This window comes from Bos mutus, chromosome X (genome assembly GCF_027580195.1).
Source record: "Bos mutus isolate GX-2022 chromosome X, NWIPB_WYAK_1.1, whole genome shotgun sequence".
NCBI lineage: Eukaryota > Metazoa > Chordata > Mammalia > Artiodactyla > Bovidae > Bos > Bos mutus.
Window position 1 is genome coordinate 1,074,046 of NC_091646.1, and position 287,434 is coordinate 1,361,479.

At 45.8% G+C, this 287,434-nt stretch overlaps 5 protein-coding genes across 15 annotated transcripts; 3 read left to right on the top strand and 2 right to left on the bottom strand.

Moving 5' to 3' along the window:
- The first annotated feature begins 16,247 nt into the window (after nt 1–16,247).
- On the top strand, nt 16,248–82,287 carry ZNF280C (zinc finger protein 280C). 6 transcript variants are annotated; one of them, XM_070365934.1, is made up of 20 exons: nt 16,261–16,383; nt 17,150–17,287; nt 24,745–24,790; nt 24,907–24,960; nt 35,286–35,429; nt 38,309–38,463; nt 44,040–44,154; nt 47,937–48,098; nt 48,239–48,348; nt 49,826–50,043; nt 55,638–55,795; nt 56,464–56,564; nt 57,337–57,483; nt 64,471–64,602; nt 68,851–69,164; nt 69,633–69,770; nt 76,381–76,443; nt 79,921–80,039; nt 80,485–80,520; nt 80,645–82,287. In XM_070365934.1, exons 4-20 carry the CDS (start codon nt 24,930–24,932, stop codon nt 80,653–80,655), a joined length of 2,154 nt encoding a protein of 717 aa, XP_070222035.1. In that variant the 5' UTR covers nt 16,261–16,383; nt 17,150–17,287; nt 24,745–24,790; nt 24,907–24,929; the 3' UTR covers nt 80,656–82,287. The 6 variants fall into 6 exon arrangements, with proteins under 6 accessions (XP_070222033.1, XP_070222036.1, XP_070222038.1 ...); XM_070365933.1 differs by having other exon boundaries at nt 16,263–16,383; nt 17,203–17,287; XM_070365936.1 differs by having other exon boundaries at nt 16,263–16,383; nt 17,203–17,287; nt 24,914–24,960.
- Nucleotides 82,288–103,310: 21,023 nt separating this feature from the next.
- RAB33A (RAB33A, member RAS oncogene family) lies at nt 103,311–114,164 on the bottom strand. Its single transcript, XM_005908292.2, has 2 exons — nt 112,762–114,164; nt 103,311–103,847 (listed from the first exon to the last, which is right to left on the bottom strand). Exons 1-2 carry the CDS (start codon nt 113,017–113,019, stop codon nt 103,392–103,394), a joined length of 714 nt encoding a protein of 237 aa, XP_005908354.1. The 5' UTR covers nt 113,020–114,164; the 3' UTR covers nt 103,311–103,391.
- Nucleotides 114,165–118,591: 4,427 nt separating this feature from the next.
- AIFM1 (apoptosis inducing factor mitochondria associated 1) lies at nt 118,592–149,383 on the top strand. The gene is made up of 16 exons (XM_005908293.2): nt 118,592–118,862; nt 125,495–125,637; nt 131,580–131,679; nt 132,915–133,039; nt 133,167–133,297; nt 134,790–134,880; nt 139,604–139,688; nt 140,272–140,348; nt 141,239–141,347; nt 142,093–142,200; nt 142,533–142,621; nt 143,074–143,214; nt 144,837–144,979; nt 146,440–146,564; nt 148,585–148,781; nt 149,108–149,383. The coding sequence occupies exons 1-16, from the start codon at nt 118,757–118,759 to the stop codon at nt 149,177–149,179; spliced, it is 1,842 nt and encodes a 613-aa protein (XP_005908355.1). The 5' UTR covers nt 118,592–118,756; the 3' UTR covers nt 149,180–149,383.
- Nucleotides 149,384–162,927: 13,544 nt separating this feature from the next.
- ELF4 (E74 like ETS transcription factor 4) lies at nt 162,928–202,727 on the top strand. 2 transcript variants are annotated; one of them, XM_070366155.1, is made up of 10 exons: nt 162,928–163,222; nt 163,370–163,512; nt 188,081–188,360; nt 192,478–192,649; nt 193,047–193,139; nt 194,759–194,950; nt 195,729–195,812; nt 195,901–196,093; nt 196,758–197,135; nt 197,963–202,727. In XM_070366155.1, exons 3-10 carry the CDS (start codon nt 188,289–188,291, stop codon nt 198,765–198,767), a joined length of 1,989 nt encoding a protein of 662 aa, XP_070222256.1. In that variant the 5' UTR covers nt 162,928–163,222; nt 163,370–163,512; nt 188,081–188,288; the 3' UTR covers nt 198,768–202,727. The 2 variants fall into 2 exon arrangements, with proteins under 2 accessions (XP_070222256.1, XP_005908353.1); XM_005908291.2 differs by lacking the exon at nt 163,370–163,512.
- A 3,751-nt stretch (nt 202,728–206,478) lies between these two features.
- Nucleotides 206,479–267,083, bottom strand: BCORL1 (BCL6 corepressor like 1). Of its 5 annotated transcripts, none has more exons than XM_070365377.1 (15): nt 266,872–267,081; nt 265,505–265,584; nt 247,850–247,979; nt 243,059–243,146; nt 239,515–242,790; nt 235,577–235,742; nt 234,233–234,313; nt 231,762–232,151; nt 227,548–227,771; nt 222,874–223,095; nt 220,626–220,792; nt 219,731–219,876; nt 213,199–213,276; nt 212,046–212,199; nt 206,479–208,712 (listed from the first exon to the last, which is right to left on the bottom strand). In XM_070365377.1, exons 3-15 carry the CDS (start codon nt 247,933–247,935, stop codon nt 208,430–208,432), a joined length of 5,361 nt encoding a protein of 1,786 aa, XP_070221478.1. In that variant the 5' UTR covers nt 247,936–247,979; nt 265,505–265,584; nt 266,872–267,081; the 3' UTR covers nt 206,479–208,429. The 5 variants fall into 5 exon arrangements, with proteins under 5 accessions (XP_070221478.1, XP_070221479.1, XP_070221482.1 ...); XM_070365378.1 differs by lacking the exon at nt 266,872–267,081 and adding an exon at nt 266,150–266,292; XM_070365381.1 differs by lacking the exon at nt 234,233–234,313 and having other exon boundaries at nt 266,872–267,083.
- Between the last annotated feature and the right edge of the window lie 20,351 nt (nt 267,084–287,434).

A 287,434-nucleotide genomic window follows, 5' to 3' on the forward strand; every position in this document is an offset into this window, starting at 1 on the left:
GAAGAACCATTTTTAAAGCATAAAAAGGGAGCAAGCAAGAAGAGGTGGGAAGAGCTTAGAAACCATGTTACAAGTCTGACACTTGTAAAAGAAAAGAGGAAAGATCAAGTAGGAAGAGCCTTATAATGCGATGCAGTTCTAAGAAAGTCTTGGACAAGGTGGATGCGGAGTACTCAAGCAAAAATTTCGCATTAAAAGAATCTCATAATAGGCAGGAATGGACTGGTACTAGTAACCATGCTGTGCCCAGTCATATTCTGAGAATTCCCCAGGGGGAAGCATGGCCTGGTGGAAAAGCTGCAATGGACTCAAAGGTACTATAGCTAGAGTCTGTCGGTCATCAATGATCTCCAAAGCAGGTTCTCTCACAGCGAGATCTGAGCGGACTATTGATGTGACTGCTACATGATCTTATTCCTATAGGATTTGTCCATTCTTCTCTCTACTACTATAATTTAAGCTGAGCCATCAGGTCCTTCAGGAAGCCTTCCCTGACACACCCAGGCTGTGTCAGGAGCTCTCTTGGAGCATAGTTCTATTATAGCACTATTATACTTATGCATCTGTTTCTACTACTCGAACACAAGCAACTTGAAGGCAAGGAATGTGTCCCATTTTTCACAATATTCCCAACACATGACCTTGTGCTCACTTAGCATTTGTTCCATGAATGAATGAGTAAATGAATAAATAAATACCCAAACTCAGTTCTCTTACCCCGATGCATATCTGCTCTAAGCAAACTGGTCCATTGATTGAGTCATGGAAGCATTATTTTTGTTTATGTCTCCTTGTTTTCCTTCATGTCTATCATCTTACCTAATTCTCTTCTCTGTCTTATTGAGTTCTGTTCATCCTGTAAGACTGTGCTTTGTCTAAACTCAGCTTAAGACCGGGTCTTTCACATCTATTTCCATCTGCTCTAGTTTCCTATTCTCTGAATTCTCACTGTACTTGACAGCCTGAACCATATACGTGATCAAAGAGCTCTTGCATTGCTCACTAATTATTTCTGGGGTTTTGAACCTAGTTTGCCAATTGGATGGTAATACCATAAGAGAAGGGTCTATGTTGTATCCCCCCTTCCCTATCCTCCCTTTAATATAGAGCATAATGCAAAGTACTGAGTACAAAATTTTAAACCTTTCAACAAAGTCAGTGTCTACATACAGTTACCAGAGGAGTGTGAAACTCTCTTTTCCTAGAAATTACTGTATATAAGTGGGTTGACCATCCTTGAAACTTGTTCAAGAGCCCTCTACTGCCAAGAGGTTCGATCAGAAACGTGAAGGACACAGAAACACTTAACTGAGATCTTAGCTGCTGCTGCTGCTAAGTCGCTTCAGTCGTGTCCGACTCTGTGCGACCCCATAGACCGCAGCCCACCAGTCTCCCCATCCTTGGGATTCTCCAGGCAAGAACACTGGAATGGGTTGCCATTTCCTTCTCCAATGTATGAAAGTGAAAAGTGAAAGGAAGTCGCTCAGTCGTGTCCAACTCTTAGCCGGACCCCATGGACTGCAGCCTACCAGGCTCCTCCGTCCATGGGATTTTCCAGGCAAGAGTACTGGAGTGGGTGCCATTGTCTTCTCCGCTGAGATCTTAGAGGCCTACGTAATTATATTTTTCCCACCAAAATTTATCTGACAAGAATGATTTTTTTCTTTTTTAATTTTTTTAAATTTTATTTTATTTAACTTTACAATATTGTGTTGGTTTTGCCATATATCAAAATGAATCCGCCACAGGTATACATGTGTTCCCCATCCTGAACCCTCCTCCTTCCTCCCTCCCCATCCCATCCTTCTGGGTCGTCCCAGTGCACCAGCCCCAAGCATCCAGTATTGTGCATCGAACCTGGACTGGCGACTCATTTCATATATGATATTATACATATTTCAATGCCATTCTCCCAAATCATCCCAACCTCTCCCTCTCCCACAGAGTCCAAAAGACTGTTCTATACATCAGTGTCTCTTTTGCTGTCTCGTATACACGGTTATTGTTACCATCTTTCTAAATTCCATATATATGCGTTAGTATACTGTATTGGTGTTTTTCTTTCTGGCTTACTTCACTCTGTATAATAGGCTCCAGTTTCATCCACCTCATTAGAACTGATTCAAATGTATTCTTTTTAATGGCTGAGTAATACTCCATTGTGTATATGTACCACAGCTTTCTTTATCCATTCGCCTGCCAATGGACATCTAGGTTGCTTCCATGTCCTGGCTATTGTAAACAGTGCTGTGATGAACATTGGGGTACACATGTCTCTTTCAATTCTAGTTTCCTCAGCGTGTATGCCCAGCAGTGGGATTGCTGGATCATAAGGCAGTTCTATTTCCAGTTTTTTAAGGAATCTCCACACTGTTCTCCATAGTGGCTGTACTAGTTTGCATTCCCACCAACAGTGTAAGAGGGTTCCCTTTTCTCCACACCCTGTCCAGCATTTATTGCTTGTAGACTTTTGGATCGCAGCCAGTCTGACTGGCATGAAATGGTACCTCATAGTGGTTTTGATTTGCATTTCTCTGATAATGAGTGATGTTGAGCATCTTTTCATGTGTTTGTTAGCCATCTTTATGTCTTCTTTGGAGAAATGTCTATTTAGTTCTTTGGCCCACTTTTTGATTGGGTCATTTATTTTTCTGGAATTGAGCTGTAGGAGTTGCTTGTATATTTTTGAGATTAGTTGTTTGTCAGTTGCTTCATTTGCTATTATTTTCTCCCCATTCGAAGGCTGTCTTCTCACCTTGCTTATAGTTTCCTTTGTTGTGCAGAAGCTTTTAAGTTTAATTAGGTCCCATTTGTTTCTTTTTGCTTTTATTTCCAGTATTCTGGGAGGTGGGTCATAGAGGATCCTGCTCTGATATATGTTGGAGAGTGTTTTGCCTATGTTTTCCTCTAGGAGTTTTATACTTTATGTTCTTACGTTTAGATCTTTAATCCATTTTGAGTTTATTTTTGTGTATGGTGTTAGAAAGTGCTCTAGTTTCATTCTTTTACAAGTGGTTGACCAGTTTTCCCAGCACCACTTGTTAAAGAGATTGTCTTTAATCCATTGTATATTCTTCCCTCCTTTGTCAAAGATAAGGTGTCCATATCTGCGTGGATTTATCTCTGGGCTTTCTATTTTGTTCCATTGATCTATATTTCTGTCTTTGTGCCAGTACCATACTGTCTTGATGACTGTGGCTTTGTAGTAGAGCCTGAAGTCAGGAGGTTGATTCCTCCAGTTCCATTCTTCTTTTGATTTTTTTCTTAGTGAGAGATTCATTCTAATTACTCTGTTACACTTCTTCTACATGTAGGTAGCATTGTTTGATATTCCTCTGTTATTTAATATGCCCCCAAGAATCTCCGATCCCAGCATATACGATCTATTCAGTCATTAATTCATTCAACATATATTTGCTGAACATCTGAAGAGATAGGTCAGTATAATGGCTAAGGTTCCAGATACTAGAACCAGAATGTCTGGGTTCAAATCCTGGCTTTATCACTTCCTAGTTGTGTGAATGCAAACAAAGTACTTAGCATCTTTGTGCCATCTGTAAATGGGATAATAAAAAAGAATACATACATTGTATTGAATAATCAATATTATAAATTGCTGAGAACAGTGTTGGCACAAAACAAGTGCTATATATAATTTTTAGTTATATAAACTATCACAATTGTAATCATTACTATATACCCACTTTCTTTACTGCTGCTTCTCCCTTCTTCTTGCATACAACTTCTTCCATTCACTAAAATGTTCTGAGAGGATATTTTCTCTAGAAGGCCCCTCTCTCATAGTCAGCATACATTATTGGGAACTTTGGTTACTCAATCAGATGTACTACTTGATATCTTTGTTTTTCTTCATACAATGAGAAACAGAACAGGAAAATTTTAATGTGTGACCATTGAGTACAAATAGGAAGAGTATTAATTAGATTGGAAATAAGAAATGTGAAAGTTTTAGTCTCTCAGTTGTTTCTGACTCTTTGTGACCCCGTGGACTGTACCCTGCCAGGCTCCTCTGTCCATGAAATTCACCAGGCAAGAATACTGGAGTGAGTTGCCATTCCTTTCTCCAGGGGATCTTCCTAACCCAGGGATCGAACCAGGGTGTCCTGCATTGCAGGCAGATTTTTACCATTTGAGCCACAATGAGTGTATGGAAATAAGGAGACCTCGGTTCTAGTACTTGTCCTGTCATTTTTCTCTGCCCTTTGTGCAATATTGGACAACTCTTTTTAATCTTTTCAATTTTCCGTTAAAAGAAGCAACAGTTAGAACCGAACATGGAACAAACTGCTTCAAAATTGGGAAAGGAGTACATCAAGGCTATGTATTGTCACCTTGCTTATTTAACTTATATGCAGAGTACATCATACAAAATGACGGGCTGGATGAAGCTCAAGCTGGAATCAAGATTTCTGGGAGAAACATCAATAACCTCAGATATGCAGATGACACTACCCTTATGGCAGAAAGCGAAGAGGAAATAAGAACCTCTTGATGAAAGTGAAAGAGGAGACTGAAAAAGCTGGTTTAAAACTCAACATTAAAAAAACTAAGATCATGGCATCTGGTCCCATCAATCATGACAAATAGATGGGGGAAAAGTGGAAATAGTAACAGACTTTATTTTCTTGGGCTCCAAAATCACTGCAGATGGTGACTGCAGCCATGAAATTAAAAGACACTTGCTCATTGGAAGAAAAGCTATGACAAACCTAGATAGTGTATTCAAAAGCAGAGACATCACTTTGCTGACAAAAGTCCATCTAGTCAAAGCTATGGTTTTTCCAGTAGTCATGTATGGATGTGAGAGTTGGACCATAAAAAGGTTGAGTGCTGAAGAATTGATGCTTTTGAACTGTGGTGCTGGAGAAGACTCTTGAGAGTCCCTTGATCAGCAAGGCAATCAAACCAGTCAATCGTAAAGGAAATTGGTCCTGAAGGAAGGGCTGATGCTGAAGCTCCAATACTTTGGCCACCTGATGTGAAGAGCCGACTCATTGGTAAAGATCCTAATGCTGGGGAAGATTGAAGGCAGGAAGAGAAGGGGACAACAGAAGATGAGATGGTTGGATGGCATTACTGACTCAATGGACATGACTTTGGGCAAACTCTGGGAGATTATGAAGGACAGGGAAGCCTGACGTGCTGCAGTCCATGGTGTTGCAAAGAGCTGGACATGACTGAGTGACTGGATAGCAGCAATTTTCCATTGACTCATTTTTAAAATTAGTTAGTTGGTCTAGAACAATAGTTTCCAAACGTTTATTATTTATTTGTATCAGTGGAAACTTTTTTCACATAAATATTAGATAGGAGGTCAAAATATAAACATGGAGTTGCTGCTTTAGTTAAAGAGAAGATGAAGAGCTTCCAGAGACACCTGTTAGTTAAGCATTGGGCCATAGGCACTGGAAGCACAGAATTGAATCAGTGTTGTGCTAGCAAATCAGTTCTCCTAGAGAAAGTAAACCTTGATCAGTAATTTTCCTACCATAACCAACCTTCAAGGCATAAGAATTGCCATGCTCTACTGTGTGCAAACAAACACTCTTTAGGAATAAAACCAGTTCATGAGCCCAGGTCAGCTAATTACAATACCTACCTAGCAAAGAGCAAGTCTCTGAAGGTTATGCTAGAGGTAGGTGAGATTTCAGAGAAAAATAAGGGCAAGCTGCTAAGCTGTTTCAGTCGTGTCCAACTCTATGCAACCCCATAGACGGCAGCCCACCAGGCTCCCCCGTCCCTGGGATTCTCCAGGCAAGAACACTGGAGTGGGTTGCCATTTCCTTCTCCAATGCATGAAAGGGAAAAGTGAAAGTGAAGTCGCTCAGTCGTGTCCAACTCTCAGCGACCCCATGGACTGCAGCCTACCAGGCTCCTCCGTCCATGGGATTTTCCAGGCAAGAGTACTGGAGTGGGGTGCCATTGAGGTAAGAATAAAAAGACATAGAAAGAGACGGTCTCTGGAGAATGCAAACTCGGGGACGTGTCATAAACACACAAAAGCATCATGAATTTCCAGGATACTGGAGTGTGTTGGCAGTAGGGGAAGAGACATGGAAAGGGAAGAAGAAAAAGGCATTGCAGACAAACTTCTTTCACAATGTCACCATTTTGCTTGGAAATGGCCTTTTTTAACTAGTGGAGGGAAAATGGAATCAAGGGTATCCCACAAAAGATGCAACATTCAAATGTTTTTCTACTTGAATTTGGATTTTTTTTAATTTACATTTGAATATATGTTGTAGGAGTTCTCTTGAAAGTAAATATGACATGACTCAGGAGAAGTTGAGTAACTAGTTTTCTTCTCCTGCTTTGCTATTCAATTACTTGCTGAAGCCCTGATTCATGTTATCAACCATTATTTTTCAATTTTATATTTAATTTTTCCATAATCTCCATCAGCCTGCCTATTAGTAGCTACTCCTCCATTTGTATTGACAACTGACCTTTTCTCTTTTTTGTGTAGAGTGCAAAATCTAAAATCTACTTCCAACTAATAGTGTTGAGTAAGCCTCTCCTATATATAAATGGAAACTCAACTGCTCACTTGGCACTTCTTAGTATAGGAAGGAGAGTAATGTGAGATTGAAAGGATGTCTCAGACTTCCCTGGTGGTCCACTGGATAGGTGTCCACCTGCCAATGAAGGAGACATGGGTTCCATCCCCCGTCTGGAAATATTCTACATGCCATGGCAACTAAGCAGGTGCATCACAGCTGCTGAAGCTCAAGTGCTCTACAGCCCATACTCCATAAGAGAAGCCACCGCAATGAGAAGCTGATGCATCAAAACTAGAGAAAGCCCATGTGCAACAATGAAGATCCAGAGCAGCCAAAAATAAATAAATAAATATTTTTTTTAAAGCAAGCAAACCATGAATAGTTACTTTAAATGACTCAATAAATTTATTTTTTTTAGAAAGAAAGTTTGTTTTTGTAGACAAACTCAATGAAAGGTATAAAGATATCCATGAAGCTGTGGATTAGGTGATTTACCCATCCCATCCTTCTGGGTCGTCCCAGTGCACCAGCCCCAAGCATCCAGTATTGTGCATCAACCTGGACTGGCGACTCATTTCATATATGATATTATACATATTTCAATGCCATTCTCCCAAATCATCCCAACCTCTCCCTCTCCCACAGAGTCCAAAAGACTGTTCTATACATCAGTGTCTCTTTTTGCTGTCTCAGATATACAGTTATTGTTACCATCTTTCTAAATTCCATATATATGTTAGTATACTGTATTGGTGTTTTCTTTCTGGCTTACTTCACTCTGTATAATAGGCTCCAGTTTCATCCACCTCATTAGAACTGATTCAAATGTATTCTTTTTAATGGCTGAGTAATACTCCATTGTGTATATGTACCACAGCTTTCTTATCCATTCGTCTGCCAATGGACATCTAGGTTGCTTCCATGTCCTGGCTATTGTAAACAGTGCTGTGATGAACATTGGGGTACACATGTCTCTTTCAATTCTAGTTTCCTCAGCGTGTATGCCCAGCAGTGGGATTGCTGGATCATAAGGCAGTTCTATTTCCAGTTTTTTAAGGAATCTCCACACTGTTCTCCATAGTGGCTGTACTAGTTTGCATTCCCACCAACAGTGTAAGAGGGTTCCCTTTTCTCCACACCCTGTCCAGCATTTATTGCTTGTAGACTTTTGGATCGCAGCCAGTCTGACTGGCATGAAATGGTACCTCATAGTGGTTTTGATTTGCATTTCTCTGATAATGAGTGATGTTGAGCATCTTTTCATGTGTTTGTTAGCCATCTTTATGTCTTCTTTGGAGAAATGTCTATTTAGTTCTTTGGCCCACTTTTTGATTGGGTCATTTATTTTTCTGGAATTGAGCTGTAGGAGTTGCTTGTATATTTTTGAGATTAGTTGTTTGTCAGTTGCTTCATTTGCTATTATTTTCTCCCATTCGGAAGGCTGTCTTCTCACCTTGCTTATAGTTTCCTTTGTTGTGCAGAAGCTTTTAAGTTTAATTAGGTCCCATTTGTTTCTTTTTGCTTTTATTTCCAGTATTCTGGGAGGTGGGTCATAGAGGATCCTGCTCTGATATATGTTGGAGAGTGTTTTGCCTATGTTTTCCTCTAGGAGTTTTATACTTTATGTTCTTACGTTTAGATCTTTAATCCATTTTGAGTTTATTTTTGTGTATGGTGTTAGAAAGTGCTCTAGTTTCATTCTTTTACAAGTGGTTGACCAGTTTTCCCAGCACCACTTGTTAAAGAGATTGTCTTTAATCCATTGTATATTCTTCCCTCCTTTGTCAAAGATAAGGTGTCCATATCTCGTGGATTTATCTCTGGGCTTTCTATTTTGTTCCATTGATCTATATTTCTGTCTTTGTGCCAGTACCATACTGTCTTGATGACTGTGGCTTTGTAGTAGAGCCTGAAGTCAGGAGGTTGATTCCTCCAGTTCCATTCTTCTTTTGATTTTTTTCTTAGTGAGAGATTCATTCTAATTACTCTGTTACACTTCTTCTACATGTAGGTAGCATTGTTTGATATTCCTCTGTTATTTAATATGCCCCAAAGAATCTCGATCCCAGCATATACGATCTATTCAGTCATTAATTCATTCAACATATATTTGCTGAACATCTGAAGAGATAGGTCAGTATAATGGCTAAGGTTCCAGATACTAGAACCAGAATGTCTGGGTTCAAATCCTGGCTTTATCACTTCCTAGTTGTGTGAATGCAAACAAAGTACTTAGCATCTTTGTGCCATCTGTAAATGGGATAATAAAAAAGAATACATACATTGTATTGAATAATCAATATTATAAATTGCTGAGAACAGTGTTGGCACAAAACAAGTGCTATATATAATTTTTAGTTATATAAACTATCACAATTGTAATCATTACTATATACCCACTTTCTTTACTGCTGCTTCTCCCTTCTTCTTGCATACAACTTCTTCCATTCACTAAAATGTTCTGAGAGGATATTTTCTCTAGAAGGCCCCTCTCTCATAGTCAGCATACATTATTGGGAACTTTGGTTACTCAATCAGATGTACTACTTGATATCTTTGTTTTTCTTCATACAATGAGAAACAGAACAGGAAAATTTTAATGTGTGACCATTGAGTACAAATAGGAAGAGTATTAATTAGATTGGAAATAAGAAATGTGAAAGTTTTAGTCTCTCAGTTGTTTCTGACTCTTTGTGACCCCGTGGACTGTACCCTGCCAGGCTCCTCTGTCCATGAAATTCACCAGGCAAGAATACTGGAGTGAGTTGCCATTCCTTTCTCCAGGGGATCTTCCTAACCCAGGGATCGAACCAGGGTGTCCTGCATTGCAGGCAGATTTTTACCATTTGAGCCACAATGAGTGTATGGAAATAAGGAGACCTCGGTTCTAGTACTTGTCCTGTCATTTTTCTCTGCCCTTTGTGCAATATTGGACAACTCTTTTTAATCTTTTCAATTTTCCGTTAAAAGAAGCAAATAGTTAGAACCAACATGGAACAAACTGCTTCAAAATTGGGAAAGGAGTACATCAAGGCTATGTATTGTCACCTTGCTTATTTAACTTATATGCAGAGTACATCATACAAAATGACGGGCTGGATGAAGCTCAAGCTGGAATCAAGATTTCTGGGAGAAACATCAATAACCTCAGATATGCAGATGACACTACCCTTATGGCAGAAAGCGAAGAGGAAATAAGAACCTCTTGATGAAAGTGAAAGAGGAGACTGAAAAAGCTGGTTTAAAACTCAACATTAAAAAACTAAGATCATGGCATCTGGTCCCATCAATCATGACAAATAGATGGGGAAAAGTGGAAATAGTAACAGACTTTATTTTCTTGGGCTCCAAAATCACTGCAGATGGTGACTGCAGCCATGAAATTAAAAGACACTTGCTCATTGGAAGAAAAGCTATGACAAACCTAGATAGTGTATTCAAAAGCAGAGACATCACTTTGCTGACAAAAGTCCATCTAGTCAAAGCTATGGTTTTCCAGTAGTCATGTATGGATGTGAGAGTTGGACCATAAAAGGTTGAGTGCTGAAGAATTGATGCTTTTGAACTGTGGTGCTGGAGAAGACTCTTGAGAGTCCCTGATCAGCAAGGCAATCAAACCAGTCAATCGTAAAGGAAATTGGTCCTGAAGGAAGGGCTGATGCTGAAGCTCAATACTTTGGCCACCTGATGTGAAGAGCCGACTCATTGGTAAAGATCCTAATGCTGGGGAAGATTGAAGGCAGGAAGAGAAGGGGACAACAGAAGATGAGATGGTTGGATGGCATTACTGACTCAATGGACATGACTTTGGGCAAACTCTGGGAGATTATGAAGGACAGGGAAGCCTGACGTGCTGCAGTCCATGGTGTTGCAAAGAGCTGGACATGACTGAGTGACTGGATAGCAGCAATTTTCCATTGACTCATTTTTAAAATTAGTTAGTTGGTCTAGAACAATAGTTTCCAAACGTTTATTATTTATTTGTATCAGTGGAAACTTTTTTCACATAAATATTAGATAGGAGGTCAAAATATAAACATGGAGTTGCTGCTTTAGTTAAAGAGAAGATGAAGAGCTTCCAGAGACACCTGTTAGTTAAGCATTGGGCCATAGGCACTGGAAGCACAGAATTGAATCAGTGTTGTGCTAGCAAATCAGTTCTCCTAGAGAAAGTAAACCTTGATCAGTAATTTTCCTACCATAACCAACCTTCAAGGCATAAGAATTGCCATGCTCTACTGTGTGCAAACAAACACTCTTTAGGAATAAAACCAGTTCATGAGCCCAGGTCAGCTAATTACAATACCTACCTAGCAAAGAGCAAGTCTCTGAAGGTTATGCTAGAGGTAGGTGAGATTTCAGAAAAAATAAGGGCAAGCTGCTAAGCTGTTTCAGTCGTGTCCAACTCTATGCAACCCCATAGACGGCAGCCCACCAGGCTCCCCGTCCTGGGATTCTCCAGGCAAGAACACTGGAGTGGGTTGCCATTTCCTTCTCCAATGCATGAAAGGGAAAAGTGAAAGTGAAGTCGCTCAGTCGTGTCCAACTCTCAGCGACCCCATGGACTGCAGCCTACCAGGCTCCTCCGTCCATGGGATTTTCCAGGCAAGAGTACTGGAGTGGGGTGCCATTGAGGTAAGAATAAAAAGACATAGAAAGAGACGGTCTCTGGAGAATGCAAACTCGGGGACGTGTCATAAACACACAAAAGCATCATGAATTTCCAGGATACTGGAGTGTGTTGGCAGTAGGGGAAGAGACATGGAAAGGGAAGAAGAAAAAGGCATTGCAGACAAACTTCTTTCACAATGTCACCATTTTGCTTGGAAATGGCCTTTTTTAACTAGTGGAGGGAAAATGGAATCAAGGGTATCCCACAAAAGATGCAACATTCAAATGTTTTTCTACTTGAATTTGGATTTTTTTTAATTTACATTTGAATATATGTTGTAGGAGTTCTCTTGAAAGTAAATATGACATGACTCAGGAGAAGTTGAGTAACTAGTTTTCTTCTCCTGCTTTGCTATTCAATTACTTGCTGAAGCCCTGATTCATGTTATCAACCATTATTTTCAATTTTATATTTAATTTTTTCATAATCTCCATCAGCCTGCCTATTAGTAGCTACTCCTCCATTTGTATTGACAACTGACCTTTTCTCTTTTTTTGTGTAGAGTGCAAAATCTAAAATCTACTTCCAACTAATAGTGTTGAGTAAGCCTCTCCTATATATAAATGGAAACTCAACTGCTCACTTGGCACTTCTTAGTATAGGAAGGAGAGTAATGTGAGATTGAAAGGATGTCTCAGACTTCCCTGGTGGTCCACTGGATAGGTGTCCACCTGCCAATGAAGGAGACATGGGTTCCATCCCCGTCTGGAAATATTCTACATGCCATGGCAACTAAGCAGGTGCATCACAGCTGCTGAAGCTCAAGTGCTCTACAGCCCATACTCCATAAGAGAAGCCACCATAATGAGAAGCTGATGCATCAAAACTAGAGAAAGCCCATGTGCAACAATGAAGATCCAGAGCAGCCAAAAATAAATAAATAAATATTTTTTTTAAAGCAAGCAAACCATGAATAGTTACTTTAAATGACTCAATAAATTTATTTTTTAGAAAGAAAGTTTGTTTTTGTAGACAAACTCAATGAAAGGTATAAAGATATCCATGAAGCTGTGGATTAGGTGATTTAGGTATAAACCATCAGTACTCTTATACTGAGGCTGTAGTTGCTCAATAAAGTTATTGATATCAGGACATTGAGAGTATGTGCTAAGTCATGTCAGTTGTGTCTGACTCATTGCAACCCTTTGAACTGTAGCCCACCAAGTTCCTCTGTCCATGGGATTCTCCAGGCCTGAATACTGGAGTGCCCTTCTCCAGAGGATCTTTCTGACCCAGGGATTGAACCCGTGTCTCTTACATCTCCTCCATTGGCAGGAGGATTCTTTATTACTAGCACCACCTGGGAAGGGAACAGAGAAATGAGGCAAGTGGGACAATGCTTAAGTGTTAAAGCTTTATTTATTTATTGCAATCAGTGACTTTATTCAAACTCAAATTACCCTCTTTATGCTACTGCTGCTAAGTCTCTTCAGTCGTGTCCGACTCTGTGCGACCCCACAGACGGCAGCCTACCAGGCTCCCCCGTCCTTGGGATTCTCCAGGCAAGAACACTGGAGTGGGCTGCCATTTCCTTCTCCAGTGCATGAAAGTGAAAAGTGAAAGTGAAGTCGCTCAGTCTTGTCCGACTCCTAGCGATCCCATGGACTGCAGCCCAGCAGGCCCCTCCGTCCATGGGATTTTCCAGGCAAAAGTACTGGAGTGGGTTGCCATTGCCTTCTCCGACCCTCTTTATTGCTATTGCTATTGCTAAGTCACTTCAGTCGTGTCCGACTCTGTGTGGCCCCATAGACGGCAGCCCACCAGGCTCCCCTGTCCCTGGGATTCTCCAGGCAAGAACACTGGAGTGGGCTGCCATTTCCTTCTCCAATGACCCTCTTTATAGGAGAGGGTAATTACATATTACATATACATATTAACTACCATGTCCCTACCCACCCACTACCCCTCACCACAGTCCTAGGCTACCACTAGTCTACTTTTTAACTATGCATGGTAGTTTATATGTAGAGGATTTCTGGAAATTGACCATGGTGATGGTCATTGATATCTGTGATTATGATTCAAAAACTGAATTGTACACTTTAAATAAATGAATTGTATATGTGAACTGTATCTCAATAAAGTTGTTTTTTTAAAAAGTCTTATACACCAATGTTCATAGCTGCATTAATAATAATAGACCAAAAGTGGAAACAACCCAAATATCCATCAGCTGAAGAGTGGATAAACAAAAAATGGTACGTCTATACAGTAAAATATTATGCAGTCATTAAAAAGGAATGGACTACTGATACAGGGTACTACATGATGAACCTACCTCAAAAACTTATGGTAAGTAAAAGAAGCTAGACACAAAGAGCTACATACTGTGATCCCATCTATGTGCAATGTCCAGAATAGGTAGATCTGCAGAGACACACAATTGTTCCTGGGGATGTGGGTAGAAGGGACTTGGGAGTGGCTATTAACAAGTATGGGATTTCTTTTGGGGGATGATGGAAATTTTCTTATTAGACAATGGAGATAACTATACAATATTGTGAGTATATTAGAGATCACTGTACTATACACTTTAAAATGGTGAATTTTTACGTTAGTTTATCTCAGTTTAAAAACTGCCCCCAAAAAGGCTATACAGGAGTGAATCCTGATTAATGGTTCAGTTCAGTTTAGTTCAGTCACTCAGTCGTGTCTGACTCTTTGCAACCCCATGAATCGTAGCACGCCAGGCCTCCCTGTCCATCACCAGCTCCCGGAATTCACTCAGACTCACGTCCATCGAGTCAGTGATGTCATCCAGCCATCTCATCCTCTGTCGTCCCCTTCTCCTCCTGCCCCCAATCCCTCCCAGCATCAGAGTCTTTTCCAATGAGTCAACTCTTCGCATGAGGTGGCCAAAGTACTGGAGTTTCAGCTTTTAGCATCATTCCTTCCAAAGAAATCTCAGGGCTGATCTCCTTCAGAATGGACTGGTTGGATCTCCTTGCAGTCCAAGGGACTCTCAAGAGTCTTCTCCAACACCAAAGTTCAAAAGATTAATGGTAGTCCTGGGTGAAATAAAGGAACATGGGGACAGTTAGTCAAAAGAACCAGAAGCCTGGAGAGGAGTTTTAAGGACAGACTAGTCAAAATCATCCAAATAATTTCCCATGTGCTTATTCCATTCTCACCAGGCATCTTTTTTTATTATAATTTGGTTTCTTATGTACATTTCCTTTTGAAAGAAAATTTGCTGACCAGAGTTTCCCAATCTTCTTTGCTATTATATTTTTCAATAAAATAAAGGATAAATTGGATTAGAATTTTGGTTTGGTTCATCCCTCTGAGGCAGATTGACTCTCCTTCCTCCTAATTTTAGTTTAGATGTGCAGGCTCAGACACTTATACAGAATTTGAGAAAACTTCATTATTCAAGGGACCCTCACGGAAAACACAGGGGCCAAAATGGTCAGGACTTTCTTGAGAGGCAGAGTGAGTGCATTAGGCCTTTACTGTCTCTAAGGGGTGGGACTCATTAGCTGTAGATTTGCAAGTTTTAAATTTCCCTCTTGCACCAAAGGAAGAAGCAGAGGGCTGGAGAGTTGTGAGTTTGAAATTTCCCACCCGCACTGAAAGAGAACGTACCATGACTGTAAACTTCCTAGTTTTAAATTTCCTGCTGACAACAAAGGAGAGGGCACTGAGCTTTCTTATCAGCCCATCAAGAAGGAGGGGCCACCTGTATGAAAGTGAAAGTGTTACTCAGTCAGGTTTGACTCTGTGACCCCAAGGACTGTAGCCTGCCAGTCTACAGGAGCCCACCAGGCTCCTCTGTTCATGGGAATTCTCCAGGCAAGAATACTGCTGTGAGTTGCCATTCCCTTCTCCAGGGGATCTTCCAGGTCTCCTGTACTGCAGGCAGATTGTTTACTGTTTGAGTCACCAGGGAGTGAAGTGAAAGTTGCTCAGTCCTGTCCGACTGTTTGAGACCCCATGGACTATACAGTCCATGGAATTCTCCAGGCAGAGTGGCTGGCCTTTCCCCTCTCCAGGCAATCTTCCCAACCCAGGGATCGAATCCAGGTCTCCCACATTGAAGGCGTATTCTTTACCAGCTGAGTCACCAGGGAAGCCCATGGCTAATTCATGTTGATATTTGGCAGAAACCAAAAAATTCTGTAAAGCAATTATCCCTCAATTAAAAAATAAATTTAAAGTTTAAAAAAAAAAATAGAGGTGGGAACAACCTACGAATACTTTAAGATTCTGGAACTTTAAACTTTCCATGTTGGTTATTTTGATTATTTTCTGTCTTTCCTTGTAAAGCTTATTATCAGAACCAGTAGCAAACAGCAGTATAGGTGAGAAAGAAGACATTTGCTCAAATAGAATTGGTACAGTTCAGTGGCTGATTGAACTTAACATGCATAGTAGTTCCTTAACTATTGAGGCAAGGTTTTAAGTCTTGGTAACTCTTGTGAGGATGACCACTAGTGCCATAGACCTTATGAGGAAAATCGGGAGAGGAAACTTTATATACTGTTATACATTGTTTAGAATATGTTTCTGCAAGCAGAATCTTGGCAAGTGTTTTTCTTAACATTTTAATTATCATAGACATCTATATGACAGAGTTAGGAATAACTGAGAGATGCAACCAAAATCATATTTTAAAAACATATTTAATCAATTATTTAAATAAATATTCCTCTTACCCAACTGGTTGATGTCTTCACCCCTTGGGTACAGTATTTTTCAAACTGGAGCGTCCAGCTCCTACACACTGGGAAGACCTAGAATTCACGTTTCCACGTGCTCAGATTTGATGCGCAGCCCTGATTTCCGGTTTGCAATGCGGGTTGGACAGTGGGCTGACCGAGGTGATCTGCTTCAGCCCCAGACCCTCGCCCTGACCCACGGCTTGTGACCCACAGCCCACCACCCACAAGCAGCGGACCGTTGACTTCGAGAATGTGTAAAGCCTTGCACATGTCTACGCCCGCCCTCCCTGGTCAATTAGAAAAGAAACCCGGATGTTTGGGGGGCGGGGGGAGAAGGTGGCGTCTACCCATGAGGCAGCGCGCTTAGTTATATACTTCTGCCCTCTTCTGAGGCACTCATTCCGCTCTGAGAGTCGCCGCGGGCCGTCGCTGTGGCTGCAGTCGCCGCCTAATGTTTTCGCGCTCCTCCCTTCCCTCCTCCTCTTTCTCCTCCTCCGAGTCCCAGTCAGGCTGACCTGCCCCGCTCGCGGTAAGTGTCCCCCGCCTGCGCCGCGCGGAAGCAGGCAGGGGCTCTCCCGCGAGGCTGTGGCCACTTTGCTCTGAGGGCAGTTTAGGTGGCCCGGCTATGAGGACTGGGTCGAGGGTCTGGATGCTGGCATAGGTCGCCAGGCTGCCCCAGGGTGCGGGGGAGGGGACGGACTTGGCGCGGTGGCGGGTGGGCCACCATCTTGCGCCAGCCCGGCGGGGGAGGCATCTCGGAAAGGTAGTTGCTTGGCGGCAGCGTTTGGCCACCCTCAGGCCGACAGCGTTTGGTCACCCTCAGGTCGGAGCCGCGCGGGTTGCTGCTGCTCCCTCCTCACCTTCGGGGGCCTAAGTGTCGGTCTGTCCCAGCCTGGTTTTGGCTTTTCTTTCTGGAGGCAACTCCCTTTGGTCTTTTGTACATATGATGCCGATGTTTGGCGAGACCCGCCCACCCTCAAGGCTCTTCAGTGTTGGGAATAGAGGGGAGAGAGGGTCCCGAACTTTCTGGCTCCTGGCCCCCTTGGGCCCCTCCTTTCTGTGCTGATTCCCCCCACCCAGGTTACTGGTCATTCAGTGCTTACACCCTTGTTCTTGGCAAAGGAACCTCTCTCCTCCGTCGTAGAAATCGTGCTCCATTCCGTTATTGTCTAGAGGAGAAGAGCCCTGAGGAGAAACGTGGAGTTAGAGACACAGTTTTTTAACTGTTATCGTTGCAGGTTTTACTTAATGAGATGGAAAAAATTATCTCATTCTGAGGTTTTATCTTTCTCTAGACACGGAGGGAGTTCCTCTTAACTTATCTCAAGTTTTAATGCTATTTTAAAAGGAGAGATCGGAGAAGAAAGTGTCAAGTGAACGAACTAGCTTCTTCTACATCCAAGGAGTTCTCTTTGTTTGCAAGGATTTTTTAGGTTTGTTTTTTCTTTTTTAAATCTGTGAACTTAAGTTTTGCTTTTATTATTTTTAGGTTTGAACAGTGATTTTTAATGTCTTTTAGTGCCATTAAACATAAAATTAAAACTGAGAGGTAGAGTTTTAACCACAAAATTCTCGTCTTAGCATTTGTGATGTGTCCTGCTTTGGGGGGTTACAGTGAAAATTCAAACTGTCTCCTTAAGCAGAAACTTTACTAAGCCTATGAAGACACCCATTTGCTTATAAAATCAAGGCCCTTGATGTGTTAACATTGGGACAAATCCCACTACAGTTGTGTCTTGCATTTATACATTTCATTGCCATCACCTCCTTTGAGGTGGGCTGCGGGGTGTTGATAGAACTGTTTTGAAGTTGAGGAAACAACCTCAAGGAGATTTTACCCTTAGTCCTGTGGTTAAGAGTGATAGAACCAATTCTTGAACCTAGGTCTTCTGACTTCTTAGCCAATGCTCAGTCCACTGTATTATGATCCACTTTTTGTGAGAGTGGTTAAGGAGGAAAAGCAAGTAGACTCACCTAAAACATATAGGTAGCATTTTTCCATTTTCTTCTCCTTTATATTTAAAATATTTAAGACTTCATACCAAAACAACATTGTAAATCAGTTATACTTCAGTAAAAATTTGAAAAAAAGAATATGTATCTTTTCAACTTCTTAGTATTAAAATAGTATTATTTCCAAGTATGTTGAAAATTTGAAAAAAGTTCTGTGTTGAAGGGGTCCAAATTTCAGCTTCTCCTCTTCAACCCATTTTCATCAGTTCAGTTTTCTAGTCCAATCTAATTTTTTCAGCCTAGGGTTTTACTCCTTGGCAACAGCTTTTTTAGTGGAAAAAGAGTAGGGGAATGGATGTCTATTTCTGTACCTCCTCTTCTCTTCAATTTGTTTTCTTTATTCAAGAGAGCATTTAGAACCATACCCAAGTATTTCTGTTGTTCTTATTATACAGGGAAAATACCTAAATGATTAACAATTTTTGTAAATAGAAAATAACCCATAGTTTTAGTGACAGATAAGATATTTATTGGATATTTATATTGAAAATATGTTTTATTTCAAAAGTGCTTTTTTGAAGGTCAGAAGTATTTCACATATTCACTAAATATGTAACCCTGAATATTTTTCTTTTTGCTTTAGAGAAGGACTTAAAATATACATGATTTTCAGTCAGGTTGTTTTAAATAGTGACTCAAGAAGGACTTGGTTTTCTCCATGATTTGTATCAAAAGTGTATCTAGGCCTTTTTAATTCATTCCTTGCAAAGTAGTTTTCTTTTAAGAAGTTTTTAATAACCGTATATCAAGAAAAGTAGCCATCCCTACATACCATCTGGGTCCAATGGACTATTTTTCTTTCATCTTTTGTATTTTAAGTCATTTTAGAAATAATAGCATAAGAATAAAAAATAGTGAAACCAGTTTTATTAGATAAGTATTAATAAGACATGGTGTACTCCTTTGTATGTTCTTAGAAAAACAAAAAAACATTTCAGAAATTGCTAAAAGTATCCAATTGTGTTTTTACTAGGACAGATCCTAAAGACATTTGCAAAAATGTAAATCGGTGTTATTAGATTTTTGTTTTTGAAAATAGTTATTTTAATTAAAAGTATTTATATGGGCATGTGATGGGCTTTTTGTTACTTTAAATAAGTTAATATATATTTAATTTTTTCCTCAGTTTCAGTTTCTAATATGGTAAGTATAAATAGATATAATCCACATAAACAAAAAGCTCATTGGAGTTGTCAGTAAGTTTTAAGAATGAAGAGTGGGCCTGAGATAAAAACTTAGAGAACTACTAATCTGGCGTTCTTTATTTGTGACAATATTTTATCAGTTCTATACATGAACTAGAATTTTTGTTTCTTTTTAGTGTTTATATTCATCAACTTGTATGACTTTTAGTAAAGAAGGAAATGTTGAGCAAAATAAGGCAAATTACTGTATAATAATTTTTCATGTGCTTTATTTAATCTTCTAGTAGTGCTGCAAGAAAGGTATTACTGTTTTCATTTTACAGATAGAAGAACTAAGTTCAAAGAAATCAATTAAATATCCTATAGGTTTGACAACCAGAAAGTGGTAGACTTCAAATTCCCTCTCAGTTGTTCAGCTCCTATGTCTAGTGTTCCCATAATTGTGCTCCGTATCTTTACTTGATATTTTCCCTAGTGGTTTAGTTTTACTCCTATAAAATATGAATCAACAATATATACTTCTTGAGGTTACTTTAGAAATTAGTGATTATAGAATATCTTATGAAACTTCAATGAAGTATTTGTTACATAATTTGGCTTTGAAAGGTCCACTGTGCACTAGTCTTTTCTCCAGGTTGTATCTTTTACATATGAATTGCGATAAAAACATCTCCTTAGAGATAAAATCTTTACTCTGAATATGATATAAAAATTACTTTGCAGAAAGTATATTTTATTAGAATGGTGGTCCATCTCAAAAGCTAATGTTAAAATGTTTTAAAATATAGACAAGCTTTGCAAAATATTATGCTAATAATTTTAAATCTTAATGTCAAGTAGCTGTTTTCTACATATAGATGAATTATGAAAGTAAACTGAGACAAAAGTTGAAAAAATTAGGGAAGAAATATTAAAATTATTAAAGATCAAAAAAAAAATTATTAAAGATCTGCTCAAAAATGTACATAGACTCAAAATATACCTGTGTTCAGGCTTTCAAAAAATAACTTCCACAATATAAAAACTTGGACAAAGACAAGACGATGAGTCTATGTTTTTCTTCTAAATTATATATGATTTGTTCCTAAGACCTGGTTTGAGAGTTTGAATTGTTTCTAGGTGCCAGTGAAGTTGTCTAATAAACCAAGGTATAATACAGTGTTTCTTGGATTTGAGTACAGTACCAATTAATTCCTATTATAAGGAAAACATTTTCACAGATACCCTCTTACTTAAAATATTTAAAAAATCTTAGAATTCTTGTACAGCCATAAAATAATCAGGACTGCAAAATCAGTGCTATTCAAATCAACCTTACAACATTGAATAATACACTTTGATGAAACAATGTCACTGACTACTTCAATTGAGTTTTTCACACCCATAATTCCTATCTATCTAGGCAGTAGCAAGATTTTTGTATTTAAACTTTTTCAGTACCTTCATTTCTCTGTACAAACTGTTATTTTTCCTTTTATTTGGTACAAATACATCATTTAGATATTCTTTCTCTCTGTTCTTTTATTAGGTACCAGCAGTAAAAGTAATAGTACTTGATGACAATGCAGTAGTAAATATAGACAAAAACATGAGTACTGATACAATAAACCAATTCAACTCTGAGTGTTTACCCAGAGGACACAAAAACACTAACTCAAAAAGATATCTGCACCCCCATGTTCACTGCAGCATTATTATAATGTTATTATTGTAATAACCAAGACATGGAAAAATCTAAGTGTCCGTCTTTGGATGAATGAATAGAGAAAATATGGAATATTATTCAGCTATTAAAATGAAGGAAATCCTGCCATTTGCAACAACATGAATGGACCTTTAGGGAATTATGCTAAGTCAGACAAAGAAAAATAACTTGTGATCTCCCTTGTATGTGGAATCTTTAAAACATACACACACTTCATAGATACAGAACACAGATTGGGGGAGGGGAGGACAAAATTGGGTGGAGGTGGTCAAAAGGTACAAACTTCTAATTACAGAATAAGTCCTGGGGATGTAATATAGTGTGGTGTGACTATAATTAATAAGACTGTGCTGGGTATTTGAAAGTTGCTAAGAGAGCAGGGGGCTTCCCAGTGGTAAAAGAATCCTCCTGCCAATGCAGGAGATGCAGGTTCAGTCAGTGAGTGGAGAAGATCCCCTGGAGTAGGAAGTGGCAACCAATTCCTGTATTCTTGCCTGAAAAATTCCATGACAGAGGAGGCTGGCAGGCTACAGTCCATGGGGTTGAAAAGAATCAGAAACAACTGAGCACACGTGCTACTGCAAGAGAGGAGCTCTTAAAAGATCTCATCACACACACACACACTCACAACAACTGTAGTGATAGATGTTAGTTAGACTTAACTCTGGTGATCATTTTGCAATATATACACGTGTCACATCAGAACTTGAATGTCTCCCTGTTCTACCTTCTTTTTCTCTACTCTGTAATCTTATGGCTTTGCTATTCTTTGTTGGTGTCTTTCTTAGGTAGTCTTTCTCCATGTAGTGATTTCCATCACCACCAGGCTTATATCCTATCAGCTTATTATATGCCTAACAGCTTTATTCAGCTATAATTCACATAGTGTACAATTCACCCATTTGAAGTGTGCAATTCAATGATTTTAGTACATCCACAGTGCTGTGCAATTATCACCACAGTCAATTTTAAAACATTTTCATCACCCTGTGAAGAAACCTCATATCCATTAGGAGTCACTCATTTACCCCCCAATCCTCCCAGCTGTAAGCAACCACTACTTCACTTTCTGTTTTTATGAATTTTCCATTTCTGGAGATTTCATATAAATGAAATCATACAATATGTAGTCTTTCTCACTAGCTTCTTTCAGTTAGTATAATCTCAAGATCCATCCATCCATCCATTTTGTAGTATGTACCAGTACTTCATTCTTTCTATGACCATATTATTCCCTTGTATAGGTATATCACATTTTGTTTCTCCTTTAATCAGGCATTTGTGTCATTCACTTTTTTGCTGTTACCAATAGTACTGCTATGAATGTTCATCTACATGTTTTTGCATGGACAAACGTGTTCAATTCTCTCTTGCTAGGAGTGGAATTGCTGGGTTATGTGTTAACTTTTTGCCTCTTCATACTGTTTAGGGGGAAAAGGGAGAAGAGGGCAGCAGAGGATGAGATGGTTAGATAGCATCACTGATTCAGTGGACATGGATTTGAGCAAACTCCGGGAGATAGTGAAGGACAGGGAAGCCTGTTGTGCTACAGTCCATGTTGTCGCAAAAAGTTGGACACGACTTAGCTAAGGAAACAAGAACAAATGTTAATTTTAAGTCTTAAGTTTGTGACTGCCAAAGTTTTTTCCACAGTGTCTGCATCATTTTATATTCTTACCAGCAATATATGAAGGTTCCAGTTTCTCCATATGCTGGCCAACACGTTAATTAATCTGTTCTTTTTAGTTACAACCATCCTAGTGAGTATGAAATGGCATCTTAATATTTTCAAGTATTTCATCTTGTAAAATGCACATAACATATAATTTACTATTGTAATTCTTTAAATCCACAGATTTTTTTTAATTTTTGTAGAATTAACTCTTAAAAGATAGCTGAATTTCAGATGTATAAGAGCTGAAACAAGAAATATATATATATATATATATTATAATTATTTATACATGCAGTCTCCAGAAACTGAATGGATTATGCTCCAAGAGGTCTTTCATTAGTCAGTTACTTGAAATTAATTTTCCCCCACATAAGACCAGTCTATTGAATTTGGGCATAGTATCCCTACCTGACGGAAAAGGCAATGGCAACCCACTCCAGTACTCTTGCCTGGAAAATCCCATGGATGGAGGAGCCTGGTAGGCTGCAGTCCATGGGGTCGCTAGGAATCAGACACGACTGAGCGACTTCACTTTCACTTTTCACTTTCATGCCTTGGAGAAGGAAATGGCAACCCACTCCAGTGTTCTTGCCTGAAGAATCCCAGGGATGGGGAATCTGGTGGGCTGCCATCTATGGGGTCGCACAGAGTCGGATACGACTGAAGCAACTTAGCAGCAGCAGCAGCAGCATCCCTACCTGAGTCAGTAGCTGAGGTGGAGAGTTCTCTTCTGCTTATTTTGGTGTCAACTCTGGGTTGCAAAAAAAAAACTCTGGGTTGCAGAACAGGGAGACCATTTGGAGTTGCTATTATATGAATGCTAAGATACTCCTTACATATTTTGCTAGATATTCCATTTCTCTAACAAATGACTTAATTTCTCATAGCATTCTTTGCCTTGCCACCAAAGCTCTGAAGTGATGATCTGAGAGTTTTTTGTGGTAATCGTTTTGGGGAGGCTTAACTGCTTTATTGGGTAACGTAGCTTTAGACTAAAGTTATGATTCTAATGGCATCTGAGAGTGTTTATGAACATACTGATTGAGGCTCCTTGGTGGCTGCTATTGGCCTCAAAAACTATCTCTGTAGTCATAGGCAGTAGATATGACTTGTTTATATAGACTACTTGTACATTTAGTACTAATGTAGACCTTTTGTACCAAACAATGTTGTTTATGATCGTTTAATAAAAGGGTTCTGTTTGAATTTCAAAGGCTGTACAGTGGTGACTCTTAAAAAATACTTTCTATTCTTCATAGCAGTAGGTCCTTAATGCTGAGCAAGAATTGTCATGAATCTATCTACTTGACATATGCATTAACCTTAATTCTAGTTTAGGGACAAGCAATAACTATTCAAATAATTGAGTTCAGGGGTTTCAGTAGCCACACCTCAGAACTAGGGATTCACTAGAGGATTTTATAATGGTAATTCAGACATTTCTACCAGTTACTTCTTCTGGAGTTAGTTTTTTTTTTCCTTTGATCTAATGATTAAAGGAAATGATTTGGAATTGGAAGAAGCAAGAAAGCTTGCTTTTGCTAGTCTGAGGATAAAGAAATATGTGGAGACTCGGTTAACTGTTTATCTTAATACTTTAGATTATTGATGTTTAAGTTTTAACTTTTTTAAATAGCTGAAAAATTTTTAAGCATCTTACCTTGTATGTAAAAAATATGGTATGTGCATGAGATTTCAGAACAGAAGTTACTGTTTTAAAAAACCAATTTAAATGTTTTTTGAAAATGTTTAAATATTTTAAAAAGCCAAAAGAAACATAGACATTAGGTCATAAACTTGTGAAAGTAAGTACTATAATTTATCTATCAATATTTCCCCTTGAATTGAGCACATTATATTGAGTGCAGAAGGCAATGAGTAATTTTTTAATGAATTAATCTATGATAATAAAATGTGTCCAACTAGTTTTCTGTTCCTTTCAGTTAGCATTGGTAAGAGACCAAAAAAAGGCCTAAAAGTTTCTTTTGAATGCATTTTAAAAATAATATTATTTCTGAAGTGTGAAGAATAATAGTTAAAAATTAATGTTACTTACCATTTCAAACTCAGATTTACTAAAACATGTATTATAGGGTGATTACTCATTTTTATAGGATGCCTTTCAAAAATTATTTGTAATTAAATACTTTGTCAGAGTTCTTCAAGTAATAAATGCTATTTACATTCAGGATTTTATTTAAAAATTTTTCATTCATTCAGGAATGAACCAGTTATGAAAACTGAGTAGTATGTATATATCAAACTCAAAAGGTAGACTGTTTATAGAGAAAAATATTTAATGTGTGAACATGTAACAAATCCACCCTAATAGTAAGTATCTTTACTTTATAGGGCAGAAAACTAAGACCTAACTTGCTACCTTGTCTGGAGTCACATGGTGAGTTTCTGGAAATTGAAATTATACCCAAAGATTTTTGAAACCTGAATATCATGTTTCAGTATATTTGGTGTTACTTAAAGTAATTCATAAAATTGATTGATGTCATGTGTTAGTGCTTAGGTGACTCTGCAACTTGATGGACGACGACACCTCTTTTCAACCAAAAGGTAAGTATTGCTGCTGCAAGTGATACTAGTATTCTTGGCTCTTGTATTGATAACCTTGCTTCATGAGAAAATGTGAGAGACGGAGGTGGGCATATTGAAAAAAAAAAAAAAAAAAAAACCTCTTAAATTTATTGTAGTAATCTGTGTAGTTGCTAAGTCGTGTTTGACTCTTTGCAACCCCGTGGACTGTAGCCTGCCAGGCTCCCTGGTCCATGGGATTCTCCAGACAAGAATACTGGAGTGGGTTGCCATGTCCTCTTCCAGGATTGTAGTAATACTATAGTAAAAAAAAGAACTACATACAATAAAAATGTCAATAAAATAGGAATGAGGTGTTTCTTCCTCATCTCCAGAGTTAACTATTATATATGTTTGGTATACATAATCACAAACTTTTTTCTATGTGTAGACACAAATATAAATTATTTCTAAATAAGATCATACTATATATACTATTACATGCCCTTAAAATTTTTTACTCATCAATCTATCTTGAATATAGTGATAGTGTCAGTACCCAGTTAATAAAAATGTGGAAGACTTATGTATCTATATATTAAGACCATGGTATTAACACAGATATAATTTTTTTATTATCAGTATACATGGGTCTCTCATTTTTTTTAAATTTGGCATTCCCTGACTTTGCCTAGTTTCTTACCCCTTATATTACCATATGTTAAGTGCTTACTGCATATCCAATAGACTGCTGTTTGTAGGAGGAAACGTAAAGGAAGAAGAAACTATGTTCTTTACTACCAAGGAGCTTACTTTGGAGTTAGACATGTACAATGATATATGGCAGAAAAGAAACCAATATTATAAAGCAATTATCCTTCAATTAAAAATAAATAAATTTAAAAAAAGAAACAGCGAGGGACTTCCCTGGTGGTCCAGTAGTTAAGAATCAACTTGCCAATGCAGGGGACACAGGTTCGATCCCTGGTCCAGGAAAATGGGGACAGCTAAGACGGCTCACCCAAACTGTTGAAGCCTGGGCCCTCTAGAGCCCATGATCTGCCACAAGTGAAGCCACCAAAATGAGAAGCCTGCTCACCACAACTAGAGAAAGCCCATGTGCAACAATGAAGACCCAGCACAGCCAAATAAATAAAATCGATTAGATTAAAAAATAAATGAAAGATAAATTTTAAATAGCATTATCTAATGTAAAAAAAGGATCTCATCATCTAAGTCAGAACCCTGGAGTTATTAGTTTGTTTTGTTTTTATCTTTTCAGAGTTGTCACCCCATCCACATCTCACTTCATATATCTAGCTAAGAGTGAGAGAGCAAGCAATAGAGGAGGTGTGCATACTGGGCCTCTGTACTCCCTGTTTTTTTTTTTTTCTCACAACATCCACTTTTCAATAGTTGTTAGAAATAATTAATTCCATGTTTCTAAAATTTTGAAATACCACTGTCTCTTGAATCATCAGTTTTTGCCATTATCTAATGATTTTTCCATCTCAAGGAATAGCAGGATTTTAATTTTCTTACACTTAACCACCACCTAAGCATCTCCTAATGGCACCCCACTCCAGTACTCTTGCCTGGAGGGTCCCATGGACGGAGGAGCCTGGTAGACTCCAGTCCATGGGGTCGCTAAGAGTCGGACATGACTGAGCGACTTCACTTTCACTTTTCACTTTCATGTATTGGAGAAGGAAATGGCAACCCACTCCAGTGTTCTTGCCTGGAGAATTTCAGGGACAGCGGAGCCTGGTGGGCTGCCATCTATGGGATCGCACAGAGTCGGACACGACTGAAGCGACTTAGCAGCAGCAGCAAGCATCTCCCAATGTAGTTATTTCTCAATTTCTAGTTAAATCATATTTGATGTCTTTATTGTGATGCCCACATAACAAACATTGTTTGCTGATATATCCACCAAATTAAATTTTTTTGGTTTTTAAAATTCACTAAGTTTTACTAGAATCTATAGCCAAGTCCTCTCACACCCTTCTGGCACCTCTTGATTTTCTACATGGTAAAACTTGTCAGATAATCTAACAATTTGATTGTGTGTGCGTGTGCGTGCATGTGTTTGGTCTCCTAGAGACATTCCTCCTGGGAGTAATGTTCAATTCTACTCTGGCTGGTTGCTCTCTAGACTTGAAAAAGCTATTGCCCTGGGACTTTCTTTGTCTTTGATTGTGTTGAATGTCATGTTTTCTGCATTCCGTTGTCTTCCTCCTTAAGTCTCATATTTTGATATGGTCTTCCTAAGAAAATAAGGGTGAATGGGAGGTAAATTTTGTGTTATGTTACTGGCCTTTATTCTTTTTTTTTTTTTTGCTATCTAATGCACATCCATTTATTTTACAATTACAAAAGAAATCACCCACCCTCTGCCCCATCCCCCCAAAACAGTCTCTTTTTACAAACACTTAAAAACTAAAACCAAATGAAGATAGACAAGTTAATTTCAGTACAATTATTTTTAATGAAGCTGTCATAATTAGAGTTTAAATTTCTTACAAGTGACCAATGTCCAAGTGCTGTGCTTAGTTGCTCAGTCCAGTCCGACTCTTTGTGACACCATGGACTGTAGTCCACCAGGCTTCTCTGTCCCTGAGGATTCTCCAGGCAAGAATACTGGAGTGGGTTGCCATGCCCTCCTCCAGGGGATCTTCCCAACCCAGGGATTGAACCTGGGCCTCCCACATTGTATGTGGATTCTTAGCATCTGAGCCACCAGGGAAGCCCAATGTCCAAGTGACTTATAGGGAAATCCTGATTACAAGTTAGCAAATTCTAGTACAAAAATAGCCTGTGTGCTGGAATAGGCTTTCCTTTTACATAGGGACTTCCCTGATAGCTCAGTTGGTAAACAATCTGCCTGCAGTGCAGGAGACACCGGTTAGATTCCTGGGTCAGGAAGATCCCCTGGAGAAGGAATAGGCTACCCACTCCAGTATTCTGGCCTGGAGAATCCCATGGACTGTACAGTCTGTGGGGTTGCAAAGAGTCAGACACAACTGAGCGACTTTGACTTTCACTTACATAGGCCTCAGGTTAGTCTACATAATCCCCTAATGTCTCGGGTTTTTTTTCTTCACAAATGGCTCATTCATCATAGCTGAAGCAGTCTGGCACCCCTGATGGTGTCTGGGCTGGGTCTGCCTGGGCCCATGCTGAAGACAGCAGGCCTGGGCATGCATCACTGGTCTGGGGGAAGCAGGGTAGAGACCCAACTCCACTCCAAGCCCTGGAAGGAGGGAAGAGTTGTGAGCAGAGCTGCCTAGGACAGGGGCTCTGTGCAGGACAGCCCACCTCCTGTGGCCTTGGTGGCCAGTACAGCCCTGCCCTCTGTGTGCACGGAGGAAGTGGGCAGGCTAATTGTCCGTAAGGAGATTGAGCTTCTCCTGGCACTCAGTGAACAGGTGCTAGAAGCAGAAGTTCTGTGGACTCCCACTGACTTCAGTGGAACTGTGATCCAGCCCCAGTAAGTCCTTGCACTATTTCCGGGAGTTGGTATTCAAACCCTTTGTTCACGAGGTAATGTGCACAAGAGGAGGTACTGTGAGAGAGGGGGTACCACGAGAAGGGGGGAGGGGTATCACAAGAGAGGAGATACCACGAGAGAGAACGTACAGTGCGAGAGCAGGAACCACGTGTAGAGGCGGTACTATATGAGAGGACATAACTGCATAGCGGAGCGAGTGGCGGTACCATAAGAGGGGTGTACTGCGAGAGAGGTGGGTACCGTGAGAGAGGTGGGTACTGTGAGAGGATGTACTGTGCAAGAGTGGGTACCACGTGTAGAGACAGTACCGTGTGAGAGGACATAGTGCGCATAGGCCGGTGGTGCTACTGCAAGAGAGAGGGTAAGCATGAGGTGGGGGGAGGGGTAGTGTGAGGTGGGGGAGGGGGAGGGTGAGAGGAGATATCACGAGAGAGAACGCACCGTGCGAGAGTGGAAACCAATTGTAGAGGCGGTACCGCGTGAGAGGACATACTGCGCATAGCAGACCCAGTGGCGGTACCGCAAAAGAGGGGTGTACTGCGAGAGAGGTGGGTATAGCGAGAGAGGATGTACTGTGCAACAGTGGTACTGCGTGTAGAGGCAGTACCGTGTGAGAGGACATCCTGCGCATAGGCCAGTGGTGCTATTGCGGGGGGAGGGGTAGGGCGAGAGGAGATATCGCGAGAGAGAACACACTGTGCGAGAGTGGGAACCAATTGTAGAGGCAGTACTGCGTGAGAGGACATACTGCGCATAGCAGAGCCAGTGGCGGTACCACAGAAGAGGGGTGTACTGTGAGAGAGGTAGGTATAGCGAAAGAGGATGTACTGTGCGACAGCGGTACAGCGTGTAGAGGCAGTACCGTGTGAGAGGACATCCTGCACATAGGTCAGTGGTGCTATTGCGGGGCTGGGAGGGGGGGGGACCACGAGGCAGGGAGGGGTAGCACGAGGTGGGGGAGGGGTAGCGTGAGAGGAGATATCACGAGAGAACGTACCGTGCGAGAGCGGGAACCAATTGTAGAGGCGGTACCACATGAGCGGACATACTGCACATAGCAGGGCCAGTGGCGGTACCTCAAAAGAGGGGTATACTGTGAGAGAGGTGGGTATAGTGAAAGAGGATGTACCACGAGAGAGCGGTACCGCGTGTAGAGGCAGTACCATGTGAGGACATCCTGCCCATAGGTCAGTGGCGGTATTGCGGGATGGGGGGACCACGAGGCAGGGAGGGTAGCGCGAGATGGGGTGGGGTGAGAGGAAATATCGCGAGAGAATGTACCGCGCGAGAGCGGGAACCAATTGTAGAGGCGGTACCGCGTGAGAGGACATACTGCGCATAGCAGGGCCAGTGGCGGTACTGCAAAAGAGGGGCATACTGTGAGAGAGGTGGGTATAGCGAAGAGGATGTACCACGAGACAGCGGTACCAGCGTGTAGAGGCAGTACCATGTGAGGACATCCTGCCCATAGGTCAGTGGCGGTATTGCGGGATGGGGGGTGACCACGAGGCAGGGAGGGGTAGCGAGATGGGGGTGGGGGTGAGAGGAAATATCGCGAGAACGTACTGCGTCGAGAGCGGGAACCAATTGTAGAGGCGGTACCGCGTGAGAGGACATACTGCGCATAGCAGGGCCAGTGGCGGTACTGCAAAAGAGGGGTATACTGTGAGAGAGGTGGGTATAGCGAAAGAGGATGTACCACGAGACAGCGGTACAGCGTGTAGAGGCAGTACCGTGTGGGACATCCTGCCCATAGGTCAGTGGCGGTATTATGGGATGGGGGTGACCACGAGGCAGGCAGGGAGGGGTAGCGAGAGATGGGGTGAGAGGAAATATCGCGAGAGAATGTACCATGCGAGCGGGAACCAATTGTAGAGGCGGTACAGCGTGAGAGGACATACTGTGCATAGCAGGGCCAGTGGCGGTACTGCAAAAGAGGGGTATACTGTGAGAGAGGTGGGTATAGCGAAAGAGGATGTACCACGAGACAGCGGTACAGCGTGTGAGGCAGTACCGTGTGAGGACATCCTGCCCATAGGTCAGTGGCGGTATTGGGGATAGGGGGTGACCACGAGGCAGGGAGGGGTAGCGCGAGATTGGGGGTGAGAGGAAATATCGCGAGAGAATGTACCGTCGCGAGCGGGAACCAATTGTAGAGGCGGTACAGCGTGAGAGGACATACTGTGCATAGCAGGGCCAGTGGCGGTACCGCAAAAGAGGGGTATACTGTGAGAGAGGTGGGTATAGCGAAAGAGGATGTACCAGAGAGAGCGGTACAGCGTGTAGAGGCAGTACCATGTGAGGACATCCTGCCCATAGGTCAGTGGCGGTATTGTGGGGTGGGGGGTGACCACGAGGCAGGAGGGGTAGCGAGATGGGGGTGGGTGAGAGGAAATATCGCGAGAGAACGTACCGTGCGAGAGCGGGAACCAATTGTAGAGGCGGTACCACATGAGAGGACATACTGCGCATAGCAGGGCCAGTGGCGGTACCGCAAAAAGAGGGTATACTGTGAGAGAGGTGGGTATAGTGAAAGAGGATGTACCGTGAGAGCGGTACAGCGTGTAGAGGCAGTACCGTGTGAGGACATCCTGCCCATAGGTCAGTGGCGGTATTGCGGGATGGGGGGGGGGACCACGAGGCAGGGAGGGGTAGCGCGAGATGGGGGTGGGGGTGAGAGGAAATATCGCGAGAAAATGTACCGTGCGAGAGCGGGAACCAATTGTAGAGGCGGTACCGCGTGAGAGGACATACTGCGCATAGCAGGGCCAGTGGCGGTACTGCAAAAGAGGGGTATACTGTGAGAGAGGTGGGTATAGCGAAAGAGGATGTACCACGAGACAGCGGTACCGCGTGTAGAGGCAGTACCGTGTGAGGACATCCTGCCCATAGGTCAGTGGCGGTATTGCGGGATGGGGGGGTGACCACGAGGCATGGAGGGGTAGCGCGAGATGGGGGTGGGGGTGAGAGGAAATATCGCGAGAGAATGTACCGTGCGAGAGCGGGAACCAATTGTAGAGGTGGTACCGCGTGAGAGGACATACTGCGCATAGCAGGGCCAGTGGCGGTACCGCAAAAGAGGGGTATACTGTGAGAGAGGTGGGTATAGCGAAAGAGGATGTACCACGAGACAGCGGTACCGCGTGTAGAGGCAGTACCGTGTGAGGACATCCTGCCCATAGGTCAGTGGCGGTATTGCGGGATGGGGGGGTGACCACGAGGCAGGGAGGGGTAGCGCGAGATGGGGGTGGGGGTGAGAGGAAATATCGAGAGAAGAATGTACGCGAGAGCGGGAACCAATTGTAGAGGTGGTACCGTGAGAGGACATACTGCGATATAGCAGGGCCAGTGGCGGTACTGCAAAAGAGGGGTATACTGTGAGAGAGGTGGGTATAGCGAAGAGGATGTACTGAGGCGACAGCGGTACCACGAGAGGCAGTACCGTGTGAGGACATCGTCGCATAGGTCAGTGGCGGTATTGCGGGATGGGGGGGGGTGACCACGAGGCAGGGGAGGTAGCGAGATGGGGGTGGGGTGAGAGGAAATATCGCGAGAGAACGCGTACGTGCGAGAGCGGGAACCAATTGTAGAGGCGGTACCCGTGAGAGGACATACTGCGCATAGGGGCCAGTGGCGGTACTGCAAAAAGAGGGGTATACTGGGGAGAGGTGGGTATAGCGAAGAGGATGTACCACGAGACAGCGGTAGCGTGTAGAGGCAGGGTGTGAGGACATCCTGTCCATAGGTCAGTGGCGGTATTGCGGGATGGGGGTGACCACGGGCAGGAGGGTAGCGAGATGGGGGGTGAAGGAAATATCGCGAGAAAATGTACCGTCATGAGAGCGGGAACCAATTGTAGAGGCGGTACAGCGTGAGAGGACATACTGCGCATAGTAGGGCCAGTGGCGGTACCGCAAAAAGAGGGGTATACTGTGAGAGAGGTGGGTATAGCGAAAGAGGATGTACCACGAGACAGCGGTACCGCGTGTAGAGGCAGTACCGTGTGAGGACATCCTGCCCATAGGTCAGTGGCGGTATTGCGGGATGGGGGGGTGACCACGAGGCAGGGAGGGGTAGCGCGAGATGGGGGGGGGTGAGAGGAAATATCGCGAGAGAATGTACCGTGCGAGAGCGGGAACCAATTGTAGAGGTGGTACCGCGTGAGAGGACATACTGCGCATAGCAGGGCCAGTGGCGGTACCGCAAAAGAGGGGTATACTGTGAGAGAGGTGGGTATAGCGAAAGAGGATGTACCACGAGACAGCGGTACCGCGTGTAGAGGCAGTACCGTGTGAGGACATCCTGCCCATAGGTCAGTGGCGGTATTGCGGGATGGGGTGACCACGAGGCATGGAGGGGTAGCGAGATGGGGGTGGGGTGAGAGGAAATATCGCGAGAGAATGTACCGCGCGAGAGCGGGAACCAATTGTAGAGGTGGTACCGCGTGAGAGGACATACTGCGCATAGCAGGGCCAGTGGCGGTACCGCAAAAGAGGGGTATACTGTGAGAGAGGTGGGTATAGCGAAAGAGGATGTACCGCGAGACAGCGGTACCGCGTGTAGAGGCAGTACCGTGTGAGGACATCCTGCCCATAGGTCAGTGGCGGTATTGCGGGATGGGGGGGTGACCACGAGGCAGGGAGGGGTAGCGCGAGATGGGGGGGGGGGGTGAGAGGAAATATCGCGAGAGAACGTACCGTGCGAGAGCGGGAACCAATTGTAGAGGCGGTACCGCGTGAGAGGACATACTGTGCATAGCAGGGCCAGTGGCGGTACCACAGAAGAGGGGTGTACTGTGAGAGAGGTAGGTATAGCGAGAGAGGATGTACTGCGCGACAGCGGTACCACGTGTAGAGGCAGTACCGTGTGAGAACATCGTGCGCATAGGTCAGTGGTGCTATTGCGGGGCGGTGGGGGGGAAGCACGAGGTGGGGGAGGGGTAGCGCGAGAGAGAACGTACCATGCGAGAGCGGGAACCAATTGTAGAGGTGGTACCGCGTGAGAGGACATACTGTGCTTAACAGAGCTAGTGGCGGTACTTATGGGTGGAGCAAAGGATTAGTGCACCTGTGACCTGACTGTCCAGGTAGGCTAGAGTGGTCTCTTAAAGCCCCATGTAAGGCATGGAGAAGAGGTAGGCCGCCTGACTCCCCAGCAGGTGGAGGCGCGGCCCTGGCCTGTGGCTAATGGTTGGTAGCACAGCATGGCGTCCAGGGCCGGCAGGCAGCTCCTGAAGTCTGCGCACTGGCGCAGTGAGTCCTGTTTGTCAGAGACCAGGTTACACACGGACAGCGACAGGATGATGTAGTAGGCATTGCTGTCCAACAGGTTCATCACGGGAATCTCGTGCTGCATCAGCAAGACCTGAGACACCAATATGTCGCTTCCTGCCGGGACGGAGCAGAGCGACTCCTCGTTGCTAATCTTTATTTATTTTTTTTTTTTATTCTTGATGAAAGAGTATATAATTTTATGCTTGACAAAAATTGTGTCTGGGTATAGAATGCTAAATTGAAAAATTATTTTCACTAAGATTTTTGAAATCACTTTTCTAACGTTTTCCTCTCTCAGATTTTAGGATATTCTGTTTATCTCCAGCATTTTGAAATTTCATGACTTGTCCATCTACTGTAGGTTTTTTCTTGATTATTGTGCTAGGTGCTAGTGGGTCCTTATATTTGGAGAATTTATGTCCTTTAGAACTGGGAATTTTTTTCTTGTATTTTTCCTTTTATTATGTTCCCTGTCCTTTTTCTTTTCTTTTCTGGGACTTCTATTAGGTGAGTTGTAGTTTTGAAATGATTTATCGCAATTTTTCTTCTTTATTTAGTATAGGTATATTTGTTGTCTTTTAGTTCCACTTATGGGATATTTGGGGCTTCCCGGGTGGCTCAGCAGTGAAGAATCCGCCTACACTGTGGGAGCTGCTGGAGAGATACCCTGGAGGAGGGCAAGGCAACCCCCTCCAGTATTCTTGCCGGGAGCATCCCTGGGACAGAGGAACCTGGGAGGCTACTGTCCATAGGGTCACAAAGAGTCGGACATGATTGAAGCGATTTAGCACTGCACTGTGTGTGCGTGTGCTGATGGCATGGGATATTTACTCAATTTTGGCACTTTATTTTTCTTCACTGAATTTTGGCTATTTTGTTTTTAATCTTTTAGCTTTGTGACTATTAATTTTCATAGCATTCCTGTCTTATACCTTTAAAATGTTAGTTATAATCTCTAATATTTTTTGTTTTCAGTATTACCTGTGTTTTAATATCCTTTGATCTGTTTTATTGCTTTGGTCTTTCACATTGGAGATTTTAATCATACTTCTGGTGCTTATTGGGTGTCTGTCCAATATTTAAAAATGAGACACTAAGGTGCCTCCTGGTAGGTCTTCTGTATTATAGTAACAAAAGGGAGATAAACTGAGAAGCAGCAGCAACAGGTGAGAGAGATAATAGGAAAACTGAACCAGATTCAGGGATACTAGGCACAGGGCCAAGACCTACAGAAGTGTCTGGGGTTTTTTTTTGAGATAAGAGTTAGGTACCCTCTTTTGTGAATATAATTGTATTCTAGCAATAAAATTAAAACTCAGTTTGACTGGATTTGATTGTTTCTAAAATTTATTAGCCACTAAATAACTACTGTCATCTATTATCTTCCTAGCTAGCTTAATTTTACTAGTTTTAGATCTTAGAGATTGGGTTCTGAGTTTCATACTTTTGTTACCATTTCTGACTTTTAAAATGTCAGTTCAATAATTGCTATTAGATTTAGTAAAGAACATCTTAAATATCATACTATGGATTACAAGAAAATATTTAGAAAAATAAAATTGGGTTCTCTTTTTTAAAATTAGATAGTTCCAAAATGGCAGAACTGTTTATGGAATGTGAAGAAGAGGAGTTGGAACCGTGGCAGAAGAAAGTAGAAACACCACAGGAAGAGGATGATGAGCTGATCTTTGTTGGAGCGGTACCAGGTTCAAAATCACCCACTTCAAGTAAGCATTTACTTTCAGTGAAGCAAAGTTTTAACATGTTGTTTCTAGTGGAAAACGTGGGACTGTCTTATATGTCCTTGGTATACTATAAGGTGCTGGATGTGAGAGGAGAGTATAGTGGTCAGTAACAGTTTGTGAGAATCAGAAGGAGAATATGGTTAGGAACTTAAAAAAGGAGGTGTGAGAGGTAAAAATATGTGAGAGAAAAGGAAAATGTTAACTGAGTTACCTAAACGTTAAGATTGCCTAACAGCATTGTAGACCTTTTGAGATTAGAAATAATAATTTTATTGGAGCCAAGTCATCTATTTACCTGTTTATTTGTTAATATTTCTTTTTTCCCTTAAGCCTAAATGTACCTAGAAAAGGAAGTATTGGAATGCTTTGTTTAAAACATCAGACTACTAAATAAGTTTGTGTTAGTCTCTGATGGAGTTTCTGACACCCAGTCAACTGCCTCATCAGTGTTTTCTTGATTCATGTCTACAAAATATAAAGGCTCTGGTTTGTATATCAACATGAGTAGTAGCTTCTGGCCACACCCATCTTTTCAGCAAGTTCTGATTATATTCATGAATATACAGTGGCTTGATTTTCAGCCAGTATACTAGGATGATGCAGGCAGTTAGCACACTTAATCCTCATGGCTCTGGGAGAATGTCAGATACCTTTGTGGATTTCTGTTAATTAGATTTGATGTTGTTATAATGTAAAAGTGAAGATATTAATGACACTTGTTAAATGTCCAATCAATTCCCTGGTGGCTCAGAAAGTAAAGAATCTGCCTGCAATGCAGGAAACCTGGATTTGGTCCTTGGGTTAGGAAGATAGATTCTCCTGGAGAAGGGAATGGCAATCCACTACTCCAGTATTCCTGTCCAGAGAATTCCATGGAAAGAGGAGCCTGGTGGGATACAGTCTATGAGTGAGTGAGTGAAGTTGGTCTTGTCCAACTCTTTGCTACCCCATGGACTGTAACCTACCAGGTTCCTTCGTCCATGGGATTTTCCAGGCAAGAATACTGGAGTGGGTTGCCATTTCCTTCTGCAGGAGATCTTCCTGACCGGGGATTGAACCCCGGTCTCCCACACTGTAGGCAGATACTTTACCATCTGAGCCACCAGGGAAGTCCAAACAGAGTCCATGGGGTCACCACAAAGAGTAGGACACAACTGAGTGGCTAATGCTAAAACTAACAACAAAAAGTCCAATTAGGATTGTGTAAAATTCAGAGGAACAACATATTTAGTTTTAGTGGCGAATGAAGGAACAGAGTCTTTCTCATTATATGTATTTCTGTTAAGCCAGGAGAATTTACCGAAGAATGTAGCCATCATACCAATATTTTATTATGGCTGTGCATATTAGTGTGGTTTAGAGAAAGATTAATTTTCTGAAAGCCTAGTTCTTGTTTCCCTGTCTCTAAACTTGGAATAGCACTTCTATTCAGTTATCAAAGGTAGAATAATTTAGTTTAATTCTTAGTATCATTTCCTGTGGCAAACTGAGAGATGCTAAGTGGAGTGCCACTTCAGTGAAGTAGGCATGTTGATATATTTGCTGCTGATAGAGGAGCAGAATATTAAATTATCGTAATGTTTCCATAGTCACTGTGATGATTTTTATATTGAAGTATTAACCATAGTTAAAAGTTATTCAAATCATCTTATTGACATTGGATATATATCAGTTGGAAATAACTATTACTCAGCTAGAATAATGTGTATTAGATAATATGTATTAGTAGTGATTCTGTCAAAAAGAAATTTGACCCTGGTGAAATTTCTTTTCTAAATAACCCAGAATTTAAATGATTCTGTTAGTGTCTTATGTGTGAGTCATAAAATATTTTAGCATATGGAAATGAGCTAAATATTTTAAAAGAAACTACTATAAAAGGGGAATAAAAACTTGTGTTTGATGGACTGCAGTCACCAAAAAGTACTATAGAAATTGTTTAATGGCTTGGATAAATACATGTATCTTGAATTTCTAAATGAAAACAATACCAACTTATTTGAATGAACAGATTTTTCTTCTAAAAGACTTTTGTAGTGCTTACTCATAGAGCACTTCATATGATAAAACAGCCCTACTTTGGTGTGACTATACAATTATTTTATGAGATCTAGTTATTTTATACTAGGAGTGGAAAAGGGAAATTTTTTGATGTCTTAATGGGATTTTTTTTCTGCTTTGTACCTTTTCTTGACTAGCAATTTTAGGTAAATCTCTATTCTTCCAAATTTTCATTTGATTCCTCAATAACCTAGAAGTTATGGGTTCACATGCATACAACAGTGAGCAATCTTAGACTGATCCAGAAGATCATGTCAGGCTCAAATTGACTTTTGGTGTAGTGAGTAGATATGAGATACTTTTATAAACTCTAGATTCACTTTAGTCTCTGATGGTATCCCTGTCAGTAGTCAAGAGCAATGGTACAGATAATCCATCAGCTTGCCCATGATGAAACTTGCAGGCTTTTAGGGGTGTGAATGTGACATGGAGTTTGGGAAAGGGCTTGATTTCAAGTCACAGTAACCCAAGTCTGTATACAACCTTGTCAACCATTAAAAGAAAGCAATATGCTTCAAGTATTGCTTATATATAGATTTTGGGGGGAAAGTTTTTCTACTATCATAATATATACTTTCACTGAAATAAGTTTTTAAATAAAGATAATTGTCATAGATATTGTGAACAGGGGTAATCCCAGCTCATCTGCAAAGGAAATAAAGAATGAGACAGAGTCAAGGTATAGTATTGTTGTATTACTTTAAAATTAAAGTAAAATATCATGGTAGAATTGTTGTGTAGGAAAATAGTATTTGTGTAATTTTAAAATACAGGTATTGCTGATGCTTTCATGCCTTTAGGTGAACTCGATGAAGACTCTTCAAGTCCAGAGGCTGCCTTTCCTAGATTTCATCCTGAGTCTCAATCTTCAAGTCCAGAGGCTGCCTTTCCTAGATTTCATCCTGAGTCTAGGTCTTCATATAACTCTGATATGGCTCAGAACGTGTCTAAACCTGTAAGTGTTTTTAAAACTACACAATTAGCACAGGGACACATTAGATGTTATAATACCCAGTTAGAATTGTGGACTATCATAGCTAGTTATCATCCCAATAGAAACATAATCACTGTCAGAAAATGTCACCATTTTTATGATAGTGCAACTGATACCCAAAATAATAGCGTCAGGAACTAACTATTCAACCTGTCAATAAATCACATAGTATGCTTAAATTGGTATAATATTGAAAACTATGCTATCTAAAAGTATAATCAGTAATGAATATTGCATAATGGCAAAGTTCTTAAGATAGATGAACTGGGTATTCTTAATTGGGAAGATTTTTCCAAGGTCGTTATTGCTGTTTATTTTGAAAACATACTTGGATATGTTTTTAAACTTTTAACTGAAATAATCGATAATGGTAATATTTACCATTTGTTAGTCTGTCAGTATGGTTAAGTCTTAGTTCTAAATGCTGTATATAAATTAATCTGTTTTAATTCTTACGACTTCCTTATGAGGTAAGCACAGTTATTTCTCCCATTTTATAGTTGAAACTGAGGCTCAGAGAGTCTAAATGATGCATCATGGCCGATAATGATGGATCTGGGATTTCAATCCAGGTTAACCCAAAGTTTTTAAAATATGCACATCCATACATGCATTTAAATATATACTGGTGCCTCAAACAGTAAAGAATCTGCCTGTAATGCAGGAGACCCGAGTTCCATCCCTTGGTTGGAAAGATCCCCTGGAGAAGGGAATGGCAACCAACTCCACTATTCTTGCCTAGAGAATTCTGTGGACAGAGGAGCCTGGTGGGATACAGTCCACGGGATCACAGAGGGTCAGACCCAACTGCGCAACTAACACTTCTACTTTCATACGTACATTTAAGTATATGCTTTTAAAAACAGAAGCATCATCTTAGAGCAGTGATGTATTTCACAGACCACTGGGGTTCCCTGGGACTCTTTCAGGGGGCCTATGAGGTCAAAACCGTTGTCTTAGTAACACTAAGACCTTTGCCCTTTTTACTCTGTCAACATTTGCGCTAGTGGTGTAAAGGCAATGCACCTGAAACTGCTGGTGGCTTAATATGGATCAAGGCCGTGATACCCAACGGTACTAGTAGTTTTCAGATTGGTGATCACCAGGCACTCACAATAGAAAAATTTCACTTTCACTTAAGAATATCCTTGAAGAAGTAATCAATTGTTTCTAATTTTATTAACTTTTGACCTTTGAATATACTTCTTTTTTAAATATTCTGTGTGATGAAATGGGTAGTATGCATAAAGCATTTCTATATCTGCAGTATGAAGTTTCCCTTGAGGAAAAGCACTTGTGAGAATGAATCACAAACTGAACTGGCTGGTTTTTTTTTTTAAATAGAATTCAACTTTTACTTGAAAGGATGACTGACAAAGCACCATGGAGTGAGTTACTGCTGCATAACAATAGCACCACAAACTTAGCAGCTTAAAGTGATATATATTTATTTCATGGTTTCTGTGAGTCAGTAATTAGGGTATGACCTAACTGGGTCCTCTGCTGGGGCAGACTGCAATCAGTGTGTCAGGCAGAGAGAGCTGGAGTATCATTTAATACTGCTTCCAGGCTCACATGGTTGTTGGCAGTATCCAGTTCTTTGTGGGTTGTCAGACTGAAGGCATCAATTCTTGCTGCTGTCAACTGGAGACTGTCCTCAGTTTCCTCCTGTGTAAGCCGTCCTAGCATGACTTGGTTGCTTCCTCAAAGCCAGCAAGGCAAAGATGGGCTTTATAACATAATCATGTACATCCTGTTGCTTTGGCCAAATTCCCTTGGTTAGAAGCAACCACAGGTCCTACCCACACTCAAGGGGAAATTAGACAAGTGTATAAATATCAGGAGGAAATCGTGGAGGCCACCTTTAAGATGTTTGGCACACACGGTGTTTCAGTACTCAGAAATACACAAAACCTGCCTCTCATGGAAGAAAACTGATAGTATTCTTGCCAGTGATTAAATTTGGCCTTGCAAGCAAGAAAAAGTCATTTTCTGAAAACTAGTATCTTTATTCTGAAATTATCATCAGTAATAATATGAGCCCTGGACTAATATTCCAAGGAACCTGGATTGAGAATGAAACTCTAATGCTGATTCTTTGTTCCTAAGTAGAGCATTGTCACAACCTCTGTGAGCCTCACTTTCTTCATTTCTAAAATAAGAACCTTTACCCAGACCACTGGATCTCAAACTTGGATCCTCTAAGTATCCACAGGCTGTTGTTTTGTTTTGTTTTGTTTTGTTTTTTTAACGTGGACTATTTGAATTTGTTAACAGATTTGTTTTTGTTTTATTTTGGGCAAAAGCCTTGGTTTTGGCAGAGAGGCCTGTGGGATCTTAGCTCCCGGACCAGGAATCAAACCCGTTCACCCTTCATTGGAAGGACATACCTTAATCACTGAACCACCAGGGAAGTCCCTCCGCAGACTGTTCTTAAGAATAGGTGTACCTAAAGATTTCAGACTACAAAAAATGCAAAAATTATTTTATTTTAGCTAGAATCAGATGAACTCGGTAATTTTCTCATGCTCTAGTAAGCAGCTTGGCATTTAGGGAAAACAAATCAAGGAATTCTTTGGCAGTCCAGTGGTTAGGACTTGGCGCTTTCACTGCCATGAGCTTGGGTTCAATCCCTGGTCAGGGAACTAAGATCCCATAAGCTGCACAAGGCTAAAAAAAAAGAGGAAAAAAAACAAGGAAAAACAAACCACACACACACACACAAAAATAAGGAAACATTATTATTTAAATACAGATAGAGACTTCCCTGGCAGCCCAGTGGTTGAGACTTTGCCTTCCAATTCAGAAGGTGCTGAATTGATCCCTGGTTGGGGAGCTAAGATCCCATATGTCTCCAGGCCAAAAAACCAAAACATAAAACAGAAGCAATCTTGTAAAAAATTAAATAAAGATTTTAAAAATGTCCAAAAAAATCTGTAAAAAAAAAAAAAAAACTACAAATGCAGTTATATGAAAATCATTCCTTTGTTGGACCCAGGGAGGAAGAATAATATGACATGGGTATCTTTTGTGTTACAAAAGTTAGAAACTAGAGCTCATCCAAACTCAGAATTTTTTGTTTCTGTGGACACAGTTGTTTAATCAGAGTTCCTTAATCAGGTTCACAATCCTAGGGAGCTTTTTAGAAATAGAGATTTTTTGTCAGTTGGTCTGGAGTGAGACCTGGACATAATAGATTAAAAAAAAGTAACCTCTCCAGGTGATTATGTAGCCACAGTTGAGGATGACATATATTCTCAAATGAATTGAGAATCCTGTGTAAGGGAATTTTCTCTGAAATTTTTAAACCTGTCTTTAACCTCAGTAACTCTTTGGGGCAGGCGGGGAGACTATTATTCCTTTTAAAGTAAGTGTGAAAAAAAGTGTGATATAGTATAAACTGTTCAATATATTGTTATTATTTTTGCTTTCAGAAGCCAATTATTTAAAGAATTTTTAAATAATAAAAAGTATTTTATATTTACCTATATTAAAAAGTAAGAAAGAAAGTAAATGTGATATTGTTAAAGGCACAGACTTTGTAGTAAGGCTAACTTGGGTTCTATAATCCAGCTTCATCAATAACAAGCTGGGTTGTATTGGGAACCTTACTTAACCATACTTAACTTTAATTTGCCTATTTATTTGTATAAATAAATGTAAATATTTATATAAATATAGGAGGTCATTTTAGGTCTTCATTAGTACTGCTATGACAGCTGCTTAATAGAATACTTGTATAGATCTTCCTTGACTTATGATGGGGTTACATCCTAATAAACCCATCACAAGTTGAAAATGCATTTAATACACTTAACCTTACCAAGCCTAGCCTATGTTAAATTTTCTCAGAACACTTACATTTGCCTACAGCTTGGCAAAATCATCTGACACAAAGTCTGTTGCAATAATGTATTAAATATCTGATGTAATTTTTTGAGTACTGTACTGAAAGTGAAAAACAAAATGGTTTTAAGTATATTGGTTGTTTGCCCTCATGATTACGTGGCTGACTGGGAGCTGTGGCTTGCTGTCACTGCCCAGTATTAAACCACATCTCACTAGCCTGAGAAAAGATCAAAATTTGAAGTACGGTTTCTGCTGAATGCTTGTCACTGTCACAGCATCACAATGCGGAAAATCGTAGGTTGAACCATTGTAGGTCTGGGACAGTCTGTACTGTGAAAGAGGCAAGTATATTTTAAGTTAACAGTAATTGGTGACTTTTATTTCAGTTGCAGAAGAATAATTTGAATCTCAAAAGTGACTTGCCAAAGGTTCCACAGTCAAATAAATGGACAGGTCTTCTGAATCCCAGTCCATCACGTTTTGTACTTACTGATGTATTTGGTATCTTTCTGAACTGCTTTATGAGATGTTAAAAAAATCCCAATCTGAGAATTATTTTAACAAGTTATTTGTTGGTTTAAGAATGTATCTGCTCTCTGAAATGGTGGTGCTTAATTGACCAGAATTATCACCTAGGAAAGGACTTAAAGTATGAACTTTGGAAGAAATATTAAAGAACTATTTGTGGAGTTGCTGGTGAATATTTTCCATATTTCTCCAAATATTTAGAGAAAATACCTTGGAGTAAGATTGTGCTTGGTTACAATTAAGTGATATGGCTATTACTGATTTTCTATAATAGGTTTTAAGGCTGAAATGCAGAAATCTGCGTGTTATGCCTCAAATTCTAGGAATGGAATGGTTTATGTAACTTCGATATGTCTCCATAACTTCTTAATAGTTAGTCTTTGTCAACAGAAAACTTAGTAGCAAAGTAAAATTCTTAATACCTGATTTGTCTCTCAACTTGTTAGCACAAAACATGCAAGCAAGATCCTTATATTCCCACGATAAAGGTGTAATATGTATGGGGTTTGGTGTTCGGAGGAGGAGGTTCAGAAGAAATAAGAAAATTTTGTTTTCTATGGATGGTTAGTATGATATATAGAGTCTGTTAATCAGGACTATATTTTAAATACAGGTATCTGTACCTTTTTTTTTCACCAAACTTTATATTGGAAACATTTCTTTTTGTCATTGGCTATTTCTAAAAATCATAATATTGCATGATAGTTTATTTATGTAACCATTCCACCATTGTTGGACATAAAGGTTTTCAATTTTTACAATTATAAATGATTCTCCACTAAATATTTTCATTTTCTTAGCATGTATAAATACTTGGAAGTGAAATACTTAGAATGATTGGCTCAAAGGATATAAACTCTTATAAAGCCCTCAGTAGATAACTGCCAAAATTTTCTTGCAGAAAAGTTGTACCAATATATAACCTTTACTTTGTTGGTAATATTATTTTTCATTTTAATGGTTTATCTAAAACTAACTTAACTTCTAGAAAAATTACAAATATAATCCAGAGAGTTCTCTTGTACTCTTTACTCAGTAGATGCTGGCTGTGACAGCAAGTAATAATTATTTTTATTTTATAACTTATTAGTAATTGAATCATTAAGTGTATATTTACGGTATTGATGTACAGTTAAATTTACCTTTATAACTTATTGCAGGATTTTGCAAAGAATTCATCACAAGTTGGGTTAGATGAGTCTTCAGACTTACCATTCTCCTGGAGCCAGAATACAGTACCACTGTCCCAAGATGGATCAACAATTTATATAGAAGGTTTGGTTTTGGCACTTTTTGTAAACATAGTAAAAAAGATACTTGATGAATATACCTACACAGTGAGTTTCTATTTTGAAGCCTATATCTTCATGTTACATTTTTCACATATTGTAAAATGGAATCTGGGGCTTCCCAGGTGGCTCAGTGGGTAAAGAATCTTCCTTCAATGCAGGAGACACAAGAGACACGGGTTCAGAGACACGGGGTTCTCTTCCTGGGTCAGGAAGATCCCTTGGAGGAGGAAATGGCAACCCACTCCAGTATTCTTCCCTGGAGAATCCCATAGACAGAGGAGCCTGATGGGCTGCAGTCCATAGGGTCACAAACAGTCTGAGCACATATGCATGCAGAAGGGACTCTTAACTGTTCCTGAATGCCTTTCTTGAGTGATTTTCTATAAAATCATATTTAATGATAGAATATTTTCTTTCTTAAGTCGGCTAACATATATTCTTTGAGCACTTTGGCAAATATATTACTTGGAAGACCATTAGTGTGAGAAAAAGCACATGGTTATAGTTGATTTCAATTAAAGAAGAATTACAGTTCTTCGATTTATACGATAACAAAGTTCTTCATTAACCTGAAATAGTATGCCATGAAGGAGTTTTACCTAGTCAAAAAATTCCCTGTTATCAAAGCAGTTATGTTAGCAAATTAGACGTATATCACTAAGTGGAGAAAGGTACACAGAAATTTTTGTGACTGTTTAAATTGTTTATAAACAAATTAGTATATATTTGCCAAATCAAAATAGAAAGAATTTATAGTAATATGTGTGCCAAAAATATTTTCCCTTGACAATACTTGGTTTGATATTCACTTATGTAGGCATCACTTACCTAGTTAGTAAAATAGCCAAGGACCAAAATAAATAAGGAGATGAAATAGATGTCTGAATTTGGTTTTATGAAGCACCATAGTCTTTAATCATAGAAAAAAAATTCTGAATTCTTAAAGCCTCTACTCTCTCTCTCTGTTACCATACTGCAAGAGTGAAACTTAGCCCAGGTGGTAAATGGGTTATAGTTGATTAGAAAGATAGAGGCTTGAGCCTCTGTATTTTTGTAGCCTTTATTAAGTAACCTAACTAATCTCTTTACACCTCAATTCTCTCATATTATTAAAATAGATATTTTTATTTTCTCACATAATGCATTCATTCTCCAGACCTGAAATCAACCATTTAGCTATATAATTTTGATTCTTGCTCGACTTATCTCGGGGCTTTTTTGAGGCTCAGATAAGTGAAAAGTGAGAAATGTATTAAAGCTTTAAAAGACAGTAAACATTGTTAGAATTGATGTTAGTGAGGCAGCAGTGAGTGTTGGCATGAAGTGAGATTGGGATTCCCTGCCCAGTAATTGAAGCTGGGTAGCCTGGGTTGAAAGCCAGGAATCCTAGCCACCAGACCAGCAAGGGCTAGAGGCTAGAAGCTATTTTTCCTTGGATCTTTGTCCCACAATGAAAAATGCAATTATGACAGAGGCAAAAATATGCAGGTACAAAGTTTATTACTAGAGACAGTACATAAATAAGTCAGAGAGCACATAGATAAACAGTTTGTTTAGTTGAGATGGAAGCAAGGCAGAGATGCACACCCAGAGAGAAAGAGTATGAGTGTGTCCCCCTAAGGAGGAGGACCGCAGTAAAGAGGAGGTTAAGTCATTTATATAGGTCAGTTCTTCTGGGTCTTTGTTTACCTTTAGCCAGTTATCTGGTTTCTTTTTCCACACTTGACCCCCTAGGGCCCTCCTCAACGTACATTAGCAACTTTTTCCCAAGATGGTTTCTGGCCCAGACGCCCTTAGCATCACATACTGTGGGGTGGTGCCCTCTCCTTTTTGACCCCCAAGGAGCCTTTCTGTACATGTGAGATGTCTCCCTTGCCCGGAGGATGGGAAATATATGACCTCCTGATCTCTTAATGGGGTTTAGTTCCACTCTGTCCCTGCCAGTGTCTGGTTATTTACCCTCTTCTTGTTGCTGGTTTTTACATCATGGTTTAGAATTCAAAGTATAGATAGAAGTCCAGTTATAAATATGTGGTCCCAGAGCCTGTTTGTCTCTTGCTTCAGGAAATGTAAACAAGGGCTAGTAATGAATGTCCAGCCTGGAGCTCATTATCTTCTCACCCCAGGAAGTGTGAACAGGGGACCAGCTATAAATGCCTAGCCTGGAGCCCATCTGTCTCCTGCCTTGGAATGATAATTATGATAATGTGTACTATGTGTTCAGAATCATGCTTAATGGACCCCTGTCTAGGACGACCATACGTTCTTGGAGAGGGCTGGATTTGAACTTGATTTTGAAGGAGAGTAGTATTTTTTATTGGTTCTGTTGAAGATAGTGAATAGCACAAGCCAAAGCCAACAGAGATAAGTAAGCTGAATCAGAATTTAAAGCTTGAGCTCAGAGTGATCTTGTTTAACTTGGTGGTTTATGCATGCTGTAAAAATTATTATATATAAAACAGCCTGTTGGATAACAGTTGCCTAGTTCAAATAGCAGCGCCCGTTGGTTGTTCAGTTAACCTGAGCATCTGAGAAGAATGCTAGTGTGATTACACAGAAATTAGTTCTAAGTACCTGCAATAAAACCGTCAGTAATCATGTGTTTGAAGATGGGAAAGAATCATTTCTGTGTTATCTCAAAGAATGAAATGTAGCTTTGACAGAGGAACCCACTAATGCAATACTCTTTTCCTTGCATATTATCTATTCTGTTTCTGTTATTAGTATAGAGTTGGAAGCATTAAGTTAAATGCAGGTTTAGAATCTTTATCACAAAGTACGTTTGTGTATGCTCCGTCATGTTGGACTCTTTGTGACCCCATGGACTGTAGCCCACCCAGCTCCTCTGTCCATGGAATTTTCCAGGCAAGAATACTGGAGTGAGTTGGCACTGTCTACCCCAGGAGATCTTCCCCACCCAAGGATCGAACCTGTGTCTCCTGCATTGGCAGGCGAATTCTTTACTACTGCTCCACCTGGGAAGCCCAATTATGTGGTATTTTCAAAAGGGACTTTTTCTGGATCTGGTTACAGTCTAAATAGCCCCACTTTTACAAATACCCTCAATCACATAATTCTTTAACCTTTAAGGTTATGGTTTTCAAACTCAAAGCTATTCTTAGCAATGAAATCTCTATTCAAACAAAATTTTTGTGTAAAAATCTAATTTAAAAAAATACGAGGACAATGTCTCTATCTGTGCCCACTCTATTCCCTAAAATGGAACCATTAGGCTCAGAGAAACATAGTTTGAAAGCTATCATACTAACTCCAAACCTTTTCATATGAATAACTGAGGTATCGACATTCAAAATACTTGAGATTAGTTGGTTCTACTTTGCCCATAGGAATTATATAGATAGTGTAAACTACCCATCAGGTTGTTAAGTGGGAAAAGAATCAACTCCGTTTTCCATTAGATATCTTGGGACTTTTTCTAAGTATCTTAAGGAGTTTCTGTATGTTTTTAGATTAGAGTATAAGTTTATTTGAAAGCATTTTTAGAATTCTTTTGCATAAAAAGTTTATCTCATGAATTGTTCAAACTGTGTAATCCATAATGGCTGTTGTGCAGTTTCTACCTATTGATCATACAAATTTTGATCATTCTTTATTTTCAGTTGTATGATATCGTAGTTCAATTATATTACCTTTATTTCCAAAGTATTCTTACTTAATTTTAAGTGTAAGGCCATTTTAGTAGTAGTTGTAAGCAGTATTCTAAACCAATTTCAAATATCTTTCCCACTATTTTAATCATTATAGGTCTAGATGAAACTCTGCCTAAAATAAAACATTCTGACATTATTAAAATAATCACTGTTAATCCAAAGACCAGCGAAAGTGTTTCTGAAATAAATCCTTGTGCTTCACTGTCTTTAACTAATTGTTCTTCAGCAACATCTTCTTATCTCATGTGGTCAAAAGGTAAATATGAATCGAGCATAAAAAAGAAGCTGTATTATTTATACATAAATTTCAGAAATGATGATAAATTTTAAAACTGCTGTTATTGGTTGGATTTAAGGTTAAAAAAGAATTTGAGTCATAAAACTCCTTTATTTTAGGTACACATACCTTATCAACTGCCACTAGAACTGGAACATTTTTTGTAAGAGCTTGTCCGAAGTGCAATGTTCAGTTCAATCTTTTGGATCCTTTGAAATACCACATGAAGGTAAAACATTTTTGAAATTTTATTTTTAAAAATATTAACAAATGTCTGAAAATTTTAGTATTAAAATATTAAGAATTGATGTATAGTAAATGCTAATTTGTCCAGATATTTAGATAAGAAACCTTCTCACTGGTATTTTCATATAACTTAAGTAAAAATTGATATTCATAATGATACCTTTATAAGAGATTTAAAAATCCTTCCAAATAAATTTTAAAATTAGATTTATGTATACTACATACTATAGTTTAATTTTTAATGAAATATATTAATCAGAATATTTTATTGATTAGATCGTGCCATTCTTCAAACTCTTATAAAACAAGTCTTTTTATTGATGCTCAATCTTCCATGTAATTTAATTCTTTTTTTTTTTTTACATTATTTTCTGTCCACGGTGATATATGTATGACTTTGAGCACTCAGCCATAAACTCCTTATGGTGGAGCATTTCATATGAAATGATAGCTTTAACTCACAGATTACAGTTTGTGTAGTGTTATAAATTAATTCTAGCTTTATATTGGTGTAAGAAGCTCTTGAAATTAAGTTTTAGGTAATTTTCAAAGTGCTAATGAAAATATTTAAATATTTTAGTAGATGCTGCACCATTCTACGCATCTGTGCAAAGATAGTCTGTATTCTTTTTGTATGCCTAGTATAAATGGCAGGAAGCGGGAAAGGAAGGAAGAAAAATGGCAGTGTAGAAAATAATGCAGGAAAGAAAATCGAGAAGAAAGTAAGGCAAAGGAAGCTATGTAGGAAAAGTTGTTGCTCACTATTTCAAAGATTGGCATTTTTTTCATTCAAATTCAACATTTTGCCAAAAAAATGTAGAAAAGAAACATCCTAGAATTCCAAATACAGTCTCTTTATTCTTGGGCAGAACTGTATTTGGTTTCTACCACTCTTCTAACTCCCTGAATATGACTTCTGTTAACTGGACTTTGGGCTTTGGTTTTTTAAGTAAAGAAGTAACTTCTACAATGTTTTCAGATTTTCTATTTATGCAATATTGTGTGGAGACACTTGGTGTTTTTATGTTTTTCATAATAAATGGAGAGAGAAAAGAAAAGAAGTTTTTTATCTTTATTTAATTTGGGAGTAATATGGTCACATGATTCAAAAAGCATAAGAGGGAATACAGTGAAAAACATCACCCATGACTCCTGTATGCCTAGTTCCCAGTACAACTCACAAAGGAAATATTAACTTGTTTTGTATCTTCTTTGATTTTCTCTGCATATACAGGCACACATGAATGTTCTTATTTTTCATTTGTTATTATACAGAAATCCTAGCATATTATATATACTTCTGCACCTAGGGAAAGTGGCAAACATTCTCTAACTTGCAGCTTTTATTTATTGTTTGTTTGTTTATGATTAAAACTATGGGAGACTGTATTTCCACATGAGCAAGCCTGTATCTCACTTTTAAAAGAAATATAAATGAGGCTTTTTTTTTTCTCTTTCAGGTTTGTTGCCCAGACATGGTAGATGTATTTATGGAAATGATTAAAGTAGAGCTTTCAAACATTGAACAAAATACGACTGGTGCAGAGACAGGAAAACTGATTATGTTAGTTAGTGACTTTTACTATGGAAGACATGAAGGAAATTTTGATGATGACGAAAAGACTTACACAACCTTTAAATGCTTCAGTTGCTTGAAAGTTCTTAAAAATAATATTAGGTATGTAAATATTCTATTTCAGTTTGAAAATTGAGTGCTACAGATGTAAATATTGTATTTCCTTTTCTGTGCCATCTTAGGAAAGCAATTTTAACTTTTTACTAAGAATAAAGGGAGATTTTCATGTTGAAAAGCTCATCGTTTCTTCCATGTTTAGGAGTTTGACACTTGGATCCATTTAGTTGTATTTCTTTCAGATACCTTAAGAAAGGACAAAATTTATTTTAAGCTAGGGGAAATTCTATTTATTTTTTAACTGCTTCTGGTCTTACTTTTCCTATCAAAGGAAGAACTACTTTATCCAACTTGACCTCTCCATGTCTGTCTTATTTAATATTCTAATTTTACAATTCATATTTATAATTTTCAGTACATTTGCCTTGAGAAACAGTGATTTTTTTAAATCTTCTTTAAAGAAGTACTAGTTCTAAGCAGCATGTCTGCTTTGATTTTATAATTTAACACATTTTAAAAGTAGAGATTTAACTCTGGATGGAATTCTGAAATTATACATGTTTGCTTTAAATTTTAGAAACTTGTACTTAACAGTCTTTGAGTTATATGGCATATTACATATCTGTTATCCTAAGTGAGATAGTAACAAGGCTTATTGATTAGCATTTTTTAATTGGCTATATATCCTGACATTTTTCCAATATTATAAAAAAAATTCAGATAGCAAAATGGAAAAAATTTTAGTGAACATACCTGTATATTTACCAACTCAATTCTACCATTAACATTTTACTATATGTACATTGCTACATATCTATTTATCCATAGACCCATCTGATTTTTTATAATTTTCAGAGTGAATTGCAGACATCAAGGCACTTCCCTTAGGTGAGATGCATATATGTATACGTATGTCTGTACCTCTATTGTGAAACACACGCATATAAACTTTTAAAAATATTTACCCTTGAAAACCATAATTTATAACTAGCATCCCTAAGTATTCTATAAGTAGGTAATTTCTAAGCCTAGCATTTATTTTCTGCTGAATTCTTGGGTCCAAAATGAAGTACTTATAAAAACACTGGAATACACTGTTCAGTTCAGTTGCTAAGTTGTGTCCCGACTCTTCCAACCCCATGAATCACAGCACGCCAGGCCTCCCTGTCCATCACCAACTCCCAGAGTTCACTCAGACTCATGTCCATCGAGTCAGTGATGCCATCCAGCCATCTCAGCCTCTGTCATCCCCTTCTCCTCCTGCCCCAAATCCCTCCCAGCATCAGAGTCTTTTCCAATGAGTCAACTCTTCACATGAGGTGGCCAAAGTACTGGAGTTTCAGCTTTAGCATCATTGCCTCCAAAGAAATCCCAGGGCTGATCTCCTTCAGAATGGACTGGTTGGATCTCCTTGCAGTCCAAGGGACTCTCAAGAGTCTTCTCCAACACCACAGTTCAAAAGCATCAATTCTTCGGTGCTCAGCCTTCTTCACAGTCCAACTTTCATATGCATACATGACCACAGGAAAAACCATAGCCTTGACTAGACAGACCTTTGTTGGCAAAGTAATGTCTCTGCTTTTGAATGTGCTATCTAGGTTGGTCATAACTTTCCTTCCAAGGAGTAAGCATCTTTTAATTTCATGGCTGCAGTCACCATCTGCAGTGATTTTGGAGCCCAGAAAAATAAAGTCTGCCACTGTTTCCACTTTTTCCCCATCTATTCCCCATGAAGTGATGGGACCGGATGCCATGATCTTCATTTTCTGAATGTTGAGCTTTAAGCCAACTTTTTCACTCTCCACTTTCACTTTCATCAAGAGGCTTTTGAGTTCCTCTTCACTTTCTGCCATAAGGGTGGTGTCATCTGCATATCTGAGGTTATTGATATTTCTCCCGGCAATCTTGATTCCAGCTCGTGCTTCTTCCAGTCCAGCGTTTCTCATGATGTACTCTGCATATAAGTTAAATAAGCAGGATGACAATATACAGCCTTGATGTACTCCTTTTCCTATTTGGAACCAGTCTGTTGTTCCATGTCCAGTTCTAACTTGCTGCCTGACCTGCATACAGATTTCTCAAGAGGCAGGTCAGCTGGTCTGGTATTCCCATCTCTTGAAGAATTGTCCACAGTTTATTGTGATCCACACAGTCAAAGGCTTTGGCATACTCAGTAAAGCAGAAATAGATGTTTTTCTGAAACCCTCTTGCTTTTTCCATGATCCAGCGGATGTTGGCAATTTGATCTCTGGTTCCTCTGCCTTTTCTTTTTTTTTTTTTTCCTCTCCCTTTTCTAAAGCCAGCTTGAACATCAGGAAGTTCACGGTTCACGTATTGCTGAAGCCTGGCTTGGAGAATTTTGAGCATTACTAGTGTGTGAGATGAGTGCAATTGTGTGGTAGTTTGAGCATTCTTTGGCATTGCCTTTCTTTGGGATTGGAATGAAAACTGACCTTTTCCAGTCCTGTGGCCACTGCTGAGTTTTCCAAATTTGCTGGCATATTGAGTGCAGCACTTTCACAGCATCATCTTTCAGGATATAAGCCTAAAACAATTGTGAATGCAACATTTATGATAGCACTTTATAGTTTTGAGAGACCTTTGACATATATTATTCATATGTGTTTTCATACTTCTTTACCTCCTTTTATCAAGCCGTACCAGCTGTCAGTTGTTGAGGGTCCCAGTAGCTTTAATAGAAGAGAAGTTGTGGTTTGAGATATAACACTGAAACAATATTATGATAGAACTTTCTGACCTCCTTCCATATTATCACTCTTATAGTAAAATACATTAGAAAATAATGTTAGTAGATTTGGCAAAATGCATAGAAAAGTGGTTCACTAGTTAAGTTCCTTGTTATGTGTATGTGTATACTCAGTCATGTCTGGCTCTTTGCAGCCCCATGGCCTGGATCCTGCCAGTTTCTTCTGTCCATGGGATTTCCCAGGCAAGAATACTGGAGCAGATTGCCATTTCCTTCTCCAGGGGATCTTTCCAACCCAGGGATCGAACCTGTGTCTCTTGCACCTCCTGCTCTGCAGGTGGATTCTTTATCACTAGCGCCACCTGCAAAGCTGAAATATTATGTATCTGATATTAGAAGTTCTTCCATCGTTAGCTTTTTGGCTTTTCTTTAATGAGATTAGCCCATTTAATATTAACACGAAGTTTGCTTTGTTTTTTTATTTTCATTTCAAAAGACTGACTACAGATTTCTAGATTATCAGAATATCTGGAAATTTTAAACCAAGCATATTTTGTAAAACCTAGGAATGTTGTGGCATTTTGGACATACTTTTAGTAAATGAAACTGAACCAGTAAACACTGGATAACCAAAGATGCTATATGTATTAAGTAACATTATTTACCTTAATGATAAAAACTAGGATGGCAAATTGATGGTTTTAAAAGATGGTAGATGCTAACAGCTCAAGATTTTCTCAGCCCTGTCGAAAAATGGTAGGATATTTTTTCCTACAATGAGTGTCACCAAAACCAGTTAGAGCTATTTTATTCTGAGAATAGACTCCTGAGGGGTTTTCTTTTTTTCATATCTCCACCTGCTGGTTTAAGAAGTGTGAGCTGCTGATAAGGGCAGGGTAATAACTAAGGGATAGCTAACTGATTAACAGAATTTATTTTTCTGGGTGTGCTGTGAAACAAGATCTTAATTCCCTGACCAAGTATTGAACCTGTGCCCCCCTGCAGTGAAAGTCAGAGTCCTAACCACTGGACCATCAGAGACTTCCCAACATTATTTATACGAATAAATTTTACTGAAGTTATGAGCTGAAAAGTTAATGGCTAATGATCTTTAAATGTAAATTCTTAGGCAAGACTAGGATTTTTTAAAAATATTTAAATAGAGATGATGTTAAAATGAAAGGAGGACTAAACGATACTTCAAAGCAAACCATGAGCAACTCTAAACAGAAGTGATGTTTTATAGATGTGAAGAGATAAATGTTAAAACCTCCATAATGATTATTGTCTAGGTTACAGACATCATTACTTCATTTCATGATTATTTCCTTTGGGGACTCGGTGACTAGCTGTTAATATTTGACCCAGACTAAAGATTGTAATTTTGATTAAATAACTTTACTTTGAAATTCAACAAAACATTTCAGTAAGCCCTTTGAAATAGATAGGCCTGTTTATATTGTACTCTGTGCCATTGAAGGTCATAGTTGTCATAAGAAACCTTTTAGGGAATCTGACAGAGCAGAATGTAGAACTGAAAAATGCACAGTAGGTGCTACAGAGGGAACAATCTGCGAGTTAGAAAGAACCATTTGTTCTAACAGTAAATGTGTCATTAAATAAAAAGATTCTTGTAATTATAGGTGTTAAAATCGCTATTAACATGCATTTAGAAACCAAGACACAAATAAAAATACTAATAATTTGTCTTCTAAGCATCTGAAAGCTATTGTATATTGCTGAGGCCATCTCATGATTTTGTAGCTGCTTTTGGTGGTAAAGTTTCCGTCTTTTAAGTATTTATTTTAAAATGTAGATAGTATTTCATGTACAGAAAAGAGGCCTGTTTTTCTTTACAAAAAAAATTTAAATCTGAAATAATGGTGAAGCTAATTAGTGGTTCAGTTCAGTTCAGTCACTCAGTTGTGTCCGACTCTTGGCGACCCCATGAATCGCAGCACACCAGGTCTCCCTGTCCATCACCAACTCCCGGAGTTCACTCAAACTCATGTCCGTCGAGTCGGTGATGCCATCCAGCCATCTCATTCTCTGTTGTCCCCTTCTCCTCCTGCCCGCAATCCTTCCCAGCATCAGGGTCTTTTCCAATGAGTCAACTCTTTGCATGAGATGGCCAAAGTATTGGAGTTTCAGGGGGTTATTTTAAAACAAAAGATGCAAACTGTTTACTGATGCACTTAATGAAAGTGATTATTTGAAGTGCACGCTTTTGAGAAGACTCGAAGTGAGTCCCCAGAGCCCTCTGACATCTTCCAAAGGAAGGTCTTACTACGAGGCTGGAAGGATAATCAGGGTACCACCTGAGAGCTCTGTCCCTCCCCAACTTAGTGGCCCACCAGAAACAAGTGCAAGTTATTACTAACTCGTGATGAATATGAGTGAGTCCCTGCAGTTTACCAGTATAAACGACAGGATGGCTGTTAAAGCACTGGTGTCAGGCTCCGAAGCAAACCCACCATGGCCAAGCCAAAGGGACTGCAGTCCGGGAGAGCCTCTCACAAATCAGTGGAATGTAACTGAGAGATCAAAAACCAAGGTCCCTTACAAATTAACAGAGATCGGAGTCAGATGTTATAAAGGGTAGAAAATATCCAGCAGCTCTAGAGGAAACAAATTGCTTGAGTTCCAGCTTCAAGGAAGAGCTGAATCATATGTGATCTCTCTTGATTGAACTGCTAAAGCATTATATCAAAAAACAAGAAAATGTGAGATTGTAAAGCTTTTGGAATTATGAATTGTAAAAGAGCAAATAATTTGAATAGCAAGTGTGAAAAAAATATCGAGAGGATTGATGGCTTTGGAGGTGTTATTTTGAGTAATGCACCTGCATTTTTAACATGTAAGTTCAGATACTTGTGAGATTTGTCTTTGGTTATACATTTGAATATTTGTACCTGTTGACTATCATGTGTAGGTTTATGAACCACATGAAGCATCATTTGGAACTTGAGAAGCAAAACACTGAGAGTTGGGAAAACCACACCACCTGCCAGCACTGCTACCGTCAGTACCCAACGCCATTCCAACTGCAGTGTCATATTGAGAGTACACATACTCCCCTTGAGTTTTCTAGTAAGTCACAGTTTTATTAACTCTTGAACATGAATGATTTTGATTAGCTAACCTATCGGGCATCCTTAAGAATTCTGATGGAAAAATAAGAATAAGAAATAGATTGGGTAATTTGGGGAAAGCTTGAAAGCATATTTTAACTTGTATAAACTTTTCAATACAATTACTTACTGAAGTTGAAGTCCTACTTGTAATATCCTTGGCATAACTCATGCATTGTACATAGGTGGCAAATTAGAAAACTCAGATCCCCTACTTCGTGGGGATATGAAATAGGTGGTTTTCATTTATATTCTAATAAGAAAAGTAACTGCCTATTGCAATAGTTAAAATCACAGAGTCTGGACTTAGATTGAATTCAAATCTCAGCTCTGCCTCTTAAAACGGCTGTGAGATGACAGGCAAGTTACTTAATCTTTCTGGGCCTCAAGTCCCTTATCTGACAAAAGGGGATAAGGTTAACAGTACTGCTCTCAGTGATGGTATGAGAATAAAGCAAACTAATAATAAGTAAAGTCCTTAGAACAGCATCACAAAGTTAACAACTGTAAAATTGTTGGAACCGCCGTCAACGCTACTATTATTATTTGTTGCTATGGATGTACAAATTGAATCTTTGATTTATATACATCTTTAAAACGGTGTAATGTGTGTTCTTCCACTTTCAGCTATTTGTAAAATCTGTGAATTATCATTTGACACTGAACATATTCTTCTGCAACATATGAAGGACACTCATAAACCTGGTGAAATGCCATATATTTGCCAGGTACACAGACATTTTATTGTATATCTAGCTATTTGTTTAATTTTCATGAAATAGTACTGTTCTTTTGATTTTTTTAAACCATTTAAATAAAAATGAGTTACCAAAATGAAGAACCTCTTTAGTATTTGAAACTCTTGGTTTAACCCATGTATGTGTGGTGGTGGGTTGGATTTGATCGTTGGACCATAGTTTGCTGACCCCTGTACTAGGCAGACAAAAAGCCCTGCTGGAGAAAGACAAACATATAGGCTTTCTTACCCTGTAGGGAAGACTATGGACATGGTAGAGAAATAGGAATTACTGTTAGTTATGAGAAACTCAAGTAAAGGCTTTTAGGCCAGTATTTTTCCAAAATTTGAAGTGGTTCCCAATAAGATAGCAAGATAAAGATAAACTGCCTGTGTTATAATCTGTATGCTATTTAAAATCCAAAGAAGAGAATGCTCCATTTCATGTTAACAGGAAAAACTTTATAGATCAAGGGGTATCAGAGCTTGAAAATTCAAGTCAAGCTGGGGACAGTAGATTTGAAAAGGAGGAGGGAAGCTATGGATGTTTAGAAATATATCCCTAAACTTTGCAAGACAATTTTTCTGTTTCAGAAATCATCTGTATTACTTGTAGTATCAGGATCCGTGGTTGTATAAGCAGCAGAGCTGAATTTGTAGTACATAATATTATTCTAAACAAATGAGTTATTGTTCCTGCTTTTATATAATTGCATATCATTTATAATTTTTCAAGTTAAATTAACTCTTCTTTATATTTCTAGGTTTGCCAGTTTAGATCATCATCATTTACTGATGTAGAAACTCATTTTAGAGTGTCCCATGAAAATACTAAGAACTTGCTGTGTCCATTTTGCCTCAAAGTTAGTAGGATGGCAACTCCCTACATGAATCATTACATGAAGCATCAGGTAAGATGCAGCAGTTCTTATTTGTTCATTTTGCCTTAGTGAAAAGGTTATATATCTAAAACTTAGAACATTGGTTAGATTCATTCTAGAAGGAAAGCAAGTGAAAGTGAAGTGAAAGTGTTAGTCGCTCAGGTGGCAACTCTTTGCGACTCCATGGACTGTAGAGGCTGCCAGGCTCCTCTGTCCATGGGATTCTCCAGGCAAGAATACTGGAGTGGGTTCCCTTCGCCAGGGAATCTTCCCAACCCAGAGATCAAACTCAGGTCTCCTGAATTGCAGGAAGCTTCTTTACTGTCTGAGCCACCAGGGAAACAGAAGGAAAGCAAAGTTGTTCCAAATAACAGAATTAATTTACAATTTATGCTGAAATACTTGTGAAGCTTCCACTTCTTTTCCTTGTCTGCTTCCTGGTGGTGATGAGGCTCACTAATAGTGAAATTTATAAAAGGTAAGTAGAAGTAAGCAGCCTAAAGTGGAGGGGAAGAGGAAAGATGAATGGAATATTTATGTTGGATATTTCAAGGGTTTAAGAATGGTAAGAATAAAAAAAAAAAAAAGGTAAGAATAGGAATTATTTTAAAGGTAGTTAATCAAGATCACGGGCTTCCCTGGTTGCTCAGATGGTAAAGACACCACCTGCAATGTGAGAGACCTGGGTTCGATGCCTGGGTTGGGAAGATCCCCTGGAGGAGGGCATGGCAACCCGCTCCAGTATTCTTGAACTGGAGAACCCCATGGACAGAGGAGCCTGGCAGCCTATAGTCCATGGGGTTGCAAAGAGTCAGACATGACTGAGCGATTAAGCACAGCACAATCAAGATCAAGGAAAAGGATAAGTTTTTAACTGAGGTAAGATTGAGGATTCATAATACTTTGTTTTCCTCTTTTCAAACTTCATTTCCACTTTCTAACCCATTTTTTATTACGAGAAGACATGTGGTTATCATCAGAGATCCAGAATGGTCTCTTGCAGCAGCAAGTGACAAAGGAAACAGCAGTGACACATTTGTAGATGTGAACTATGACAAAGAACTGTGTTTAGGTTGTAACTTGTTTCTTGGATGATTTTGGACACTTCTGTTTGGTAATTTCTGGGATATAGGTACTAGTGCTTGCTCCTTTCCCTTAAATTTTCATTTTATGCTTGCTGGTTCTTTTTCCTGACGCAATTAGACTATCTTTTATGTGGGCTGAAAACTTTGATAAAACAGTGAGCCTATTCTTAAGTGTTTGAAAGAGCAGTCAGACATTTGCCAAAATCAGAAGTCAGTGAATTTACTGAATCTGATAATATAATCAAGTTTTGTCTTCTCACTGATCAGTTCATCACATTTTCTTATTATCAAATGCATTATCCATGGTCATTTTTTTCAGCACTTGTGCTAATGTTGCTTTCAGTTCCAGTCATTAGATGATCATGAAATCAACTTATAGGTGTTAATTGGAAAAAAATCATAAAAACAGAGTATCCAGATACATTGAGGATCACCTTTGTTCTGTCAACACGCTTGGTTTTTTGTGTTTTTTTTTTTTTTTGGTCCTGGTATTTCACCTCACTATTATTTGCTGTTTGGATAAGGTGTCCTACACTGGGTGTGACTGGTGGTTGGGTGATTCCAGGTCTTGTATTGAAGTGGTTTACTTTGTGTGAGTGAGTTCTTACTATTTGATACTCCCTAGGGTTAGGAGTGGAGAAGGCAGTGACACCCCACTCCAGTACTCTTGCCTGGGAAATCCCATGGACAGAGGAGCCTGGTAGGCTACAGTCCATGGGGTCACGAAGAGTCTGACATGACTGAGCGACTTCACTTTCACTTTTCACTTTCCTGCACTGGAGAAGGAAATGGCAACCCACTCCAGTATGCTTGCCTGGAGAATCCCAAGGATGGGAGCCTGGTGGGCCACTGTCTCTGGGGTCACACAGAGTCGGACACGACTGACGTGACTTAGCAGCAGCAGCAGCAGCAGCAGGGTTAGGAGTTCTCTGGTTGTGTAGGGTCTTGGAGTCAGTGCTCCCACTCGAAAGGCTCAGGGCTGGATCACTGGCCAGGAACAGTGTTACAACAGGTGCTTTGTTATGGCATTGTTAGATTAAAATAAATATCCAAAAAAGAGAAACCAAAGGTTAACCCCAGACAAATGACAGTTACACTGTCACACAAATAATAATTAAAATAATGGAATATACACATATATTCCAATACTGTTACAAACCTATAGCAAAATCTTTCTATTCAAGTTTCCCCAGCAGTGTTCCATTAGATACCAAGTAGATAGATGGTCTACTCTAAAATTGTTCCTGGAAAAGAAATTCAGTAAATGGCTGAACTTACAAAATAGCTTTTTATTTTTAATAGAATTTTTCAGAGCTTTTCACATGCTAAAACTACTTAAAAGATCATAAATTTCCAAGCAAAGAATACGGTATATGTTGTTTCCAAAACTTATTTAACCATTAAATCCTTCGTTTGCACAATACATTTTAACATCTCTTGAGGAATAGAGCTTGTGAAACACTGATCTTGGTGCTATTTTATCTTTTGACCTTTGATTTTGAAAGAAAGACTTAATGAACATGAGTTTGAGCATATTCTGGGAGATAGTGAAGGACACAAAAGCCTGGGGTGCTGCAGTCCATGGGGTCTCAAGGAGTCAAAAACAACTTAGAGACTCAACAACAAAGAGATGTAAAGCAGCAGCTTTATTTTTTTGCAAAACTTTGACCATAACTCTTTTTCTTGTGCTTTACTAAGCTCCAGAGTGAGGTGTGGATGTGAAAAGAGTAATAGATGCTTAGTTAGAAAGGTAAAGAGATGGATGGGCCTGCTATGTGGACTATTTCTCCCAAGTGGTTTAACCTGATCTGTAATCAGTCTTCATAGTGTGAGTTGTGTGTCTTAACTTGCCACGTAAATAGGAAAGTGTTAATCCAGCAAGTCTGAGTTGCTCAAATCATGCACATTTTCAGAAGGGCCTACTTGTATAACTGGCCCTTGGCTAACTCCTGGAAACTGAGCCTTTGTTATTAACTGATAAGTGTTTTACATGCCTGAAACCTTGAGCCATGTTGTACCAGCTTTTCTAGATCATTTGTGCAAGAATATGATTGTGGTGAATTCCTGCTTTTCTTCTGGGAATCTGAAGATTTGGTGACTGAAGCTCATAAAAAACCTGGACTTTTAGACTCAAAATATCTTCCTTAGAAAACAAAACAAAACCCCCCAAAATTCACACTTGTTACTACAATTGGTTGCTGGGGGATTGATGAGCATGTCCTGTGCAACTCTACTGGGAGAGGGCACTTGGAAACTGGTATCAGTATCCACCAGATTTCACCTCATGCACTTTTTTCGTGTATTAATCCTGTTCTATATCCTGTCACTGTAATAAATCATAGCTGTGAGTATAACAACTTTCAAGCCCTATAAGTCCTTCTACTGAGTCATCAAACCAGGGAGTACTGACACACCACGGGTGCCCATTTGTTTTGTAAGTTTGGCATACCTACCAGGTAGGTGGTCAGCAGTCAGTAGAGGAAAGAATATTAATAAGAAGGATCATCAGACATCCTTCAAAGTATTTGCAGTTTGTATAATTGTTCATGAAGGACTTGAAAATTATAGCTGAGCAAGTTTATAAGCTTGTAATTAAGATACTATTAGGGCAATTTTAGACAAAAATTGTTGAATTCTTTATATAAATGTGGGTCATTTTGTTCTTTTTGAAGACTTTGGTTGTAACCTTTTCCTTAAATTAATATGTTGTTATGTATTGAGTGATTTTAGAGCTAGCAATAGTTTGTACAACTTTTAAGAAATAATGAAGGATTTCACTTGTGTTAAATAGCCTCATTAGATCTTTATAGTAATAACAAGCAGTTAATATATCACTTGCAGTTAACATATCACTTGCTGTGCAATAGTCACTAGTGCTTTTACTTGGATTATCTTGTTTAATCCTCACAACCACTTTATGAACCAAGTAAGTAATCATTTCCATTTCACATATAAGGAAACAAAGCTTTATAGAGAGTAAGTTAATTTGCCCAATGTCACATTCTCTAATAATTGGCAAAGCCAAAAATTGACCTATGTCCCGAACTTTTACTGAAGAGTCATTCTTTTTTTTGCTTTTTTTATTTATTTATTTTTTTAAATTTTATTTTATTTTTAAACTTTACATAATTGTATTAGTTTTGCCAAATATCAAAATGAATCCGCCACAGGCATACATGTGTTCCCCATCCTGAACCCTCCTCCCTCCTCCCTCCCCACACCATCCCTCTGGGTCGTCCCAGTGCACCAGCCGGCATTAGATCTAAAGGCAAGTATTACAGATAGCCACAATTAGCCTTGAAGACCCTCAGATCACCCAGACAATATAATATCTTTGTCAAAAAGTTCAATACAGTTTTTTCTGTATTCCTTGGAATAGGTCACCATTTTTTGGTTGAACATCATGTTATTTTAAAAATGTACTGTATTATTCTTAGCACATCACAAGCATACATGTAATAAGAGATATGAAAGACTTGAGTCCAACTAAGGGAATCATCAATGTCCTCATCTCAGGGCTCTGAGTAAATGCTCAATAAATGGAATGGCAGATATTTCAAACTAGTTTAATTGTGCCTGCTTCTCATATGTACTGTCATTCTCTTGCTGCCTACCTCACTGTTTATTTAACAGATATTTATTTAATGCCTAATACATGCCAGGGACTGTTTTATACAAGTGACCAAAACAGTTTGTGCTTTCTGAAATTTGCATTATGGGGGGGAAAGAGAGACAGAATGAGAATGCATATTATGTCTGAATGTATGTGTATTCAAGCACGTGATAAGTACCATAGGAAGGAAATACAGGAGGCAAGGGAATGCCAGGGCTTAAGAGGTGAAAGAGCAGTTTCTCAGGTTTTTGTTTTTTTTTTTTAATGTATATATGGGGTGGTCAAAGAAGTCTCTCCAGAGGAAATAAGGGAGTAAGCCATGTGGCCATCTGGAAGTGAATGTTGCAGGCAGAGGAACCAGTCGGCAGTGAGGTGAGCATATATCTAGATGTTCAAGGAGCAACAAGGAGTCCAGTGTGTCTGGCACATGGTAAACAAGTGAGAGGAAGAGTAGTAGGAACTGAGGTTGTAGCGAGAGAAAGTGGGGAAGATACTGTAGGTCCTTGGAAGCCACGGTCAGGATTTGGGAGTGTTACGGAAAGCCATTAGAGTGCTTAAGCACATGAGAGATCATTCTGGCAGCCGTGGAGAGAAGAGATTGTTGGGAGAAAAGAGTAGAAACCAGGAGAAGGTAGGAGACTGCCATGAGAGTCCGGGTGAGTGACTTGAACTGATCTGGTGGCAGTGGTAGGAGGTGATGAAAAGTGGAAAGACTATGGTTTTATCAATGGGGTGGGTGTGGGGCATGAGAGAAAGAGTTGAGTGACCAATTTCTTTCATCCTGAGCAGCTGCAAAAGAGTGACGTTCCCATATATTGAGATATTGGAGAGACTAGGGAAGGAACAGATTTTTTGCAGGGTGGATGGGGGAAAATCTGGAGTTTAATTTTGTCCATGTGAATGAAATGCATGCTAGATACCAAATAGTGATGTTGAGTAGGCAGTTGGATGAATGCTATTTGAAATCATGAAATTAGATGAGATATAAGTACAAGCAGAGAAGAGATTTCTGGCAGCTATATCTGAGCAATTTTCTGTCATGTTGTCTTGCCATCTGCTTCTTGACTTTTTTTTCCCTCTTTCCCCTCTCTTGAGCACATACAGGTGAATTTATGTTGGCTATACCCGTGATATGATCCAATTAACATTACTTCTAAATAAGATGAAACCAAAATAGTACTACAAATGCATTATAGTTACATAGTGCTTTGAACTTAGTAAAGAATTTGCATTTCTCCAATGCCTGTTATGCACCAGTAATGTCTAGATAGTTCCATATATGTGATTTCATTGGATTTTCCTAAATGGTTACTTGTGTTTTAAGTGGAAATGATGAGCCTGTGGAAACACACTTCTAGAGAAAACATTCTTTTGTATTTTTAGGTTGTTCCAAATTTACAAATAAATATAAAATACATCTTTTAATGGACAAGTGCATGTACATAAAAATTGCAGTTGCTGATATGTAGTAGAAAAACCACTAAGTAGCTATGAGCAAGTGTCTTACATGTCTCTCGGGTCCTGTTTCCTATTGGTAAAAAAAATAAAAGGATCAGCTTTGAGAAGGAACATGGTCGAGGAGTTCTCAAATAGTAGATTCAGATCAGTTGTTTGGATTTATGCTTCTATAGCCATGCTGTCCAATATCACTAGCCACATGTGTCTATTTAAATTAGTTTAAAATTAAAATTTAATAAAATGTAAAACTCCATTCTCTGTTGCACTTGCCACATTTCAAGTGCTCAATAACCACATGTGGCAGTGGATGCCGCTTCAGATAGTGCAGCTGTAAAACGTCATCACTGTTTAAAGTCCTGTTGGACAAACATTGCTTTATACAACCATTTCTATAACGTAACTTTGTGGGGAGTTATCTGGTTAAATTTGCTTAATTTTAGAAAGTTCACTTTATTTTACCAACTTGCAAAACAAATGGAAATAACATTATTGATCTTTTCAAAAACAAAATGTAATATAGCTAGCTCATTTTCACATGTCATATGTTTGAATAGTTTATACTTCACATTTATATTTAAACAAACTCATACTACAAATAGCATAGGACTTGTCCCATTGTAATCTAATTGATATAATTATATTGATTACCTGTATGATAACAAATACTTTGAAACCCAAATACTAATGTAAGAAGTACTTTTTAAAAATGAAATGTTTTGGTATTATTTATGATAACGAGGTGGTAAAATTCTGGCTTTTAAATTCTTAAGCTCTTAGAATTAAGAGCAATTTCTGATCCTGGGATTTGTGGTGGTAGAAATTATTCTTTCTAATATTATTTCTAATATTTTCTGTAAACAGAAGAAAGGAATTCATCGTTGCTCACAGTGCAGACTACAATTTTTGACCTACAAGGAGAAACTGGTTCACAAGCTCGAACATCGGACATTTATAAAGCCTAAAGAGCTGGAGGGATTGCCTCCTGGTACAAAAGTGAGTTGTGTTTTTTTCCCCCTGGTATTCTTTTTTTTATGTTTATTTTTGGCTTCTTTATTTTTAATTGAAGGATAATTGCTTTACAATATTGTGTGGGTTTCTGCCATACATCAACATGAATCAGCCACAGATGCTGCTCTCTCCGTTTGTCCCACGCTCTCCTTTCTCCCGTGTCTGCAAGTCTGTTCTCTATGTCTGCATCCCCCAAAAAGTGAATTTTAAATAGGTTGTATTCTAACGTTATATGACAATAGAAATAAACCCCTTATAATGTTAAAAATTGACTTCTGGTTGTCATGAAAAAAATTTTTTAGGTTTTATCATTCTTATGCTTAGAAAATTTTCTACCCATTGTTTTTTGAGTTGATTGAAATGTGCTATATTGGAGCATATTCATTAGTAGTGAGTGCAACTAGATGAACTGTAGACTGAGTCAGTGTGTTGTTTCAATATTCTATAGTCTGTTTTTGAGCTTTTCCAGTTGGCAGCTTATATGTCTGCTTCAGCTGGGGAGGAATCATGTTTAATTTATCTTTGTGTCTCCAACATCTGTTATAATGCCTGGAATGCCATGGTTTGTTGAAGTTAGTATTACTGAAACTACTCTTAGAGAAGCAAGTTCTCTTGATTAACATTGCTGTGTTAAGTGAGCAAACATACATCTGACTACAAATTTCATTTTCCCTATTTGCCTTATGTACATCTGTTTTCTCTCACTTCTTTATATAAAGTCAGCTTTTGACTGTTTGCTCCAGTGGAGAGATACATAATCCAAAGTGAAATAATTCCCAAACACTTACATATTTTGAGTACTAACCTTTGAATGTGAGTATGTCTGCTATTTGAGTTCATTAAAATAATGGAAAGCAGAGCTCTGAAGCTCTAGAGGGAGAGAAGCTATCCAGTATCTTTCCCTATAGGCCATTCATTCCATGCTGGAAGAAGACATGCAGAATTCTAATATTAGTATAAGCAGTGAAATCCTCTCTCATATCTTCCCTTATTAATAATAATAGTAATAATTAGTATAGTATAATAATAATAAAAATGATTGTTCAGTTTGGTCACTCAGTAGTGTACGAGTCTTTGCGACCCCATGGACTATAGCATGCCAGGCCTCCCTGTCCATCACCAACTCCTGGAGCTTGCTCAAACTCATGTCCATCGAGTCGGTGATGCCATCCAATCATCTCATCCTCTGTTGTCTCCTTCTCCTCCCACCTTCAGTCTTTCCCAGCATCAGGGTCTTTTTCAGTGAGGCAGTTCTTCACATCAGGTGGCCAAAGTATTGGAGCTCCGGCTTCAGCATCAGTCCTTCCAGTGAATGTTGAGGACCGATTCCCTTTAGGATGGACTGCTTGGATCTCCTTGCTGTCCAAGGGACTCTCAGGAGTCTTCTCCAACACCACAGATGAAAAGCATCAGTTCTTCAGTGCCCCACTTGTTAGCACTTCAGAATTACGTTTTCAGTGTGCTTTTTCATTCATTCTATGATTTAATCCCTGTAACAAACCAGTGAGGTAGAGAAGGCAGGTATTATTCCCATATTACAGATGAGGAGGCTTAGGATAAGTTACTTACTCAAGGTCACATGGCTAGGAAGAGGTAGTATTGAAAGTTAAGCTCAGGTTTTTTGACTCCTATTTCAGCGCTTTTTGTATGATACTAAGCCACAAGTATTTCATAGGCCTTCCTCATTTGCTGTTCCTTAAGTACATGGCAGTGGTATAATCAAGTTATTAAAGAAAATGTTAATAGGTAACTTTTTCACTATTAATCAAATGGGTATAATCAAACATTTATTTTTCTGAATATTAAATGATAAATTTTTTATTAGCTCCCTCTAAGAAAATTGAGTATTACCATGCTGTATGATGAATTGCTGTAACTGCCACAGTAACCTTTGGAACCATAAATCCTGCTCGATGAACTCCCAGAGAGAGCAGGTCACATTTACTGGAGATCTGTTCATTTGTTTTTAGAGGGGTGTAGGTACTTTTTTTTTAATTGAAGTATAATTGATGTACAATATTATATGTTTGGAGTGTGACATAGTGATTGTGGAGATCTGTTTTATAGTTACCAAGGAGTTATGCAGGCCTTTCCAGAGTTATCTCAGGATTTGAGATTTAAAATTTGACCTCTAGCTATTCAGTTATATCAGAACATAAAATAGCCATAGGATGAGCTCTTTTAACCTATTAAAATTTATGTTAACATATAAATGCCGTCAATACAAAACCAGTATTACTGCAGTAAATAAATACTGAGGTGAATTTCATTTAATTGGTATGACTATTTATAGAATAAGAGCTGACTCATTGGAAAAGACTCTGATGCTGGGAAAGATTGAGGGCAGGAGAAGGGGGCTACAGAGGAGGAGATGGTTGAATGACATCATCAAATCATTGGACATGAGTTTGGGCAAACTCCAGGAGATAAGTGAAGGACAGGGAAGCCTGGCATCCTGCAGTCCATGGGGTTGCAGAGAGTCAGACAGGATTCAGTGACTGAACAACAACAAAAATTTAGAGTGAACAGGAGACTTCTTTGATTGTAGTTTATACTTAGATAGGACTTCCCTGGTGGCTCAGACGGTAAAGTGTCTGTCTACAATGTGGGAGATCTGGGTTCAATCCCTGGGTTGGGAAGATCCCCTGGAGAAGAAAATGGCAATCCACTCTAGTACTCTTGCCTGGAAAATCCCATGGACAGAGAGAGGAGCCTGGTAGGCTACAGTCCATGGGGTCGCAAAGAGTCAGACACGACTGAGCGACTTCACTTTATACTTAGATATTTAACTTTTTGTATGGCAGTGATTTTTTTTCTGGTAACAGCTTTGTTAACATGTAATTCATATACCTTGCATACAATTTACCCATTTAAAGTATACAATACATTGGTTTTTAGCATATTCACAGAGTTGTGAAAACATCACTACAATATATTTAAGAACATTTTGTCACCCCCATATCCATTAGCACCCACTCCCAATTTCCCCTCCACAACAACAAACTTTAACCTGTTTTCTGTCCCTATGAATTTTCCTGTTCTAGACATTTCATATAAATGGAACCATATAGTATCTACAATATGTGATCCTTTATGGCTGATTTCTTTCACTTAGTATAATGTTTCTGAGGTTCCTCCATGAGGTTCATCCTGTAGCTTGTATCAGTGCTTCATTCTCTTTTAAGACTGTATTAGTACTTATGTATCAGTACGTTTATGGCTGAATATTATTCCATTGTATGAATATACCATATTTTATTTATTCACTCATCAATTGGTAAGCATTTGGCTTGTCTCTGTTTTTTGGCTATAATGAATAATGCTGTCGGGAAATTTCATGTGCAAATTTTTGTATGGACATTTCCCTTGAGTGAAATTGCTAGGAGTGGAATACCTAAGGGTTATATAATGATTCTTATGTTTAACATTTTTTAAAGAACTGCCAAACTGTTTTCCAAAACTACTGTACCATTGTACATTCCCACCAGCAATATATGAAGGCTGAAATTTCTCCATCATCCTGTCAGCACATGTTGCTACCTGTCTTTTTCATTATAGCCATTTAGTTGGTCTAAAGTGATGTATTACTGGAGTTTTGATTTCCATTTCCTTACTGACTAATGATGTTGAGCATCTTTTCACATGCTTGTTTCATATGTATATTTTCTTTGAAGAAATGCCTATTCAGATCATTTGCCCATTTGTTAATTGGGTTGTCTTTTATTGAGTTGTAAGTTATGCTGTATACATGTCCCTTATTAGAGATATGATTTGCAAATATTTCCTCTCATTCTGTGGTCATCTTTTCATTTTCTTAACAATGTCCTTTGAAGTACAAAAGTTTTCATTTTTGTGAAGTCCATTTATCTGTTCTTTCTTTGGTTTCTTGTGCTTTTAGTATCATACCTAAGAAATCATTGCCTAACCCAAGGTCATGAAGATTTACTCCTATGTTTTCTTCTAAGAGTTTTTGCAGTTTTAGCTCTTACAATCTGGTCTTTGATACATTTTGGATTAATTTTTGTATTTAGTATGAGGTAGGGTCCAAATTCATTCTTTGGCAGGTAGATATCCAGCTGTCCTAGCACCATTTGTTGGTAAGACTATTGTTTTCCCCTTGAATTATTTTGGCACCCTTGTCAAAAACCAATTATGCTTTGCATAAAGTGTGATTTTTTAATATTAATGTGATGATTAATTTTCTAAAAGTATATATTACCTTTATTTTTATAGGTCACTATCCGAGCTTCAATTGAATCTCTTCATTCAGGACCATCAACTTCCAAGAGTATTCTATCTTCCAGTACTTCTTCAAGCACTTGTCTTCAGGTCTCACCTTCAACGTCTAAAACTACAACTACTGGAAGTTCTCCAAGATCTAATGCAAATGAATATAAGACAAGAAAGTTTCGTGCAACTACATCCACTGAAAGTAAGCCTAGTACAAGTAAGGAACGTGCAGCTAAATGCAGAGCAAAAACCTCTTACAAGCCAAAGAAAAAGCGCAACAGGAGAAATAAAATCAGCGTAGCTTTGAAGAACTTAAGGTAATATCTTCTATTCCTGATATACATTTCTATTTCAATATTAAATATTCAAGGTTATTTTAATATAGCTTACCATATCACCAGGTAATGCACATTTACATGATAATCACTTATCTGGCATAAAGGCCAAGAAAATAAATAAAAAGATACTTTTTACTAGTGCTGAACAGAACTTGAATTACTGTACTTATTTTATAATTGCCATCTTCTACACTAATCTTATAATTTGTGCTTATATCTTATGATAGTTGAATTGGTTTATGTGATCCTTTTTATTCCAAGGAAACATTAACTGATATTAGAGTTTTTACTCTAGCTTATTGTTTCAAAGTAGATTTTCAAATTCCAAGTCTGTATTTAAAGACTTAGTTTAAACGTCTTGACTCCAATTAATACAACATGAATAAGTCTTTACCTTATTTTTTGGTTTTACAATGTATTTTAATCATTTTTTTCTGTCTCCATAAGGTGTCGGGGAGTATACACGTGCATTGAATGTCATACCAAAATAAAAGATTTTGCAAGCCACTTTTCATTATTTACACGCTGTAATTTTTGCAAATACAGCACTAACTGTAACAAAGCCTTTGTTAATCATATGCTGAGGTGAGTTAAACATGTACACAGCCAGTCAAAACTACCATTCAAGATAACTTGGTTTTTGAAAACAAAGCCACTTTGTCACATCAAGGATCTAAAAAGATCTAGCAACAGGGAACTTCTAGGATATTACCCAATACTATTTTCCAGCATAATAACTCATGAAATTAGTGGGACAAAATTTTTAGAAACAGTTAGGCTAATGAAATTAGAATAGGTTTGGTAGGGAAGTTATTTTTCTAAGTCTTTCAAAAAGTGATCCATAAAATTTCAAATGTTCCAAAATATCTTATCAAATAAGTGCCTATAACTATGCGGTGTTCCCCACTTCAAAGCAATCTCTTTTAGAGACTTCAGCTTTGTCAAAAATGCTAGGAACATCATCAGTGCTCACATGCTCACTCTCTCGTGTTCTTTATCTCTCATTCTCCCTCTAACCCTCTGTCCATTTGTTTTTCAAGGCCTCCATCTTTTCATTCATTTGATGAAATGTGAAATGAGACTGTAGGAATAGTCCAGTCATGACATTACTGTTGGAATTCTTTTTCATATGTCAATTATTTTACATTATTTGAGCACCTACCATGTACTCTATGCTAGAGAAAGACTTCAAAGCTCACATTACTTTCGTTTGAATCTTATTGGTACTCTATTCCTTCAGTACGGATTTTTCTAAATAAAAATTGTTCAGATACAAATATGCTAATTTGATTATTCAAATGGAGGTAGGTCCATTTATTTTCAGTCAGAAATAAGATAAAACCAATAAAAGAGGTTTCTTGGAGCTTATAATAAAGGGTCAAGTACCTTTACTCTGCCTGTCTTACTTTATGGTCATAGTTAGCTACCACTTTCAAGAATTTGCCCACATTTTTTAATGCCTTCAGCACTTAACTCTCAGTGTTTTTTTCCCCTTGATGATTCCCCAGCCCGACTTTATTGTACCTTGACTTTAATGCCAGCACTTCACATCCACCTGTAAGGCATTAAAAAATGCCACCATCCAATGTTACCTTGTCATATAAAATATTCATTCATTTTGAAATCTCATTACTTCTAGACTTTTAGTCTTGGCTCCACTTTTCAGTCCAGTATCACCAAATCTAATCTTATAGTTAACTTCAGCCTCAAAGTCGTCTGTTGTGAATCTTGCTTTGTTTTTTCTTCTAGAATCCTTCATATATACAGCCATGCTTACCTTGCTATCCTTGACTCTCTTACCCTCTTTGATCTTTGCTCAGTTCTAGACTGTGCTTGATTTAGTCAGCTTTGAATTTATGACCTTTAATTTTAATGTGGTCGTCTCTTTTAAGAATACTTACTTGGTTTTGTCTACAACATCTGTGTAGATGCTTTTCAGTACCTTCAGGATTTTATTCTAGTCTCTCAGTTGTTAACCTTCAGTTCAGTGCAGTTCAGTTAAGTCGCTCAGTCGTGTCCAGCTCTTTGCAACTCCATGAATTGAAGCACGCCAGGCCTCCCTGTCCATCACCAACTCCCAGAGTTCACTCAGACTCATGTCCATCGAGTCAGTGATGCCATCCAGCCATCTCATCCTCTGTCGTCCCCTTCTCCTCCTGCCCCCAATCCCTCCCAGCATCAGAGTCTTTTCCAATGAGTCAACTCTTGGCATGAGGTGGCCAAAGTACTGGAGTGTCACCTTTAGCATCATTGCCTCCAAAGAAATCCCAGGGCTGATCTCCTTCAGAATGGACTGATTGGATCTCCTTGGAGTCTTCAAGGGACTCTCTGAAGAGTCTTCTCCAACACCACAGTTCAAAAGCATCAATTCTTCAACACTCAGCCGCCTTCACAGTCCCAACTCTCACATCCATACATGACCACAGGAAAAACTATAGCCTTGACTAGACGGACCTTTGTTGGCAAAGTAATGTCTCTGCTTTTGAATATGCTGTCTAGGTTGGTCATACCTTTTCTTCCAAGGAGTAAGAGTCTTTTAATTTCCTGGCTGCAATCACCATCTGCAGTGATTTTGGAGCCCAAAAAATAAAGTCTGACACTGTTTCCACTGTTTCCCCATCTATTTCCCAGGAAGTGATGGGACCAGATGCCATGACCTTCGTTTTCTGAATGTTGAGCTTTAAGCCAACTTTTTCACTCTCCTCTTTCACTTTCATCAAGAGGCTTTTTAGTTCCTTTTCACTTTCTGCCATAAGGGTGGTGTCATCTGCATATCTGAGGTTATTGATATTTCTCCCAGCAATCTTGATTCCAGCTTGTGCTGCTTCCAGTCCAGCGTTTCTCATGATGTACTCTGCATATAAGTTAAATAAACAGGGTGACAATATACAGCCTTAAGTACTCCTTTTCCTATTTGGAACCAGTCTGTTGTTCCATGTCCAGTTCTAACTGTTGCTTCCTGACCTACATATAGGTTTCTCAAGAGGCAGGTCAGGTGGTCTGGTATACCCATCTCTTGAAGAATTGTCCACAGTTTATTGTGATCCACACAGTCAAAGGCTTTGGCATAGTCAATAAAGCAGAAATAAATGTTTTTTGGGAACTCTCTTACTTTTTCCATGATCCAACAGATGTTGGCAATTTGATCTCTGGTTCCTCTGCCTTTTCTAAAACCAGCTTGAACATCTGGAAGTTCACGGTTCACTATTGCTGAAGCCTGGCTTGGAGAATTTTGAGCATTACTTTACTAGCATGTGAGATGAGTGCAATTGTGCAGTACTTTGAACATTCTTTGGCATTGCCTTTCTTTGGGATTGGAATGAAAACTGACCTTTTCCAGTCCTATGGCCACTGCTGAGTTTTCCAAATTTGCTGGCATATTGAGTGCAGCACTTTCACAGCATCATCTTTCAGGATTTGAAATAGCTCAACTGGAATTCCATCACCTCCACTAGCTTTGTTAGTAGTGATGTTTTCTAAGGCCCACTTGACTTCACATTCCAGAATGTCTGGCTCTAGGTCAGTGATCACACCATCATGATTATCTGGGTTGTGAAGATCTTTTTTGTACAGTTCTTCTGTATATTCTTGCCACCTCTTCTTAATATCTTCTGCTTCTGTTAGGTCCATACCATTTCTGTCCTTTATCAAGCCCATCTTTGCATGAAATGTTCCCTTGGTATCTCTAGTTTTCTTGAAGAGATCTCTAGTCTTCCCCATTCTGTTTTTCTCTATTTGTTTGCATTGATCGCTGAGGAAGGCTTTCTTATCTCTCCTTGCTATTCTTTGGAACTCTGCATTCAGATGCTTATATTTTCCTTTTCTCCTTTGGTTTTTGCTTCTCTTTTTTTCACAGCTATTTGTAAAGCCTCCCCAGACAGCCATTTTGCTTTTTTGCATCTCTTTTCCATGGGAATGGTCTTGATCCCTGTCTCCTGTACAATGTCACGAACCTCATTCCATAGTTCATCAGGCACTCTTATCTATCAGATCTAGACCCTTAAATCTATTTCTCACTTCCACTGTATAATCATAAAGGATTTGATTTAGGTCATATCTGAATGGTCTAGTGGTTTAATTACTAATTACTCAGAGGTCATCTTTTTCATTTTTCCCAAGGTTAACCTTTTTCTACTTCAAATCTTCTCTCTTTCATCCAGACATTAATCTCAGAAAAAGACATGTCCATTTTTTCAAAGTTAGTTTTGCCCCTCATCTCCTCCATTTTCTCCATAATCTTATGCACCCTCATTTAATCTTTTTCTCTGTACCACATTCCTTCTGCCTACAAATATTTTCAGGGTTTTTGTTTTTGTTTTTTTTTAGTATGAGGGAGAGTTGCCTTTATTTTGCATATTTTCTTGTCTTCCTTTCACTGTCAACATTTGTAAAACGTACTCTTTTATATCTTATGTTGTCATTTCTTTACCCTTTGTAATTTGCATATCACCCCCATCTTAATCAGTTCAAGCTGCCCCTTTCAAGATTATCAATCATGTCCTAATCACTAAATGTATTCACTGCTTTTCATTCTTACTCTTCTATGACTTCATTGAGTATTTAATACTTCTCATCAGTCACTTTTGAAACTCTTCTCAAGTTCTCCTAAACGATTACCACAATTTTTTTCTTTTTTGCTGCTCCTCTATTTCATTACCTTTTCTTTCTTCAGCTCTTCTTGCCTCTTTGCATTTCTTTTCTTGGTACCTTAACCACTCTGAGAGTTTCATATTTTACCTTTCAACTGTGAATCCTCCAATTTCAATGCTGAGTTTTCCTGAGATCCAACTCTTCATCTCAAACTATTGGATAGATCATGGGACACAAATGGTCAAACATTTTTGTCTGTCTAGGATCCAAGCTATTATTACCTCCTCCCCTTTAAGCTCAGTCTGTCTCAGTGCATCATTTGCATAAATGTGGAGCATCACCTGGAAATAATACACTTTTAAGTTTCTGAAGCCTATGGTCTCCTGATCTGGCACCATTCATCATGGCTTCCTGAAAATCTGTCTTTCCGTAATTTACCACTCTGCCTCACAACTACTGCAGTGGTTCTGCACCTATGCCTCAGTTGTTCCAAACCAGACTCCAGCCACCCTTTCTCTGAGTATACTGCTGGGGGGAATGCTGGTCTCACTCTGTGCCAAACACATGGCTGCTCCAACAGGGCTTTAATTCTGCCCTGAATTTATAGGAGATTAAATTGAAAATTATCTTTGGTGTTCCTTAAGTTCATGGATCATTCTGTCCTCTCCCATTTGCCATAGGGTCCTCAACTGTGTTGTGGGACCTCTGGCCCCATTCTACCCCAAAAATATCCCCAACTGGCCCTAGGCTTCCTTCATAAACTTTCTAATTTCCAGTGAGCCCCAAGCCTGTACTGCATTATCATCAGGGACACTTACTCATCGTTTGGCTCATATAGAACTGAAATTGTCCACTTCTACTCTTCTAAGGGCTTTGTAAGTCTCTCTGTGTTTCCCCTACTTCATTCATGCCTTGCTTCCTTGGTTGTCTCAAGTACCTCCCCTTAATTGGATACCCTCACTCTGACTCAGTGTGGACTTTTGTCATAAGATTGAGCCCTGTACATACAGAAGCTTCGTTTTCTCAGAGGTCAAGTACCTTTATTCTCAGCCCATACCAACTCTGTATGGGCCCCTCATACAGGGCCCCCTCAGAAGTCAAGCCCCTCAAAATAATTGATCTTCCCCAGTGTATAGTTTGTCCCATATTCCATAGAGTGACTTTTTCTTATTCTTCGTTGTTTGGCATGCTTCTCTCCTTCCCTCTCATTTTACTTTCTATGAAGTATCTGATCACTGTGGTCCCTCATAGGAATCAGTTGTTATTTTTTAAGTTCTGTACTATTCAGCTATTCTGCCTCATATTAAATATGTGTCTGTCTTACCTACCTGAGAGAGTGGTTCTTTGTATTCACCATGGCATCTATTCTGAGGACTTTTTCTTGGGGGGGATAGGTAGTCATTCTTTTCCCATGTATACATGGTATGTTGATGGATAGTTAACATGTGTTTAAGGATATCCATTGAATTGATGTGTTGCCTAGTTTGGGTCTGTCGGTGCAAACTAGGGTTAGTACAGTTTCAGTAAGTTTTTCAGATGATTAGTTTGTGTAAGAATCATCTGAAAATCTTATTGAAACTGATTTCTGGGCACCAGCACCAGAGATTAATTCAGTAGGTCTGGAGTGGGAGCTGAGACTTTGTATTCAGTATTTCTAATAAGCTCCCAGGTGATGCAGATGCTGCTGGTCCTATGGACCACACTTTGAGTAATACTGTGCTGTGCCAAAAGAAAATGAAAGTGTTAGTCGCTTAGGCATGTGCAACTCTTAACAACCCCATGGATTGTAGCCCACCAGGCTCTGTCTATGGACTTCTCCAGGCAAAAATACTAGGGTGGGGAGCCACTCCCTTCTCCAGGGGATCTTTCCGACCCAGGGATCGAACCCAGATCTGCATTTGCAGGCAGATTCTTTGCCTTCTGAGCCACCAAGGATCCTGGCTAATTCTGCCTGACTTTCTAATACAGGAAAGCTTTCCTTATCAACTTAAAAGGCAATATAGAAGCTGTTAACATTGACTGCAAAATTTTGTTAGTGGTTTTCTGTTCTGTGCGTAGAGGAAGTATTGTTTTAACTCGAGTTCTGCTTCCTTTAATTGATGTTCTTTAAAAGCTCTTCCAGTAATTGCAGAAGATTCTTTAAGTGTTTAATTTTACTGATGGTAGTGTCACTTGGCCTAAGAAACAGTTTCTTCCAGGGTCCCCAGGCTAAGTATATTGATTAGAAAGTAATAAATAATAATTATTCCTAACAGTTTATATATATATATATCATTAGCAAGTAACTTTTAAATTGTTCTCAACTCTTATTAAGTGAAAAAATTAATTTGATGCTCTTTGCATGTTTAACTCAAGTTATTTTTTATAGTAGGGAAGTATAATTTAAGATTATTCTCAGGAAATATGTTAAAAATATTTAAATACAATGATAACATGAAATGTAAGATAAAAATCTTGAATTAAACAAATGCTAATAGAATTTTATAATTTAAATTGTGGTCTTTTATTCAAAACTAGGAAACTAAGCATAGGCTTGAAAAATTGTCATAAAATTAATTAATGACTTACTGTATAATAAAATTTCATTTGTTTCTTGTCTTTCTAGCTCTCATACCAGCCAGCCAGCTAAACGAGTCTCTATTTTTAAGAAGCGTTGTAGAACTCTCAGGTAAGTAATTTTTTTTTTAATTCTCTCTATAGTAACTTTTTAACCTGATGCTGGAGTGCCTAGTTTGGAAAATGATTGCTACTGGACATAATAGAGTTCTATTCATTATATCCTTAGATCAAAGAGGGGATTACCTAATATTCTCCAGCTAAACTTTGTTTCAGTGATATTAGGCATTAAGATGAAACTTTCATGAATTTGCATTATAAGATTTAAAAATAAGGCTCTCCAGCAATATTTGAATATTTAAAAGACTTTTAAGATAGTTGACAAAGTGACTAACACACTTTTATTTTTGAAATAAAAATACACAACTTGTTTACTATTCCGAGGAATTGTGAACATTTCTGAAAGGATTGATCATTAATGTTGGTGCTACTACACACAATTAGCTCAGAATTCACTAGGGACCATTTTTTCACATTCTTCTAATTCCTTTTCACTCCATTTTCCTTTGGTTAATTATTTTGTTATTGCTATCATTGCTATTTGAGATACCAGTGTCAAGGTCTTTATATTGATAGCATCAGGCTAAGACATAGACTTAAGTTTAGCCAACACTTGTTTTAATGCTTTGGGTTAGTGGAAAAGGAGAAGAGGGGATGCTGTGACTCAGGATCTTGTATTTTGATCTCTTCTGCCTCATTTGCTCTTCCCCAGATACCTGCATGGGTAGCTAGCTCTGTCGCCTCCTTTAGATCTCTCCTTGACCACCCCATTTAAAATACCATCCTTTCCCCAGGCCCACTCCTGACACTCCCTATCTCCCTTTCTTGCTTTGTTTTTACTTCATGGCAACTTTTTACTGTTCAATAGATTGTATATTTCATCCACTTGTTTACTGTCTGTATCTTCTCACTAGAATGTGTATGAGTTGGATATTTGGCTATGCCAGACATTTGCTGGGCATTCAGTAGTGGCCTGGCATATGGTAGGCTTCTGTGAATATTTACTGAGTAAATTAATATTGAAAGTGACATATGTGGAGTGTGTAGATGATAGACCAATAATAGCTCATAGGAAGAGGAAAGTTTTATTCCATTTTTTAAAAATATATCAGTGAAATTTTAAAACTATTGCTAAATTCAAGGAATTAGGAAATACCAATTAACTTTATCTAGATGTTAACATTTAGTAAAAAATTTTTATAATAATGAAAAGGATTTATTAATTCTAAAGATGAGAATTTAATTTGATTTTTATCTCACTATTGTCAAACTGAGTTGTGTGCTTGGTTCTCAGATTTAATTGTACGACTTTTTTTCTCACATAGGGTGGGTCTCAAATTTAAACAGAAAATTGGTGATTTTCTGTGTGTATGGAAATTTTCATACTTAAAATTTTAAGAATAGTAAATTTATAATTGTTATTTTATTAAAATTCAGTGTGTGTTTTTAAATTCATTGTACATCTATCATGTATAACACAAGGTAGCAAATTCTGTGAAGATGACAGTGATGAAGTAGGCTTGGTACCAACCTTCAAGGAATGTACAATTTATAAGATGTGAACATAAGTAACTACAAAAATTAATACAGGGAGGTTTGTAATAAGTGTAATGAGAGTTACTGATTTGAAGAGAAAGAGACGTTTCTACTTTTAAGAACAGGCACAGGGGCATTTTGGTTGGAAAAACAGCATGAATGAAATTTAAGAAAGGAAAAAAGCAAATGATAAGCACAGTGAATGACAAGTAGTGCAGTTGGGATGAAGCATGAAGTTCATATAACATAGTACTAAGTTCAGAGTCTGGGAATAGTTTAGAGCTTAGATCCAGACTGTGGAATCCTTGAAAAAGCCTAGGGAATTTGGACTTAATTTGAAGATGTTGGGAAAGCCATTGGTGCTTCGTGTGGAATCAAGGATACGAAAGGAAGATCAATTTGGAGGGGTATACAAGGTGAGTTGTAGCTACATGAGGCATGTGCATTCTTAGTCGCTCAGTCATGTCCAACTCTTTACAACCCCATTGGCCTGCCAGGCTCCTCTGTCCACGGAATTTTCCAGGCAGGAGTACTGGAGTGGGTTGCCATTCCCTTCTCCATGGATCTTCCCCACCCAGGGATCAAACCCAAGTCTCCTGTGTCTCCTGCCTTGCCAGGCAGATTCTTTACCACTAAGCCACCTGGGAAGCCCACATGAGGCACATAGACTGATTAAGACTGATTTAATAAGATAATCTGGGTTGAAGTGGTATCACACCACATTTAAGAATATGGGCTCTAGAATCAAAAGGTTCAGTTTCAGACCTGGTCCTGACCTTGGTAAGTTATTAAACCTGAACCTGTCCTCTCTAAAAAAAAGTTAAAATTATAGCACCTACCTCTTTGGGTTGTTACACAGTATAGGTGAGATGATATATCTAAAACTTCAGCCTACACAGAGTAAGTGCTCAATAAATTGCTAATATTGAATATTATAAAATTTTTCAAATAGTGACTGTCTTAAGGGAAAAAGAGTCAGAAATAGCTACAGTTCTGAGCATTTATGTCAGGGGCATGGCATCGTTAAGGAGACCAGTCAGGAGGAATGACTTTTCCCAGGTAAGGAGGAAAGTACACGACTTGAGTTTCATGAAGATCATTTCTAATGTGACAACTCAGTGTAAATATCCAATAGGCTGTTAAGAGTAAAGCTGCAAGGGAGAAGTTAGTCTAAACTATGCTATGAATTTATTCCTATACAGGTAAAGTACTTAATTTTAAAGTATTTAAAATTTAAAGTATTTAATTTTAAAATGAACTGCAAAAGTATATTTATGCTTTGTTAATAAGCTGATAATTGCATGATTTATGTTTACATAATTTATTTTTAAGACCTCATTTCTTCTCTGATTTTATCATCATTTAAATAGGACATTAGATTGTAGGCTTCACAGAGTATCCTTTTTTGTTCACTCTTATACTTGTAACACAAATACATTCTAGTAGTACAGAGTATGTAAAGAAGGTTCTCAGTGAATGTATAGTGAATGGATGAATCTTGCTTTGCTGATGGGCAAAGGCAGAGAAAGATTGTGCCTTGCACAAGTTATACAAGTTGTTAGTGGAGTCCTGACTGGGTTTTAGTTCTCTCTTCACTCATAGCTTTTAGAAACCACATGAGAGGGAACTAGAGAAGGAAATGGCAACCCACTCCAGTACTCTTGGCTGGGAGATCCCATGGACAGAGGAGCCTGGCGGGCTACAGTCCATAGGGTTGCAAAGAGTTGGACACAACAGAGCGACTAAACAACAGCGAGGAGAGGGAACAGCATATACAGCATTAAATGTTCACATAATATAGACATGACTATGCCATTTTCTAGAGACATATTTATACCCTTTCATATATATTGGGCTTATATAACAAAATTTGGAAATGGTGGTCACAACACACACACAAAAAAGTTATTATGTGGAAAAATAATAATTGAATTTGTGTATGGATTTTTTTTTAAAACAAAAACCTTTTCTGTCTTATTTTTTTTTTTAATAGGGGCATTACTCTAGTGTGCCTTAAATGTGATTTCCTGGCTGATTCTTCTACTCTGGATCGTATGGCTAAACACTTAAGTCAACGTAAAACTCACACTTGCCAAGTTATTATAGAGACTCGTAAGTATATATAATTGTGTTAACTTTAGATTTCTGATACTTATTCCAGTGGTTTTGATCAACCACAGAACAGGCTCTTAGATATTAATAGTTTCATTCCTCATACATTCTTTAAAAACATTTTATTTTATATTGAAGTATAGTTAATTTACAATGTTATATTAGTCTGGTGATTTAATTATACGTATATATACACATATATTATACATACACATATATAATTGACTGATTTAATTATACATAAATAGATTCTTTTCATTACAGTTTATTGCAAGATATAAATATAGTTCCCAGTGCTATACAGTTGGAACCTTCTTCTTTATCTATTTTGTATATGGTAGTTTATATTTGCTAATCCCGAACTCCTAATTTATCCTTTCCCTCCCTTTCCCCTTCTCATTCCTCATATATTGTATTTTAAATGTAAAACTTTTTCTAATTTCAGTTCCTGAAGGTACCTCAGCTGTGAACCCATTTCTGCGTAAGTTTAATATTCATTCAGTGCATTTTTCTTTGATGGATTTTAGCAGTATTGCATTTATTGAATGTATCACTAATAGAAATGAAAAATATTAAATATTTTGTTTTTGTTTTTGTTTTTAAAGCCTCTTGTTGAAATAGATTCCTGCTCTATGGAGCTCGTGCAACCTGGTGCAAGAAAAGTTGGAATTTCCTAAGTTCAAAGTTCTGATGTGTTTTCTCATAAAAAAGCAATTAAACAGCCAAGTTCATGACACTAGTTCTCGTTATTCAGCTCTTTTCAGCTGTCGGATGGCACTAGAATCTTATTCCACCTTATCTTTGTGTCAGGTTAACATACCTTAACATAAACTTTTTTCCTGTTGGCTCTCTTCAGAAATAACTTTTGTTGCTATGGTCTTTTCTTGCTTTGCTTAAAATAATTCATGTTTTTCTCCGCTATACTTGCTTTCAGACTACTGCGTTCCAAATGATGTGACTGTTCATCTTTTTTGTCTGTTTTGTCTGGTTTCTTAGTTAGTTTCTTAGGAGATTACATTACATTTTTAGGTCAGATAGTTATCTTTTTCTTCATTCCTTGTCTGTCATTGTTCTATTTTTCATATCTTTCAGATGCAGAAGCAACACAGAAATTTCAAATAAAGTCCAGGGTATTCCTGGTCCGTGTCCCCCTTCGATGGACACGTCTGATGCCTGTCCTCTCTTTCCAAGGAATGTGAATTATTTGACTGTGAGACCTCCTCTAGATTTTGGCCTTAAGAAATCAAATCTTAGGGAGAGTCCCTTCCTTCATGACTGGCCTCCTATAAGACTGATGCTAATTTGGCCAGAGATGACCTCAAGGCCCACCATAGAGCACAACTTTCTGCTGGGGGCTTTGGTTCTTGATCTTAAGCTCATGGGTTGATTCTGACCAAGAAAAGCCCATCAGATCAATGCTTCAACATCCAAGTTGAAGTTGGATCATTCTGGCTGCTGCTCTTTTATCTTCCTCTAGTGTGCATGCAGTCCAGGGAATATAAAAACTGGTTATATAGGGAACCAAGGTAACTTTTACTTTCATGTTCTTGAAGTTTCTGAAGTTACAGTTCCAAAATCAGTTAGTTTTACTGTTGTTGTTTAAAGTTTTTTCCAGTATTAGACTTATTCAGCAATACTACTATTCAATTTTTTTTATTTTTTTAGTCTAATTTAATTTTGTTATCTTTGTTTTATGTTGTCTTTGCCAAATTTATTAATGTCTGTTTTGTTATATCCTCTTTTCTTTCTTCTCTTTAAAACTTGTTTTGTGTTCATTTTCTTTCGTTAATAACTCAAAAAAATCCTTTGAATTCCCTACAGATTTTATGTAGCTACCTATTGGCAGCTTCTTAATTTGGTAATTATTCAGACCACTAGACGTTATTACATCCACTGTCTATCTTGGAACTATTGTTATCTTAGTGATTGTGGGTTCAAAGGCATGAAGAATTGGCAAAGAACACTTCCTACAGACCTTAAAAGGAGTTTTAACGTTGCATTTCTGTACATCTAATGCATACTATCTTCTTAGCCATTAGTGTAATTCCTTTGATAAAGATAATATATTCAGAAAGTATTGGGACCAAAAAATGCACTTGTTTCTTGCCCATATATATATATAGATGTATATTTTTTTTAATTTGGTGTTTGTTTATTTTGGTTACATTGAATATAGATTTGCTGAACAGTTTTGATGTTATTACTTATTTTTTTAATAAAATTTGTATTGTTAAAGTGCCTCTGGAATTATTTTCTAATAAAGAACTTCGAATAAAAGCTGTAGATTTCCATACATCTAGGAGCATTTCTTTGCTTCTTACATGGAAGCCTGATTACTTGGCCTACAGACTGAGTGCTTTATTCAATCTATCTTGTAGTTTTTCCTTCAGCACAGTTAAAAGCTCACTATGTATACTTTAGGGATTCCCAGATAGCTCAGTGGTGAAGAAGCCACCTGCCAATGCAGGATGTGCAGTTTCGATTCCTGGGTCAGGAAGACCCCCTGGAAAAGGAAATGGCAACCCACTCCAGTATTCTTGCCTGGAGAATCCCATGGACAGAGGAGCCTGGTGGGGTGTGAGCAACAGTCCATGGGATTGTAAAGAGCCACACACAAGCACCCACATGCATCCATCATCCATCCATGTATACTTCCGTAATTTTGAGAACTTTGAAGACTGGCAGGAGTCCCTTTATAATTTTAATAACCATGAAGCCACGTGGACAGGCTGAGAAGTTGTTTGACTCAATCATGAGTGAGTTTTATTTTTCCCTCTAAGCATTGGAACTTCTTGAACTGTACTTTGAAACTTTGTTTGAGCTGCTATACTACTAACCTGTTATAAGAATACCATAGACTGGGTGTCTTGTAAACAATAGAAATTTATTTATTTCTCACTATACTGGAGGTTGGAAGTCAGTGAACAAGGTGCTGGCAGATTCAGTCTGTTGAGGACCCCTTCCTGGTTCATAGACAATTGTCTTCTTGCTGTGTCCTCACGTGGTGGAAAGGACAAGAGTTCTCTAGGGCCTCAGTTAACAAGGGCATTAATCTGATTGACTTGGGCTCTACCCTCTAGACCTAATTACCTAATGAGGCCCCACCTCCAGTACCATCACAACTGGGGATTAGGTTTCAACATATGAATTTGGCTGGGAAAAGGGACACAAATACTCAACCTACAGCAGAAACATTTTGAAAGCCAATTTTAATTATCACTTTTTATGTAGTCTACTCCTTGTAACTCATAGTCAAAAGACTTTTTAATTTTCCAGACTGATTTCCGCTGTAAATAACTTTCCAAAATTTCCAAAAGTTGCTTGTTTATGAGTGGACTTGGTGATATTCTAGTCTTTAGTTCCATATCTGTATCTTAGGATACGTTTTCACTTACCATCTTAATACCTACTTTTTTTTACTTTTCAAAAATCATGTTAAAATTATATAACAAAATTTACCATTTATTTTCAAGTGCATAATATATGTGTTAATTACACCAAGTTTTAAACTTTGGCCCAGGAATAACATGGTTTTAGTGTAGGTTCTCTATAAATTTTCTCTGCCTCTATCATAGTTTACAAATATGAAAACCACATTCTTGCTATAGCAATTATTTTATTCAGGGTTGCATCTTTGTGTTCTTCCATAGGATTCTATTTCCACAACATATGTTCATTTTCTTAAAAGTATAATGCTCTTAAAATTCTGTGTCCTATAGCTTTTTTTTACTTCATTTAAATATCTCAGTACTAAGCTTGCTTATTATAGTCAGATGGGTTTTAATTGATGCTAATGAGTTTTAGCTTGACAGTCTGATCCCTTTATTTTCAGGCTATTAATAATTCTTTAACCTTATTCAGAAATAGCCATCTCACACATGAATGTGTCTTGGTTACAGCTGAATAAAAGGTGTAATTGACTTAGTTTCTATTTATCACTATTAGAAAAATGAACTTAGCTACAAAGACTGAATTTCTTATTGTTTCCTCAAAACTTTGCCAAAACACCTCTTTGGGCCTCATTTATTGGTTTAGCAAATGTTTACTGAGCACTTACTTTGTGCCTGACACTATTCTAGGTGCTGCTGGTAAAACAGACTGAAATCTCTGCCCCTGTGGAGTTTTTCAGTGTTGGAAGACAACAGAAAATAAGAGAAGTATATAGTATGTTAGATAATGAACAGTACTCTTGAGAAAAGAACAGGAGGATAGTATGGATTAGTAGTTTCTGCTTCTGCTAAGTTGCTTCAGTTGTGTCCGACTCTGTGTGACCGCATAGACTGCAGCCTACCAGGCTCCCCCGTCCCTGGGATTCTCCAGGCAAGAAAACTGGAATGGGTTTCAATTTCCTTCTCCAGTGCACACTGGAATGGGTTGCATTTCTTTCTCCAATGCATGAAAGTGAAAGTGAAGCTGCTCAGTCGTCTCCGACTCCTAGCCACCCTGTGGACTGCAGCCCACCAGGCTTCTCCATCCATCAGATTTTCCAGGCAAGAGTACTGGAGTGGGGTGCCATTGCCTTCTCCAGGATTAGTAGTTGGGAGGTTGCAATTTTAAATCGGTGGCCCAGATGGGCCTTCATGACAGGGTGACAACTGAGTTAAAGGTGTGGAGGTGAGGAAGTGAGCCACTTGGGTATCTCTCAGAAAAGCATTCCAGAGAGAGGACAGCAAAGGGGAAATTGGAATCCTCACTCACTGCTGATGTAATGCAAGATGGTTTGGGCAGTTTGGTGGTTGCTCAAAAAGCTAAACAGAATTACTGTACAACCTAGTAATTCCACTCCTAGGTGTGTACCCAAAAGACTCAAAAGCAGTGACTTAGTCGTACATGCATGTTGCTAGCACTATTTCCAATAACCCAAAGAGGGAAACTGGCCAGATGTCATCAGATGAAAGGATAAATTCTATATTCATGATGGTGGTAATATTCATGGTGGTGGTTTAGTCCCTAAGTTCTGTCCAACTCTTCAACCCCATGGGCTGTAGCCTACCAGGCTCCTCTGTCCATGGGATTCTCCAGGCAAGAATACTGGACTGATGGACTGATTGCCATTTCCTTTTCCAGGGGGTCTTCCTGACCTAGGAATTGAACCCAGATCTCCTGCACGGCAGGCAGAGATTCTTTACCAACTAAGCTGTGAGGGAAGCCTTTGTATGTTCACACAATGGACTATTAGCCATAAAAAGGAATGAAGTAATGATACATGCTACATCAAAACACATGATGCTAAGTGAAAAAAATCAAAAATAGATGGTTATGTAATTATATGAAATACATACAGTAGAGGCAAATCCAGAGAGACAGCAGATTGGTGTTTTCCAGGAGCTGTGAGGAGGAGGGAAGCAGGAGGAACTGCTCAATGGTAACGGTTTTCTTTTCAGGGTGATGACAGTGTTCAGGCACTAGAGAGATGAGGGTTGCACAACATTGTCAGTGTACTGAATGCCACTGAATTGTTCACTTTAGAATGGTTAATTCTACAGTATGTGAATCTTCTAAAAAAATCTTAGCAAACTAAGAATATGAATGAAACCTTAACCTAGTGTATACCTAGTAAAAACATAGCCAGCATAATGATGAGAAGAAGAAAAAGAAGGGCCCTGAATTGGGATCATGCCTGGCTCAAGGAAGAGCAGCAAGACTAACGGAGCTGCAGTAGAGTTGAGGGGAGGGAAAACAGTAGTAGGAGATGGGGCCCGAGATGTGACGTTGCACTATAGAGCCTTACAGGCAATTGTGAAGATTTGATTTTTATTCTGGGGTAGGAAGCCATCAGTGGATTTTGAACAAAGGAATGTTTTTGTTTTGTGTTTTTTGTTTTTTATAAAAAGTATGAAAAAGCTGGCTTAAAACTCAACATTCAGAAAACTCAGATCATGGCATCCAGTCTCATCAGTTCAGTTCAGTCGCTCAGTTGTATCCGACTCTGCAACCCCATGAGTTGCAGCACGCCAGGCCTCTCTGTCCATCAACAACTCCCAGAGTTCACTCAAACTCAAGTCCATCTAAGTCAGTGATGCCGTCCAGCCATCTCAATATCTGTCGTCCCCTTCTGCCCCCAATCCTTCCCAGCATCAGAGTCTTTTCCAATGAGTCAACTTTTTGCATGAGGTGACCAAAGTACTGGAGTTTCAGCTTTTAGCATCATTCCTTCCAAAGAACACCCAGGACCGATCTCCTTTAGAATGGACTGGTTGGATCTCCTTGCAGTCCAAGGGACTCTCAAGAGTCTTCTCCAACACCACAGTTTGAAAGCATCAATTCTTCGGCTCATCACTTCATGGCAAATAGATCGGGAAACAGTGACAAACTATTTTCTGGGCTCCAAAATTAATGTAGATGGGGACTGCAGCCATGAAATTAAAAGACGCTTCTTGGAAGAAAAGCTATGACAAACTTAGCATATTAAAAAGCAGAAACATTACTTTGCCAACAAATGTCCATTATAGTCAAAGATACGGTTTTTCCAGTAGTCGTGTATGGATGTGAGAGGTGGACCATAAAGAAAGCTGAGTTGCCACACTCTTGTCAGCTTAAACACAAATGTTACCGCTTACTTTTTCTTAAAAAGCAATTTAAAATGTAGGTATTTTGAAGTACTGGGCTTCTACTTCATTGGACTAGATGTGTACAGCAATAAGCAGGTTTTCAAATCCAGTACTTAGTTTGTGTACAAATGTAATTATGTTCATTGTGTATATATTATACAATGAGCACACGTAATGTAAGTATTAAAGGCTACTTACTATTGTTTAAATGCAAATGTTCATATCTCATTTCTTTTTTATCATGTTAAATAAATGTTGATCTTAAAAAAAAGAAAGCTGAGTGCCAAAGAATTGATGCTTTTGAACTGTGGTGTTGGAGAAGACTCGAGAGTCCCTTGGACTTCCAGGTGATCAAATCAGTCAATCCTAAAGGAAATCAGTCCTGAATATTCATTGGAAGGAATGATGCTGAGGCTGAAGCTCCAATACTTGGCCACCTGATGGGAAGAAATGACTCATTAGAAAAGACCCTGATGCTGGGAAAGATTGAAGGCAGGAGGAGAAGGGGACAACAGAGGAAGAGATGGGTGGATGGAATCACCGACTCGATGGACATCAGTTTGAGCAAGCTCCAGGAGTTGGTGATGGACAGGGAAGCCTGGCGTGCTGCAGTCCATGGGGTTGCAAAGAGTCAGATACTACTGAGCAACTGAACTGAACAGAGAAATGTAGTTGATACAGCAAGGTGATTCACTTATATATATACATATATGTTTATGTGTATATTCTTTTTAATATTCTTTTGCTTTATAGGTTATTATAGGATATTGAATATAGTTTCCTGTGCTATACAGTAAATCCTTGTTTGTCTATTTTATATATGGTAGTGTGTATCTGTAATCTCAAATTCCAAATTCATCCCTCCTCCTTTCCCCTTTGATAGCCATAAATTTGTTTTCTATGTCTGTGAGTCTATTTCTGTTTTGTAAATAAGTTCATTTGTATCATTTAAGATTCCACATATAAGTGATATGATATTTGTCTTTCTCTGTCCAACTTACTTCACTTAGTATGGTTATCTCTAGGTCCATCCATGCTGCTGCAAATGGCATTATTTCAATTTTTTAGTGGCTGTGTCATATCCAAGTTTGTGTCTGTGTGTGGGTGTGTACCCCACATTATCCATTCATCTGTCAATAGACATTTAGGTTGCTTCCATGTCTTGACTACTGTAAATAATGCTGCTATGAAAATTGAAGTTCATGTATCTTTTTGAGTTAGACTTTTCTCCAGATATATGCCCTGGAGTGGGATTACTAGAACATATGGTAACTCTATTTTTAGTTTTTTAAGGAATCTCCATACTGGTTGTTAGTTCACATTCCTACCAACAGCATAGAAGGGCTTCCCCTTTCCCACACCCTTTCCAGGTGAATACAGGAGTGTTTTATACCTCAATGAAAAACAAAAATTCTTAAGTACAGTCAACAGGATCACTCTACTGCTGATTTGAGAATAGGACGTGGGGGACCAAGGGCAGAATCAGGGAGATCAGCTTGGAAGCTACTGTAATAATCCAGGTGGGAGATAACAGGGATCTGGGTTAGGATGGTAAGAGTACAGGTTTATAAGTGGTTCAATTGGGGCTAGATCGTGAAAGTTGAGCCAACAGAATTTGTTGATGGTTTTAGGATGTGAGATGTGAGAGAGAAAGTGTTTGGGGAAGAGCACAATCAGTAGCCTAAGCAACTGGGAAGAGAATGTTGATATTAACTGAAATGGAAAAGGCTAAAAGAGGAGCAGATTTGGGAGGGAAGGTAGGGACTTTGATTTGGGGCATGTTTGAATTTGAGATGCCCATTAGATATCCAGTTGGGGAGGTCATGGACATTCTCATGTGTGAGCTTGGAGTTTAGGGGACAGGTCCAGGCTATCAGTAACATTTAAATCTTTCAAGTCACAAGAGTGAGATCTCCAAGGGACAGAGTAGAGGTAGAGAACAGACAGAGTCCACAGATAAAGCAGAGAGATGAGAAGGAATCGGCAGAGGAGACTGAGGAGTGGCTAGTGATGTGAGGACACCAGGGAAATGGCTGTATCCCTGACTTCAGATGCACTATTTGTAAAATGTGGGTAATAACTTGTTCTGAAGTTCTTGGGTTTTATTATTCTGTTTTGGTTATACCTATATATAATTTGTTCTTAGAAGAAAGTGAATTCAGAAAGTGTGTTCTTGAAACTCTATCTTCAGCTGATTTTTATCTGCTGAGTTTCTTGTTCTGTAAATTTTACTTCCTATTTAAACAGCTTCAAGAGATTTTCCTTGATACTAATATTATAAGCTTCAATCCCAAACTCCACAGTAAAGCCTCCCTGTAGCTTAAAGGGGCAGTTTGGTGGAGTGGCTAAGAGCCCAGGGCCTGCAGCAGACTGCCTAGATTGGAGTTCCTGCCCAGCCAACGACTAGTTTTTACTTTGGGCTCTGTGCTTCAGTTTCTTCATTTGTAAAATGCAAGTAACACTACCTACTCCTAGAGTTAAGGGAATTAAATGAGTTAATATGTGTATATAGCACTTAGAGTAGTGATTGGCATACAGGAATGTAAGTCATCATTGTTACTATTATTGTTAGTCTATTACTACCATTCCTGATTTTATTTCTACCTTCTTTTATTCAGATTGAACGGCCCTAATCTTCCCCCCTATTTTTCACTTCCACCTTCCAACACCACTTTTTTTTTCTTTTTCTTTTTATTTATTTTTAATTTTATTCTACTTCTAAACTTTATAATATTGTATTAGTTCTGCCAAACATCGAAACAAATCCACCACAGGTACACATGTGCTCCCCACCTGAACCCTCCCCTCCCCACACCATCCCCCCGGGTCGTCCCAGTGCACCAGCCCCAAGCATCCAGCATTGTGCATCGAACCTGGACTGGCAACTCATTTTGGTCAACTTTCTTTTTCCTAATCCAGTACCAAGTACCTTTTCCTAACCTAGTACCTTTTTTTCCCTAACCTAGTACCCAATGATTCTTTCTCAAGAATCATTGTTCAAGCATACAGTACTGAAGGTAGGCATACCATTAGCTTTCAGTGTCTCAAACTCACCAGACTTCTATTTTTAGGGAACATGTATGAACACTCCTAGGTCTGGGTCATAATTGTCTTTTATAAATAGTATTAGGGCATTTCCCCTAAATTAAACTGCCTTGTACTTGATCACACCATGGTTCTCCTCATACTCATACTCACACACCTCGATTCTCTGATTTTGAGGTCGTTCCACAACCTCACTTCTGTCTCTTTGGTATTCGACCACCTGGAAAGTCTTGCTTTCATCAACCAACTTGGAGAGCGTACTGTGCTCCTCTTCTACTGTTTTTAATCCTTCATACTGAAAAATATCTATTTATCCATACCAGTGGATTATATGGTGGTGTGAAGGGAGTTCAGCCTTGCAATAAGATAGTCCTAGATTTAAATCCTGGGTTTCAACCTAGCCAGCTGTGTGGCCTCCAGTGAATTACCTAAATGTGTCGTGCCTCAGCTTCCTCATCAGTGAAAGGTGTGTGTGTGTGTGTGTGTGTGTGTGTGTGTGCATATGCAAGGCATATATAGAAATAATTTGGCACTGGCCTGGAAAACAGTAGGCCCTCAATAAACGCAGCTGCTTATCCTAATACCATGAATGTTAGTGTTGTTTCTGCTTACTGGGTGGATCCCAGTAAGGATCCCAGGGTTTCCTTCCAGCAGTAGTAACAGTGTAACAGCAATGAGAACAGTCATGACAGGGTGCCCGGAGCCAACGTGAGGAACTCCGCCTGTGGCAAAAACGTGAGGAACTCCGCCCGTGGCAAAGGGATCCTTACTGCTTACCCAGTGGATCCAGGGAACTCGAAGCAGGGACGGCATCGGTGAACTGGATACAATAGCTTTAATTAAATATCAATTAGATATATAAAGAGTAATAGAATAAGGATAGCTCAGCAGGAAAATTCAGTGGAGAAAAGAGGCTGAATAACTTGGTTTATGTGGAAAGCTAATAAAATTCCAAAATAAGGAATTTGCATCACCTACATAGGCTGCAGGTGTCCTCCCATTCTCCTGAAGGAGAGGAGACACTAAGGCCTCCCTGGTCAGATTTTAGAAGCCCAGGCATAATTAGTAGGCTTGACGAGCCTCCATGCTACAGATGGGAATTCAGCCAGAAGGTGAGAGAAAGAACGACATGGGGAGACCAAGCTTCGGTGAACAAGGTCTGCACTTTATTTTCCAAAGTAGTTTTTATACCTTAAGTTGTGCATAGAGGATAATGGGGGAAGGGGTAGGGTCAGCAGTAAGCCAGGCTTCCTTCCTGCAAACTTATTAAATGCAAAAGTTTAGGTGATTTACATAATCTTCTGGCCCGGAAGCCTGTCAACATTTTAAGATCCTTCTTTCAGAAAATTTATTTTTCTCTAAAGGTGATTATTCTAAAGTCAGGCACCACCCTCCAAAAGCATTAGAAAAAGTTGCATTCCTATAGGGCAAAGGTGTGGTGGGCTATAACAAGAAAAGAATTAACTCAAGGGTCCAAGGTTACAAACACTAAAGCTATTACTTACATTCCTATACACCAATTATATTAATCAGTACACTCCCAGGGACACAGTAGGTAAGGGATATGGAAACTTAGGAGCAAACATTGGCCCAACAAGTGAAAAACCCTTCACCAATACAATTTCCAATCAATCTTTTAACTGCTCAAAGGAATCTGCATTTAGACAGTTTAGAACATTTCATGCCTCTCACGGTTGGGAGGCTCTGAACAATCACATGTGACCGGAAGAACCTACTCAGGCAGGCTAGAGGACTTCCAAAGGAGTTTGTAGGTTGAAACACCCTTGGCATGCCCAGGAACTTTATTAACTGGAGCTGTAAGTTAGCTCTTTTTTAGAGAGAGAGATGGTGGTGGGGGACAGCCCCCTGTAAAGTCAGAGGTGTAGGTGAGAGCACAAAGCAGTAAAGTAGGCAGACTCTGGTTTTGGGGGTAGATGCTCGAGAATTTCCAGGGGGACTCCTGAGGCTCAATCCCGCCTTTGCGTATGCTGAGCCTCCTTCCTCATGACCTTTGCCACGGGCGGAGTTCCTCACATTGGCTCCCGGCACCTGCTGCTGCCCCTGCCATGACTGTTCTCATTGCTGTTACACTGTTACTACTGCTGAAAGGAAACCCTGGGAATACATATCAGTGGAATCTTCTCATTGACAGCTTTAGAGGCAATCCATCAGCACTGTGGTGATCTGTAACTTTGGCTTATAGTTCCCAGGTCTGGCGATACATTCCTCCAAACTGTTAGGTCGATAACATCTTATCACAGAGCTTCAGTTATACATGCTATAATTCTCTAATGTTGGAAATGAGGGTAGTTATGGCTTTTCCTGTCACAACAATGATAAGACACTGACTCATTAAAAAATGAGTACAGAATCCAATCTGCTTTGGAGGAAAACATTTCTTCTGTGAAAGAATCTCATGTTTACAGGAAACTTTTTAAATGATTATTAACAGGAATTCATTTCCAGGGATCTCAGCTGCTTGTCTGAGATGAGCAGTATTACTAGTATTATTACATTATTACTAGTATTAGTATTAACTAATACTAGTAATTTTATTAAAAAGTGTCATTGTATATACCAGCAGTAAAGTAGCCTTTCCTTTGGTGGTTTAGTCACTAAGTCATGTCTGACTCTTGTGACCCCATGGACAGTAGCCTGCCAGGCTCCTGTGTCCATGGTATTCTCCAGGTAAAAATACTAGAGGGGGTTACCATTTCCTTCTCCAGGGGATCTTCCTGACCCAGGAATAGAACCCGGGTCTCCTGCATTGCAGGCAGATTCAGCCTTTCCTTTAGTAAAGCTTTGAAATGATTAAAAAGTCCCTGCTTTTCTCAGAAATTTGGGATATTTTCAGTAGATCTGGGAACAGCTCTGTTTGCCCCTTATCTCCTCCTTTCCTGCCCTCCATTTCCTCCAATGTATCTACCTGGGCATGGAACAACAGACTGGTTCCAAATAGAAAAAGGAATATGTCAAGGCTGTATGTTGTCACCCTGCTTATTTAACTTATATGCAGAGTATATCATGAGAAACGCTGGGCTGGAAGAAGCACAAGTTGGAATCAAGATTGCCGGGAGAAATATCAATAACCTCAGATATGCAGATGACACCATCCTTATGGCAGAAAGTGAAGAAGAACTGAAGAGCCTCTTGATGAAAGTGAAAGAGGAGAGTGAAAAAGTTGGCTTAAAGCTCAACATTCAGAAAATGAAGATCATGGCATCCGGTCCCATCACTTCATGGCAAATAGATGAGGAAACAGTGGAAACAGTGTCAGACTTTATTTTTTTGAGCTCCAAAATCACTGCAGATGGTGACGTCAGCCATGAAATTAAAAGATGTTTATTCCTTGGAAGGAAAGTTATGACCAGCCTAGACAGCATATTAAAAAGCAGAGACCTTATCTTTCCAACAAAGGTTCATCCAGTCAAGACTATGGTTTTTCCAGTAGTCATGCATGGATGTGAGAGTTGAACCATAAAGAAAGCTGAGCGCTGAAGAATAGATGCTTTTGAACTGTGGTGTTGGACAAGACTTTGAAGAGGCCCTTGGACTGCAAGGAGATCCAACTAGTCTATCCTAAAGGAGATCAGCCCTGAGTGTTCATTGGAAGGACTGATGTTGAAGCTGAAACTCCAATACCTTGGCCACTTGATGTGAAGAGCTGACTCATTTGAAAAGACCCTGATGCTGGGAAAGATTGAAGGTGGGAGGAGAAGGGGATGACAGAGGATGAGATGGTTGGATGGCATCACCGACTCAATGGACATGAGTTTGATTAAACTCTGGGAGTTAGTGATGTACAGGGAGGCCTGGCATGGTGCAGTTCATGGGGCTGCAAAGAGTTGGACACGACTGAACTGAACTGAGCTGAACTGAACATAGAACAGAAAGAATGCTTAAAGTTGTGCAAGTTTCTTTTTCTTGACAAAAATGTTGGGAATAGAAAGGGGCATTTCTACCTAGCAAATCTTCAGTATCTTAAGTATCCTTGAGTAAATCAGTAAATATCTCAAGCTTAGAAAATTAGGCCATTTAATCAGTTGTCTATTTATTGATTGATTTATCCTAAAGGCCAGATTGATTATTTTCTTTGCAGCCAAAGATGGAGAAGCTCTATACAGTCAACAAAAACAAGACTGGGAGCTGACTGTGGCTGAGACCATGAACTCCTTATTGCCAAATTCAGACTTAAATTGAAGAAAGTAGGGAAAACCACTAGACCATTCAGGTATGACCTAAATCAAATCCCTTACGATTTTACAGTGGAAGTGAGAAATAGATTTAAGGGCCTAGATCTGATAGATAGAGTGCCTGATGAACTATGGAATGAGGTTCGTGACATTGTACAGGAGACAGGGATCAAGACCATCCCCATGGAAAAGAAATGCAAAAAAGCAAAATGGCTGTCTGGAGAGGCCTTACAAGTAGCTGTGAAAAGAAGAGAAGCAAAAAGCAAAGGAGAAAAGGAAAGATATAAACATCTGAATGCAGAGTTCCAAAGAATAGCAAGGAGAGATAAGAAAGCCTTCCTCAGTGATCAATGCAAAGAAATAGAGGAAAACAACAGAATGGGAAAGACTAGAGATCTCTTCAAGAAAATTAAAGACACCAAGGGAACATTTCATGCAAAGATGGGCTCGATAAAGGACAGAAATGGTATGGACCTAATAGAAGCAGAAGATATTAAGAAGAGGTGGCAAGAATACACAGAAGAACTATACAAAAAAGATCTTCACTACCAAGATAATCACGATGGTGTGATCACTGACCTAGAGCCAGACATCCTGGAATGTGAAGTCAAGTGGGCCTTAGAGAGCATCACTACGAGCAAAGCTAGTGGAGGTGATGGAATTCCAGTTGAGCTATTTCAAATCCTGAAAGATGATGCCATGAAAGTGCTGGATTCAATATGCCAGCACATTTGGAAAACTCAGCAGTGGCCACAGGACTGGAAAAGGTCAGTTTTCATTCCAATCCCAAAGAAAGGCAATGCCAGAGAATGCTCAAACTACCGCTCAGTTGCACTCATCTCACATGCTAGTAAAGTAATGCTCAAAATTCTCCAAGCCAGGCTTCAGCAATAGTGAACCGTGGACTTCCAGACGTTCAAGCTGGTTTTAGAAAAGGCAGAGGAAGCAGAGATCAAATTGCCAACATCTGCTGGATCATGGAAAACGCAAGAGAGTTCCAGAAAAACATCTATTTCTGCTTTATTGACTATGCCAAAGCCTTTGACTGTGTGGATCACAATAAACTGTGGACAATTCTTCAAGAGATGGGAATACCAGACCAGCTGACCTGCCTCTTGAGAAATCTGTATGCAGGTCAGGAAGCAACAGTTAGAACTGGACATGGAACAACAGACTGGTTCCAAATAGGAAAAGGAGTTCGTCAAGGCTGTATATTGTCACCCTGCTTATTTAACTTATATGCAGAGTACATTATGAGAAACGCTGGACTGGAAGCAGGACAAGCTGGAATCAAGATTGCCGGGAGAAATATCAATAACCTCAGATATGCAGATGACACCACCCTTATGGCAGAAAGTGAAGAAGAACTAAAGAGCCTCTTGATGAAAGTGAAAGAGGAGAGTGAAAAAGTTGGCTTAAACTTCAACATTCAGAAAACGAAGATCATGGCATCTGGTCCCATCACTTCATGGGAAATAGATGGGGAAACAGTGGAAACTGTCAGACTTTATTTTTCTGGGCTCCAAAATCACTGCAGATGGTGATTGCAGCCATGAAATTAAAAGGCACTTATTCCTTGGAAGGAAAGTTATGACCAACCTAGATAACATATTAAAAAGCAGAGACATTACTTTGCCAACAAAGGTCTGTCTAGTCAAGGCTATGGTTTTTCCTGCGGTCATGTATGGATGTGAGAGTTGGACTGTGAAGAAGGCTGAGCACTGAAGAATTGATGCTTTTGAACTGTGGTTGGAGAAGACTCTTGAGAGTCCCTTGGACTGCAAGGAGATCCAACCAGTCCATTCTGAAGGAGATCAGTCCTGGGATTTCTTTGGAAGGAATGATGCTAAAGCTGAAACTCCAGTACTTTGGCCACCTCATGTGAAGAGTTGACTCATTGGAAAAGACTCTGATGCTGGGAGGGATTGGGGGCAGGAGGAGAAGGGGATGACCGAGGATGAGATGGCTGGATAGCATCACCGATTCGATGGATATAAGTTTGAGTGAACTCTGGGAGTTGGTGATGGACAGGGAGGCTTGGCGTGCTGCGATTCATGGGGTCACAAAGAGTCGGACACGACTGAGCGACTGAACTGAACCTGATTCTAGGGTGATATCACCAGGTCAAGCCCTGGCATATAGGATCAGCTCCCAATTAATCTACTACTTTGTTCTGGATGCAACAGGAGTAGAGCCCTTTGTCTCAGGCCCAGGAGCACAGCTTCCTTCCAGGCTTGAAAGAAACAGAGACAAGAGAAGTTAGCGATATGGTTCTGGCTCTGCAGTTAGACTTGGGTCACCCCTGCTCTGACACTGGGCAGCGGTGTGAGCCTGGGCAAGTGACTTTGCTAATTCCATGCCTCAGAGGTTACTGTGAGAATCAAGCATGATAGTCCATGTTAAGCACATAACCGAATACTTCAGCAGTGCAGAATAGACCGTAAAGTTTAGCTGCCATTAATAATTGTCATTATTTGAGTTGGAGGTAGAGAGCTTGAAAACTGGGTGAGATTTGACATCATCCTCCCCATGGAATAATATCCCTTGAAGGACAGGAAGGACCGAAATACCTGGGTGCCTGTGTGCATGCTAAATTGCTTCAGTCATGCTCAGCTCTGTGGGACACTATGGACTGTAGCCTGTCAGGCTCTGTCCACGGAGTTCTCCAGGCAAGAATATAATGGAGTGGGTTGCCATGCCCTCCTCCAGTGTATCTTCCCAACCTAGGGATCAAACCTGCATCTGTTATGTCTCCTGCATTGGCAGGTGGGTTCTTTACCACTAGTGTCACTTGGGAAGCCCCAATACCTGGATAATTCCCCTTTATCTGCAACGTCAGGGTTTCCACCTGGGATTGGTGGGTAAGGATCAGATAAGCCAGGTTTCTTATCCACGGTTGTATCTGATGCTTCCTCCAGTACTTTAAATGTAGCGGGTCATAATACATACTTATTTTATTGCTGGAGAAGAGATTAAGTACCAACCAGAGTCAGCTCAGGTCATAAGGTCCATTTGTACCAATTTCAACTGTGTCATGGCTTAGGGGATTCTCCCTGTACCCCCAGGGCTCTCTCTTCAGGCTCCCAGGGTTACTTACTTACCTAGATTCAAAATCTATCTCCCTGGACAGGTGAAATGCTTCTCAATGTCTTCCCTCCTTCCTTGCCACCAGACTGAGCATTCTCCAGGGGTCACAAATTTCCCTTAGGAGAGTTCAGCCCAGTGACTTAGTAAGGGAGCTTAGTTCTAAGAGTAACTCATAACATGAGATCTTTACTGTGGTGCTTTTGAACTGTGCTGTTGGAGAAGACTCTTGAGAGTCCCTTGGACTGCAAGGAGATCAAATCAGTCACTCTTAAAGGAAATCAGTCCTGAATATTCATTGGAAGGAGTGATGCTGAAGTTGAAGCTCCAATACTTTGGCCACCTGATGGGAAGAGCCAACTCACTGGAAAAGACCCTGATGCTGGGAAAGATTGAAGGCAGAAGGAGAAGGGGACAACAGAGGATGAGATGGTTGGATGGTATTATCAACTCAATGGACATGAGTTTGAGTGGGCTTTGGGAGTTGGTGATGGACAGGGAAGCCTAGTGTGCTGCAGTCCATGGGGTTGCAAAGAGCCGGATACGACTGAGTGACTGAACTAAACTGAACTGACCCTCTTTACAAATTTAAAGTACTAGGGAAAGTGTTCTTGACACAAAAACTGATGGTGGTGGTGGTGGTGGTTTAATCACTAAGTTGTGTCTGACTCTTGGGACCCATGGACTGTAACCTGCCAGGCTCCTCTGTCCATGGGATTCTCCAGGCAAGAATACTAGAGTGGGTTGCCACTTCCTTCTCCAGGGGATCTTTCCGACCCAGGACAGGAATTGAACCCATGTCTCCTGCATTGCAGGAAGATTCTTTACTGACTGAGCTATGAGGGAAGATAAGTTCTAAATAAAAAAAGTGATGGATATGTTTATTACCTTGATTGTGGTGATGGTTTCACTGAGTATGTGCATATGTCTAAACTCATCAAATTATATAAAGTCAATATGTTCAGTTTTTACGTATCATTATTACACCTAAAATTCTTTTTTGGTTAGTAGCCTTCCTAGCTCCAGGTGTCCAAGTGCCCACACTGGGACCAGGATTCACTCCTTCTGTATGGGCTTCCACACCAGGACATGGTCAGCACCCATTAGACATTAAAGAATCCACCTGCAATGCGGGGGACCTGGGTTCGATCCCTGGGTTGGAAAGATTCGAAGGAGGCCTGGCAACCCACTCCAGTATTCTTGCCTGGAGAATCCCATGGACAAAGGAGCCCGGCGGGGTACAATCCATGGGGTTGCAAAGAGTTGAACACGACTGAGCGACTAAGCACAGCACAGCAAACACTTTCCAGCCTTCACTAATTTTACCAGCAGAGGGCACACAGCAGACATGCAATCTCTATTGAATTATCAGTCTTGTGTCCAGAGTGGTCCTCATAGTGTTGAACTGTTAATGCTCCAAATTAGTTCTTCACTTTCCTCTCATGGTTAAGAGGCTCTTGCCTTCTATTTCAGACAAACAGCCCAAGGACATTTGCTATGTCTGGAACAGTTTCATTTATCCTAGGAAAGGATCACCAGGCTGGATTCTGTGGTTACCTAGATCACTAATTTTGAAAGCATGGCTCAGGAAAGGTAGTTGTAAACTTTAGGGTTTATCAGGATGCCTGCGGGGGTGGAGGGGGCGAGAGACACAGAGACCTGGAGGAACATCAGAATCAACTGTGCATGTTAAAAAAAATTCCTGGGCGTGGCCCCCAGATCTAATACATCAGAATGTCTAGGCTGGTGCCCTAGGAATCCATACTATAACATGTTGCCAAGGGATTTCATACAGTCAGCTCTGAATCAGCACTGGGGACCTACTGCTGCTGCTGCTAAGTCGCTTCAGTCGTATCTGACTCTGTGTGACCCCATAGACGGCAGCCCACCAGGCTCTCCGTCCCTAGGATTCTCCAGGCAAGAACACTGGAGTGGGTTGCCATTTCCTTCTCCAATGCATGAAAGTGAAGTCGCTCAGTCGTGTTCGACTCCTAGCGACCCCATGGACTGCAGCCTACCAGGCCCTTCCGTCCATGGGATTTTCCAGGCAAGAGTACTGGAGTGGGTTGCCATTGCCTTCTCCGTGGGGACCTACTAATCCAGGGCAATCTCTGGTGTTCCCATCTCAGTCCTGCTACCGCAGCAACAGCCCTTAGGGCCATGAGCGGTCATGGAGTCAGAAGTAGGTGTAAAGCACTGAGGCCTGGACCAGCCCTTCCTGAGGGAGCAAGGCCCCTCCCACTGAGGGGATGTGGAGGGTGGCCTCTAAAGTTAAGGTAGCAACTCTGTCCCCTCTGAGGGATTTTTTAATATTTATTTATTTGACTGTGCCTAGTCAGTTACCACACGCGGGATCTTCAATCTTTGTTGCAGCATGCAGGATCTGTTAGTCACAGAATTCAAACCCTTAGTTGCGGCATGTGGGCTCAAATCCCCTGACCAGGGATTGAACCTGGGCCCCCTGCATTGGGAGCATGGAGTCTTGGCCACTGGACCAGCAGGAACATCCCCTATACTCTCAGATGTGATCAGAGAATAGCCACTGCATTTGCCACTCACAGTGACAGGAGAAGCTGAACCTTGCTTCCCAGGGAGCTCTCAGCTTGTCTCCAAGCCCTCCGTCCCCACTCTGCACACAGGCAGGGTGGGCTGCAGGCAGCTACACTTGGGGGCCAGGTCTCCTCCCCAGCATGGCTCCAGATGGCGGTGCTTAGAGCAGCTTCTATCTCTCTGACTGAAGGGTCTTCCTGACAGAGTTCTCAGTCACATTGAGCTCAGCCAGAGCCCGTCCTCAGGCTGAGTCGGGAGCTGAGCACATGCTCAGATATTGGTGGGGGAGTAGTCCTGGGGGTCCCAGTGACAAGATTCTACAGACCCAAAGGCTGAGCTGCAGAGTCCAGCCAGCTGTGTGGTTCCCAGCTACTGTCCAAGCCGAGGGCATCTTAGGGACTCCTTTGGCCCGGAGCTGACACTTCTGTCCAGCACTCGGGTTTCCTGGAGGTGTCTCATTCAGGGAGGGAAGTCCCTCTCTGGCCTCCTGGATACTGAATGGCCTCCTGTTCAGGCCTCCCTGGGTTGGGGGACTGACTGGAGGGAACATGCCATCCCCACAAGGGGAGAGATCCTGGAGGTTGGAAGGGACTTGAAAATGGTGTAACATCATAGAAAGAGGCTAGACATGAAGTAAGACATTACTACCTCGGACAGGTAAGCATGCATATTCTTATCTGTAAAATGGAAGGTATTATCCCTATCTCATAGGGTTGAAGGAACATTAAATGAGCTACTGAAAGAATATAAAGTGTTTCAGCACAGCGCCTGGCATCCAGTCGGTATTGAAATGTTGGCAGTGACTTCTCCAAGTCTTATCTCTGTAGCACAGGTGAAGACTCAAGGGTACAGGTCTGGAAAATGAAGGCGAACTGTAGAGGGGAGATGCTGGCCATCATGGATTGTTTCAGAGCCTCACTGGGGCTGAACGAGAAGCCCGCATCCCTTGAAGCCCCCTGTTCCTTATAACCCTCACAGCAACAAGGGTGTCACCATTCTCTGGATTCCTGTGTCCCCTTTCCTCTGGGTGCACCCTGGTAACAGCCCATTCGCACGTTCTCTTGCTCAGTCTGTGGGAGACCTGGGGACCACCAGGCCGGCCTGCTGCTGCCAGCAGGAAGTTCTGGGGCTGGAAGACTGGGTGGAGCCTGGGGCTTCTCAGGATTCCTGGGGCCACTGTGGGGAGCCCCTGGACTTCTTGGCTGTCTCCAGGTCTCCAAGCCAGAGCAACATCATCCTGTGTGAAGGGCCGGGATGGGGCAGGTAGGAGTGGAGAGGGCCTGCTTTTGGCAGTGAAACTCCCAGAGCCTTGGAGGGACCAAAAGATAAATGTCTGGGGGCAGCTTTCAGAGTCTGACTTTTAAGTTCAGGCCCCACCAGTGTGCAAGTGGCAGCCACACCCTCCTCCTTTCTGTTCCTCAAATGCACAAAGTCATTCAGACAGTAAAGAATCTGCCTGCAATGCAGCAGACCCAGGTTTCCTGGGTTGGGAAGATCCCCCTGGAGAAGGGAATGGCTACCCGCTTCACTATTCTTGCCTGGAGAATCCCATGGACAGAGGAGCCTGGCGGGCTACAGTCCATGGGGTTGCAAAGTCAGAAAGGACTGAGCGACTAACACTTTCACTTTCACTAACTCCTGCCTCAGGGCCTTGGCATGCATTAGCTGTTTCCTCTGCTTGAGGTTCTCTTCACTCATGGCTGGTTGCTTTCTTTCATTTAGGTTTCATCTCAGGTGTCCTCTCTTCAAAGATGCCTCTTGTAAGCACTCTAATATGTTGCTCTCCTCCAACTCCCACATTTTCTGTCCATTTACCCCATTTTATTGCCCTTAGAGTCCTTATCACTCTGTCAAATGATCTCATTTATATATCTCATTTCTTGTTTAGTGTCTGTCTCCTTTATGAAAGTAGGATTTTATTTTGTTCACCTGTCTATCCCCAGGGCTGAGAACAGAAGCACATAGTAGGTACTCAGTAAACGTTTGTTGAGTGCTGGAAAGGTGTTGGGTCTAAGAGAGGCAGTCCTGATGGTGAGAGAGATTTTGGAATATTGTCGTCTTGACCTTGTTAAAGCAGAAAGGGGCGTGATCAAGGTGGGCCAGGATTCAGACTAAAATGCACCCATTAGGGTGAATGGATAAGTGTCCTCGCAGCCACTGAGAGGTGGCCTGACTCTGCAGCCAGGTCACAAGAGCCAAAAGACATCACAGCAGTCGTCCATATCCTGGACGAGGAATTGGCATCTGAAGTCAGACAAGGTCCTGGGGTGTTCCACTGTGGAGAAGCACAGTGACGAGGGTTCAGCAGGCAGTTCACCCATAGACAACAGGACCCCAGCTCCTCAGGTGAGATTCGGGGGCAAAATGTTAGGTGGCAACAACTGGACAGAAAACACAGTCTTAACCAAGATTACTAGGGAGACTCCCAAAACCAGAATCCAGGCAGAAACCAAGTCATGAGACCCAGAGTGGGAGCTGGGCTGAGCCTGAGGTCAAGTGGGAATTGGGCTAGCTGGGGAATTAGCCAGTGAAAGAGGCAGGACCGGACAGGCTGTTTGGTTGGGAAACACATCTGTGGCCCTTTGCTGTCGGGGCATGAGGCAGAGCTGCATTTGCCTGCCAAAGACAGTGCTCAGCGGCTGTCTGTCTTCAACCCTCCCCTCCTCTTGGGCTTCCAACAAGAGAGCTGCCTTCAGCAGCACCCCTAAGCCAAAAAATATCCTTGGGACTGTTGTGGATATGCCTTCAGAGAGACTTTTAGTTATTTTAGCCATTGGACGAGGAGCTGTCATATCCACAGGACCAGACATACAAGAAATACCTATAGGACTTCTGCTGGAGAGTGACCAAAAGTTCCCATTGGCTCAAAAAGCAATAAACTGCCCTGCCTGGGGCATGGGCCTCTCCAAGCTTGGCTCCCCATGAGGGCTGCTCAGCTGTCAGTAGGCCAGACTCCTAGTTGCCCTCCTGCTCAAGCCACAGGCTCATTCCTGCCTCCCTACTTCTGCCCACTCCCCTCTTCTTTACCAATCCAAACATTACACTTTCTTCAACAACCAAAGTAAGTTCAGTGATTTTTTTTTTTTGGTGACCCCTCCATGATGTTGAATACATAATGCTCTCAATTTCCATAGCACAGTCTTACACTTGGTAATACTCTGGACTAATTTTTGTTCCCAAGTAGTTTTGGCGTGTACTTTGTTCTCCTAACTAGATCAGAGGGCCCTTGAACGTAGAGGATGGATCCTCCTGCTATATTTCTTCCAGAGCACCCAGCAAAGAGCTGGGGACATCATAGATCGATGTTAACTTGAACCCTGCCCTCTTCAAGAAAGGGCAGCGGGAAAGAAATATTTTTGGTACCTGGGGCTGCTCAGTGAAAAATGGGGAACAGGAGCTAAGGGCATGGGAAAGAACTGGGCCTGTTGGGTAACCTACACTTTGTATTTTTAAATTTTGGAAATAAAAGGAGAGCAGCCTAGTCTCAACATCCAGGGAACCTAGGAAGTAATGATGAGTCAATGTCTCCTTTTAGAACTTCTCTATCCCTCCCCCTGCACTGGCTCTCAAGAACCATATACCTGGCCTGTATTCCACCCCCTCTGGGTACTTCTGCCCACTGATGACACCATATGAGAGAATGAATTAATCCTGAAGAAGTGACTCAAAGGATGAGCATTTCAGGTGGCATAGAAGACTGATAGAAAGGGTGCCTAACTAGTAGGGTGAGCTGCCTCTTCTGCTCATCACAGTCAGAAATGTCTTCTTGGAAGAAAGCAAGACATGAAGGCATGTGATAATCTATACAAATTTTATTTTAATATCAATTTGTATGGAAACAAGCAGGTGTCAGTGTTACGCAGGCACGGAAAAAAGGGAAAGAAAAAACCCTCCAGTGATAATTGCTCTTGTATTTATACCATTTGGTTTCAACAGGGACAGGAAGTTTTACTGTTAGCTTCCTGTGGGAACTCCAGTTTCTGCACCTTTCCCTGCTGCCTCTCAGCATCACGATAGAGCAGAGATTTCTGAGCCTTCAATCGGCAAGCCAGGCACATGAAAATTGACTCCACATTCTGGCTCTCTTTGGGGTCCTTGGCCGACGTCTCAAATAAGAGCATGTTGTGGGCATCAGCAAATTTCAGGGCTAAGTTGGAGGGCACCTGGATCTGTTCCCTCAAGTCACACTTGTTGCCCACAAGCACTTTCGGGACTAGTGGGGGCACAGCATGCCCATTGCATTCTTGGATCCACATTTTGAGGTTGGTGAAGGAGGTCATCTTCGTGACGTCGTAGACAAAGACCACAGCGTGCACGTTGCGGTAGTAGTGCTCCACCATGCTCTTGCGGAAGCGTTCCTGACCCGCTGTGTCCCACACCTGAACCTGGAAGATACGAAAGACCAACATTTGGAGTCAGAAGAGGAAACATGAACTAGAGATAGGACAAAACATGGTTCTGTGGCACTATAAAATGAGGCGACAAGCCCTGACACAGGAAGTGGTTCTTTGATAAATTGGCAGAATGGTCTTTTTCGAAGTAGAGAGAGAAGTTTCTCCCAGCGTTTATTAAGTCTTTCTTAAGATTTTGAGTTGGAAATCTTAAGGTTTTTAGTTGAAAACCTGGAGTGTAAATTGGTCAATTTTCCTGGAGGGCAGTTTGGTAATATTATCAAAAGCTTAAAAATGTACCAAATTTTTAGAGCCTAGAATCCCATCCAGAAATGTGTACAAAAGAAATAGCAAATAATGTAAATAAGTAGTTGAGATGTAATATACAGCATGATGCCCATAGTTACCACTGCTGTATGATATATATGAACATTGTTAAGAGAATAAACCTGAAAATTCTCATCACAAGGAAAAACTTTCTCTTTTCTTGCTTTTTCTTTTTATTGTACTTGTATAAGATGATGGGTGTTCACTAAAGTTACTACAGTAATCATTTCACAACATATGTAACTAAAACTATTATGCTGTATACCTTAACCTTATACAGTAATGTACATCAATTACATCTCAATAAAACTAGAGGGGGAAGCAAAAAGAGAGAGATGCGGTCAAAATTCTGTACAGAGATCTTAATCAATTTTTACAAAACAGGAAACAACCTAAATGTTCACTAGGAGATAAACAGCTAAAATGCATGTATGCATATATACAGGTGGGCTCTTCACCAGCTGAGCCACAAGGGAAACCCATCTACACAATGGGCTATTATGCAGCCATTAAAATATTCTTTGCAAAGAATAAATCGTGTATGGGAATTCCCTGACAGTCCAGTAGTGAAGACTGTGCTCTTTCACTGCCAAGCTCCCAGGTTTGATTCCTGGTCAGGGAACTAAGATCCCACAAGCTGCACAGCATAGCCAAAAAAAAAAAAAAAAAAATTAAATGGTGCAAAAATGCTCACAAAATACAAGCTTAAAAAGGATGATATAAAATATTTTGTACACTATGGTCCCAATATTAAAAAAAATTTTAAACATAGACATATGCATAGGAAAGATCGGAAGTGTACAAAACTAGAATATTAATGGTTATTTATGAACAGTGGGATTTTAGGTGATATTTATTTCCTTTTTTGTATTTTCCAAATTTTCTACTGTAAGCATACATCACTTTGGGGTTTTAAACTTTTTTTGTATGACTTTTTAAAGAAAATAAAGTCAGTGTTAAAATCTCACTTTGTGGCTCAATTTATTTTAAATTCACTTCTTTCTTATGTAAAAGGTAAATTAGCTCATTGGAATTTTCTTCTGCATCTTAGTTTTTGGGATAAATGCCAATTAGCAACATACATAAAGATGTATGTAGTTCCCAGGGGATGCTCTGGAGTCTACACACATTCAGCCCAATCTAGTTTCCTTTATATATCCAAAGTCTTGGACAAGGGAAATCATGCTGAGAACAACTGTCCCAAGGCCTTGTACAATTCTAAGTTATGAAAGAGAATGTGGTAATAGTCACTAATTGACTACTATGGTTCTTAAAATGAAGTATAGCCTTTATTTGGAATTAGCAGTCAGTAAGTTTAATCTAGTAAATACAATTAAATCTTTTTGCTGGGTAAACATCTTATAGGGCACTAGAGTCATCATTCTGAGCATCAATTTTCATCATCCAGGCTTTCCTTTCATCTCCTTTATGGAGATGGGTGCCATATTCCTTTGGCACGATCTTCAAGTCATCACCTTCTTCTATTCAGATTTCCATGTATTTTGGTCAGATTCTCCTCTCCTCACTTCTGGACTACAGCAAAGTCTTTTGGATTCTAGATGCCTTCATCCCAGTGGCTCTTGCATACTGCTTTCAAATCAGCCTTCCTAAATCGCTGCTTGTATCAGCGTGTCATCTTCCTCTTCAGCCAATTCCAACAGCCCTCTACTGCATATGGTATCAAAATAGAAACGTTTCTGTCTGCCATCATTCGACCCCACCCAACCTAGTTTCAGCTACTCAGCTACACCTGGTTCATTCTGTCCTTTGTACCTTTGGGTCTACTAGTCCACCTAAGTGGTTGCCCCCAGATTGCTCTACCCAAATCCCACCCACTCTTCCAGGCTCAGCTCATATTCCACCTTCTTCCTAAAACCTTCTCCAATTTTTCAGTTCTCTTTCCTTAGGAACGTTTATTGTACTTTGAGTCTCTACCACACCATTTAGAATATATTTATTTGTTCTCTGGGCTTCCCAGATGGCTCAGTGATAAAGAATCCACCTCAGTGGTAAAGAATGCAGGAGACTTGGTTGGGTTCAGTCCCTGGGTCGGGAAGATCCCCTGGAGAAGGAAACGGCAACCCATTCCAGTATTCTTGCCTGGAGGATTCCATGGACAGAGGAGCCTGGCAGGGTGCAATCTATGGGATCACCAAGAGTCGGACATGACTGAAGTGACTGAGCACACGCACATACTTGTTCTCTAGTCATTTCATCAGTGTTCTTGGCATCCCTCCAGATAGACTGTAAGCAGTCTTTTTCTGCATCAGGTCCCTCATCATCATGCTTGTCATTAATATTGTCGTCTTGATAAAAAAGCAGTACTGGCCCAAGTCACCAAAACTACAATCCATCTGACATCCTAGGTATCTGCCAAGGATTTCAGAGACAACATTCGACTTTGGTTACCCAGAAAAACGTTAAGTCCTCAAAGGCTGATTTGCTTTGGCAAGCAGAGACAGAAGGGATTCTCATTTCTTCCACCTCTCTGGTGCTCTGAGCAGGAAGAAAGAGGAGAGCAGGCCGGGAGAGGAATGGAGGTCAGTGGAAAGAGGGAAGGTATCGCCAGAGAATATCCTTACCACTTGGCTCCTGGTTTCCCCACCCCTACCCTCCGGTAGTCGTAACTCTTGCCTCTGAATAAGGCTGAATCCCTACCAGCTCTCAGGCGTGTGGCAGATGCTTTAACACCATGAGCTCAGGACTCTAAAAATACCTGCCACTAAGCAGGAACACGGGTGGGAGTGTGTGAGGTGTTTGGGGATGAGTAGGTTGGCTGTTTGGCTTTTCTAAGGTAGGGCTTCAGAATGATGCACACCACCCAAGCCTGTGGGGACTTGAACCTTTGATTTTGGGGGCTTGGAATTTCAACCCCTCTCTGGTGAGAGGGGAGCCAGGAAGCAGACTACTCACAGCAGAAAATCACAAGAACCGGTGCTGTGGCTTCAAGAGCCATCACAAAGGGAGAGCACGACAGTCAGGCTCTCTGAAACAGGAATGACCTTGTTTTGTTTCAGGGTTTGGTGTCCCAGTCCTTCTTGGCACCCTCATAAACCCCTGGCCTCTGTTGGACAGTGAAAGCAGCTCCTCCCCCTTTGGCAGCTGGCATTCCCTCACCCAGTCCCCCTCTCCCCTGTGGGCACAGCATCCACACGGTGGCCAGCGCTGGCGCCTGCCCCTAAGCCACACACATGCCCCCAGGACCCTTTTTTTCTCTCCAAGGACCAGTGGGGTTTAGTGGAGTCAAACCAACAATGGTGCAAATCCCAACCCAATCACATCCTACTAGTTAGGTATCCTCAGGCAAGTTACTTTATCTTCAGTGTCCTCCTCTGGAGACTAAGGATAAACACAGCAATCCTGTAGGGATGCTGTGAGGATTAGCATCCTCATAAGCACAGGACACAGTGCCCAATACAGTCCCCCTTCATCCCTGGCCTGAAACCGCCACCACCAAGTCTGGCCAGACAGCTCATTGAGTGGGCACCCTTGGAAATGCAGCAGTGGATATGGAATTGGGAGATGCGGGTTCCAGCCCCTTCTTTCACTAACTGAGTCAATGACTAGGCAAAGGAAATAACATGTGAGAAAGACCTTTGCACAATACAAAGTGTTCTGCAAATATTAGTTGTTGCCATTGTCTCAGGGGGCCCATAAGCCCTGTCCTAGTAGCATTGCTCCTTTAATCCATTGGTTCTCATCTTGGAAAGCAAGATGAGACAGCTTGGCTTCTTCTTCTTTTTTTTTTTTTAGCTTGGCTTCTTGACGATGAGCTAGAGCCAAGGCAAAGGCAATCAGTGGGGAGGGGGAAGAGAGAGGAAGGCCAGCAACATGTCCTGGTGGCTGGGGTTGGGCCCAAAGTGACGGGCACACTAGAGGAGCATCGAGGGGCACAGGGGAGCTGCCAAAGACACCTCTAGCCTTGTAAACCATTTTCCAGGGGCTACGGCTGCCTGAGCAAGTCCCTCACCCCCTGCACGTGCTCTTAGGTGACTCAGGTATTTCTTTTCCCTAGAGAAGATATCTGGTATCTTTCTACACATAAGGTATGAGGTATGAATATCCTTCTGTTGGAGGCCGGTGAGGGAGGGTAGAAATGGAGAAAGGGAGAAAGTATATCTGTAATCTTTGGAGGATGCCCGAGGGGGTCACGGGGAAAGTTTAAGACAAGTCTTTCTTCAGAGAGCTGGCCCATCCCATCTGCATCTAAGATACAACCAGCTTCACACGCCAGGCTGACACAGAGAATGGCAAAGGAGGACGGAGAGACAAAAAGAAACTCACACACAGCAAGAGAAGCAGCAGTGGAGACAGAGAAACAACCAAACTGATGGCTAATTAACCATTAAGCTAACTGGCAGAAGATGGAAGCTCAGAAGCCCTAAGGAAGACATGATGTCATTCTGACTGCAGGCAGCTTCTGAGGGAACACTTAGTTCAGCCTCCATCCACTGGGTAATGTAACACACATGAGGGTGTTTTTCCAAGTGAGTGCGGAGGAAGAGAAATCCACAGTCTTGAGTGGCACCTGTCCCCAGCCATGGCTGACCGCAGGATGCCTGGTCCAGAGGCTAGGTCAGAGGGTGTGCCTGGCGTGTAGGAGGAACCCAACTGGACAGGAGAAGATGCTTCCCTGAAAATCTACAAAGAGGGGCTCAAAAATTAGAACTGAGCCTCCCTTCTACTACCTCCCCACCCCCAAACACCCAGTCCTGTTCGGCATTTTCCAATGCTTTTAGACTGAGACAGGCGCGATATGATTTAGCTAAACCTGTAAGACGACACTTAATGTTCTTTCAAGGAAGTTCCACCCTTCCCTTGGGGGTTGGGGGAGGCCTCCATCCTTCCTAGGCTGATGTCAAGAAGGCCTGTCAGTTTTCCCCTATGATGTCTCACTGTATCCCTGTCCCAGGTAACTTTGTGGGTTGGATGGACCACGGTGCTGGCCCAGTGTGGGGATTTACAGACTCTTCTAAGCCACCCTGGTGGCTCAGATGGTAAAGCGTCTGTCTACAATGTGGGAGACCTGGGTTCAATCCCTGGGTCAGGAAGATCCACTGGAGAAGGAAATGGCAATCCACTCCAGTACTATTGCCTGGAAAATCCCATGGAAAGAGGAGCCTGGTAGGCTATAGTCCATGGGGTCGCAAAGAGTCGAACACGACTGAGCAACTTCACTTTCACTTTCACTTTCTAAGCCAGGCAGCACAGTGTGTGGAAAGAGCACCAACAAGGGAATTAGGAGACCTGAGTTGTAGGCCGGGCCCTGGGTGATCTCAGACAAGTCACTTTCCCTCTCTTAGCCTGAGTTTCCTCTCTGTAAAACAAGGCAGTTGGATTGGAGATGCTCTAAGGTCTCTTCCATCTCTGAACATTCTCTGATTCTTACATTCAAGGTAAGACAGTCAAGGGACAGAAAGGAAAACCTAGGTACTCAGCACAACGTCTGCAGTGCAGCTGAAGGGGGCGTTCTTGAAGGCTCATGAGTCCAGGGGCTGAAACCCTGGGCCCCTGGGATCCCATAAGGCTGGCTGCCTGGCATGCCACCTCCCTCTGTGCACAATCCCTCCCAGCCAGATATTGCCCGACCGGAGGAGAGAGCAGTGACAAAACACATGCGCTCTGAATTGTGGCTGAATGCTGGCCCTATCACAGGGAAGGCAGGACAGTGAGATGGCGCAGTGCTGGGGCTCCAGGGTCAAAGACCGAAGCTCAGATCCATGTGCCTTGGGGCAAGTTATTTCATCTCTCTAACTTTGGTCTCCTTATCTATAAAACAAGAACAGTAATAATAGTCCTAATTTCATAGAGCTGCTGAGAAGATCAAATAAGATAGTACATGAAAAGTGCCTAGCCTGGGCTCTTTGTTTCTTCAATAAATAGAAGTTGCTGTTGTTGTTATTATGATAATTGCTGACTCGCTGCAGGCTTTTCTTGATGTTCTTGTGAACCAGGAAATACTGGATTATAAATGTCGTGAGGGGGTTCCAGACAGCTGACACCAAATGGGGCTTCAAGGCCCTACAGATGGCACTGGCATTTTGTTTGGTGTTGTAGTTTGTTTGGTTTTGGGCCATGCCTTATGCCATGCAGCATCTTAGTTCCCCCACCAGGAACTGAGCCTGGGCCCCCTGCATTGTGAGTGCAGAGTCTTAACCATCGGACCACCAGGGAAGTCCCAGCACTGCCATTTTAGAGCCTGACAGCCTTCTCCTGCTGAACCTGTGGTCTAGGGCTGCCTAAGTTTGGGGACTTTTCTCTCTCTCTCAGAAAGAGAAGCCTTTGACAGTCACCTCCTAGCCTGGGTTTGGTACCCGTTCCTTGAGACACTTCAGGCCAGCCAGAGTATGGGGCAAAACTGTCTCCCCTGGAGTGCCTGTGCTAGCTGCCATGCTCTGCCATCTCCCCAAAGACACTCCGGTCTCACCTGCCAGCTTGGGCCCTGGGCTTGCAGCAGCCTTGCTGGAGGCAGGGCCCCCATCCCGCTGCTCCCACACCCTACCCTGAGCCCCTTCAGAATCTGTCCTCAGAGGGCTCGCCCATCAGCAGTGTCACAAGGTTTCGTCCTCTTGAAAATATCATCTTCCCAAAAAAGCCTGTATTAAGCACTTATCTGCACGTGGTGCTGTGCTGGGCTCCATCTCTTGTGAGTCACACTGTCACAGGCTCTGCCCTCTGGGAAAAGGTCTGGAATCTTTGGTGGACACTGTAAAATCCAGTTTGACTAAGTACTGGATGTTAGAATGGAAGGAATCTTTGCAAAATTTCCCCCAAGGCCACTGGACAGTGACCCTCTTCCACTCGTTTTCACCTTCCACTTTCTGGCTTCCTCCTCTCCTCTTCCCCTCTTCTCCCTTCCTAGACTCCCAAACATTTCCTTTTTCTTTCATCTAAATTTCAAGTGGACTTCTTTCCCCCTCTCTTAAATGTAAACGACTCTTTGGCTCAATGTGACATGATGTTAAACAAGCGACAGCATTAAATTCGAAAGGTTTTGAGGGTTTAAGAACACATCCATAAGTATATTTCTATTTTGGATTTTAAAAGGCATGTTTTAGAAATTCCAGAGTCTTACAACCTTACATTAAAGAAGTTCTAGCCAAACAGACATTGACATAAGAGCCCTAGGAAAGGATGGAGACAGATACCTACTTTGACTTTGAAAAGGAAATGTAGCAATGCCCCCCGCCCTGCCCCTCCCCCTCACCGCCTGGCAAAATGAGAGGGGCAAAAAAGATCACTATTTCAAAACAGTACCTTATCTTCCTGATCCTGGGGTCAGTTGTTCTCAAGAGCACTCCCTTATCAGTACTGAGCTACCCATCTTCCTGACATCAAGTGCCTTGGACCAGTCCCTGAAGCCATTTTAAAACCTGTTCATTTTAATAACGAAGGAGTCGGGAATCTTGTACAGTTTAGAGCATTTCATCACCCTCCCCAGTTACTCAGCCCTTCTCTCTACATCACTCAGAAGAGAGGTCCTGTGGTCATTTGGGCTGTTTGCCCAATGGAAATGGAGGGTTAACTTCACCTGACAGTGTCTGACCACAGGCTTGAGAAAAGGCCAGATGTGGCTCTAGAGGAGTTGGTCTTCAGTGCCCAGTGCCTTTTGAGGTGTCTTTTCTGCCCATAACCCTGCCCCCTCTGCTCCCCTGGCACGTGAAGCTGCCCTTGCCAGGTCCTCCCTCCCTCCATCTTCTGCACATTGAAATATTCCTGTCCTCTTGAGTTTCCGCCTTTTCTGATCTGAGCACAAATGGTCAGACAAGAATATCTGTACTTATTGACAAACTAATGAGAGGGGGGCACCAAGATACTTTCCTTAGCCCTCAAACAAGTTGCTCTGCATCTTTACAAAGGCCCACTGAAGACAATACCAACAGAATGAGTAACAGGCATTAGGTACCCCAGACAAATAAAGAAGCTATCATTTGAGGGGTGCTCTTCCAAAAAAACTAGTTTTATCTGTTATGAAGTGCCGGCAGGTAACCCTGTGTCAATTTCTTTAAAAGGGCTCATGGCTTTGTGCCAGAACCACTGCACACCACTCCTATTCCAAACCAGCCCTAATCTCAACTATAAAATTTAATTTAAAATACAGCACTTTAAAATACAGGCCTGCCCACTGCCAAGGCCTGAGGGCTTAGCCAAAGCAGGTTTCTGCAACCTATTGGCATTCACGAGGTAGAAGAGACCTCAAGATATGTGAAGTGCTTTGGGATCCATTCCACAGACCAGGACGGAGATCCCTCATACCTCCCTCTGCCCACAGGTGCCGCTGCTCCCGGCTCAGGGTCGAGGATGGGTTTGAACCGGCTTTTCCTGGCAGGAGCTGTCAGGCAAGGGCAAAGGGCATGAATGCAACCACTCCCTCCAGACCTCAAAAAAAAAAAAAAAAAAGGTGGGGGGTGAGGTGGGAACTGGGCCACTGAGAGAGGCAAAAGGGGATGAGGACTTGCGGAGGGTCTTAGGCTCAGCAAGCGGCGACACGGCCACACGCCGGACATTTACAACCACGAGATACCTCTGGCAAGACCCCCTCCCAGATCCCTCCCTTTCTGGACCTGACCGTCCGAATCACCTTGATCTTCTCGCCCTCGATTTCCACCGTCTTCTCCCTGAAGTCAACGCCGATGGTGGCTTCAGTCTTGTCCGGGAAGGTACCCCCGCAGAAGCGGAAGGTCAGGCAGGTCTTGCCCACGTTGGAGTCCCCGATCACGATGATTTTGAAGATGCGAATCTGCACGTACTGGTCCAGCGACGAGTCCAGCTCCAGGGAGGCCAGGCCAGCGGCCGAGGCGGGCTGCAGGTTCCCATGGCCCAGGATGGGCTGCGCCATCTCCCCCGGACCAGACCGGGGCCCCAACCCCCCTCGAGGGCTCCACACAAAGAAAACGGCCACGTTAGTGCGCTCGAGGCGAGCGAGCTTTGTGCGTGTGTATGTGTGTGCGTACGTGTCTGTGAGTGTGTACCCGCGCGTGTGTGCGTGCGCCGGCAACGTGTGTGCGCGCGCGCGCGCGTGAAGGGGGTGCCTCTCACCCCAGCCCCCTTCCTCCAGCGCACCCTCCTAGCAGCTCAGAGACAGTGACACAAAAGCCAGGGAGGGGACGAGAGATGGAGGAGAGCGGGCAAACCTTCTCCTTGCGCCTGTGCCCTCGGGCTTGCGATCCTACGGTGCTCCCCAGGCCGCCTCTGCCGCCACCGCGCCTTTGCATAAACCCTCCCCTGCCGGGATCCTAGGGACACACCGGAGGGAAGAAGCCTAAGGAGGAGAGGGTGGGTGGGGAGATCCGCACACGCCAGCTCGGGATGGTCTTCCTTTCTCCTTGCACCCATTTATTTTATAGCTTTCGGGCTCCCCACTCCCACTTTCTCAGAGCGCTCGGGGTCAGCGGGCTGAGAGCACAGCTGGGGAGGACAAAGAAAGCTGCACCCTCGGGCGTCTCTAGAGCACTTTGGCCCTGGAGCGACACTACTCGGCGAGGGTGGGATGTGGGGCGGAGACACCTCTTTCACCTCTCCAGCGGCGGGCAGCTGCGCCCCGCCTCCGCGGCCCCCTCTCCCAAGCCTTAAGATAAAGGGATGCTCTGTCTTATTGAGAAAGCAGGTGCGCTCGCGCGCCCCAGGGAGCCGGGGAGGGCGCTGCCAAGACACGCCATGGGTTGTGGGAGCCCGCGCAGCTGAGAGGAGGAAGGCAGGAGCACGGGTGTGCGTGTGTAGGGCGAGTTACTGTTTCTGTCACAGACTTGCCAGATGTAGGGGGGCGCGTGCCAGGCGCCAACCTCCCCTCATCACACCACGAGCACCCATCCTCTGAATGTTCAGGAGAGTGGCTCCCATTGGCTGCTGCAGTCGGTTGTGTTTGGCTGGCCAATGGGGAAGGCCCGCCGCGGCAGAGGGCCGGTGTGTGGGGTAAGGGAAGGGGGAAGCTAGTGCTGGCAGCTTCAGCAAAAGGGGACTTTGTTTCCGGGGTTAACCATGACAGGTCCAGGTGGAGGGATCCTGGGACACGGCGTAAACCTCACAGTGTCTTGCACTCCTGAGCTCTTCGTACAATCACAAATCTTTGCAGAATGGTGGAGTTTCAAAAGGAAGTGGAAACCCCTAGGAGCGTTCACCCCTCTGCAACTGAATGTAGAACAAAGTGGTTGGTTCTAATTTGCCAGAAGCCTAGATTATGCTTGGAAGATGATAAATGAACAGAACTTTCTTACGGTATTAGGGGGCAGCTTCTCAAGGCTTAACAAGCATTACACATCTCGGTCAAGACCAATTCCCTCTGCCAAAAGTGATTTGCAGGTTCAGAATTTGTTTGAAATCAACTCTACTGAGGTACAACTTACATACAATAAAATGTGCCCGTTTACATTTCCTTTTAAGACTTTATCCCTCCTCCTGCATATTTCATATGCTGAGATATTAATGACACATACCAAGAGCACCGACTTTCGAGTTATTTGCTAATGCCATCAAGGTCAGGGATTCCAGCAGCACACGTAAGTTGCCATCTTATTTGGGTGTGAGGTTGAGCTGCAGAAGAGATGAACAGGACTAAATCCATTCCCACCATAAGGAAAACAATTCAGAGCATCAGTGACAGATCTGTAAGCAAATTGGAATGTGACTGCTCAGCCATTTCCTCGTTACTCAAAATGGCTGGGAAAATGGAGTCTTCTAGTTAGTAAACTTTTTAAGCTGAGTTAGCAGATATATTTATAGCTAACTCTTTTAGCACATATGTAGGTCACCCATTTCTAAAACCCTAGATTATACTATTCAATGTTAAAACCATTTCGAGAAGGACTCAATCTTCATTGACTAATCCAAGGTCATCATTATGAATACCTATTATCATTGTATAGTGTGAATAGCAATCCTCATTGTATTTTGTTTTTGATTGGTTGATGTCTAAATAGCTTGCCAGATAATTCTCCTCTGTATTTGAAGCTAATGCTCCTGGTGATCATTATCTACAGAAGAGTAGCTATTTAAAAAAAAAAGAGAGAGAGAGAGAGATAACTATTAACTAGGCTTCCCAGGTGGTACAGTGGTAAAAGAATCCACCTGCCAATGCAGGCAACCTGGCATCCATCCCTGGGTCAGGAAGATCCCCTGGAGAAAGAAATAGCAACCCATTCCAGTATTCTTGCCTGGAAAATCCCATGGACAGAAAAGCCTGGCGGGGTGCACTCCATGGGGTCGCAAAGAGTCAGACACAACTGAGTATGCACGCACGTGCGCACACACACACAAATATATCCAGGAGGTAAGAGTGAAAGTATTCCCTGGTGGCTCAGAGGTTAAAGCATCTGTCCACAATGCGGGAGACCTGGGTTTGATCCCTTGGTCAGGAAGATCCCCTGGAGAAGGAAACAGCAACCCACTAAGATCTGCTGGAGAAGGAAACAGCAACCCACTCCAGTATTCTTGCCTGGAGAATCCCATGGAAGGAGGAGCCTGGTGGGCTACAGTCCATGGGATCACAAAGAGTCGGACACAACTGAGCGACTTCACTTTCACTTTCAAGAGTGAAAGTAAGTTTTGCTAATTATAGCCATAATTAATGCTATCTTTCTGAGAGATACAAAAAATATTACATCCACATAAGATTATTTAGATGCATGCTTCCAGCAAAAACTTGTCACTGAGTCTGAGAGCTCTCATTATATTTGTAAGGTAGAAACATTGATTTCTGGGAATGTGGTATATCAAAATGTGCCCATGCCCTAATAAAAAGTCTGTGGAGTGAGATTTTGAGGAACTTTCACTCGTATTTTTGGAGTTACTCATATGTGTACATTGTTTTTGCCCCCCGCCAAAATGATAAAATATCATTTTTTATTAAGAGGCCAAGAAAAGTACCTCATTGCACCTACTGCAAAAGTATTAATAACTTTGCTGTACAATGCCTTTTTAAAGATAATTTTATTTATTTTTGGCTGTGCTGGGTCTTCCTTGCTTCCTGGGCTTTTCTCTAGTTGTTGCGAGTGGGGGCTACTCTCTAGTTGTGGTGCACGGGCTTCTTATGGCTGTGGTTTCTCTTGTTGCAGAGCACGGCTCTAGGGCATGTGGGCTTCAGCAGTTGCAGCACATGGGCTCAGGAGTTGTGGCTCGTGGGCTCTGGAGCACAGGCTCAATATTTGTGGCACACGGCTTATTTTGCTCCTGGCATGTGGGCTTTTCCTGGATCAGGGATCAAACCCCTGTCTCCTGCATTGGCAGGCAGACTCTACCACTGAGCCACCAGGGAAGCCCTGCACAATGTCTTTTTTGTGTTAATGTTGCATCATTAAATGATCGTCTTTCAAATACACTCAGTTGTTTTCATAAGTACCTGACTGTCAAGATTTTGAGTGTTTTCCGAAGTTTCTTTCACCACCAGATAGGATTAACTTTGTATTTAATCAATCCTTGTTCATTACTGACTTTTAGAAATAGTAATAAATGTCAATGTCTGCAAGGCCTTTAAATATGAAATAAATAGAAATTTTTTACCTTATTGTGGAATTGATATTTTCAATATTTATCCCCCTCAAACAGCCCTACTTTAAAAGAAAACTATTACCTGCACTTCTGGACATTAATCTATTCTTAATGAGTATGGGGATCCTGAATAATTTTCTCCCAATAAATATTGTTTCCTGGGTTAAACTTCCTAAAACGACGTTGTAATTTCATTCTCGATCCCTAATTCCACTAAAAATAATAACTTCATCACCTACAATATTAGGGCCAAATTTTTTTGCCTGTTTGAATCTGGCCCCACCACATTCACCTGTCCTTATTTACTTTCTAGTATGTACTCGCTGCCATTGTCCCATGAAAATGTGGTGGGTTTTGTTTGTTTTATTCTTCCAAGCATTTTAAACAGCATGGTTCTTCCTCTAAGATACTTTACAAATATTAGCTCATTTAATCTTCACAACAACCCTATGGGATTGGTAGATGAGGAAACTGAGGCATAAGTGACTTGCCCCAAGTGGCAGACCCAGGATTCAACCTGGAGCAGACTGGATCCAAATTCAATGATGCTTAACCACTGAAAATATTACTTTTGGTCCAAAGTATTCACCATCTGAAACATCATTTCTTCTCCTCCACTGTCTATGTTAATTTTACTATTCATTCTTCAAGACAGAGCTCAAGTAACACTTTTTACATGAAGTCCTTCCTTAGCTATTCCATCCCGTAAGATTTTCTCTTGCTCTGGAACTACATCAGATATTATTATTTAAATGACCAATATATCTCATCTCCCAACTAGACAGTGACCACTTCTTATACTTTTCATATCCCCCAGAGCTCCTTTCATGGCACAGTCCAAGTGGCAAGTGCTCAATAAATACTTGTTAAATGAACATGTAACTCAAGGGGGTGGGGAGGGAGGCTCAAGAGGTCGGGAAGATATATATATATATCTGATTTAAGTTGTACAGCAGAAACTAACAACACTGTAAAGCAATTATATTCCAATGTTATATTTATATAATAAATGTATTGTATTTATTATATTTCATTATTTACATTTCATTATTAAATTCATATTTATTTATATCATAAAGCAATTATATTTCCAATTATATATGCCAATTAAAAATATGTAACTCAAAACTTTGAAAAAGGCATATGTTTTGCATACTGCTAAAAATATATTCTTGCATTTGTATTTTTACATTTGGTGGAGTCAAAAACACCTATTTACACTCAGTCCCTCATCCTACTCCTCCCATAATTCTTAAAATCCTGCTTAGGATTTCTCTCACAGAAAGTTGGTGAAACACGAACTCTTTGCCAGCATCCTGCTCTCAAGCACGGAAGCCATAATAGCAGGAGACTATCCGCAGCACCTGGGACAGCGTCTAAGACACAGAACTGCACGACGACAGATTTGGAAAAGAGCCGTAATGATTCCTCCTCCAGGAAACAAGGGCTGGGTGGGAAAGCGCCAGCAACTTGTAAAAGAGGGAAGTCCACTCCGAATCTGCATAGCCAGGTGCCCCGGCTGGACCTCCGGAAAAACTGGAAGTGGACTACCGTCAGAGAATCCGGAAGGCTTAGGACCTAGTAATCAGTGGCTTAAACAGAAGAACAAACTGTGCTGGGGCCACGCTTTGTGAGGTTCCGTTACAGGTTCCCGCCATCGACACAGCGGCAGCACCGGCCACCACCTCCCAGCAAAGCGGCTTCACCGGTCCCTCCTCAGACAGCTTTCTGAGCTCGCTGAGTGGAACACGGTACTCCCAGCCCTTGGAAACTTGCAAGCAACTGCGCCTGGGGTCTTGCCAAGTGTTCGGACAGCTAGGCGCCTGCGCCCAGCTTCTCCCCGTGCGGGCCAATCGCGATGCGGCCTGGAGCGCCACGCCTGCGCAGTAGGCCTCCAGTCGCGAGTCCCCTTCTCCAGCTCTGGCAGGCCGGCTTAGCTGTCCAATGCACACCCGGAGCTGGGAGGAGGAGCCTGCGTAGAGTGCGTGTGAAGGGAGCTGGGGGAACCGGTCAGGGCCCAGGGTGTTTGACCCGTTGGTACGTGCGTAAGAAGAAAGGAGAGGAGGAGGAGGTCCAGGGTAGCGGTTGCCGAAATGTTCCGGTGTGGAGGCCTGGCAGCGGGTGCTTTGAAGCAGAAGCTGGCGCCCTTGGTGCGGACAGTGTGCGTCCGAGGCCCGAGGCAGAGGAACCGGCTCCCAGGTGACTGACCCATCCCGGGCAACCCCCACCTTGAAGACCAAGGGCCTGGGTTTCACAGGCTCCCTATGCCGCTCAGGGCTCCCCCCCACCCTACCCCCATCCCTGGGGAAAAAAACTAAACACACTCACGATCGATCCTGTGAATTCCGAATTGGCGGGATCCAAACCGTGAGTTTCGCAAGCCGTGCCGACCTGACCTTCAAAGGATCTGAGTCCGGTAGTCGGCTTGAGGCCTCTTCCTGTGAGAGTTTACTGTTCAGGGGTAACAGAAGAGCTGGCTGCCTTGTATTGTCCAGTGCCACCTCCTGGCCACCCCAGTTCGCCTTTTTAGAGCAATGAGGTCAAGTAGACTTTGTCATTTGTCGATTGTGAGACTTGAAGCAGGACACAAGCCCTACGCCTCAGTTCTTCTGTAAATGAGCATGTAACCTTAAAAACCCCAGATGAGATTCACAGATTTGAGTCCCTTGGGAAACAGAAACAGTGCAATGCAAGTAAGAAGTCTGTCCGCTGTGTGCCAGCCACCAGAAAGAGTTGGCCCAGAATTAATTTGAGTTGAGTTGCCTGGTCAGTGAAATTCTTGATGGTCTCTAATCTTTTGAAGAAACAGTTTGCAGAACACGTTGTATTTACCCCGCCCGCCCGTGAACTTGTTTCAGCAAATTTTAGAGCTGGAAGGGATTTCATGGTAAAATTCAACCCACTCGTTTTATAGATAATAAACCGAAGCACAGAGAGGTGAAATTACTTGCTCAAGGTCATATACCTAATTAATAGGTAGAGCAGAGGATAGTTTGCCGGTCTCTAGGTCCCTAATCCTCTTGCCCCAACTCCACACTGTTTGCTAAAGTTTTATCTCAAAAGGATAAATCTGGTTTTATCTCTTTGCTAAAGTTTTATCTCTTAAGGATAAATCTGGTTCCCCTTTAAGCCCATTGGGCATCAGATATCCTTGAATTTATCTAAACATGTCTTGAACCTGCCAGTTTTCAACCTGCACAACTTCAAGGGGGTAAAGAATTATCCACCAGTACAAGGTGCTTGGTTTTGTTGGTTTATTTATTTTTTCATCAATAATCTTTGAACGGTCACCCAAGGATATTCATATTAGCAGTGTCAATATAGAACTGCCTTGAGGCCTTTTCAACATGGAACTGCTTGCTGGGTGCTTTTTAAAAAGTAGAAAATATTTCCCTTAGATTGTGAGAGTCTTATAAATGTACATTTGAATAGTTTTTCCAGTTGCTATCCCTCAAGAAAATGTTTCCTGATGGGTGTACCTGAGGTGTGTCCTAAGGCGTGTTGCTCTTGAAACTTAGCACTTCTGCCTTTGCAGAAGTTTGAAAAACTAGATTAGGTTTGAAAAACTAACATCCTGTCTATGATGTCATCTGCATGGGTTTTGTGCGTTAAATTGAGGATGCTGTATTTAAGTTGGACAGAAATTTACACAGAAATTTAGGTAAGCTGAAGATTTTCATGCAGACTGGGCTTTCAAACTCTGTGTACTTATTTTGCCTAAAACGCACAACTTTTGCCAGCATTCTGAAGTCTGAACAAACGTTCTCATCAATTAAGTGTGGATTTGCAAAGATGATAACCACCTTTGGTTTGAGATGGTTGGTGATATTAGAACTATTGAAAAATACTCACTAAAAGTGTTCTTTTCCATTGCATGACTTGTTTTAAGGCAGTCTGCTGTAGAGTATATTCTGACTTCTCGACAGATTCCATCCATCTCTTTGTATACAGTTATTTGTCCTTTGGCCAAGCACCAGAGGATAACCTTATTATCTTTAGCAGTGGGTGGGGGTTGGGTTACAATTTCAAAAAGAAATGATTCTGTCGTTGTAGGAATCAACTTTGTCTTGTGGCTTGATGACTAATTGCTCTTAATCTGAATTCTTTTGCCCATAGTAGCCATAGTTTACCATATGTTTTTACATAGATCAGGGAGAGGCATGTTTGTAGATAGGCCATTTCCCCTTCCTGTTTTCCCCTCCCTCCCCACTAGTTTTTGCCAGGATTATAGCAAACTTTAAACCTACTTTGGAACATGTCATCCACATCTGTCACTATTGTCAAGTTCATTTGCATTATATATTGCCTTTTGCCTTAAAACGATAATTGCTACTATCTGGTTATTTACTATATTTGGATGCTCTGCCTCTTTCCAGAAATGATTGAAGGTAATTTATAGTAACCACTTTGTGTCGGCATTCAGAATTGAGGAGCATATGGGTTAGGTAGGTAATAGATGTTTTCTGTTCTGTAGTTTTTTATTTGGTTATCAAACATTGTGCTATCGATGTGATCAAACTCATCACTGACCCCCCGACCTGAGGGTCAGATGTTTGAACATTTTGCTCTGTTCAGAACCCTTTTCACTCTCTTAAAAAAGAAACTGGATTCCTTGTGGGCAATGATCCAGACTTCCTGGACACTGCCAAATGACACTTTTTTGAAGCCTAGAAGACAAGCCTTTATCCACTCCTATTGCTGGGACAGAACTTTCCAGAAGAAAATTTTAGCAAGTCAACATTTTCTTATAGACATTTGCTATTATTTTAAGGGAGTTGCTGTATATTGTAACTTTCATGTTTCCAAAACTTGCCTGGTTGAATAAGTTAAAGTGGAAGGCCAACCCCAACTGTACCAAATGATAATCTTTGGAAGAGAGCCGTGGGAATTTATATTTAACAAGGCTGCTGATGTAATTCGAATGATCAGGCAAGTTTGGAAGCTGCTATTCTGAATGAATAATGACTCCCTTCTGTTCCACTGACCTAAGGATTAAAAAGCCAAACTGAGCAACCTTGAATCTCTTGTGATTTGTGTCAAGCCCATTTTTCTGATATTCAGAATAGTTATAGCCATTCTCCCCTCCTAAACTATACACTACCCGAGGACAGGAATTGTGTCACATTTAGTTTTGTGTCCTCAGCATTTTGTACAGTCTGGTACATGGTAAATCCTCAGTGACTGAACCCTAGTACTGTGAAGGACTTAACTTTGGAGAATAGAGTTAGATTTTTTGTGTGTCATCAAAATCATTTTTCTTCTGGTGCCGTTCTTCGGAGTGTTTCACACAAGAGGCATTTAGCTGCAATGGACAGATCACCTAGGCTTGTCCGATCCTGTGTTTTAGACATGTCAGAAGAGTAAGTTTGATGTTCAGAAAACAAGATTCAAGACAATATTAGACCTCCTAACCACTTGAAATTTCTGGGTGCCTCAATTGTATGGATGTATTTGTGGAAAAGGGCTTCTGGGTGTATGAAAAAATAGGAGATTATGAAATCTACAGCAGTGAATTTGTTGATTTAGGTACTATTCTAATGCTAGCCTGTGGTATTCAAAACTTCTTTGCAAAAATGTCTTCAAAATGTTCAGTCCTTATCAGTAGAACTGGGGTGAGTTTCTATTTATCTTATTCATTAATTCATGAAATATTTATTGAGCAAACTCCTACAGGAATTGAATCTTTCCATGATATAATGAATATAGACAATAATATTGTATTATAGTATCAGACTTGCTAAGAAACTAGATCTTAATTATTCCAACAACTACAAAGAAATGAAAATTATATGACATGGTAGAGGTTCTAATTACCACAAAAATGGCAATCATAGTATTATGTATAAATGATCAGTTTAAAAAAATCGTAAGTGTGAGGAAGAAAGCTCTACTTTGGTACATGTGGTCTGACTGCAGAAAATCTAAAATAAGTAGATTGGTGCAATGAGAAGTCAAGGAGTAAGGGGGCTTTCCCACATTAGTAAGACAGGTAAAAAGGCATGTTTCAGTCTTTATATAAGATTTCCTAAAATTCTGAGGCTGTGGTAGGAAGGGTGTGGGAATAATTTTATAGGTAAAAGAAAACTGGAGGGAAATATGAATATCCATACCATATTATCACCTTTTACAAAATTAAAGTCACTAGATATATAAAAAGTTGGTTTGTTAATGACTGTATTGTGTTATATTTCTTTTCAAGCAATAGTGTAAATGTAAACCCATTTCCTTTTTTAAAAGTCAATTTGCTTTTAAATGTCTTTTTTTTTCAAATTGAGGCAAAAACTGCTGAACTTAAATTATTATATTAAAACAAAGTTGTTATGGTTTTTAGATTTAGGATCTTCTAGAGGAATAAGTGGAATTTTAAAAACATTTATTTTTGGTTAAAAAAAAACTTGGGATGGAGGTAAGAGACAACTAAATTCATTGTACTATATCTAACCATGTGGAACTTTTTCTACCCAGTTTCATTTTCTAAGCTCTGAGATTTGTCAGTTTCTATTTCTGATGCTTCATCATTTTTATGGACTTCTGAAAATCAAAAGCTTGCCCAGATTGAGATAAGCTTCTCAACCCTTGCCCGTGTTTTTATTTTCATGATTTGTTGTTGTTCCCAAATATAAGCCATTTTATTTCATTCAGTGATGAAAGATTCTAAAACAGGTAAGAAATAAAAACAGTAGAGAAAAATACATTTCCAGTTCTAAGAATATAGATCCATAGTTTCTTATCTATAATTTAGCAAAGAAAATAGGACTAAAAAAATCAAGTTTTTGGAACCTGAACTGGAGAGAAGTTAACTTAGAATCTTTTGTTTATTCTCTTCATTGTGATCGGTCATAGAAACATTAATGCGTGTGACTGGGTTGCTGCCCCTTATTGTGCTGGGTGTTACTTACTATATGGTATATGTAATATATACTTAGCACCTAATAATTCTAAGTTCTGGGATGCCCGTGTTCCCAAGGATTTCAGGTAAGAGAATGCAGCTGCGTTTTGGACATGTTTATACCCCTCTGAGCCCTGTAATTTTGAAAGCTGGGGAAAAGCTCCCTATTTCGAATTTCTGCAAGTACATATGGACCAGCTACCAGCGCTGTTCTGTTTGTCTTTTAAAGCTTGGTCACATCAGAACATAGCTACTTGCCTCTAGACCAGTGATTCTCGAAGTGTAGACTGGCAGCATCAGTATCACCTGGGAACACATTAGAAATGCTATTTCTTGAGCCCTATCCCAGATCCTCCAGCTCAGAGACTCTGGGGTGGGGGTGGTGTAGGTCTGGCCTTCCATGCTTTAATAAACCCTCTGGGGGACTTTGATGCCCACTCAAGTTTTAGAACCACTGCTGTAGATCAGGATTGGCAAACTACAGTCCACAGGCCAAACCCACATGCTTTCCTATGCCCCTTGAGCTAAAATTGGTTTTTACATTTTTGAGATGGCTCAAAAAAATTTTAATAGACAATTTTTTGAAAATTATTTAAAATTCACATTTCAGTGTCCACTAACAAAGTTTTGTTGGGACACAATCACACCCATTCATTTTTATGTTGTGGTTGCTTTGGCACAACATCAGCAGAATTAAGTCGTTACAGCAGAGACTGTGTAGCCTGCAAAGCTGAAAATATTTTCTATCTGGTTCTTTTTTTTTTTTTTTCCCATGTCTTGTTAACTTTGGAGGAGGATCCCATCTATCCAGAGCACCTTGATTACTCCTGTGTCATCACAAAATGCAAAATAAAATCATATCAAACTTTTTACTCAGGAGCTAATTGTTTAATGTGCTGTAAGTTGTTTTCTTTTTATTTTATTTATTTTTTTATTTTTTAAACTTTACATAATTGTATTAGTTTTGCCAAATATCAAAATGAATCCGCCATAGGTATACATGTGTTCCCCATCCTGAACCCTCCTCCCTCCTCCCTCCCCATACCATCCCTCTTTACAGAAAAAATTTGCAAACCCCTGTTCTAGGTCAGTAGTCAACATGAAGACTGTCACAAGCAGGGAAGGTGCTGGGACCATCTTCCTTCATTTGAAAATACCAGCATCCTCCTGGAGAAAGAAGTCTATGAAACTCTGACATTTCCATGTGTGAACGCTGTTACGATCCTCAGATTCTTAATAGGCATTCTGAGTTTCTACATCAACATAATCTTTGTATTATTTTGGAGGACTAAGAGCCAAGTAGCCAGTGGATATTTTAAATTTTGTCATTCTAAAAAATAAAATCCAAAATTCTTCAGTTCTTTGGGGGAGATAAATTTACCTAATTTTTTTTTGTGGTTTTCTTCTGAGATTTAGCATTTCTGTCTTCCAGGACACATTGCCTTTCACACAAGGCTAAAGTCTTTTCTGGTTAGATTGTGTTGCTGGAGTCTATGTGTGCAAGGTTTGAGCCAGCCATTTAAATTACTCCTTAAGTGATTGTTAGAGTGTCCCAGGTAGCCTGTAGTTAACTTGTTATATCTGTCTATTCAGTCATCTCTCCATGTTTGCTTCATTTACGGTGAAGATGTGAAGAGAGACGTATTTGATGAACTGCCCGGGTTTTTCATTACCTTTTCTGGAAGTGATAAATTCCTCCCTGGACAGCATTAAATTATACTTGTAAAACTCCAACAACTTTAGAGTGTACATTCTGATATCTGTTGTATTTGTGTGTACAGTTTTAAGTTTTTTTTCCCCTTGGTCATTTAACAGTGAATATGACACAGCCCAATGTGCATTTAAGTCTTTACTTGTGCAATGCATTGACATTTAGTCATAAACATGTATTAACTATTTTATTTTTGTATGTGTGTGTGTCTTAATAAATTGTGTTCCTTAGGCAACTTGTTCCAGCGATGGCATGTTCCTCTAGAACTCCAGATGACAAGACAAATGGCTAGCTCTGGTCCATCAGGGGGCAAAATCGATAATTCTGTATTAGTCCTTATTGTGGGCTTATCAACAATAGGAGCTGGTGCATATGTAAGTAGAAAAGCACCTTGTGTAAAGAAGCTGCCAAACAGCTCCCATTAATAGACTCAGTACTACTCTGCTTTAAGACTTTTACAACTAATTCTCCTTTCTCTTTTTGGAAGAATTTCCAAAGAGCCTTCTTTAGAGTGCCTACTATCTAATAGTCTGTGAGAACCAATTTGAGAATGACTGAAATTTCATCTCTCATTGATGATCTTTGCTCTTTGCACTTGTCTTTTTACTCTTTACTTGAAAGCTTCTGCGTTTCCTTAGATTTGACTAATCTATGGAATTGTATATTTTCTCTTGGATATAATGCACTAACCTATGAATAAGGTCAAAATTCATTGCAGCTCCTTAGCACAATATTTGATTTTGACCCATTTGCCAAATATTGTATTTTTCCTTGGCTTGGGATAATAAACATTTAAAAACAATAATCTTCAGTTCAGCATTCCCTGAAAGAAAAACTTATCCAGGAACCTCATCCAAAGACTAAATTCTAGAAGTAGGTCTAGTATATCTCCAGGTTTAAGATGGAGTTTGTGTGAGGTGAGAAATGTGCTTTAAACTGTTATATAGTATTACCACAATAATATCCCCTTAAATGAACTGTGATCAGCTTAGCTGGTGACAGAGGAATTATTCTGTGGGCATTTTTTTTAACTTGGCAGAGTTTACTGTGACTAAGCAGATCAGTCTAAAGCTGGATCATGTAAGGTTGAGTGAACCAACTTAGATAACACTTAGTAATGCCCTTGATTGAAGGAAGCTGTTTATTTTACTTATTGAGAGCAAATGGTTGGACAACATTACAATTTTAGTTCTTTCTACATTGGTAAGAGGGTGAACTTATCTTTGTTACTGGATCACTGCATTAAAAAAAGGGGGGGACATGAAAATTATTTGACGTCACTTAGATGATCATTCTCTGACCTAACTCCAAATGCACAAGCAAAGTAGATAGTTCTTGCCAGCTGTGAGGTGAATCAGAGTAAGAACTAGGTGAGCTCTGTCTGGTGACAGACTTTGAGGATATATACATTCTCCTCCAATCCTGGAACAGCATTTGTTTTTCTTTTTAGCACAGGGTAACCAAAAACACTTCCCTGCCTTTATATTGAATGTTTCTTCATTAATACTTAGTGCTTTTTCTATTTCCCTTTGTTTCTTTCTTGGCCTTATCTTTACCTACAGTTGTGCAGTGTCATCATCTAGGACCCCCTTCTAGATCACTAGCGTCTACAGGTGCTTCTGGGAAAGATGGCAGCAGCCTAGTATACTTCTTAATTGTAGGAGCAACAGTCACTGGGGCAGGAGTTTATTATGTAAGATACTTACACTCAAATATATTTTGGGGGTAGGGTGGGTGAGACCATGGCACTAATGAAAACTTGATCCATTAGAACATGATGAAACATTCATGGCATGTGCTTTCTAGGTATTTATTAAAGGGACATTGTCAGTCACTAGGGAGTCCTTTATTCTTCAAACTGTTAAAGTCTTACTGGAAATATCTAAAGCCATATATTTAATGATTGCTATAAATCCTTGTCATCAACCCTGTCTTTGAAACTTTTGCCAATTTCATAATTCTTTTTTTATGATGCTAAATTATATTGTGCTTTAGTGCTGCATACCTAACAAGATAGTCTCAAAGAGTAAACACTGAGTAAGCAAGTAAAGATGACTTGAACATCATCCATTTTGAATCATTTTAGGTAAAATATAATTTCTGTGTTTTGTGGGAAACAGCAAATTAACCCTACTTTTATTGTGAAAGGGCATTTTATTGAATGCTTCTGAGGAAGTCCAAAAAGCCATAAAAATTGCAGTGTTCTCCACACTCACCCCCAGCCTCTATTTCAACTAAGTTCATTTGGCAGTGTCCCTTTTGTAATCTGTATGTAATTTGGTCAAACTAGTGGCTGAAGTGGTATAAGCTAATGCATTTGTGTCAACTGCTTTCTTAAATGCCTCTCTCATTATTTAGATACTACCCTCTAAGCCTTTAACTTTTCCATTTCATAGCTCTCTCAACTTTTCCCATCAGTTCCACCCCATTCATTCAGAAATAGATTTTAGGTGTTCATATCTGATATGTTTGTAACATTTGAAACCCATTAAACCTCTGGTTCATGTTGCTGTACCAGAGTTGGATGGCCTCCACAGAGCTGGCCAGGCGAATCTCTTAATGCCAGGCCACAGAACAGGGCCATTCATACTGTTGCTTCCTCTTGTCTTAGAAATGTCTGTGAAGCACAAGTTCCTCTTAAGCCATTCAGTTAAATGCCTCATTGCCCTCTGTGTTTATCCAACACTGGTAATAATAAAGCTGCTGTATTATGGTGGTTTTAGGTTAAATGATAAGCTTTTGTCTACCTACAACTTATCAAACTATTGTGTTTTGTTTTAGATTACATTTTAAATCATTTAAAACATGATCTGAGGTGACTTAGATTTGTCAGTGAGCAGAGGAGCCTGGTGAGCTACATACAGTCCATGGGGTTGCAAAGAGGCAGACACTGCTGAGTGTGCACGCACGCGTGCACACACACACACACACACCCAGAGCCAAAGTGGCCTTTAGAATATTTAATGAGATTTAGTATTTGAGCCATTGTTCAACTGATAGGACCACATTGCCTCACTCAGAAAATGAACTGTTACCTTTCATATTCGTTTAAGTGGAATAGATGCCATTATATTCATCTGTTTAGAACAGTTGTCTGCTAACGTATTTCAGGATTTTGTAGTTTTTTTTTTTTTTAACCTGACATGTATTCATGTCACTGACTGGAAATCTGCAAACTGGGGAGACAGAGACCCTTGGGGGAAAAGTTAATTTTTATTTAGTAGGTCTGTAACTTATTTTTATATCAGAACATTTACTTAAAAGCTAAATATATAAATATATGACAAACCTCTTTCTTGTTCTTTCCCCAGTAAACCTCAAGGTATTTCTTGGTCTCCTCTTCCCTGATGTGTGAAGCCAATAGGAGGTGTGAGAGGGCCTAGGCTATTATTGGATATCTGTCTCAGTGTGAACATGACCCCAGTTTACTTCTCTGTTCACTCGCAGTGATCAGCTTAAAGCCATCTTTTTAGGTAGAAATCCCTTTCTTAAATATTTTTTCAAGGAATGAGTAAATGCTGGACTTGTATATATTGCCAAGATTTAAAATAAAAACTCTTCCTGAAATTAGTGTTACTTGAATTCAGTTTATGAATTTGATGAATTTAGTGGTAAATTCAAGGAATAACCATTATCTTTTAACATACAGCACTTAATTTTCTAATCCATTCATGTTGTATATTAGATGTTTCCAGGCTGATAAATGTCAAGTGCAAATCTGAGAATTCAGGTTCCTTAATGCAGTACATTGCCTAGTGGATTACTCTGTAAGAGAATCATATTATTCTTAAAACATATTTTTATGCTACTTCCTCTGATTATCCTTACTTTTTCCTCCAATTAATTAATAATGTGGGATTTCAGCTGACATATGGTCACTTAAATTTCTGTCTTGTTGACCCTGTGGGTTACAAAAAGAGCAAAAGTGTTATAATGAAAAAAAGTCGTTCTTGCCTACTGCTTTTTAAAATATCTTCAATAAATTCTGATGCTGAATTAAAAAAAGAAAACTAGTCAGTTCTAATGCTGTGTTAAAAAAAAACCTAGCCCTTCAATTTGAAAGGATAGAGAAGATCAGTTCAGTTAGGTTCAGTTCAGTCGCTCAGTCGTGTCCGACTTTTTGCGACCCCATGAATCGCAGCATGCCAGGCCTCCCTGTCCATCACGAGCTCCCGGAGTTCACTCAGACTCACGTCCATCGAGTCAGTGATGCCATCCAGCCATCTCATCCTCTGTCATCCCCTTCTCCTCCTGCCCCCAATCCCTCCCAGCATCAGAGTCTTTTCCAATGAGTCAACTCTTGGCATGAGGTGGCCAAAGTATTGGAGTTTCAGCTTTAGCATCATTCCTTCCAAAGACATCCCAGGGCTGATCGCCTTCAGAATGGACTGGTTGGATCTCCTTGCAGTCCAAGGGACTCTCAAGAGTCTTCTCCAGCACCACACTTCAAAAGCATCAATTCTTCGGCGCTCAGCCTTCTTCACAGTCCAACTCTCACATCCATACATGACCACAGGAAAAACCATAGCCTTGACTAGATGGACCTTTGTTGGCAAAGTAATGTCTCTGCTTTTTAATATGCTATCTAGGTTGGTCATAACCTTCCTTCCAAGGAGTAAGCATCTTTTAATTTCATGGCTGCAGTCACCATATGCAGTGATTTTGGAGCCCAAAAAAATAAAGTCTATCACTGTTTCCACTGTTTCCCCATCTATTTCCCATGAAGTGATGGGACTGGATGCCATGATCTTCGTTTTCTGAATGTTGAGCTTTAAGCCAAACTTTTTCACTCTCCTCTTTCACTTTCATCAAGAGGCTTTTTAGTTCGTCTTTACTTTCTGCCATAAGGGTGGTGTCATCTGCATATCTGAGGTTATTGATATTTCTCCTGGCAATCTTGATTCCAGCTTGTGTTTCTTCCAGTCCAGAGTTTCTCATGATGTACTCTGCATATAAGTTAAATAAGCAGGGTGATAATATACAGCCTTGACATACTCCTTTTCCTATTTGGAACCAGTCTGTTGTTCCATGTCCAGTTCTAACTGTTGCTTCCTGACCTGCATACAGATTTCTCAAGAGGCAGGTCAGATGGTCTGGTATTCCCATATCTTTCAGAATTTCCCACAGTTTATTGTGATCCACACAGTCAAAGGTTTTGGTATAGTCAATAAAGCAGAAATAGATGTTTTTCTGGAACTCTCTTGCTTTTTCCATGATCCAGTGGATGTTGGCAATTTGATCTCTGGTTCCTCTGCCTTTTCTAAAACCAGCTTAAACATCAGGAAGTTCACGGTTCACATATTGCTAAAGCCTGGCTTGGAGAATTTTGAGCATTACTTTACTAGCGTGTGAGATGAGTGCAATTGTGCAGTAGTTTGAGCATTCTTTGGCATTGCCTTTCTTTGGGATTGGAATGAAAACTGACCTTTTCCAGTCCTGTGGCCACTGCTGAGTTTTCCAAATTTGCTGGCATATTGAGTGCAGCACTTTCACAGCATCATCTTTCAGGATTTGGAATAGCTCAACTGGCATTCCATCACCTCCACTAGCTTTGTTCGTAGTGATGCTTTCTAAGGCCCACTTGACTTCACATTCCAGGATGTCTGGCTCTAGGTGAGTGATCACACCATCGTGATTATCTGGGTCGTGAAGATCTTTTTTGTACAGTTCTTCTGTGTATTCTTGCCACCAGATAGTATATTTTAAATACAGTAGTTGTTTAAGTGAGATGTTTGCCCATTAAGTATCTGAGTGTCATTAAAGAACAGGCCTTTGAGGGAAAGATGGGTTGCTCTATGAGACTAGGCTTATTGGTGGTCATGCTTCAGGACGTTATCTAAGTCCTGTGATACTTAGATAACTTGGGACATCTTCCAAGATAACTTATGGCCCAGCTTCCTACCCAGGACCCTATAGGTTGGTTTCACAGCTAGTATCCAGCAGAGTCCAAAACCTCTTTTATAAAGTTTAGCTCTTCCTAGCACTTTATTCTTCCAGTATAAAGTATTTTTCTTTTTTCTTCAGCTGTACCTTCAGAATTAAACATGAGGAAAATTCTTCACATAGAGCCTAAGGAAATCTGAAACTGGAACATTTTCATCTGTTTACCTGTATTCTTTCCACACCAAGTGTGTACACACTAAATATTTTTTTTATTTCTTAAGAAAACATTTTTGCCTTAGTGATTCTAACACAGAAGAACTAACTTCATATAGACAAAAGCTTCTCATTTAATTGAAAGATAATGAATGTTACTTATGATGTGTGCTAGCTAGCTGTATGATGAAATAAATTTTCTCCGTGTTTGGGTCTACAGGCCTACAAGACAATAAAAGATGACAAAAAAAGATACAATGAAAGAATTTCAGGGTTAGGGCTGACACCAGAAGAGAAACAGAAAAGAGCCACATCATCTGGTGAGTATGATTTGAGACTCAATATATAAAGGGAAAATTATAGACAATTTGCTATGTTTTGCAGGTATCTTGTGGACATGATGATACTGTGAGATTGTAAACTTCCAGAAACTATGGTATTACAAGTGTTTGACTGTAATTTAGGTTTGAGAATAAACTTAGTGATTAGTGATTGGTTGTTTTTCTTTATATTAAACTCTTAAAAGGCAAGCTTTAAATTAAAAAATGCAAGCTTGGCAAAGATACTTATTGGAAAAGAGATGAAAGCCTTTTTTTCCCCCAGTGAGGATATTCTTTTGGTCTGTTTTGTTCCCCTTGTGAGTCTTTGGAGTTCAGAGTTGTTCAAGATGTGTTTGTTTGCCTAAAGCATGTAGCACTAGCCATCATTTCCATCCCACACTTCTGGCTTGAAAATGAATGAAAATGAATGAAAACATTCTCAGGAATGTTTTAATCCTTTAATAAACCCCACAACTCCAGGTAGGCCATTTCCATCACTTTCCTCCATAACACCTCCTTATTCTTGAACACTGTTTAGTAATCCCCAATTGATCTGCTCAGTTTTCCCCCATTATTACTAATAAAAGGTGAAACTGAACTTGATATTTTCCTGTTGGCCATTAAGAAATTAAATGGGCAGGACAGAAGCCTTCGAATATATACTTTCTAGTATATTTGAGAAATAGCTAAACATTGAAGCAGGCAGTGGCACCCCACTCCAGTGCTCTTGCCTGGAAAGTCCATGGATGGAGGAGCCTGGTGCACTGTAGTCCATGGGGTGGCTAAGAGTCAGACACGACTGAGCAACTTCATTTTCACTTTTCATTTTCATACATTGGAGGAAGAAATGGCAACCCACTCCAGTGTTCTTGCCTGGAGAATCCCAGGGACAGGGGAGCCTGGTGGGCTGCCGTCTGTGGGGTCGCACAGAGTCGGACACGACTGAAGCAACTTAGCAGCAGCAGCAGGTTCTAGTTCTCAGAGGCTTAGTGAGTCAATGACCTTGGCCACATCATTCACCTCTTTTTTTGAGTATTCTTCACTTATCACAGGGATGCTTCCTGTTCCTGTCGTTTCAGAAGATGTGACGTTTGTTAAGATTAATGTACTTGCAGTGTTTTACTAGCTTTTTATATAAAGGATTGAGTCAAGTTCAAGGTGATTTTTTTTTAATAGTGGCAAGGAGTCATCTGAGACTTAAAAAATACTCACCTTGTCTGATCTTCTGCTTATAGCTCTGGAAGGAGAGCCAGAACCCCAAGTGAGGATACCAAGTCATGTTCCGTTCCTGCTCATCGGTGGAGGCACTGCTGCTTTTGCTGCAGCCAGATCCATCCGGGCTCGGGATCCTGGAGCCAGGGTAAGGCACACACTGTCTTGCTTGACATGGAAGGTGTGGTCCACAAGCACTTAGCCAACATGAGCACTTTGACATTTGCCTCTTAAACAACTTGGCTGTGATAAGTATCATTATTTTGTGTCCAAAGGTACTGATTGTATCTGAAGATCCTGAGCTGCCTTACATGAGACCTCCTCTTTCAAAAGAACTGTGGTTTTCAGATGACCCGAATGTCACAAAGACACTACGATTCAAACAATGGAATGGAAAAGAGCGAAGGTGTGTTCACTTATGTAAAATGGGCCCAACCAGCAACTTCAGCTGGTTGTACTGTCTCTTCAGCACAGAGAGTAAGACAGGATTTAGCAGGAACTGCACACAGCACATAAGACAGGTGACTTGGCAGCACTCCGGAGTCCGCTGTAGTACACACTTAGAGCGAGTGTATAGCTTAGAGCGAACATCAGGCTGTAGTGGCAAGAGTCCTGGATTCTGTTAACCAGTGCTACCAATAGCTGAAGTTATAATGTTGGCCTCTGAAGTACTCATGCCCCTGTTCCCAGGACCTTGTATTAGACTTCGAAGAGCAGCTCAGCCTGTGTGGTCACGTCTTCACACTTGCCTAGGCATGTCCCATAAAAGCAGAACAAAAGACACTGTTCTATGGCACTTTCTTTGACACCCCAGGAGACATTCAGAATTGCAGGGATACAGTGGGAACACTAAGGAAGAAACTCTTTATTAAAATCTTTGCATGAGAGACTTAGGAATACAAGTCAAGAAGCCCTTTCCTTTAAAAGGCTCCTTGGATCTCCTGAGTCCAGTACCATGTTCTTGGGTATCAGTTTTTATCCTTGTTAGTGGATCCCTTTGACACTGGACTAAATTTTATAAATCTACCTACCTCCCTCACTTGTATCATGTCCTGTTATCAAGCAGGATGCATACTTCCAATTATGTGTGTATGCTTAATTGGTTAGTTGTGTCCAATTCTTTGCAACCCCTTGGACTAAAGTCTCCTCTGTCTATGGGACTCTCTAGGCAAGAATACTGGAGTGGGTTGCCATTTACTCCTCTAGGGGATCTTCTTGACCCAGGGATCGAACCCACGTTTCCTGCATCTCCTGCATTGGCAGGTGGATTCTTTACCACTGAGCCACCTGGGAAGCCCTCCAATTAGGTTGTTGTGCTCAGTCGCATCTGACTCTGTGCAATCCCACAAACTGTAGCACCCTCCTCAGCTCCTCTGTCCATGGGATTCTCCAGGTTACCCATCCCTTAATTAATCCCTCATAGACGGTATCTGCTATTTGATGTGAGATCATCTCAGGAGCTAGACCAAGTTGTCCAGTGATCAGTGCCATCCTGGACAGCTTGTGTGGGTGGATGTGAGTACCAGCACCTCGGCCACTCCTCAAGCCTTGACTTTGAAAGGAACCTAAATGCAGAGCACGATTTCTCAACCTCGGCACTATTGACATGGAAGGTTGGATAATTTTTTGTTTTAGGGGCCTGGTCTGCATACTGTTGGATGTTTCACAGCATCCCTGGCTTCTACCCCCTAGATACCAGAACCATCCCTCCAGCAAAGCTGTTGGAGCCAAGAATGTATCCAGATTGTTCCCATGACCAAGATTTAGTGCCCTTGGGCACCTACTTGAGAAAATATTCCTGAAAGCTTTCCGTGGTGGAACCAATTTTTCTGAACCTCTGGGGGAAGTTGATAGCCATTCCACGTACTTATAACTTTTTCTCTCTTTTCTCTGTACAGCATATATTTCCAGCCACCTTCTTTTTACGTCTCTGCTCAGGACCTGCCTCGTGTTGAAAATGGTGGTGTGGCCGTCCTCACTGGGAAGAAGGTGAGCTAGTAGGCTGCTTTCTTAGTCAAGCTCCACCTATGTGCCCACAGGGGCAGCAAGGATGGTGACTTGCATTCCCACTGGCCCTTCCGTCTGTCTGTCACTGTAGTTCATCAAAGAAAGAGCAAGTCATTTTAAGGTTTAATATTGCCAGTCGGTACTAATTAGTGTGTCTCCCAGGGGAAAGCACTGTCTCTAGCCTAGAGTAGCAGGCTAGCTAAACCTTCCCAGGGAAGTCAGGTCATTGGAGACCATGACTCTGAGGCTGTTCCTTCTCCTGATTGGCTCCTCTGCCTTTCCTCCTCCTTTCTGTTTTTCCACACTAACATTTCTTTGGGATTATTGATGACAGGAGATTGACAAATGTATATTATTCAGGATAGTAAAAAAAATTCAGGCATGACATCAGCATGGAAAATATTGTTGGATTTTACAAAGGTGAGTGCCTGAATACCGGGGTGGGCAGTGACTGGAATACGGGGGTGGGCAGTGACTGTTAGGGTTCAGGGAGGGTTTTGTTTGCTTGCATTTTGTTTTGTGTTTGTTAACAGGAGGGAAGTCTAGAATGTGTCTGTAAACTACTGGCAACATTCCAGTAGAGAGGGAAGGACTATCAGAAGTAGCAAGGCCCAGAAGAGATGGGATCCAGAGCTTGAGTGGAAGTACTGACCTTTGATAAGGACAGGTTTATTTCTCCTATACGGGGATGTTAGGTGGAGAAGATGGATATGGGTTGGTGGATAAGCTGGTAAGAAGACTGTATTAAGTATCCCCTATGTGTAGCACACAGGCCCTGCCTTCTAGGGGCTAACGGTATTAGGCAAAAATGTGAGCAGATAATCATAACATAGATTTGGAATAAGAAAGAAATTTGGTGTATTGTGGGAATTACTGGGAAGTGTGCCCAGTATAATGATGGAAAAGCTTCCTGGAGAAAGCAGTCTCCTTCTATAGAATGGGGAATATGATGAAATGAAGTAGCATTCACCAGCTTAGAGAAAAGTGAAGAACATTCAAGTGAAAAAGAATAACATAAGCAAAGGCACAAAGGGGTGAAAAAGCGTGTTTGGTGCAGGGAAATACAAGCAGCTCGGGACTGATAGAGCAGGAAGTTAAGGAGTGACAGGAGATGAGAAAGCAGGAAGTTAGGGGCCTGATGGTTGAGCTCTGTCGTGTGAAAGATCTTGAGTTTTATGACATTGACCCTGAGGAGTTGTTGAGTTTTAGACAAGAATATAAAGCAGTTGGGTTGAATTTTAAGTAATCACTCGGTTGGCTGTGAAGAGAATGGATTTCAGGAAAACAAGACTAGAAAGAGACCATTTCAAAGACTTTTTTAATAATCCATGTGAAAGATGGTGGGAGTCCACATAAGGGCAGTAGTGCTGATGGTGATTAAGAAGAAGTAAGCACAGTATGAAAATGCTTTATGTGCGTTCAATTACATCATGGTGCCCTTCACAATAATCTTATGAGGTGGGCACTATTAATATTTCCATTTTACAGAGAAAGAAATGGAGATTTAAAAGAGGTGAAGTATCTTGCTTGAGATTACATAGTTAATAAGTAGTAGAGGCAGAATTTGAGCCCCAGATCTCTCTGATTGGAGAATTCTGATTCCAGAGCCCAAGCTCTTAATACCATCATTGTATAGCTTCCTAACAGAAAGGTGATGAAGAGTAGGGAACAGACTAAAAGCATAAAGTCAAACTTGGTGGGGTGTGGTGGTGACCGATTGGAGGAAGAACATGAGAGAGGAGAGAGGCGAAGATGACTTTCTGATTTTCAGCTTGTGTGGTAGATGGTAGTACACCCCCACATAAGAGAGACATTGCAAGAGGAAGACCTAGTTTAAGGGGGACATGACATTTCATTTGGGACTGTTAAGTATTAACTAGAATATCTGTGTGGATATGCCCTAAGGGCAGTGTTGAAGACATGACTGTAATGTTCAGAGTAGAGTTCTGGGCTCAGATATGGATGGGGAATCGTCCACGTACGAGTCAGAATTGAGACCATGAGAGTAGGTGAGGCCCCCCCATGGAGAACTGAGGTAGTCATGTCAGAAGAGGAGTGAAGGAAAGATGGAGCCCTGTGGAACCCAAATTTCAGGCAACAGGCTTAAGAAAAAGTGTCCTAAAAGGAGACTAGGAAAGAAGTATTAAAAGGGCAGGATGAGACGAGCCCAGGGCCGGGGCCAGGGTTGGAGAGAGTTTCAAGGAGGAGGATGTGAGCCAGGGTATTACCACAGCAAAAGAATCTGCTAACAAAGGAATTCTAAAATGACCCATTACATTTAGCTGTTCAGATATCATTGTGAAGTTAGAAAAGAGGAGAAACTACTCGTTCAGAAAGTTTAAATGACAAAACGGAGATGGCATTGGGCAACAGCTGGAGGAGGACATACATAGAATCAAAAGTGGTACATTTAGGATGGGGCAGACTTAAACATGTCAGTGGGCTAAGGTAGAAGATGTCACAAGAGAGATGGGGGAGTGAGTGGCTGACTAACAGGAGAGAGAGGAAGGGTAAGAGTCAGGCATAGAAACGAGACAGAAAGGCCACCTCATCCCAGTAACTGGCAGAGAGGAAGTGAAGTCTGTATTCAGGGGTTAGGAGGTGGGAACTATTATGGGAAGCTGAGGAAGTTCACATCTAATGGCTTCACTTGAGTTTGCAGTAAACTAGGATACCAGGTTGGAGAGGGCAGTGGCACCCCACTCTAGATCTCTTGCCTGGAAAATCCCATGGACGGAGGAGCCTGGTAGGCTGCAGTCCATGGGGTCGCTAAGAGTCGGACACGACTGAGCGACTTTACTTTGACTTTTTACTTTCACGCATTGGAGAAGGAAATAGCAACCCACTCCAGTGTTCTTGCCTGGAGAATCCCAGGGACAGGGGAGCCTGGTGGTCTGCCGTCTATGGGGTCGCACAGAGTCAGACACGACTGAAGCGACTTAGCAGCAGCAGCAGCAGCAGGATACCAGGTAGGTTACCTGAGAGGTTTGAGTCAATGGGTTGGATTGAGGAGGGAGCTTACCCAGGACAAATCAAAGGTGGCTAAAGTAGCTACTCACCCATCCCATCTGTTTATATCATGGCCCCCTGGACAGCTTGACCCAGTGCACCTGTCATATGTTTCTAGCACTACTTGCACTGTCCTTATTAGAGCGTTTCTCATGCTTAATTACAGTGCTTATTAAATTATCTGTCTTGGCTGCTGCACTCTGAAGGCAGCAAGGTATCAGTTTTTCTCAACATTGTGTCCCCAGCACTTAGCACAGCACTTGACACATGAAAGTGCTAGTCACTCAGTCATGTCCAACTCTTCATGACGTCATGACTATATAGCCCACCAGTCTCCTCTGTCCATGGAATTCTCCAGGCAAGAATACTGGAGTGGGTTGCCATTCTCTTTTCCAGGGGAACTTCCCGGCCCAGGGATCGAACCCATGTCTCCCACATTGCAGACAGATTCCTTACCATCTGAGCCACCAGGGAAGCCCAACACATACTAGGTGTTTAATAAATATGTCTTGAATGAATGGTCTCACTGCTCGTAAGGAGTGGAGTGGAGCCAGAAACCCCAGTCTCCCTGACTGCAAAACTCAAGCTCTTCATCATAAGGAGCAGGGTGCATGGAAATGAGGGATGCTGGCAAGAGCACAGTTTGAGAAATCTACCATTGGCCCAGATTAGATGGAATGGAACAGCCCACTGGGTAAATGGAGAAAATCAGAAACAAGGAAAGGTGCCAGTGGGACTGAGAGAAAGCTGGAAGGATGGCAGACTGTGACCAAAGAGTGAGATATTTGATGTAGAAGTTTGAGAGAGAGGATTTGGATGTGGCTTAGAGGAAAAATACGAGCCAGGTGCCGAGGACTTCAGTGACTGAGGGGTGACCAAGAGCAGGCCGGATAACACTTGAGTTGTAGGGGATATAGGTCAGTGTCCTTCAGAGGGGATGAGGGCACGAGAGTACCTTGGAACCATCAGCAGCTATAATCCTTTCCTTGTGATGGGGAGAAGTGTGAGCGAGTGAGCAATCTCTACATATGAGCTGTCCTGTGCAGGCGGGGGGAGCTCAGGTTTAGTGAAAGCTAGAAATTGGGAGAAAGCATCCTACAAGAATGTTAAGGATATGAGAGAGTTGTTAACAAATAAGTAAGGGTCCCTGGACTTTGCTGGTGTTCACCGTGCTCCCAATGCAAGGGGCCCGGGTTCAATCCCTGGTCACGGAACTAGATCCTCCGTGCCACAACTAAGAGTTTGGAGGCCACAACTAGGACCCAGAGCTGCCACTTTTTTTTTTTTAAAGAAGGGTTCCAAAGAGCCAGGCAGAAAAGTCTGTCCCTATTCTCCATTCCCACAAATTGGGCATGAGCTTTGGGACACTAGGAACTTACTGTGATGTTGGCCACTTAGGAAATTATGACTCCTTGAAGAAATTGGTACCAGTGATTAGGTTTCTTAAGGATCACTTTAGGTCAAGAAGTAACTCTTCTCATTGGGCTGATGACTGCCAGGTTCAGGTTTTTTTGGAGGGTGATGCAAGTGTTCCAGAATTATATAGTGATGATGGCCACACAACTTATGAATATACTAAAACCCACTGAATTGTACACTTAAAAATGGTGAATTGTATGTTGTATGAGTGATATCTCAATAAACATTTTTAAAGTGAATTTATCCCTTTCTGTGTGTGTATGTTTGGCGGGACCAGGTAGTACAGCTGGATGTGAGAGGCAATGTGGCAAAACTTAATGATGGCTCTCAAATAACCTACGAAAAGTGCCTGATTGCAACAGGTGAGTACTTCTGGAGATAGCTTCATTCCCTGATAGAGCTCCCTTGAGTTTTACTGTAAAGACATTACTAAGAAAACTGAAACCCAGACTCTGAAGTGGATGTCTTCCCTTGGTGCAAAGCATGGCTATCTAACTACAAGCATCTGAGCAATAGCCCCTCTGGACAGTCCTTACTGTTCCCTCTGCTAAAGGCAGGGATGGCTATTGAAAAGGATTGCCTTTCCCTTCTTAGCCTTTGTCCTCTGCCCTGAAAGTGATATAACCTCATGGCTTCATTGCCACTTTCAACCAGAAATCAAGAGAGGGGTTTGAAGCAGTTGCTTCAACAAACATGACTGTGCTTTCTGGTGAATCCTCATGAAAAAGTAGGAGAGAATGGGAGCAAAAAGTGAGGCCTTCTGGCCATCTACAGGGAGGGTGGGCCCTTTGAGGAGAGACTCTCAAATCTGCTTTTCAAAGGAAATTGATATAAGCCTACTGCGGGGACGAGTGGAAGGAAAACAAAGCCTTGTTGCGAGTTGATGCTTCTGTTGGGCCAGCTTCTGCTTGTTGGGCTAAAGGGTTTTTCTCCTCTGATTTCCAGGAGGCACTCCAAGAAGTCTCTCTGCCATTGATAGGGCTGGAGCAGAGGTGAAGAGTAGAACAACACTTTTCAGAAAGGTAATTGTCAGCTTTAGTGCTTTTGTCGGTTTTGAAGAGGTAGCATAATCTCGTGGCCCCAAGTACCCACCTGGGAATTGGGAGATCTGGGTTCTATCTATGGCTCTTCCACAGACTTATTATCTGGCCTTGAGCAAATCACTTCCTCTCTCTGCACCTCAAATACCTCACTCAAGAGTTTTGAGCTCCTAGGTAAAAAATACATTTAGCGTTTTTTATTGCTTGTTATAGTTCCTTCCGATGTCCCTTCCACAGTTGTTTTTTTTCTTTTTTTCTGATGCACTTGAGTCATTGAAACTCCTTAGAGCCCCTTGGCATTTTTCACTGCAAATGCTATTGTGGAGACTTTGGGGAGAAAAGTTAAGAGTACCTAAGTGAAAAAGAGGAAGGAGTTGCGTCTTAACACAATGTTCTACTTATGAAAACTGAAAATTTCCAGCCACTTCTATAGGTATTGGGAAAGATTTTTACTATCCTTTAAATTCTTAATACAACAAGGTTTGTCAGCCTTGGCACTCTTGGCATTTTGGACCGGATAACTGTTTGTGGTGAGGGGATGGACTGTAGGGTGTTTAGCAGTGTCCATGGACTCCACCCACTAGCTTCAGGTAGTACCTGTGACAGCCAAAAACGCCACAGACAATGTCAGATATTCCCTGGGGGAGAGGGGGCATGCCTGTCCCCAGTTGAGAACTACTGTTAATAGAGTGTTACATTGGAGAAAGAAATTTGCATCAATAAAATAGAAGCTGTAATTGAGCCACTTCATACAAGGAGAAGATTTTATGTGCAAATTACTGTTGTCAAAGATTTATCAGAAAATATTTCCTAGTATTATCATTGTATACCCCTTTGGGAAATCAATGGATTAAACTGGTGTGATTCTACAGATCGAAGACTTTAGAACCTTAGAGAAGATTTCCCGAGAAGTCAAGTCAATTACGATTATTGGTGGAGGCTTTCTTGGTAGCGAACTGGCCTGTGCTCTTGGCAGAAAGGGTGAGTATTGGGGAGTGACCTCCATTTTCTTTCTCTGGCCTTATAGCACATGCTTTTCAGAGATGCATTTGCCAGCATCAGTAGAAAGGGGTCGATTAATGTTTACATGATGAAAAACTAATCACAGAGCTTAGCTCTGATGTGGGTCACCTTAGTGATTGAAAGGCTTTCATCCAAGCAGCTGAGCAGTGCTGCTTTCTTTCCTTTTCCTCTCACCTCTAGGCCAGAACTGCTTAGAAATAAAATATTAAGGAAAGTGAGTTATTAAGATGGTAGGGGCAGTGTAGACTAAAGAACTGCATGTATCTTTGAACTGCTGCTCCCCATAAAAGTCAAAGACTTCTTTCCGACACATGATGGTTCGCAGCTTGACTTATCTGTGAGTTCCAGTTCGAATGTTTCACAGCAGTCATTTGTTTTCTTACCGTGGTTTTTCAGCTGTGTGAAATCAGAGCATCTTCTCAGGAGGGTGCATACTATTCAAGCTTGGAAGGCACTTGTGTAAGCCTGGGTGTATGTGCACCGACTTCACTGTATGTCCCTGAATCCAGGGACAAGTTCTGGCACCTGTTGTGTTTGCCATGTGGATGGATGCCCTTGTGCCCTAGTGGCCCAGAAATGGGTGCTCTGGCCCAGGTCGCGGCCTTGCCTTGTGTGCAGTAGATGGCTATCGCTGGCCCCTTTACTTCTCTTCCTGGGGTTGGCCTTTGCCTCCTGCTTTACCTACTCTGTTTCTTCTTCCCAGCTCGAGCCTCAGGCACAGAAGTGATTCAGCTTTTTCCTGAGAAAGGAAATATGGGGAAGGTCCTCCCCGAATACCTCAGCAACTGGACCATGGAAAAAGTCCGACGAGGTAGAGACACTCTTTCCATATGCTCCCACTCTTGTCTGGAGTTAGTTAGAACTGGCAGAGTTTGCTTCTTTGGGAACCCCCTGTACATAAGCCTTACCGGCTGCCAGGTGAAAAGTTTCCACCATTCTCCTGTCAACTGGCTTCATGTAGGTGTTATGAATCTGATGCAGCAGATTCCTGGAAGTGCCGGAAATGAACTGTGGGTGTGGGTGCCTGTGGCTCTCCAAGGCCGCCCGTGTGCTGACGAGTCCTGGTTTTGTGGGGGATGCCTCTCGTCTGTTGTGAGGGTGGTGGGCTCACAGGCTCAGCCTCATGTCTCGTTTGCCTTCCAGAGGGGGTTAAGGTGCTGCCTAGTGCTATTGTGCAATCAGTTGGAGTCAGCGCTGGCAGGTTACTCATCAAGCTGAAAGATGGCCGGAAGGTAAGGAGGGGAAGACAGGCTGCCAGAAGACCTTCCAACCCTGCCCTGCCCTGCCCTGTTTCCTCATTCTTACTCCTTCATTTGATACCCATAGATTAGTTGTCTTGGCAGTTGCCATTGACCTGTCATAATTTTCTGAATGAACTGTCCTCTACTAAAATAAAAATGATGGGAGCCGGCATAGACACCTGGGAACCATTTCCCATATCCCCTTCTTGTGTATGTCACACACTTTTGAGACCTTCTACGGTGGCAGATTTCTGTTCGGATGGAAGGGGGTATGTATGTGTGCAGGCGTGACACTTTATGAAATGGAACTTAGAACCTCTTTATCAGAGTTAATCAGTGATTTTTTGATAAAGCCCCAATTTTTAGTGACGTGATATACAGTTGCTCCAACCATAGGTATATGAGGAAACTGTGATCATTGACTGAATTCTTTCTGTCCTCAGGTAGAAACTGACCACATAGTGGCAGCCGTGGGCCTGGAGCCCAATGTTGAGTTGGCCAAGACTGGTGGATTAGAGATAGACTCTGATTTTGGTGGCTTCCGGGTAAATGCAGAGCTCCAGGCCCGCTCTAACATCTGGGTGGTAAGTGTGCGGTGATGGCCTGACCAGATGCAGTGCGTTGGCTCGGGCCTGGGCGCAAGTCTGCCTGGTGTTGCTCAGAGATTCAGCAGCAGCCTGCTCAAAAAGGGTCTCTGTGTTTGGAAGCTGAGGGTAGACAGCAGAAGCTTGTGAACTGTTCAGTTTACAGGATCAGGTCTGGCCTCATGCCACAGGCTTCTGGAAAAGGAAGTGAATGGTGCACATGGCCACAGAAGTAGGCCTCTCCCGGTTCCGCTGTTGGCAGCAGCCATCAGCATCCCCTTGATAGGCGTGTGTGCAGCTTTCAGACTGATCTGCTGTTCCTTTTGCCTGAACACGAGTCCAGTTTTGTAACATTCTCTGGAAAGGAAAATTACTCCATTTTCATTTTCCTTGAGTACTATTTTTAGGTGTTTTTAAAAATCTGTTACAACACAAACAGGACTATAGTATGTAAGAACATGAGGTAATTTCCCTATTGTTAGATCATAACAAGTGTATTGTGTTTGATTATGGACTCTGCAACCAAGGACGTAGGAACTTTGAAGGGTGTTTTTCCCTTAAAGCTCTTTTTTTTTTTTAAAGATACATTGTACTGGATTTTTTTACAATTGTTATAAAAGCCATACATGCTCTGTGTGGAAAACGCAGCCAAAAAGAAGAAAGGGAGTCCTCAGCAGCAGCCACGGATATTTGGGTGTATTTCCTTCCCTTCATTTCCTAGCACATAGGTGTTTTTCTTTGTTGTAGACAGTCATGGCAAGCATACTACGTATAAACCTTTGTATTCTTTTCTCTTTCACTTAACGTTCAAATGTAAGTTTTTTCCACATTGCTTCCAATTCTGTGAACAGTGTAATGACTGTATAATACTCCGTTTGGTGGATCTCAGAATTTATCTCCCCACTGCTCATATGTTGGATTTTTAGGTTGCTTTGGGGGTATCTGAATAGCCACAAAGATGAACAAAGAGTGAGAGAGCTAACAAGCCACCACATCCTCCGTGAAGCTGGCCTTGTTCACCTCCAGCCAGCAGGGGGTTCTCTCTCTGCTTGAAACCCTGAGCTCACTCACTGCATTCCTCTTGTATGGCACACCATCAGTGCAACAGTGCCACACCTTCCTCAGTGCTTGTACACTCCATGTGGGCAGGGTCTGTGTCAGGCATGTCTCTGCAGCCCAGACAGTATGATGCGCTGTACACAGTAAATACTCTGGAAATACTTGCTGAATGAATGAATGAATATTGAATGATCAAAAAAAAAATCTCACCTTGGAAAAGATTTCTAGGTAAGAGGCAGTCACATCTAAAAACTGGTTTCCACACAGGAAAAAATATTCTGCAAATCCTGGTTATTAAATACCCTGTTTCTGCTAAAGGGCAGAACCAGAAGAAAGTGCAAGCTGGAGCATGCAGAACTGAGGTTAGCTTTGAGGAAGCATCTGATGTTTTTTTAAAAATGGAAGCGTATCTGTTTTTGATACTGTAGGTATGATTCCAACCTGTGGATGGAAAATGTTAGTTAACATCACAAGCATTTTTTTGAACCCCCAAAGTTTATGTTCTGTCCTTAACTTGCTTTTTTTCTTTAATCATATGTCATGTAACATATTTGTCTCCAAAGGCAGGAGATGCCGCATGTTTCTACGATATAAAGTTGGGTAGGAGGCGGGTAGAGCACCATGATCATGCTGTTGTGAGCGGAAGATTGGCTGGAGAGAATATGACTGGAGCTGCTAAGCCGTACTGGCATCAGTCAATGTTCTGGTAATAGTTTTGTGCTTTGAGGACTCAGTCGGTTAGAACACAGAATTAATGGAGCCAGAATCATATGGTTTGGTTTCCTTGTGGGCCAGTTAGCTTCATACAGAGGGTAAAAAAATTGCATCTCATGTCTGTGCTTTCTACCCCTGAGCCATCTTCTGGTAAAAGGACTCCATTCGACCTAAGTTTGAACAGGTGAATGAATGGAGATGGCACTAGAACTTCTGCTAAAATAACTCAGAGTTGGAGCTACAGTAGGTAGGACAGAAGTGTGCTCTTAGATAAAGACAGAAGTATATTTTCTTTGTTCTTTGCTGCTGATGCTCAGGAGCCCAACCTACAAACAAAGACAGCCCACTCATGTAACTCTTAAAATAAGCAATTCAGAGTCAGACAAATATAGGCAGCTTTCTGGATAATGAAAAGTTAGTGATGGATATTCCTGAGTACTGGAGCTGGCCCTGTTTGGCCCACTCTCATCTTGTTGATTTGAAAGATGGGATACATTAAAAAAAAAAAAAAAAAACTTAAAGGTTTCAGAAACCTCTAAGCCGTTTCTGTTGAGAAAATTCTCAGCTGATGGCAGTACATTTCAGGATGATCACGCACAGTTTCATGAGTGGGCAGCAAAACAAATAATAGATGGATCTCGGGGTCAACATGTGTAAGATAATATACTTAGGAAAAGAATAGCTCTACAATTGTCAGTTTCCGTGAACAGAATCCAAGAAGTCATTGTAGACTGTTCCCTGAAGACACCAGTCCAATGAGCTTCTTTGGCCAAGAAGATAACAAAATATAGGGCCCCAGAAACAAAACAGCTCAAGTCACTGAGATGATTACAAAACCATGGCGTGCCTCTGCCACCAATATTCCATGAACTTCCTAGCATGATGATGATAGGAAAAGTTTCCAAGAAGAACAAAGAAAATAAAATGACCAAGTGAGCCAAGGTGCCTCTGTATAGAAAGCATTTCAGCTTTGAAAAAATGAAAGCTAAGAGGAAATGATGCAAAGTAAAGTAAGGAAGTTTATCAGTTAATAAAACCACAAAATATCTCACATTCTGAGTTCCATAGATATGGAGCACTCTTTAAAGTTTCAAAAAGGCATCTTTGAAAAGAGGTAAAGGGAAGTAGTGAATAGTAAATGTGGGGATGTCATCCCGCCCCAGATGTGGTGTATGGTATAAACACATGATAAAATTTTAAAACATATAGATTACAGTATGGATCTGCAATATGCATAGTGGCTTGTTAAGGAAAAATAAAAACTGTTTGGGATAATCGTGCTTTCTCACAGTTGTCCCCAGATGCCCTAGCAGGCGAGAGATCACTTTGGGATTTCTCTTGCCACCAGGTTCTTTGGTTGGCACGAAAGCATGGTTGTTGTCATAGAGAAAACATTCTGCCACACCATTCTTGACAGTACTCTGACAGAATACCTTCTCTGTCCTTCCTCAGGAGTGATTTGGGCCCCGATGTTGGCTATGAAGCGATTGGTCTGGTGGACAGTAGCTTGCCCACAGTCGGTGTTTTTGCAAAAGCAACTGCACAGGACAACCCCAAATCTGCCACAGAGCAGTCAGGTAAGGAAGCCCAGCCTCTTCTCGTGAAGAGTATTGAAAAGTATTGAAGAGTATTAAGCTGTGGTCCAAATCCTCCCAAACAAGGGCTTTCTGTATTGGCCAGGGGGAACCTGTGAAAGCCACTCTTCATGGTGTGCTTTAAAACACACCAGACCCAAAGTCCTTACTCTTCAGTGGTCTGAGAGCTGGTGAAATCAGGTATCCTGGTCAGAGCATAGATGGTTACAGTGGGTGTTATCCTAGACTCTGGACGGTAGGTAACTCAATGACTGAAAGTCTAGTTTTTCTGGATGGACTAGGAAGACTGGTGTGATGAAGAAAACTTGTACTTTTTCAGTGCCACCCCCTCTTTTTTTTGCTTCCTGCTGATCCCAAGAACGAGGCCCAAGAACCTTAGTGTGGGACCTGCTCCCTTCCTTGTGCCTTGGACAGTGAAGAACTGGGCTGAGTAGTTCTTCCATACTCAGTCGCTCAGTCATGTCTGATTCTTCACAACCCCATGGACTGTAGCCCGCCAGGCTCCTGGGATTTCCCAGACAAGAATATTGGAGTGGGTTGCCATGCCCTCCTCCAGGGGATCTTCTGACCCAGGGATTGAACCCATATCTCCTGTATGGGCAGACAGAGTCTTTACAGGGCCACCTGGGAAGCCCAGGTAGTTCTTAAGCCGCCTCTAGTTCCAGTTGTCAGATCTGAACACCAGGTTTTCTTTAGACAGGAAGCAAAGAATATCTCTCTTGAAATGAATGTCTCTCCCACACACATCTCTTTCATTAACTCCCAGGCCTCTTCTCTCTCCCTTCGTGACATTGGCTGAAGTTATTTAACCTCTGTGTCCTCCTATTAGAGGCATTTTAAGGACAAATTGCTCTTTAAGGAGAAAGCAAGACATATGGATATAAGGGTCTTGTTCATGTATAATCTAAGTGGATTACATTATTACTCCTTAATTTGGACCTCTCCTGGGAAGTGGATCCCCGGAGGAGGACCCAGGGACTTATAAACTGCAGGTCACTGCTCTGTCCACCAGGCAGTATTACCTGAAGCCTGGTTCTCAGAAGACAAAGTACCCTCTCCCCAGGCTGCTGCCACCACCCCACCCAGGAGGAAACACTTGCACTACGGTTTTTCCCTTTAGAAGTGCCTTCTGCTTTGGCCAGAGTGTCTCTAATGATGCTAAGAGAACTTTCTGCCATAGTGGCAGTGTTCTGTCTTCTGTCCGAAACATTAGCCACTTGGCACATATGGCTCTTCAGCACTTGAAATGTGGTTAGTGCAAACGTGCTACATTGCTTCAGTCACATCCTAGGAATTTCCCAGGCCAGAATACTGGAGTGGATTGTCATTTCCCTCCTCCAGGGGATCTTCGCAACCCAGGTATCAAACCCACATCTCTTATGACTCTGGCACTGGTAGGCAGGTTCTTTACCACTAGCGCCACCTGGGAAGCTCAAGAAGAAAGGCTTCCCTGACCGGGAATCAAACCGGAGCTTCAGTGGTGAGAGCAGCTAATCCTAACCACTAGACCACCAGGGAGCGTTGGGTTTCACAAATGAACTGGTTTGGCAAATGAGGAACTGGATTTTACATTTTTTGTTCAATTTTAATGAAAATTAAACTTCAATTGTGAATTAATTTTAATTAGGATAACTATACCTAACTAGTGGCTATTGTACTGACCGTAGCTCTAGGATGTTTCTCAGACGACAAGAATAAGTCTTCTGTAATTTGAAAAAGATACCAGGAAATATCCGTAGAGTCAATTTAAAATGAGATAGAAAGTTTGGGGTCAGACTGACCCAGTGCCCAGCAACTGGCAAGGAAGAGCTTTTGTTGGCTCTGTCAATGGAGAGGAGCTGGAGAAGACCAGTGTTTACTGAGGCAGCATAGAAAAACAAATCATCTAGAAGCAGCCTGAAGCAGGTGTTGAAAGATACTTGCCTTCTAGAATTTCCAAGCGCATAATAAGTGACTTTGTTTTGTTTTGACTTTGCTTGTTTGTTTGGGGGGTTGACCACAGGCACTGGTATCCGATCAGAGAGCGAGACAGAGTCTGAGGCCTCGGACATCCCTGTTCCTCCCAGCAACCCTGCAGTCCCCCAGGTCCCCACCCAAGGGGAGGACTACGGCAAAGGTGTCATCTTCTACCTCAGGGACAAAGTGGTGGTGGGGATCGTGCTGTGGAACATCTTCAACCGGATGCCAATAGCACGGAAGGTAGGTGCCAGCACAGCTCTGAGAGGAAGATAGGGGTGTGGGCGGAAGCTGCTCCTGTGACTTCATCAGCTGTCCTGCCATGCACTGTCCTCCCAGGTCAGACTGGGCCTGAGCAGAACAAGGTGTCGCCTTGGCTCAGGAATGTTTCTTTCTTTCTTTTTTTATAAAAGGAATGTTTCTTTTTCACTCAGGACACGGTTGGGTGGCGTCCTCACTTGGGCTTTGCAGAAAGCCCTTCCCACAACTCCCTCCCGGTGTGGAGTGGGGGCTGGCCTGGCCCGCACACACACGAAGTGAGTTAGACTCCTTGTTCCTCTGTCCCTCAGATTATTAAGGACGGTGAGCAACATGAAGATCTCAATGAAGTAGCCAAGCTCTTCAACATTCATGAAGACTGAAGCCCTCGCCCTGAGTAGCAGGCAGGCTCTTGGCTGTCCCTGAGAACAGCTTAGATGAGTAAAGGAGCATTTTTTTTTTATTCAGCAGACTTCCTCTGAATGTATGGGTATGAATGATCAAGTCCTTTGTGAATATTTCAACCATGTAGGCAAATTCTTAATGTTCACATCATTAAATAAAACCTGATTCTTCTAAATTCTCTTCTCTTTGAAAGGGAGCGAGTGGGTGAAGGGAGGAAAGCTGTGCGAATGAGAGAGCAGGCCAGTTGGAAGCATTCCCAAATAGACCATCTTTCTTGGCCTCCTTCTCCTTGCTTCACACTCTCAGCTTCTTTCAGTTTCCTGAACTCCCTCGCCTTCCAGACCTCTTTGTACAGACCTGCTATGGCCTCTTCCCGCAGAACTTGACCCCTCTCCCCTCCTCTGGGGAAAATCGCCATCTCTGAAGACTTTCCTGATCCTCCCAAGCCTGTTCCTTGCTTACATGTCCCCCTGCTGCTCTGCAGCTCCCTGGAAGCCAAAACTCTGGGTTTCCTGTCTTCTCACGGTTCTCTCTCCAGAGCTGGGCATAGGGCTCATAGTAGGTGCTCAGTGAAACATTGAATGAGCACACACATAAACATGTGGACTCCACTCTGCTCTACCTGGGGCACCTCCCCTGTGTACCCCCCAGCCCAGAACTGAATTGGTCGTGGGAGGGGAGAGCAGAAAAGACATTTACTGCAAACGGAAACAGAGGTTCGGAGACCAGTGCTTCAGGGCTAAGCTTGGAGTCTGACTCGTGGAGGGATCTTGGTCTCTTCAACTCCTCCACTCACTGTCCCCCAAACTAGAAATTTCCCTCCCCTATCCCCTTTTATCTCAAATAGGCTTATAGGCATGCCTCACCTTATAGATGATTTCCTGGGAAGAGAAGTCAAAGTTTCATAAATCAACTCATATTTTACATTTCAAATTACTTAACTTTTAAAAATCAAATCTTAATTTCTATTAAGAGGAAAGTTTTACTACTTTCAAGAGTCCTATTGGGAATCTTTTTCTAAAGAGAAAATAATTACCAGGCTGGATTTTGTTATCGGTATTGGGTTTGTTTAAAGGGAGTAGCAGCTATAATGAAATCCCTTCTGGACACTAGAACGGGACATATGTCCACTTTAAGAGTTAGCTGCACTAGAACAGCTTCTTACCATATATATACACGTTTAGTGAAGTATGATCTGAGGCATGACATACCTAAATCCATAGGTATAAAACTCATCTAGTATTCTGTGAAACGGGACTTATTATATAGTGATTGCTGCTTACAGAGATGGTACCAAGACACTGTAAGACCCTGAAGCATTTAAATCATTTTTTAAAAAGGTCAAATTGTGATTTGCCTTGTTTCACTGTTAGGTGCAGTTTCGTCTAATTCTTTGACAGTTGCCATCCTTGCATGGAATGTCATAATAATTCAGTTAACTAAAATGAAAGGATCTGTTCTTCTATTCAGTGTTCATTGAATACCTACTAGGAGCCATGTAGATGGCAGAATAGGAAGATGGAGAAAACATGGCTACTTCTCCTAAGGAGCTGCTGGTGGCAGTGAGGAAAGCAGACACATGAACCCAGAAGCATAATATAGTCAGTTGTGTCCACAGGAAGATACAAAAAGCCCTGTAGGCACGAGAAGAATGGAGATCAGCCAGAGCACCCGTCCTTTGTCAATCACTGCTGCTGGATCACTTCCTAAAGCATCACTTGGTCCACGTCCCCCGACCCTACAGCATAGGACCAACATACACTGACTTCCTGTCATTAGTCATATCAAGTCCCAACCTCGGCCCCCTCTGCCCTGTGGGCCACCTTTGAACATGCATATGCGCAGACACATAAACATCTGGTTTATCTCCACTTTTAAACTTTTGTTTGTGCTCTTCACATCTGAAACACCGCCCCTGTTCCCTTCTACATATCTAAATCCCGCTTATCTTTCAAGTCCCGGATGAAATCCCACCATGGTGACGTAGTACCAGCTGGACTAGTGCCCACACATGATTTCATCTTTGAACTTCAGTTGCACTTACTGCCTTTGAACTTGATTGTCCTTTAAGTAGTCTCCTCATTATTAGTGTTCACTCCCTAAATTGGCTGTAAGCTCTCCCAGAGCAGACTTTTTCCTCAGGATGGGGACAACGTTCCCTATCCCCCTCGAAAACCCTGGCAAAGTGCTGACCAAGTCTTTGGTTGCTGGATGATGCTAGATAACGGGGCTTATTGTAAAAGTGAGCCTCTGCCTTGGGGCCTCAGTTCTCTGTAATCCAGGTTATCAGACCTCCGTTACTTCACCCACTGCTACTTAGCCCAGGATGTGTTTCATCCTGGGATGAAACCCAGGATGTGGGATCCTGGGTCTCCAAGGATCACAAGGAACAAATCCAAGGACCAATTTCTGACTACAGACAAGCAGTGCCAGCTGAGGTTTGGCCCTTGATAGCTGGCCTGTGATTAGCTGGGCCGCAGAACAGGGCTGGTCACACCCTGTGAAGTTGGGGCTCTGCCAAAATATCAAGCTTTTGGGGCTCACCCACTTGACCGCAGCCTCGCTTCTCTTTGCCATTTTACAAATGATACCTGGTGGTGCCTTGGCCCCACTTCAGGATGGTGCTGACGTTTGCCCGGCCACCTGTAGGACACACATGGTGAGAGATGTCCTCGTACTTGAGCTGGCAAGATGGACCTGAGGGGAGGGAGTGTGTTTGATTGGAAAGGGGTCAGAGTAAGCCTCTTAGTGGAGGATGAGGTCAACATGTGGGACTTTCTTCTTGTCCTAATCAACAGGGCCTGTTTTGGAGACAAGAGGCTTAGGGCAGAAAGGGATGGGGGTGGGGAACCCACAGTGATCTAGCACAGGCTGCTTCCTTGAAGGAAAACCAGCAGCTCCTCTAGAGACCCGTTTATACAAAGGAACTCTCCCCTCCCTTCCACTACTGCCCCTTCCCGTTCCCGCTCCTCACTCCTCGCAAGTTTGGCTGCCACAATATCCCCTCTGCCCTTCCCTGACGCCACCTGAAGCCTGGCACCCTTGCTGCCCAAGAGATTGCTGGGGCTCCATCCCAGTGCCCTGTGCTCTGGGCAGAGGGAAAGTCCTGCCGGCCCCAGAGGTGAAGTAAGACTGCCTCTGGCCTCTGTCCCATCTTATCAGGGAATTTCTGGCGGGCACGGACACATGTAAACAAAACCACACACAGAGACAGAGCCCAGGCCAGTGATGACGTTCCCCTGCCTGGCTGGTTCTACAGATGGGTGTGACTGGGTCAGAGTACAGGGAGGGTCTGAATATTTAAATACTGGACTGCCAATTCCTGGTTGGAAAACGGACCATCTCAAAATGAACATTTTGAGAAAGAGAAACACGGCCCCTGACACCTGGAAGCTGGCCTGGGACTGTCAGCAAGGCCTTGGTGTCGCTAAAAACTCCCCACTGGGCCTGGGTGTGCTGTTGAATGTAAACAGGTTCATGGGACATTAGCAGCATATGAGGCCACCCTGACCATGGTGGATGGAGCCAAAAACAAGACTACTCCAGAATCATGTGTGAACAGGGGCAAAAAAAAAAAAAAAGCCAAACACTGCCCAAACCACAGAAATGAGCAACCACCACCCTCCATCCTGGCTAATCTAAGTGACTATTGCTTCCTTACCAATTACAGATTGAGCCACACTCCAGTCTGCCCTCCTATTGGATATGATTTATTCAGTAAGACACTTCCTGACAGCATCTAATTCAGAGTAAAGCCTGGCTTCCTTAACCCCTCCCCCAAATCACCCAGCCTGGCCTGAATTCTACAAGTCCTTCCCAGCACCCTCTTCCTGAGACACCCCACAGGTCGCCAGGGCGCATACCCTCCCTCACTGCAGCCTTTGGCTGGTAGGTGTTGACAATTTGGTGGTAGCCCAAATACCTTCAGGAGGCCCACCATGAGTTTTGCCTAGTCTCATACTTTCTTGAAGATCTTTCCTGGTCCTGGTGGAGTCTCCAAGGTCTGTGTCAGTTGGAGAAGCCCAGGAGTCACATCTGGTGTGTGGACAGAGCTGCCTGGCTCCCAGGCAGGTTCCCACCTGTGCTCTTGTGGTATTTGCAGTGCAACACAGAAATGCTTCTGAAGGAGCACTCAATGTGGGTGTTGAATTTATGAATACATATATACATTTGTAAATGGATTTATTGGTCAGCTAGCAAACATACAGCATAACTTACTGCACGCTGTGGGACAACAGGCCCCAGGGATAAGACAATGACTAATATACAGTCCCTGCCCTCAGTGGCTTTATAACCTAGTGGCAGACAGACAGGTCATCGGGAACCATCAGTGCAACAGAGGTGCTGGGAGTGTGATGTGTGAGTTCACATCAGATCTTCATCACTCCTCGCATTACTGTTCTGCTTCCATCTACTCCAAGCTTTTCCTCTACTGACCGAATCATGGTTCTTCCTCCATTCTCTTCTTGTATTTTCTCTCATCTCTAGGAACAGAACATGAGTCTGTTTACTTAAACTCTCGGCAGCCTCATTTGTAAAATGAAGGGAAACAGATCATCCCTCCACCCTCAGCTCTAACCTCCTGTGTATGGAAAAGTCTCTCAGATGCTCACCCAGGACTTCCTTCAGCCCTCCACAGACTCACTTGCCTTTCATCTCTAGGGTCTACAGCAGATGCTAATGGGACCCCAAACCCTTGGCAAATGTTTCTGCACATTGCTTCTGCTATCCCTTTGACTCAACAGATTGTTTTTGTGGTTGTTTTAGTTTGAGGCTTATCACTTAGCAAGTTACATGTAATCAACATAGCAAGTTACATGTAATTGACATAGCAAGTTACACCTAGACCTAGGCCCTTAGACATTGCTCCTTGCCTGATTTGCTCTCCATGGAGAGTCTGACAGCCTTAAAACTGCTTCATGAAAGGTGGCATCCTTTAGCCCCTAAAAAAGGCTGGCTTCAAGCCCAAAATTGCCCCAGGAAGGCTTTATGGTGAGATTGTTCTCAGCCATGATCTTAGCACTATGTTCCTACCCAACCATTCAGTGGCTCCCGGTCCCCAACAAACACACCCTGCAGAGCTGGCTGGTGAAGAGCCACCTTAACCAAGCAGCTTTCAACTTGAGGCTGAGATAATGAGCACAGAAAATCCCCTTCATGCAACATTAAACCTCAAGTCTGAGACTAGTTTGCAGGCCCCCTTTGCTTGTTAGTACATTGCCATTTCCACATCGGCCATGGTCTTGGCAGAGCCCTGCCCCCAAATACAGCGACAAGTGGGCCAGGAAGCTTGCAAGCTTCACCACCCAACCCTTACTGTAGAGACAAAAGGAAACTGCATACAGGGTAAGAAAGAAAATCAGCACTGTGATTTGCTGGGTGGGAAAGGATGCTTAGGGCTTCCCAGTTGGTGCTGGTAGTAAAGAACCTGCCTGCCAATGCTGTAGACTTAAGAGATGCACGTTCAATTCCTGGGTTGGGAAGATCCCCTGGAGGAGGGCACAGCTACCCACTCCAGTATTCTTGCCTGGAGAATCCCATGGATAGAGGAGCCTGGTGGCCTATAGTCCACTAGGGTCGCAAAGAGTCGGGTACAACTGAGGCAACTTAGCAAGTACCTACGTACACATGCAAATAATGCTTAAGGATCTCTGTCTTTCCAGAGGGAAAGGGGAGCTTTAGGTGTTTCAGAGCAGGCTGCAGAGTCCTGCCAACTTGAAGCCTTCCCTGGCCCAGGCCTGAGGTCCTCTGCCACCTTTGTTGAAACTAATTTCTGGTGTCCCACTCCAGTGGGAGTCCTCAAACCAGCGGCACAGTACAGGGGCAAAGACTGGTGGTGAAAACAGGGAATCCTTGGCCTCAAAGTCACCCCCAATTCAGCCTGGCCTGCGCCAGTACCAAGTCATAGGAGGAAGGCCACAGCGACCTCTCAGGCATTTGATCAGCTTAATGGACGAAGGAACCAGGCAGGCTATACAGTCCATGGGGTCATAAAGAGTGGGACACGACTGAGCGACTTCACTAATGCCCGGGTCGAGGGCAGCTCAAGGCTCAGAGCGCTCCGCGTTTGTCCCCTTGGTGGCGCCAGCCCTTGTGCTGCGGCTGTTCACGGGAACAGGAGGTTCCAAAGAGATTTCAGCCTCCAAGCGAACTCCCCAGCCTGTCCTGAAGCCCCGAGGCCTCCTGCGTAGGTGAATAATTGCAAAAGGATACCCGGATGGGAGTTTTGCCCACCGTTGCAAAAGCGCACTTCCCTCTGGGGCAGCCCCCATGCGCCCCAGAAGAGCGGGGCGGGCAGGGGCCGAGCGCGGAGGTCTTCACGCGGACTCCCGCCCGCCCTTCCTCTCTCAGCTACCCCAACAGGCCCTTCCCTGGGAGTCCGGAGCCGCCCCTGCTCGCCCGACGGGGCGCAAGGAAGGGAGGGAGGTGCGGGAAAGAAGGGATGGCGGGGAAGTTTCAAGGGGTGTGCCGGGGACGGGGGAGGATTCTCATGAGTCAGCGGATCGAGCTCGGTGTGACTTCACTGCTTCGCGAGAAGAGGCGCCTGGGGCAGGAGACCGCAGGAGTGGAAGGTCCGAGCGCCAGGCGGGGCGCGGGACGGGGCTAGGCGCTGGCCGGGCCGCTCGAGGCTGGGCGGCGCCAGGAGGCAGCGGGCGAGCGAGGAGCGCTCGGGGCCAAGGAGCCGACCTCTCCCCTCTCCTCCTCCGCCCGCTCGGCCTCCGGTTCCCGCCTCGGCCCGAGACGTGGCGCGCGTTCCGCCTGCAGGTGGCGCTGCAGAGGCTCCCTGGGCGCACTGCTGGGGTCGGGGTGGAGAGCTCGGGCCCCCGCCGGGAGCCCAGGGGTGCGGGGCGAGGGGAAAGCTGCAGGGGCCGCCACGACCCCACTGTCCCTCGGGCCCGGCGCTCCCACCCGAGCGGCAGTAGAGTCCGGAGAGCCGACCAGCAGCGCTAGCGTCCAGGCGTGGGGCTGCCTGGTGCGCGCTTCTTCAGGGTCCCTCGGGCCACCTCCTGGGCCCTGCAGAGCTTGGGGAGACTCGCCTCCAGCCAAGAGACCGCGGTTTAGGGGCAGCGTTTGCTCTCCAGGGACGGCGCTCTTGACCCGCGGGCAGTAGAATGGAAACTCTGAGTCGCGTCTCAGGCGTTAGGAGTGGGTTTCCCTGAACAGCCATCCTCCAGCCTGGCTCCCATGAGACCAAGGATGCGTCTTCTGCAGAAGGACAGGCTGTGGCCGGGGCTGGGGAGCAGTCTGAGACCAGGGCTCGTGCTGGAGGAGGGACACGGGCTCGGCCTTGGGCTGGATGGAGAGCGACGGTTAGGGATTCCGTGCTTGTCAATCCGGAATTCAGCAGCTATGTAAGAAAAACGGCCAAGAGGCCCATCTGGAGCTCAGACTTGCAGCCTCGGCCTCGGTTGATCGAGCTTTGTGCCCCACCTCTGTGCAGGCCCTGAGCTCTAGAAGTCATGATGCCGCTGACCTTCCCGTGTTGGTTCATGGTTATGTGGTGGCTGGTTAGCTAACGTATTGAGAGTATCAGGGCACAAAAATAACCTGTGGCCAGACACCTTTAAGCTGAAAAAAAAAAAAAAAAGCTGTTGGGGGGCGCAAGCCTCACCCTTTCCAGAGGCTCCAGTGGCTGACTTTTCCCATGATACAACTTTACATATAAATGCCTGGGTAGAGTATGTCTCCCTTATCCGTACAAAGATGTACACCCTGTGCCCTGAGCTAGGGTTCTGGGTGCATCTTGTCCTCTATCAGTACAGCTCCCCTGCTTTCAGGATGTCCAAAACCATCTGAGAAAGTTATCTAAGGATTTTCCATGAAGAAAAGGAAAGGGAGAAAAAAAAGAAAAAACCCCAAAGGATCCTAAACGTTCCCAGGTTTCACTGTGTGCCAGGAGAAATACCGTCTGTCTCCCGCCCAGACCTCAGAGCCCGGGCCTCCTTCCTACAGGGCGGTGCCCAGCTATTCCTGGAAACCCCCTCCTTTCTACCAACCCCCTCCCCAAGGTGTCTCCTCCCAGAGCACGACCTAGGAAAATGATCATATTGTCCAAGCTTGATGTCCCTGTCCCTCTGTCTGACCTGCCGCAGTCCTCAGCCTGCCCCCTCCCTTGATGCCCACATATTGGCTTCTCCTCCCTGAGCTAGTGGGGCCTCTCCCTCCAGCCTGGCCGTGCGCCCCACTAGGTGACTGGGAGAGGATCTGATATACTAATTTGTGTTAATGTGATAATGGGTGCTAATGGGGTCACGTGCTAACCACGGCCTCAACCCCAAGCCGGGGCTGCAGGAATGGGAATTCCAGGCTGACTAATCTCCACGGCTGGCTGGAGAAGGGGGAGCGTGGGACCCGGGACCATCCCAGGGTGCTGCCGCTTCGAGCTGCCGCCTCGGTTTCAGTTTCATCCTTGGCTGACACTTTCCTCCGACGAGAGGAATTGCTTTGGTTTCCCTCCAACCCCTCTCCCCTCTGCGCCTCCCTCCCTTCCCTTCAACTGCTAGCTTCCCTCAGCCAGCCCTTCGCTTCGTGAGGGGAGAGATGGGAAGATAATTTGGCAGCAATGAGGAAAAAATGTACACGTGGACACCCTCAGATGCACAGGCTCACACACCACACTGCCTTGCAGACACACACATGCACACTCCCTCCACAAACACACGCGTGCTCGAGGGGACTTGACACACCCGAGTCGAGTGCATGTGTACGTACATGTGTGTGCGCACACACACGCACACCAGCCCCAGTTTCTCCCTCACTCTGAGGGACACACAGACTCACACATAGGCAGGCAAGGCCCTCCAGAGACCCATCCCACATACAGACCCACACGCACACTCACTCACTCACACAGAAACCAGCAGCAGCAGCCCAGTTGGATGGCTTCCTCAAAAGAGGGCTGGAAAGTTTGTTTGCTGCCAGCGAAGGGGCCTAGACATTCCGTGAAATGACTCATACTGCACCTTTATAGACATTAAATGTTGTATTTTTCTGAATTCAACAACAACAACAACAACAACCCTCGCCCCCTGTCCTGGGGGCAGGGTGGGTGAATTGAGGAGTGCCTGCAGGCCTCACGGGCCTCCGTCTAGGGTCCAGCCTGTGGCTCAGGCTTGTCCTTGCCTCCCTGTGGGATGGGGCGACCTTGAAAGGGCAGAATCCTCTACATCCTGTTACAAGCCTCAGCCCAGAACCGCCCCTTGGCAGGATGTGCAGTGGGTGACATTGGGAGCTAAACCCCCCTCATAGCATCTCCCCATCACTCTCCTGCATGTCCAGTTCTGAGGACCTGGAGTCAGGCCCAGTGTCCCCACTTCGTGTTCCAAAACAAGGCTTTCCTTTTCTCTCCCCCGCATTCAAGCACCCCTGCCCTGTGCTCGCCTGTGTCGGTCCTTACTGCCCTCTCCCTGCACAACTCCAGGGGGCGCCATTTGCCATATATAATACCAGCACCCCATGTAACGTGACTGGGGCTCCCTCCTCTCTCCTGAGCCTCCTTTCCATCTAAGGAGGGAATGCCCAGTTCTGTGGCTGCTTGTGACCCTGTCTCCCCCCGACACCCCACACACTCAAGGGCCACAGAAATCACTTGGTGCTCTCTCTGGCAAGGCCTCCACAGGCTGGCGTCCATCTGCACCTCTGTTTCACTCCCTGGTCCCTAGCAGCAGCTCCTTGGGCCAAGGCCTCCCTAGGCCCACTGGTGTTTCCTGCAGCACTGAGGGGTGGCAACTTCAGAGTGTAACTTGGAATCCCCGAAGGGCTGTGGGCACAGCAAGGTGGCCTGCCACACAAGATGGGGGCTGGGGCAGCAGATGCCGGGGGTTGAGGGGTTAACTCTGGTTCCACTGGACGATTGCCAAAAAATTCTGGATACTGCGCTGCTTCTGATAGGTGCCCCAGAGCAGGCGCCTGTTCTCGGCTTTTCTCCAAGGGACTTTTCCAGGCTGAGCCTAGGCCCCAAGATAGGGGCTAGGGACCAGTGGGATTAGAGACTCCAGAGGCCTTGCCCTCAGTTACTGAACTCTGCCTGAAGCCAGTTCTTCCTTGTTTTTTTTTTTTGCAAATGAACCAACAGGATTGGGTTCCTCCCCCTCCACCCACCCTCCAGATCTCCGCCAACCCAGAGGCACAGAATCTGTTTTCCCCAATACTAGGCCGGCTCCCCTTGCTGTGCGAGCAGTGGGGACAGCGCCTCCCAACAGCCCCTGGGCCCAGAGCAGACACGCAGAGCACTCGCTCAGGGCCCATGGCACCTCCTATGTGGGGCTGTCATCTTCCTCCAGGCAGGCCCCTGAGCTGCTGTCCGGCCTAAGAAGTGAAACCCAGCACTCCTCTGAAATGTTGTAGGGGCTCTCAGGATGCCAGGGCCTGTCCCAGTAAAGATCTGGAGGGGAAAGGTAAAGCTCTCCATTTTAATGAGAGCAGGGGTCAGGGAAGGGTAGGACTGAGACAGGCTTTCCCAGAGCCCCAGCCAAGGAAGGTGGCTGGCCAGAACATGATCTGTGAAGTTGCTCCCAACTATATCCTCCCACTTGTATGCCTGTGCTTTGACCTAGGCCCCTCAGCCCGGCTGCCCCCAGTATGAGCCACACAGGGAGCAATTTGGTATAACCTATCCCAAGGAATTCTTCTTTTTTACAGCTACTCAACAATCTTTTGAGAACAAAAACTCCTTATGAGGCCCAACCACAATCTGTCCATCATTTGCACCTAAGACCTCATCAGGTCAATCCAATAGAGGTGAATCTGAAGTTACTGAACAGAGGAACGACTGCTGGCTGTATAGAAAGGATTAGAGGGGACATCTCAGCTTTACAGGGTAGAGGGTTCCTCTTAAACCATAACTTCTCTCCTGCCTTTCAAATATGGTTTACATTCTGAAAGTCTGATGGACAGGCGACCTTCCTAGCATGTGTCTGTGATGGAAAGTAAGGGCTATGGCCACAGAGGCTGCAGCACTGTGGTATTTAGTTCTGGCCACAGGTTTGAATAGAAGTTGTTGAGGCTAAGGGATTAAGGGAGGCGGGGCGGGGGGGGGGTGGAGAGGGGGGAACTAGCCGGCCACCTTGTCCCCAGAGCACCTGGGGTGATCTGCAGGATAACATAGGTCATCACTCGCTGCTTAAAAGAGGCGACATAGAGGGGCTGAGGAAGTGGCCAAGGTGGAAAGGCAAGTGGAGCGCAGAAGTGGGGAGGTGGCCCTACACAGGCTCTGGGCAGCCAGGTGGTCCCACCTCTCCCCAGGGACCCCAGTGCTGAGCCTCGAGAGGATCAAACTGGGGCTGGAAAGTGAGGGGAAACAGGGCTGGAAGGAGAGAGGCTGAGAGGGCACGCTGGATGGCACAGCCTGGGCATACACAGGGAATTCCTGCCAAGTCGGGGAATGAGCGGTTGGCAGAGACAGGGTGGCTGTCGTCAGGAGTGGTGATCTCAGCCGCTGGCCCCACCTGGCTGGGGCTCACCCGACGTCGAGGGCTGGGGAGCAGCAAGGTCATCGGAACGGCAGCCTGGCTGACCTGGAGTCAGGAAGGTCATTCAGGTGGCCTAGGGCTCCCTCAGGCGAGGTCAGCACCAGGTTTCCCTCAAGGGGGTGGGGTTTGCTTTGGCTGCACCTCCCAGGTCACGGGGCTGTGGTTAGTTCCTAGTGGCTGTGGATGGTGGGAACTTCTGGGATTCCCACAAGCCATGGGCTGCGGGTCACTGGGAGGCATCAGGGCTGTGAGCAGGTCCTCATGGTGCCCGTGTCATCCTCTCTCTCTGCCCTTCCCAAGAAGACCTCTCCTCTAGCACTTCCAAACCTTGAGGCCTCGAGCTTGGTTTAAACCACAAACACTCATAGGAGGCAGCCACCATTCTCAGCAGCTTCCAGCCCTGCACACTTTCTCCCAAGAGCTGGGTTGAGAAAACCGAGATGAGACGGAGATGATGCTAAAGGCAGCTAACGTTTATTGAGGGCTTACTAAGCACCAGGCACTGCCATAGACAGACCATCTCATTCAAGCCTCCCCACAGCCTTGGGGGATAGATTCTTATTTTCCTCAATTTAAAAATAAAGAAAGTCAGGCTCCGAGAGTTTAAGCGACTTGTCCAAAGACACACACAGTCAGTAAATGGTGAAGCTGGAATAGGAACCCAGGTCTGTCTGATGTTAGAGACCTCTGAACTCTTAGCAAAATGGGAAAGCCTGTGCCCGCCCCCTCCCCCAGCGCGCGCCTGTGTGTATGTGCGTGTGTGAAGGTCAAAGTAAAGGCCCCTTAGGGATGGCTGAGATCTACCACAATTTTGAGAGGGGAGCCTCACTGGCAGGAAAATTGCGTCTTCAGACCCAGAATCCCCTGGGGAAAGTGTGTTCATTTACAAGAGAAAAGGAGTGGAAATTTTCTCTGGGCACTTCTTTCAAGGACTTAGCTTTAGGTGGCCAAGAGGTCTCAAGGTGTTCGGGTGCCCCAGTCCAGCCCCTAGGTCTTTCCTTGGAAACCGGTAATCCACAGCTACCTTCGGCAGCGTCACCCAACACTCCTGTTCCCCAGTCCTGTGCCAGGGACTCTCCTTTCCCAAGGCTGGGGAAGCGGACATGCTGGTGGCTGAGCAGGCCCCTGGACCTCAGGTCCTTAGTCCACCCCCACCCCCGCAGAGGGCCCCCCTCCCCTGGGGCCTTTTCCGCTTTGCTGCGTTCTGCGGAGGAGGGAGATGCCGGCTGAGGCCTAGCAGGGCCCCTCCTCCAGACCATGTTGAGCCAGAAGTGACAATTCCCAGTCAACTCCCTCCTAGGGCCTCCTAGATGGGGGAGGGGTGGGGTGGGGTGGGGTGGGGTGGGGGTGGGGTGGGGTGGGGGGGTAGGGTGGAGCGGGGGCTGGGATGGATGCTGAGGCACGTGAGAGGACAGGGTTAGGGGGAGGTAGAATGGGCTGGATTCAAATAGATACATCAAGCAGAGAAGCCTGGCTCTGGACAGAAGGGGGCACGAGTTTTTCTGCAGCACCCTAACTCGATACATTTGCACCTGCTGCACCAGCCCTCTCCCCCCAGTCCTTCCCCACATTCATATCCTCCTGGCCTCCCTCATCTGGAGCCCTAGGCTCGACCTCCCTAAGAAATCCCCAAAACTCTCTAGTCGCGCCAAGTGCACGAGGCATTTGGCCCGGGATTCCACGGTGTCTGGCATATAGTCCCCAAACTGGATCCTCCGGGCATCTCCCGGCCTCACCTACCCGCTCGGCCCGCCCTCGAGCAGGTCCGCCGCACCGCAGGCGCTCAATAACAATCGGGAGCGCGGGGCTGGGGCCAAAGCCGGTAAGCGCGAGGAACCGAGGGGGCCGGATATAGCCATCCGGAGTCCCCCGGGAATGGAATGGTTTTGTTTTTGTTTTTGTTTTTTTTTCTATGAGACACGGTGTGGGGCATCCCGGCGGGAGCTGCGGGCCCCGGGACGCGCCACGTGGGGGGCGCTGGGCGCGCGACGTGAGCTCCGCGGGAGCCAGGTTCTCGCCGGCCCCCGGGGGCCAGCGAGCCGGGAGGGGAAGGAGAGGCCGCGCGGGCCCCTGGCACGGCTCCCCCTGCCGTGCTGGCGACCGCGGCGGGCCGGGGGTGGAGGGGCGCTGTTTCCACCAAGACGCCTCGTCCCTCCCTCTCGCCCTCCTCCACCCCGCCCGCCCGCCGTCCCTCCCGTCGGTCCCTCCCTCCGGCTCTTCCCTCCCTCCCGCCCTGCCTCCTTCGCGCCCGCCCCAGCCGCCGCCTGCGGGGACGTGTGTGTCTCTAGCGCAATTTCCCCTTTCGCTCGGTTGTCTCGGCGCAGGTCTCCGTTGGCTCGCGCCCCCTCCGCGGGCGCCCCAGCCGCCCCCTCCTTCGGCCTGGCGTCTGGGCTCCCCGGGCACTCCACCCCGCCCCCCGGAGTCGTTTTATAAGGGGCGCCGTCGTCTCACCTGGTATTTGCATCTCGCCCTCCAACTTGCCATTGGCGGCGCGACGTGTGGGAGAGCCCTGCGCCTCGCCCGCCCGGACCAGCCTGCCCCGGCGCCGAGGTGAGTCACAGGCGCGGGGCCGCGGGGGCCGGCAGGCAGGGAGGAGAGGAGGGAGGGGAGGAAGGAGGGGAACGGTGGCCCCGGCGGCCGCGGGGACCGACCCGGCGCTGCGCTCAACTTCCACTTCTCCTTTCGCCGGCGCCGAAGTCCCGGCGCCACTCGCCCGGCCCGGCTTCCGAGGGGGAGAAGGCGGGTCGGCCCGGCTGGGGACCCCGCGTCTCGGCCTTCCGAGTAGGGAGGAGACCGCGGCGGTCGACCCCGGCCCCGCGACGGAGCCCGCGCAGTCTCAGGTACGTCGATGGCGCCGGTTCTCCGAGCCTTCGGGGCCCTCAGAAAGTTTACCAGAGAGCGGGAACAGGGACGCCGGGGCCCCGGGGCATTAGGGGCTGAGGGGCCCAGGGAAGGGTGGGAGAACTGAGGCGTGTTGCGTCCCGCCCTTGCCTCGCCCCACCGCGTGTGCTTTGGGGAACCCGGGCTGCCGGTCCCGGGTTAGAAGCCCAGTCGATTTCCCCTGTCGGGGTGGGGGCGGGTTTGCCCGCTCCCCGGACAGCCCGAGGTCCGTGACAGGGCCGGTTGTGACAGCCTGCCCCAGCAGCTCGGTGCCCGAGGGCAGGCGGTCGGCCTCCTTGTGGCGGGGCTGCTAGATTGATCTGGCGGCCCCTAGGGCTTCTGGGACCAGGCGCCTTAGGGTAACACACACACTCTCTCTTTTTCTCTCTCTCTACACACACACACGCGCGCCCGTGCGCGCGCACACACACACAGACACATACACAGACACACACACAGACACACACACACCTATGACTTGGATAATTGGATCGCCAAAATAGAGACCTCTTGGCAGGGGCCGGAGTTTCCGTGTGAGCCGGCCGCCAGCCTTCCCGCTCCCGCGTTCCCGCTCTCCCGCCTCTGTGTTCCCTCCTCTGCCGCCGGCTCGTGGACTCGGCAGCCGCGCAGCGCCGGGTCCCCTGCCGACCGCGCCTTGCTTTGGGAGACTGCTGAGGCGGCTGCTTTTCGGATTGCCTGTCCCTCCATCGCACCCTACCTAACTCTGTCGCCCTGCCCTCCCTGCCCGGCCCTCCTGACCAGGGTGACCTCCTAACCCCCTAATCCCCTCCGCGCCTCAGCCAGCTTCTACCTCGCCGCCCGCGCCCCCCATCCCGACCCCCCCAACTTTCCCCCCACATCCCAGCCGTGGGATTTGATGGTCCTGACCCTCATCTCTGCCCGAGATAGAGGCCTGTTTGGTCCTGCAGCTTCTTCTGGTTAATGTTTGACACTTCATTGTGGCTAATCATTTTAATTAGCTCTTAAAGTGGGGAGGAACAGTTAACCTTGGACTTCTCGATTTTGGCCTGGTGGGGCCTCATAGGGGAGGAGTGCTGGGGAGGTTGGAGCGGAAGTGAAGTCACCACCCCAGGGCCTGAGCCACCACTGCTCGGCCCCAACAGCTGGTGGGCACGCCCATGAGGGATTCACCCCCAGCGAGCTGACCCCTGGCCCTAGTGCTAGGTTGGGGGGGGTCGGTGAAGGGATCAGATCTGGATCTCTGCTTTGGGGAGACAGGATACATTGGGACTGAAAATACCCAGGGTCCCATTTGTACGACTAGAATGCAAATTCCTCCTCACAGTGAACAGTAAGGTTTTACTGGTTAGAAGGTGCTTTCTCAACCATTAATTCAGCGGACCCTTGGCAGTAACAGCCTGAAGGGGAGCTCTCTTGAGTTAAGTGAAGGACTTAACTATCCTGGAGGACTTCCTCTCCTGGTCAGTGTGGGGAAGAGGCTGCCTTACAAGTGGTTGTCTCTGGGTTCAAGCCGGGGAGGTGTGTGGGGGGGGGGCGTTGAGCAGGGTCCACGTTGCCACCCTCACACAGCCTCTAGCTGTGAGCGGGAGGAGTGGCTTGTTTGCAACTATGTCTGGCATTCCTCCCACTGCTGCACTGTTTGCTCCGCCGTTGCTCAGGAACTGGCGCCCACCCCTGGACAAACTGGAGGCCTGAAAGCAGCCCTCTCGGTGCCTGGAGCTAAGTGGTGGGCTTCTGTCTCCTCTGTCCTGTATTGGAATCTCAAAATGAGGGTGCTGTGACCTCTCATTCATGGGCCTGATTAATGGGATGTCCAAAATGTTCCTAGCCTGCAAAATTCAGGGCCTCCCTGAGAGGCCCAGCCAGACACAGGCTGAGGGGATTGCTTTCCCAGGGAAATCCCTGCACAGAAGTTTGGCCTTGGTCCTTGCCAACCCCCTTCTCTCCCCTCAACATTTTCATTTTGCCTCCTATCCCTAGAGCCAGACTGTCTGGGTCTAAATCCCAGTTCTGTTATTTACTAACTGTGTGATCCCATTTAATTGTATGCCTCAGTTTCCTCATCTGTCAAATCAGACCTACCTCATAAGGTTTTGCCAAGGATCAAATACGTCAAAACACATAAGCTGTTTATTTAGAACCATAAGTGCAAGCTAACCTTATGGTATTGTCTAATATGGGGCCTAAAACTCAGATTTAACTCAGCAACCATTTGCTGAGAACCAGTCCCAGCACTGAAAGTAAAAAGTGAAAGTGAAAGTCACTCAGTCGTGTGCGACTCTTTGCAACCCCATGGACTATACAGTCCATGGAATTCTCCAGGCCAGAATACAGGAGTGGTAGCCTTTCCCTTCTCCAGGGGATCTTCCCAACCCAGGGATTGAACCCAGGTCTCCTGCATTGCAGGTGGATTCTTTACCCACAGAGCTATGAGCGAGGGGAATGCAGAGGTGAAGAAGACACCACTGTGAACTGTGTGTACCTTCCGGTGTGGGCCAGAGTCAGGGTGGGGGATGTGGGAGAAGACCAGAGAGGATGGCTAGGTCATCTACATAAATAACCATAATTCAAAGCCCGTGTGGGGAGCCAGTTACCCCAGACTTGGAGGCTTCTCCATGTGTGGGGACCCAGGCTGGATTCTGGTCAGGATTCTACCCCTGGACAGAGGCTTGCCCTGAGATTTGGGTGAACAAGAGGGACGAGGAGACCCAATTCCTGTGTGGACCACAGGTGGCAAGCATCTAGTGCTGTGATTTGTTGGGTTCCAGGACAGGATGGCATTACTTAGGGCCACCCCCAGATGCCCCTCTAACCCCCTACTTGCTATGCCCCCAGCCCCCACCCTGAGATCCCCCACCAAGCTCAGAAGGGCCTTGGGCAGCCTTCTTCCTTCAGTCTTGGGCCTGACCGCAACCCAGGCTTGGTTCTCTCTCCAGGATTTCTAAGCTGCAAAGAGGTTTCTGGCTTCACTGCCAATGTATTCCCTTTGTGGTTCTCAGACTTAAAACTAGTTCTGCAGGGGAGAAAAGAAACTCACACAAGGTACCCAGAATCCCATGGGCGCTTTCCTAAGGGTCAGGGGCTTTTCTCATCAACACCAACCTGCCTGCAAATCTCCAGCCGCTGAGTCTTGTGTGGCCTGTAATAGCGGCCTCTCCACTCATGCCCTGTAGCTCGGACCCCAGTGCTGGTTGCCAAGGAACTGCTGGTCGGGGTGCTTATGACGGTTCTGACCTCATAGGAGCCGCTGAGTTTCAATTCAACAGACATTTATTAACACCTACTGTGTGCCCAACCCTTGCTAGGCGCTGTGGGGGAGACAAGGGAAGAGGGTGGCGGGAGATGACTAAGACATTGAAAATAATCCGAGGTGAGGACAAGCTGCCAGGACTGTGGCTGGTCAGGTGCTAAATTGTGCTCCTTGGAGCAGGGGCCAGAGGCGGCCTGGCTCAGAGATCAGCAGCAGCTGGAGGAAGAGCGAGGACAGGCTTTGTGCGGCCTCGGCTCTGAGCTAGACCTTGAAGGGGTGGGGCACTGTGGGGGAGATCCAGCTAGGCAGAAAAGGGAGAAAAGCTGCCTTTCTCTTCCCTGGCTACCTACTGACCTTTGAAGCCTCGGTAATCATTTGGGACATGCATGTCACATAAAAGATCAGGACAGCCAATGTGGGTGGCTCAGTGCAAAGCCCGAGCTCCACTCTGGGAGATACACAAAGTGGAGGGCCCAGCGCGGATGGATGAGACACAAAGGGTGGCCAGGCTTTTCCAGGCGGAGGGGATTTCATTTTGAACTTCCCCTCACCACACACAGGCCCTGGAGGGGAGAGAGGAGGAAAAGAGGCGGAGGGCAGCAAAGGGACAGGATGACTGCCCTACCACAGGTGTGCACAACCAGCACCAACTGGTTGAGTCTCACTTTCCCCAGCGTCCTGGGATTTCTCTGGGAGCCCAGAGGTTCAGGTAGAGGATGGAGATTTTCATTTTCTCAGCCAGCCAAGAGCTAAAAGGTCTAGAGAGTCCCACGTGTTTCTGTCAGGACCCCCTGGGCAAGGGCAAGGACTAGCCGTGTAGTTGTTCTGTGACTTTTGCATCTCTCCTGGCTGGACATGCCGAGGAGACTTGATCCTTGTTAGATTTAACTGGATGAAAACAGCTGGACACATGTATACCACCCCCTCCCCACCACCCCAGGCATCAGTCTTCCTCTCTCTGCTCTCTGGGCATGTGCCCTCCCCAGCACATTGCAAAACCACGGAGACACACCAGAGTACCCTGACTTCTCATCCGGGGAAACTGTGTCCTAAGGTGAGTTTCTTGGCAGAGACCTTACCCAGCCTTCTCACTCAGGGTGATGAGGAGGGTCAAGCGGCAGGGAGCGGCACTTTCCCTGGCAGATGCAGGAGGGTTGACTAGGGAAAGTGCCAGAACATTTCTCAGTCAGACCAACAAGAAGAAAGAGGTTAAACAACTTGCCCAGACTGAGGAAGCTTTGCCCTAGGTCCCAGTGCTGCCATTTCCCACTTCTCACTCCACCTGCCCTTCCCAAATCTCCCTTCCTCTTCCAGTCGAGCCCTGTATTCTTCTCAAGAATGCTATTGTGTGGTATTGTCCCGAGGAGGAAGAGCACAGGCTCTCTGAATTCATATCCCAGGCCTGTCACTTACTGGCTGTGTGACTGTGGACTGATCACATAATCACTCTCCCAGGGTTGCTGAGGGTTAAATGAAATAATGCCTATAAAGCACTTTGCATGATGCCTGGCACACGGAAACCACCCAGTAAGTGTGAGCTGCTATTATTCTGTGGCTATTATTATTGTTGTTGTTGTTCTTATCGTTTCCTCCTCCCACACCCTTGACTTTACCAGGCTCCAGGGATCAACTGCTTCTCTGGCAGTGCTGGCAGGGAACGCGATGCTCATTCATAAAAGCAAGAGGGAGATTTTCTACATCTTTCTGCTAACTTTTTGTTAACTCTGCCATCATACTAGATAAAGAGGGATGTGGAAAAAGATGTGTGTGTGTGTGTGTGTGTGTGTGTTTGTAGTAAAATATTTCTGATTAAAAAAAAATCAGAATAAAATCTTTCTCTTTACTACAAGCAGTGCTGTAGTAAAGAGCAGAAATCAAGTCTTGAACATTTTTATTAACTTTGCCATCTTTATCTCGTCACCATGTTCATCTTGATATTCATTTGCTGCAGGAATAAGAGTGAATTTGTTCCTTTGAGAGGAGGCCTCATGTTCCACCCCTGGCAAGTATTTAGCAATCATCAGTTTGTTGTTCTTCGGAGAAGGCAATGGCACCCCACTCCAGTACTCTTGCCTGGAAAATTCCATGGATGGAGGAGCCTGGTGGGCTGCAGTCCATGGGGTCACTACGAATCGGACACAACTGAGCGACTTCACTTTCACTCATTGGAGAAGGAAATGGCAACCCACTCCAGTGTTCTTGCCTGGAGAATCCCAGGGACGGCGGAGCCTGGTGGGCTGCCATCTCTGAGGTCGCACAGAGTCAGACACGACTGAAGCGACTTAGCAGCAGCAGCAGCAGCAGCAGCAGCAGTTTGTTGTTCTTACCCTACTGAGTGTAGAATTCTGGGAGCCGACTGGCCAACCACTGCTCACTTTCTCCCTTCTTTCACTAGAACTGAGGTCTTGGGTTGGGGCTGGGACCCTGCCTTTGCCCAGAAGAGTTCCTGGGGGGCTGGGAGGCCATTCCCATTCCAAAGGCCTCCCAGAAAGTAACTTGGAGGTTTCATCTGCTCGCAAATGGGTTGGCGTTTGCTTGAGGTGCCTGTGGCCACCCACAGGGGCAGGAGGCCCTAGACCACCCTTGAACCACCCCTGAGCCACTTCACTCTGTCCCTTGGTCCCCGCCCCTAGGCCTTGAGGGATGGGAGAGTGGGCAATTAGTCTTAACCTCCCCAGATTCCTGATGACCTGACAACAAGGAGGTACTTAAGACATAGATTTAGCAGATAATGCCTTTTTTCCATAATGCCCCCAGAGAGGCTAGTTTAGCTCTACTGATTTTGTGAGAATCCATGCACAGAAAACACCTGTCTCATTAAGTGACCACTTTCTTGGCGCCACCCTGATCCTAAAAAAAACACGGTAGGCCCAGGCAAATCTAAACCTGATTCTGGAGCTCTGGTCATACACATGCACTTAGCTTCACAGCAGGCAAGAGCTGAAGTGCCAGCAAGCCTGTGGCACTTAAGGTTTGGAGAATAGGTAATAATGGGTTCAAGGAGGGCATATCTAGAGGAAGATCTTTCTTCTCCCTCCTCAGCTTAATTGGGGAAGGCTTCCTGGAGGTGAGAGGGCATTTCAAAGGAGGAAAGAGCACATGGGCTGAGCTCTAGGGGCCTGGAAGGCTCGGTGGGACAATGAAGCAGGCATGGGAGCGAGCCAAAGATAAGACAACAAAATACATTCGAGTCGGCACACTCGGTAACTTCCCAGGTTCAGAATTCGTCTCCACCGGTGGCACCAAGGAATGTGTTTTCCAGGGAAGATGCGTATTCTTGCTTCTTTTGTCTTCACTGCTGTCATATGATATTACTGCATAGTTAAATTATGCAATAATACTATTTGCTAAAATTACATAGTAAATGCTGCAGTTGTTATTTTACCCAATCTGAGGACCTTTTTCTTTCTCTTTTACAGTTTTATTGAGGCAATGTTGACACACAATAAACTGCACATATTTAAAGTGTGCGCTTTGATAATATTTGACATATGTATATACTCATGAAACTAATCACCCCCAAGAGTTTCCTTGCACCCCTTTGCGATCCCTCTTTCTCATCCTGAGCAACTACTTATCTACTTATCTACTTTATGTGACTGTCGATTAGTATGCATTTTTTAATTGAAATGTACGGATCTTCTTTGACTTATGATAAAGTTACATCCTGATAAACCAATCGGAAGTTGAAAACACATCTAATACACCTAACCTGCTGAGTGCCATAGCTTAGCCTGCTGCTGCTGCTGCTAAGTCGCTTCAGTCGTGTCCGACTCTGTGTGACCCCAGAGACGGCAGCCCACCAGGCTCCCCTGTCCCTGGGAGTCTCCAGGCAAGAACACTGGAGTAGGTTGCCATTTCCCTCTCCAATGCATGAAAGTGAAAAGTGACTCTTAGCGACCCCATGGGCTGCAGCCCACCAGGCTCCTCCATCCATGGGATTTTCCAGGCAAGAGTACTGGAGTGGGGTGCCATTGCCTTCTCCACTAGCTTAGCCTAGCTTACATAAAATGTGCTCAGAACACTTATATTAAATTACAGTTGGGCAAAATCATCTAACACAAAGCTTATTTTATAATAAAGTGTTGAATATCTCATGTAATTTATTGAATACTGTTGTTGTCGTTGAGTCGCTAGGTTGTGTCTGACTCTTCATGACCCCATGGACTGCAGCATGCCAGGCTCCTCTGTCCATCACTATCTCCCAGAGTTTGCTCAAATCCATGTCCACTGAGTTGGTGATGCTATCCAACCATCTCATCTCTGTCACCCCCTTCTCCTCCTGCTCACAATCTTCCCCAGCATCAGGGTCTCTTCCAATGAGCTGGCTCTTTGCATCAGGTGGCCAGAGTATTAGTGTTGAGTAGCTCATGTAATGTATTGAATACTGTACTGAAAGTGAAAAACAGAATGGTTGTCTGGGTACAGAATGGTTGTAAGTATATTGGTTGTTTACTCTTATGATCACAGAAGATCAAAATTCAAAATTTGAAGTAGGGTTTCTACTGAATGTGTAACGTTTTTATGCCATTGTAAAGTTGAAAAGTCTCGAGTGAACCATCATTAAGTTGTGGACCGTCTGTATTTGACATATAACATTGTGTAAAGTTAAGGTGTACAGCATTGTAATTTGATATGATTATATATCATAGTGATAATTTGCAGTTCTATCGTTGTGTAATTATCCTCTCTATTTAGTAATTGGAATGATTAAGTTCTAGTCTCTTACCAAGTTTGATGACTGTTAATACAATATTGTTGTTTACATTTACTACACTGTGCATTTGAGTTCTCGGGCTTATTCAGTACTCATTGTAATAGTTTGCGTTTTCTAGAGTTTTATATAAGTGGAATCATATCGATTGTATTCTCTCCTTCTTTGGTTTCTTTCATCCAGCACATTTATTTTAAGATCCATCCATGTTGTTTTCTACATCAATATTTCATTCTTTTATTGCTAAGTAGAATTCCATTGTCTGGACAATACCATATACTGTTGATCTGTTCATCAGTTGATGGACATTTGGTGGTGGTTTTGATTTTTTTCTAGTTTTTGGCTATTACAAGCAAAGCTTCAGTGAACTTCTTTGTACAAATCTTTCTATGGCTATATGTGTGTTTTTCTCTTGGTCAAATACCTAAGAGTGGAATGGCTGGATCATATAGTAGTTGTAGGTTCAACTTTTTAAGAAACTATCAATCTGTTTTCCAAAGTCATTGTACCATTTTACAGTTCATCAGCGATTTATTAAAATTCCATTTGTTCCACATCCTTGCTAACACTTGATGTGGGCAGTCTTAAAATTTTAGTTCTTCTAATAGGTGTGCAGTGGTATCTCATTGTGGTTTCAATTTGTATTTCCCTAATGACTGATGATGTAGAACATCTTTTCATGTTGTTATTTGTCATCTATATATCTACTTTGGTGATGTATCTGTTCAATTTTCTGCCCATTTTTAATTGACTTTTTTGTTTTCTTATAGTTGAGTTTTGAGAATTCTTTATATAGTCTAGGTAGGAGACCTTTATCAGATACATGCTTTGCAAAGAGTTTGTCTGAGTATGTGCCTTATCTTTTCATTCACTTCACAGTGAAGAGCAGAAGTTTTCAATTTTGATAACGTCCAGTCCATTTTGACTTTTATGGATCATGCTTTTGGTGTTGTATCTTGGAATGCTTTACTTAGCCCTAGGTCACAAATATTTTGTCTTACAGTTTCTTTTAGAAGTTTTATAGATTTAGGTTTTACATTTTGGTCTTTGATCAATTTCAAGTTAATTTTCTCTATGGTGAGCCGTAGAAATCCATCTGATTTCTTTTAAAATATGGGTGTACAGTTATTCCAGCATCACTTGTTGAAAAAGCTATCGTTAGTCTAATACAGTTGTCCTTTCATCCAGCTTACATAAGCTTATTTCTGGACTCTATATTCTGTTCTGTTGATCTATTTGTTTATCTTTAGGCCAGTACCAATTGTTTTGATTACTGTAGCCTTTATAATCATTCTCAAAATCAGATAGTATTAGTCCCCCAACTTTGTTCTTTATCCAAGTTGTTTTTGGGACTTCCCTGGCAGTCCAGTGGTTAAGACTCCGAGCTTTCAATGGAGGGGTCGTGAGTTCAATCCCTGGTTGAGGAACTAGGATTCCACACTCTGCATGGCACAGCCAAAAAAAAAAAGAATGAAGAAACCAAAGTTGTTTTGCCTATTTTAAGTCACTTGCAATTCCATATGAATTTTAGAATCAGATTGTCAGTATAATTTTTCATTGATATATTGTTGTTGTTTAGTCACTAAGTTGTGTCTGACTCTTCTGCACCACATGGACTGCAGCCTGCCAGGCCCCTGTGTCCATGGAATTTTCCAGGCAAGAATACTGGAGTGGGTTGCATATAAGTTTCAGATGTACAACATAGTGATTCACAATTTTTAAAGGTTATACGCTATTTAGAGTTATTATAAAATACTGGTTATATTCCCTGTGCTGTGCAATATATCCTTATGGATTATTTATAATATCATGTTCTTTTAATACTTGAGGATTTATTCTATTTACATTAATTGTTATAACAGATATGTTTAGCTGTGCTATTGTGATCTTATTTTATAATCATGGATGAGCCTGATGCTACTGTCATTTTCAGAAGATGCTTAATCTTTTCATTGATATCCTTCAGTAAAGAGTTCCTTAACCTTACCATGCATTTGCAAAATAGGACCATTTATTATTTGCCCTTCATTTATACCTATTTTTGGTGCAGTGTTCCATGATTATCATTTTCTAGATGCCAGTCATATCCCTTTTCAACCTTGTCTGCCTAGCAAACAAAAGGCCTCTTTTAAAAAAAGTTATCCTTGAATCCCATTCTCTTGAATCATTTTAGCTCTTAGAACTGATCCAGTGTTTTGAAGTCTTTCCCGAGGGTTCAGTGATCAGACCAGCACCCAATATTCACGGGGTAGAAACACTGTGGTTTGTACAAAGAGAGAGTGCTTTGATGATGACCTGATTGATCAACTGCCCTCTTGATGATGTTTGGAATAAATGACTCTAGCTGGTATGTGTTTTCCTTAGTAGAGGCCTGAAGCAAGAGAAGACAAGTAATATTTAAGCCTGGGGACCTTTGTTCCCTAATTCTATTCTTGTCCCCACCCCTAGACTATAGCCCTCAGATCTAGCAGGACTCGGGGTCTCTATTCCAGAGATTTCACTTGGGCTGAGAATTTACATGGGCTTAGTTCATGAATGCCCAGACCTGTGTTAGAGTCAGGAGAAGATAAAATAGACCTTGATCCCATGAATTTTACAGCCTGTTGGGGAAATAAGACATACACATGAAATAATTAAAGAGAAATTCGAGATTGCCTGGGATTAAGAGATCTTGTGGTGGAATTTAAGGGCTCTGGGAGTTTAGAAGGGGGCCCCATGGGTGTGGGCGCTAGTTATCAGGGCAAAACCAGCTCCATGGATTTGGGGAACTTGGTTGGGACCTTGCTGGATGGGCACTGTTTGATTAACTAAAACAGAGCAGCAAGGGCCTGGCAGGCCTGAGAAACTCCGTGAATGAGCCTGGAATGTTCCCTCAGGGGACCATGAGGAGACCACTGGGCTTGAAGCCCAGGCTTGAGTTGGGAAATCATGGGAAATGAGGCTGAGTAGGTAGGGTGGGGTCAGACTGTGAAAGACCTTTGGAAACCAAGCAGATGAGCTTGGACTGTAAGGCCCTGCTGAGCATGGCTGGTGTGGCCACAGCCATAGATCTAAATGTGTGCCCTGGAGTAGGAGCTGGTGCCAGCTCAGAGGCTGGGGGAGGAGCTCAGCAGAGGCAGAGCCCTGACTGGAACTTATTCTTCCTCATGCCCAGTCAAATGGGCTTTCTGCTGCCCCAGGCCTGGTTAGCTTTTCAAAGACTTTCACATCCCCTCTATACAGCTTCCCAACAGAAACTACAGGCATGGGGAGGAGATGGGGAAGGCCTGCTCCAGAGTTAATGGTATGACGGGAGGCAGAGTCAGCAAGAAACACTCTTTCGCTCACCTGCCCCCCTATTAACCTGCAGAGCCATTCCTTAGGTTAAAGCAGGGTAGCTCCAGATGGCCTTTTAAAATGAAAATGTGTTGAGGAGAGAGGTGACACATTAACCCAGTATCACCCATTAACACATTAACACTAAATGGTTTATTATTTTTGAGTGGTGGGAAGCTGTTCCTGGGGAGGTGGGATGACCTGTGGAGCCCTGACTGCTACTAGGGTCAGTAAGCTTGTGAGGAGCTCTGAGTAGCATGAAATCTATGGTGGAGGGGGCGGGGGAAGCCCGGGGCTGTGAGAGCCATGTGACATGGCATGCCTGTGGTTACATAGCCCATTAATGGCAAAATTGCCTGAGCAGAGTTTTTCCAAACTTTCCCACCCAAGTGCCCCAAACTATTAAATTCTATCTCAGAGACCTAGAAAAACACAGTTTCATAAAAGTTCTTTGAAGTATGGCATTTTTTTTCTATACTGTGAATGCCTGAAATCTACCGCCTGAACATATTTTAATTGACTTCTCAGTGAAGCAACCGAAAGATGAGGGAGGATCCGGGTTTGGACTGTGGCTTTGATTCTGGCTATCAGGATTGGTCAGCTTTAGCAAGCAGGCTCTGTCCCTGTGGGAGCTGCCTAGGGACAGGTCAGAACTTGAAGTTTCAAGGTTTTAGCCCAAAGTGCTGGAAAAGAAATCCATCACCTCCTGCATGCTCATTCACCCAGTGGCCCCCACTGTCTCCTTCCTTGATTCAAACTCATTTAATGGAAAAATCTAAGCCGTTGTACTCTGAGGGGAAGTCATAGGACCTGCTCAGTGGTTAGCTCAGGCCTCATCCTAGCCTTTGGGTGGGCTGGAGACAACAGCAGAACCCAGGAGGCCCTCAAGTCTGTGCCCACAGTTTCCCTAGCCTTCCCGCCTCCCCGGCCTCACCTGGAACATGGAGTACTCTTCAGTTAAAAACCAAACAGCCTCAGAGCCTTCCACCCTCGTGCTGCTCCCCGCCCCGCACCGCTTATTTCTGGGTGGCTGAGAACAGAAGAGCTGTCGGCGGAGTCTCTCCAGGCCAAACTTGGCCTCCTCTGCAGCCCGAGGGCCCCATTTCTATCCCCACAGCCTGCAGATAGAGACCGTGGTAATAGAGAGAGAATGCCTGGACCAAGTGGACGGCTCGCTATGAATATTCAGGTTTCACTCTGGGAGGCCGCAAGGCTTCATCCACACCCCCGGCCTGCCTGCGGTGGGGAGGGAATCGGGGGTGCCGGCCTGGAGTGACGAAACCACAGCAGGTAGGGCCCTGGGCGGGGCGGCTGCGCCGGGCGGGGCGGGGCAGCCGATTGGGTGAGGCCCAGATTCCCCAGGCTGATAAGGCAGCCTGTAAACACCGAGCAAGAGGAAGGGGCAGAGGGCAGGCGACCAGATGGCAGGAGAAGGGGGAAACCGGAGCCCAGGCCTAGCTGCAGGAAGTGGGGCTTGATGTGGAAACATCCTGTCCAGCGGGGACTAGATTGGTGGCCAGCAGCGATCGCTCCCTCCACCGCGGAGGCAAGCTCCGCGCTAACTGGGGGTGGCCTGGGCACTCGGCCAAGAACATGGTTCACGACATCTCCAAAGGATGTGATCAGTGAGTCTTATGAAGGGCTATTCTACCACCTAGCACCGCCGGTGGGCAGGGGCAGCGGGTGGGGAGGAGTGAAATCAGGTCCAAACCACCCCCATCCCCCCATAGAGAAACCGAGCTGCGGAATCCTCAGAGAGCTTGTGATTTTCGCAGGAAAGTCCTGCTTGTCACCATGCCTGTGAGGAGCATCAGCTGGAACACCTAGTCGCAGCTAGCTAGCTCCCTGCAGCACTCCAAGAAAAATCTGGTATCCGACATGCCAGTCTCTTCCATCCTGCAGTGCTTTATAATAAGAACCACAAAGGGTCAGAGCTGGTAGAGCCTTTTGTGAAGGAAAACCAAATTCACCCACTTCACTTAACAGATGGGGATGCTGGGGTTCAGAGAAGGGCAGGGACCTGGCCATGCTCATGGAGACCTAGGTTAAAGGCCCAGCTCTAGAACATTTTCTACTCCTACCATGTTGCTTAAGACCCCGCCACCATGCCTCATGCTGCCTTGCACACTTGCCGAACTTCAGCAGTTATGGTTGCTCAGGGTTATGGGGGAGGCTGATGGGAGGAAGGGAGCCTTGGAGTCAGAAGTAAGAAGACCTGGAGTGTGGTCTGAGCAGTTCTGTCTTCATCACCCCATAAAGAAACTATACACAGTAGCAGTCACTCGCCCTTTTCCCCCAACCTCTGAGCCTCAATTTTGAAGAGACACTTCCTATGGAAGTGTTTTGAGGGGAAAAAACCCCAGCAATATCGTTTAGGCAGATGCGCTAACCCAGCTTACTGGGGGGACTTACATGCGAATAGACCTTACCACAGAGAATAGGGTGGGCCCAACGATAGGCCCCAGGCCACAGACCTGGCACCTATGAGGTGTTCAGCTCTGACTTTCCATAAATATTTGAGTAAACATGTGAACCAACACCCTGAGATAAGAACCCAGACTTAAATTATGTGTAAGTTGAGAGCCAGTGTGTATTTATGGGGCAGGGACCATGCCTAGGCCACTCCGGGTCTGGAGCCAGGAGCCCTCTGGAAACAGGCTCCTAAGGTACAGGAATAGCGGCAGACTCCTTCATCACCAGAAACTTCATCACTCCTACTCCACAGTACTTATCCTCCACAAGGGCTCAACTCATCTCCATTTGGGTGCATCTTTGCCCAGGGAATTAGGTTTCACCTATCACATGGAGCCTGAAAGGGACTGGGACATGGGAAGCCTTAGTTGAAGGATCTTACAGGGGCTCTGAGCCTTCAACCCTGGGTGTAGAATTAGGACTCTGAGCAGATGGTCACCAGCATGGGGCTGCATGGGAAGAGCACAGACATTGAGGTCACACAGACCTGGGTTTGAGTTCTGCCTCAATTCTTGACAGGCAGTGTGACACTGGTCATGTTACCTCATCTTTGCTAGGTCTCACTTGTGCTGTTTGTAAAATGGAACTATTAAAACAGGATTACTACCAAAATACATGTAACTGAAAACAAAGTTCAAAGACCACAGTAGTTGGAAATAAACCTGGCTTCAAACCTGGGCTCTGCCAGTGACTAGCTACTTTGGGATGTTGTAAGAATGAAAACAGATAGCCTATGGAAAGTGCCTGGCGTGACATCAAGCCCACGCTCATACTCAGTAGATGTAAATCTGTGTTGTCCTGTCTCCCTGTAATGGTTACTCTTTGGTCCCCTGCCCCAGAAGCAGAGGAAGCAGCCTGGAGTGATATCTGAGGGCACAAAAGGAAAACCTTGCCCGCTTTAAACAAGTACCCATGCCCCCCTGCCCCTCCCGCCACAGATCCACGGCCGAGGCCACGGCGGCCACACCCACCACCCTGGGCCCAGCCCTAGCTCAGATTGGTGCCAACCCCGCAAGCACTGGCCCTCAGCTGGCAGCGATCTCAAGCGCTTCCACCTCCTCCGCCCAGTCAGATGTGCTTTCCAAACACGTGCCACCAGTTCTGAGTTGGGCTCGTAACCAAGCCCTGGCCCTGGGTTTGCACTGCAGATGTAGGGAGGGGCTGGCAGGGGCCCAGGTGCACATCCAGATGTTGTCTCTGACGCTTCCTTGGCATCTTCCATACCAGCTGTGAAGCAGTATTCACTCCAACTCGCGGGGCGGAGCAGGCAGTCCCCTCACAGGCAATGGGTCCTATGGCAGGGGTGCTGGCTCTTTCTGGCCCTGGAAGCATAGAGGGAGAGGGCAGAGGGCAAAGCCAGATTGCTGTCTTGACAGGAGGCCTGCTTGGTCTGGACTCTTGGTCAAAAGCCCAAGAAGATGATCTCTCAGAGCCGAGAGAGGTAGCAAGACCATCTTCCAATCCATTTTTGTTGGTCTTCTCAGAGCCACCATTTCTATGGGTCCCCTTAGCTCTGCTCACTGTTACTTGAACCTCATGGAACAGTATTACCACAGGGGGCTGAGGTGGTTGCATCTACCCACTATGAGGACCTCATCCCAAGCACTGAGGCTTCTAGAACCATTGTCATGTACTTCTAACCTGTCTTCAGGAGAACTAACAACTGGGCAGACGTGCAGAGCCTCAGGCAGCTACTGCTCCTCTGACCCATGGCCTTGGGTCACCTGCCCTGGTCCCTTGTGGGCATCCAGCCCCACTGCTAGGAGCACCACCTTGCAAAGGCAACTGGGAGGCATTTACAAGTAGAAGTCACCACACCAAATCAGCAGTGGCTATGGAATGTGATAGCTTCCTGTTCCATCACCTAGAAAATGCCACCACCCTTGACTCACCCTTGACTCAGTACTTTGCTCTCCATTTTTGCCTCTGTCCCTCAGTGCTAGGGACAAAATCATGCAAAGTTACGATGTGCCATTCATTTCAGTGTCACCTGCTCCTCTGAAATAACCCCTGTGGTTGGCCTGGTTTCCCCAGGCATTCTTGCTTCAACACATCTCCCCATGTGAAGCCGCCCAGGCTAGCCCTCAGCCCAGGTGGACATTGACCTCAGCATTTACAGCCCAGTCTTTTACCCAGCAGGCGCACTCTGCTCCCCGAGGTGATCACCAGGTGAAGTGATGAGCTCACGTCTATGTATCTGCTAACAGGAGAGGGTTTATGGAGGCAGCTCCACCTCCCACCCAGGTCCTGGCTCTCCTGGCCCAAGCAGGGTAGCAGAAGAGCTGCTGGGGCGTCCCCTTGTGTAGACAACTGTCTCCTCAGCCTTCCTGTGAGGGATCGTCCCCACTCACTCACAGGGCCCCTCCCTTCTCTGCACTCTCTGACCTGTGTGGGGCAGGGGCGGGGCTGGGAGGGCCAGCAGGCCCTGAAGGGGAAACTGCTGAAACCCCTGGGACAGGAAGTGGCAGAGAGGGGCTGTTTCCTCTGGTAGAGCAGGGGTGCGGAGAGGGCTGGCCCTGTCTCCTGCCTGTCTGCTGTGGGCTCTGGGAGCCAAGGAGAGCTGAGAGTCCCTCTCTCCCTTCCTCTACCCACCCCTACCCCCGCAGTAGAAGCTCCTGGACCACTGAGGTAGGGGTGCTTCCTCAGAGGAGGCCGTCTTCATTTTACAGGGAGAAGAATTCAGAGAGAAGGGCAGCAGAAGGGAAGGGTCGGGGGGGGGCAGGTGGGTATAAATGAGGGGACCCACATGGTAGGGAAAACCACAGCTGAGGAGGGGCGCCTTCTGTGAGGTCTTGTCCTGAGAGAAAATGATCAGAATGGTGCCTGCTCAAAAGTATGTGAGTTGGACATGCAGGACACTGCTGAGTCTCTAAATCACAGGGCCAGAAAGGGCCTGAGGCCATGCCGGCCAACACTCCCCCCACCCCCCCCCCTTGTTGTGTGGCTGAGGAAACTGAGATCCACAAAGCAAAAGTGACTTACTCAAGGTCACATCGTGGGCCAGAACATTCTGATGAAAATCTAGAGTTTGTATTTGATGTTCCACGGCTCCCTCCAGGCACCTCTGAGTCTGTGACATTCTTTTCTGAAAGGAACTTGATGAATGTATTCCCTCTGAAGGGGAGTGAAGCCTTTAGTCCAGGAGTCAGCAAACTTTTCTTTCAAAGGACCACACAGTAAATCATGTAGGCTTTATGGCCCATGGGAACTCTGTCACAACAACTCATGATGCAAAACCCACCCAGACAACACATAAACGAATGCGTGTAGCTGCGTGTCAATAAAACTTTCTTTGTGGACACTGAAATTTGAACTTCATATAATACTCCTGTGGCATGAAATATCATTCTTCTTTTGACTTTCCCCCCCCCAATCATTAAAACAAAGTGTAAAAACCATCCTTAGCTCACCAACCACACAAAAACAGATGGTGGCGTGAATTTAGCACATAAAGCATGAAGAAGAGGAGGTGGTGAGGGAGGTGAGCCTTCATCAGGTGAGGGGAGAGCAGGTAAAGCTTTGAACAGGATGTGATATTTGTAGTGCCGGATGGGAATCGGAGCTGCAGAAATTGAGGAAGGGCATATTGGGCCTGGGGGATGGTGTAAACAAAGGCGCGGAGGTGGGGAAATAATTGCAAGAGTTAACTGTGTTCTGCACACGTGTGGCCTGGTTGTTGTTTGCCAGCCCTGAGTCTCGGGCTGCTGTCTGTCACCGGAGGAAAGGGTTGGCTCTTTTGAGGCTGCCTAGAGACAATGAGGAGGAGAGGAAGAAAGGTCACCTAGGAGTCACAGCGACTAGCTGTGTGACCTTGAGCAAGTCACTTCTTCCTCAAGAACCCTGCAGCCAGATGACAGGAAGGATGGATGCGCTGATCTTTCAGGGCCTTTTTAACTTTCACATCCTGAGACTGAATCAAGGAGAGGTTTTCAGTCGTGTGGGGAGGAGTCCTAGGAGCTCACAGTGACACCGGGGCTCAAGCTGCCCTCCCTGCCTGCCCACCCCCACCCGTGGGCTCTTTTCCACCTTATCCTTTGTGCACAGGATGCTGGACTGCCCCTTGCTTCTGCTCACCTGTAAAGTGGCCCGCAGGGGAAGGAGGCATTTGGAAGAAAGCAGGTCTCAACCTGGAGCTGCCCCTCCCAACTGGGGGAGCCCTCGATCTGAGCGGGGAGCCTCTGCATTTGTTTCTAGGACACATGCTGGCAGGGACCTCAACAAAGAACACTGTCCCTCCAATAAAAGATATCTGACTTAATATCCTGTTGGTATCTACTCACAGATTGCCCCAGCTTCTAAAAAAAACCACTAGTAACTTTAATTAGTCTCTGGTCAGTGTGTCTGTCCGCGCCCCGCCCCGCCGCCATGGATCAGGTAGACTTCCTAGGGGCAGGGCTCGGATGGCAGAGCATCTTCCGTTCAGCACATGTGGCTTTCCTGCCACAGCGTTCGGAATGCAAACCTCACCAGGCCAGGCCTGTTCCTCTGGCCACTGAAGGTTCATGGAAACTCCTCCTGCCAGGGGATGTGTGTAGATGTGTGTGTTTAGCAGAAAATGACTCTCTGGGCTGTCTTTTGTTCCATCATTAATCCTGGTTTTTTTAAGATCACCCCGACTTCAAAATGTCCGAACTGAACTCATGTTCTTACCATAATTCCTGCCTTAATCTCTGTCTTTTTACCATTCTCATAGGAAGAACTGGCTGCAACCTTGGGGTCTCTACAAGTCTATATGACCCCACCCTCTGTCATTTTATCCCTTCAGGGTGGACCTGGGAGTCACCTCCTTGGTTCCAGCCACTCATCTGGTCCCCTTCCATCTCCTCCACTCAGTCAGATCAAACTGATCTTCCTAGAAAACTGCTTGTTTTGTGCCCCTGCCTTGCTCAAGAATCAACCGTGACTTTGAGTTGCTTTCTGGATCGAGGCCTATGCACTCATCCTCCTGATTTCCCTGTGGTCCCCCCACCAGCCAATCTCATACATACCCTCCCCATAGTCAAACTTGTTTCTGCTCTCTACCATGTTTGATAATTGTTGGTTATGTCCCCCTCAGTGTCCATGTCATCCCACTACCTCCATTTCCCTTTCTTCCTGTCCATCTAGGTAGAGATATCATGAATGCTTAATGCATGACCTCAGCCTGAAAGACACAAATCTGACCCGGAAATCTAAAAACACACTTGGAATGTAACAGAGCTTTCACCTATGTTAACTTGCTGGCTTTCCACGACGACCCTTTGTGCTAAGGAGAGTGTCCCCATTTCACAGAGGAAGAAGGTGACCTACCTAAGCCCCAAGGCAAAGCTTCTCGCCTGTGCCCTTACGGTTTGCAGAAACTTCTGAGGTCTTCACCTAGGCTGTTGCTGGCAGTGCGCCCCCCTGGGGATTCAGGAGCTGCCTCAGACTTGGCTTTGGCCTTGTTCCTGAAGCCTGTCCTCCCCATCACTGACTTGTTCTCTTCCCCTTCCCAGAGTACTCCGCCTCCTCCTGGTTCCTGGAGCTCTGGAGATGAGGGTGTGGTGGCTGCAGGCACCTCCAGGGGGTGCTCTTTCAGCTTTCTCAGGCCAGGCCCCTGGGAGTCAGGGCAGCTGAGAAAATAGGTTCCCTTTGACATAACCCTTCCCCCACCTCTCCTCCCCTACTGGGGCTTCTGTAGTGCTCTTCTTGCCACATAACCACAACCCAGAGGGCTGGGGCCGGGTGGAGGTGGTGAGGACAGGGGACTGGGAGCACCCCTCCAACCAAAGCTGCCTGTCCCTCCTGCAAGGCCCCCAACCTTAGCAAAGGAGCCAGCCCCCTCCAAGGTGACAGCTGGCAGCCTGCAGCCCACCCTATGTTCTAGAGCCATGGGGGCACTTCTGGGAGCTTAATGGGGTCCCCAGTCCCCTTTGGTCTCTGGGAGGTCACCTGGAACTTGTCATCTGAATGAGTGTGTTTTAATTTTCAAAGCACTTTCCCACCACCATCTTCATTCACCCAAGACAGGCTGGTGAGCCCCTACTAGGCCTGGATTCCCCTCAGCCCTCACCCACTTTAAGGATGACAGAAAGCACAGCTCAGAAAGATGGCTGACTTCTCTGTGGGCCCACCTCTTGTTGGGATGCAGCCGGGAGAAGGCTGGTGGGTCTCCTGGAGAAAGAGGAGCATGTGTCACTGTGCTTGCAGCCTGGAGCCTTAACTGCCCCTCCATGGGGCCAGCTGTGGGGCTCGAAGGCTGGAGCAAGCTTGCAGCTGAGAAAGGGCAGGGACAGTGGGAGAAGAGCTCCAGGCCTGCCCCACCGTGAGAGCTCTGACAAACCCTACAAGGAATCAGGCAGTGACCGAGGGCCAAGGAAGGAAACTGGGTTTCTTGTAAATGAGCACAGAGAAACCCCAATCAACAGAGCTTGCAAAACATTTATTTTTTTCCCTCCCTCTTCCTGATTTCATCTCAGATGGAGGGGGTGGTAGAAGGCAGGAATAGAGGAGAAGAAGCTGACAAAATCGCTGTGGCAAGGCCCCCTTCACTGGGCATTTTGCTCAAGGAGGGGGGTTCGGCTGGCTGATTGGAGTCCAGCCCTAGTTGGACCAAGATTGCAGGGGAGTCCCACACTTGGGCTACTTCTGCTTGGTCCATGGCTACAGACTGGACCCCTGGGTCTGAACTTCTGTCTCTTAAACACACGCCACTGATCACGTGGTGCCGCGTGCAAATATGCTGCTTGATGACTATTAGCCGGAGGAGGGGCTGTTTTTAAGTGGAGGGTACAGCTATTCCTGGGGTAGTTTCCACTTTGTTTGTGGTTGTGGGGGAGGGGTGTTGAGGGAGTGGGAAATGGCATGAAGGAAATTGTCACTTCCTTTCCAGAGAATTCCAGAAAGGTTTCAGGGAGGACGGGGTATTTCAGGAGTGAGGGCTGGCTGTGAGAGGACGAGGAACGTGAGAACGCTGCTCTGCGGGCCTGGCTGACCATCTGGCCCCCATGTTTGCTGGCGTGTGTGAAAATGCCACGGGTGTTATTAGCGATTCTGTGAGAGCCATTGGCTCGGCTGAGCGGCTGTAGATTTAAACTTGCTCCACGGAGACTGCGGACGTGGCTTTCACATTGGGGCTGTTTCCTGTGGAGGAGGCCCCAATGGGTGAGTGCTGGACACCGCTTGACGTGTTCCAGTGACAGCCCCAGAGAGGGTCTGAAGGGGGCCCAGCTGTGATGACGCAGAAACAGCCCAAACCACTTCTATTTTGCTATTTTGGTTTTGAAATGCAGTCACAACCACAGAGAGCCAGAGGTGTGCATTTGCAAGCCCGGGATGTGGGCGCCCTCGCTTGCTTGCTCCCTCCTGTGGTGTGCCTGCACACACACGTTCACACACACACGTTCAGTAGCTGGGGCCAGCCATATGCTCTCACAGAGGCTTTGCTTTCAGCCCAAGCAAGACAGGCCCTGGGAGCCAGGGATACTGCAGTGGCCTCAAAGGGAGCAGAGCTCTTGCCACTCTGGGCGTGGACTTTGACTGGAGCCAGCTTTGAGCTTTGCAATGAAGGGGTGGGTGGGAGGATCTCAGCACCAGTTACTACGGGTTACCAGGTGAGCCCAGGGTCCTTGTGGACCTCCCTAGCCCCCCACTCACCGATAAGGCAGTGTCCAGGCCTCTAGGCAGCTGAATCTGTGTTCCAGAGCGTCTCTGAGGACGCCAGAGAGGGGAGCCCCTGTGTGGGCCTCTCTGGCCTCCAGCAGGGCGGGCCTTCTGTGCTCGTGGCTTCTTTGGTTTCAGGTTCCTGGGAGAGGGAGGTTATTTTGAGGGACTTGGGGGAGAGTGAGTGAACATGCAAATGACTGCTCCCCACCTCTCACTTTCAAATCCTCAAACATCTGAAGGGGGAAGGGTGAAACCTTCTGGACTGGAAGGTTCCATAAGGGTGAAGGGAGAGTTTTCTTAGCCTTGACCAAGAGAGTAGGACAGCCAGTCCCGCCCTACACACACACACACACACACACACACACACACACACACACACAGTTCACCTTAGCTTCAGACTTGAAGAATCCTGAATTTGGATACTGAGATATGCTGATACTTAAAGAAGGCAACTGGATTTGCCTTTCTTTTATTTCAAATCTCTCTTTGCATTGATGGCTAAGGGCTCCATCCAGTCTAGTGCAGAGCTGCCTTCCCTCTCCTACCACACCCCCCCTAGCAGAGTGGGCCCTGGGGGCTCACCCCTAGGATGCATGGGCCACATATACATTCCGCTCTGGCATGCTCTCCCTGGGAAGCAAGAGGATTTTGAGTTTTCCATGTCAGGGGGTTGGGTGGTGGTGGCCGCTAGGCCCCGCCCCAGCCCACTTCACCACAGCCAGCCTCTGCCAGCCGGCAGCAGCTAGTATTAGCTCGAGCTTGCCATTCTCATGAAGGCAGGCCTGGAGGAGGAGGAACCAACGACTGTGCTTGTGGCTCTGCTGGCCCGACCAGGACCAAAGCCCTTTGACATACAGAGGCTCTCACGCACTTGTCCCCACACCCGGCACATACATATATATCTGCAGTGTGCTCGCACACCCACAGGGAACTCCCTCCCCAACTCCCGCTCCTGGTTGTAAATTACCATGCAAAAATACACAGACATAGCACACACACAGGGCACAAGTTTCTCTCTTTCCTGTAAGCTAGACCACTGGACACCCACCCCACACCCAGCATACACATGCGTATACTCACAGGCCAGAGAACACACCCCACCTCACTGGTACCAATTGACCAGTGTCATTCATTCATGTGATCGTTCCACCAACACACATTGGGCATCTACCACATGCTAAGCTTCATCAGTGAGCAGCACCGGCGTCCCTGCCCTCAGCGAAGCTGCTTTCTAATGGGGGAGGTAAGGAAGGCGCCCAGAAGTTCCCCAGGCAGAGAGCTCACAAACATCACAAACACTGATCTGCGAAGAGAAGCCAGAGCGATGAGCAAACCTGCAGGGAAAGGCCATGGTGGAATGACCTTGGAGGGAGAGGGGCAGACACAGGAGTTTCATGTTTAGACAAAGTGGGATTAGGTGAAAGTGATCACCTTTCATTTGATTAGTATGAGAACGCTTCCTGGGGGCAGACAGCCGGCCTGTGGGAGGGCGGGAGCTGCGGAATGCAGGCCTTGGGGCGCTTTGGCTGGGGGAGACAGACCTTCCAAGCATAAATGGCCCTGGAAGGCCTCTCTGGGAGGCCACAGACACCCGGTCACGTGGGTCATGTGCAGGTGGGGTGGGGGTGGGCGTCGGTGGTGGAAGGCCATCCTAGCCTCGCTGTGCTGGGCCTCTCGTTCACCCGAAGGGAAACTCAGACCTGCCAGGTTGATTCGAATGACTTAAAGTTTTTTGGTTGGGGGTGGGTGGCAAGGTGTGGGGGTGAGTGTGGGGGTGGGGAGAGGGCGGAGCCAGTCCTGTGGGCTAACGGAAAGGAAGTGGAAGAGGCCTGGGTGTCTTCTGTGGGGGAGAGTGGTCATCTGGGAGGGTCATCCGTGGTCCCCCTCCCTTTCCTCCCCTTTGCCCCTCTCTGAAGTTCCTCATTTCTTCCTGGGCCAGGAGGAGGTTTTGCCACCCTGGCACTGGCAAAGGAGTGCCAAGGAGGCAGGGGGTCTAGTGTGTGGCTCCTCTGGTGCATGGAGCTGGTTCTTCAGGTGCTCGTGATTGAACCAAGCTGATCATAGGCCTGCCACACCAACACACATGTGGACACCACACAAAGCCAAACCCTCGAGGCCAGAGCCATGGTACCTGGAGATGGAGAAGCCTGAGTGTTAGGGTGGAGACGCTGAGAATGCTTTGGTGGGAGGGGCGTGGGAGGGGAGCTGGGGCTTTGGGAGCCAGGCCGGGGTGCGGCGCCGACCACTTGAGAAGGGCAGGGAGCACAGGAAACAATCAGAGGCCCAGTGCCATGTGAGCGCCGGAGGTGCAGGCTATGAGTGCCAGAGGCATTCTGGGAGAGGAGAGACATGTGGGCTGCAGCAGACAGATTTCCTGGAAAAGGGGGCCCTGAGCTGGCCCTGGAGGATGGGGAAGGTTCCTGTGGGCCCCTCCCCCAGCTGGGGCTCTCCCAGGGTGACAGTTCACTCTTGAAACTGAAACCAAAGCTAAACCAAGAGCCCAAGCCACATACAGCACAGAGGCCATTGTGCCCGGCATCCCCAGCAGGTGGTGGTGGCTGGGTGGTGACTAGAGCAGGGCATGTGGCCCCCCCCCGGCCCTCTGACATCAGGCTCTCTGGAGGCGTGGCCGAGTCTGAGAGTGCCATCTGCTGTCACTGGCCCTGACAACACAACCCTTATAGTGAGAGATCACTTCCTCTGTGGAGTCTGCCCTTCAGAACTAAGCGGCCCCTACTCCCGAGGTGGACCAAGTCAGGCAGAGTCTAGAAGACCATCCTGTGTACCCAGATATCCCCACCCCAGATCCTTCACAGGGGTCCTTTCCCCAGCCAAGGGAATTGTAGGGTTCTTCACGCTCCATCCACAAGGCCACTTGGGCTGCCCTGGCTTCCCCTATGGCCACACCCTGGGGATTAATCTTCAGGGTGGAGAGTGCACCAAGTCCCGCTGTGTCTCATCTTGTCCACATGGGGCAGTAAGTGAGGGAGACTACGTATCTTTGGGGTCCGCTCAGGTGTAGGTCCCCGTGACCCAGACTGGCACCAAGGCTCAGCCCTTCTGTTCCCACTGTCTTCCCCTTTTCCTGCTGTCCCTCTTCTGGCAGTCTGTCCTGGGAACAGGACCCAAGGAAGGTGACTGGCTCACTGCCCCATCTCTCCCTTCTCCGTAGGTCGCTCCTGTGCTTGGCCCAGCCCAGCATGCAGCCTTGAACCTGGGTTAGGCCACCGCCTACTCCAGTTCTCTACGGCCCCTATTGTACTGTGACTCAAGGAGTAGGTGCTAGGCTCAAGGTATCTGAATAGCATCTTTTCATCAAGGAAACACCGCGGCTCCAGTGGGCCCTGCAGGCCCCACAGTCAGCTCTCTGAGGAGACAGCATGGCTGTTGCCCTGCAGCCCAGTGACCTGATCTTTGAGTTTGCAAGCAACGGAATGGATGACATCCACCAGGTATGGCCCCAGAGAACAGAGCCTGGTCAGCCGGCACAGATGATCAGATAGATAAAGACAGGCCGGCAGATAGCCAGTAAGCTGGCCGGCTGGCTAGCTACCAGTCAGCAAACACTGATCAAGCACCTACTAGGTTCAAGGCATGGCGGCTGTGGGCCAGGCAGACTGTGCCATCAGCTAGTCCCATGTGGCCAGGCAGTAGTCATCGGGCGGTCACTTAGTGAGCTGGTTTGGCCAACATGCAATTATAGGGCACGTGTAGTTTCCAAGTCAGCCAAGTAGCTGCTATGCACACTAGCTGATCTGTCAATCAGCAACGGGGGGCTGAGTGCACACGTGTACACTGACCTCCGTGTGCGTTCTCTGGCCACTTCACCCCATGTCACAGTGAGAAAGGTGCTGAGACAACCACACAGTAGGACGGAGAAATGCCAGCTGGCACTGCAGGGTACAGTCCATCCCCTGGCACCTTCAGACTCCTGTCCTGGCATGGTTGTCAGGCCCTTCCATAACCATCTTTTCAACCACCATCTAAGGATTCAGAATAAACTGGAAATTGGGTCCTCTGGTCGGAGGAAATTGGGAACTAGGACAGAGTTCTGGCACTCAGGCCTCTGCTGCTCCATACCTTGCCCAGCACCCTCCTTCCACACACTGGAGAAGAGGAGGCAGCCAGGTACTGCAGAAGGAAGGGGGGATTAGTGGTCCGAAGCCCTGAGTTCTCATCCCAGTGTGGCCACAGTGTCCCCTGGGCAAGAGCTGTCCCCTGCCCTACCTGGCTGCCATCTCCCCATCTTCATCAAGAGGAGACCCAGCTGGATCATCTCCAAGGGCACCCCAGCCTAGTTCTGATGCGGTCTCTCTCAGATCCCTGTGAGGACAGGAAACTTCGTCCCATCTCTAGTGACCAGCCAAAGGCTGCCCCCTAGTGGTCTTGGAGCACACGGTGCTTTCTGTCCTGCTAGATGTTAACCTGAAGTGGCTCAGTTTATCCAACACCTCTGGCATGCCTAGCCTCCTGAAACAAGGGAAGAAAAATCTAACCTTACCTGGGTTCTCAGTGTGGCTAGTCATCTTTTACTTGTTTCTAGACCACTCAGCAATTCTTTCTATTCTTCCTAGAAGCTGCTCTTCATAGAAGCTGTTCTTACCTCCTGAAGCCACAGCTGCCCCTCCACCCTCTGAGACAGCCTCTTCTCCAATCCACAGAGGAGCTCAAAGCCAAGGATGCCCTCACTTTCCCTCCTCCCTCCCTCTTAGCAACAACATCACCTGTTCTTATTTCCTTTCTGCTGGCCTGGGAGAAAGAAGTGGCCCTCTTCCTTCCAAGGGCAACACCTACCCTGGGGCTTAATCTCTTCTCTCCTGCTGCCTTCCAGACCTCACACCATCCTTCACCTCCTCTCTCTCTTGTGTCTTTCACACCTCGCAGACCTCTCCTCAACCTAGAACATCTTCATGTCCCCCTAACCCTAAGAGAAACCCTCCCTCCCTTCTGCCCACCTCTTTAACATACCGCCTCCTTAGCGCTGTTCTTCTCCCCAATGTGACCTCCATCATCTGGGTTTACATTCTCACCTCCCTTCTCTCACTGTTTTTAGGATACACTTTTTGTTGCAAAATACAGTATGAATATAAAACAGATAACCTGTAATTGAAAAGAATCTGAAAATATATATTTTTTAAGAATAACTATAAAATTAACACTCATTAACTCACCACCCAGGTTAAGAAATTAAATGTTACCAGTCTCCTAGGGGGCTTCCCTGGTGGTTCAGATAGTAAAGAATCCACCTTTAAAGCAGGACCTGGGTTTGATCCCTGGGTTGGGAAGATCCCTTGGAGAAGTGCATGACAACCCACTCCAGTATTCTTGCCTGGAGAATTCCATGGACAGAGGAACCTGGTGGGCTACAGTCCATAGGGTCACAAAGAGTCAGACATGACTGAACGACTAACACTACAATAGTCTCCTCGGAGTCCCTGATGCCTAAAGCACATAATCAGAACCTACTGTATGCCAGACTCTGTTCTAAGTGCTTTATGTACATTGATCCATTTAAACAACCATATGTGGTCAATAATATGATCACCCCAGTTTTATAAAGGAGGAAACAGATGCACAGAAAGGTATCTTGCCCAAGATCACACTGCTCATAAATGGCAGAATTTGGTCTCAGACCCAGGCAGTCTGGCTCTAGATCAGCATGGTCCAGTAGAGTTTTCTGATATTCTAGAAGTGCTCTTAGCTTCCCTGGTGGCTCAGACGGTAAAGCGTCTGCCTGCAATATGAGAGAATTGGGTTCAATCCCTTGGTCGGGAAGATCCCCTGGAGAAGGAAATGGCAACCCACTTCAGTACTCTTGCCTGGAAAATTCCATGGACGGAGGAGTCTGGTGGGCTACAGTCCATGGGATCACAAAGAGTTGGACATGACTGAGCAATTTCACTAGATTTGTGCTGTCCAGTATGGGGCCATGTGGCTATGGAGCACTTGAACTATGGCTGATGCAACTGAAGGACTGAATTTTAATCTTGAAAAACTTTATATTTACATTTAAATAGTCACCAGTGGCTAGCAGCTACTGTGTTGGACAGACAGCTCTAAAGTGAAGTGAAGTTGTGGAGTCACTCAGTTGTGTCCCACTCTTTGGGATCCCATAGACTATAGTCTACCAGGCTTCTCTGTCCATGGGATTTTCCAGGCAAGAGTACTGGAGTGGGTTGCCATTTCCTTCTCCAGGGGATCTTCCTGACCCAGGGATCGAACCCAGGTGTTCTGCATTGCAGGCAGACACTTTACCCTCTGAGCCACCAGGGAAGCCCACAGACAGCTCTAAACTCTGGCCTTAATCACTATACCCACCTGCCTGTCTCCGTCCATCCGTCCTCTCTGAGACCCCAGCACTCCCCTGAAACTGCTCTAGCCAGGTGACTGGCCAGCAGCCAAACGCAAAGGCAGTTTCATCAATTTTTATTCTTCTGGATCCTTCAGGAACATTAGGTAAAACTGAGCATTCTCATTCCTTTTTCATGAAGAAAGAATTAATAGCCCTATGAAAGAAAATTCAGAAAAGTAGAAAGGGAAAAAAAAATCACCTGCAGTCCCACAACCAAAATATAATTCTTATGAACATTCCAGTACATTTCCTTCTATAATTTTTAAACAACAGTTGGAATCACACTTATTTTTAAAATTTACCTTTGTTTGATTTTAGAATAACTATGTCCTCTGGGGGTCAAATTCTCATCCTGATGATTTTACCCACTCTCAGTGATGAGCTCATGGATACATATTTTTGACTCCTTCATAGGTATCTCCATTTTAAATATCTCAGTGGTACCTCCAACTGACCATATTCAGACACTTGCTCCCTTATCTTTCTCCAAAAACCTGCTCCTCTTCCTTCTGGCTTCCCCCTTAACAAGAACAGTACCCCCATGCGCCCACCAAATCAAGCCAGAAATCGGAACCCTCTCCCCCATCCAGGCCCTTACCTTTAAAAAAAAAAAAAAAGATTAATTTTGTTTTATTTATTTGGCTGCATCAGGTCTTAGTTGTGGTGCATGGGCTCTAAAGCTCGAGGGCTTAGTTGCCCGACTAGGGTGGATCCTTAATCACTGGAGCACCAGGGAATTCCCAGCCCTTAACTTTCTATGTCTCTAATTCCTCTGTTCTTCCATCTTCATTCCTACTCTCATCACAAACTGAGCCCTAAGATGTTCATGATCTGAGCCCTTCACCCTGGTACCCAACCCTGAGCGTAGGTTGAGTCCCTTGGCTGGCTGTAGATTGAGCCCCTTGCCCTTGACATTGACAAATCCTTTCCCACTGGTTTCAGAATGAGCCTAACTAACCCTGGCCACAGCTTAACCCATAGCTGTAACCAGTTAAAACTGCCTGCCCTTGGTTGAGTGAAGGTGGTACAGAGCTAACCCATTTCTACCAATAAAGACCCCACTAGTGAGTTTGGACCCAGAGCAATGTCATGCCCTACAAAGGACAGCCCCTGAGGGATCCAAGAGTTAGGAATTGCAAGAAGGGCCAGATTCTGGTATGGAGGGCTTCCTGGGAGAGGCGGGTGGGCCTTGAACCGGATCGCTGTCTTCTCCGTAGCTAGAAGATCCCTCCGTGTTTCCAGCTGTGATTGTGGAGCAAGTTCCCTACCCCGAATTACTGCATCTGTACTCAGGCCTGGAGCTGGATGACGTTCACAGTGGCATCATAACAGATGGGACATTATGCATGACACAGGATCAGATCTTGGAGGGCAGTTTTTTGCTGGCAGGTCTGTTTCCTTCCTGGGCAGGGAAGGTGTGGAGGAGGGAGGGGTTCTGTCTTCAGGTAACAGTAGCCCACAGAGGCTTCTCGTGACCCCATGCAGCCAGGAGCAAGGCCCCCAGTAGTTGGAAATTAGACGGGGTGACTAGGATAAGCAGAAGGTAGTACCACTGTAGAGAGGAGAAAGCCACCTAAATGGATCCGTGGTCTCCTGAGATGCAGTGGAACAGTGAGGGGAGACCAGCTCTGCTGGGATGGCTGTAGAGAAAGGTGGAGAGTCAGGGTGGGAGGCACGCTGCTACCTTCCCGCTGCCCCTGGGCTCCTTAGCCTCGTTCTGGCGGCACCCACTGCCCTATGTCCTGAGGGAATTTTCTTCTCTCCCAACCATGGAACCTGGCACCAGATGACAATGAAACCACCTCACAAACCGTGTCAACCCCTGAAGTCTTGCTCAACGTCGAGTCTCCTAACAACATCCTGGATGACAAGCAGATCTGTGAGTTTGAACTGTGGCGCCTCAACTCGCGGCAACACAAAATTCCATTTTAAAGTATCACATCTGTGTATTGGACTCTCAGGGGCCTGTGTGTGCCCGGCTAATGCACCCACACCACCCCTACACCTGTTAACACGCTCTTGAGCTGTGAGTGGAGTGGGATGGGGCAGAATGGCCCCTGCGGATGAGGAAGAAGATGGAGTGACTTTTTGTAACTCTTTATAAAAATAACCAGGTTGACTGGTTACTTTTTCCAATTTTTAAATTACAGTAAAATACGCATAGGGCTTCCCTGGTGGCTTGGTGGTAAAGAATCTGCCTCCTAATGCAGGAGACACAGGTTTTGACCCCTGGGTCAGGAAGATCCCCTGGAGGAGGAAATGGCAACCCACTCCAGTATTCCTGCCTGGAGAATCCCATGGACAGAGGAGCCTGGTGAGCTATATAGTCCATAGGGTCACAAAGAGTCAGACATGGCTGAGCGACTGAACAACAAACTACACATAACATAAAATGAACCACCTTAACCATCTTTCAGTGTTCGGGTCTGTGGTATTAAGTACATTTGTTATGTTGTGCAGCCACCATCATCCTCTCCAGAACTCTGCATTTTGCAAAACCTGAAGTCTGTTCCCATGAAACACTAACTCCTTATTCCCCCTTCCCCTCAGCCCCTGGCCACCACCACTCTACTTTATATCTCAATGAATTTGACTCCTCTTGGGGCCTCAGATGAGCTGAAGTATACAGTATTTGTTTTTTGGGGGGACTGGCTTATTGGTCCGTCCACGTGTAGCATGTGTCAGAACTTCCTTGTTTAAGGCAGAATGCTATTGGCCAGGGTAACGTCAGGCCGCTCTGCTGTCTCGCTGAGCTCCCAGGATGACTGTGCCAGATGCGGCTTAGTTAGAAATGTACCGGGCTGGAGCCTCCTCATCCCTTCCCTGTTCTAGGAGGTTGGCCCCTACCTCCTGCGATGGCCCCTGAGGCAGGCTCTTCCCCCAGCAAATACCCCCATCCAGGCATCTGCCATGACTCTACAGGAAGATTCCTGGCTCCAACTGACCTTCGAAGGAGGTGCTGGGATACAGGGTGGCAAAAAAGCCATGAAGCTGCAGGTTCCAATTCCTCATCCCACCTCTGGCACTAATTTTCACTCAGGATTCAACAGATATTTACTGAGGACCCTCACATACCAGGCATGTGTGACCAAGTTGCTGTGTGACCCTGGGCACATGCCCTGCCATCTCTGGGTCTCAGTCTCCTCATCAGGGCTAAACGAAGTCTAAGGGCCCTTCTGCTTGTAAAATGAGTAGACGACTAAATGAAGGTGGCCCTTTCCCCGGGTGTCACCTGGAACTTCCCACCACCAGCGGCGGGCTGCACATGTGCATGCTGTGATTGGGGCCAGCTTGTGCCCACAGCTCTGCAGATGTTTCCTCTCCTCGTGCCGTGAGACACAGGAGGCATTTTCAGGTGTGTCCTGTGTCTGGGGCTGTGGGGAATGATGCTTCGCCCCCACCCCCACCCCCCAGGAACCCACTGTTCTCTTGAGCACGGGGAGACCACACTCCTACCGTGCCCTGGACCCATGCCACCTCAGGCCTTTCTTCTTGCAGTCAGCACCTCCGAAATGCTTCCAGAGCCAGACCCTGCTCCAGCCATGACACTGCCCAACTACCTGTTTCCTGTCTCTGAGCCCGACGCCCTGAACAGGGCTGGTAACACTGGTGACCAGGAGGAGAACTGTCTGGAGGAGAAGGTCCCCAGAGAAGAGAGCGCTAAGAAGACTGGAAAATCCAAGAAGAGAAGTAAGATAGGGGGGGGAGAGAGAGTGTGTGTGTTTCCTCAAGGGGCTGGGCAGTAGGAGAGGGCTCAGGAGACCACGGCTAGAGGTGAGTCCCATGCTTTACAGACATGTTCAGAGCATAGCTCTCTGGTGTGGCAGAGACAGATGGAAAGTCCTCCCTTCTGGAAAGCCGGGCCTCATCAGGTAGCTTGCCTAAAGCCTGACATTTTCCAGGCTACTCCTGTCTGCCCAGCAGATATGTAAATGCTTATTAGCAAGCCCATGACCTCAGTGGATTGAATCCTGCACTGAGTGTTCAGACACCAGCCTTGGCCCCCTGGCCAGTTCCTGCCCTCTGGGGGCCTCTGCCTCTGCTCTTAGCTTCCTTCTTGGAGCTTACGGAGCCGAGACCGTATATGGTAGAGGACTTTGGGCTTTCCCAAGCCCCATGTTATTGATTTACTCAGATGATGGCTGGTCGATACTGCCGTGTCAGTGTGGCAACCAAAGCCTGGTGCCACACTTATCTGCACAACAGGCACACCTTCAGATGCCATTTTGTTTCAAAAATTAGGCAAGGCAGATTCTGTGCTTCTAAAGGTGACTCATTGGCAAGCACTCCGTGGCCCCTCATTGTTTGGGGCCTGAAATGCAGGAGGGCCCTTGGGGGGTGGAGCTACCTGAGTGCGATGCCTCTTCCTTGTCGCCGGGTGCCCCTCAGTTGGTAAGCGCCTGGGCCCTCTGTCTCGGGAGCCCTGCCCTGTAGCCTCAGCTCACTCCCACCTCCCCCCCACCCTCAGTCCGGAAGACCAAGGGCAACCGCAGTACCTCACCTGTCACTGACCTCAGCATCCCTATTCGGAAGAAATCGAAGGATGGCAAAGGTACAGCAGGGAGGCGGGTGAGGTGGGAAGGGAGCCGGCAGGGGTGGGTGGGGTCTGGGCACCCCATCACCACCCTGCTGCTCTGCAGGCAGCACCATCTACCTGTGGGAATTCCTCCTCGCACTTCTGCAAGACCGGAACACCTGCCCCAAGTACATCAAGTGGACCCAGCGAGAGAAAGGCATCTTCAAGCTGGTGGATTCTAAGGCAGTGTCCAAGCTGTGGGGGAAGCAGAAGAACAAGCCTGACATGAACTATGAGACGATGGGCCGGGCACTCAGGTAGGAGCCCCTGCCCGGAGGGGTCCCCAAGCTTCTTCCTCTGTCCCAGGAGCCCCTCGCTAAGGGGCCTCCAACTTTCCCTGGAAAGATCAGGCTCTGTGTGGGTGATGAGTAAGTACCTTGCTCCTCCTGCATGGGTCACCTAGACACTCTTCTGAGGCGCAAATTCCTGGGCCCATCCCCACAAGTCTCCTGTGACTCTCCCGTTTGCTTACCCCCCAGCCCGTTTCCCAGGTCCTATCTGGGAGGGACAGTCCTCTTCTTGTGTTTCTGTCCTAGCCTTTTCTCTTTTTAGAGTGGAAAGAGAATTTCAGGGCCTCCCCATCCCCAAGAAGGGCTTCCTTCACATTCTGCAAGCCAGGGACCAAGGAAGATGGGTCTGACTTACCCACAGTCGGTCTCTCAGGCTGGGGGATGGCTGAACCCCCATCCTCCACCCCCTCCCATCCTTCACTCACCCCATCCTCTGCCCCAAAGCAGCATGAGGGTCAGCATTGGAAATCCCCTTTCATGGACCCTTTGAGTCATCAGAGGGAGATCTCAGAAACTTCATAAAAGCCTTCTAAGTCCAAAGTGTCCCTTCCCTTGCTCAGGGCGCCCATCTGCATCCCCCCACCGGTCCTGGAGGGCACTATGTCCCTGACACTCCCTGCTCTTCACCCAGATATTACTACCAACGAGGCATCCTGGCCAAAGTGGAAGGGCAGAGGCTGGTGTACCAGTTTAAGGAGATGCCCAAGGACCTGGTGGTGATCGAAGACGAGGATGAGAGAAGCGAGGTCACAGCCACATCCCCTCAGGCCTCTGCTCCCTCCACCTCCTCTGGTGGCAGCTCCCGGAGAGCCAGTTCCCGGGTCTCATCTAGAGCTGCCCCGCAGGGCAAGGGTGACACTTCCTGGGAAAAGCCGAAGGTGCAGCACGTTGGTCTCCAGCCATCTGCGAGTCTGGAATTGGGACTGTCTATAGACGAAGAGATCCCCACTACCTCCGCCATGCTTGTCTCTCCACCAGAGAGCCAGGCCAAAGTCACCAAAGCTGTGAGGTAAGGGCGCCCAGGTCGTTCTAAGTCTTCCCCTAGGGATGGTGACATTTTCAGCTTCTTGCAAAGTTGTGCTCTGTCTCTGACTCCTGGGACCCTCACAGCATCCCTGGGAATCCAGTGGGACACTCGTGGCTTAAAAGAGGGAAAGGTGACTTGACTGAGGTCACACACCAAAATAACAAATGGCCAAGCCAGTCCTTGACCTGGGGCATCTTCTGTTGCCAGCTGGGGCTACTCCTGTTACCCCAGGGTGCTCCTCAAGAACCTCCTCTCCTGGGCACATCCCCACAAGTCTCCTCTACTCCAGAAAAGGGGTAACAGAGAACGTGCCATTCTGCCTTCCTCAGGCCCTACCAAGCCCACCAGGAAAGCTCTTGTTACTAATTGTCCACACTAAGGTCCCTCCAATTTTCCCTGAAAAGTTTGGCCTTTGTCTGGGTTATACGTGTGTACCTGTTACTATGCTGATGTGGGCCACGGGGATGCTCTTCTGAAGAGGGATGTCAGTGCACTGCAGTGGTGATGAACACAGTCTCTGGAGGCAGAAAGCCTAGGTGTGTCCCTGTTGCTGGCTGTGTGGTCTAGGGCAAGTTACATAACCTCTCTGTGCCTCTTTCCTCATGCAGGAAAATCAGATTGTTAATCTTATTCAACTCATGGGCTGATCAGAAGATGGAGTGAGATCCCACATGCGAACCATTTAAATGATCCCTGACCCAAGCTAAGGGCCCAACAAACAGTGGCTGAAACACCTTCTGCCCCATTCCCCCAGTGCCCTCCTTCCACACCTCCTCCCTGAACCAAATGTGCTTTCTGCTTCTCCTCAGTACTTCTGCCGTGCCCAGCAGCATCCACCTAGGAGTGGCCCCCGTCAGGTCGGGCTCGGCCCTGACCCTGCAGACCATCCCGCTGACCACAGTGCTGACCAACGGGCCTCCTGCCAGTACTACTGCTTCAACCCAGCTCGTTCTCCAGAGTGTTCCACCTGCTTCCACCTTCAAGGACACCTTCACTCTGCAGACCTCCTTCCCCCTGAACACCAGTTTCCAAGAGAACCAGGTGGCAGCACCAGGGGCTCCGCTGATTCTCAGTGGCCTCCCCCAGCTTCTGGCTGGGGCCAACCGTCCGACCAATCCGGCACCACCCTCAGTCATGGGAGCTGGCCCAGCGGGGCCCAGCTCTCAGGCCCCTGGGACTGTCATTGCGGCCTTCATCAGAACTTCCGGTGCCACCACAGCCCCTGGGGTCAAGGAGGGGCCACTGAGGCCCTCGTCCTATGTGCAGGGCATGATGACTGGGGCCCCCATGGAGGGCCTGCTGGTTTCTGAAGAGACCCTCAGGGAACTCCTGAGGGAGCAGGCTCACCTTCAGCCACTTCCAAGCCAGGTAGTTTCAAGGGCTTCCCACAATCCGAGCCTTCTGGGAAACCAGACTTTGTCTCCTCCCAGCCGCCCCACTGTTGGGCTGACCCCAGTGGCTGAACTTGAGCTCTCCTCGAGCTCAGGGTCCCTGTTTATGGCTGAGCCTAACGTAAGCACACCTGGGAGCCTGCTGACTAGATCCCCAACCCCAGCCTCCATCTCCCCATTCAACCCCACTTCCCTCATTAAGATGGAGCCTCATGACATGTAAATGAAGGGGGTCAGGGGGAAATGTGACTGCCAGGCAAAGTTGAGCAGCATTTGTACACGGACTTCCTCTAAGAGAGACTGACTGAAGTAGTACACCAGCCCTTACATTTCAGCAGGGTGTCAATACACCAGACCCCCATGCCACCCCTGCTTGGTGTCACCATGGCCAAGACAGGCCCAGTTGGAGCATCCCTGGTGTCAGACCATGGCTTTTAAGAGTACTAGGGGATATGCTCTTGTCGGGGTAATGGGCTGACTTCCTGATGGAGGCAAACCTTCTGAGATGTTTGTAACCAGGGCTGGGGTAGGGGCTTCATGAGAAGAGTCTTTTTACCTGGCTGTATTCCACCATCTTCGTTCCCTCTGCAGAGTATTTACTATGCCATATGTGAATATCTCTGTATGTATTTGTGTGTACTTGTGCGTCTTCTTTGGTGAGGATGGGGGTGTAGCTGTGAGGTCTTCAAGGGTGTGTGTCTCTCTGAAGGTCAGCCACAGAGATGGGGAGTTTTTTGTTTGGAGGGAAAGCATTCTCCAGTTCCCTTTGTACAAGCCAAGATTTGTTCTGAGACTATGGGGTACAGGTTTGAGCCCCCAAATCTGGAGAGATGTCACAGAGCTGGGGTAGGTCTGGGGAGGAGAGCTTTGATGGGTGTGTTTGTTGGGGAAGACGGAATTGTAGGGGACAAGGAGAAAGCCATGTGGGATAAAACCCTGAAGAGAGGGAAGGAATTCAGCCCTGTGGAGCAGCCCCACAGGCTAGACCGAGGTCTTCTTGGGCTCAGCCTCATTGCCCACCAGTCATTTGCTAGCAGGCCAAATCCTTAATCTCCCCAGAGTGTTTTGTGCCCCTCCAGGGTTAGACTCAGCCACAAGGTCCCCAGGGGAAGGGGACTAAATAATGGATGTTTGCACCCAGGGCTTGGGCTGTAATTCTAGCCTTCACGGCCACCCTGCTCTGCATCCCAAATCCTGGCTTCCGTCTTGGTTAATTTCGCCCCTGCCATCCATTGCTGGCAGGCGGTGCAGGGGACGTCGGGTAACCACATGCTCGGGGTCTGCCTCCGTCCCTGCTCGTGCCTCCTTGCTGGTCAGCCTGCTTTCTATTCCCCTCACAGGTCTGCCCACGTACCCACTTCCTCTATGGCTGCAGTAGACCTCCTCCAGTGGGCCGAGGTCCTTGACAGCCAGCCTTCTCACTTCACCCTGACTCCTCCTCCACGAAGATGGGGCCTGAACCTGTGAGCTCCTGTCCTTTCTGTCCTTCCGCATGCCTTCCTTCCACCTTTCCTCTTTCTGAGAAGGGGGTCAGCCAGTTATCTCTTAAAGTCCACCCCTCGGCAGGGGGCCTTGATCCCCTCCCCTCTCTCTTCTGTGAATTTGCCTTTGTCTCTCCTGCCAGGTTTGGGAGCAAGGCTGAGAGCTCTACTATGTCAGCCTCAGAAACAGCGATAGGATCTGGTAAATGTGGTTACTGTGAATTGGTGCCTCAGGACCCTTGCTGTGTCCTTGACACAAAACCAGCCACTTGATCTCACTACCTCCCCTGGTTGCCCTTCTCTCTCTCTCCTTCTGGTCACTGCCAAGCCCATTATCATGCTCTGTCACCTCTTGTTCTCCCCCTTCTCCACCCTGGGAGGGAACCATGTATGGTTGTGCGGGTATATTTCTTACATGTCTCCAGCACTTGGCATTAATGTCCCTTTTTCTAATAAAATCAGCTTATGATGACAGCTTCCTGGTGGTGGAGAGCAAAACATCTTGAGAAAGGGTCACCTTTGAAAACAACTTTACACAAAGGTGCCACATGGGTTAGGAGTGGCCCTGCCCCCTCACCTGAACCCCATAGGACTCTTCATCTGAAGTCACTGATACCCTGGAGATGATGTCAAATTTCTTCTTCATAGTTCTTGGCCCCTTGTAAGTCCTCACAGCACATGACACTACTTCCCCTTCCTCTGTCACCCTCTCTGTGCCCTTTCTAGCTCCACATCTACATTCACTGTGGGCACCCCACGAGCCTCAGCCATCCTCCTGGCTCCAGTGAGGCTCTTCAGGTTGGGTATGGAATCTAGAGGCCCAGCCCCTACTCTTCTCAGCTTCTGGCTCACATTTCTCCTGGATAGTTCTACCTAGATGATTGTCAGACCCTCAAAGATTGTCCCTCTATCAAAAATGGATTTTTGGAAGTCTTCCAACACACAAAACCATTCCAGACAAAAAGGCCGTCATGACTTGCCTACTTCTGTTATTGTCCTGACCTTCTAAGCTTGACATTTCAGAGCCATCTGCTGGCCACATTCACTTGACCCTGACCCTTACTCGTTGCCTCAAATCCGGTGTGGTTTGCCACGTCTCTCCAATCCAGCCATTCTTCCACACTTGAAGAGAGCCTCCAGCCTTGTTCAGCCTCCCCCAGAGCTTATCCCCTTCCCTGGACATATCAGCAGTCCCCCAGTGTGATCTGAGTCACCCCCTCCAACCTGCCAGGGCCCCAGCTCTATTCTTCCTCTGCCAAAAAGTCTCCTGGGGCTTCTCACTGCCTACAAATGGGGGTAATACTCAAAATCCTTAACTTCCAATCTGTTCTTAGTGGCTGGGCATTAACCCTTTATTGTCTGACTCACAAGGCAATCCAGGGGTCCTGGAGGAGGGATTTGGGAGCACTTGATGGCTCAGGGCAGTTGTTCCAGGAGTATTTTGCACTTTACCATCACGTCCTAGCCTACTTCCCCATTCACCTCCCACTGCTCCCCTGACCCCTTGTATTGCTCCAGTCAAACGGATGGATTCACTAACCTTTGCACCTGCTTCTGTTGGAGTTGCCTCCCTCTGTACTTTTACTTTTCTTGCTTCTGCTCAACCACAATGCTCTTCCCACCCTGCTGCTGCTGCTGCTGCTAAGTCACTTCAGTCATGTCCAGTTAAGCTTATGCGACCCCATGGACTGCAGCCTACCAGGCTCCTCCATCCATGGGATTTTCCAGGCAAGAGTACTGGAGTGGGGTGCCATTGCCTTCTCCGTCCCACCCCGCTAGTACTCATCAAATTATACCCATCCTTCAAGGCTCAGTTCATTGACACTGCCTCCCCAGACCAGCCTACCCTTAAGTGAGTTCATTCGAAGTATGTTGCAAGTGCCATTCTTTGGTAACTGACTGTGAGCAGCCTGTGACATCGCCTCTATAATAATGACAAACTGTTACTTAAATCTTCAATGGCCTGGACTTATGTAGTCTCCCCAGTTAGTGTGTTACCTTCTGAGGGGAGTGGGACTGTCGCCCGTAGCAGGGCACACTACGAAGCATCTAGTGAGCGTCAACGGACGGTTACTGATTGAGCTGGGGAGAGAGGGGGACCAAAGTGAGGTAGGTGACCTCCGACCTCCCCTCTGCACAGACACTCACCCCGGGTGCTCCACTGCCCAGGGCCGGCCCTCCCTGGCTCAGTGCCCTCATGGTACCCCCACCCCACCCCTGGCCTTAGCACCCAAGAGTTGTTACTACTTTGAACATCCCCTGCCTCTCAAGAAACTTCCCTGTCCAGTTTCTTTCCTATTCAAAGTGTTAAATTAGCTAAGCTGATAAACTAACCTGTGCTGATGTAGTTATGGGAGAGGGCTAGAGGAGAGCCTCAGGAGAAAGGTTCATTTCAACCAGGGTCGTGTAGCAACAGCGCCCCTGCCTTTGCAATAGTTTGATGGAGTCAAGAGACTGGCTCCTCACCCCCAACAGCTGATGCATTACTCCCTCCTCTGAGCTCCCACAGCACTTTGTATATACCTCTTATTGTAGCACTTAGCACATGGTAGCGCCTTAGCTATGTGTTTATGTATGTTTCCCCTCCAATAGACTGTGAGCTCCTCAAGGACAGGGACTGTGTGTTAGTCACTGATGTATCCCCAGCGCCTAGCACAGTGCCTGGCACACAGTAGGTGCTCAATAAATGTTTATTAAAAGAATGAATGGGTCCTGTTTCTAATCATGAGATTCCAGCGCTATACTAAGGCAGGCCAGAGAGGCCGGGAAAGGACACCCACACGGGGCCTACCACGGCTTTCGACCCCTCATAGAGCATGGCAGGCAGCTGCCTCCCTTGCCCATGTCTGTGGCCACCCCAGGACAACAGGAGCCCAAGGCTGCTTCCAGCAGTGCCTTGCTGTCACTAGGTGCCTGGGGCGGCTCTGAACTGCCCTTCGCTGCTGCCTTCTTCCTGGGACAGACTCATCGCTATTTCCTCATACCTGGGTGGAAATGTCACTTGAGTGGTGGAAATGTCAGCCCCGGTAGGAGGGACAGAACAAGAAGTGATTCTCACGATCGTCGTTCCTCTGACCCCATCATGTATTTTTAAAGAGGCGGTTGCCTCCGGCTCCAAAGCCGCTGGATCCGAAGTGAGTGAACTCATTCCCCAGCCATCCCAGGCCAGGGAGGCCAACGCGGTCGGTCCTTTGAGAGCCTCGGCCTCGGCACGCCAGGCGCGCGGCCGGAGTCCAGCAGGTGGCGCTATGGAGCCGGCGCAGGCGGGCGTGTGGCCCAGCGGAGCCCGGGAAGGGAGAGGCGGTCAGGGCGGGGCCTGCGGCTCCCGGCGGATGCGGCCGCAGCCGGCATCTTCCTGTCCCTCTATCCTGACTCTGCGCCCCAAACTGTCCCTGGGCGGCTCTGGTTCCCAAGCAGGCCTTCCATTTCTCGGGAGCTTGGAACTTTCCCCTCAGCCCCCTCCCCCTCCACTTTCCAGGGGGAATTTAACAGTCGAATAGCCTCTCCCCATTGGCCGGTCGCGCCCTGGCCCCGCCCCCGTCGCCCCCTACCCGTAGCCTCCAGGACCAGCAGGTGAGCACGCGGCGGGCCTGGCCTCGGTTGCCGGCCTGCACTCTCTCCCGGGTGGCGGGAGTGAGCCCGGGCCGCAGCCACCAGCCGCAGGGCTCCCGGCCTGGCCCACCTCCCACCGCAGCCTGCCTTTAGCTACAGATACACGCAGCGCCGCTTTCAACCTTGAAATCGGAGAGCAATTGAGGCGCCCGCGACAGCCTTCTGCCCGCGGAGGGCCCCAACCGCCCGTGGCGAGACCCTGAGCTACGGGGGACCAGCGCGCGGCCCGGGAGGCATCCGAGCCCGGTTGCCCAACGCTGCGGCTTGCCAGTCCGCCTCACCGGGGAAACCCGTGGTCCAGGGGAACACGTGGAACCCGCCCCGCCCCGCCCCGCCCCGCCCCATGGCGGGGTCCAGAAGGCCCGAGCACTTGGCGCCTCCCGCTGGCTGCTAAGCAGACTGCCCTTGGGGCGGACTCCGTCCTCCCTAAACACATACACGCACTTGTCTTAGCAGGGAACGTGAACGTGAAGTCGCTCAGTCGTGTCCGACTCTTTGTGACCCCATGGACTGTAGCCTACCAGGCTCCTCCGCCAATGGGATTTTCCAGGCAAGAATACTGGAGTGGGTTGCCATTTCCTTCTCCAGATCTTCCCGACGCAGGGATTGAACCCGGGTCTCCCGCATTGTAGGCAGACGCTTTACCGTCTGAGCCACCAGAGCAGGAATGGGACACAATAAAATGCCCAGCAGTCTTCCCCGTCGTGGGTTAAAGTATGCAAGGGGCAGGAGTTTGCCGCCCAATTCGCCGCCCTCCCCCAACCCAAATAGGGCTGCAGTGAAAGCGGATCGTCCTTTCTCGGAGTATGGAGACTCCGAGAGCCTCCCTCTGAACCCAGCACCTCAAAGAGAAGCACTCTGGTAAGACCATCAACTGTAGGCTTGCGACCTCAGCATGTCGGAGGAACTAACTTCAGCTAAACAGCCATGGTTACTCAGTATGTTTCTCTTCCATTGGCGGTAAATTGGGCCCCATTTGGCAGATGGAATAATGAAGGCTCGAAATACTAGGTTCTCTCTCACCCGCTATAAGCCTAGGTGGGAAGTGGTGGGCTAGCTCTTTCCCTGAGACCGCACTGAAAAGGATTAGATCATTTAATAAGAGGTGATCGTCCTCTCCCCAGTCCGAACCCGGGAATGCAAACTCATCTCCTGCTTTATGGGATTCACCCCCACTCCTCCATCTTTGGTCTTCCCACTCTGGCAGAAGAGCCGTGAGAAGGCTCCGGGAAAGGTGTGGAGAAGGGAGCCCAAAAGCAAGGAAATAAGAAACTGCTGTTTGGCGTGGCTTTCAACTCACTTCCTTTCTCCAGAGAAATAAAGGGGTGTGTGCAAGCCCACACACTCAAACGCCCAGGGCTGTCCAGGAGTCGCAAAGGACCATCACCTATTCCTTTGCAATCACTCTGACTTTGCCCACTGCATCTCCATCCTGCTCTAAATGGAAATCCTTATACCCCTAAAGCTCTCCCTTCATCCTTTGTTCTGAATCAGGCAATCACCTTTTCCCCTCCCTCTGCCTGTCCTACCTCCAACATATTTTACCAATGTATTAAAAGAAAAAGGAAAAACCTCTGTCACTACCTGGTTTAGAGTTCTCATGGTTCCCCATCACCTCAGGCAAAAGTCAAAGCCATACTCCTTGGCATGGCTGGCAGGGCTCCTACACTCTCCTTCCCCACCTGTACCTTCCAGCTGCAGTGAGACTGGAGTTGTAGTTTCCTGCACATACTACCCTTCTTCTTTGTCTCCAAGCCTGTGCTCAGATGTCCCCTTAGTTCAAGGGTTCCTCCCTGCCACCCCAATTCCCATTTTGCTACTTGTCAATTAGGCATTACTTCTGACCACCTCTGTGCCCTAGCCCATCCAGCTGAGCTCCCAAAGCATCCTGGGCTTAGCTGGATCCTCGCATTCACCACGTGGCCTCAGGTGTTGTTTGGGAAGCCTTGAGGCCTCAGGATCAGGAGGTGGGGAATGAAAGCCAATTGGGAGGATTAATGCTGCTCCTCCATCTGAGCAACTCAGGGGTCACTCCTGGGGCAGGATGGCTGGATTCCTGTTGGCCAGACAGACAGACCCCCTGGCTGGTACATGACATGGCTCTCCAGACACGGCAGCCACAGTGAGAGATCCCAAGAGCATAGCTTACAAGGGCCTCATCCCAGACCTACAGACATCCCCTTCCCTTCAAACAGTAACAGGCTCATTCTGGAGCCAGCAGTCACAAGTCACAATCATACTTTCTACTGCTGGTTTTCAGAAGAAGGGAGAAAAGTTGTAAAGTCTAGGATGGGCATCTTGCCTCCAAAGCTGGTGGGTCTTAGGAAAGCAGAACCATGGAAGGTCTGCACTATGTAGGGGGGCAGAGGGGACACCGGCAAGACAGTGAGGGCAGTGAGTAACAAGACCATGAAGTCTGCTGCTCACACAGGGCAGGAAACAGTGCTGGCAGGCAGGTGATTTCCTTGAGTTAAAGAGGATCATCCCTCACAGCCACCTCAAAGAGGGCCCCTCCCTCTGACCACACTCCTCTGGGGATTGAGCGATGTGTGCACATGTGCAGGGGCACCCCTACGCAGCCTACCAAACTGACGCAGGTACTCACTTCTCCCCAGGATTTGTACCTGCCTTTCCTTTCCAAATCTTGCCAAGGTGACCCAAATCCTCACTGGTCACTCTACCTGCTCTCAGTTGCCGTGCTGATAAGGACCCCAAACTGCAAAGCAGGGTGAGGGCTTCCCTCACTGACTTCATAAGGATACCCATCTTTTTTAAACTACAGAAAAGCCAATACGGGGAGCAGAGAAAAGAGACAGGAGACAGAAGCCCTGACACAGGTTTTTCAGTATGCAAGTGTTTTTGACTCCACAGCCAGTTGCTTAAAATGAAACATAAAGGGCAGCCAAAATACACACCCAAATGCAAAAAGTAAAGGCAAACATAAAATAAACCACACAATACCATGAACCCCAACAAAACCAGAAAATTAAACCCAAAAAACCCTCAACTTTATATATATATATATATATATTTTTTTTTTTTTAAAAAGGAGAACAACTGTTCAAAACCAACTGGGCAGTATGGTGGAGGTGGGTAGCAGTCCTACAGAAGGGGGCCTAGAACTTCCCCCCGGGAACAAAGAACAAACACAATACAAAGAAAATAACCAACAATCCTCCTGCGAGGGTCAGGAGTCTCCGGAGAACAGATTGTCCCATCCTCAAACTGGCTTTTTTTTTTTTTTTTGCCTTTTTTTTGTCTTTTTTTTTTCCATTTTCTTCTTTTGTTGTTGTTGTTTTAGCACCTGTACAATAAAACTGTACCATCTCCAACCAGAGCCGGCCGTAGGGAGGCCCTCCTGCTTTTGGATGGTACATACTCTCTACAAGGATTGTTCGGAAAAATAGCAATTGGTAGAAAAATAAGAACAAGAGTGGGAAAGACAATGCCACAGAGGGGGCTGGGGCAAGGAAGCAGCCCAAACCCCTCCTTCTCTCTCTCCACCAACAAACCCAGCGCTGAGAGGGAGACCTGGTAGGGCCGGGCCGCAGGAAACCAGTCTCCTGCCCTCACCTAGGAAACAGCTGAGGCCTGGGTTCAACATCTGGCAGGAAATCCCAGAGCCCTCTGGAAATTCCAAAGGAGAACTGGGCGGGGGAGGGGGGGAGCAGAGGGAGAAGGAGCTGAGGACAGAGAGAAGAGAAAGGGATGCTTCAAAGGCAAGGAGGAGAGATGGGGACAAGGGTAAGAGGGAGCTGAGAGGCTCAGTATCAGGGAGGGCAAGGCCCGGGTGGGGTAGGGTGGCCAGGGGTGCAGGGGAAGAAACTGTGGGAACAAACCTATATTGTGCACTCTGAGGGCAGTGAGGACGGTGAGGAGGAGGTGACCTTATCCTTCAAGACCCATTCTCAACTCTCCATTAGAGTAACTTATTAATAACCCCTTACTCCCACAATCCTCCCCTCCCTCAGTAAACAAGCATCTCCAAACAGCAGGGCTGCTGCAAAGGGCAGGGGGGGTGAACGGGGGTCGGGGGTGGGATTGGGGGAGGGGTGAGCACCAAAGCCTCAGGATTCACCCCCAACCCCCCAGGCCTGGGCCAGCACCAACCACCTTCATTACTTTTACAAGTCAATGGCCCCCACCCTTCCCTGCCTCCTCCCCAGTGGTGGAAAAAATCCTGGGAGTAACTTTTTCAGAGGGAGGAAACAGCTTCAGAGCTTGATCAAGAAAGACAAAGAAAGGAGGTGAAGAAAGTCCCTCAATACAACAAGTTGTCTCAAATCGTCACAGTGATACAGACTTATCAGAAACCAATGAAACAATACAAATTAAATACTAATAAAATAAATACTATGGAAGACAAAAGAACACAGGGGAACGGAGGGGGCGCTCAGAGATTCGGGCTTTTCTCATTTCTCTTCCGGACAGGCCGTGGCCACCCAGGGCCCCGGGTTTGGTCTTGGTCACACACAAGGAGGCCAGTCCAAGGGACCCTGGCGCCACCTCCCACCACCCCTGGGACCTCTTGTCCTCAGACGTGGAGTTCAACTTTCCACCCCCATCACCAACCACAACAACAATGACGATGACAGGGAGATGAGAACTAACTGTAACCAAAAAAAAAAAAAAAAATCCAGTCACTAATGCTGGCATCGATAAGGCGGCTTCTTGTTGGTCCATATTATTGCCTCTTTCTGCAGTCTGGTGCTCGGTGGGGGAAAAACATGGGAGGTGGGGGAGGGGTGAACTTGGGAGGAGAAAGAAGAAAAGGGAGGGGCTGTTTTCCCGGTCAACTGTTCCAAGGCTGGAACTCTACCTCGGACCCTAGGAGCCGAAGCAGCTCCACCTCGTACCGCACCAGCTCCACAGTCTCAGAGGAGCCCGGGGCAGAGGTGCCATCCATGCCTCCAGGCCTCTCGGCGGGGGTCAGCAGCTGACTGGAGGCCACTTGCCGGTAGAACTCAGCCTTGGGCAAGGTGGCGATTTCAAAGTGCGGGAACCGAGCCTGAAAGATCCTTGAGGAAAGCTTCAGCCTCTTCAGGACGTCGGTAAAGAGAAACCAGTTGCAGGGCCTGGAAAAGGCAAGAATGAGAGTTAAGGGAGGGGGCAGAAGAGACAGGGTGGGGGGCGGGCACTGGGCGCTGGCCTGGCTACCCCTCCGCTAAGCCCCTGACTGCTTGGGTGTCGCAGAGGTGACAATTTTCTCCTGTCCCCTACGCTGGCAGGCCCCGGGCTTTTAGCTCAATGGCAAGCCCTCAACCCATGACTGACCCCTTCCAAAAAGTGGGAATAGGGGGGAACTGGGCCTTCCAGAACCATAAACCCTGAGCAGGCGTCCCAGCCTTTGCAGCCCAGGTGACCTGGAATTTACCCTCTGTGGGGACCAGTTCTGCCCCCCAGAAAGCCCTGCCAGCCTGTCTGGTTTCCCTTTGCTTGTCTCACCCCTGCTTCCCCTGCCTCCTTCTTCTCCAAGATCTTCCCCAGCAGAGGGGGAGCCATGGAGAAAGGCCTAAACTGCGGGTAATCCAAAAGGCATTTCTCTTTGGCTCTGGAATGCATTAGACAAGTTTTTTCTCCAGCGGCAGCACCATCGTTTCTGCAGGGCTGCAGCTCACGTTACAGCTACAGCTAGTCTGACTTTGCTGAGCACACCCGACTGGGCGGCAGCCTGGGGACAGCTGGGAGGGGGGCTGCGAGGCTGCCCAGGGCCAAACGCTAGCTTTGACTAAACCAGGAAGAAATGCTGCATCCCCATGTTAGTGGCCCCTGTTTCCAAGGCTGTCTTTCCTCGCCATCCGCCATTCCACTGTCCCACTTCCAGCCTTTGCCACTTTTAGCCTGGACTATATTGCATCAGCCTTCTAACTGGTTTCCCTCTGCCAAGAGTCACTCTTCCACACCCCCACCCACCCTCACTGGATCCTCAGTTACTCTTCGTTTTCTAAAAAGAAAATCAGACCTTTTCACTCGGTCACTAAACCACTTTTAATAGATCCCTAGTATCTCCAGCAAAAAACCCTTCAAACTCTTTAGCATGATTATTATGCAAGACCTTCCAAACAAACCTCACTCAATCCCTTTGGCCTTATCTCCACCCAATCTCTCTCTCTTACTCACACACAGACACACACACACAGGCTGTATACCCCCACCCCACCAAGTACCAGCCATTTAATGCAGGACAGCCCTGTTTTCTGAACTTGAAAGTCTCAGTGCCTTTGCTCATGCCATACCCTCCCTCCTTGTCTCCTCGGCAGCCCAGTGCAGACACCCTGTCACCCGTGAAGCCTTTCTCTGATGTAACCAGTTACTTGTCCCATCTTCCACAGTCTCCTGGCACTTGGTTTGTACCCCTATTATAACCCGGTAACAGAGCCCATTTTGGAAAGAATATAAAAGAAATGCAAACTGTTGTCCAGGAAGGGGAACTTGGGGGTGGACTGGAACTTATATTTTTCCTTTGACACCTTTCTGAACTATTGTATGATTAACAATAATAAATCTGCTTAGGAATGTCGTCTTTTATTAGAGTTCATGGTATACTTGTCTGTGCCCTATACCAGACTGGAGAGTCTTTGAAGGCCAGAGCTATATTCCAGCACTCTGGGTTTGACCTGGTGCAACTGCTTAAGACATGATTCTGGAATTGAATGTTCTGTACACACCTAAAAATTCTCCCCAGACCCACAGTCCTAATCTTAAAAGGCAGCATTTCTTCCGAATGACAGTGACCTCTATCATCTCACACAAGCAGGGAATGGGGTGTTCTGGGTTAAGAGAAAGGGGGTTCAGATGCCAGATCCTTGGACATAGCTTTCAAAGAATGGAGGAAAACCCCCTCAGAACACTTACAGTGCTGATCAGAATTCAGTCTTGCTTTGATGAGTCAGGAGGCACTTCTGAAGCCCACAGGGCCTCAGAGTCATCAGTATATAACACCCTACCCACCTTTTAAGACCACAAATTCTTACACGATGTCACATTTGTGTGGAAGGGCAGATTCAGAAGCAGTGCTCGAGAATGTAGCATCAAGAAAACCAGCTCTGCTGGGACGAAGCTCTCAACCAAATACCCACCTGCCACCCAGTTTGCTTACTGACGCTCAGCCCCTGGTTGCCCCTGTTCTGTCTGCACCTAAAGCACACTACCCTGGTCCTTTTACCGCCTGGGGCCCAAGATCCTATTTCAGAGAAGGAGGTGCTGAATATGTTGGAGGAATTAATTAACTGTGCAATACTATATCCCAGAGGCCCAGCCCCGCCCTCGGGGATCAGCTTATGCCCAGAAGAATAAGGACCAAAAGCCCCTGAAACTTGATCCCTACTAGTGTCATCATAGAGGCTATTTTTATTCTTATCAGGCCAGGGGGGAAGGGATGCAAAGAAACTGTGGTCTAGTGGTTATAGTCGCCAAGTGAGGGGCTCCCTCAAAGGGTTCCTAATTCATTGTCCACCGCCCCCCATTATGTGCACTTCATGTGCTTTCACTTAAAAAAACACAGGGTCTGATATTTCAAAAACTGATCTCAAAGAACAAGTATACTTAAAAGTGTTTGCAAAGGTTTTGAAATATGTGAAGACACCAAGAAGAGGACACTTAATGATGGAGGCCAAGATCCTTGGAGGAGGGCATGGACAACCCACTCCAGTATTCTTGCCTGGAGAATTCCATGGACAGAGTAGCCTGGTGGGCTACAGTCCATAGGGTTCCACGGAGTCAGACACAACCGAAGCAACTTAGCACTAGCACAGGAACAAAAGGACAGTGTATTCTGTATCCTCCTAACCAGCATGGCCATGGCCCTGCAGACTGCTGAGCTTTCTTCTGAATCATCAAATAAAGGTGACATTGGGTCCACGCTAATGCTAAGTACCACATATATTCTAGTCTTTGAAAATGGGTGATTCTCATTATAATATGTGTGGTAATCTGAGAGGACAGCAGCAATGCCATCACCTCACCAACATTAAGGCAATGAGCAACCAGCCTGTGGATTACGTAAGGACTCCAGTGGCCCCACAGCTATGGCAAACATATGTCCTGGCTTTTCCAAGAATCTCAATTTCAAATATTCTGTCTGGCTGTCCCCAGAAACCACAAAAATATTTCAGAGATTCTAATAGTTCACCAGCCCAAATATCTCCCAGATTATCTGTTACACCCAGAAACAGCACAAAAATTCTTCAGAGTGAATCGAGATTTTGGTTTTGGAAAACACACATAGTCAATGCATCTAGAGCTACTCTGAACATATCTAATCTGGGCTGGAGAGTCAGGCTGGGCTGGTCATATTTTCTCCTTCCTGTGCTCTAACATTTGTTCTCCAGGTCTCAGCTTCCTGCAGGAGAACTCCATCCATCCCAGGATCCTAGCGCTCGGTCCCCATAGACCACTCAAACACTTACCCGCGGGACACTGACACTTGGAGGTTGTAGCAAGGGAGAAGAGGCTTATCTGAGAGCTCAAACATAAAATTATCCTCTTCCACATCATCTCCTTCTTGATCAGAGCTCCCAGGAGGATTATGGAGGAGGTCACAGGCAAACCCATCTTTTTCCTCTGGAAAGACATCATATAGGGAATTAGTACTTAGCTACATACATGATACCACAGAAAAGAAATGCTCCAACAAGATACAGATCACTGGTTGGGGTCAAATGTCTCTCATCCTTGGGAGGGCATGTGAATGTTCTAGACCCGGGAGGTAGTGCTTAGTGGCCACAGATTCATTATACTCCTCCACCTTTCAACTGAGAAAAAAGCAAGGAGGTGTGAAGGATGTGCTGCCCAACTGCTGGAGACAGAAGCCTGAAGACACCATCAGCAGTCAGAGGCAAAGGAAAATACTTGCCCTTCAAACCGCAGCTTTGAAAGCTGCCTGCCTGCCTGCATGGGTCCCCAGAAACCCAGTGGCAGGGACTAGGCCTCTGACCTTTTCTAGCTGCACATTCATGTGTGGCCTGTTCTCCTGCTCCAGCTTCCCCCAAACTTAGGAGTGGGCACCTTCCTCAATCTGGGAGAGCGCTGGATGACAGCCTCAGAGAAAGGCTCACTACTCTTTTGACAGAGGAAGGCTCAGGCAGAGCTAAGGACTCGGGAGCCGGCAGCTCTCTCAGAAACTCTGTGTGCATCCTGGGGAGAGGGTAGGGAGGGATGGTAGCTACCAGAGGGGGGACTGGGTCCCTTTTGAGTGTGAGCAATACCAGAAGAGGCGACAGTGCACATGGGGGCCTCCAGCAGGGTTAGGACAAAGCAACAGAGAAGAAAGGGAGCTTGGGAAAGAGAGAATTTACAAAGTACCCAGGGTGGGGAGTGGTAGAGGGCTAATGACGGATGGCTTTGTCCAAATCAATGGCATCTCTTGATTTCGGCCACCAAGTTCTGAGTCTGGGAGAAGCACGGGCTGGAGTGGGGGGTGAAAGGGTCTGTAAGCTACTAGCAGGTGAAGAAGGGCTCCATTGGGTCACTCCTGTCTTTAAGAAGAATCAGTGATCCCCAAAGCAGATCCCATACATCTGAGACATAGACCAGGGCGGGAAGCATCCGCTTAAAGCTTACCCAACACAGAACTGCTGTAGAAGTCCCAGGAGACGCCAGGATCACCCTCTGCTCGGCCCTGGAGATCTGAGAGGTGATCTGATGAAAGAAGAAAGGGCAGTGAGAATAGGGGGTAGACGAAAAGAGGAATCTAGAAGCAAAGTATATTCATCTGGCATTAGGAGAATGGGCGATGGGAAGGAAGGACCACAAGAAGGGCCAGGAGCGACCCCAGAGAGATCTGCTATCCATCAGAGGCTACAAACCAGTGCCAAGAGCCAAATCTAGCCCACTGACCACCTGGGTTTTGGCCCAGTGTTTTAAACCTCCACAATTTAATTACCTTCTAACATTTTAAAGTTGGGAGATTTCACTTAAAAATTCAGATTTCCAAGTTTTCTTGAAAAAAAAAAATCAAGAGATCTGGCAACACTGTACCCACATTACTGCATGTCGTCAGCTGGCTGGAGGGAGAGGCGACATGTGCGTTCTCCAGCTCAGCAGGCCCCGCCCAGCCTGCCTGCTCTCTAACATGATCAGCCTGAAAGCATTTAGGCCTGGGACCCCTTCTTCAAATGATGTAGGGCATTACTCTGCAAGCAGAATCCTAGATCCATCCCAAGATTTCAGTCCCCTGCTGGTCACAATGTTCATATATCCAATCGTGATCTTGCCAATTCAAAGGAAGATAAAGGAAGCATAATTCCTTCTGTCTCGTCTTTGAAAATATGGAATGGTGAGGGGGGGGGGATGACCAAGTTTATCCTCATGAAAACCTATTGCTTCCACAGCAATACCCAAAAGAATTAAGAACAGGTATTGAAACAAAAACTTGTACATGAATGTTCCAGAGCAGATCTATTCACAATCTCCAAAAAGTGGAAACAACTCAAATATCATTCAACTGATGAAGTGAGAAACAAAATGAAGGTTAACACAATGGGACAGTGATCGGCCATTAGGAGAACTGAATGCTGAGACATGTTACCTACAGCATGGATGAAACTAAGAAACAAGGAGGCTACGGGGTTAGGATTTAGCGCTTTTTCTTTTTTTGGGTTTGTGGCTTATAGGATCTTAGTTCCCCAACCAGGAATTGAACCCAGGCCCTGGCTTAAGTTGGGTTAAGCTCCAAGTTCTAACCACTGGACTGCCAAATTCCCTCTCCCTAAAAAACCATTTCAAACAACCTTTTGCTTACACAATCTGAGAACTGACATCAGGCCACCTCTTAGCCTCCCTGTTTCCTAGTTAAGCATCATCTAGATGAATTGTTTCACCTCTTGGCTCCATGTGGACAAAAAGCAGGATTCCATGACAAATTCAACTGTATCATCTGTGGGCACATGGCCCAGTGGTTGCCAATGTGCCACGTAGTACAGGTGGCAAGCTGATTTAGCTGTGTATGGCTGCCACCTGCCCTCAAGTGACACCTGGGTAACAGGACAGGAGAGAGTCCAAAGGGCACAGGTTGGGTGAGGGTGCCCCCTGAAAAGCAAATCCCAGGAGGAAGTTGGTAGCTACTCTTAAAGGAGCAGAGCTAAGTCCCTGGATGGAAGGCACCACCACATTCCAGGATACCTTCCCTTTGGGTCACACATTCTATCAGCAAAAGTGCCCATCAGCTGTTGTGAGCAACTGAAAGTAGTTTGTTTTTTGGCAACCCCCTAGGAGATGAGGAGTTTCTTCTGAGAGGAAAAGACAGTCAGAGAGAAGCTTTCAAAGTAATGGTGGAGGAGCCAGAGTGGAAAATCCTTCATCACATATATTAGATCCTTTGAGTATTCCATGAAAAACTCATGAGGTCCCAGATGCCAGCTTATCTCCTCTTCTGTACCCTATGCCATTTGGGAGTTGGAAGTAATTTCTTCCAAAGGCATCTGTCAGGTAGGTGAGTATATTTGGTGCCTCGCCCTGCGCTAGGTGTCCTGGGAGATAAAGGAATGAGATTGTAAGTTCCCCAAAGTCAGGGACTACATCTGTCCTGTTCATCACTGTCTCCCCAGTTCCAAAGCCCAGGTGCCTGGCACAGTAAGAGCATAATAAACACCATGGGGGAAGTAAGAGCGTGGGGAAACTACTACAAGGCGAGACTATAAAGTCAAGGGCTTGTTTAGCCTGTGTGCTGGCACATAAGCATTCAAGTGACTATGGTCACCAGAGGCCTCCAGCAGAGCAGCCCTCGCTCACCATACTCCTGGGGCTCCTCTCTCGGACCTGCCTTCAGAGGCTGCCAGGCACTCATCTAATTCTCCTCACTGACAACAGATCTCTCTCACTTGCAGGTGAATGTGCCTTTTGAGATAGTCCGAAGTCAACTGGCACAGACAAAGATGCCAAAGTCAGAACTGGCCCACGAGTGGTGCACAAAAGGAACTGTCGAAGTCTGCTTGACAGGGCAGCTTCGAGGCGCATTTCCACACGTGTCTTCATGTACAGTCAGGAGGAAGAGTGAGTCCTTTTCCTTAATTTTCCCTTGTCCTCCCTGTAACTTTGAGTTCTTTTCTCTTACCCTTGCCTTCAAAAAGTACCCTCAGCCCAGCAATCCTGCTTCTAGGTATATACCCCAAAGAATTGAAAACTTGTATTCAAATATTTGTTCATGTGTGTTCACTGCAGCACTAGGTACAGTTGCCAAAAGGTGGACACAACCCAAATGTCACTTGACTGATGAATGGATAAAAGAAAATGTGATCTATCCAGATGAGGGGATAGTATTCACCATTAAAAAGATGCCACTAAGTGGACAGACCTTGAAAATATGATGCTACATGGAGGAAGTGAGCCTCAAAAGGCCTCATATTGTATGATTCCCTTTTATACGAAATGTCCAGAATCAGCAAATCCATAGAGACAAGGCAGACAGGCGGTTGCCAGGGGCTGGGGTTAGGGGTGGAGAACAACCGCTCACTGGGTATGGGGTTTCATCTGGGGGGGGATGAAAATGTTTTGAAGCTAGATAGAGGTAGTAGTTGTCCAACATTGTGAACACACTAAATGCCACTGAACTGTTCACTTTTAATTTTATCTTACATGAATCTTGCCTTGATTAAAAAAAAATATTTTTAAGTATTCAATGTGAGTGGTGGCCCTGGAAATAGAAGTTTCTCTATTTCCTAGGGTCCCATTGTACCCCTGCCCATCTCCTACAACCAAGTCACCAGCTGAGGGACATGAAAGGGGAGAAAACAAAAAACAAACACTCATCGACAGGGGGGTCATATGGCCGAGGTCTCTGGCAGGAAAAACAAAAACCTGTGATTCAGTGACCTCAAGTGGTAAACTACTAACCCTTTCATTGGTGGAAGGAAAAGCAGTCCTGAGAGTTCCTCCAATGCCCCAACCCAAACTGCAACAACTACCCCCAGCTCCCACATTCTTTGCGACAGAGGACGAAAAACCAGTCTGTTTTCCCTTGGCTAGGCTGCATATTATTCTTTTCCTCAAAGGGTCAAAGGGAAATCAGTCACATGCCTGCCTGTAATCTGGCCCAAGAAGGAGCTCTTCCAAAGGCCTCTTGGAAGGTTTGGATGGCTTGGTTCTCCAAGGACATGGATGAGAGACAAAGGGTTCACTGTCTGACCTCCAGTACCCAGAACTGTACCTGAAACTTAACAGGTGCTCTATAAACACATGGGTGAATGAACACATGAAGAAGCAGCACTATACTCTCCAGGGTCTCAGGAGACGGGGGCCTCGTGCTAAGCAAAGGCAATGGAGGAATATCCACATTGTCAACCCACATGAATCACCAGCATCTTCTGCTTTACAAAATAATTCACTACAGGATACCACTCTGCTGTGTATTTAAATGAGGATTTGATTCCTCGCGTTTTCCAGGAGAGGAGACTTGCACAAAATGAGGGATGCTCTACACGAGGCACAACCCTGATACTGGCTCACCATTTCCGCCCTTGACACCCTACAGGGACTCACCTTCATCTGCTGCCCAGTGGGATCCCCACTAGGGGAGGAAGAAGACAATGAATCTGTGGGGAATTTGGTCAGGCAAATGCTTGGGGATGAAAGTAAAGAGCTTTTTAACTACCTCAGCCAGACAGGCAAGGTAAAAAGAAATCCAGAAGTCCACACTGGTGTGTTGAGGTGTAGTGGTTGGGGAGGTGGGGCAGAGGAAGGAACTGCCTCCCCAATCTTCAACCTCATGGCGCTTCCAGCAGCCACTCTACCCAGTCATTTCTTGAGATTCGGGACAGAGGAGACGTAGGGAGCTGATACGAAACAAGAGAGACACTCCATTGGAGGAATTGAAAAAGCTCCTGGTGATGGTTACTCAACATTGTGAATGTAGGAGATGCCACTGAATTGTTCACTTCAAAATCGTTCTGTTAGGTGAGTTTTCCTCAACCTTAAAAACCTTAAGTGTTAACCTCTTATCACCTCCAACAGCCTTTGAGCTCAAGTCCCCCCTCCCGGAGCCTACTCACTGCTGCCAGTGCCTACTTCCCCGGCTGCCAAGGTCCTAACCAGCTTGAGCACTTTCCCTAATGGCCAGTCAGAGCTCTGCCTTTAATTGGCACTCAGTATTTGCATGGAAAAGAGGTGGCCCAGTTTTAACACTCCTTTCAGCTCCTGGCCCCCATTATGAAGTTATAGCTCCATGCCCATAAAGTTGAGAAACAATGTCAAGAATTGAATGAAGGTGTTCAGCCTGGAGAGGCTAGGAAGTGCCAGAATTCAGGAAAGTCTTCTCTTGTGTCCACAGCACAGACTAAACTCGAGTTAGTTTAAGGAGGCATCGAAGGCTTTCCAGTAGTTGGGATTAGGTAACAGACATGAGAAAAGAGAAAACTGTTTACTTCTCATTTTTCAAATGAGAAGTAACTACTTCAAATGGTTTCAACATTCAAACTCCTTGGGGATTTTGGAGAAGGGGTCCACGAAGAAAAGACTTTGTGACCACGGAGGTTAGAGACAGCTTTATTTGCATCCAGAGGGCCCCAAGCCCTCAGGAGGGTGGTCTCCAGCCCAAAGAGGCCTCTGGATGAGACCTTCCGGTCAGAGGAGTGCTTCATGAGGCGCTTTTATCATGTTGAGATGCTCTGGGTGTTCCTGTGTGCCAGCTTCCCCTGGGAATTGAGTGGAGTGCAGACAACAACACACATTTGTGTGGAGGAGAGTGCAGAGTGGTATGTGGGAAGAAGCCACAGAGGGTGGCCTGCCCCGAGCCGCACGCAGCCCAGTTAAACTGAACAAGAGTCCTCACTAGCCCAGAGCAAATGCCTGAAGGAGTGTCCCCACATGGCTCTGCCCTCACAGACAGGCCTGGGCCCCAGAGCTGGTGGAGGAAGGAGGCAGTCCTCCTGCCCCAGCCGGAGAGGCTGGGTCTGGCTGTGGGGCAGAAGCCTGGCTGTGGACTGGATGGGGGCACCCATGCAGGGGTCAGGGCCTCCCTGACCCATCATTCCCCTTCCTTCAGTACCTAGAAGGCCCTTCCTTCAGTACCTAGTCCTCCTTCCACGGGGACCTTCGGCTCAGGCTACTACTTCGTTTCCTCCTCCATCATCAGCTGCCTGGTTAACCTATATTCCATAAACAAATGAGCTCCTGCTTGGGAGCCTAGGACTGTACCTGATGGTGGGGTGGGGGTGGGCGTACTAACTGAGGCCACAGCCTGGGAGACAGGAAACAGCCTTGGGCAAACCCTTGGTCCTGCCAGCCTCCAGGGTAAGAGGAGCTCTACCACCATTGAAGCCTCCGAAGAGGATCAGTGACACAACCTCCAGCTGCTCCATCCACCCAACTGCGCTTAGGCAGGCTGAAGAAGTCACTGCTGGAGCAAGGGCCAAGCTGTAATATCACACAGGAGGTAGGGTTCCTTTATTCAGAGGTCAAGTCTGAGGAGATTTCCACTGAGCATGCCCAAGCCAGACTTCCCTCCTCCCACTGCCCAACTCCGTAGAGCTATCTAACTGCAGACAAACAGCTGTCATCCACTAATGAGAAAACAAATGCAAGTTGGCTTGTGGTGCTTGCCACGGGCCTTAACACTACTTTTCCAGAGGGGGCAAGTGAGGGAGGAAGAGCAAAGAACAGGAGGATGCACAGGGAACATCACAGTTACCACAGGGTGTGAGGAATAAAGCAAGTGGAATGGTCCTAAGGGCTGAACTTTGATCACCAACAGAGATAAAGTGCAGGTGCAAAAACAAAAGCAAACTGTTAAGTGCCACCTCTCTGCAACTGGCAGACCATTCAAAGCACAAGTCCACACATTTTGCCCCAAACTCAAACTACTAGTGGGGCCACTGTCCCACAGAGAGGCCTACCTCACACACGGAGCGGGAAGAGGGGGCCCCAAGGGCGACCGGGGCCCTGAAGAGGATGCATGCAGTGAGAACACTCACAGCACAGGGACGAGACGAAGCTGCCTGCTGACTTTTTAAAGTTCAGAGAGATCTCTGAGTTGCCAGAAAGAAACATGTGAGGAGAGCCGATGCCCCTCATAGGAGTCGCTTGAAATGAGTGAGATGATATCTCGGGAGCTCAGGGTCAGAGCCCCGGTAATGAGGTTTTGAGTCTGGGTCATACTCACCACTGAGAAAGCGCTTCATGGTGTCACTGCTGGCCAGCTTCATGGCTGTCTGTCCTGAGTAGGTGGCCAGCGTGGGGTCAGCCCCATAGGACAGCAGAAGCCAGATGGTCTCCAGGTTGTCGTTGACCACTGCATCGTGAACTGGCCTGCAAGGTGACACAGGGTGAGAACAGCAGGATCCAAGTGGGAACCTGGGTGTCTAGGCCTCAGGCCACCTTGGCAGGGAAAGCAAAGTAAGACGAGCCCAGCGTAACATGGGAAAGAGGGCACGGAGCCTGCCTGGCCTGCACTGCCCTCCATATTTCCCTGCCTCTTTCTCCTCCCTTCCAGTTCTCTCTCTTCTGTTCCCCAATGGCACTCTGCTGGTTGTTCTGGAGCTCAGGGGAGAATAGGCCCCTAACTGAAGTTAAACTTAAGAGAAAATTCTGGGGGATATGACTGGAAAACCCAGATGACTGCCCCAGAGCTGCTCCGCACACCCAGCAGGTGGCCCAGCAGAGCCCACAGCCTCTGACCCAAGCACCCCCCCACCACCTGGTATGCAGTTCAGGGGTCAGTTTCGCCCAGGGAGCAGGCCCTCGGATACAGCACAGGAGAATGGGTGCAGTTTCTTTAAGACACGGCAGGTGTCCCTTTTTTAAGTATATAGAGATCAAATCAAGAATCAAATCTGGGATGTATGTCAAGATCAGCCTTCTGATTCCTAAAGCCTGAGATTCTACCTGAAGACAGGTGCCAGGGATGATCCCCAGAGAACCCCGGCCTCCCACCAGTGGGCAACATGGACTGGCCAGCCAGGGATTCACGCAGCCTGGCCTGAAGCGGGGTGGATTCTCTTGAGGGAGGGGCTGAGCAGGGGAGAGGGGTGGGGGAAACGGGAGGGCAGCCTTCTTGCCTGGTGCCATCCTGTGCGCTACAGTTCACGTTGGCCCCGTGCTCCAGCAGGATGTTCAGGATGTCAGTCCAGCCCCGGGAGCAAGCCTCATGCAGGGCTGTGTAGCCGGCATTGTCGCGGTGGTTCACATCTTCACTGTCTTTTTGAAGGCAGTAGAGGACAACGTCCTGTGGGGACAGGGAGGGTGCTGTGAGCAAAGAGAGGCCAAACTCTTGCAGTCACCTGGGTTAGGCTTGAAGCTCTCCACGTGTCCGAAGAGTCTCAGAACGTGCTCTTTAGTCCAGGGACTGATGGGCAGATCTCAGAATCTATTGTCAACTAAATCAATCCTGAGGTGCCAGCTTTGGGCAGTGTCCTCAGCAGAGCAGAGACATTTCTAATGGCTGACAACACTGATCAGGGTGTGGGCTGTGGGTGTAAGCCCCTCAGAGAGGCTCACCTGCCCACCCAGAGCTCACACCCTCAGGCCTCCATGGTCTGACTGCCCGTTCCCTCGTCCGGGGCTTTGCGAGACAGCCCCAGACCAGAGAAATGAGACTTGTGCTGGCAAACACTGCCTCTGGCAGTTATTTGAGAACAAGGAAGAAAGAACTGGTGTAAGTACCATCCCTGGATGTGTATCCCAGGGCAGTCAGTTCCAGCCCTCCCCTCAAATGAAGACTGTTCTGAGTATCATCCAGGGTGGGCAGTCATCCATAGTAATAAATCAGTGTTCCTGGGCTGAGATGACAGGACGATAAGTGGGACTCCAGGCTGAGAAGCAGTCTAGCTAGCTATGGTGGATAAGCTGAGGCAGAAGGGAGAGGCAGTCCCTCTTCTGAGGGAAAGAGGCTGACAGCAGCTACCAGCGGCCTCTTGTCAGCTCCCCCAGGCCCCTGTGAGATGGGACTCAGCCGTCCTGACTGACAGCTAGCACACCGGCTGGATGGCTAGAGCCTGTGTGCCTGCGTCGGGATGCTGCCTTCTGGACACGGAACTGTCACATTGTCTCTAAGCAAGGGGTCACGAAGCCCCCACCCTTCCCACCACTACAGATATCGCCTCTTTGTCCTAGCCTCAGACACCTCCTCCTTCCCTTCCTCCTGTCACAGGCTGTCCAACCTGCCCTTGCCCTGTCCTGACTGGTTCACCTATGGTCTCCTGCTGCCTGCTTTGGCCCCAGGTAAAAAAAACTCACTTAAAGGGCAAGGGTTGGTCATCATTTTTTCTTTAGATCTCCCTTACCAGCTATCCAGGCCCCCACACTAGGTGCTCAAGACAGATAGGTGGCTTGCCAGTGAGACAGTGTCAAGGTGGCTCTCTTATGCCAACCCGCCTGGCTGGGAGTCCAGCTGTCTTTAAATGAGTCAGTTATGGGTATTGGAAACCTTAAAAGAAAAAAAAAAAAGAGGACCTACTCTATAGCCCAGCATTTCCATACTTCAGAGCAAATCCTGGGGAAATAACTGGTGTGGCTGGCAAAGGCACATGGTCAAGGAGCTCATATCCACAAAATACGCTCATATCAACAAAAATGTCCAACAATGTCATTGAATGAATCTGGCTTCTGCCCCTACCTTTTGGGGATCAAGAAGACGCTGGTGTGAATTCAGACTCATATACACATAGTGCTTGAGCGACTGTGACCACATCACTTAACACAGCTAACCCCTGATTTTCTCACCTGTAAAACAGGCTTAATAAAACCCACCTCCATAGGCTCACAGTGAAGATGAAAGGATATGAAGTAACGAGAGCTCTTAACATGACCAAAGAGGTGCTCAACAAACACCAGCTTCCTTTCCAGTCCATACGGAAGCAGCATAAGGTGGGGGTGAGCTCAACTCTGCCCTCCAATGTACTCGACCCTCCACTACTGGAGGCCAAAAGGAGGGGAAGCTGGAGGGAGATATAAAGAGCGAGCGATGATCACCCCCATTCCTCTCTGAGTGGGGAGCCATGGCACAGGGAAATTCAAGATGACATAAAACCCCCCAAATCCCATTTCTGGCCTATGAAGGTACTGGATGATATTGTCTTACCATTTCAATGCTATTCATCCTAAATTGACATCCAATCGGGTTTGCAAGCCCACACAGCACGTCGCGATGAGGCAGCCCCATAGACCATATACACAGTAGGAGGGGGCCATCCTGGACTTAAGCCCCAAACAAAGGCCTGGCCAGGCCACAGAAGAGCCAATGGGGAGAAGATTATCCACAGATGCTGGGGTAACAATATCCTGTGGATATGAGGAGGTGTTCCTTACCTTATACCCAAGGCGGGCCGCCCGCTGTAGGAGGGTCTCGCCAGCATTTTTGTTCACTATGAGACGACGAGCCTCTGGGGGAATCTGCCGGGCTGTGGGTGACTCGGAGGCCTCCTCTGGGCCAGCACTTCGGGACTTAGAGGGTGTGCATGGTTCTGTGGGCTTCGCTGGGGTGGGAGATTTGGGAGGGCGTGTCTTCTGCTGGCTCCAACGCCCTTTGCTCTGGAAAACGGAGGCACAGATCAGCACAACTCACCACCGCATTTCTACCCAGCGAGCAGATGCAGAATGGCTCAAGTCCTCAACCCCAAAAACCAAGCAATAACGAAGGGATTGCACACACAGCTCGAGGGGATATGCCAGCTTCTCTCACACACTCTGCACGCCTTCTTTACCTGCCTTGATCCCCATTTGTTGAAGTTTTTAACTAGTCACCTCGATAAATAAGCAGAAGCAAATTCTCAGAGTGAAGAGAGGTGGAGACAGCTCGCTGTGATGAAAGAGGCACAGCTGTGGAAGCCTTCACTCTGTTGCAAAAACCTTCCCCCAACATCCAGCCCTCACCAGGCTTTCCCCACCTCCTAGCACACTGTCCCCCTGGCTCACACTCGTGCCCACCTGGGCTGGTGGAAAGTGCTCAGGCTCTCAAATCAGACAGACCAGCTTTTGAATCCTGCCTCTGCCAGCCACTAGCTGCAAGACCTGGGGCAAGACCCAACTTCTCAGAGCCTCACTTTCTCCCCAACAGGGTCTTTGAGATAATGAGCTAGAGCAGCACAGAACAATGCACACGGTGGGTGCTCACGAAACATTACAGTCCTTTCCTCATGAATGACCCGTGCTTGTCTCCTTTCTTCTCCCATTTTGAACTAGAATATCCAGAACAGGTTCTCATGTCTGGCACACCATGGTTCATTGAGTCCATAGGGGCAGGTTACTTGTCTCTTTCAGATGAGAGGAGGGGACTTCAGACAGAGAGTAACTGCGTTTGAGGAGCTGTACTCAAGGAACCAGACCCAAGGTGCTTCATGTTCACCTGGATCTAAGTTTGATGATGAGATTCTAAACTTGTAGTTAATGCCGTAAGTGGACAAGACTTTGGGGGAGCCATGGGAGAGGAGGGTATGACTTGCACGTGGAAGGAACATGAATCACCGGGGGGCCAGAGGACAAGAATGCCCCCATCAGACTCTAAGATGACTGTGATGATCCCCACCTCCTGATATTCATGCTCTTGTGTAGCCCCTTCCGCACAGGAGAAGGCAGAGATGATGGTGTGTGACCTCCAAGGCCACGGCCTAAAAGATAATGTGGCTTCTGCTTCGCCCTCTTTTGAATCACTCATTCAGGAGGAAGCCAGCTGCCAGGTCATGAGGATAGTCAAGCATCCCTTAAGAGGGCCAAGGGGCAAGCAAAGGAGGTCCCCCACCAACAGCAAGCCTTGACTTGCCACCTATGTGAGGGAGCCACTCAAGAAGCAGATCCTCCAGCCCCAGTCGAGCCTTTGCATGAATGGAGCCCTGGCTGACACCATGACTGCAATCTCATGCATGGGAGACCCCAAGTCAAACACAGCAAAGCTGCTCCTGAATTCCTGACCCCAGAAACTATGAAATAATACATGCTTATTGTTGGGTTAAACTGCCAAAGCTTAGGGTAGTTTGTTGTGCAGTGCAATAGATAACTAGGAGGGCTTCCCAGGTGGGTCACTGGTAAAGAATCTACCTGCCAATGCATGAGACCCACATTTGATCCCTGGGTCGGGAAGATCCCCTGGAGTTCTCCCCTAGCTACCCACTCCAGTATTCTTGCTTGGAAAAATCTCATGTATAGAGGAGCCTGGTGGACTACAGTCCATAGGGTGGCAAAGAGTTGGACACGACTGAGCAACTGAGCACAACAGATAATGAATACATCCTACTTACCTAAATCCCTGAGAACATCAAGGGCTCCCTTAAATCCTGTCGTCTACAACACTGTGGTCCCCACTGCCCTTTCTCTACACACCCAGAACACCAAGTCTGAATCACATAATCCCATGCCTTATGCCTAACTGTCAACTTCTTTCTGTTGTTTCATGGGCAAGTCTGGCCTCCCCTGCTACATTTTAAGCTCCCTGGGGTTAGGGTTCATATTGTAGTCATCTCTTTTGTTCCTTACAGCAATTAACTTGGGGTTGGGCATGTCACTGCAGCAAACATTTGTTGACTTGATCCAGCTACACATAGAGCCCTGGGCAGCCAAAAGAGTTGCCTAGAAAGACACGAAGCCAGAAAAGAAATTGCACCAGGGAAAAGACATTGACCCAGGGCATTTGTTTCCTCTGGTAAACTGCAAGAAAAGAGCTGCTCTCTGTCCACGTCCCAAAAGGGCAGAGAGGTATACCAGCTAGCAGGAAGGCCCTGGCTATGAGGGTAGAGTGTGGCTTTTTTGCCAGGAGAACAGAGGTGTACAATGGTAATACTGGAGGATGCTGGGTAAAATGCCCAGGTTGTTGCTAAGCCAAGTGAGGAGCCAAAGGGTGATTCCCTGTCAAGGGGCCAGAGCTGGCAGAGAAAAGGGAGCCTGCCAGAGAGAGGGAGGAGCAAGACCCCCCTGCCCTGCCCCTGGCTTGGAGCCCCTGTGGGAAGAAGCCTTTGGCTGATGTGCCAGCTTCACTGTTGCAGGCGCGTCTCCGCCCCCCCTGCCTTGCTTCTCACTACAAAGCACTGTGCCATGGGGCAACTGGAGCAGGTGGTGGTGACTGGGAAAGAAAGAAAGGCGGGAGGGAGAAAGGGAGACCCTGGGAAGGCACAAAATCTCTCTGGGAGAACATTCCAGTGGACACACTGCCAGGCAGAATTACCAGACAGAAGCATCAGCATGTGCTGCTGAGTGTCAGGTGGCTCGTCACCTTTGTGTGGGATGGAGTCATGTGAGTGGGGAAGAGCAGGGGATGAGGACGTCCACCTTCCACCAGAGCTGCTCCGGGTGGCACCGTCTTCCTGCCTAGCCTCGCCCTACCCCAGCATCACCTGAATGCAGACAGAAGCCACCCATTCACAGGGTGGAGGTATATGGAAAGGGTAGGTGCTGGGGGTGCCCCAGGGGCAGCCAGGCCTGCCTCATGCCCCAGGTCTGTGACTCGGACCACCAAGTAACCTCGAGCAAGTCCCTGAAACTCCCCAAACCTTGGTTTCCTCACTATAAAATGACGACAAGAGGGCCCACCTCTGACAGCTGCTGTGGGACCTGAGTGTTTGTGTGAGCAGAGCACCTGGCCCAGAGCAGATGCCCCGGTTCCTGCCTTGGCCCCTCTGGAGTCTCCAGGAGCTGGCCCTGCTACCTGGCGTTCCTGTGTCTCTGTCCCCTCATTCTTGCCTTGGTCTAAGCTCAAGGGTTTACACCAACCTCAGAGACAGCACTTGACCATTATCAAAGCCTTTCACATCCATTGCCTCCTTTGCTCCCCTAAGCACCCTTGTGGGATGGAAAGGACTGGAAGTATCATCTCCTTTTTTTAAAGATGAAGAAATAGGCTTGAGCACTTTGTTTGCGCTGAAATCAGATTCCAAAACAAGGATGGGGGACTTGAGCACCTGGGTCTCCTACCTTTTGCCAGTGCCACTCAGGGACCCTGCTCTGGAGCTGGAAAGAGCCATTAGAGTCACAACCACCTAAACCAGCTCATACGACCTTTTGATTTTTGGTTATCAAGACAAACACATATTACAGGCAAACATCTGAACCTGAGCCTCGCATCTCTCAAACATCCTCGCACCTCCAGGATGAGAGGATCGTGGGAGTTTCTTTTTTTCAATTGCATGGTGTGGAACTGAACACCAATGCCATGAACATCAGAACCCAAAGAGACATCAGTTTTGAACAGGGGTTCTAGTGCCCTTGCTTGGCTATGGATTGGTAGGCACTCATGAGAAGCACAGAAACTGAGGAGTGGAGTTGGGAAAGTACAGATATGACCAGTCCAAGTGGAATTCCTTCAGCCCCACCCTCAGGCAACCTTTGTCTGGATATCAACATCCCTGCTTCTACAAATTGTTTTCTACCTTGATTGACTCAGAAAACTTGCTAATTGGTTTCCAGTGAGTTAAGCCCAGACAAAAGCTTTTTGATTGGACGTTAACAAGCTATTCAGGCTAACATTCTGCCATATTCTTTAACTCTTCCCTTACTCTAAGCAGATCCAAGGATTGTTGAGGCAAATTCATCCTGGGCCAAACCCTACAGTTTGTAGATGCTTATTATTAGCTCTGACTTCAGTACCCGTTCTTCAAGTCTACAGCCCAACCCTTCTAGAATTAGTTTAAAACACTGTAATAAATATGAGTTAATTCAATCCCCCCATGCACTCACTCGGGCTTCCCTGGTGGCTCAGACATTAAAGAATCCGCCTGCAATGTGGGAGACCTGGGTTCGATCTCTGGGTCAGGAAGATCCCCTGAAGGAGGGCATGGCAACCCACTCCAGTATTCTTGTCTGGAGAATCCCATGGACAGAGGAGCCTGGTGGGCTATAGTCCATGGGGTCGCAAAGAGTTGGACATGACTGAGTGACTTACACTTTCACTTTTTCTGTTCATGCACTTACTCACTCGCTCAGAAGACTGTTCCTCAAATGGGAAACACGCCACCCTAGCCCAGTCTCCACCCCCAACTTCTCTGGCTGATAACATACCTTTGCATCTTCTGAGACCGTCACCATGTGCTTGGTCTTGCACTTTCGTTTTCCTGATGGCTTTTCTGAATTTTCAAGGCAGGCTGGCTCCTCAAGGTTGTTTGGGAGGAAACCATTTGGTGAATCTGAGATCCCCTGGGCTTTGTTGGGCAAGAGAAGGTTCCTGTTCCGGAGGCGGTGCTCTGGGCTCTGGGAGGAAGTCTTCTGCTTACGGGCCTTTAAATCTGCAGGAAAGAATGGATGTCAGGGAAATGGCACACAGAAAAGCAACGTCTTCCTCTAAGTTGAATCAGAGGACTTTGGGGATTAGAATCTCAGGACAAAGTTGTGTAACTATTCCCTACCAGTATCTGGTGCGGGGCTGCCTATTCCACTAGATGCTTCTCGAACAGACACTGTGCTTCCACATCAATGTCCCTCCCCTCCAAGCAGAAGACAACTCCCAGCCTTGCTAGCAGGGGGCAGCCCATCTGGCTGTCCCAAAGATGAGGGTCTATTTAAAAGGAAATCAGAACTTTCCCAGCATTTCCCCCCTTTGTCTCTTTCTCCACTCCAATATGAAACAAAGCTAGCAGCTCTCCTGAAGTGAAGCATGTAGTACACTAGGGGCGAGTAAATGGGAGAAGGCGTCCCTCACAGCCTTAGCTCTACCCGCCTGTCTGCCCTGTTGGTCTCTCTCCAGGCACACAAAGATGAAAGTGGCACAGAAACTCCCTGAAACCATAAGCTGCCATAGGCCAACTTAACTGAGGGGCAGTCACAGAAACCTGCTGCCCTCTGTAGCTGGAAATCAAGTCACTGGGGCATACTGAGCAACATCTCTAGTTCTAGTCATAGCTCGCTGAAGAGAGCACATTCCAATTTCCAGAAGGCCTGCTGGGAACTCCATACCAAGAGCTTCATAAAGCAGGGTCAGTCCTAAGCCCCATGGGGTGGGGCTGGACAGATTGAGTTGATCCTTATCTCTTAACATGACTGTTACATGGCATGGCCATTAGCTGTGTGGTTGCTGAGGGCAGGTCATAATCTCCGGGAGCCTAGTTTCCACGTCTGTAAAATGAGGAGGATAGAATCCACACCATCCTTTTATAAAGTGTAAGGCATCATTACTGTGTTAGTTAAGTGTAAGCATTTAGGCAGGACCATGCCCATGTAGTCTTTATCTCCCCGCCAGGACTGGCCACCATGCCTAGTGAACAGTGAAAGATGAATATGTCTCTGAAGTAACTGCAGCCTCAGTTTCTCCAAGTTGTGAAATGAGGGGGTTGTGCAAGATCCAAGAGTTCTCAACCCACCTCCCTTGACCTTGGCTTCTCTTATGTGTGACATTGCCAAGGGCAGACCTAGATGGAGGAGCCATCATCACAGCATGAGGAATTCTCCACAGGTCACACAGAGCTCTCAAAAGGCCAGCTGTCACAGCCCCCCATTCTCCCAACTTTCCCTAGTCCACCAGTGGGTCCCCACCTCTGCCTAAGAACTGCTGTGCTGCTGTTTACAATAGCCAGGACATGGAAGCAACCTAGATGTCCATCAGCAGACAAATGGATAAGAAAGCTGTGGTACATATACATAATGGAATATTACTTAGCTATTAAAAAGAATGCATTTGAATCAGTTCTAATGAGGTGGATGAAACTGGAGCCTATTATACAGAATGAAGTAAGTCAGAAAGAAAAACACCAATACAGTATATTAATGCATATATGTGGAATTTAGAAAGATGGTAATGATGACCCTATATGCAAGACAGCCAAAGAGACACAGATGTAAAGAACAGTCTTTTGGACTCTGTGGTAGAAGGCAAGGGTGGGATGATTTGAGAGAAGAGCATTGAAACATGTATATTATCATATGTGAAACAGATCACCAGTCCAGGTTTGATACATGAGACAGGGTGCTCAGGGCTGGTGCACTGGGATGACCCTGAGGGATGGGATGGGAAGGGAGGTGGGAGGGGGGTTCAGGATGGGGGACATATGTACACCCATGGCTAATTCATGTGAATGTATGGCAAAAACCACCATAATATTGTAAAATACTGAGCCTCCAATCAAAATAAATTTTTAAAAAAAGAACTGCTGTACTGGATGGCTTCTAATGGCACTTCAAGCCAGCACACTATCAACCAGGCCTTTTAATGTAACCAGTTTGGGCTGAGGCAAAAGAGGAAGGAACAGAAGCGAGTCTTGTGAGGACCTCAGGAAACATGGGGAAGCCATATTACAGCATTCAATGCCGCAGGAAAAGCAGCAGCCCCTTCCCATGTCCTCAGGGCAGGGTAGGCTCTGGAGTTTATCCGACACTGGTGGAGCACCCTCATGGTAGCACCGAAGGGAACTGGGAGTGAAGGTAGCAGGTATGTGAGTGGCAATGGTTCTTCTTATCCCCTCTGCAAATCAAGGAGAGACCCAAGCCCAGGATGAAAAGAAAGATCATGAGGCTCACACGGGAGTTGTCTGGTCTAGTTTGGTCTCTGCCTGACTCTGTGATGTCAACCTGAAAGAGGGGAGTAATAGGAGGAAGTGGAGCTTCTGGAGAAGAGAGATGTTTGCCAGGCAATTCCTTCAAGAAGAGTTAGCATCACATATAGAGAAAATCGTAGGCCAAACCCAACAGACTCAACTCAAAACCCATAGATACACACATGGAGGGAGAATGATCTGGTTTCCAAACACTGGAGGTGACCCCACAACCAGTAGGATGCCTTGCCGAGTGAGTAGTGCTCCTATGCTTCTGGGGGTGGTTATGTTGAAGCTGTCAAGAGTGCTGTGGTTATACAAAAGTGAAGTGAAGTTGCTCAGTCATGTCCAACTCTTTGCGACCCCATGTTTTGTAGCCTACCAGGCTTCTCTGTCCATGGCATTTTCCAGGCAAGAGTACTGGAGTAGGTTGCTATTTCCTTCTCCAGGGGATCTTCCCGACCAAGGGACTGAACCTGGGTCTCCCACATTGTAGGCAGATGCTTTTACTGTCTGAGCCCCAAGGAAGTGGTGATACAAAAGCTCCTCTTTATCCTAACAGAAGTGGCTGAGGCCAACTGCTTGACAACTCACTCCTGACCAATCAATCCATCATGGCTCTGGCAGAAAAATGGGAAAGTCATCCCTACTCTCACACGGTTGACAAAAACTGGCTCAATTACTCTCTTAAGTGTGAGGATAGATATAATATACATCTCTACTTAAACAGGGCCAGAGATGAGGGTTAGCCTTCTTGGCATTATAGCAAACCCAGAATATACTACCCACTCCAACATGGTTGTTCAGTTTTCACTAATAATGAGACTGCAGATATTTACTAGCAGCTCAGGATGAATACATTATAGGAGACAATCAATTGTTGCTTCAAGGGCAGAGGTCAGAGAAAGAGAGTGAAAGACAGAAGTGTTTTCACTGAACCCAGAGATGTGCTTTTCGCTCATCTAGAAATCCACTACAGGAATGGGCCTGAAGAGCACTTAACAGAACAAACTGGTATCGGCCTTGGTGACAGTCTGTGCCTCCGTGATTGCGTATTATAGCATCTGACGTGGCCAAAGAGAGCCTGGTGTTCTCCTCGGGCTCCCCACCTTTCCAGCTCAGGTCCAACAAAAATGATGCCACCTCGGGTCATGTCAAAGCTTCACTCTGCCTCACTAACCTTTGTGGCTTTAACCAAGAAAGCCAAGTTGTGCCTGCTTCTACTTGAACTTCTTACGCTGGGTTGAGGAAACCATTGTACTTCTTTTTAACTTTAGGGGCTGGAGGCATCCCAGGAAAGGCAGCCAATGCCCTCTTTCTTCTCGGACCGAGGATTCTAGGAGAGAAAACCCAACCTCCCACGAGACCCGACTCCCTCAAGCCAACCAGAGAACTGCCTGGTAACCAAGGACATCACTGTGGCCATGCCCACATGTTCAGATTTATATATCTATATATATACATAAAACTGGAGGGCTTGGGCATACACGTCCTCAGCTCACCTGCAGGTCAGTGGGAACTTATTCAATCTCAACCCCAAGCCAAGACCTTGGGATTGCAGTTGAGTGACCCCCTCTGGCAATTGGCACTCATAGCACCAGGTTTCTCTGGGTGCAGAGGCCTTTGGCAGGTGGAGAGGAGGCAGGGGTGGGAGTACCCATGATGCCTGAGGGTCCCCAGAAGCCAGAGTCACTGTGGCTTGGGGACAGGTGACAGCAGCTGCCTGGGGCAGCAGCCCCTGGCCAGCCTTACCTGCTCTCCCTTTCCGCCGCTGCTCTTCCTCCTGCTCCGTCAGGTACTCCCCAGTCTGGTATTTTCGGCTCTTCTGCCGTCTCCGTTTCTTCCTCTTCACCAGGCCCTCCTCCTCGTCCTCCTCCTCCTCCTCATTGGTGTCCCACATTTGCCGGGCAGCCTCTGTTCTCCAGGGCATCTCCCGGGCTCGCCATAGGTGCCTGCGGCCCTGGCTTAGCAGGGTCTTATCTTGGGCATGGTGGCTGCGATACTGGGTATCCCGCTGGGTCTTTCTCACCTTTCGACGCTTGGCCGGTGTGGGAGTCACTTCCTCTTCCTCCTCTGTGGGGAAGACTTCCTGGCATCCCATGTCACTGTCTGCCATACCAGCAAAGGAGCTACAGATGCTTCCTGCGGGTGGGATGTACAGAGGACGGTCATGCATCTCTTCAAAGGACTAAGAGTTTGGTGTCGAAGCAAGTGCCCTGGATTAGGAGCCAGCAGGTCTGGGTTCGAGTTCAGACTCTGCCAGTTATTGGCTGTATGCTCTGGGAAAGTTCCTTCACTTCTGTCTCCTTGTCTATAAATTGAGAATACTGTTCTGAGCCTTACTGACCTCACAGGACTGTTCAGAGGCTCAAATGAGATAATTCACTCCAAAGCGCTTTACACAGTCCAATAGTTACACAACTGTCGAGTATCCAAACCACACACCCTTCCTCATCCGTGCTGCCCTGCCACTTTCATTCATTCCACAAACTCTTACTTAGTGCTTACGAGGTGTCAAGAGTTGTGTGAGGGGCAGGAGAGGGCCACAGGGTTTAGTAGAGGGTAAGGGAGGGCAGACTGACATGGCACCCCAACCCGGCTCACTATGTGACCCCCAAACTTGCTGACAGATCCACCCTGCGCAAGTCGAGTTATCTCTGAAGGCTCTCAGGAAAAGTGAAGCAAGGAGCCCCTTTCCTGTGACAGTCTGGCTTAGGCCCGCCCAAATGCTCCAGAGCCAGGCCCTCTTCCCTTACATTGACCCCACCTTCTATTGAGCAGCCACGAGTCCAGGGGTGGAGCTTTCTCCCCAGCTCAGCTCCACCCCCACCCCGCTGCAGCTGTGCCTCACCGCTGGGCAGGCACTTCCTCTCCTCTCACCACCACCCCAGGACGATGGGACCTTTCCTGCCCTCTTCTGCCACTGGCCGAGAGGCCATTTTCCTCTCAACTCCTACCCTCAACTCTGCTGACAAGCGCAGTCCTAAGCTGGCCCGGCTCAACGGTCCAGGAGATCTGACATCGTCCTTGGATGTGGCTCTGAGACACCACCAGTTTTCTCTTAAGACCCAGCTATTAACTCAGCAATCCCCAAACCCAAGTGAGGTCAGCAGAAAAGAAATGGTTCAAGGGAATTCCCGGGTGGTCCAGTGGTTAGGACTCCAAGCTCTCACTGCTGAGGGCCTTGGTTCAACCCCTGGTTGCGGAACCACACAGAGCAGCCAGAAAAAAAGAGAAGAAATGGTTCGAGGCAAACAGAGTGGCACTGGACCAAAGCTTCAAGTCCCTCAGTCAGACCACTTAAAGACAGCAAATGTCCAGCAAACTTTCCATTATACAGACCAGGCAGGGAACGCAGTGTTCTAGTTAATCTAATATTCTGGTTAATACAAATCACCATAGAGATCACCCAGGGATCACCAATTTCTAAAGAACCAAATACACTATGCTGTGTTTAACACTAAAATGGCAATGGCTGTAACGTAATGGCTCTTTGATGATTCAGAGGACACTTCAGGATTTGTCAAGGCCTCCAGGCTGTCATTACAGACCCCAATTACCAGCGTGCTCTCTGTGTGCGGAGGTGCTCGTTAACAGAATGTCAGATAACTGAGTTTACACTGTGCCTGCTTCTCCATTCCATTCACTTTGCCTGGATATCTGGGTGAACCCAGGCAACCATTTCTAGCGCTAAGTACCAACTTGGAGGCTAGCAGACAAGAAGAGCGCCTGACAAGAGCCATCCTTTCTTAGACACTGGGGGCTGACTAGTACAAATTCAGGGGACCAAGTGTGATTCTCCTAGCCCTGACGACTCAATGACTGTTTCCAATTTTGATGATGCTTGTCACATGGGGCAAGAGGAGAGAGGCCCAAAGATTAAAATGTCTGTGCTGGTAACTGGCCCCAATAATCAAGAGATGCCAAGGCCTGGAGTAGAACCAGTTTTCCTGAGTGGCACAGGCTTTTCGTCTTTCCACCACTGGCTGCCAATAAGAGGTGTCAAATCCCTGTTCTCAAAAGCTAAGCAAATCGTCCTAAAATTGTGGGCAATGACCCAGCTCCTACCCTAGCCTCTCTTGTCTCTGCAGAGAGCTGGGCATCTTGGCACAATGAATGAAATTCCCACCTCTCCACTTAGGCCGATGGCAAAATGGCTCCACCAGATTTCTACCTCTCTGCGGAGAAGTACCAAGATGGGCCTCAGCCTCAGACTCACTCACCAGACTGACTGCGCGTCCGGGTGCTGAGGACCACAGGGATGAAGTCACGGAAACTGCTCTTTGCTTTCTTCTCTAAGGAACCTGGAGTGGTGTGCAGTTTCAGGGCAGAAGGCAGAAATATCACAATCAGAGTCTCAGCACAGGAAAGCCCCCCACCCTTGCCCTGAAAGGCTCAGATGGAAAGCTCAAGGGAGGGTTTGTGTTCTGCCTGCATTACATTTATTAGCTCCCCCTATGCTGCTATCAGGGCTTCCCTGGTGGCTCAGTGGTAAAGAATCCATCTGCCAATAGAGGAGATGTGGGTTTGATCCCTGGGTCGGGAAGATCCCCTGGAGAAGGAAATGGTAACCCACTCAGTATTCTTGCCTGAAGAATCCCATGGACAGAGAAGCCTGGTAGGCTATAGTCCATGGGGTTGCAGAGTTGGACATGACTGAGCACACCTACATGCTGCCACCATTTAAGTATCTCTTTTAGAAAAGGAGCTTTTCCTGGCAGTTTTTGAAAACTGGGAGTTGGGTCATTTTGGCTGACACCAAAAAAGGAAATGCATGGCATCAATGACCTGGCACACCACAGAGTGGAAGGCCTGGCTGCCTGGACAACTGTGAGGCTGCTGCACCACCCCAAAATTCTAACTGAGCTGGAATAGGTCCCAGAGAAGGGATCTTGGGGGACTGAGCAAGGCAGGAAGATGGGAGCAGGACGTGGCGGATGGCAGAAAGCTGCTATATAAGAAGAGACTATAAAGGGGCAGGCCATCTCAGACAGGAAGGCTGTGAACACAGGCTACTATGGGCGGGACTACGCGGGCTTCTCTCTGCAGAGGATGCCAAGGAACTATCACTGGCGTAGCACATGCATTACGTACACACCTCCCTGCCCAAAACATCCTGTATGTCCCTAAACAATAAGGGTTTACGATTTCTCTAGCCATGCTAGCTAGTTAATTTTTTAACCTTTATAATGGGAGTTTCCAAATATACCAAAGGTAGAGAAACAGTGTAAATAATCCCCCTTCGGCCTCAATCCTCATTAAAGCCGTTTCTTCTCTGAGCCTAGACCCACCACAGGCTAATAGGCTGGCTACTCTGGGGTTGGACTGACTCTTGTGTGTCTGAAAAGCACCACTTCAGAGTGTGCCTTACTCCAGCAACCAGGGTGAGCAGCCCTGCTCCTGTCTCTCTTCTCCTTCCACTTTCAGAGGTGTTAATGATCTCCCTCTCCTCGAGTGAGCAAGCCCCACTTTCCTGGTCAGTGTCAGAGGCCCTCCTCCCCACCCCAGTCTGCCATAGGGATCCCCCTGCAGCCCAGAGAGAGGGCCAGGACACGCGCCAGGCCTACCTTCCTCATGGCCGTCAGCTCGTTTTCCTGGAGACTGGGACTCTGGCTTTGTTGGCTTCCGGTGCTTGTGCTTTACCCTGACTCCATTGTGCTCTTTTCCTGAATCTGGAGCCCCCCTGGGGCTTTTCTTGGTGGGTTCCTGGGGGTCACTAGGTGGCTTCCGGCACTGCGGAGAGGTAGATAGTGTCAGGTCCAAGGTCAGCTTCCCATCTTAAGAATGTTCTCTTAATGTTGAGCCCTGTGCCCTGATTCTGAAACACAGACATGAGCTGCCCAGGAATGGGCTGGGGGAAGGGGCAGCCCTCTGCCTTCTACAGTGGGCTACAGAGGCTTTTTGGACCCAATCCAGTGCCCTAGCTAATCCCCATAGACATCCATATCCCACCATTTTAAACAGGTCCACAGAGTCCGCATTCACAAGCCGAGTAAACGCCCAAAGTAATTTGAAAAGGTGCAAAGTCAGGCCCCATACTCTATCCGAACAGCAACAGAGAGACCGACAGAAAACAAAAATGCCTCTTCTGCAAGTTGGGTGACTACATTGTTCAAATAACTTCACTGTGAATAGTATCGACACCAACAACTGAAAATAATTCTTGCGTGGGCCAATTCAAGAAAAATTATCTATTTTCATGTATAAATTAATACTAGAAAAAAGATTCCACTAAGGCAAGAAGAAAAGTCTGCCACGGGAGCCATTCTAATCTCCCCGTACTTAGGAAAGACAATGAAAAGCCTCAGGCATTTTCAACAATGCCCCCTTACACTTTGTGGCCCTTTCACCTTTTCCAAACACTCTCTCTACCATTCGATCTGTTATTCTTAACAACTCTGCAAGGAAAAGCTAATAATCACCCTTAGTGAAGAGATGAGGAAACTGAGCCTCCAGGGTAAGAGGTTAAATCATTTGTCCAGGGCAACACAGCCCAAGGTGTCCACTTGCCTCAGGGGCCACCAGGAACCAGGCCAGCCTGCAAGTTAACTGGTGTGTGCCTGTGGTGAGAAAATGGCCAAGCTGGGACCAAGACCCAGGGCTCCTAGCACCCAGGGCAGGCCCCTTCACCTCCATTCTCATTCCTCTCTTCTTCCTTCTGTGCTTGTGTCTCCACTGACTATGCTTGGCTCCACGCATACCTACTGCCTGGTGCCTGAGACAGTCACCATGGTCATGCTTATGCACTGTTAGGATACTCTGAGCCTAGCAGTCACATATTCTCACAAGCTCTGAGATCTCTCCACGCCATCCAGCAAGAAATAGGGCAGAATTGCAGTGTCCAGGGAGTGTGGAATAAGCAAACCATTTTAACAATGACACAAGGAAGAAAGGCAGAGTGGTTTTCCCCTTAAGCAGACCTGCACACCACCTTCTAGAAGATTATCACGATCCAGCTCCAGCTAAGGGGATGGCAGATATCTTACTGATGGAGCATCTTCTAGCAGTGGTTGGCAGGGGGACTCCACAAAGTCACCAATCCCCGTCAAAGTCCAGGGAATCCTGCTATCCCATCAACTCCTCCTGCTTCTTACCTAGTGGAGGGCTGAGCTGGAAATTCAAGTTCAGTTTCTCCCTTCACTTGCTGCAAGTTCCTACAAACCAAAGTGTTAGGAGAAAGAAAGACATAGGGAGGAAAGAAGATGGGCACCAGCTGCTTCAAGTGTGCCCTTCAGGTATAGTCAGAAAACAACTCCTTCAGGTCATGGGGGATAAAGTTCAATGCACATCAATTTGAACATGTCCTATTTATTTCTGTATATCATTTTTAGCTGGCTCTTTCAAGTACAGATCATTAACCTTTACTTCCTAAGATAAGACAAAAACAAGCAGAACAGAACATCTAGACGGGATTCCTGTCTGCATGTTCTGCAAGGGCACACTTCAACTTAGGCAATAAGTTGGGATGGTGAGGAGACCATGTAAAATGAATGTTCTGGTCAACAGAGTGTTGAAAGGTTTTCTAAAGAATTTTCCAAATGATAAGGAGACCACCAGCACCAGACTGAAGGAGAATTTTCTTTGCTGATGATTCAGAGGTCCTTCAGGAGTCTCCAGGCCTTGGGGGAGGTGGTGTAGGAAACAGGAGACTGTGTTGTTTCTTTTTAAAAAATAACTTTCTTTTTTTTAGGTCACATTGGTTTATAACATTGTATAAGTTTCACATACTTAACATTATATTCCTACTTCTGTATATACTCCAGAGACTATTCTGATTCTTGGCCATACCCTGAAAGGGGCTGTTTTGAACTGACCCCTGATTTTAGTTTTGCTAATCAATGGTTTCTTCCTCAGGAAGATGGAACGTAAGAAAAGAAAGAGCCAAGATATTTGCTTTCCAGAAAAATGGACATTTACTAAATCATTACAGGCAGTTGCCAAGGGCTGCTTCGAGGCTCCTGACCCTGTAACTTTATTCTCTGCTCTCTGCATCTGTCAGTGCACCCTGTGAACTCTTCATTTTATATAGGAAGGGGTGGTGCCTGTCTGCCAGTGAGTCACCTGTGAGACATAAGCTCCAGGAGGGCGGGGACCACATCTATCCTATTTGTAATATTAACAATATCAATAGCAGCCACCAACACTTCCTGAGCACTTAACTATCTGCCAGGTACTGTTCTAAGCATCTACACATATCACTTCATTTAATAATTTTTTAACAACAGCTTTGTTGACATAATTTATTGAGATATATCATATATTAGTAATGTTTGTAATTCAACTGTTTTTAGTACAGTCACAAACATGTGTAAGGATCATCACTATCTAGTTCCAAAAGTTCTTTCCTCACCCCAAATGGAAACCCTGGACTCATTAAGCCATCTCCAGTTCCTTGTTCTCTCCAGCCTTAGGCAACCACTCATCTATGTCCTGTCTCTATCAGTTAGCCCATTCCGGCCAGTATACATCATCACTGGGTGAGAAAAACCCACCCAAACTCTATCCCCAGTGTTCTTAACCTGGAGTCCATGGGTGGGCTTTGGGGCATGGGTTGGGTCTTTGAGCCCCTTGAAATTATCGGCAAAATTATGAGGTCATGTTTCTGAGGACAGGGTCTGCAGCTCTCATTAGCTTCTCAAAGTGTTCTATGGTCCAACAACAACAACAACAACCAACTAAGAACTTCTGCACAGACAAATTCACAGTGCTCTAGCTAGAAATCTATTCAACATTCAATTTGAAGGCTTGTTAACATAACCTCAAATTGCTCCGTATCTTGAATAAGCCCTATCCTCAACTGCTTCTAGAATCTCCTTGATCACTAGTGGCCTTCAGATACTTTTTGGAGGAACACCGGATTCAGGTCAAGTCCTCTTAGCCCCGCTTTCTGCCTAGAACCCTGCCATCCTCCTTAACCTATTAAGAACCCAGATCCAGATGCTCTGGACATCAAATCTCTAACAGGCTGAAACCCAAAGCTACCACCCCAAGCATTAGGGGGATAGGAAACTGGTGGATGAGCCCAGAAGCTGAACTGGCTCTGGCCCCTCAAAACTCCAAGCTAATCCTAAGCAGGTTTACCCAGTGGTGCAGGGAGCAACCCTGTCAAGGGCTCCTTCCCTCCCTGGGTCCCAAATTCTCAAGGCCATCAGTTATCTTAGAAAAGGAAAAGGAAGAATGGCTATGCAGCAAAGGGCCTGTTATTAATTTCCCTCCCTGTATCGTATCATACTCTTCCGCTTTCCATCCTCATCTGGGACAATGGTTTCCTCAGCTGCAGGGATCATTTCCCACAGCCTATAAGATGCAAACTCCACCCCCACCACACTAAAACATTCTATATGGAGAATGTACCTTGGTTAAGTGTCATGATTCACTTTGCACAAGCCTTGCAATCACTTTGCTTCACAGATCTACTCAAGAACACTGCATGAGGTTGACATCTGCAGGACAAAGCAGACCACTGGTATCTCGGCCCTGCCCTCAAACTCAGCCCAGCACTCACCTTGGGTCCGTGGGAACTTCGGACCAGGACCTTGGCTTGTGGCTGCTGTTCCTCACCATCCTTCTCTTTGCCACATTTCATTTTCTTGGGTGGCGGAGATTCGGACGCACCATCACTCACCACAGAGTCTGGTTGCCACTTGTTCTTACAAGCAAAGACACCTATACTCTCCTGTTTCACTCGAGCCTGCCCTGCCTTACTCCGCACTTCCACTTGGCCCCTCGGGGTAGCTGCTGGGAGGCCATCGGCCCGGAAGCAGGTGGCTAAGTTGAAGACCACGTCACCATCCACCTTCTCCATCTTCACCCGGCCCAGGTCCACCTGGCTTCCGAGCTGTGGAAGCTCTGTGCTAGCGGCCCTGGCACTGCTGGGAACCACGTCCAGGATGAGCTCCTTGGGGCGGCTGTCATGAGGTAGCAAAGGCAGCTCGGGCATCTTGTGCAGGTTCTGGGGGGTGGCCAGGACCAGCTCGTGGGACATGTAGGTGGCCAGCACTTGGTTCTTAGGCTTTGTCTCTCCGGCCAGCTTCAGGCCACAAGCCCCCTGGGGGCCTTCCAGCTTAGGAGTGCTGTCGGGGCAGAGGTGGCTCTCTGGTTCCCCAGGCCCCTGAGTCACTCGCAGGTCCCCACTACTAGGCTGCACAGACAGCGCCAGGGTCCCTGTCTGAGGGCTGAGAGTCAGGAGGACAGGGTTCACTTGTTCCTCGTAAGGCTTGGCAGCAATGCGGCAGGTTTTGTTCTTTGTGCCCGTATCCTGCTCGGGAGCAAAGGGGCCCCCGGGCCGTGGCGGCTGCCCCTCAGGAAGCCCATGCATGGCCTCACTGGGGCCAAGGGATGGCACACCAGAAAACTCAGAAACGACGCTGGTGGGCCTGATGGGCACCCCCTGGCTGGGGGTCAGCTGCCCAGCACTGGAGATGCCAATGGAAAGCAGAGACGCCTGGTGGTACGGTGACCAGCCAACAGGCAGGACCTGGGTGCTGGTGGGTTTCCCGTTGACTGAACACCGTGGGTAAATGTTTGCCGGCCCTGTGGGCTTCCAGAGTGAGAGCTCCTTGCTTTGGCACCCTGGCAGCCCAGGGGCGATGCGGGCAGGGGTGTAACGTTTGACTGTGCTTGGCGGTCCCTCAGTCCCAGCCTGGCTGCTCTTCTTGCCACAGGGGGCACCAGTGCCCTTGGGCTCACCCTGATCAATGATGGAGATGGGTTCCTGCTTGGGGAGATGGCGGGGATCTCGGGTGAGGCCCAGGTTGGGGTCTTTGTTCAGCAGGAGGGAGGCGGGCACCGGGTTGGCCACACCCACATAGGTGCCCGGAATGGTGCTGATGAGTGCAGTGGAGTTCTTCACCCAGGTACTGGGGTCCCCGTTCCTCACAATCTCAGGGAAGATGACAAAGGGTGAGGAAGTGGAGCCCAGGCATGAGGTGACACTGCTGCCAGCAGCTTGGGTCGTGCGCTGGGACCTAGACAGGACGGTGGAGAGCAGGGCCTTGCTGCTGGTGTGCACAGGGGTCAACACGGGCATGGGCGGCGTCTTGCGCTGGTTCGGCAATGGGAGCTTCTGTCGGTTGGACTTGGAGGAGAGGTCGAGGGGCATCTCGCTGCACTCAGGTGGAGAGGCCATCTCTCGCTCCAGCTGTGGAGGTGACTTGAGGGGAGAGAAGGTGACGGAAGTCCCTTCTGTTTGCTGCTCCACGCTGCCTGGCATCTTGGTGGGATGCGGTGGGGCTGAGCTCCCGCTGGGGGCTGGCAGCAGAGGCTGCGGTGGTGGAAGCACCTTGGCAGAAGCAGTAGACAGGGATGTGTCTGCCAAAGGCCCGGGGACCCCATCGGGCGCAGGCTGGGTGCTGGTGCTGCCTGATGGGGAAGCGCAGGGGAGCCTGTTCACCTCCAGAGACACCAGCTTGGACTCTGATGTCAGGGGCCGGGCCACAGAGAATGCATACGGGTAAGACCGCAGCTCTGGGGAGGCCAGCACCCCAGGAAGACACCTGTCCTGCAGGTAGGATGGCAGGACAGGGAGCGTGAGCGTGGAGGAAACTCCCAGGGTGGTTGGCAGTGTAGCCACGCTGAGTGGCTGCCCACAGCTTGGAGGCGGGATGTATACCAGCGGCTGGCTTGGGGTCAGCACTGTCCCCGGCTGAAAGGACAGGGGGACTTTTTGCATAGCTGGTGCCTGAGCTGCAGGGAAACATACTCGACTCAAACTGAAGGAGGCTGGGATGGGGGCCGAGGTGGGAATGGCAGTAGGTGTGGCAGGCGGCATGGGCGTGGGGGCTGGAGTGAAGATCGGGGCAGGGGTGGGTGCGGGCACTGGCGTGGGAGCAAAGGCAGGGATGAGGGTGGGGGTAGAAGGTGGGCCGGAGGACGGGGTAGGGGTGGGCATCGGCACCGCTGGAGGGGCAGGAGCTGCCGGAGGGGTGGACGCTGGCATGGGGGCCAGAACTGGAGTGGGGACAGGTGCAAGGACCAGGGTTGGAGCCGAAGGGGGCACAGGAGCTTGGATCAGAGCCAAGGGAGGAGCCGAAACTGGGACTGAGAGGGGGGTTGGGGCTGGAGCCGACATGGGGACGGGGCCCGACGGGGGGGCAGAAGCGGGCACAGGCACCAGGACCGAGGCTGAGACCGAAAGGGGGTTCGAGTCAGAAATAAGCGTGGGCACTGAGGGTGGTGCTGGGGCCAGAGCCGGGACTGGCGCTAAGGGAGGGGAAGGAGCTGGGACCGAAGCGGCAACCTGGACGGGAACGAGCCCGGAGTGGGGGACCGGGGCGGGGACCGAGAGGGGCACCTGGAATGGGTCTGGAACAGACGGGGGGACGGAGGCCGAGCTGGGCGCCGGCGGGCAGATGGGGGCTGGCAATGGACTGAAGTTAGTGGTCACCAGAGGGAGGGTGCCCTCCACGGGGACGCCAGTTCCCAGAGTTGCCAGAATGAAAGTATTCTTCTCCCCGACGCCATGCCGCGAGTCCAGAGCCTTGGCCCCAGCTGGCGAGCAGTCCACCTGTTTGCTCATTTGGCTGCTAAGGGGAGTCCAGGAGCAGTCAGCAGTGTCGTTGCCAGCCTCGGGGCCGTCAGGAGCAGAAAGCTTGAGCCCGTCTCCTGGGCTGCTCAGGGACACCAAGGGGCCCCCTGTCTCAGCCACACTCCCAGTATAGTCCATCTGGGGCTGGGCGTCATCAGGCCTGTCTTCTGACTTGGGCCCGAGTTTTTCTGTTGCACTGCCATCTGGGTCTGCCCCCCGGGCATTACTGCCACTTCCAACTGTCGTGAGCTCCACCTGCAATGACAGAGTAGAAAACCTGTCTTAACTAGCTCTCTGTAGGTCGTGAAAGGCTCCTGAGGCCTGGAAGGGGCGACTGCTGGTCCTCTTTGCAACTTGGCAGAAGCAAAGCGCAGCAGGCTGATTTTTGTCTCACATGCACCAACTCCTGGGAAGCACCCCGGTTCTGCCTGGCCCCGTTCAGGGAAGGCAGGCTGGCCACCATGCCTGGGTGGTTCAGCTCCACCCTTCAGCAGGTGGCATGTGGCTCTGCATGGCCCCTTACCTTGGAAAAACTGCTGACACAAAACTCCTGAGATCCAAAGCGCTGGCAGTCACCTGTCGTGGACTCCTCATCAGAAAGAGGTGCTCTTCTAGCATGGGAGACACAAGCAGAAAAACGACATGAGGCCAAGCCTTCAGGCCACCACCATCTGCCCCAGAACACCCCCTGCCTGCCTGGGTTCACAGAAATCCTTCTTGTCTCACTTCCCTTATTGGCTTGAGGGAGACCACAATAAACTTGGGGGAGGGGGTCCAGGCTGCAAACCAGAGCCTCCATGCCCAACTTTTCAAGTTCCTACAAAGGAAAAGTCCCGATCTGACCAGACTCCCCTCTCTGGGCTGTGTCCAGTTTTCTAGGGCTCTCACCAGCGGTTTGGAGGACCCCAGCACCTCCGCCTTGTTCCTAGAGCTTATCCATCAAGGTGACCATGCAGAAAGTACTGAGCAGTGCCAAGAGGGGAGAGATGTAACTCACAGGAAATCTCAAAAGGCACGCAAACTGCTTTTCTCATAAATGTAGTCTTATTTAAGTCTGTAAGGAAAGCTGGCTGCAGGCTTCATAAGGGTAACCCTTTCCTAAAACAAATAACCACCTCCATTGTGTTTCAGGTTCTAAATCCAACTCTCACCTGTCCACCTGACAGGCTTGCCTACAGCAGATGCACGTTTATTAGCACACATAATGACACTGATTTGAGGCAGGTCACTGGGTGTCAAGGGGCATCTCAAGGGCATGACTTCTTTCCCTCTAGGATACCGGTGAACTCAGGCCAGCACCCTCCTTCCTACCTTTCTGCTCTTCCTTGCATCCCATTCCCCACCAGCTTCCCCCTCTCCCCTTGGCCTCCCAGCATCACTGCATTTTCTCTCATCCCAAAGGGAAGGAAGCCTTCAAGACAACAGACCCTAAATTCAAGCTGGTATATTGCAGGGGGAAATGCTCAAGGCCAAAGCAAAGGAGGTTCCCAAAGGCCAGGTTCCCAAAGGAGATAAACTCCACTGTACTCTCACCTTCTAAAAAGTCTTCTGTAAAATTTGGGTAAGAATCTTAGAAAATGGGATTTGTTATTATTCGGTTGCTCAGACATGTCTGACTCTGCAACCCCATGGACTGCAGCATGCCAGGCTTCCCTGTCCTTCACCATCTCCTGGAGTTTGCTCAAAGTCATGCCCATTGAGTCAGTGATGCCATCCAACCATTTCATAGAAAATCGTGTATCCTGACCCCCTCCCTGAAAAAAGGTCAGCCTGGGAGGGTGACGTTGGAGAGAGGATAAAGCCCACAGGAAACTTGGTGTCTGAAGTACAGAATGTGCCTCTGTTGCCCTAGGGAAGACACTGGTGGGGCAGGGGTGGGTGGAGTGGGTGAGTGGAAGGCTGAGGTGCAACAACAGAGCTCTAGCACAAGCACTACGATACGGTTCCCAGGGCGCAAACACAGGAATGCTCTGTGCATCTCCGGGGAGCCAGACTGCCTTGGGGTTTGCCATCCTCCTATTTCAGAGCCTCTTCCTGAGCTCTGCCACAGCCAGGGAAGAAGCCAGCGCCTGCCTCACCAGCCACCCTGACCAAAGGGCAGTCAGGGTGTCCCCAACCCAAGCCCCATAAGAACTAACTCCTTCCCTTGCACTGGAACAGGGAACCACTGACACACCCCCAAACTGTACCTGGGGCAAGAGGAGCAAAAAAGGCAAGGGGGTCGCCACAGGCCTCTCCTCATCTTTTCAGGGCTGCAGAAGGGACTAACTGAGGGGAAAGGCTTGTTCCCTTTAAAAGGCAGCCAGGCTGGCAGAAGTGGGAGGGTTTCACTGCTGGCAATGGACTGCTGGTGACAAATAGCAGGGATCAAAAGGAGAGACAGGGCTGGAGACACAGTTGGGGGTCTCGAGGAAGGCGAGGAAGGGGGAGCCTGAGGGAAAGGGAAAACATGCTTGGACATCAACCCCTGAGAGCCCAGGAAAGCAAGCCCAATCCCCAGCTTCAGGCCAGGGGTGAAGCAGGGTTCCAGGGCTGGTTCTGCGGGGACAATGGTGGTAAGGGAAAAGGAGCGGCAGGGACCCACGCTTGGACAACCCCTCATGAGGTATTGCAGAGAGGACACACTGTTTCCATATCCCCCCTGCTGATGATACAGAGGGGAGCTAAGCTGCATACTCGGTCCTGCTTGCTCGGCTTTCACCCTATATAAAGTCACCCTGAAAGTAGAAACTCTGCCTTCAAAGATAGCCACCAGAGAAGTGTGGAGCCACTGGCCCAGAGACTCTCGAGGTGGCCGCAGCAACAGCGATCCTGCCGACCAACAAGGCTCTGGGAAAATGTCCTGAGGCCACGTTTCAAGCCTTCTGAGGAGAGGAGTGTGTAAAGCCAAGCAAATGTTAAACTGCTCCATTGACAGAAGAATGTGAGACATGGGAGGGGGTGCAGGGGAAGAGCCAGGTCAACCTAGCAAGATTAGGAGGGTGCAGGTAGCGGGGAGAAGAGAACAGGAGTCAAAGCAGGCTTCAATCAGGACTGAAAATTGATCCCACTGTTTCTTCCCAACAGAGATGACCCTAGGCTGTTATGCTCAAGGCTTTGTTGAACTTAAACCAGAACCTGTCATAACCTTTCAGGGCTGTCTGCCTAATTATTAAGGGCTAGCACCAGTGTCAAACCAGACCTTTTTCAGTTCCTGTTGGGCCTTAACTACATGGCACATATCTTGCTCCTTGGATCCCAGCTCCTGCAGACTTTCCCCGCCTCAAATCCCATCACACCCCAAGACTGCCTTTATTCCAAAGTTCCCCACAAACACACGGTGTGACAAACAGCCCTCACCTGAAACTCCTACTCATCCCTCAAGCCCTGGCTCAAATGTCACTGCCTCTGGGAAGCCTTCCCTTCTTTCCCCAGGAAGTTTTTGATTCTTGCCTCTAGACTCCCACTGTACACGCCACTCGACAGCACTTAGCACCAATGTCCCATGACAAATGGTTTGCTCTGACTGAGTTTAAAAAATGTTTGGTGAATGAAGTCATGAATGGGTACAAGAAAGGAAGCAAGCAAGCAAGCAAACAGAGGGATTTAGCTGGAGGCTGGTCTAGAGTTGGCCAGCAAAAAGCCCTGTCCCCTGTTTCTACAGTCCCCAACTATATCTGAGGAGCTGGGTGGGCTTCTCAAACCTAACTTTAAGAATTAACCCCCAGATGTAGCTTTATATTCCAAATAGCTAAATTCTACAGGTGGTAAAGGGCTGATGAGGAAGATGGTTTTAAATAAGGTGAGATCACCTTTTGGAAATTAGCTGTAGCATGGCCTAGGCTGGAGCAGGAAGGCAACAATAATGGGTAGACAAGGTCAAAAGTTACAACACTTAAAAGGTCATCTTAACCACGTGGAATATTTGGTACTTGAACATCCCAAGAAAGGTCCATAAGAAGTGAAAATCAAGTTTGGTTCCAACTCATGGTCCTTTTTCAGTGGGGATTTAGAATAGACAGTAAACCCAAGTAACTTGTCCATTGATTTTTTTGAAGGCTCTAGTCTAGATCTCTACATCAAAGTCTCATCTGCTTATAACTAGTTGCCAATGAACACTCACACAAATCAATACCACCACTCTGCCTTCCCCACATCATCTCTTAGTTATTATCTAAGGACACACCTCATATGCAAAGGAGAATATCTTTCTTGCACAGATCCTAGAAGAATTTTGTCTTATTTTCCTTGAACTTGACTTTTATATTCTAAAATTAAATTCCTTTTAAGTCCATCTCTAACTCATTCTTCTGTGTAGAGAGCATTAAACCATCAAACACTAATGGCTTCAAAAAAAATAAAAAGGTCTATTCTAACCTGAACCTCAGACAAGTACACACTTCTCCAGTTAAGAGCAGAAGAAGGAAGATAGCCATCCCTTTTCCTTTCAAAATTACCCATACCCCCTCCATGCACACACCTCCAAGATTTCCCCAAGGAAATGCCAGATCTTGAATCCAATGAAAAGTCATATTGTTCTGTGTTCTAGGTGATTGATTTGACATATTTGGATTTCAGCAGTCAATATATTGACTAGCATGGGGGAGCCATACCTTCTCTAAAAATGGGAGAGACATTGCAACCAACACACACAGCTCTTTTGCCAAGAGTTAGGAAAAGTCAAATGTAGAATCTGAAGCCCATTTTGAGTGTTCTTCATATGGGGTATGATCAGAAATGGCACAGCTTGGTCAACCCAGTATTTGGTGAACAGAAAACTGAAAATGCACACAGATCCAGCAGGCATCACCAACTTTCAGTTTCCTACGAAAACTACGTTAAGCAGTCTGATCGTCCTTTGATATTTTATAAGTATCTCACTGCAAATCATCACTAGCCAGAAAGTGCTGATCGCCAGAATACCCACTAACCATTTCCAGTATAAAGCTGAATAATAAAACTGTCTTTCTTCCAGGCTTAGATCAAGGACCAAAAATATCTTACATGTATCCTTGAGCACAGAACATGGATGCAGCAAACAAAAACTGCAATTGCCTGAGCATCCCTGTATTCCACAGTCTGACAGTTCTTAATGAGTAGACAAATACTAGTTGGCACAAGGTCATCTCTTGGCTTCCTCACTTCCACCTGAACAGGGACGGCATGGCAGAACAGGCCACTCTCACCGCCCAGCCCCAGCCCACCTCAGGAAAATCAGAAACAACCAACAGTCTCCTTCCCAGGGTTCTTCCTCTGGCCCTCTCACAGCTACCCTGCTGGGGAGCAGGGACAGCTCACTGGAAGCTGGCCACAGCCACCTTCCCAGCCTCCTCACCTCTCCTCGTTGATGCCACACATGCGAATCCGGTCAGAACTGGTCCAGTTGTGCACGCCGCTGTAGAGCGGTGCTGTAGAGATCATGACAGCCACTCACCACCAGCTAGGACCTGCTGTGGCCACTCCCCCTGGGGAAAAAGAACTCCCAAAAATCAAAACTTGTAACACAGACGGTGCTTTAACCACCTTTTAGGCGGAAACACTGAAACAAATAAAGGTAATTAGAGTGCCAAAACATTAAAGCCATCTCTCTCGCAAGCCTGACTGCTGTGGGAAATTAAGGTCCAAATGGGGACGAGGGAGCACCAGCTTTCCAGGAATCCATAGGTTTCAGGATGGAGATGAGGATGCTGTTAATCACCTAGAGTGATTTTTAAATGATCTGAAAGACAGATATGCATGAGTATTTGAGGAAATTCAATCTATTTCAGACAAGTGAGATGACAGTATATTTTTCTACACACATTTAGCCTAACCAACTACAATTAGAGGGTCATTCCCATATATGAATAGTGCATTGAAAGACTACTGGGGAATCTTTTTCTCGTCAACTCTCTAATCCATGAGTACTGAAGTATTTGAGTGACATTGCCAATTTAAGCTCTCCAGAGGAAGCACATGCTTGCTTTATAAGCCCTTCCAAACTATTCTAATTTCAAGTTAGGAGTCATATAGATATAATGCATATACCTAAGCTGGTTTAAAGCGCCCTTCAAATCAGATAACATACTCCTTGTGCTCTGACCACAAACAAGCAGACGGAAGACAATGCTCCATTAAGACTTGCACATGTCTGCCCTTGTCTCTCCTATCAGTCTGTCATCCCTATGACCTGCCACCCCCTTCACCAGCCGGTGTTGGGCTCTCACTACTGACGACCAATGCAAAGCCAATTCACCTTCCAGAGAAATCGAGGCATCAAGAGAAAGATGTTTATCCAATGAGCTTGTCTTGAGATCCTCAAATTCGAGTTAACTTATTAGCTAAAAGCCTTATTCATCAAAGCTCAACTGAACAAAACCCTATGGTGATCAGAATTTTATGCTGTTCTCCACTGTGCAAAGAAGTAAATCATAGTAAAATACAGCTACCTTGGGGATTTGTTTCATTTATCCTTTATATGGGCTTCCCTAGTGGCTCAAATGGCAAAGAACCTGCCTGCAATGCAGGAGATCCAGTTTTGAACCCTGGGTCAGGAAGATAGCCCACAGAAAGGAATGGCTACCCACTCCAGTATTCTTGCCTGGACAATTCCATGGACAGAGGAGCCTGGTAGGCTACAGTCCATGGGATCGCAGAGTCAGACATGAGAGAGCAACTAACACAGAAATAACACATCCTTTATACAACTTTTGGAGATTGTCCATATGCAACACAATATCACTTATTTATTCAAAAAAATATTTTTCAAGCACCTACTATGTGCCGCCACTGTCCAAGGTACCAAGGATGCAACAATTAAGAAAAAGGACAAGAAATCCCCGTGTTCATGGAGTTTATATTCTAGTGGGACGAGATAGCCAATAAACATGTTAAATGACTGTGTTACAGGATGTTAGAAGGTGATATAACAGGCTAAGGGGCAAGGCAATAGTGGGGGGCAAGGAGCAGAATGGGCTACAATTTATAAGTGGGTGATCAGAGTAGGCCTTGCTGAGGAGACATTTAAACATCCTGAAGGAAGCAAAGATGCGAGCCATGTGAACATCTGGGGAAGTGCATTCTACAGAGGAAACCACCTTGCACAGGTCCTTAAGGCAGGGGGTGCCTGCTAAGATCAGAAAAGAGCCCAGAGGCTGCAGAGCTGACGCAGAGGGAGCAGACAAGGGAAAGAGTCAGTGAGAGGAGAGCAGGGCCGCATCCTCTCCTTGGACTTCCCCCTCCTCCTACCCCTGTTGCACAGGATAGCATAGGACACTCCTGCTTCGCCTCTTCCTTTATACTTGCCCCTTACCTGGCTTTACAGACCCTGCACCTGTGGGCTTCTCTCCTGCCACCCCAGAAACCTGGCCCTCATCTTACTAAGTCTCTCCTCACCTCTGCCATGTTCTTCCATCCCTTCCCCTTCCCTCCCTCTCTTCCTACCCGCCTCCTCTCTCTCCCTTCCCCCTCCTCTCTCAATCCCACTCTCCCATTTCTCTCTATTCCTCCTCATCATTCCCCTTTCCCCACTATTCTCCCCACTGTCTCTCTCTCTTCCCCTCTCCTCCGCTTCTCTTCTCCTTCTCTCTCCTTCAGTGTTCTTCCCTTCCCCCGCATCTCCTGCCCCAGTCCTTTCCCTCCTTTATCTCCCCTTCTTTATTTCCCCTTTCTCCCTCCCCATTGCCTCTCCTCCCCTCTATTCTTAGACCTCCAACCTCAGCCTTTAGTCTCCCTCTCTGTCCTCCTGTCTTCCCTGCCTCTCCAGCTCAAGTCTGGCTCTCACTGGCTCTCCCCAACCCCCCCCCACCCTGCCTCCTTGTGTGTATGTGTGTGTGTGTGCACGCGTGCGTGTGTGCACGCGCGTGCACATGCACCCCACCAATCCTTCTCTCTTAGCTCAAGACCTCCCAGTTTCCGTTCACCCCTTGGGCACTGATGACTCCCAAATCTGTATCTCTAGCCCTGACCTCTCTCCTTAGACCCAGACCAGAATTTCCAGCTGCCAGCCACTTGCTGTTACTTAGATGTCCACCAAGCCCCTCAAACTCAGTGTGTCTCAAACCGAACTCGTTATCTGTTACCAAAAACCTGCTCCCCACCCCCCATGCCCAGCATGTTTCCTATCTTAGTTAAGAGCACCACTATCCCCCAGCCTGGAAATTTCAGCGTTCAACTCCTCTCCCACACTACCCACATCCAATCAGGAGTCAAGCCTTAATAACACCATCTCTGTCCTCTCCTTCTAGCCCTCTCGCCCCTGCCCTGATGTGGTCCCTCATCATCCCTCACCCAGAATATTACAAATAGCCTCTTAACTGGTCCCTCTGCCTCTAATATCTTGATTCTACAATCAATTCATCTTCTAAAGCACCAGTTCTATCACATCGCCCCCTCTGTCTGCCAGAGCTTTCAACAGCTTTCCTCTGTCTTCAGAGTCAAGACTACATTTCTTAGCACAGCCTTCAGGGCCTTCCATGACCTGGCCTTTAGCCTCCTGTCTGGCCACATCCTGCGCCTTCACCACTCAATTCCTGACCCCTCCCTGAACAGACCATCCAGTTCCAGGCTGGTTCCTCACCCTGAAATGGCCTCTCCTGTGTCCCCTCTTCCCCTGTGTCCCCCATCAAAGCCTAGCTTGAATGTCACCATGTCATCTCCCCAGCCCCCGTCCTTGGTCAGTTAACTCCTCCCCGTCTGGTCCTCCCTAAACATTTCATTCCCATACCTACTACAGCACAGATTCTTAGTCCCTCTGCTGTGTGATTAACTGGGCATATGGCACAGATGTCTTTCCCCCACTCCCAAACAATCAGCTACTTAAGGTAAGAAATACCTTCTTTTCTGTCTCTGGTTCTTCTGCAATGTCTTATACATAGTAAGTACTTAGTAAATTCATGTTATGCAGAAGTGAATCTTGGGTGAGAATTGAGGTGGTGACCCTGAGAAATTATAAAAGGCAAAAGAACCCCCCCCAAAAAAAGTACTCACCATGCTTACTATTTTTTAGAAACTGTACTTTAACAAAAGAGCTCTGCCTTACCGACAGCACACCCTTCCAAGCTGCCTGATTCTAGCCCGGTTCATTGCCTCTGAGCGCTTTTGCACCTCTGTAAATTGCAGGTAACTGATGGATATGCAAACTCTGTCTTGTCCCATGCAGTTTGGATTGACTTCTCTCCCCACTGTGGAAAAACCAGTTTTGCCTCCATTTGCAATTCAATTCCTTTACTCCATATAAATTTGTGCTTTGGGGACTTTTTCTTTGAACCGACTATAAACATCTGTCTGGTTCCCTTGTTAACTAATGAGTAAAATAAAATCTTTAACGTGTGCTCATTCTTAAATCTGTAAGAGACTCATGATTTTACCTTTCCGTGAAAATTATCTTTAACATTTCTAAAACAGTTACATGGATTCACACATAACTTCAGAGAGATTTCAGCAAGGGGTAAGATACCTCAGTTCACTAGGATCCCACTTCCTAAACAACCTGGTTAATCAAGTTTTGACTGTTTCTTACAGTATCTTGGAATATCCTACTTTAAGGAATAACAGCTCAGTCTGTTGGCTGATCATCTTTTTTCATCTTTTCTTTCTGTGAGGCATTAGAAGACTCAGGCAATGTAACGGGCCATTTTGTCATAGGACAAATTTTTAACACGAATTTTAATGCGTTTTAGTGGCTACCTGAATATTGTAGGCAGCGGATATGTCAGTCACCATGGCTTTTTCACCCTTAGGTTAATTTTCCTTCTGTTTAGAGGGGATTAGTAGTTTGTAGGATTGGGGACAGAAATCAAAGGAGAGAATCCTAACATTTGGAAACAGAACAAGGTATAGAATATCATTACCTAGATAAGGGAGTTTTTAGATGGCCCCAAGTCCCCAAATAACAACAAGAAAACCAAGTAAAAACCAAAATAATTAGCATAAAATATATATTTTATGACTACCTAGAGGGCAAACCTGATCCTAAAGACCTCCACTTGCACAAGATCCTGAAGATAGAGCATCAGCTTAAATTTCGGCCTCCCACTCCTCTATTATGATTTTGTCAGAGCAGCGCCCCTTCCTGTGTGAAGTCCTGTGCTGCTAATTAATAGTAGCCTTTGCAGGGGTGGAGAGGGAAGGAGAAGGGTGGAAAGCGCGGTCAAGAGAACATCAAACTAAATGGTCTACACAAGAAGTTAAGAGAGTAAGCAAAGGTAACTTCTAAAGAGGTACCCATGGCGTCAATGCCCACACAGGACAGGAGGAGTCAAGATGGACCACGCACACCAATATTTTTCAAGTCAGAATCACCAAGGTGCTGGCTCAAAAGACAGATTCATAGGTCCCAGCCCTGGAGATTCTGATCCAGGAGGCCGAGGGTTCTGTTCTAAGTCCAATCAAGTTAATAACCACTCAACGGTACACAACTTCCCAGGAGAGGTGAGCACAAAGGGAAAATCTTACAGACATGTCACCCTTGGCAGGCCCCACTGGTGTACACACTTGGGGCCCAGCTTTCTTTCACTCATAGTGCCTGCACTCATGTGTGTGTACAATTCTCCATCGTCTCTCACTCCCTCTCTGATGGCAACCATCACATCAAAGGTGAAAGGCGAAGTTCCTGAAAGGAACTTGGAAGAAACCTGGTAATCTCAAGTGACCCAGGAAGCACAGGCACAAGGATACGAAATACCTCAAAGGATTTTCCCAGATGTCACAACCATGTAATTGTTAAGAAATGAACAGCTGCAGGGCCGCAGAATCAAATGCAGCAGGACCACGGCAAGCCGTCCCCACTTTGGGGGGGGGACTCAAAAGGCACATCCAACTTGTGGTGAGAACAAAGAACACATGTTCCACCAACCTGAAGTGCTAAGCGGTGCTGAAAAAATAAAGAAAAACGTCTAGATTTAGCAGGCACATGTATGTATCAGTAGAAGGACTGACCAAAATCCAAGGGACTGAATCCAACAAGCGGGCAGCAGAAAGCAGGTAGCCAGTCAGGATCACCACACTATGAAACAGGGGAAATCAAAGAGAAAATGGATAATGGGAGAGCAATGACCTTAACATGGTGAGAATAGCAGCTAAGCTTAGGGCGAGCAGGGAGTAGAAGAAAAACCGTAATGAAGCAGAACACTTTCCCCAAAAAAAATCCAAAAGGAAGAAAGAAAAACAAAACCCTCGAAGACAAGTGCAGGTATAAATGGCATAAAAGAGAAGCCCATAGAAAATAACAACCAAAAAGGAAAAAAATGAAATAGGGGAACCTGAAATATTTCACCATCGTGGGCCAAACTGAAACACTGTGGGGAAGCACTGAAGACAGACACATTAGAAAAGTTTAGAGAGAATGTCTTCTCAAAAGGGGAAGAACATCAAATTGTAGCCCAAATTAGGGCTGGGGGAGTTGGTAATAGGGGACAGTCAGCACTAAAATCTCCAAGAGCCTACAGATTGGGTAGACTTTTTTGGTTCGGTTTTGAAAGGAAGATGCCAAAACAAGGAGATTTCACAACTACAAGCCAAAGCATGGTCACCCTGCATAGGAGGAAGAGGAGAACATGACAGGAGGTAACAGAGCATCTGTCTGACATTGTTTTAAATGAAAGTAGACATTGTTAAAAACTTTTAGTTTCCACCCTTGAAAATGACCAGACAGGGTGTTTGTGAGGCTAGTGGACAAGTTCCCCAGAATCATGTGGCTCCTTCTGTGGTCAAAGACCCCTTACATGAAGAACAACTGCTGCTGGCAACGCATGTGACACATCCAGGGCCCTTACACATAGCATGAAACTTGCCCACTTACTCCTGCTTGGACTCTACCATCAAGACAGTAAATTAGAAACTCAAGATTAAGAAGGCCTCAGTTAAACTAAATCTGGTAGTACTCCCCCAGGACTCTTGGTTCACACTGCCTTGTGACCTGGAAGCAATTACAACCTTAAAAAAAATGAAAGCGCCAGAAAATATTCATCTTTAAGCCTGGCCCTGAATCTGTCCTCAAGAGGATAGGCGTGGTCAGCAGACAGTTAAAGAAGGAGGGTTGGGTCAGTGATGACTAATAAGTAAAGAAAATCAACTTTGGGACCTACTGCTCCAATAGAAATTCAGAACTCTGGGGAAAGTGCCCATAGACAGAGAGAGAGGTATTCACATTCTGATTTCACTGAAGCAAAGGCATGGCCACCCCACTCTGCACTTTGGGAAAAGCGACATCTAAGATACCCGCCCCCACCCCCACCCCAAGGAGATCCAAGAGCTCACTGGCATTGAGATCCCAGGGAACATGAAAAGGCCATGACTTCCACCCAGTCACTGGGGTGCCTTTAGAGAGATGTCAAAATATCTCAAAATCATTGCTTTCAATAGGAAAGTTAACACACACCCAACAAGGATAACTTCACCTGGCTTTAGATATGGAACCCCTACCATGGGTCTTACCCTCCTTGGCCCTCTGCCTTCTTTCATGTGTAGGACTAACATTCCTATTTCCCTCACTTAATATCTGAAACCTCACCCCCAATGAGGAAGTTCTTCCAACTTACATTCTTCTAATTTAATGATTCTCCATATAAGGATATTCTAATATTCTCCTCCAGCTTTTCCCTCAAAATCTATATCCCCTCATCTTTCCCTACCATTAACCAAATACACTCCTTGGAACTCAAAGGGTTCCATAAACACGCCCCAATCACTTTGCTTCCCTTCATGCAAAACAGGTTCCTCTACCACCATATACCACCACACACAAACATACACACAGATGAAATCAACCGAAAATAATCTGCTGGGCAACTGGAATGAGAAAGGGGTCCTTTGCCCTATTCATCCCCATCTTGTATTCTCGCATTTCCTAGTTACCCTGAGGTTTTTGGTTTTTTCTATCCAAAAAGTTCCACCAGTTCTACTCCAAGGCATCAGTCCTATAAGGGACATGGCATCCTGTTCTCAGATACATTCATTCCTGTGTTTACTGAGAAAGCTGAGGCGTTGCCTGCAGACAGCTCTAGCAGAGACACCTTCATAGACTCCTTTAGGTACCTCTATGTTTGAAAACTTCACCTTATAAACATTTATGAGACTTGGATACAAAGGAATGTTAACTATCTGCTAAATGCATAAGAGCTTACTCACTCAAATGAATGTCATTACTTCCAAAGTAATCACCTTGGGAAGCTAGACATTGATCCCAAAGGAGTGACCAGGGCTTGAGGTCTGGATCTTGATGTCCTTTGACATTCACAGCCAGTTGAATCCAGGGATGCGAAACTTGTGTGGCTGTGGAAATTTCTTTCTACTCTGCCATTTTGCATCAGCGACTTGAGAATTGCAGGATCTGATAGCCATTTTGACATCCGAGGAGGTTCCTGGAACCACTCACCTGCAGATACCAAGGGATGACTATACGCCACTACCCAAAGCCTCAACTGTGGGGAACAAACTTGGAGGGCATTTTCAGCACCTACTTCTCAACCATCTGAGACATCTTACTCTTGTCCAGTTACAATGTCATCTGCAAAAGTTGAGAATAACACAAAAGCACTTGAATGGACCAAAGGTAATCAATTCCAGCAGTGAAGTAGGCAAAAGTAAAATATTTTAATCAATCACGTACATTTTCATATCACCAGATCATTTTAGTTTTCCACCCACTGCCAAGACATTTTTTTCCCTATTATTCAAATAGTACTCACTTTTATTTCTTACTGTAAGGACATTATTTTACTCCATTTAAAGAAAATTCCTCACCTCATCATAGCTTTAAACTGGACCTAGGCTCTAGGAACAAGATTTTATACAACTTCTAGATGTCACAGATATCCAAAAAACCTAAATATCAGGAAATTAATCAATCCTTTTCCAAATGCAAACCACCTTAAATGTCACCCTAAGTAACTAGGGTCATCCTTTAAGCACCTCTCGTTTCTACTAGATCAAAAAAAATAAGAGCTGGCTTTCCTCAATTTGGTCTTCAGCAGGACCATGTGAATATTGCAGGTGTTTTTCACACTCCAAAGCTGAGTCAATGTAACCTGAGACTTGGATCCCTTTTGTGATGCTTTTGGGTCCTCCCTGCAATAAACTGTGACAGCGGCTCTCAGGCTCCTCATTTCAGTATACAGCATTCAAGATACGGAATTTTCACTTCAAGGATTCCTCCTCACCAAGCTTTAGCCTTTCTTAAAAAAAAAGTCTCCTGGACCTCTTACACAAATATTTGGAAAGGCCATGTCAGCCTACTTTTTTTTCCCTATTCTCTCACACCAGACTATGGGCTTAACTCATTTTATAGACATTACTCATCCAAAGGTATACACATACATACATACATTTAGCTCACAGAATTTCAAACTCTCAATATTGGCTCAATCTGCTATCCATCTATAGAGTTTTCAAGGCTAGGAAGATTTTCTACCTCTTTCAATAGCTCCTCCCAATAGTGCCTAGCATGATACAAGGCATGCAACATGCACTTGATAATTAAATACTTGCTAAACTATGGGTAAAAATGGAAATCCCCACTACCCACTACCCCATACAGAAACCAAGAACAACCCCATGTAAAAAGCATTGGGCCTATGAATTCTTTTACTTCCTGTGCTTCTCTCATAAACTTTCTCTTCTTTCTTCTCCTTACTTCCATGATAAAGAAATCACAGAAATAAAATAAAATTGGACTGGAGCAAAATAATAAAGTCAACTTCCAATTATCTGAGGGTGGCTTAGCCACAGCTAATTTTTAAAGCCAGCCAACTTATGGACTGCCTTCTGCCACTTATAGTATGTGTGTGCTCAGGGAACAACTCATTTTAATATTTGCCTAAGCAGAATATAAACAGGAACGTAAATCTGCTGGGGAGGGGGATAGGCAGAGAATAATAATGCATTTCCAAAGTCAAACAGAAATCATTAATTTGTTCACTGATCTACTGTTTTAAATTGGCCTGATATCACACTCTCCCTATATCGGCATAGTTGATTGTTGGCATCAAAATCCACTTTGGCTGCAGAGAGGGACTATAGTTTACAGCCCATCATTTTCCCTACCCAGAACTTTGGTTTGGGGATACCTGAGCTATTTGAGACGCTAATCTCTCCCATTCAATGCTGATGAACATCCTTGTCATAGAGCCATCCCAAACCCGGGCTCTATCCATCAGCTCTTGTAGAAATTCCAGATGTCAGAGACAGCTGGAAAGCCCAACGAGTCATAATTAAACACGGAAGCCCTTTTCAGAAAGCAATGGATTTTTAAAATGTCACCCTGGTAAACTACTTTTGGGTCATTTTTAAACCATGGCCCAAAATGTGCCCTGAAGTTTCGACTGGATATACACCCTTCAGTTCCTGCCCTGAAACACTGAGCCATGTTACAGCACAGCTGTTAAAGAAGCTGCCACTTCCACCTCAAAGGTGGATGCAACAATGCAGTAATGAGCCAAGCTATTTCTTCCTACCACATTGTAAATGCTAAATATGTACTAATACAACAGGAATATGGAGAAAGAACACAGAGCATCAAGATATAAGAGGAGCACTCAGGAGCTATTGACAGTTTTCTTTCTGCCACCACATTTACCATGGCATAATAAAAAAGATAATGTGATAGGACACAATTGAATAAGAAAAACTAGTTATACTATAATATGAGATTATACTACTAGATTATACCATAATACTAAATGCCATTATTGGACACTTGCTATGGACCAGGCACTAGAGACACATCATCTTGTGTAATCCTCACAGCCCTGTGAGACTGGGACCATCATCTCCATTTTATAGATGAGAAAACTGAGGCTCAAGAAAGTTCCACACAACTAGGAAAGAGAAGCATGAGGACTCTAACATAAGGCTGTATGTCTCCCAAGGCCTCCAGGTAATTCTGATGAAGGCTAACGTCTGAGAACCACCGAACCACACTAACCTCTGTGTCGTACCACCAAGTCCTGCTGAGTAAAGCTTCGTCACGGTAAGATACCTAATCACCTCTCAGGTCAGGTACAGGGTGCATCTGCTCATGCGGGGTTCAGGGTCACATGTAGAGCACTTCTCTAGAGAACTTGGAAAAATGAAAACCTGCTTGTTCTCCTTGTCCCTGGACACCAGCATTATAACAAAACTTAACTGTACCCTTAAATGGCACTAACACTAAGATTTCTAGGCATACCTTAGCAATGAGGTAACCAATTTTTGTTTCTTAGCAGACAGTCAAAGAAGCCTGAAACACAAAGCTTTGCCTGCCCCTCAGTACTCTCGATTCTTCACGGATACTTAGCCTAAGGTCTTCTTAAAATCCAAATGAAGATGTATCCTGTGACACATACTCTCACGAATAAGCTGAAAATCACCCTATTTTACAAACAATAAATCATCTCTCTTCAAATTCATCACAATTCATTGACCAGGGAGAATATGACCTTGACATGGAGCCTGCAGCCACTTTTTAAACAATGATCCACTTTTTAACATTTTATGGGGAAAGGGTGGCTTCTGCTTTAAAAAAAAAAAAAAAAAAGAGGGAACCAGAACAGCATATTTGAATTATGGGGATAGAAACAAAGTTAAATTTTACTCTTGACCAGAATTCAACTTCAGTTCACCAAAGAAAGTTTTCATCATAAAAGAGTGCTTTTAAGTTATGAACAGTAGGAAAGCGTATGATTTAGAAAGAGAACAGGTTCTACGTTATTTTAAGGATGATCATTCAAAAACTGGCGTTAATAAAGCCTAGTTTGTATGTGACATTACATAAAATACTGTATAGCATCCTACTGCAAGGGCACCCCACTCCAGTACTCTTGCCTGGAAAATCCCATGGACGGAGGAGCCTGGTGGGCTGCAGTCCATGGGCTCGACAAGAGTCAGACACACTGAGCGACTTCCCTTTCACTTTTCACTTTCATGCATTGGAGAAGGAAATGGCAACCCACTCCAGTGTTCTTGCCTGGAGAATCCCAGGGACGGGGGAGCCTGGTGGGCTGCCGTCTCTGGGGTCGCACAGAGTCGGACATGACTGAAGCAACTTAGCAGCAGCAGCAGCAGCAGCAGCATCCTACTGGCCAAAAGGTAGATTACTTCTTATTACCTCCCTCTTTGGCCAGTCAGACGCTAAACCTTCTGGCAAGCAGAGACTCACATCCAACTGGAATGTCAGCATTAAGAAATTTCCTCTCTGGGACTTCCCTGGTGGTCCAGTGGCTAAGACTCTGCCCTGCCAATGCAGAGGGCCCAGGTTCAATGCCTGGTAAGGTAACTAGATGTTGCAACTAAGAGTTCATATTCTGCAACTAAAAACCCCACATGCCACAGTTAAAACCCCAGCTAAAATCTGGCACAGCCAAATAAATAAATAAATATTTTAAAAAGAAATTTCTTTTCCTTTTGAAAACTGAAAGGTGTAGGGTCTTCCTTCCGCCCTTAATGTAGTCATCAGTGGCTTCTCCCTTTCACTGTCTATTTTACCCTGACAATTTCCACTTTCCTCAGCACTCTTTCCATTCCACTCTAGTGTTCACTTTCCCACCAAACTCAACCATGAACTTCTCTCTCTATCCTGGAATGCTGGTTGATGCTGGAAAACAGCTCTCTATCGTCTGAGGCCGTTCTAGCCCATCTCAAACTTAGCTCAGCCTAGAAGCAATGAACCGCTCCAGCTGTCCAACCCCAGATTAACGCCTCTTCTCCCTGCTCCCACCCCACCTTCCCATTCTGGCCCAAGGCTCTCAGGCCACTGCGCTTTATCCTGTTTCATTCTGGAATTTCCATCATTCACCTCCCTATATCTAGTATTCCTCCCACTTGCAGACTGGAAAAACTGGTGTATTCCCTCTTTCTCCTTCTTTCAAGGCCATTCTACTAACAATGGTGAATTCCTACCCCCATTCTGTATACTTACCTTAGTTGAGATTTTATAATCAACGCTCAGACTTGTAAGCCCTGGATCCCAGCTAACCTCTGCTTCCTGGGCCCTCCCAGGGCAGTGGCCATCAAAGCAAGTTTTTATGTTTCTCACACCAACTCCAGATGACATTTGAATAAACTCTGGCTCATTATCCCACTCTCTTTCTCTATTCTGCATTTTTCAGTCTGTATAGTATCTCTAAACTTCCTATTTCCTTATGTGTAAATATATTTGTTTCTTCCCATATATCAGTTTTTCTCCCTAGCCCTACTTTTACCCAAGATCATCCTTCTCTCATGGGGTCACAAAGACTCAGACATGACTTAGCAACTGAATGACAACAATATCCTTCTCTCTTGCCCAAACCTTACTTATTCTAGCATGAAAGTTAAGAGTCTTAAAGGGTCTTCAAACTTTACTTTGGAAACATTATCCTGGAGATTTTAAGGTTCCACTTTTTCCTAGTTGGCCCTAAAATGGGACCAGTGATAACCACCTCTCTTCCCTCTTCACTGCCTATCCAACCCACTTCTGACTTCTCTTTTTGCCTTCCTTCTTTCTAATATTCAAATCCTTTCCTCCTATAATTCTGTTCCTCTAAAAGAATATGCTCTCTAAAACCCATAATCCAGACTCATCATGTTGAGAACCTTCCCTCCCCACCCCCATGTAGTGAACTATAGCACGAATAAGGCAAAGAGATGTCTGGAGGAACCCCTTTTGCTTCCCAAGAAAGTTTACACTCCTGAGAAAGAAAGGGATCCTCCTTCCCTCCCTATCCTCTCCTGGTAAATCAACACAGCCAGATCTACAAGTGCCCTTGGTACAGCCACCATTTCCTGTGGAACTGCCTTCCACTCTGCCCAATCCAGACTCCAACTGCGGGGCTTGACAGGGACTCAGCTTTCCTCTGCCCTAGCCCAACAATCTGCCATCTCCTCCTTGTGACCTAAAGAACGAGCCCTCCTTAACCCAGACATCAAAGTCCACCCCACTTCCTCCATCAGCGACTTCTCAGGGCCAGAACATAAAGAAACCTACCTACCTTTGCTGCAAACCTAGCGATAGGGTCAGCCCTCTTATTAATGACGCCAATGTGAGTAAGGCTCTGTGCCCCATGGCCTGTGCCTCTTGTCCCTTACATCCACCCCCAGGGCAGCTGCCTCACTTGCCGTGTCAAAAGATAAGTCTGCCTAGCAATGTCCACACAGCTTAGTCAAGATGGCCATGTCCCTCCTCAACTCCATCAGCCTTCAGATTGTCTTAACTTCCATAACCAAGCCTCCTGCTTCTCCTAGCTCCCCCAGTCTCTCCTACTAACTTTGCTGCTCCATCAATATTTAACAGGTTCCTCACTCTACATTTTGCTTCTATTTGGAGTCCCTGGATGATTTATAGGATTAGGTTACCCCCATTTAATCCCCAGTGGAATCCTCCAAATTTCTTTCCTACATAACTGTCCTCTTCAGTACTACATGGTGACATCACCATCCAATTTAAGTACCCCTAAACTCTGCTCCATTGTGCTACCTACCGTCTCTCACAAAATAAAGCTTCCCCTCTCCCAACATTCAAGGACAGGACAGGTAAACAGAAAATTAAGTGGCCTTTAAAGTCCCTTCCAATGCTGTAATTTTATCATCAACCTAATCCACTCCCAACCCCAAACGCATCCTGCATTCATTTCCCCTGAAATACGTTTCAGCGGAGTGACTTTGATAGCCTTCTAAGCTGAAAGACCCACGGGCTAACCAGGGTAGCACAAACCTACCAATGCACCCAAGAAGTGTCACCAAACATTTTTGCAATTGTACTCCACCTCTGTGCCCAATCGCCTGGAGAGTATTCATTCGGCTGTCACAGAAGTTACCAGGCTCCCTTCCCACGCTAGCATAAAGAGCCCCTAAACTGGGCTAGACTCCTGGGCTAGCCTCGTCCTCACCAAGATACGCTTGTCCTTACTGTCTACTCCAGGAGACACCAAGAATGAGTAAGTATCACCGCATCAACAGCTTCATTCAAGCAACGTCTAAAATTTTCAAAACAATAAAACAAAAACAGTGCTTCCACCGCGGGTGGGGTGGGAGGGTGGAACAGAAGCCCCCACCCCCCACACCGGCCTCCGGGGTTTGCAGTCTGCTTGCCTTGTGCCTTCCCCTTGACCACGTCTTTCCCTACAACGATCTCCCCCACCTCCATAACTCGAAATCCCCAGCTGAGGTGCGGCCGGCTCCTCCCAGCCTTGCCCCGTACGTCCCTCTGGCCCAGCCTTCCTCTCGGCGGGACCCCGGCGAGCAGGGCCCCCTCCATCGTCCAGTTCACCTCCCGGTCCCTTCCCGGGCCCCTGGGCACCCCCGCAGGGCTCTGTCCCGAAGCAGAACCTCGACGAGCCAAGCCCACGAGGCCCGTCGCGGGACCCACCCCCCGCTTCCTTCTCCCAGCACCTCGTCCTCCATGCACCCGGCCCCCGGGGCTCTCCGTCGTCCTCGTCCGGGCTCGTACCGCCCCCCGTCGGGGGCTCCACCCCCCGCCTGCCCCCGCCCCCAGGCCGGCCCCCTCCCCACCGCGCGCCGCCGGCGCCCTCTGCCCCGGCACGGGACTCCCTTTGGCCTCCGTTCCCCGCCCAGAAGCGGCGGCGGCGGCGGCTACGGCGGCGGCGGCCCCAGCAGGAGCAGCAGCGGCGGCGGCAGCGGCGGCGGCGGCAGCAGCGCCGCCCCGGCCCCGCCCCGCCGCCCGCCGGAGCCCCACGCCCCGCCCGCCCGCCCCGCCGCGGGACTGCTCCCCCCGAAGCCCACCACTAAGCCCCCCCGCACTCCCCAGCCGCGATCTGTTCGAATCCAGCTCAGCCGGGCCTGCTGTCCGTTCCTTACGCCCCTCAGGACCCGGGGTGGGGGAGCCCTGGGGTTCGTGGCCATACCTCTCCCTCCTTCCCCAAGGGCTGAGGGATTGCCCCTGATCCCGAAACCCGGCCCAGTAACCGGAGCCTCCCTCCTTGCAGCCCTCGGCTTTGCTCTCAGACCCCTCGCCTTCAGGCCTGGCGCGAAGCGGGTGGAGAGCTTGCACGCCGGGATCTCCCCCCTGGCTTGCCAGGGCTAGTATGAATTACCCCCATCTCATCCTCCTTCAATTTAAGCCCCTTCCACGCCGCGCCCGGCCCGGCGGCCCCCGCCCCTAGAGCGAGGGCAGCGGAGCCAGGGCGCTCCGAAGTCATCCCCCGCCTTTTTTCCAGGGACTCGGATAATTGCCCCTGCCCCCATCACAGCACTCCCACTCCCGAACCCAGGCCCCGCCGCCACCTAGGGGTACCCCTTACCCTACGGTTCCTGCACCCCGACACCAGGGAGAAAGCAGCCCTTCAGAGCACCCGTCGCACCTCCCCTCTGAGGTTGGAGGGTATTTTCTCCTGCTCTCTTCAGGACTTCATCACGGACAGCCCCTCAAAAAAAAAAAAAAAACAAGCCCTTTCTCGCCCTGCCCTGCTGGCCAGCCTCCCTTCGGATCGTCGGATCCTCGGAGCAGGGGGTTGGGGCCAGGTAGTTAACAAGACCGATGCCTCCACCTCCCTTTCCGAGGAGTGGGGTAATTCCAATGGTTTCCCCCCCCAGGATCAACCCGACCCCCGTTTCCATGGAGACCCCCGCCCAGCCAGGAAGAAGACTCTCGGATCGTGGTGAACAAGTCTCACCTGGCTAAGGGAAGAAGGGGTGAGGAGGGGGTAGGGTAGGGCACGGATGGGGTACGAAGGTGGGAAGTGGAGGGGAGCTGTCCCAAAGGGAGGGGCGAGGGCAGATTGAGCTCCAGGGAGCGCTACGTCCGGGGACACGAAGAGGACGGCGCCCCCGGGGGACATGCAGAGCGGCCGCGGGGCGAAGAAGGGACAGGGTTGGGGAAAAGCTTTAGGTAGAAAGGAGCGGGTGGGGGATATGAGAAAGCTGGGGAGTCAAAAGGGGTGGAAGGGTTGGGGGAGAGAAAAAAAAGACGCACCTGTTCCCGACTCGGCTCCGCGGGGAGGCTCAGGCCGCCACCCGGACTCCCTCTAACCCCTTCAGAGCCACCACCCGCCTAATACTGCCCCGATCTGATGCCCCCTCCGCCCCTTATTGCCACCGACCTCCTTCTCCTCTCTCTCGGCGGCGGCGGCGGCGGTCGGACTCTAGGAACTGAGAGGAAGAAGGGAGGGCTCAGCAAAGCGGAGGAGAGACAGAGCCACACACTGGCAGCAGCCGCGGCGAGCGAAAGAGTGAGGGGGAGAGCGGTGTGTGTGTGTGTCTGTGTGTGCGAGCGAAGCCTGGTGGAGTGGGTGCCGGTCGCAGGGCTCGACGGGAAGTGGAGTCCGGTCGGGTTCGCGGGTGGCGCCGGCCCCCGCTCTGCGGGACTACAACTCCCAGAATGCTGCCTGCTCGGGGGGAGGAATAGGGAGGAGGAGGCGAAGGGAGGGAGCAAGCAAGAGAGGGAGGGACGAAAGCAGGGAGCAAGCGGCGGCGAAGGGGGCAGAGCCAAGCAGCCCCGGTGACACTGGGAGGGGAGGGGAGGAGGAGGGGATCGCTGCGAGGACCGAGCGGATTCCGGAGAGGGAGGCAGCGGTGGCTGCAGCAAGCCGGGCAAAAAGCTAGACTCCCAGGAGAGGCGAAGGTGCTCAATTCGAGGGGCTGCAGGAGCCCCACGCCCCCCCACCGTACGCTCCACCAAGGGGGAGGTTGAGGAAGGGAAAAGATCAGTGCACCACGGTCAGGGGTTTCTCTCTTTCTTCCAACGCTCTCCACCTTATGCCCCGACCTGACTTTCTCAGGCCACCGGTGCTGGATCCAATGTGCAAATCCGGAGACCCCCGATCTCCCTTGCCCAGCAGCACGGAACAGACGCATTCAGTCCCCTTCTCCCAGGGGCCTGAGGGAGGCTCCCCTTGCTGGCAGGGCGTGACTCCCCCCTTCTTCCCGCCCCCCCTCGTCGCCACCCCTCATCTCCCTCCCCGGAACCCCTCCCTTGAAGCCGGGGCTCGCGTCTCCCTCCCCGCCAAGAAAGGGAGTCCCTCGGGGGCGACTACCCAGCCCCCTCCCTTATACTGGGCCCTTACCCACCAGTATCCCCTTCTTTAGTGTTGCCCCCCCTCACCTAAGTAATAGTGGGGGCGACCTGAGTTGGACTGGTGGCTACTTTTCCTCCGAGACCAGCCGTCCTTGGCCACGCCGACCCTGTGTAAAGACAGAGAAGCACATTAATACTGCCGTTCCTCCCCTCGAGTTCGGATGCCCGTGGAAATGGCTCACAAGGAAAGAGGGGTTGGTAGTGGAAGTGAGCTGGGGGTGAATCCCAATCCTCAAACCTCATCCCACGCGTGGAAATCCAGAGATTCGTCCTCTTCCTTAAAAACCATCAAATCGCTTGGGGAGGGGGGGCGTTAGTTGGGGTAAATTAGCTAAACCCCAATGTCCATGCGACTCGAAGCGACGCTACATGTAGGAATAAAGATAGGAACTAGGCTGCCGCCGCGAGAGGAAAAGTATACCCACCCCCCGCCGTCGTCCACCCCCAAACACACACCCCTAGAAGAGTCAGATGGCCGAGTAAGGCGGGGGAGGCGGTGGGAGTGCTGGAGAGTAAAAAGGTTGTGGCGGGGAGGGTCCGCGGCCCCCTGAGAGCAGAATCCAGATGCCAAAGAGGTTGGGGGGGGGGTGTGCGGCATAATTGCAGACACTGTCTCTCCGAGCTTTTCCCGGAATCGCCGCCGAACACCGTCTAACACTCGTAGTTGCTTACCAGTCAATCCCCTAGCCCCATTTGTGCGCGTGAGGCGGCCGGAGCCCGGGAAGCCCGGGCACAAACTCCGCGGAAGCTGGCCTTCGCCGCCGCCGCGCTACCACGGGCCTCCCTCCCTTTGCTGGCGGCCCCGCCGATCTACCTTCGCCCCCGGCCGAGGCCAGACCCCGCTTCCAACTCCACGCCCCTACTCCACCCCCAGCCCCCCCTCCCCTCGCCCTCTCCCCGCGAGTCGGGCCCAGCCCCTAGCACCGCCCCGCCCTACCGCTCGGTCCCGAGCCCAGCAAGTGCCCCGAACTCGCCCCCCGCCCCCACGCCCAGGCCAGTCCGGCCGGGCCTGGTTTCCCCCTCCCGCCGCGCCCCGCCCCCGAATCCACGTCCTACTTCGCCACCCAACTCGGCCCGGTCCGGGTTCGGCCCGCGCCCAGGCCACTGGAGTCCCCGGTTCGGTCCGGTGTACGGCCACCCACCCCGCCCTTGCCTGGGTGCTGGCCTGGCCCGCTGCCTGCGCCCGCCGAGCCGACTCAGGCGCGCGGTCCGGGTCCTGGTCCCGGTGCCGGCCTCGGTCCCGGCGGCGTTGCCGCGTCTCGCCACGAGGGCTGGGTCCACGCAAGATCCGAACCCGCGCGGGGTGGGGGCGGCGGAAAGCAAGTTTCTTTATCTCCCCTCCGCCCCCGCCGCAGGGCCGCGCCGTCCCCCCCCTCCCACGGCGCCCCCTTCACCTGGGCAGAGCCCCTCGCCGGCTGTCGCAACTTTGCTCTTCTCCACGCTGCCGGGGAAGCGGGCGAAGCGCGAGGAGGAGGGAGGTGGCGGGGGGTGCTGGATCAGGCCGCTGGGCTCCGGGAGGACACGTGGGGGAGGAGGGGAAGGAGGAGGAGGAAGGGGGGGCGGGCCTGCAGTTCTCGGGGCTCCCCCTGCCAGCCCCGGGGAAGCCGGAACCTCGCCAGGCAGCCGCAGACCCCGCACTGGCCACGGGGGAAGAACGGAGCCACCTTCCCCGGCCAGCCCTTGGCTCCAGGAAGGAGGGGGGGCGAGCAACGCCGCTCGGGGTCGGAGAGCAAGCGTTTTCGCTCGAGCTTTCTGTGTGACTCTCTCTCTCGGTTTAGCCTCTGTGTAAGCGGGTGGTGGTTAGGGTCTTGCGTGCGCGGGGTGGGGGGCGCCCTCGCCGGACGCCCCGCCCCTCCCCCGGTCCCCCACTTCCCTAACCCGGGCGACCTCGGTGCGTGGCTCCGACGCTTGGGCACCGAGGCCGCCCGCGGGTGCAGCCCCAGCCCCGGCGCCGAAGTGGGACAGGTGCTGGGGAAGGGAAAATGCCGGGGCTCGCTGCCTCGCTTCGCGTCTCCGGGGCGTCCCACCCTTCGTGGCAACCGCCCCGGCTGCAAACCTCCCTAGGCAGACCTCAAAGGGCAGCCCCCGGCCTGGGCGTGGAGACATTGGGGTGGGGGGCGGGAGTGAGAGGCCCGAGGGAGGAAGGAGGAGGGGGCGAAAGGTCTGTAAAGGGGGAAGCCTGCACGACTCGGGCCAAAAACCTGGCTCGAAGAGGATTCAGCTTCTGCCCGCTTTCTCTGGGCTCCTCAGACACCAAACTGAACCCCTTGACCCTTACCCTTTACCCTAACGACTCCTTTCCTAGCTAAAGGAATAAATCCTCCGACGTGTTTACATCCCAGGCTATCCCTGGGACTGAAGGGCTGAGAAGCCTGCGGTCCGCACTGGAACTCTGATGACTTTAGATTAACTCTGAGGAGGAGAGCAGCTTGCGATGGATCTCAAGCTGCTGGCCTTCTTGCTTTCAGTCTTTGGGTGTTTCTTAGCAGTTCCAGCCCTGAGTCCCTGGTGGGGACTTCAAAGGCATGGCCTCAACCTAGAGGGTATTAGGGGAGGTGCCCAGCAGTTCCTGGAGGGTTCAGGGCATTATTGTCAATGGAATGTGAAATGAATAGCAGGAATTTGAAAAAAATCTTTATGTGCAGATATATTGATATTATTTATTACATATTTATCTATACTAAGGAAGCCAGAGGGTGATTTGGACTAAAAGGAAGCCCAGCAGGATTAATGTCTTCCTCCTCCTTCTCCCCGCCCCCCCCCAACCCCTGCCTTTGTCCTAGGCCCAGAGGTTCCATCCCTAAGCTATGGGGTGTCTTCTCTCCTTTGGAAGGACTTTAGAGATGGGCGTTGAGACTTGCCTGGTATGTCTGCCTCACCTGGTTTGAAGGATGCCCGTGAGTACTGTGAAGGAGGGCAAGCCATGAAGGCTGCAGTGGTTTTGCTTTTGAGGCCTGGCCTTCTGCGACCCCTCTTGCTTGTCCTCACCAACCTCAAAATCTATTGCCAGCAGTGAGGACAGACTGCTTGCCATTTTACTTTGCTTGGGGACCCTCTTCACTAGCTGTTTTACTTGACCACTCCCATCCTGCCATGCACCCCATGCACATACATTAAAAGTGCTTGGCCTTAGTTGCACCAAGGGAAAGTGAAGATTTGGAAATGATTTGTTTAAGCTAATCAATATATGAACTCAGAATGCATTCTTAAAGGGGGGAAATTGCCTCTATCAGGCCTGATAACGCAGACCCCACCAATTCTGCTTTGATTCACATTGGCCGTCTTCAGTGATTTTAATTAACCTGGTAATTACTGCATCTCCACGTGTCTTAAGGCCTTAGGGCTACTTTGCTCCTTGGTTTGAGGCTGAGATGGATTTTGGACATCTCCATTCCCTCTCGTTTGTGTCTCACCATTTGGCTGCATCATTTATCTGGCGAAATGAAGGTTGGGGCAAGATGGTTATTTCCTGGCTGAAGCTCTAGCTTTTCTGAGCCCTTTCCTGTTGGGGGCCACACTTCCTGCCCTACAGGAGATGATGGGAAACCAAGGAGCAGGGTAGGGAGAGCTGTGGGAAACCTTGTAAAGAATGTAGATTTAAATGATTGTTTTATTTGAGGCTAGAACCACGATATCATCATCATAATACCTTACCTTTGTACAACATCAGAGTGTTTACAAAGCCCTTTCGGTTGTGTTATTTCATTTGTTTCTCACTACAGCTCTTAATTTTGTAATTGAGGAAACTGAGGCCAGGAGCGGCTATGAGCGGCTAGCTGAAGGTCACATGGCTAGTGAGTTCCTGAACCAGGATTCAACCTCAGTAATCCTGTTTCCACATACGGAGCTCCTTTTAATATGGTATGGGGCCTCCATTTCATGTCAAAAATATTCCCTTTCAGGCAGATTTGTTTTTCTAGTTGTTTCTCCCATCAATAACAGCTGGACTCAGAGAGGCAGCTTGTTGTAATGGAAAGAGGATTGTTTGGAGAGTTCTAAGAATCCCATCCCAGTTCTGTCTTGTCGATAGCTAGCAGTGGGACCTCAGGCAAGCCCTTGCATTTAAGCAGTGCCAGCCTTGTGCCAGGTAATGTGTTTTGGGTCTTCCCCATGCTCTAAAATATAGAAATCAATGCACCTATCATACCTCCCTCACAGGCACACACCTGAGCATCAAATGAAATAATGGATGGGAAAGAATTTTGTACACTGTCAACTACTAGGCTCATACAAGAGTTTTTATTATTAGCGTTGGCACCACCAGCCCCCTTAGATGTGGCACAGAGATTTAGGGGTGACACTGGCCTGAGCCCTGTCTTTGTGAACTGACCAGACAAAACAGGGCATTGGGAGGTGGTGTCCCAGGGTAATTTAGGCCCCAAACCAAACCTCTGGCTAAATTCATAGGATAATTGCTTCAATTCTCTGCTTTGTTCTGCAATCACAGGCCTTGTCTCTCTGGTAAAACAGCCCAGTCCTATGACAACAACAACAATAAAATCCCAGTGGTTTAGATCTTTAGACTGTCAGAATGAAGCAGATTTGCAGCTTCTGGTCATCCCTTCAGTCCCTGCAGTTGAAGGTGAAGTCAGGTGAAGGTGAAGTCAGGTTTGGAATCCAGGGTCTCAAGCCTGTCAAAGGACTTATGCTAAGTCACCTTACTTGAAAGCAGACCAGAGGAGATCAGGGTTCAGAAAGAGACTTGCAAATATGGGGAAAGAATGGGGCTGGTACTAGATTGACTGTGAGTTACACACACTATGTGCTCTCCAGTGTTTCACTTTATCTCCTGGGTAGGGCCACAGAGGGCAATTCATTGCCAGTATTCGTATAAATTTCAAATGCACCTTATTGCCGCAGGTTGCTGCTGGAGATGCGTTCCAGCAGCTCACTGCAGCTGAGGAAGGCCTGGTCTCTGGCCTCTCAGAGCCCCGGGTCTAGATGGGGAGACAGTGTGTCTGGTTAAACTTAACTCTGTAAACAACTAACAACCTTTCTGGATTTTATAGCTGGAGGGGGGGAAATGAGGAAGGGGGCTAAAATCACCCCAGAGCCCTCTCCAGGTCAAGCCTCCTCCCTTCCTGAAGACTCCTAGGCACTTAACAAGGTTCTTAATCAAACAGTGTTAGAGGTGGAAGGAACTCTAAGAAATCAACTGACCTCCTGAAAAACTGGCTGTGACAGCAGGCTGCCAACAAAATCAAGTCCATGAGTCCTCACCTAACTTTCAGGGCCCTCCCGATTTGATTCCAGCCTTCTTTCCTTCTGTGTCCCTCACAGGGCTTCTGTTCTCATCAAACTGGCCCTCTTGGCATTCCTTGGACAAGATGAGCGCTTCCTTCACTGTTCCCTCAGCTTTATCTATGCCCTTCTCAGCTTGTTGAAATGGCACTCAACCATTACTCAAGCCTGCTCTTTCCTGCCACCTCTTATCCCCCACTCCCTGACCCCACAGTACTGAATTGGTCCCTTTACTTAGCACTTCTATGCTCTGCCTATCTATCTTTCCAACCAGATTTTCCCTTCCTTGGATGAAGGAACCCAGTATTTCTCATCTGTGTATCACAGCCTGCGTCCTCCCTTACCAATGTTGTCCACCCTTGCATGGAGTTGGCCCTCAACAAGTGTTTGTTAAGTGAATGAATGAATGGATGATCTAATCCAACCTCTTTATTTTATAGTGGACAAACTGAGGCCCACAGTTAGTTTTCTTTCTAGCCAGTTATTAAAGACTCAGTTTTAGCAGAATTCTCCAGTGGTCCACTGGTTAGAGTCACAAACTTCCACTACAGGGGGCATGGGTCCGATCCCTGGTCTAAGAACTAAGATCCCTCATGCCATTCAGCCAAAGAAAGGAAAAAAAAAAAGACTCAGTTTTAAATCTTGGTCCTTTTTAGTCTTTCTCTTCCCATTTAGTGGTTTCATACAGTCTCTGAAGTTAGACAGATGTGGTTTGAATCCTGGCTCTGCCACTTCCTAGCGATATTACTTTGGACACTCCACTTCTTTCTGAGCCTCAGTTTCCTCATGTATAAAATGGGACCTAATAAATATCTCCTGAAAATGTTTCGAGGGTCAAATGAATTCTTGTATGTTAAGTACCTCGTAAAGTGCCTTACCTCCAGTAGACATCCCGTAATAGTTTTCTGGTTTTTGTGTTTAACGTGAGGAGTTTTTAAAGAGTTCAGAACTTGGGAGCACCTGCTGAATTCAAGCCTGGAAATAAAAGCCACAACCTGAACGCAGAGAAAAAGAGAGGTGTATTTTTGAAGAGGAGAATGGAATAAAATTTAGCTAGACTTTTCAGTCAGTCTGAAGAAGCTCAGGAACAGTTCTCAGCCCAGTGGCCCACATTCAGTGGGAACTCCCCAAATTCCAGTTCCTGGAGCGGTGCATTCCTCTGGTTGTAGTGGTGATTCTGTGTTGGCTTGGGGATGCTGACCCAAGATTGACGTGCCCTACTGAAGCTACACATGCTATTCTCACCCCTATCTGTGTGCCTACAGGACACCCTTCACCTGCCCAAATCCTTCAAACCCCATTTCCATGAAGCTTTTGCTGAATACTTTTGCCTCTGAACTCTTGACCCCATAGGTAAGCCCTGCTTAGCAGTTAGTTCTTTTCTGTGTTCTGTTCTACCTCTCCATCTGAGGGCAGGCACCTTGTCATAGGCATAGAAGGTGCATCCCTCACAATACCCAGCAGCATTCAAGGAGGCAGCACTCCAGGAATACTTTGGGATTGTTTGACTGTAGGTGTTCAGTGGGGGCATGGGACCCTTCAAGTCTCACCCACACTCTATCATTTCCCACCCCCCCTCAACCTACCCCCCTGTACACCACACTTCTCAAATCATCCACCCCCAGGATACCCCAACCTTTTCAGTAGCCATCTTCTCTCTTAGAATTTGCAAATATCTGGAGGGCAAGGGCCGTGTGTTACTATGTCCTCTGCACAGCCCAGCATAGCACTTCCGACATTAACAAACTAGAGTAAGCACATGGTTTTGTTACTATAGATAACTTGGTAAAGATACCATGCTTATTTCGGGACTGTGTGTTTATATGTATTCTTGTGTGTCTGTTCTTGCTCATTAAACTTCAAGGGGCTCCAGAGGAAGAATTGTCCATTTTGGGAAGGCAGTCGCAAAATAAAAACGACAAGTTGAGACCTGGGATTTAGATTTTTTTTTTTTTTTAAAGCTAGGAAGCCAGTGTTTTCTCTTCAGTACATACTCAGTTTAAATGCTCATACGGGGACTTATCCAGTGGTCCTGGTGGTCCAGTGGCTAAGACTCCATGCTCCCAATGCAGCAGGCTCAGGTTCGATCCCTGGTCAGGGAACTAGATCCCATGTGCCACAACTATGAGTTCACACACTGCATCTAAAAGGCTGACATAAAGAACAGCCTTTTGGACATAGGAGGAGAAGGAAAGGGTAGGATGATTTGAGAGAATAGCATTGAAACATGTACATAATACCATATTTAAAATAAATAGCCAGTGGGAGTTTACTGTATAACTAGAGGAACCCAGAGCGGGTGCGCCACGACAACCTGGAGTGGGGAGGGAGGTAGGAGGGGTTTCAGGAGGGAGGGGTCACATGTATGCCTATGGCCCATTCATGTTGATGTATGGCAGAAGCCATCACAATATTGTAATTATCCTCCAATTAAAATAAATAAATTTTAAAAAGAAATGCCAAATACAATTCCTAAATATGCCTCTAAAAAAAATAAATAAATAAAAGATCACAGGTGCCACAACTAAAAAAAAAATCCCACATGTCACAACTAAGACCCAGTGCCACCAAATAAATAAATATATATATTTTAAAATAGCAACACCAAAATTTCTCAAATTTAATATACACAAGTCTTGTGGGCTGTGCTGCCAAAATTCAGATTCCAAGGCACCCACCCACCTGGGCTCTAATTGAATAGGTCTGAGGTGGAGCCTTATACTCTGAATTTCCAATAGTTGCTACCGGGAAGTTGGAACCAGAGGATTCCTAGATGACCCCTTGAAAGACATTGAGCACTCTTTCCATTGTCATTTTCACCCAGTCAGTCAGTTCAGTCCCTCAGTCCTGTCCAACTCTGCATTTTCACCCAGGGGCCCCCAAAATTTTCACTGCCAAAGGTTTTATGAGTTTTCCCCTCACAGGCCCCATTTTAAACACATGTAAATTAGTGTGTGCTATACATTGTTGCAAGGATCTTACAAATAATAACTTAGTATAACTTCTTTTTTTAATTTTTTTTTAGTTTGCTTTTTATTTTTTTAATATAAATTTATTTATTTTAATTGGAGACTAATTACTTTTACAATATTGTATTGGTTTTGCCATACATCAACATGAATCCTCCACGGGTGTACACGTGTTCCCCTCAGTATAATTTCTTGAGGTAAATATTATCATTTTCTCCTTTTACAGATGAAAAAATTGAAGCACATAAAGGTTCAGTGACTTGCTCAAAGTTGCCCAGTTAGTAACTTTTTTTTTGACCACCCCCCATGCCATGTGATACCTTAGTTCCTTGACCAGGGATCAAACCCATGACCTCTGCATTGGAAGGCAGAATCTTAACCACTGGACCACTGGTGAAGTTCTAGTAAGTTTTTTAAATGGAGATCAAATTTACGTAACATAAACTAACAACTTTATTTTATTTTACTTTTTGGCCACACTGTATGGCATGCGGGATCTTAATTCCCCGAACGGGGATTGAACCCACTCCCTCTGCAGTGGATGCCCAGAGTCTTAACCACTGGACCACCTGGGAAGTCCCTAAAGTAACTAATGTGTGCAATGCAGTGCGGAGGGGGGAATAAATTAGTAATTAGGGATTAATATATACACACTACTACATGTAAAATAGGTAAACAGCAAGGACCTACTGTATAGCACAGGAAACTACTTAATATCTTGTTAAAATCGATAATGGAAAAGAATCTTTAAAAGAATATGTATATATGTGTGTACATAACCAATATACTTGGTGTACACTTGAAACTATCAAAATACTGTAAATTACCTATAGTTCAGTAAAAAAAAGAATAAATGAATGTTCTATAAAAACATTCCATATTAAAAAATTAGAAATCTAGAAAATATTTGTCGATGTTGGCATTAACAATAAATTCAACACTGAAAAATAATAAAGTATGCAATTGCCTGGTATTTAGTACAGTCACAGTATTGTGCAACTACCTCCTGTGCCTAGTTCCAAAACATTTTCATCACCCCAAAATGAAACTCCATACCTGTTAAACAATTGCTCCCCTTTTGACCTCCCCCTAGACTCTGGCTACTTCCTATCTGCTTTCTGTTTTGACAGATATACCTATTCAGAATATTTCATCTAAGTGAAACCATATAATATGTGGCTTTTTGTTTCTGTATTCTTTCATTTCAGTATCATGTTATTGAGGTTCCTCTGCATTGAAGCATGTATCCTCATTCTTTTTTATGACTGAATAATATTCCATAGTATGGATGCACCACAATTTGTTTATCCACTCCCAGCTACTAAGTTTTGAAATTGGGATCTGAATCCAGGCAATCTGGTTTCAGAGTCTGTGTTCTTAACCCTCTGTATTCAAAATATTTATCTCCTGGTGGTCCAATGGCTAAGACTGCATGCTCCCAATGCAGGGAGCCTGAGTTTGAGTCCTAGTCAGGGAACTAGATGCTACATGCCACATCTAAGAGTCCTCATGCTGCAACTAAGTATCCTGCATGCCGCAACTAAGACCCACCCAGCTCAGTCAAATAAATAAATCAAATCAAAAAATATTACAAAATTATTGACTTAAATGGGATATATTTTAAGTAATAATTTTTCATTGAATAATGTATCAGATACATATAAAATTGGGCCAGAACTTCAGCCCAAGCTAGTTACACCAAGGTCATTTAATTCTGGCCAAAGCTAAAAACACTCTCCTTTGTAGTTAACCTCTGCAACCACCTGCTGGTATGTTTCACTAGACCTTATGAAATACCAGCGTAATGCATTGATTCTCTCTCAGGCTATTATGGGTTCAGGGACCCCAGTTTGGGATTCACTGATTGCAAATCCCTGTAAGACACCCAGTCAATGGAGAGATTCTATTGAGTTGCTCATTAATGTCTACTGACAGTCTAGGAAGTGGGCTCATACATGTCAGAAAGGTTTTCCACACCAAGAAGCTAAATAAGAAAGGAGTTGAAAATTAACCTTTACTAAATTGGCAAATTCCGGGTTTCCCTAGTGGCTCAGTGGTAAAGAATTCACCTACCAATGCCAGAAACACAGGTTCAATCCTGGTCTGGGAAGATCCCACATGCCATGGAGTGGCTAAGCCCATGTACCGCAACTACTGAACCTGTGCTCTAGTAGAGCCTGGGAGCCGCCACTACTGAGCCCATGTGCTGCAACTACTGAAGCCTAGAGCCTGTGCTCCACACGAGAGAAGCCACTGCAACGAGAAGCCTGCACACCACGGCTAGAGAGTAACCCCCGCTCACCACAACTAAAGAAAAGCCCTTGCAGCAATGAAGACCCAGCACAGCCAAAAATAAATAAATAAATAAATAAAATGTTTAAATTGGCAAATTCCAAAATCTGGAAAATCATTCTGCTTCAATGTTCTAGTTAACTAACTAGAGTTTCCCCACCAAGGGTGCACATGGCTATGTACTGGGGACCAATAAGACAGCCCTTTAACTGCCCCCACCGAATGCAAACTAGTACAGCCACTCTGGAGAACAGTGTGGAGATTCCTTAAAAAACTGGAAATAGAACTGCCATACAACCCAGCAGTCCCACTTCTGGGCATACACACTGAGGAAACCAGAATTGAAAGAGACACGTGTACCCCAGTGTTCATCACAGCACTGTTTACAATAGCCAGGACATGGAAGCAACCTAGATGTCCATCAGCAGATGAATGGGTGAGAAAGCTGTGGTACATATACACAATGGAGTATTACTCAGCTATTAAAAAGAATACATTTGAATCAGTTCTAATGAGATGGGTGAAACTGGAGCCTATTATACAGAGCGAAGTAAGTCAGAAAGAAAAACACCAATACAGTATATTAATGCATACATATGGAATTTAGAAAGATGGTAATGATGACCCTATATGCAAGACAGCAAAAGAGACACAGATGTAAAGAACAAACGTTTGGGCTCTGTGGGAGAAGGCAAGGGTGGGTTGATTTGAGAGAATAGCGTTGAAACATGTATATTATCATATGTGAAATAGATCGCCAGTCCAGGTTTGATGCATGAGACAGGATGCTCAGGGCTGATGCACTGGGATGACCCTGAGGGATGGGATGGGGAGGGAGGTGGGAGGGGAGTTCAGGATGGGGAACACATGTACACCCATGGCTGATTCATGACAATGTATGGCAAAACCACTATAATATTGTAAAGTAATTACCCTCCGATTAAAATAAATTAATTAATTTAAAAAAACTGCCCCCACCAAAAGGTGACAGCCTAAGCCGGACTTCCCAGAGAGACCTTCCAGACCCAGAGTGTCTGCCCTGACAAAACCTGAGGTGAGAATGCTGTTCCAACACAATGCTAATCGCCTGATTTTTCTCCTGACTCTTCAAGGCTGTGGAAAAAACAAAACAAAACAAAACAAAAAAGAATCAGGCTTGCATCTCCTCTGGAGGTTTATGATACCTGAGCCACGTGTCTGAGAGCCCATTTGATGTTCTGAGCACTGCCCTCTCCAGAGGAGCCCCTTGTTGCCCAATCAGAGACCCAACAACCAGGGCTGGATTCAAAGCCATTAGCCCTGGCTTCTCTCCACAGAATAAAATGAACAGCAAGGAGAGCCTGAAGGGGGAAAGATGCTACAAAACATGTTGCTTGCAAGGCAAGAGGTGAATGGTGAGCAATGAAGGCTTCTTCATTTTTGTTGCCCCAGGGTCTAGCAGAAGGCCTGGCACTGATGGGAAAGCACTCAAAAACTGTTTGTTGATTGAATGACTGACTGAAAGAGAGCCTTCTTCTTGGTCTGGAGGTCATTATGGAGGCATTGTAGAGCCGCTCTGTGGGGTCAGAGAATGGAGGGAAGTTGGCATGGGTCTCACGCACCCTGCCAGGACCTACACAGACTATGTTTTTCTCTGCCTGAAAATTTCTCCCAGGCAAAGTTCTCAGAGCCTGCAAGTCTCAAAAGTAGATTCCTTGGAGCTCACTGTGTGCTTTATTCTGCTGAACTCAAGTCGGAGGGACTTAACAGTGCCATAGTGTTGTGCAGAGAATCTGATGAGAGCACCTATATAGAAGTATATTGAGAAAGACAGAAGGCCAGGGAATTCTTGTGAACTTACCAATATGGCTCTACACAGTCTAAATGACTCTTCGTATTACTTGGCCAAGTAGGTTTCTATCTGTGGGTCTTATCACTGAACATGCACTTGTGCAGACACCCCCCCAACACACACACACACACACACACACACATTTTATAATGTGGTAAACTCCTGTTTGGCAAAATCCAAATAACTACAACCCTCAAAGTGTCAGAATGCTCTTTATGAGATGTAATGCAATAATCCCTTACATTTTTAGAGGGCTTTGCAGGTCACAAAGTGCTTCCCCATCCATGACCCCATTTGTTTTTTGATTGATGTTCAGAATGGTCCTGACGCTTTGCAAGAGCCTAGGAGAGGGTCTTGTGAAGCATCAAAGAGTGATGACGCGTAGTGCCAGTGGCCTTGGCTGGGTGCAGGGCCTCTGAAGACCATGCCCCTAGTTGAGGCAGCGACATCAGGGGTACAGTGACTGTCACAGACTCGCAGGAACGTACCAGCACTTGGGGGATGGGGCTGGTGGACATGACGGCTAGAGCTGAAAGCTGAGACTCTTCTTCCCACAATCAGCATTAGGACACCAGAGGAGGCAGAAGGATGGGTGCACCCATCACTCTTTCCTTCCAGCAGCCTTTCCATCACTCAGAAGGAGTTTGTTCTGGGTGTTGAGAGTACAGAGACGAACAAGACTTGTCTCCTATGGCACTTCCCTGGCTGTCCAGTGGCTAAGACTCCCCACTCCCATTGCAGGGGGCCTGGGTTTGATCCCTCGTCGGGGAACTAGATCCCACATGCCACAACTAAGAGTTTGCAGGCTGCAACTAAAGATCCCACATGCCACAACTAAGACCTGCTGCAGCCAAATAAACAAGTAAATAAAATATTGCTTTAAAAAAGTAGGTGCATTCATAACACAAAATAAGACGTGTCTCCTGGTTCTCCCTGGCCATGTGATTTGTGAGGTCTTTTCCCCTTCAAATTGCTCCTCGTTCAGTAGAACCCTAGCTTTCTAAGAGAAAATGTTGAGGGAAGAAGTTCCACCCAATCACTCCCTCCCATTTCCCTCCCTCTCTGTCTCTGAATCTCTTTCTCACACACACACACACACACACACACACCCCTTCATTCAGGGCTACAAAAGCCTCAAGGCTAACCTGGCTGTGTCATGCTCCTCTATTAAGGAGAGAGCACTGAATAAATCAGATCCATGGGAGCAAAATGAAAATTCATAATGTGTAGTAACAATAATAGTAATCCCTCATATCTATATAGAACTTACTAGTTTACAAAACACCTCCATCTCTATTCCTTTATTTAATCCTGTGTCTAGTCATCATCTTTCATATTCACCTCCTGATTTTGATCTCCATCTACGATTGAAGCAAGACTAAGGCAGGGCTAAGAGTCCCTCTGCCCCTCACCTCCTTAGGTAATGAACCTGCTACCTGGTTTGTCTTTTTGCACCTTTTTCATTTTCTCTTCCCCCTTTCACTTGCTGTGTTGTCTGTAGAGCATGAAGTTGCCTATGACTCAGCTTCCCAGTCTCTTGGGAGCCTGGAACCCCATGGGAAAAGGCTGCTGATCAGTAGCCCCTCAAATTGGTCCACAAAGCCTTTGGCTCCTGCCAGGATGAGTGGGATGGGGAGGGGAGACTCTCTTCTTTGGTAGTTCCCAGATGAGCCCTAAACTACCTCAACGGACTGGGCAGCCTGGCCTGGGAGAGAAGGAGTAGTTTCCATAGAACAAGGAAAGGAGGATGCTGTGAGGTTTTCAGTAGGATGTAAAGGCAGGCTCTGAAGCTGAGAAGGCAGCCACTGAGTGCCGACATACAGAAGGAACCTGCTTCGTGCAGGAGAAGATGCTAGTGAAGGTGGAAGAGGAGCCCCCATTGCATCCACTGGGTTTTTAGGCCTTTTCTTTTTTAACCCTAATTAGTTCACTCACTCTTGTTCCCTCCCATGCTCCCATATTCCCTTCATTTCTCCAGTCTCTTCACTGACCCGGTTCTCCCTCCATTCTTCTCAGGCAGCCCCAATTCGCTGAGCTAAAAATGCCCTCAGTGAAAGCCCACTCCAGGTTGTTCTGAAGCTGTCCCAGCCACACATTCTGGCACTCTCCCATCCCTCTCTCTACGTGGTACTTAGCACATGGCTCTGGCCACACCAGTCACACCCTCCACCTGGCCAAGAGCCAGCCCCCGATGGGAATGCCCGAGAAACTAGGGAGGAATAGGTGGTATGCTCTGGTGATCTGCAGCAGTGGAGGATCAAAGCCTGTCCTCCCCTGGTAGGAGGGGTCAGGGCCGTCAGTCCTGGCGGTTGCAAGCAGGGGGCCCAAACAGCAGGAGAAAGCTGCTTTTAGCAAGTGGCCAGGTTTAAAAGGGACGATTGTGCCTAGTGGTTGCCATGCTGGGATGGGTACAGAGACCCACGATCTCCTCCCTTCAACCCTGGATGTGACCAGGAGTCAGTTGAGGCTTCCAGCCTTGCCCAGCCTTGGAAACTCCCTGCCTTCAGGAAAGGAGATTCATTCCAGCCCAGGAGCCCCTGGCCGAGCCCTCTTCCAGCTCCTACCCTGACGTTTGGGCCCGGCCGAGTTAGCATTGTCGCTCCGGCAGTGGCAGCCAGTGCGGGGCGGGAGTGTGTAATTGCAACCACTTCCTGCCCCAGCTTGCCCTAGGGCTGGCCCCGCCCCTGAGGACAGTCGGGGCGGGGCCCAGGTACAGTGAAGGAGTCCGATTGGTGGGGGGCTGGGGGGAGCTGCCGAGGGGGGCGGCCCTCAAGGGAAATCAGCTGAGACTCATAAAGGCCCGAGGGGGGTGCGGGGGTGGGGGGACGCCCTCGGTTTGAGCCTGCCGCACGAAAAGGGCTGGAGCCTGGGGCATTCTATTGGCACAATCCGTCCCTGCAGAGAAGAATCCAGACAACAGTCCCTCTTGAACTAGTATACGACTAGCTCCAATATTAGCTTTATTCATGAGCACTGCTCTCTCTGAGCAAGTTAGGAGTGAAAAGAGGCAAGGGATGGGGCTGCTGAAAAGACTTGGGTGGTACACAACACCTTGGTCTGCAAGAGTCTTTCCCTTCCTGGAGCTTCCAGGATTCTCTGGCTGCTGGCATCATCGTCTGTCATCTGCGCAGGCCTCAGAATACCCATTGTGTGCAAAGTCTGTGCTACATCAGGTACCCTAGAGGTCCAAAAGAAGCAGAAAGCCATCTCCTTCCCCTCAGGGAACTGGACATTAGGGTGGCAGAGTGGGCAAAACGTGCCTTTGATAGTCAAAGATGTGCCATCCTCATGTATTAGCTGTGTGATCTTGGGCAGGTGCTTATCTTCTCTGAGCTTCAGTCTCCTGATGTGTCAGAGGAAGCTAGGGGTGGTGGTAAAGGTCAAATAAAACACACTTTGAAAGCTCTAAAGCACCCTACAAAGGCAAGGAAGGGATGCTCACGTTAAGTGGGGTGGAGGTGGGAGAGATGACCCTGATGGGGGGAAATGAATGGGCACCAACGATGAGGGCACAAGCTATCCACCGAAATGTTAAAGGAGCTTGCTGCAAAGGGGCTAGCAGAGGCAGGCGCGGGATGGGGTGGGTTAAGTCCTACCCGGGTTCCACTTGGAGGTGGGTCTGAGAGGAGAGCCCCCTAAGAAAAGGTGGGCAGGCAAGGTGGAGAAAAAGCCATAATTTCTCTCCTTTTGAAAAGGGCTTGCGATGGTCCTGGTTGCCTTAATCATGCCCATGTGAAGAGAGGCCAGCAGTGGGTGAGGAGTTTTGTCTGGGGGGAGGGGGTTGCCTGTCAGCCCTCGAAGGCAGCAGCTGGAAGCGCGCCGCTTGCTCGCATACCACGCCTGCAGCATGCACACGGCTCGCTGGAATGAGCCCGGAATGTCTCCTCTCCTCGCCCTCTGCAGACAGAGGAGAGCCGAGGGGAGCCAGGCACGCTAATGGCAGCTGCAGACCTGTAGGCTTTTCGGTCCCCTTGGAACTCTGGCGAGGGCTGCCTAGGCCCAGATGACCCCTGCCCTGCCTTCCTTGCTCAGCAGCTACACGGAGGTGGGGTCATCCTTGTTTGCTAGGTGGGTGTTGGGAGGAGGGTGTACCCGGGTATAGCTAGTGATGGCACACGTTTCAGGGATGCACCCATGCTGTGCATGTCGTGTCTGCATACAAACATGTATCATACATGTGCACGCTCCAAGTGGCATGAATGTGGGATTGCCATTTCTGCTCCTGTCTGACTTTGGACCTTCTCAGCTGTAAAATGAAGATACTTGTAGCAGAGCCTCTCAGAGGGCCCTTTCAGCTCAAATGTTCACTGTTTCTTCATGTAGGGCTGTGGCTGCTTAAAAAGTCAGGAAGGGCAGTGAAAAAAAAATCAGCCAAACCAGTTGTGATGTTGGTTGCCGACACTTCAGATGTTTAGGTTTGAAGATTCAACTTTCAAAAGGCCAGTTACTTGGCATCATGTAACGTCTGTTCGCTTTCCAAGGAGTGGTCTTACACTAACACCCGGACTGTGGCATGATAGTGTTTGTCGATTTGGTCTGTGTTTACATGTATGTGAGTGTAACTATGGGTGCGGGTTTAAATTGCATCACAGAATATTAGATCCTGGAGGTCATCTAGTTGAATCCCTTCCATTTCTGGTTCATTTATTCAACAGCCTTTTTGTGAGCCAGGATCTGTGTGGGGAGCTGTAGAGATAAATAAGACATAGTTTCTGCCCTCCAGGAGCTCACAGTCTAGCAGGGGGGAGAAACATGTAAACAAATAGTTACAATACAATGTGATAATAGAGGTATAAATCCTACTCTATGGGAGCCCAGAGGAAAGACCAATTAATTCTGCCTGGAGGTGTCTGGGGCAGAAACTGCAGTGAAGTCTCACAATCATTCTACATCCAATGAGTTTTTACCTTCACTTCCAAAATATTCATCCTTGTTCTCCTAACCAGCCAGCTTTCTTCTCAGGAAATCTAGGAACTCCTAGTGAGCTGGGAGAGAGAAGTTCCCGGCTGGGAGCATAAGGCTATGAGAGGAGAAAGAGCACTGCGGGCCATTCTAATGGCCCATCTGCACAACCCGAATAGGATTGGCCAAGTGGCATGCTAGGGTCAGTACCGCCCACTGGGAGCCACTATAACAAACCCCTCTCAGCTCTAGGCCAGGAAGAGACTCAGGTGGGGATAGCTGAGTGAGGAGATGGGTCAAGGATGGGGACTGAGTGGGAGACCAAGGGCACTGAGACTCCAGCCTTTCTTGCCTGGCCAAAGCGGTGTGTGGATGGAGAGCGCCTTCAACAGGGCGTGCCCTTCGCCTTTTCTGGCCTGAGGAATGGGGCTGCGCTAGGCATCCTGTCTCCCTGGCCCCAGGCGGCCCTGATGAACAGCAGTGCACGTTACTGAGATGGTTGCTAAGGATAACGGGGCAGCCTTAGTCGGTGCGGAGGGCAGATTAGAGAGAAGCTAACTGGCGGAGGGGAGGGGAAGACCGTAACCCTGGTTCCAACCTCTGCCCTACCTGCCCAAGAGATAGCTGCGGGAGGCTAATCTCCAGCCCTCAACCTCCACCCCACCTAGCGTCCTTCTCCCTCTCCGCGGGCAGAAGACAAACCACCCTCCGGGCCTACCCACCCACCCGCGGGGCGGGAGCACTCCCTCCCGCTCCTACCCTTGGATCCCTAAAGCCTGGAGATGCTATGGCGAAGGAACCCTGGGAGTGCGCCTTGAATGACCCCCAAACACATCTGGATTTTTGGAGTTCAGGCCAGCCCCCGAAACGGACCCCAGGGAAGTCGGCCAGAGGGAGGAGGCGGGGGAAGGGAGCGGCAGAGCCAAGCAAAGGGCCTGGCGTTTAGGACTCCCGGCCCCACGACTAGGACCGTCCCAAACTTCCTGTTTCTTCCGGCCGCTCTGACCCCGGGGCTGCAGCTCCGAGATAGCTCGGGGCCTGGAAGTGCATGCTGGGTAAGCGCAGACGGACGGAGTAGGCGAGCTGCTCGCTGTCGCTGTCGCTGTCGCCGCGGCGCAGGGCCGGTGTGGGCGCTCGCCCGCCTGCCTTCCCCGGCGGTCACGCTTTGCATGTGGGCTGGGCAGCGGGCAGGTGGCAGGGAGGCCCCCGCGCCCAGGGCTCTGGGAGGAGCCTGAGCCGGGGCGGGGGCGGAGGGGGAAGGGGAGGAGGCGGCCGGGGGGGGGGGCGGGGGTGTGGGCCGGGAGTTTCTGCATTTTAAAGGGAAGCCGAGTCGGCAGCTTCGGAGGCCGAAGTTCCAGCCGGCCTCGCAGCGCCGAGTACGCGGACTCCTGGAGGGGCCGCGCTGCTGGCTCGGCCCCGGCCGGGCCCCGGGCTCTCGCGTCCCCTGAAGCCCTGGGCGGGGGGTGGGGGGGGGCGCTTAGGACGAATAAAAGGAAGTCCTTCTTTACTCTACAAGGAGGAAATTTAACGGAACGGGTGACCCCCCTCCCCGCCCCCGCAAGATGAGCCAGATTTATGGGCAAATACCTGACTCCAGAGAGAAACCCAGGCGATCCCAATCGTGGCAGGGTGACGGCAGGAAAGGACAACATTTTCCTCTGTGCCTGCATCCTCAGGCTAGACGGCATGAAGGTTGGGGTGGGGGGGGGCTGAAACAGACGACTTCTATCCTGAGGCGCCTTCTCCCCAGCAGCCCGTCTCCTCCCCGATGCTGCTACCTAGCTCCCGCTTCGAGACGCCAGGGCAAAGGAGGCGCCAGGGAAGGATGGTTAACTATGTAAAGATGAGAGTAACCCCTCCGCACCTGAACCATCGTTTGTGGCCAGACCCTCTGGATGCCATCGCATCTCCCACTCCCGTCACCTCTCAATAGTCCCCACTCTCTGGATCCGCCACAGATCTGCGTGGCACGTCGATGAAACTGGTAGTTATGCTCTCGGTCTGGAGTCGAGGTTGGATATAGGACGGGTCAAGGTGGGAGGTAGGACAAACAGGGGCCCACTTCACAGATTATTGCTCCCATTATGAAGATAAAGAAACTGAGGCAGCCCAGAGAGCTTAGACCTTTGCTGAACTCACACAAGGGATTAGTAATAGAGGTTAAAACACACCTTGGAGATAGGGAGCAGGGTTGATGTTTAAGACTCAGATTAGGCAACCAACAAATCTCTCCAGACTCCATGTCTCCCATAGCTAAGTGCTGCCTTAGCAATCCTCTCTTAACCTCTCTGATGGCACAACGCACTTAGGTTTTTGTTTGTTTTGTTTTTTTTTTTTATCACGTTTCTGTCACCCATGCTATGCTGGACTATGAGTGTCTCAGTGACAGGGTCTTGATATGTATTATGTTATCTCAGTGCCTAATAAAGTGTTTGGCACATGGACATCATTCAATAAATGTTTCTTTCTTGAACAGTAGAAATCAGGAGTCCAGACTCCCAACTCTTTTCGAGTGAAAATGCTCTCTTATCTACCCATCTACCTACACACCTGGCTTAGAAGTACTCCTTAAGGGGTAAGATCTTTCTATTGTCACATACCCCTGATGCTGGAGTCTGCACTTAGAGGGGCTTTCAAAAGTAGACACAGAGGGTGGCTGGTTAGCTCACCTTGCCAGGGGCAGGGTCAAGCTGCCCAGTTACAAATCTGTTATGTATGTTCTGTACTCCGGTGCCCTTCTCCTGAACCAAAATATAGCAGGCAGTGCAAACATTTATGCAAATGAGCCAAGAGCCCTGCTGCTTTCAAAAATAAATGATGAAGCCCGTATCAGTAGTTGCAGTGTGTCTTGGCAGGGCTTGGAAGGGGCCCTGCCCGCCCCTTGCTAGTTCTCTCGGGAAGCCAGCACAGTGAGAAGCAGTGTCCCCTACCCCTGTAGTTTCCCCCTCCTTTCCAAAACTACAAACAGCCACAAACCACATGGCCCACAAGCAACAGAGATTTGTGGCCTTTGGAACCTCCCAGGGCAGGGGTCAGTCAGGAGGTCAAAGGGGGTGTAGGCATCACACAGTCCAGAGTCATTACTCTAATGCCCTCTGGGAGAGTTTCAAATCAATGGACCTATTTGTCCTCCCTCCAGGGAGGACTGGGGGTAGGGCAGTGGGGTTCCATTATTATGCCCACCCCCACCCCCCATAACACTGCCTCCATGAAGCTCACTCTAGGCCTGGTATCCTGCAAATCTCCCCACTACCAGAAAAAGCAGAAACCGGAAGTGGGACAATTTCTGTGGGGATGGGCAGACAGGATGCGTTCTTTGGATTCTAGGTTTAGGAATCTAGGAGTCTGGACTTTTATTTGGGAGTCTGTGGCATTTGGAACGGCAGTGCGGTGACCTATGGGCCACTGTTGACCTGCCACATTTTTGTAGCCAGCCAATTTCCAGCAGGATTGTGCCCTGGCCCATGATTATCCCTGTTCCTTCTGGGAGAGTTTTAGAATCACTCCCTGTGGGAAAGAGGTGAGATAGTACAGTGAATGGTTGAGGGCCTGAACTTGGGCGTTGGCCAGACCTGGATTCCAAACCCAGTTCTGCCACTAACCAGCTGTGTGGCCTCTTCAAGTTACTGTCTCTGAGCCATAGTTTCCTTATGTGTTAAACCAGGATTATAATAGTACCCACTATAGGAGACTGTTATTGGGTTAAATATGATATGTACTGGGCTTCCCCGGTAACTCAGAGGGTAAAGAATCCACCTGTAGTGTGGGAGACCTGGGTTCAATCCCTGGGTTGGGAACATCCCCTGGGGGAGGGCCTGGTAACCCCCTCCAGTATTCTTGCTTGGAGAATCCTATGGACAGAGGACCCTGATAGGCTACAATCCATGGGGCCAAAATGAGTTGGACACGACTGAGCGACTAAACACAGCACAGCACATGATGTGTACTATGCACTTGGCAATTTCTTTTTTTAAACAAAAGGTATTTATTTTACTTTTGGCTGTGCTGGGTCTTGGTTGCTGTGCAGGCTTTTCTCTAGTTGTGGCACGTGGGCTCAGTCCTTACGGCTCGCAGGTTCTAGAGCACAGGATCAGTAGTTGTGGCACACGGGCTTAGTTACTATTTGACATGGGATCTTCCCAGACCAGGGATCGAACCCCTGTATCCTGCATTGGCATAGGGATTCTATCACTGAGCCACCAGGGGAGCCCTTGGCGCTTTCTTAAATGCTCAATAAGTTGTAGCTGTGGTGACCATTCTTATTTAGTGTTTTAAGTAAGTAATGTTCTGCCTGTTACCTATCAAACCTAGGGCGTTTCTCAAGTCACTCCCTAAGATCCTGGAGAGATGGAATTGCTCCAGGCACCCCTCCCTTTCCAGCATTTGGGTAATCATTATCAGGATTGACTTGGGATGTACCTAAGATGCTGCAAGGATGGCATTGGCTACAGGTAGTATCCTCTGAGGGAATTTAGCTTTGTTGACTAAAATGGTTTTAAGTGGTCAGCTGCGGGCTCAGGGGAACTCTCCCTCCCTGGGCTCTAAAACACAGGCCCGTGTTTTAGGTATCTAGGGCCAGGCTAGTACCTCGGCTCTAGGCACCAGCTAAGTGTGTATTTACAATGAGGCAGTTTTGAAAATGTTTTGCCTGATTTACTTGATAACTTCGATCTTTAAATGGCCTTTGTTTAAAAATTTACCCTGGTGTGGAATGAGAGAGAG

What these genes read in the sequence shown, in the direction of transcription:
- BCORL1 (XM_070365377.1), bottom strand. Translation starts at nt 247,935, where the DNA reads ATGATCTCTACAGCACCGCTCTACAGCGGCGTGCACAACTGGACCAGT. An exon ending in AGCTGACGGCCATGAGGAAG is followed by an intron (nt 234,314 to 235,576) that starts GTAGGCCTGGCG and finishes ACACCACTCCAG; the next exon opens with GTTCCTTAGAGAAGAAAGCA. An exon ending in CTACAGCAGTTCTGTGTTGG is followed by an intron (nt 212,200 to 213,198) that starts GTAAGCTTTAAG and finishes ATGTCTTTCCAG; the next exon opens with AGGAAAAAGATGGGTTTGCC.
- ZNF280C (XM_070365932.1), top strand. Translation starts at nt 24,930, where the DNA reads ATGGACGACGACACCTCTTTTCAACCAAAAG. An exon ending in TTTGTTAATCATATGCTGAG is followed by an intron (nt 69,771 to 76,380) that starts GTGAGTTAAACA and finishes TTGTCTTTCTAG; the next exon opens with CTCTCATACCAGCCAGCCAG. An exon ending in CCAAGTTATTATAGAGACTC is followed by an intron (nt 80,040 to 80,484) that starts GTAAGTATATAT and finishes TTCTAATTTCAG; the next exon opens with TTCCTGAAGGTACCTCAGCT.
- AIFM1 (XM_005908293.2), top strand. Translation starts at nt 118,757, where the DNA reads ATGTTCCGGTGTGGAGGCCTGGCAGCGGGTGCTTTGAAGCAGAAGCTG. An exon ending in CCCGCTCTAACATCTGGGTG is followed by an intron (nt 143,215 to 144,836) that starts GTAAGTGTGCGG and finishes TTGTCTCCAAAG; the next exon opens with GCAGGAGATGCCGCATGTTT. An exon ending in GGATGCCAATAGCACGGAAG is followed by an intron (nt 148,782 to 149,107) that starts GTAGGTGCCAGC and finishes TCTGTCCCTCAG; the next exon opens with ATTATTAAGGACGGTGAGCA.
- ELF4 (XM_070366155.1), top strand. Translation starts at nt 188,289, where the DNA reads ATGGCTGTTGCCCTGCAGCCCAGTGACCTGATCTTTGAGTTTGCAAGC. An exon ending in GAATGGATGACATCCACCAG is followed by an intron (nt 188,361 to 192,477) that starts GTATGGCCCCAG and finishes TCTTCTCCGTAG; the next exon opens with CTAGAAGATCCCTCCGTGTT. An exon ending in CCTGGATGACAAGCAGATCT is followed by an intron (nt 193,140 to 194,758) that starts GTGAGTTTGAAC and finishes TTCTTCTTGCAG; the next exon opens with TCAGCACCTCCGAAATGCTT.
- RAB33A (XM_005908292.2), bottom strand. Translation starts at nt 113,019, where the DNA reads ATGGCGCAGCCCATCCTGGGCCATGGGAACCTGCAGCCCGCCTCGGCC. An exon ending in TCGAGGGCGAGAAGATCAAG is followed by an intron (nt 103,848 to 112,761) that starts GTGATTCGGACG and finishes CGTATCTTCCAG; the next exon opens with GTTCAGGTGTGGGACACAGC.